General features: G+C 41.5%; 3 protein-coding genes across 6 annotated transcripts; 1 reads left to right on the forward strand and 2 right to left on the reverse strand.

Moving 5' to 3' along the window:
* Nucleotides 1-51,497: 51,497 nt before the first annotated feature.
* Nucleotides 51,498-105,788, reverse strand: CFAP95 (cilia and flagella associated protein 95). Its single transcript, XM_084629437.1, has 6 exons — nt 105,411-105,788; nt 89,730-89,838; nt 81,971-82,092; nt 80,875-80,943; nt 70,539-70,596; nt 51,498-51,711 (listed from the first exon to the last, which is right to left on the reverse strand). The coding sequence occupies exons 1-6, from the start codon at nt 105,506-105,508 to the stop codon at nt 51,514-51,516; spliced, it is 654 nt and encodes a 217-aa protein (XP_084485563.1). The 5' UTR covers nt 105,509-105,788; the 3' UTR covers nt 51,498-51,513.
* A 7,493-nt stretch (nt 105,789-113,281) lies between these two features.
* Nucleotides 113,282-128,138, reverse strand: LOC311521390 (uncharacterized protein). Of its 3 annotated transcripts, none has more exons than XM_084629704.1 (13): nt 128,044-128,138; nt 126,346-126,422; nt 124,709-124,941; nt 124,472-124,600; nt 122,758-122,844; nt 122,037-122,328; nt 120,620-120,902; nt 120,225-120,461; nt 116,357-116,433; nt 115,540-115,644; nt 115,234-115,445; nt 114,718-114,882; nt 113,282-113,798 (listed from the first exon to the last, which is right to left on the reverse strand). In XM_084629704.1, exons 3-13 carry the CDS (start codon nt 124,933-124,935, stop codon nt 113,675-113,677), a joined length of 1,938 nt encoding a protein of 645 aa, XP_084485830.1. In that variant the 5' UTR covers nt 124,936-124,941; nt 126,346-126,422; nt 128,044-128,138; the 3' UTR covers nt 113,282-113,674. The 3 variants fall into 3 exon arrangements, with proteins under 3 accessions (XP_084485830.1, XP_084485829.1, XP_084485831.1); XM_084629703.1 differs by lacking the exon at nt 128,044-128,138 and adding an exon at nt 127,772-128,037; XM_084629705.1 differs by lacking the exons at nt 113,282-113,798; nt 115,234-115,445; nt 128,044-128,138 and adding an exon at nt 127,772-128,037 and having other exon boundaries at nt 114,739-114,882.
* On the forward strand, nt 128,108-174,927 carry PTAR1 (protein prenyltransferase alpha subunit repeat containing 1). Of its 2 annotated transcripts, none has more exons than XM_084629706.1 (7): nt 128,108-128,278; nt 133,513-133,682; nt 147,235-147,301; nt 153,748-153,852; nt 157,609-157,822; nt 171,691-172,007; nt 174,413-174,927. In XM_084629706.1, exons 1-7 carry the CDS (start codon nt 128,193-128,195, stop codon nt 174,756-174,758), a joined length of 1,305 nt encoding a protein of 434 aa, XP_084485832.1. In that variant the 5' UTR covers nt 128,108-128,192; the 3' UTR covers nt 174,759-174,927. The 2 variants fall into 2 exon arrangements, with proteins under 2 accessions (XP_084485832.1, XP_084485833.1); XM_084629707.1 differs by lacking the exon at nt 128,108-128,278 and adding an exon at nt 128,773-128,806.
* Nucleotides 174,928-211,170: the final 36,243 nt, after the last annotated feature.

A 211,170-nucleotide genomic window follows, 5' to 3' on the forward strand; every position in this document is an offset into this window, starting at 1 on the left:
TTGTTCTTCACGAACATTACTCTGATGTCCGCATATCTAGTTAAAATGGGACCTGTCATGTATGCTTTTTCTCCTCAACACTAACAGTACCGGAAGATGGAATTTCCTTATATTAGATTGCTTGAAACGCTGTAAATTTATAGCAGAAGGGAAAGTTTTTCCTATTCACGACTATTGAATGTTTCCATCTGTCTGCAATGCTTATATCACATATGCTGATATGCTAAGCAGTCCCATGCATACATTGATAGCATGTTTAGTTACTAATAAGACTTTTATGGTGTCACATTGAAGGTTTTGTTTTTAAATGATGTTTCCTATATAGAAATAATACAAGCCGTGCAGTTGAATAGATCATAAGCAAACATTATATCAGAAAGATATGAGCCATCAGCTATAATGGTTAATTGTGACTGTTTGTTACAGAATATTTTGGATGTATGTCAGATACAGGAGCATGCTGGGAACTGTAGTTCAATAACCAAGCCAGTATAACATGGCTTAAAATCATTTTATTTCTATTTTAATCATTTTTCCATTATACAATCTTCGTTGCATCAACAGTTTTTTTGAAACACAGGTTTTCTATTAAAAGGTTTGGGAAAACCTCAATTTTAAATTATCAATTGTAAGGATTTCTCAGGTTGTTGCTAGGAGATTTAACTTCAGTGGTGCATTTAATTACTTGTTTAATTAAGTGATTTGAATAATTTGAACAACATAAACAATCAGTACACTCTGAACCACAATTTGTGCTGACTTTAAGTACTGTGCAATTCCACTGAAGTCCATGGAGTGGCACACAATTTATGTCAGGTAACTTACAATGTTGATCTGTGTACATGGGAGAGGAGGTGTTAGTGAAACAAGAGGAAAATGCGGAGGTAATGGACAGGCGATGTGAAATGCACTGGCAAACCAAATTCTGCCAAGACTTAAGTAATGGTACAAGTTATATACAAAACTGGTTTTGGAAAATGACTTTTGCGTAGATCAGTGGTCTCCAACCTTTTTACTCACAAAATACATTTTTGAATTTAAGTGCAACCCAGGATCTAACCTGCCCCTTCCCAGGGGCCCCGACCTGCTCACTCCATCCCGGTTCACTCTGTTGCTTGCTTTCCCTCACCCTCACTCACTTTCACGGGGCTAGGGCAGGGGGTTGGGGTGCGGGCTCTGGGCTGGGGCTGAGGGGTTCAGAGTGTGGGAGGGGGCTCCAGGCTGAGCCTGGGGTAAGGGGTTGGGATGCAGAAGGGGGTTTGGGGTGCAGGCTCTGGGAGCAAGCTCAGGGTTGGGGTATGCGAGGGGGCTCGGGGTATGGGGTTCCGGTGTGGGCTCCCACCGGATGGTGCTTTCCTCGGGCAGCTCCCAGGTGGCAGTACAGTGGGGCTAAGGCAGGCTCTCTGCCTGCCCCAGCCCCACGCCACTCCCGGAAGCAGTCAGCACATCCCTGCAGCCCCTGGGGTTGGGGGGCATGTGGTTCTGTGCACTGCCCCTTCCCTGCAGGCACTGCCCCTGCAGCCCCCATTAGCTGCAGTTTCCTGTTCCCAGCCAATGGGAGCTGCGCAGGTGGTGCCTGCAGGCAGGAGCAGCACGCGCAGACCCCCTGCCGCTCCTCCCGCCCTCCCCACCGGGCCATAGGGACATGCTGGCTGCTTCCAGGAATGGCGTGGAGCCAGGGCAGGCAGGGAGCCTGCCTTAGCCCCGCTGTGCCACCAGACTTTTAGTGCCCGGAGATCGAGATCAATTGTCAGAGGCTCCAGGATCGTCCAGTAGATTGCCATCTACCGGGTGGTGACCACTGATGTAGATTAATCCTTTCAAGTGGAGTCTACATTGTTTCCAACTCTTACAAATTTGTCATGAGTATTGCAATATTTGATGCTTTTCTTAAAGCCCCAAGTCTGGGAGGCATGTAATTGGCTGAGAATCTCGGCTTACTTTTTTTTTCCAAAATGAAAGATTTTAGCCCTCCTAGTTGTGAAGAAAAGCTTGGAAATCTGAACTCCAAAGGTACAACACCAGAAGATAAACAAAAAGCCCCTCAGAATTGTTTCTAAAACTCTCAGGATTTTAAAGACCATCTCATTTTTAGCGTCTGATTCATGATTTTTGAGCATTTGGGCTTGGCAATCCTGAGTCTATTATATCAGATGTAAAGATAGACACACAGATGCACACATTTCTTCCTAAGTTTCTTAAAGGTGATATACAAGTATATGGGAAAAATATATAAAATAATGTTTATGTACTAAATACCAAGAGGTAAGGGGGGGCTTTCAGAACAAAATGCAAATCACAGCTCACCTGCTCCAGGTGGTGTCCTAAATTTTTCATAACCACCATGTAACCTTGATGGACCAGGCACCCAGCCTAAGAGATTATGATAAATGGTGATTAGTTTGTTTTTGCCATACGGGACTGTGCACAGAAATCATAATTCCATCCCTCCTGCTGAATGTATCAACTGCTTCTTTTTTATTTTTCAGTCTTTAACTTCTTAGAATATTTAAATTTGCAAAACTGAAAACCGACATCTGCCTAGAAATATCCTCAGTGGTGTAATATACTATATATTTTTAACTATAAAATGAACAAATGTGCAATTCTGCCATCTTTATGCTGGAAATTGGATATGACTTGTATGACAGACTGGCAATGTCCTGTAATATTAGGAGGACCAGATAGAAAGTGTGAAAAATCGGGACAATGGGTGGGGAGTAATAGGCGCCTATATAAGAAAAAGCCCCAAATATCAGGACTGTCCATATAAAATCAGGACATCTAGTCACCCTATATAATATCCTGAACAAATCTTATGAAATTAACAAACTTTACTGAATTAAATTAAACCTTATTGAATTAGGGTTAATGCCTTTTGGGTACATTGTATTAAAATGCAGGTTTGTATGTGCTACTGTGGCTTTGTATGTACCTTCTCTAGTGGGGGATGCTAGTGTACTTCTTCTGTGGTCAGCCCTTTGAAGCCACTCCCGCCTGAGAGGTTTGGATATACTCGTTCAAACTGGCTTCTCCAGGGACCAACAGACAAAGAAAGGGATTTTGGATAAACAGCCTGGTTTTAAACTCGCTCAGGGGGTTCTTCTTGATCCAGCAAATGGACAGGACCCCTGGTTCATGGAAGGCCTCAATCCTTAGGGTAGGGTTGGAAGGACTGGACATTTGTTCTGAGCTGAAGCTGTAGTGAACTTGTCACCGCAAGGAAACCCCTTGGGTGGGAAACTGAAGTACTGCTCCCACCAGAGTCCATGTTAGGGTGATCTCTGGTAAGCTTGTTAGCATGTAGGTTCTTTTATAGTTTTTAATAGGTCTTCTCTGTACCACTTTGTTTCCTCCAGAGGAAAGAAGGAAAAAATATAAATCAGATAAATCACTATGAAAACTTCTATAAGACGGGAGATTCCAAACTGAGAACAACCCAAATGAGGCAGTGGTTTAATTATTAGAATTCAGACTAGAGTGAAAGACCTAATTCCTGTTTACCTTACTTATATTCTAACTTGAAGTCAGCTAGACTTCATATATGAGTAAGGAAAGTTGGATTTTTCTCAAAGTCTTAAGGCTCATTCCAGTTCCCATGGAAACCTATTGATTGAACAAATGCTGGATTGTACCATAAGTCTTTGGAGGAGGAGGATGACCCTAAGCTAAAGCACAGGACTGGGACTAGGAGACCTGAGTATTATTTCTGGCTTTGGCACAAATTTCCTGTGTGACATTGAGTAAGTCACTTACAGGCCCTATGACTCAGTTTCTCTATCTGTAAAAAAGGGGATAGTAATATACCCCTACTCTCACTGGTGTTGTGAGGGTTTATTCATTAATGTTAGCAAAGTATGTTGAGTTCCTCAGACAAAAGGTGCTATAAAAGTGCAAAATATCCTTGTGGTTACACAGTTTTAGTCTTTTGTGAATCTAATTCCTTCTCTGAAAACTAATGTAAAATAGAGATGGGCCTGAACCCACCAGATCTTGCATCCGAGCCACCAAACCACCCTCCCCAAAATTGTGGTGCAGAATCTGAACCCAGATCTGGATCTACCTTTTGCAGCTGGCCTGGTTCTCTATAATGGGGTGAACCTAAGCCCTACTCACAAAAATACACAAACTTAAGGGGGAAGGAGGAATAATAGTCTCGTTGAGAATTAATTTGCTTAATGTACAGGGCTATGTTATGTTTGCTTAGATCATCTCACAAATAAGGTGAATTTCAAACTGATTTATCAGAAAGAAAATGCTTCTCTCTTGACTAGAGTCCCATGCTCTTTATTCTTTGTAGTTAGGTACCTTTGTATTACATTTGCCAGTTGTATAGAAATTCATATTTATATTGGAGCTGAACAAAAAAAGATTCTGAAATTTGGTGGAAAAGAAACTTCTCTCTTACATTCAATTGCATTACTAAGTGCTGACAAATTCAAAACAACTGTTCTGAGTAATGCACAGGGAAACTCCAAAGTTAAGTGCAGTAATAGTATTGAAAGGAAAATACCCTGTTTTTTCCTAAAGGTTTTTGGATTCTTTCTCTTTAATTTTTTTTAAGTGCTTTACACTCTTTTCTGCCAGGCTTATTTACTAACAGTTAAATCATAAAAAAGAATCCTTGCAGTTTTATACAAATATTTAGAGCCTCCATAACAGAAATGGTATCACAAAATATCTCTACAGGAGATTCTTTCAAGTCCTCCGGAATGGAGGGTGTGAGTTTACATAGAGGGGTTTGGTACAAAAATGTAATGGAAACTGGTTACCCTGCTGGTTCTCAACTTAATTTACTTTGTTTCCATAACAATAACCTCTGAAGTGCTATCCATCCTTAAAAAGAACAGGAGTACTTGTGGCACCTTAGAGACTAACAAATTTATTTGAGCATAAACTTTCGTGGGCTACAGCCCACTTCATTGGATGCATAGAATGGAACATATATATATTTATACATACACACACACATACAGAGAACATGAAAAGGTGGAAGTAGCCATACCAACTATAAGAGGCTAATTAATTAAGATGAGCTATTATCAGCAGGAGAAAAAAAACTTTTGTAGTGATAATCAAGATGGCCCATTTAGACAGTTGACAAGAAGGTGTGAGGATACTTAATATGGGGAAATAGATTCAATATGTGTAATGTCCCAGCCACTCCCAGTCTCTGTTCAAACCCAAGTTAATGGTATCTACTTTGCATATTAATTGAAGCTCAGCAGTTTCTCCTATTACCTTTTCATGCTAATAAACTAATGAGGTTGTCTACTTCATGTCAGGGAGCAACATAGCCACACTTGAGTTATCTTAGCTCTTTTCACAGTGAAAGCAAATGTCGAAAGACTTATTATGCACTATATATGAGCTTCTCATGTGCACTAATGTGTTCTACTAATGGTAGAATTGACTCCAAAGCAGGTTTCCCATGGTTATTTCTTCATGGACTGTAAATGGTTAGGCCTCACATATGTTTTCTTCCATTTAGGAGCAAGAACATGGGAAATCAAAATTAAACGCATAGGGATAAATTAATCTCTGTTAGAATTCCATTGATTTCAGAGGGCTTGCTCCAAAGAAAAATTTGGTCCACAGACCCTGATTTGCCTCCTGTTACCTTATATGAACTTCTTTCATTATTTCTGATTTAGTCCAGTAGAAGAGAATCAGGAGCATGATGGTTAAATCCTGAACTTCTCCATATTGATTCCTAGCTACAGATGTTTGATTTGAAGTGGAAAAAACATTTTAGAAAAGACCTTGCTGCATGCACAGGCCAGAACTTTCTGCTTGTTCCCAGAGCTTGGACATCTGTATTATTCTGAGCTGGAAACGCATGTTGGTATCTGTGTGCAAATTAGCATGGTTCATTATTTGTGTTTCAGCATCCCCATGTCTAATATTAACATTATAATTATGCATTATTTATTTTTACAATACCATGCGTGTGCATGGCACTTTAGAAGCAAAATTAGGCAGATGGCCAAGAGGGATTACTTGCATCTTTTTTTTTTTTTTGTTTAAGAGAAGTTCGAGTTAAGACCATCTCATTGTGCACATAGGAAGATTTGTTATAGTCTAGCTATCACCTCACTCGGAGCATTCCCACTGATTTTAATGGGGCCACTTGCCGAGTAAGGTACAACTCAATGTAAAGATGACAGAATCTGGCTTTAGGACGTGTATGGATTACAGTTACATGAGTTAAATATAATCACTATTAGTCAGCCTGATTGTTGCAACTGTCTCTTTACTATACAGCTCACAGCACAATGGGGCCTTGATCTTGAGTAGGGCCTTTGGGTGATACTATTATACAAATTAAGGAATATCCAGAGTTGTGCATCACTATAAACACGATATAACTCTGTGGGAGTGCTCTAAGGAAAACAAGCACTTCTCTCTTGTTTCAGTAACCAATAGAGGTGAAACTTCCCTCCGAGAGTTCCTTATAAACTTGTCCCATTATATTTATTCACTGTTTACTTGTCACATGACCTTGGAGTTAAATTCATTCAGAGGAAACAAGAGAGAGGCTTAACAGCAGTCAGTGATAACCAGTGAGTGTGCTGATTATATCTGTTGCCATTGCTCTATTTGCAGTTATTTTGGAAGGAGGTAAGATAGGCATATAGGCATAAGCAGTACTATGGAGAAAAGGTTTTGGCAATGTAGCTTTATTTTCTGTGATCACTATCATGTCATACTACTTGCAGCAAACTGTAGTCAGCTATTGCAGCATATTGAGAGCTGCTACTGCTGTTGGTAGCATCTGGTGCAGGTGTTTGTCATTATTGTGGCAACATCTGGATGCTTTTTATCGCAGCTTTTTAAAGGAAATTTTATCCATTCTATTGGCCTGATTCTGAACTAGGTTTTAAAGGCACATCTACCCTGAACAGCCTGTTACTGTTTAGTACTAACAAAGTACATGTGTCTGGCATGTTGACTCAACATAGAGTATCCTGCTTCAGCACATTTGCATGTTTTCCCCTCTCTGGTGATTTGCGCTCATGACACTGTAGTGAGAACAGAGCTCTGTGCTATTGCTAATTTGCTAAGGGGTTGGTGGTGGGGGCAGGCTGCACAGCTAAAGAAGAGGAAAAGAGACCTTGAGCTCTCTGACAGAATTTGCAATGAGTCTGTTTCTGATTCACCAGCAAACATTGCCAGGCATCAGTCATGGGGAACCATGCAGCTGCTGTACTTGACAAGATTACTTGGCATCAAGGTTAGTCATACAAAGCACCAAAGCCTGTCATAAAACCGGAGTAAATCTGCCTTTTTAAACTTGAAGAGTATCTAAAAATACTGCTGTAAGCCTCAATAATGAATTTTTGTGGCATAAATGAACAATCTATACTCCAAGTTTTATTGTAGAAAAGGCCATGATGTACAAGCTCATGAGGGAGAAGCTCATAAATGGCGAAGTCACACAAGAAATCACAACCTATAAAGCTGGCTCTCATTTTGTCACTGACCTAGAAAAAGGTTCCTGGAACCCACATTTACATTAAAAACATCAGCCTTCCTTATTTAATAAATTATTGATGTTCTAAACAAGGTCTGGAAAAAAGAGTGCCAACAGCTTGCAGCCTGGAAGGAGCAGGCTTCTGCAGCATATCATCATGTCACTTCTTTAAACAGAAGTAAAGGAAACAACAAAAAGGATTTTCAGAAGAGGAATTATTTAAATAACTTGAAACCCAATGATCTGATTGCTTCTTTGTTTGTCACAACTCTACTGGCACCAAAACTGGCAAGTTAAACAAGAAATGACTGCTTCCTGAGTTGGAAAAACAAACTGACTCCAGAGAAATATTTAAGTTAAAAAGCTCCTGATTCAGTTTTAACACATATTAACATTTCCTAAAATCCACAATATTTGACTTTCATAGGTTGTTGTTTTTTAAATCAGATATGAAGTACCTCAGCATTGGCTAGGGGCCTTGATAACTCCCAGCTATTCAGATATTGGCCTGTATAAGAAACTTGAGCATTTAATGCTATTTTCTTAGGGGCAAGTTCTCCCTTTCCTCTGTGGTCACAGAGGGTCCCTGAGGCTGCAGGACCATTGCAGTTTCTCTGTGAAGGATGCAAGGGGCAGGAGTTGAGGAGTCTGTACCAGATATCCATGCCTTCTTCCTGCCATGGAATCCAACTCTGCAGGATGTTCCATACATTCACGTGCACTCTGGGGTTTGTAGACCAGAGGCACCAGGTGGATCTGCAGCCTATTGAGGCTCTGGGGGATGGGCAGGTGCACCTGCATCTAATGGCTCACCCTCCAGCCTAAGGGGAACAGCCACCAGTCCCAGGGATCAAATGATCACGGGGGGGACAACAAATGATAAAACAGGGACGGGAGTCAGGGTCAAAAGCAGGGAGCCAGACAGGGAGACCAAGCAAAGAATCCCAGACAGCACCCACTGCTCCTTGCAGGCATCCAGGGAGCCAGAGGACGCAGCCTAGAGGAACTTTGCCCAGAGAAATGACCTAAGGGAGGAGCGGAAATAGGCCCCATAGTCACAGAGCACCTCCACGTCCTGCATCCTCCTCCTGGTATGGTGGATGGCCACCTTGGCCAGTGCCAGGAGCAGGTTGACGAGGAGGTCTTGTGACTTCATGGGGCCATGGATGCGTGTGTAAATAGGAGGAGGTGTGTGGGAAAAGTGCAGCCAGAACCTGAGGAGAAGGTTCTGGAGGAGTCGAGAAAGGGACCACAACCTGGCACGCCTGAGATTGATGTGCTTCCAGGGTCTCCTTCATGCCACAGAAGGGGCAAGTGTCGGGAAGGGGAGTGAACCTTGCCAGGTACACGCCCATGATTCATAGATTCATAGATATTTAGGTCAGAAGGGACCATTATGATCATCTAGTCTGACCTCCTGCACAACGCAGGCCACAGAATTTCACCCACCACTGCTGCAAAAAACCTCTCACCTATGTCTGTGCTATTGAAGTCCTCAAATCGTGGTTTAAAGACTTCAAGGAGCAGAGAATCCTCCAGCAAGTGACCTGTGCCCCATGCTACAGAGGAAGGCGAAAAACCTCCAGGGCCTCTTCCAATCTGCCCTGGAGGAAAATTCCTTCCCGACCCCAAATATGGCGATCAGCTAAACCCTGAGCATATGGGCAAGATTCATTAGCCAGATACTACAGAAAATTCTTTCCTGGGTAACTCAAATCCCACCCCATCTAATATCCCAACACAGGCCATTGGGCCTATTTACTATGAATATTTAATTACCAAAACAATGTTATCCCATCATACCATCTCCTCCATACACTTATCGAGTTTAATCTTAAAGCCAGATAGATCTTTTGCCCCTACTGCTTCCCTTGGAAGGCTGTTCCAAAACTTCACTCCTCTGATGGTTAGAAACCTTCGTCTAATTTCTTCGTCTAATTTCACGGCCTCATGAAGGAGCCATCAACTAATATCCTCGGCAAGCTGGTACCAGTAGCTGCAGAAGCAGCCAAAGCTTTGGCCTTCAAAGAACTTTCTACAGTTTTGACTGGATTTTCTCTGTGGCTGATGGCTGTTTGCTCCAACCCTACCCCCTCCTTCACAATCTCATCTCCTCAGCTTCACTCCACATCTGCCCCCTTACCCTTTTCTCTCCTACCCTGTCCCTCTCAATGTTCAATGCTTCCCTTCCCACCACCTTTCTTTCCATTTAGCTAATCCCCTACTAACTAATCCCCCTCCCATCCCAAAAACTTAATGTGGAACCAACATGACAATTACTGCCATCACATTGTTCGCGCTGCTTGTGAGTTGTATCCCTTTCCCCCAGCCTGTGTCTGTCTGGTCTATTTATATTGTAAGGTCTTCAGGGCAGGGACTGTCTGTCCACTGTTTTTGTACAGCACCTAGCATCAGAGGGTATTTGCTCTTGGTTGGTTCATAGGTCCATGAGTAATGATTAATAACAACACCAGCATGAACACCCCCACAGAATGGGAGCACAGGAATGGCAGAGGTTACTGTAACCTCAAGGCTGTGGTAGCTGCTGCAAGGAGGATCCTCTACTGCCCATGATCCTCAAAGGAAGGATTCCTTTTCCCCCCTCAGTTCCCAAGGATTCTCCTTGCAGAAACCCCTGCTACTTGTACAGAAGAGGAGAAAGAAATTAACAATTAAAACCCCGGTTTGGTATTTTTGGCTCAGTTTCTAAACAGGTCTAGTTCCCACACCAAACCACAGAGCATGCTTTCATTTTTTTTAAACCAGTCACTGTACCAACTGCTCCATTCTTACAGAATCCCATACTTGATGAGCATTGATGAAAAGGATCAGGTGTTCCAGACCAAAGTATTCCCTTCAGCCCAGGGAATTAGTATCTACCTACTCTACATCTGGATTCTTCATAAGCACTTTGGAATTCAGAAATGTTAGCCCTGACCAGCCATTTTTGGTCATACAACCCAGTTACTCCACTTTATAGTTATTTGTTTATATGTACAATGACAAATCTACTATGTTAAATCTTCCATATAGTCTAAAGCAACTTCTCTGTCACTTAAGAAAAAAATGGGGAAAATGTTGAATCTTCCACACCATCACAGTTATTAACAACCTTGTAGTCTATCGTTATTTATATAGTGGTAGTGCCTAGGAACCCCAGTCATGTACCAAGACCCCGTTGTGCTAGGTGCTGTACAAATGCAAAACAAAAAGACCGCCACTGCCCCAAAGAGTGTACATGTCTAATGAAGGGATAGGCAATAATAAAAAATAGTATGGAATCTTCAAAGAGAACGTAGGGTTTTTGTGAAAGACAGAAGAATGAAGAAGAATCAAAATAAAGTATTGGTCCAACTCCTGAAGTCCTTATTCACGTCAGTGGAACTTATATTGGCCTCAACTAGAATTTTGTCTGAGCAAAAGTTTCACTTATAGACACATTATTATTAAGTAGTAGTGATGGGTAAACCTTTCAAATTTGAAGGGTTTGGTTCAGAGAAGCTTATCCAACCCTAACTTGGTCAAGAATTTAGGCTGAATATATTTTTGAGAACTGATTCTCTCAAAAGATTTCCAGTTCTTCCAGGTTTAGAATGGATCAGAAACAGTGCAAAATTGTTAGCTTTCTTCACATTATTTTTTGTATTTCTGCTTCTGACTCCAGCTGGAACGAAAGAATACAGTAGACAGACATGAAATTTCTATTAACTTTTTGGTTTATCAAACTTTTTCAAAACCCATAAAAATTTGTTTTGGTTTGATCTGAGGTGAATCTTCAGTTTTATTTTATCCAAATGTGTTCATCTATCTCTAATAAGATGACTTGTATTACCCTATGTTCAATTATATATTCAATTTATTCAAATAAAAATAACAATAAACACATTGATCACTGACCTGTTTTTAAGGGCTTGTTTAAATGTTTAAGGGGTTGCTTACATGGGACAGATATACTGGTATAACCTAACGTGAAATTAAACTGATATAGTTATACCAGTTAACCCTATCCCCTCCACCCCATTCATGTAGACATTCTTGTCCCAGGATGAGTGCCTTTTTTTCAGTTTAACTTATGTTGCCTGGAAGAGGTTTTGGTTTTTAAAAATTGTTTGTTTCACCACTATTGAGAGTCACCACCACCACTTGACATCAGAGTATGAGTCAAATGAGAAGATACGTGGTTTTTTTTTCTAATTGTCATAAATCTCAAGGGAAGGGTAAACACCTTTAAATCCCTCCTGGCCAGAGGAAAAACCCTTTCACCTGTAAAGGGTTAAGAAGCTAAGACAACCTCGCTGGCACCTGACCAAAATGACCAATGAGGAGACAAGATACTTTCAAAGCTGGAGGGGGGGAACAAAGGGTTCTCTCTGTCTGTGTGTTGTGTTTTTTGCCGGGACCAGAGCAGGAATGCAGGTCAGAACTCCTGTAAAAAGTCAGTAAGCAATCTAGTTAGATATGCGTTAGATTCTGTTTTGTTTAAATGGCTGATAAAATAAGTTGTGCTGAATGGAATGTATATTCCTGTTTTTGTGTCTTTTTGTAATTTAAGGTTTTGCCTAGAGGGATTCTCTGTTTTGAATCTGATTACCTGTAAGGTATTTACCATCCTGATTTTTACAGAGGGGATTCTTTTACTTTTTCTTTAATTAAAATTCTTCTTTTAAGAACCCGATTATTTTTCATTATTCTTAAGATCCAAGGGTTTGGGTCTGTATTCACCTATGCAAATTGGTAAGGATTTTTATCAAGCTTTCCCCAGGAAAGGGGGTGTAGGGCTTGGGGGAATTTTGAGGGGAAAGATGTTTCCAAGTGGGCTCTTTCCCTGTTGTTTTTATTAGATGCTTGGTGGTGGCAGCAATAAGGGACAAAAGGTAAAATAGTTTGTACCTTGGAGATGTTTTAACCTAAGCTGGTAAAAATAAGCTTAGGGGGGTTTTCATACAGGTCCCCACAGCTGTACCCTACAGTTCAGAGTGGGGAAGGAACCTTGACACTAATAATCCAAAAAGAACAAAATACACTGGGCCAAATTCTGTGCTGATTTACATCCCATGCAACTCTGATAAAGACATCTGTGGGATTGCAGGAGTATAAATCTGTACCTTGATAGCAAAATAAAATCAAATATTTTACAAAATAACTAACTCCTGTTTCCAGGTGTGACCAAACTAGTAATCTGTACACCTGAAACACATCTTGTCCAAAGAACAGTTCACTTTTTCTCCCTTCTGGAGTCCATGTAACAACTTCTATTATGGAGGCTTTCATTGAGATACCAACAGCAGAAGAAACAGACTAGAGCCACTTTCTGGACAATAGTTTCACAGCTGAGAAAACTGTATAATGGAAAACAGGGGTTGCCATAGTGAACAAATGGGCACAAACACATAGCCTGTGGTTAGTTTTTTCCTTCAGATGACACTGCTTTGGAGATCTTGAAAGGAAACAACAGAAAAAAGCAAAGAAGAGGGCATACATGCAGAGATGAAAGACAGAGAGATCATGAAGATGGGGAAAAAGAGTAAAAAGAGGAAGGTATGGAGAAAGTGATGAGGAAAACGAAAAAGGGGTGAAAATAGAGACTGAGTATTGACCATTTTTCAGGTTTGTAGGAAGGTTTATGTAGAAATCCAGGGAGAGATCCTCAGTCCTGATTCCAGCCCCCTTGCTGGGTAAAAGTGACAGATGCCTAAAGTGTCTCTGTACTGGCTGCAGGAGGGTGAAGGCACTGTAAAAATAGCGTTAAGCCTTACTTCCAAGGACCCCTTCACAAGGCCTGGAGCAGGGGGCATGCTGTGGGTGGGGCCAGGCCAGGAGGGGTACATGTCAGATTCGGAGCTGCATCTGCAATGTTGTGGCACTGCTGTCACCCATAGAGCAGCCTTGTGAGGCTGCTCCCTGTAAATTAGACCGGGCCAGGGTTGGGAGCCACTACACGCACTCTGCCCAGGGGCTATGAATTCTGTGCAGCCCAGAATCTCACTCCCAGGATGTTGTCCATTTCTTTGTCAGTGCGCTCTCTCTCCTGTTTTTCATCTTCTTTATTTACCAGGGGTCTCAGTTTTTCCTCTTGAAATAATTATTTCTTTCCAAATAAATAGTTATTTCTGTCCAAAGAAAATGAGGAATATAATGGTTTCAGAGTAGCAGCCGTGTTATGAGGGCCTACATAAAAGTAGAGAATGTTTTATTGCAATAGCAGTTCTAGAAATTTGAAAATATACATCTCTGAAGTTGAGATGAGCCTGCAGCTGAGATCTTTTGCTTCTGCTTTATACTTGCTTATGCATAATCAGTGTTTATTTCAATCTATTTTAGGAGACCATTACTACTTGAGGCAATCTTCACTATGGAGTAGCATCCAAAAATGAATGAATCAGAAAATCCTAAAATACAGCAATATTGCTGAGATTTATATAATACTTCCATCCAGAGAAACTAAATATGAAACTACAAACTCACTGCAAAGCAAAGAATATCCCATCCAACTCATGCTATAAAGAGAAATTCATAGAGAAGCAGCTGAAGGCTAACCTCCCTACTCTTGCACATACCAGGAGATTTTTAATTACCACAAGCAGTCAGAACCTTATCTTTACATCTCATCCAGGCTACAACACTTCCAGTAGCTCTCTCCAGTAGCATGACGTACTAGTAAATGGACAGAATTTAAGGCAAATTTATATCAATAGATACTATTTAGGAAAGCCTTGCCACAAGGTTTTTACAGCCTGTTCATATTAAAAGCCAGCATTTAATAGACTTTGTAAAACACAGAAAACCTCTCTAATGCAGCATCTGCTTTAACTAAAGGCCTTAACCTGTTTATTGCCTAATATCCCAAATTCATCCTGTACGACAGGCCTACAATGTTGCTATGTATCAAACTGGTCTTGACAGTCCACTTATTTCAGTGGCTTTTTTTTTTTTTTGTCCTGACATTACACTTATTTTGTTTCCACTAGTGAAATGTTGCAGCACTCAAGAGGTATGAAGGATCATAAGTGAGGTGATTATTTCATGGTTAAAGGAAGGAGATTATCAAAGCAAGGAAGGATAAGGATGCCAAGGACGGTGGTTATAGGTATACATATGTTTTGTGCAGGAAAAACTATGTTGTATTGAAAGATGAAGGAGTCCGTATTTTATATTTTGTTTAATCATTTAAGGCCTGATTCTGCTGTCCTTTACCCCAATTTTACACTGGCGAAACTTCATTGATTTAAGTAGAATTAGTCCTAATTTGGTATAAGTATGAGGAGAATCAGCCCTGGTCTATGCTTACAAATTAGAGTGATCTACCTATGTCGCTCAGGGCTGTGAAAAATTTCATGCTGTGTGCTATAGGTCGGTTGACCCAACCCCCACTACAGATGCAGCTAGGTTGACAGAAGAACTCTTCCATTTACTTAGCTACTGCCTCTTGGAGAGGTGAATCAACTACTTTGATGGAGAAACACCTTCGGTCAATGGAAGCTGCAGCTGTGCTGCTGTGGCACTTGTAGTGTAGATCTAGCCTCAGGTAGCTGACCTAGAAAAACTATATAGCCAGAGGTGAGGGAGGCTGGGACCCAAAAGGAGGAGTTACAAATTTTACAAGCTTCAAATTTTAAGAGGCAAACAAATATTGACACCTACTCTGATTGCTGAGTGGCAAGTTAGGTCCATGAAACACACGTGTTCACAGAACGCTCTAGTTATCACAAATTAATTGTGTTTTTAAAAGTACTTCTTTATAAGTCAGTGATGACAGCAACATGTTCATGCAGGTTTAAGTGTTTAATCATCCAGAATTGCCTACTGTTAACTGTAGTCTCATGAACCGTATGGCACCTCTTCTTCCAACCATTTTCACCAAAGGCATAACTGAGGCATACAGAGCAGCTCTGTATAGACAGAGACTGCCAAGACAAACATAGAATCTGGAATTTCAGAAGCCCTCGTTCCTGCTTTTTAAGGCTAGTCACCAGACCAGACTGCCTCTTCTAATTATTTTTATTTAGACAAAAATCAAGAAATATATGTCTAGTGGTTTGCATTGTCAGCTGAATTGATCCATGTCTGAAAACAGTGACACTCCTATGTGTTGGGCAACTCACAGCAGGCCAAAAGTATCTAACATGCAAGTAACAATCATTGTACCAGACACAGTATTTCTGTTTTTGCTTTTGTGATTAGTAAAACAAATTAAAGTTAAAAAAAAAAAAAGACAGGTCTGTGGTTTCTTTGACTAGCTTGAAAAAGAAAAAACAGCGACCAATGATGACAGCGGTTGATAAAGTAGAAGAAGTGATTAATTATTGATGGAAATTGCCACATCAGAAGATTTGTATGCCATGAAGCTTTTCTTATATGGTTGATTAATATGAGTAGCATACAAATGCAGGAATGCCAATATGAATTGTTCTTTGCTCTGTTTGGAATGTACTTTATTTTGAATTCTAGCATAATGTTCTCATTACAAGATGTACCCTGTAACCACAAGCTGTCAAATTCTGCACCAAGCGTCAGGTTCCAGACAGATTTCTATACATTGCTACATTATGATCTACTAGCAGCTAGGAATCCAGGCAGCCTCCTTGTCTGCATATGTGTCCTACAAATGACAGACAAACCCCTTTTTTAAGAGATGGCAATGTTACTTATAGCAGCTCTTCTGGTTGCTTCCCCCACCAACCAACATCAGAGTGCGAGTGAGCCATCTAACTCTCATCCATGGCCCCTGCTATCCCAAAACTAGGCTAAAAAATCCAGTATTGTAGTTGGATCATATAATCTGGAGATACAGAGCTGGGTGTCATCAGCATACTGAAAGCACAGCCACCCCCATCTCCTAACAAACATTTCCAGTGGCCTCGTCTACTCTAATATGAATCTGGCCCACATCTGTAGTAGCCGAAAGCCATTGCCATCTCATTGTTTATGCAGTATGAATGGGTGGTGCCAATCCATGTCATAGTGGACAGCAGACTACATCACACAAACTGCCATCATAATCTGAATGAACAGGCAGTGAATCCAAGGACTGAATGGACATTCAGAGACTGTACTGCTCCATCACTGTAGAAATGTTCCCATCAGGTCAGGACTGAGGCACATGGGAGAGGTCAGTAAGAGGGAGCTGGTGCTGGTGCAGCATGTACTGTTCCTGTTCTGTGGATAAAAGACAGAATGGAAACTCACCTACTCTATCAGGAGCATTAAATTCACTCCTCCCCTATCTGACCTTCTCTCCCCAATCCACGTCCCCTCTCTGTTCTTCTGCCTAATTCCTCTCTCACCTCTATTGCCAGGATTGTGAGAAGACCAAAGATCCCTTGATGACCGGGGGTAGGACTTACTGATGCTATACCTATAGCCAGTGCTTCGGATTAGGCAGCTCAGACTGCTACACCTGGATCTAAAAATACTTGGCAACCAAAATGGAAGATGATGTAACCTATAACAGTCAAATGCAAATAACTGGGACACTTTGGCTGCAGGTACTTTTCTCCCAGATTTAAAGGAACAACTACCAGACAAAATGCCAGGAAAGGCTCCGTAGGAGGTGGTCAACCTAAACTGGAGAAGTCAGTAGCGACAGAGAATTTACAAAGAATGTAGTTTGAAGGCCAGGGGCTCAGAGCCCAAACGTTGAGGAGCAGTGAGGTGGGGGGAAAGCATTCTGAGGTTTCCAGAACTAATCTCTGGTGTGCTTTATCACCGTGGTAGTTACGTTCTTCAATTATCTGACATATTTATACTGTTCAATATTAAACCAGGTGCTTGTGGGACATCAATTGTTTCCTGTGCTTACAGTTCACTACTACCTCATCACAAACACCGTTTACAACACTGCTGCGTTTGGTCCTTAAAATAAAGTATTTTACATTAGATTTAAGAATAAACTTGTTTTATTCTAACTTGTGTATCTGTCATAATTTTTTTTTAAAGTTCTTGTAGGTAATCTAGGAAGATGAAAGTGACTGGAAATAAAGGCGGGGGAAAGTCCATGTCTTCCTCGATACAGTAAACTAATGATGTTAACATCTGAATTTCTTTTGGTGGGCATTAATACTTCCATATTGTTTATCACTAACTTATATATTATTGAAGAGACAAGTATATCTTTTTCTAATATCATGATGCTAGTAAAATATTGTTCTCAGAACAGCTTAAAAAAAGCTTAGGGTCCAAGAGATGATAATAGAAATGGTGCTAAGGAAGATATACCGTGGTGGTATATTTCTGGAATTTAAGTAATTAATTATGTCTTTTTATGGCTATGCTTAAACTTCCTTATGCATTACCATACATATTTATATGCCAACAGCATAAATTGTGATAGCTGGGTGTTTGCTTGTAAAACTAATTGGCCCTGAAAGCTGATCTGGGCAGAGCCCCACTTAAGTCAATGGGATTGCATGAGTGCAGGAGTCAATGTGTGTGGATCAAAACATAATCCACCACATGTAGTATGTTCTTTTCCTTTGTACAGATAACTCCAAGTTTCTCTGTTATCTCCCTTGATGTGGGCAAAGGGTAAAGGGTAAAGGGCAAAGGGAGATATGATTGCTCTCTATAAATATATCAGAGGGATAAATACCAGAGAGGGAGAGGAATTATTTAAACTCAGTACCAATGTGGACACAAGAACAAATGGATATAAACTGGCCACTAGGAAATTTAGATTAGAAATTAGACGAAGGTTTCTAACCATCAGAGGAGTGAAGTTTTGGAATAGCCTTCCGAGGGAAGTAGTGGGGGCAAAAGATCTATCTTGCTTTAAGATTAAACTCGATAAGTTTATGGAGGAGATGGTATGATGGGATAACATGGTTTTGGTAATTAAATATTCATGGTAAATAGGCCCAATGGACTGTGATGGGTTTTTAGATGGGGTAAGATCCAAGTTACCCAGGAAAGAATTTTCTGTAGTATCTGGTTGATGAATCTTGCCCATATGCTCAGGGTTTAGCTGATCGCCATATTTGGGGTCGGGAAGGAATTTTCCTCCAGGGCAGATTGGAAGGCCCTGGAGGTTTTTCGCCTTCCTCTGTAGCATGGGGCACGGGTCACTTGCTGGAGGATTCTCTGCTCCTTGAGGTCTTCAAACTACAATTTGAGGACTTCAATAGCACAGATATAGGTGTGAGGTCTTTTTTAGGAGTGGTGGGTGAAATTCTGTGGCCTGCGTTGTGCAGGAGGTCGGACTAGATGATCATAATGGTCCCTTCTGACCTAAATATCTATGAATCTATGAAAATCATAAAATACTCACAAAAACCTCTCCCTGGGGTAACTCAGAAATATTGCTAAGTGATTGTCCAGGAGATTAATAAATGTTTTTTCTTCTGTTAGAGAGAGGCAGTCATAAAATCGTTAAGAGAAACACCCCACTTGTCTTGCAAACCATCTGGATGGAGACTCCCCCGTCAAGTTAATGGGAGAAGGGTTTCGTGCATATAGCACTTGTTAGGAATTATGTGACTTGAATCTGCTTTTGCGCTCAGAAAGGCACTGGAGGCAATGCACAGGAGCTGTCTGCAGTGTCTTCAGAAGGAATTTTGACTGACTTCCCCCCCCCGCCCCCCCAAAAAAAAAAAAAAAAAAAAAAAAGCACACAGTGAAGCAGGAAGCATCACCACTCTTGGAGCCTCACTCCTCCACACAGACTGCTAACATCCAGATGTCAGAGAGCAGGGCCTGCACTCTCCAAGCATCCTGGACAGCTAGATGGAGGCTTCTGCTGCCTCACGCTCCCTACACATCCTACTGTGTACCGGCTCAGAATGAATGAATACAATATATATATATCTTATCTCTTCATTAAAACTTGGACTAATTACATCCCCTTCTTTCCCCAAACTACTTCCGGCTGTAACAATATTGCAGCTCCTGCATTTCCTAGAGCTTTAAGCACCGCATTACAATGGGCTGTTCTTCAGATAGCCATAATATACATATGCATCTTTCAGCTGCTGTTGCTAGAATTTTAAACATAACCTCCTTTAGAATTGCTTAATTCACCTAGGATGTCTCTCCGTAATGAAGAGTATTCTATTAAATAGCCTGTGAAGTGTGTTTTTATTTTTATCATGGAGTTGGTGCCAAAATAATTCATTTTTGACACCCCCAAAATACAAACACATAGGTGATTTTCAGTATGATGGTATATTCTCCAGAAGAGGTCTGAACAGTTAGAAAAATATCATCTAAAATTCCAGCCTTTTTGCAGAGCACAGAGGAAATCAACTCTCTCTCCTTTACCCACCCCTTAATATTTAAGGGGCGCAGTGGATAACTGAGTGGTAAAGCATGTTTGCAGCTCAAAAAAAGTTGTGTCTCCCATCCCCCTAAAAGGGAAAAAAAAAATCTCAGTTTAACCTGTTTGTTGTCCTCCTTATTTTCAGTCCTTTGATGTAAATAACAGATAAGCACATAGCTATGGTTTTCTTTTCCAGCTTGATCCAAAGCATTGGGGTTTATGAGGCAGATAATAAGAATGAATCATATTATTTGCTTAAATTAGTTTGATAACCCCTATTTGGTAAATCACCAAATCATGTTTTTCAAATTTAGCTTAAAAGTAAATGACATGCACATTATCCAAAGCATTAGGGGCTGGACTATGGTTGACCCTTACGGAGATGCATAGTGGGTGACACGGAATAAAGAGCCTCTACCTCTCCCTGTGTGGTCAGTATGAAGGCCAGGAAGAACTGCAGTTTCTGCTCTCAGGGGAGCAGAGGGTCTACTTCCTAACCATTGCCCTGAGAGTTCATGGTGCCCAAAGGGATGATGGCATGGTGAGATGCGACAGAGAACAAGCTATGCCGTGGCTCTGTCCTCCTATATGTTTGCCAGCAGAGGTGGCACCTGTGAGGGAATATGCTGCATACGTCTTAAGGGATGTATCAATGTGTGTACACCCCAGCCCACCCCCCCGTGCACCAGGGAGCTGCAAGAGGTATTTTGATTGGTTGATTTTTAATCCCAGGTTGATGACAGCGTTTTAACTGAGGTGGATTATCACAAGTTTGTGAGATTCACAGGAGCAGTGAGCTTTAAGGGAGGATCTGAGTGAAGAGAGGGCACCTGAAGCACTGGGAACTTTAAAAGGGAACAGTATGGAAGTAAGCATGAAGGTGAGAGCAGGAGGGAAAGATGGGGTTCAGGGGCTGGATTCGTTAGAGAAACGTGAGCAGATGTTACAGCAGCTATTTTTCATAAGTTATGAACATAAGTAACTTACTCATTTTCTCCTGCAGTCTTAACTGGTGCTTTATAATATTTGCAAAGTAACAATCTGGTTTTCAAAGAAATCTGAAAATTAAGATATTTCAACTCCAACATAAAGAGCTGCAGCTTACAAAAGAAACCTGCAACAGAACAGTAACAACTGTAAATTTGAAGGTGACCCTGATAGGCATGTTTTCCAGCCATCCCACAACAATTAAATGCTTTAGACAGCTCTGTAGAGTGCTTTGCCACCAGTTTGTTGTTTTTTTTTAAAAAAAATCAACACTTACTGATTATTTCTGAAATGTGTTAATTTGGCGTGTTTACACACAGCTTCCATCCATCAAAAAACTTTTGGAGTAAAGCTCAATTCCTGATTAGGTATTTGTTGTTATACTGCAGACCCTTTCAGCTACCCTTTGTACATTTTTAATTCAGTGGCTCTGTTTTTCACTTGTGACATTAGGGCCATGTCTACACTACAGAGCTTACAGTGGCGCAGCTGTATGATCTCCTGTGTAGCTGCTCTATGCCAAGGGGAGAGCGTCCTCCCGTTGACATAATTAAATCTCCTTCAACCTGCAGTGGGAGCTATGTCAGCAGGAGAGGGTTTCCTGCTGACATAGTGCTGTCCACGCCGGCCCTTCTGTCAGTGTAACTTGTGTCCCCCGGGGGGGGTCATACGCCGAGCGACATAAGTTATACCGACAAAAGTGCTAGTGTAGACATAGCCTTAGTGACATTATGGAGGTACTATTATTTTAATATTATCACTTCAAATTTGTAAAATACAACTAACGGCGCAAATCACAACATTAACACTAGTAATAAGACACAGTGGCCATGTTCTAGCATACTCTAGAAAGTAAGTAAAATAAAATAACCGCCGCAGGAACTAAATATATTTTGAGTAATACCTGTTCAAAAGAGCTCTGCATGTGTTTCTGATTCTAATCATTCTTAAGAGATCCTTGCTTACAGACGTGCAGTAGACAAAGAATTTTCCACCTTAGATAACTGAACAACTTTACCTCAGCACTTCCCAAAGGGACTAGGGACAGGCCTGCCCAAGTGCACCTCAGGACAGGGACTATTAACTACTGATGCTGAATCATGCATGGGGTTGAGTGGATAGGGGAAGGGGAAGTGATGTGATAAAGGGACACTTGCCTATTGGACTTTTACACCAGTCAGTGGGGAACCATGTTAACGGATTACCACTAAAATGACTGTGGGGAAGTGTTTTATTTATCATTCATATAGGTATATTGTTGCTGTTTTTTCCCCAAGTGGCTGCTGTTCCCTTCCCCCCAACAAAATTTTCCTTCTTTCTTATATAGACGCAGTGCTTGTGAGTGGGGAAGTATTGCCTATTAAGGGCTTGCAGAGAAGGTAGTGATCCCAGAAATGCTGGGTGGGGATTTAAACCAATGGTGTTTTTTTAGTTTTAAGAGGGACCACTAGCTCTTTCTACCTGGACTTTGTTACTGCTGACAACACCTGATAGAAGGGTAAGCTAGATTCTTTTTTGATTTCTGCTTATTATAATAGGAAAGTTCAACCAGGAATTATTTCAGGGAAGTATGATGGCCTGTGCTATGCAGGAGATCAGATTAGATGATCACAGTGGCGTCTTCTGGTCTTAGATTCATAGGTTCATAGATTCTATTAAATCTGTTCATCAGTAGCACATGCTCCAGAAGAGAGAAGGACAATGGAGACTCATGGCTTGGTTCTGAATTCAGTTACACAAGTGTAAAATGAGTGTAGCTCCATTGGCTTCAATGAGGTTACTCCTGACTTACACCAGTGTAAATAGGGAAGAATCAGTCCCTCAGTATCCATAATGCACTTCATTGTGTTATTGGTAGACTAGCATCAGTATGAAGTCCAAGCAAAGCAGCCCTGCCAAGCCAGAAGTGATCATCAACCCAGAGAACTGGGTCACGATCAAAAGTGCAAGGGAAAAAAAAAGAAAAAAAAACAAAGAATAACAGAAGAAGCAGAATTTGCATGAAATAATCAGTCTATGTAATCATAAACCCAAAGGAATACTTTAATCCAAAATAAAATGCCTGATCATCCTCTCACTTACATCAGTGTAAAGCAGAAGTAACTCTATTGATATGAATGGAGTTGCACTGGTGTAAAACTAGTGCAATTGAGAGATTTTAGCTCATAGACTTTAGCAAAAGTTGTTGGTACTAAAGCATAAAGGTACTGTCTTCCTGGTAGATACGCTCAGGGTTGTGTGGTCAAACTAAATGAATAACTGTATGCACTCTAGTCATTACTTGAAGTACGGGAAAAGATATCATGTGGCCTCTGTGTTTATCAAACTCTGGGACTATTGCCCTTCCCTGAAACCATGTACCTTTAAAAAAAAAAAAAAGTCATGGAGTGGATAGGTATTCTGCTACATTATTACATTTTTGTTAAGTGTATTAAAGGAGACACTCAGAAAATTATTAGTCATCAAGATTAAAATCCTGAAAGATTAATATAAGAACACATGGCATGCACCATACCAAAACTATGAATTCAGAGATAACATTTCCAGTAAGAAATAAAATAAGTTAAATTAGGTGTTGTTAGGAATAAGGAAATACAAAGATTTTGAAAGTTTGAATTGTAGTAAAGAGTTCAAAAGAATGATGACCAGTTCATAACTGCCACACTTACCCTCCTCACTAAACTAAAACTATTCTGAAAAGCCTTCTTAGACTCCTGCCAAAATAGACTGTCACTCTGAACAAGCCAGCCCTCCAATGGAAAAGACACGTGAAGACCTGTCTAGAAGCTATGCCACAATCAACAGTCTTCTTGCCCAAGGACCTGCATTTAACAGTGCCAGGCTAAGGAGTTACTTACTTTTTGCCCTGTTGTAGACAGCTTCTGTTTAGGAGTATAATCTTTTACAAGACATGGAATACAAGCAACATCCACTCTTTGCTAGACAAGATCAGGTACAGGACTTGTTGGCATACAGTATTATTGACTTTTGCAAGGAGTCTTTCATACAAAAGTATCCCAGAATACTTCACTGAAATTATGTGCCCACAGAAGCCACTTGCTGCATCTTTTATAAGTAGAAGAATTCTCCAAGTTACTGCCAAAAGGCAGGGGAGCTACATGGAGTGAAAGAGTGGTCCAAGAAGGAAGAGTTTAAAATTCTTTCAAGTTGAAAGAACAGAAAGGAGGTACAAAAAATAATGGAAAGATCAAATTTCACAAATGTACTAAAAATACAAACCACATGTGGACTCTGGTTCTGATTTCAGGTATACTGGTGCAAATCAGGAGGAGTAACTCAACTGAAGACAGTCAAATTACAATGTGTAAAACTGGTGGGAGGAGAATCAGGCCCAGTAAAGTTACATTGGTACAAAACAACTGTAAGTAAGATGAGAATCAGGCCCATTTGGTTTAGATTGCAAGTCCCTTGAAACAGGGTCTTTGTGTCTTGTACAGCTTAACAATGAATAATAATAATAATAATGTAACATGTTAAGGACACAGGATGAAACATAGAATCAGAGAGTGTGAAAACTTTTTAAATCAAAGCATCTCTTGCCTATGATATGCCCTAATTTAGAAGCCACAGACAGTGACATGGATTTAAATAAGAAACTCCATAGAGCACTGCCAACTTCCCGCCCCGCAAAGGGTGCCTAGCCCAGCACTTAGGTCAGCTGGGTGAAACATGAAGAAATCAATGTGATACTTTTAGGCAACCCCATGGAACCTGCAGCCAGCACCCTTGTGAGTCACAGATATCAGCTAGTACTTAAGAAAGGAAAGGAGGAATTAATAATAAACAAAGTTAAAGACTGAATTACACAATTCTATAAAACTTCAAAAAGGTCTGATAAGACTGCATGAGAAAAATGTAACCCGCTGCAGTATTCTGAGAATGTTGGCACAAGGCAGAAGTAAGTACCAAGCCTTTTCAAGTCTGTCTCATGGTAATGTATTTCTCCTATTTTGTTAACAGCCCAGCTCTGAATATTAACTAAGTTTTTCCACTGCTAGTTACAGAATGATGAAACAACAAATCCAGTGGAGTCAATGAAAAATCAAGGGAGTAAAAGACCTGGTAATAATAGAGAATTACTGTTATTCTTAAGTTTGGGGTGGAGGGGAAGAGGAAGCAAAACCAGAACCGGACCAGAAGACAGTTCCTTGCAGAAAATGTACTAATGAATGACCAAAAGCTTGCTCCCACTGAATTTGAGACTTTAACGGAAACAGAATAGGGCCTTTGGCTCCTTAGAAATACAGCTAACTTAAATGGAGCACATTCATAAAAACAAGGGGCAAAGTAACAGAAAATTCTATTTAATTTCACTCCCCTCTCCTTATTTTGGTGTTATCTGGGGCTAGAAATGAGAAGGCAGTGTTAGAACACTAGAAAAAGTTCAGCAACCCATGAGAGCAGCCAATCACAATAATCAAAATGCTTAGCAATTTTTACTCTGATATCCAAGAGCCATTTCTCAAGAGATGGAAGCAAGGATCTCTGACTGGCTCAGTGAGTTGTTCACCACGGCTCTGATGGAAAAGCTTATTACCAGGATTCAGGAAGGAATAATTGCAGGAGGGTAAGTGGGGAGGAATACAAAATGTGGATATCCACAAAGAAACCACACTTCCTTTTCAGCTACATGAATCTAATTCTCAAATACACCCCATAGGCCAAATTCATTCTTTTTGTAACTCAAGGAATAACTTGCCTCTATCCTTTGGGCCAGCACTGTTGGGGCTGTTCTGAATCTGAGTTAATGGAATTAATGAATCATCTAGATGCTATTTATTTTGAAAACACTTGTTTCTGTACCTCTTATAATTTATGCTTGTTTCTTTACAGATCATGAACCAAATTCTGCTCTCAATCCCATCTGGGATAATTCAGTTAGCCCATATTTTCCTGTCTCATAGCAAAAGCCAGCTCCCTGGGATCATAGGACACTCTCTGGCAGCAGTGGCTCTTGGGGATCCCAAGGGAGTTTGGGAAAATTTGTGTAAAAGTTAATACAGTTTAGGATGTTCTTCATTTTTAATGGAAGTTTGCCAAAGTGTAGGGGTAAAAACTGCTTACCCTCATCCTCTGGACCATTGTAGCAGAGCTTCATCACTTTTCCAGCATAAATCAGGAGTAATGGCACTGAAGTCAGTGAAGTTACATGATGAAAAATGAATATGAGATCAGAATAAGGCCCACTAGCTTCAATAGAATCACTCTCATTTGCACTAGTTTAACTAAGGGCAGGATATGAAGTCATTCAAAACAAAAACAAAACAACAAGGCAGGTGGCTCCTATTTAAACAAATTTCACACTCTGACCAGCATGTGAGGGAACTGCCTGCAAAGAAAACACATTCCTGGGTATGAGTTGGAAAGAAATCCATAATGGTTATTGAAAGCATTCTGCCTCACCACATCCTTAACACCACAAAGATAGATAAAGATTCCCACCCTGGTGGTGGATACTGTGACTTATAGCTGAAACAAACTGGGACTAATTAAATCTACTGTTCCATAAATAGGCCATTTTCATTACCTCAGGATAAGTTTTTACAGGCTCAAGCTCTAGATCTTCTAATGCATTTTAAAACCCCATGAAGCTAAAATAAAGCAGAGGATTTTTCTTTCTTCCTTCATCAGCCATGCATAAAGTTGTGCAAGATCAGAAAGGATACAGCAAGCTCACTCAGAATATCACCTCAGCTATAGATAAGGTGAATGTAACTTCACTGGAATGGAACCTTAAATAACTGCTAATGAATGTGCTGCATCTGCCCATTTCTCTTTGTGATCTGTTGGCTTTTATCAGAGACAATGGACCAAATTCTGCTCTGAGCTACTCTAATATAAATCCACAGTAATTCCACTGATTTAAAGGGAGGAGAACAAGCAGCAGAAGGAGCTGGTTTCTTTCGGCAGGTGCACTATTATGAAACTTGAAATTGTTTTCCTTTAGTTTTCATTCAATTTACATAAAACAATTGTGGTTAATCTTAGCAATCTTTTACTGTTTCTGCAACTGCTAATGAGGAGCTGCACAGTTTAGGGCTGCAAAGAACCAATTTCCTACACCTGCCAGGTGCTATTGTAGGGCCCAGTCCAACTCCCATTGAAGTCAATTCGAGTTGGATCAAGTCCTTGGAGAACAGTTCCTTTAAAAGTGTTTTTCCATAGGCTGATTTGCATTTGACAAAAGGTTTCTGTATTACAATAATTTCGAGGCTTCAATTAGCACACAGAAGAGTCCTATCAGGAGAGTATCGGCAATGTCAGCTTCAGACCAAGATTTAATATTGGGGGGTTTATGGGCCTTTGAAACTAACCGCAGAACAATTGTGCATGTTTACAGTAATGAGGTTTAACATGCCACTGGGGGTTGTTTCATAATCACAAAGAAAAGAAAAAACCCCACAAAAGTCAGACTTCTGCCAGAAAAATAAGTAGGTTAAATCAGGCAGATGGTTAATATTAGCCGAAAGAATGGCCAGATTCATGATTTTCTTTTTCCTTAACAGCAATATCAACAAACAAGTTTAACCACACTGGGAAAAAAAATCATCCTGTACCCACTTAACTATTCAAGTGCTGGATCTATTAATCTGTTCTGCTTCTGTGGTTATTAACTGCTTCAGTTCTGTCCCTCTTTATCATGTCAATAACAGTGAGACAAAGCACATCTCCCCTGATGCCCACTACACCTAGAGAATCCATATGGATGCATCTTTCTTACTGTAGCCTCTGCAGAACATGTACTTAAAGCCCTCTGCAAAGTCTTCCTTCTCCAGTAATAGTATATTCAGTATATGTGGTTGGGTTTCAAAGGTTTGGTAATTTTTAGATATTAATCTAGCATCAGAGGACATGCATGTATGCTTTATTCATTTTTATCCAGTTGTGTTTTTTAAAAGAAATGCAATGGGCCAAACACAATCTAAAATTACCACATTTGGTATAAAAATAGAAACAGTTATGTAAACACAGAGACAATAGGTAATGAGAGTAATGTGGCTATGTTTAATCATCTCAGCAAAGCAAAGAAAAGACAAAGGACACAAAATAAACTCTTTAGTTTAATAAATGGAAAAATTTATGTTCAGCACATAAAGAGTTCTTACTATAAAGCCTTATTTTTTTTCCTTGTTTTTCAGAAAAAAACAGAGCTTTGTTATGTCTCTATAATGAAGACCTGTTTCCCAGGTTATTTACTGTTTGGATTACTTAAAGGCTGATGATGCCACATAATACATTTTTAAAGACTGATGATACTTTCCTTAAATCTGTTTTGACTAGTAAAAGTTCCGCTTTTAATTGGAATCAAGGTTTGCAAGAGAAAATAGCCTGCTGTCTCTAGTATCTGATAGGGTAGATTTGGTACATTCCAGTGGGGCTTGTGTCACTGTTTGGGCAGACCAGCCTTGCTATCAGTGTATAATTAAATAACCCACAAAATGAAGCCTTTAAGACTGTTCTACTCTATTATTTATTTATATTGCAGTAGTGGCTGGGAGCACCAAACTAGCAAGGCCCCACTGAGTGAGGCACTGTACAGACTGCAATACAAAGACAGTTCCTGTGCCAGGGAACTCCCAGTCTAGCCAGACTCAAGAGCTGTACCTCACTTTGGTGCCCCAAATTTCCTGGTGCCCTATGCAGCTGCGTACTTTGGGTAAGGATGGCTCTGGTTTTTCTGCATATCTAGTAGCTTAAAAGCCAGGACTGGCATTAGAGGATAGCAAGCAGGGCAACTTCCCAGGGCCCCATGCCCATGAAGCTTTTTTGCTCAGGCTGCGTCTTCAGCCCACACAGTGGGGCTTGGGCTTCAGTTTTCTGCCCTAGGCCCCAGCAAGTCCAATGCCAGCCCTGCTCTCTAGTTTATTTTGGCAGACCCCCTGAAACCTGCTCGCGGACCCCAGGAGGCCCCAGATCCCTGGTTGAGACCCACTGCAGTACAGTACTGTGTTAAACGTAAACTACTAACAAAAAAAAAGGGGGAAAGCAGCATTTTTCTTCCACACAGTACAGTTTCAAAGCTGTATTAAGTCAATGTTCAGTTGTAAACTTGAAAGAACAACCATAACGTTTTGTTCAGAGTTACGAATATTTCAGAGTTACAAACAACCTCCATTCCCGTGGTGTTCGTAACTCTGAGGTTCTACTGTATTGTAGGAAAGATTACATGCTTTTGGAAACTTAAACCATGCACTTTTATCTAAATAAGAATTGGTATGAGTGTATGCATCCCCAGATGGCTTAATGCAAGGTTGGGTCCTTTCCTGATTGAGCTGGGGAAGAATTTTAGAGGTCCTTGATCAGAAACTGGGGTATCTGCAAGGCCAACCGTTCTGTTAAGGAGCACCATTTGGGAGAAAGCAGGACTACAAGGCCTTATCTTCCACTCATGAAACCTAGGTAAAGGGGGGAGAACTCCACTACAGGACTCCTGTTCGGGGTATCCCCTAATTATAGAACAATGAGGTGAACAGGATAGCAAGCTCCTTCACATTCTCTTCTTTGAAATGAATGGGTGTGGAGCTAATGTTTCCTGTCATACTCCCCACCTGAGGATTTGTGTGTATACCCAGTCCTTGAATTCATCTTATTTCCCCACTTAGGGACCTATATGTATTCTCAATTCACATAAGAAGCTAATGTATGCATTCTACTTCCCTCCACTCCAGGCTTTTCTGCAACTTGCTCCTGAAGAGTTGGTCCTTTCTCTTTTTGTTCGGCCCTCTGCAGCAAAGCCAGAATCCTTGGCCATCTGGGTGTTGCATGGCTCAGAACACTGCGGATATTTTCTTCTTGGATTGTGTTCTACAGTTGCATAGTCTTAGCAATAACAACCATGGATTTCTTTCCTATAAGGAACAGCTGGTTTTCATGATTTATTTCTGTCTCTCGGGCCAGTACACCAGAAGATTCAGACATCTTCATCCCCGACATGGATCTAATTCTTACAAACGAAACCAGGGAATGCTTCAGCAGACAGGATTTCTTGGAAACAATTCCTACTATATACTGTAAGCAGTAATGGGGGTAAAATGTGTCATTAGGAGGTCACTACAGGGTCAAGGGAAACTCACTGAAAATCTTAGGGTAATCTGCATGGGTGTCTTTTTAAAAACATATAGTAATGACATTTTAATAGTTTACAGGCAAAACAACAAATACTGTATACAGACTAGTTAAACACACATCTGGAGCCAGATACTGCATTTTTTGTGCAACGAGTTTGGGGTGTGTAAGGAAAGAGTTTCAGACCCATACAATCCAAACTAATGAATATTCCAGAAATTACAGCCTCATAGAATCGTATTTTGTTGGATTTACCCAATCCACTTTGCAAAACTACATAATGAAACTATCTGCTGCATAGGAGGTGCAGAAGGACCACAGTTCAGCCCAGAACTTGGAGTAGCAGCCACAAAGGGGATGTGCTGCATCCCATGACTTGTCTGGGGATCGTGGGGGATGAGTTCTAGACTACCAGATCCTGTTGCTTTCTCTTCACAAAATCTGAATAGCGGCACTCTGCATGGAAGGCTGGAGCTCTCCCTTAATATTGTCTCTACGTGCAGCACACACTGATAACCAAGCAGTGAAATTAAATAATTGGGGTGCACAGGTTTACCCCGTTTTTCTTATTGAATTCTAAATCCCATAACGCTTTTATTCATAGCATATTGGCTCTCCATATTTTCCTGTTTTGGACACTGGGGTTCAATAGTATGCGTACAACTGCCTTGGCCCTAGTATCACCATGCTAGCCTGGTTGTCCCTTATCCTATTGTGCTCCATTGGAGGGCTATTCCTAGGCAGTAGCTGCTCTAGCAATGGGGATTAGTAATTCAACCACATACTCACAGGTGGGAAAATCAATCCTCACATGCTTTAAAACTGACCTTCATTTTTAATTGGTCAGCAGTGCAAACAGTTGCTGGTGAAAGTGGGAATGGGATAAAGTTTGGGGTAGGGCTTTCTCTCCCTAGAGGCAACCACAGGAGATAGTTCAATTAGAAGACTTACCTACTTATTACCATGCGTGCAGTGGGAGACGGTTGTATAGACTCCTGCCCTAGCAGCACTAGAGAGAGGTAACCTTTGGTGCACTGGAAGATGGTCCTGGCTGGTATCACCAGATTTGGAGACCTCCTGGACTATGATTATAGAGGGACTGGGTGGATGCCATGGCACTCAGCCAGCGCATGTGGCTCCCCACCCTCTCATGTGCTCCAGGAGTGAGGGCATCCTTGCCTCCTGCTTCTCCCGCTTTCTTCAAGCAAGTCAAGCTCCCTGCCCATCCCTCTCCCCTGGGCCTCTGGAACTCATTATCAGGCCTCTGCCCCGCGAGCCTCCCCAGCCACCTCCGACATGCCATCTGAGTCGGCTGCATGTCATTCAGCCAATACACCTCCGAACTGCACCCAGAGAACATCTGTACACACGTTCATCCCACCATCCACTTCCTCATGTCCTGCCCCAACACCTGCTGCCACCTGAGGAGGCGAGGAAACCCAGTGGGCCAGCCTATAATCCACAATGGTCCCATGGCCTGCCGGAGATATTAGTTGGCGACTCCTCCATCAAGCCATGAGCATGGGCTCACAAACTCCCCTGGCATTGTCCCTTTTGTGGCAAGAGGGAGACCTTGGCACACATCTACATAGAGAGCATCAGACTGAAGCCCTTCTTATGGCTCCGCCAGAACCTCTTACTGAGGTTCTGGCTGCACTTCTCCCTGCATCTTCTAATTCTTGCTCCCCGCATCTGTAGTCCCACAAAGTCACAGGACCTCCTTGTCAACCTCCTCCTGCCACTAACCAAGATGGCCATTCATTATAACAGGAGGAGGAAGATGGATGGGAAGGTACTCTGGGATTGTGGGGCCTATTTCTGGTCCCTCATGCAATCAGGCCTCTGGGCAGAGTTATTCTGGGCAGTATCCACTGACTCCCTAAATGCCTTTGAGGAGTGATGGGCACTGCCTGGGGTTCTCTGCTCAGTCTCCCCCTCTGGCTCCCTCATTTTTAACCTTTGACCTCATTCCTGTTCCTGTTTTCTCTTTCGTTGTCCCACATATTCACTTGCAGCCTGGACTTAGTGGTTCCTCCCCCTTAGCTGAGAGGGCAGGCCTTTAGTTCTGGGCAGGACTAGATCCACTTGATCCAGTCCTGCAAATAATACAAGAGAGATATAAAGACCGGGCAAGGTAAAACAATCTAGTTAGCTTTGAGAGAGAGTATCCCAATCCTTACCACACTAATTGATGCAGCCTTTAATAATACTATGTATTTACATTTTGAAATCATAATTCTTCATGAGTATTCTTTAAATGTCAAAGTAAATATTAGGTAAGATACTAGACACACTTAAGGAGGCGCCTGCAGTGCAATAATTCTCTATTAAGATTATGCTGACACCTATAAAATGTCTCAGGACACATTTGTGTAGTTTATGACATCAGCTGTGCCCTATTAACAGATAACTATTGCATTTGGTAACAGTTTTTGGTTTCTAATTATACCAGCAACTTTAGCAAAAGAATCCACAAAACCTTGACTTCTACCCTGACCTAAGAGAACAACAGAAATACACATATGCTTCTTTAAATTAAAGAAACATTTTGAGGATGAAAATGTTCAATTACATTTTAAAACTAAATGAGTACTTGTGGCACCTTAGAGACTAACAAGTGCCACAAGACTAACACGGCTGCTACTCTGAAACCTGTCATTTTAAAACTGCCTATTCAAAGTTGTCAATTTCTAGATTTGATTATTCCATCAGTAAAAAGGATTTCTATGTTGTTTGTTCTAAAAAAGCAATAATTCACCTAAATGACAGAATCCTAAACCTCAGGACCAACCCTAATACAATAAATTAAGGTGGGTTCACAAAGTAGAGGGGAAAAAAGCGTTAACCACTTCAGTGTTTCCTAATTTACCAGGTACAGTGTGCACAAGTGCTGCCCATTAGCCTTGGCATATCCACTTTGACAATGGAGCACTAGCTTTTAAAGTACAATTTCTAGTCTGAAGAGTGACTCTAATAATAGGATTGTGGGGTACAAGGCTGGTTGTCTCAATTATTTCCATATCAAATGCAGTCAATTTACGAGAAAAAGATGCTTTGCTAGCTTCTGGCCTTGCAAACTCAACAGGGGTGCTGTGAGTCAAGCTAGGTTCACTCTGTTGCATCATTACCAGCAATAAATGTTTGGCAGGCCAAATTAGTCCTTTGGCTTCACCTGCCAATCCAGTTATCTTTAAATTGTGCCGTTGCCCACACCTCCGCAAACTCTCTGAACAGATATAACTGACAGTAACTTAATGAACGATGATATTGGCACAGAAAGAAATGTGGCTTATCTGTGGCTCAAGAGTGTTGGCCACAAATTAAGAGAAGGAGAGAATGGATGCAAAGGTGACTTGGAATCCTAATCTCTGAATACACACAGGATCAGTTTTTAAATAGTACCATAGTCCTCTGGGACTGCTCATGGAGAAAGGTACTACTCAAAGTAGGGCTGACAGAACTGGAGCTATAGGTAGCAAATCTGTTGAGTAAACATTGGCTTTTTTTCTCTCTCCTCATTATCTCTTTTCAAAGTAGAACCATACTTTAAAAGATTACAAACACATCAGACTGCGGCAGAGACAGCAATAACAGAAGTATGTAGAGACAAAATTAGAAAGACCAAGGCATAAAATGAGATTAAACTAACTAGAGACATAAAGGGTAACAAGAAAACATACTACAAATACATGAGAAGCAAGAGGAAGACCAAGGACAGAGTAGGTCTGTTACTCAATGAGGGGAAGGGGAAATAAACTGTGGAAATGGCAAAAGTGCAAAATGACTTTTGTTTCAGTTTTCACCAAAAAGTTTAGTAGCAATTGAACATATAACTTAATGAATGTCAGTGGAAATAAGGTAGGATCAGCGGCTAAAATAAGGAAAGAACAAGTTAAAAATCACTTAGACAAGTCAGAGTCTTCAAGTTACCAGGACCTGATGAAATGCTTCCTAGAATACTCAAGGAGCTGACTGAGGAGATACCTGAGCCATTAGTGATTATCTTCAAAAAGTCAAGGAAGACAGGTGAGATTCCAGAGGAGTGGAAAAGGACAAATATAGTGCCATTCTATAAAAATGGGACTGAGGACACCCCAGGGAATTACAGACCAGTCATCTTAACATCAGTACCTGGAAAAATAATGGAGCAAATAATTAAGCAATCAATTTGCAGACACCTAAAAGAAAATATGGTGATAAGTAACATGGATTTGTCAGGAACAAATCATGTCACACCAACCTAATAACTTTCTTTGACAGGGTAACAAGCCTTGTGGATAGGGGGAAAGCAGTAGATGTGGTATATCTTGACTTTAGTAAGGCTTTTGATGCTGTCTCACATGACCTTCTCATTAACAAACTAGGGAAATACAATCTAGATGGATTGTACTAAAAGGTGGGTGCATAACTGGTTGGAAAACCATTCCCAGAGAGTAGTTATCACTAGTTCACAGTCAAGCTAAAACAGCATATCAAGTGTGGTACGGCAGGGATCAGTTATGGGTCTGGTTCTGTTCAATATCTTCATCAATGATTTAGATAATATCATAAAGAGTACACTTATAAAGTTTGCAAATTATACCAAGCTGGGGGGCGGGGTGCAAGTGTTGTTGAGGATAGGATTAAAATTCAAAATGATCTGGACAAACCGGAAAAACGGTCTGAAGTAAGTAGGATGAAATTCAATAAGGACAAATGCAAAGTTCTTCACTTAGGAAGGAACAATCAGTTTCGCACATACAAAATGGGAAATGACTGCCCAGGAAGGAGTACTGCAGAAAGGGATCTGTGGGGGGGAGGGAGGGGAGGGTCATAGTGGATCACAAGCTAAATGAGAGTCATTTAGAGTCATTGTTGCAAAAAAAAGCAAACATCATTCTGAGATGTATTAGCAGGCACGTTGTGAGCAAGACACAAGAAGTAATTTTTCTGCTGTACTCTGCTCTGATTAGGCCTCAACTGGAGTATTGTGTTCAGTTCTGGGCACCACATTTCAGGAAAAATGTGGACAAATTGGAGAAAGTCTAGAGAAGAGCAACAAATATTACTAAAGGTCTAGAAAACATGACCAATGAAGGAAGATTGAAAAAATTGGGTTTGTTTAGCCTGGAGAAGAGAAGACTGAGAGGGGACATGATAACAGTTTTCAACTACATAAAAGGTTGTTACAAGGAGGAGGGAGAGAAATTATTCTCTTAACCTCTGAGGTTAGGACAAAAAGTAATGGGCTTAAATTGCAACAAGGGAGGTTTAGGTTGGAAATTAGGAAAATCTTCCGAACTGTCAGGGTGGTTAAGCCCTGGAATAAATTGCCTAGGGAGGTTGTGGAATATCCGTCATTGGAGATTTTTAAGAGCAGGTTAGACAAACACCTGTCAGGGATGGTCTAGATAATACTTAGTCCTGCCTTCAGTGCAGGGGACTGCACTAGAAGACCTCTCAAGGTCTCTTCCAGTCCTACAATTCTATTATTCTATGAATGGGTTAAGGAAACAGATTCAGTTTCAAGCTTTCAAGGAAATATGGAAAACATAAGGGGGGGGATTTTAAAATTATGAAAAATGTTTTTGTGCCTCCATAGCTGCATTTTGACTAGTTGAGCTGTCAATATTTATACTTCCCAGCTTAATAAGAGTCATTTCAGCTGTTCATTTTTCTTCAAGTGTTCATTTTGGATTGCAGAAATGAAGTATATGCAAAAGCAAATTATGGATGACATCTCCTACAGTTTAAACAAATAACTTGGTTTTTCTTCTGTGTTCATTTTCAGCTCCAGTGCTCTGGATAGGAGAAATATTTACTTATAAATTTTTTCCACTCTCCTCCTTCATAAGGATTAACAATAATAATAAATAATAACACAGTATAATAATAGTAACTGATGGAACTCAGACCAGGATTTGACTCTGCTTTGGCCATCTGTAGCACTCTTTTTCTGTATCTTTGTACAATGAAGTACCAACCTGTTAAGATAGTAATTCCTAGAGAAAAGAGTTAGATCAACATACGATTCTGGCATCATTACTTGGAAAGAACAAGTGATGGGGATCTATTTCTGGTAAAGAAAGCATATGTTCATCACAGCAATTAGAGCCTCTTGGAAAATAAGCATTTTTCCTGCACTGTAGCTATTATGGGATATAAGATGATCCCGAGGGGCAATTACAGCAAGGGTGTAAATTAGAGAAATCCTTGGGATTATTCGAGTTTTTTCTGAGGGGCCAAACCAGTCCCTGGCAGCCACAGAATTTATTGAAAGCCACGTTTGACCTTACGCTCTTGGGCTACATTGAGCTCAGCACAGCTGTAGCCCAGAATCAGAGCCAGCAGGTGGCATTTTATTGTATTTTCTATTTTCTACTGTGACAGAGTCGGGCCAGATGGCTACAGGAAAGTACTAGAAGGCAGATATATTAGCCCCTGGTTAAGTAGGTCCCTTTTCCCTGGGTAAGGTAACAGGGAAGGTTCCAGAACAATCAGGAACCTTCTGGAGACAGTTAAGACAGACAGGCTGATTAGAACACCTGCAGCCAATCAAGAAGCTGCTAGAATCAATTAACGCAGGCTAATCAGGGCATCTGGGTTTAAAAAGGAACTCACGTCAGTTTGTGGTGCGTGTGTAAGGAGCTGGGAGCAAGAGGCGCTAGGAGCTGAGAGTGAGAATGCATACTGCTGGAGGACTAAGGAGTACAAACATTATCAGACACCAGGAGGAAGGTCCTGTGGTGAGGATAAAGAAGGTGTTTGGAGGAGGCCATGGGGAAGTAGCTCAGGGAGTTGTAGCTGTTGCACAGCTGTTCCAGGAGGCACTCTAAACAACTGCATTCCACAGGGCCCGGGGCTGGAACCCGGAGTAGAGGGTGGGCCCGGGTTCCCCCCAAACCTCCCAACTCCTGGTCAGACACAGGAGGAGTTGACCTGGACTGTGGGCTCATGAAAACGGCCAAACTGAGGGCTGTTGTGAAGCTCCAAGGCAAGCAAATCCACCAAGAAGCGCAAGACCCACCAAGGTAGAGGAGGAACTTTGTCACACTACTTATTGGCTTATTATTCTACCTATTGGCCTATTTTCTACCTATTGGCTATGATTTCCTGGGTGTTGGCAGGTGACACTATCTATAATATTATTTATGCTCTCGAATTCTTACTTGACTGAAATAAATTACATAGTATCTGACTCTCTGTCTCAAACAGGTGGTAACAGTGACATTTTAATGAATATTAAAGCTAGGACAAAGCTAAATATAAGACCAAGTGAGAGTCAAATATATGAAAGAAGAGAATAAGATTGAGAAACCCTGGCAAAATAACCCCCAAAAGAAAATTACCTGTAGATATTCATAGCAGAAACAATATTTCATTTTAATTTACTTGTGAATGAAACCATACCCCAAAATTTAAGAGACCAGTTGTCTTGTTAGACAACTAAGTGTGAAGTCTTGGTCTTCTGCTCAGTTGGAAAGCAGTGCTGATTATCTCTTCTGTCATTAAGGCTTGTTTCAATTACTGCTGCCAAATCTCCCTCATTTGGTTATTGTGTTCCACTGTAACAGGTAGTCATAGGGTTGCCAAGTCTGACTGAAGCTATTCCGGGAGATTTTCCCCCCAAATATGATGTAATGTCATTTTCTTAAAATATCCTATTAAAATCTCCCGGAGTGCTTTCAATTGTCACTGGAAGATTGACACTGATTCCAGGAGACTCGAGGCGAATCCTGGAGGGTTGGCAAACCTAGGCAGTCACCATCTTAGTGTCCCTTTATGGCTATGGGGGGGAAGGGGAGGAGGGCCGTGTTTCCTCTTTCAGGCCTTTTAAGACCTCCAAAAAGTCTTTGGCTATGTGTACACTGCACCATAGTGTGAACTATGGGGGTGTGAACTGCAGAGCGCACCAAAATGTGCTCAGTTGCCCTGTGTGAACACTGCTGGCACAAACTAAAAGGTACCTATTTCATTTGTATTAACGTAGTCCTCTTTCAAACACTACTATGTTAATGCGAACTGAAAATCTTTTAGTTCACGCCAGCAGTGCCCACATATGACAGCTAGATCATAACATTTTGGTGTGCTCTGCAGTTCACACCCCCATAGTTTGGAGTGAAACACAGTGAAGATAAGCCCTTTCTTTACATTCAGTAATATGTCTCCTTAGGGTCTGGTTTGACTGGATTAAAGTTCAAGAAAATCCAAAAATAGTCTTCTCCCTAGAAGCTGGGCACAGTCGTTTCTCCCCCTCCCTGGTACTGTCTCAAAACTCTCCTGATGTCTAAGGGTCTTTTCTGCAGGAGACTTTTCACTCTCTGCAGTCCCTCTATAGCTTTCTCCCTCTAGGGCCCAGGTGCCCTCTTTTAAGAGTAATGGAGGGGGTCACCTTCCCAATCACAGGTGCACTGGCCTCTGCCCTCTTAAAAGGCCAGTGTTACCCCATGACACTCACAATGGGGAAATCACCGCCCATATCTTTAGCCTTGTAAGGATTAAGTGTTCTCTTTGAAAGATCTGTACATGAACATTGCTGTCAACCAGAAACTTTTAGTGTGTTTGTCTCTCTGGGCAATGTTTCCTGTTTCTGTAATAACTATCCCTTCTTAAATGTAATCCAGCGGTGTTAACAAATGTTTATTTCATAGGGAGGATGGGATCAGACTCTTTACTCATCGGTGTTTCTAGTGCTCTGATATTTTGTGAACAATCTTGGCTCTCAAGGAGCGCATCTCTCATAGGTTTGGTCACATACTGACAAACTGTGTAACTTAAAAGGCACAAAAAGACTACAGCTCCTGAGCTAGCGTCAGCTGTGGAATCAACCCCTCTTGGATGTTTAGATAGCAGAAGCACAATTGTTAGGGTGACCATATTTCCCAAAGGGAAAACGGGACACTGTATGGGGCTAGCCCGATCCACCCCACCACCGCCCATGCAGGGCTGGCTTGAGCCACTCATCCGGGTCTCCCCACTCCACGTGGGGCTGGTGTTGCTGCTCGCCTGAGCCCTGCCTGCCCCCTTCATGGGACTGGCGTCACCGCTCACCCCCCTCCGCACATTCCTCTGCACCCCACTTCTTTGACAAAAATGGGCATTTGTCCCATTTGCTCTTACTAACTGATCAAGTTGGAAAGAGCAAATGGGACAAATGCCCACTTTTGCCAAAAAAGTCGGACGGCCAGGACAGGGCTTAAAAACTGTCCTGGCCAAAACAGGACATATGGTCACCCTAACAATTGTGGGATGGGGAATAGCAAACAAAAGGCTGCATGCTGCCATCCACAGAGAATCCCATGTAAGTCCAACCTTCCACAGGTCTCCCAGCCATCATCCTGGGTACATGTCATGCAGGATCTCTCCATAAGGACATGCCCCTTCACCAGGGCTAAATCCATGGCCGGGGAGTTACTGCTCCAATCAATAGTAACTTAAGATGTTTTATGCATTGTTACTTTTAAAGGATTTGAAGGGCAATACACCATGAACAGTGGGTCATTTCTAGACTTTGCCTTCCTATGGCACCAGTACCAGCCCCTCCATTGGCTGGGCACACCAGAAATCGATTACAGTAACTGCTAAGGGAAGGCAGATAGCTCTCAGTGGAGAAGAAAATACCATGAATCCTCATGTGAAGACTCTTCTCTGTGATACCTGGTCCTTTCTGTCCCCTCCAAGCTGCATGAGCAGGAGGAGCATATGGTCCATAGTTCAGAAGTAAGATTTAGTGCAGTTTTGGGGACATTTTTTGGCAACACAACACAGATTCAAATGGAACATGAGGATATCCCTAATGTATTCAGTAGCCCAGGAGGTGTTGGCCTGGCCATTATAATATGATTATCTAACAATAGGTGGATTAAGTTTAGAGGCAGCCACAGAGGTAGGATGCTCTCTTTTCCTATTCACAAATTACCCGTCTTAGTAAAATTCTCTTGCAGACTGTCAGTTTGTACACTGCTATAATGCGCCAGTTCTTTCTTACCACTAGGCCAGGGAGTACAGTCAAAGAATTTAGCACCCGTATGTTCAAATGCAGTTCCAAGCAGATATGTCTGATTTTTCTGCAGCTTTGCCTCTAGAGACCTGGAAATATTTATCCCTTCAGATCTGCCATCTCTAAAGATATGTTTTCAGACATAAGGGTTGGGATTGTCTTTCTAGCCATGAGTTCTAACATAGCACTTTCTAACTTTTACAAATGAGTGATCAACTCCTTGAAAAAAAGGATACTTCAGTCATCATAGCGATTAAGTCCATCACAAAATTGTGTGCCCCCAAAACTACTGAGCTTAATTGATTACCTTAAAAATGCCCCTAACTTGGCCTACATCAGCCCGACTCAGTTCTGCAATATGTTCCAAATGGGTGACAGCCAAATGATCATTTTAATCATGGCCTCCAGTACTCTGGCCTGACTAGTTCCTTCTAAATAGCTCACAATTGCCCTCTGAGGCATTAGCAAGAGTTACAGTTGCATTGTCTTTTGGGTTTTAAAAAATACAATTTTAGATTGGCTTTTCAAAATAAAACCAAACTTTTTAAGGTTGGGTGAAGATCAGAATAATCTTTGTTGAGATCCGGAATAGTAATCTCAGGATGGAGGTTGATGCAGTACACAGCAATACTATTGAGAGGATCTGTCTAGACTTGGCATCCAGCTCATTCAACAATATTCACTGTTACGTTATCTAAATCCTGACCATTCTGTTTTGGTATGAGATCTTCTGCCTCAAGTGCCATAGCTCCTCAAGTTATTCTAATTCCCTGTGTGTTGCCATCAGCTGTCCTAGATGCCAATCTACTATGTCAACAAAGAGTAAAATGCTTGCTCAGCTTCAGACCTGACAATGGGTCCATCAACATTCACCCTAGCTTTCCGGTTAATATTCATTCTAGCTTTCTGGTCAATATTCACTCTAGCTGTCTGGTACTTCTGAGACAATCCCCAGCACCCAAACCAGCCAACGCTTTTTGTCAGGGCCCCAACTCCACAGCTGGGTTGCAAGAAGAAACTGTGAGTAGTTTGTTTTTTGTTGGGGTCTGCATTGAAAAAGGTTGATAACTACTCTACTAGATAGCCCACAGTGGGTCACATCCAGCTCTAACAATTCTAAGGTTCTCTGATACACCCACTCAAAAGATCTTTCCTGTTGATTTTTTGATTGAAGACCTCAGTAAACAAAGAGAAGAAAACATGTGCTCCCACTGGAGCTGTAGAAAGAACACTCTGTGATATCGGATAACAAATATTCCTAAAATTGCTGTGCTTTGAAGCTGTGCTATATTGTGTCCGATTTCTTCGTTGGTATCAGGAAAATATCCTGATTTGGTGAATCAAACTATGATGGAAATCTGCTCATAATACTTGTGATTACAGTCAATAAATATAGTTAATCACTATGGTTGCAAACACAAATGCCATTTACAGAAATGTGGTTGACCAGAATAAAAGAATTGAGAAATAGAATAATTTACTGCCACTATTAGATTAAAATGTGAATTATTAGAGGAAAGGCAGGCCAATGAGAATGAACTGATTCAAACAAAATTATTAATGTAACTTTATAGCAACAATACCTGCTGTCACTCATCAGCTATACTGCCTCAACTCTGCTGCATTTCCTTCTTTTTATATCTGTCACCCTCTCACTTATGATCTATGCAAGAAAATAACTTGTACTGTCAACAACTTCTGTGTAATTTAAAAAAATAGTAACTGGAAGAGTCAGTGTTAAACTAACAACAGAGTTTCTGCAGGAAGCATTTAGCCATGCTACTGTTGTCAAGCTATTAGTACAGGGAAATTATGGAGGCAGCTGAAAAAAAACTCTTGTCATTGTTATAAACCAATGACTGCTATTAAAGAAGCAGTAATTCCCTTTAATATGCTCTTCTCTGCAAACATGCCACTTTCATAGAAAGTTAACTGTTTCTTCTTCAGCTGTGAATTGTCAGATTGGACATTTAGGGTGGGATTTTCAAAAGTGCTTAGCGTTGACCTAGCTCTGCTCCCAATGAAATTGTTGGTGAAGCTCTCATTGACTTTAATGGAAGCTGAGTTAAGCCAACACTGAGTGCTTATGAATTTCTCTAACCCTCAGACCTGTTCCTGCATCACTGGAGTCCATGTGAAATTTGCAATTAACATACATGGGAGCAGGAGTGGCCATAACTAACCACATCAGCTCTTTATTTTTGTAGGGAATGCTGTGTAAAAATAAAACACCAGCTGATACTGTTATTGGGTCTGATTCTGCCCTGTGAAAGTCAATGGTAGTTTGCTGCTGGGGTGCTTCAATGGGATCAAGATTAGACCCACCTCTGTATTTGTGATCCAGGTTTGTGATAAATAAATTAAATAAATAAATAAAAGCAGCCATACTAATGCATATTGTCTTTTTCTGTCTATACAGAAGATACAGTGTAAGGTCACTCCCTACTCTGCCCCTTTCTATGCTACTTACAAAGCAGAGCACAGTGTAGCCAAACTGGACATATTAGGATACACCCTGGAATGCGCACAAATTCTTGGAGCAGGACAAGACAGTAAAAGTACAGTTGGCACCAGAATGTGAATTCTAATGTCAGTGTAACCCAACAGTATCATTTAATATAAGTAGGAGGGATTATTGTTTAGAGAAGGATCCAAAACAGGAATCAGAAAACCCCAAACTCTGGAAAAGTTTGGATTTGGAGACAGTTTCACTGCTAAAGCCTGTTTGAATTGTTTTATATTTTTCCAAAAAACATACAGAACATATACCAGTATCCTCCAGGTAAGGGCTTATTTCTCAAACATGCCCCTGGAAAATATGCTTCAATCAGGCCTGCTTTGTTTTCCTGATGTGGTAGTTTCCAGACAGAGAAGCACAATAGGGTGGTAAGCAGGCTACCCCCATGCCAACTTTGCAAGGGTCTGATGCCATGTTCCTCCCTGAAGCAGCTTACTCTGCACCTACATTTCTCCATTCTTTGTAGTTCTTAGTTTAGAATGCAGTTCATGCCAATCTTGAATGCTGAGAGAGAATCACCAGTGGTTGTTTACATTTCTCAATGTTGACCTCTAGTATATCCATTAAATATAAAGGATCATTCAAACACTAGCATTGTTTCCCAAACACACAAACTGCAAAAGCCATCAGAAAGAAAGAGAAAATGTTTTGTCTACATTAATTCACATTTTGTTTCTTTCCTTTCAGTAACAATTTATTTTAATGATACCTTTACACAGTTGATACCCATGGAAATACATATGTCATCCACACATTTACCAAATGAGTTCACTGTGATTAGTGCGACAGTAAGAAATCCCAACTTAATTAATAATGATGAGATGTTTAAAATGAAATGTTACTTTGCTTTTGCTAGGTTCATAATCAGTAGAAGGAAGTAGCTCATGCACAGGGCGTATTTGGTGGTAATTGGAAGGATGATACACAGCAACAAAAATTATTAAAAATCTTCAGCTCCAAGTGTTCTGCAGGCTTTGCAGAACCCAAAACCAATTAGTCTTTTATCTTTCAGGAACAGCCTGGGAAGTGTGATCTTAATTCAAGCTCAGCATGATTTCTGTGCCATTCAGAATAAGAGATGGTGGCAGTGATGGTAAAATGGGAAGCTGCTGATTAAATCTCATTTGAGTTTTAAAAGCTAAATGTTTGGAAAAGTTCCAGTAATTTGAGATAATAACAGTTACATCTTTCCAGATTTCACCGAGGCATATTACTGCACCTATGCTTGATATATAAAAGATATATAAAATATCATAATATAAAAGGGCACCATATTGACCTTCAAAGTAGTTTCATATCCCCAGATATATACAGTGATCAACTACTGTATGTTCTGATTGTTAATGGTAAGATTCTTCCTTTTTCTTATGTTACAATGGCAGAAAGAAGCCAAGCGATCAAAAAGAATTCTAAGATGTTTGTGTGAAAAGCCCTAAATGAAATATACAGCATATAACTCTGGGTGAGGGGAGAAAATACTTACATTTATTCCATTTACTTGTAGAATTTAGTCTAATCTGTCTGGATTTTTAAATCTACTGGGTTAATACCTTCCTGAGAAGCTCTGGATAAAAGAAATGTGGTAGAGGGGAGAAAAAGGGTGGTTTTATTGTTAGATTATGTTTGGAAATATCTGAAAATAAGTCCTAGCTGACATTTGTTAACTTGTTTTATATTATTTTAACATATAATTATGTCCAGCTGTGATGGGTGTGTTATGGTAGGGGTTGGGCAATTGCACCATCTCGTTGAAGCTGTTGGGTGTGATAGCCATCTTCCATTCAGGCTAAATGGGGGAACTAAATGCCCTATTGTTTAGTGATAGGTGAAACCATGGAAAACCATCAGCCAAGGACTAAACTGCATGCAAGCCTGAGCAGTGACTAAGCCATGAGGCCCAAGGAGTTTTCCAGGGGTCAGATAACAAACATAGGGGTGGGGGTTGATTTCCTTCTGGGGGAGGGGAATGTGCACGTGCACACATGTGTGCAAGAAAGAGAGAGCGAAGAAGCATAAACATCACAGAAGCATGCAAAGAAAGCAGCAAGAAAGCCTGACTGCCAGCCTGAGAGGCACTTGCAGCATGACCCTTAGAAAAGCTAAAAAAGAGCTTTTGGGCAGAGTGCTGGCTAGAAAGAGGCTTGGAATTCTGAGCAAAGAAACTGTCTTTTCATATTTGATTCCTGTGTTCAGGGAAACAGGAGTTTGTACGTTCTTTGTAAATAAACAGGATTGCATCAAAGAAACACCTCCCTGAAACAGCCTGCAAGTCCCTGAATGTTAGCTAACTGCTAGAGCCAAAAGGGATAGTCGGTACATATTGAAAGAAAATGAGAAAGAAAACACATTAAAGATCTCCTACAGAAATAACAGTCAGTACAATCGGATAAATAATAAAACTAATAACATTCAAATCAATGTTTACATTTTGCTTGTATGAATATTACCTGTGGTGGTTTTTTGTTTTGTTTTGTTGGTTGCTTTGCTAAAAGTCACAAGCATACAGTACCTTTAATACAAATCTGATTTCTGTGCTACTAGAAATTCACAAGTAGTATGGAATTATGAAACTGAGTCAAAAGTGAATATTGATGTGAGTGCACTTCTGAGAATGGAAAACAAGATGGCAGTGAATCCCTCCCTACCTGTGTTTGTGTTGGCTCTGGAGATGTGGAGGAAGGTGAGAAATAGGATGGCATCCTGATGGAGAGTTTGCCAGACTCAGAATACAGTAGTATATTCAGAAATAAATGTTTAGACCTTGTAGAAAGAAGAGGGAAATGTACATTGAAAAGGAAAGGATCCTCAAATCCTACTAAGCAATTCATTTTAAGGGCTACTTTAATAACTAAAAAACAGAGTTTTCAATAATAAAAGCCTGCTTCTCTGACTACATTTAATATAGTAACCCAAATGACTCAGTTAGCTCCAAGAGTTTCATTTTAATTACTATGTAGAAATAGTACTTGTTATGATATTTGGGCTTCATTCCAGAGTTCATAACTGGGGTGATTATTATAACTTAAATGGCAATTGTATGTAGTTTATACATGGTTTATACTAAGTCAATGTATAATAAGACTACTCTTGGCCTAATCCTAAACTCAGATACATAAATGTGTATCACCCAAATGTGGAACAATCTGAGGCCCACACAGCAGCCAGTAGCTGTTAAACTCTAGCTCTCTGGGAATTTGGCATTCTCCAAAAAATGTATTTGAATAGCAATCTATGACTCTTACATTTGTGCTTGATGGTTCCCAAAATGAAGAAGGATTTAAAAACTGTATCCCAGCTTCTTTCTTTCTATGTGGCAGCACTTGCTGGCTTCAACAACAGTATCCTCCAGAGCAATGAAGGAAACAACCACACCCCAAAAATATTACTTACAAGGGCCAGATTGTAGCCAGCTTCTGCATAGGTGCAAAAGGAGCTTCCAACTCTTGTAAACCCTATGCAGCAACCAACCACAGTTATAATCCTTGTGTTCAGACAGTGTAATGACTGCTCCCCAGTAGTGCCCAAAAAGAGGCAGGGAGAAGCTGTGGCCATGATGCTGTGGCTCCTTCCTCACCAGCCAATGGAGTTGGCCAGCCATGAAGAGGAAGACACAATGCACCCGCTTATGGGTAGTAGTATAGGGACATACGCCTGTATGTCTGGGGCTTGTGAAGGCAAAATGCCTCCCAGAATTCTCACAGGAGTGGAGTGGCTCCATGCCGATCCCAATATGGAGCAGTACCTAAAGACATGACGGAATCCTACATCATTGGGGGGAAAAATCCCTAGGAGAACAATATATATATCATTGGGAACAACAAGTCTGCACTGAGCTAGACTACCACAGATCTCTAAACAGAAACTTCACTCTGACTGTCTTAACCCAGTAAAATAGGCAAAATACAGGTAGATTCAACAAATACGGGATCCGCTATCACAAAGAGGACACTAAAAGTGGGAAGTACAAAGCATAGAGTGGAAACATAAGGTGAAATCCTGGCCCCTTTGAAGTCAATGGAAGAATTCCTGTTGACTTCAGTGGGGTCATGATTTCATGACTAGAGCAGTATAAAATGTGTCAGAGTAAAATCAAGAGACATTTTCTGCTCCATTTGGCGATGATATTAAGGTGTGATACTTTCTCAAATTATAAGAAATGATAAAAGACTTTTCATCAAAAAACAAAGAAGCAAAACTGTATAGCTCTTGAAAACAGGAAAGAGATAGTAGAAATGGTCTTATGCTATCTGGCAGCCTGCCATAGTATAAGAACCTGATCCAACTCCACTCAAGTCAATGGAAATATGACCAGAGGTAATAAAACCCCAAACACAGGACAGATGCTTGAAGCAAAAGTAGTTCTGGCAGATACTGTACTCATAGTAGGGCTGGTTGAAAAAAATGTTATGAAATATGTGGTATTTTTTCACATAAATTAACTGAATTTCCCCCATTGTGTGCCCCAATTACAGACTGGGCAAGTAATATGTGGACACATTTCTCAACTATATTTCACAATTTTAAATAATAAAATAATTAATATTTGTTCAGGCTCTGTCTCTTTGATGCTCTGACAAAGCCAGTTATGCCAATCAGATATTATTTATGTGATATGGTTCCTTTCCTTGCAATTCAAACAGGAATTTCAAAATAAATTTCCTGAATGCAAGGTACTTCATGTACATAGTGAAATAAACATTGCATGTAGCCAATAAACGTTCACCAAACACAAACACATCTCACAAGTAATTTAGATTCAAATGCAAATCCAGCATTCAGCAGGTAGACCTGTGACTATCACTGCAGGACCGTGGAACCATAAACTAACCAATGGATTACATTTATCCAGGGATGTAGTTTTTCCATCTGTGATAATATCATGGGCAATAATTTTCATTTACTAATCTACATATAATCAAAACAAGCTAGTGTTGTAAGTAAAAATACCCTTTGGGTCAAATTCTGTCCTGTCATAATTCCATTGACTTCAGTGGGTGATGCCCACAGAATTTGGCCCATTTTATTTAACTATTTCTGAACACCCTGTGTGAGATGGAATGGATACAGACTGGAAATTACTTATACAGAATGTGACAGGGACTTGCATCATTTGGTGGCATGTAGCACAATCTGCAGGGAAATGACAGGCATGTCGCGTGATACCTTTTCAATGTGTCATGTCAATAGCAGTTGTGTGAGATGCCTATCACTTGGCTGATTTGCTTACTGACATGATACTTAATGCTGACCAGTGCTATTAGGCAATGGATGCAAACTAAACTATATTACTGCTGGTCAGTCAATCAACTGAGACAGGAAGTAAGACATAGCAGCCCTCTTCAAGGCAGAAATATCAATATTTCAGTAAGAGAGATAATTCCATTGAAGCTGATATTCAAGAGACTCCATGATTTATACCCCTGCTAATTTCCATGATAATTGCCATGACTGATACTTTGGTAACCAGTTAGATGTCTTGAGAATTCACAAGCAAAAATTATTGAGTGAAGCAATAACTGGGGAATTTTTTCAAATGCTCCATCTGTGCACTGCAGAAATGTCTTGTATACTTGTATTTGGGTTGCTTTACAAATACGTCATCTCTAAGACTCTGCAAGGAATTGGCAAGTGGAACTTTGCCTTCTCCAGATTTGTGAAAATGGTGTCTTTTTATTATTAATTATTATTATTATTTTAGTGGAGCAAAACCTCCATAAGAAGTTATTGGAATGCTGGAACATTTCCTCTTTTGCCATTTTAATGAGCATTGAACATCAACAATGAGTGGATTACATGGAGACATCAATAAAATCAGTGTTGTTCTTCTCTAACATGTAAACATAGATGCTTAAGCTCTGACTCCAACATGTTCCAGCCAATGTCTCAACTTTGTCTGTTTTGCCTGCAGGGATCCTAGGGCCTTTATAAACATCTGCTCTACTGGTTCTTGAGGGAGCTTGCTGACATTTCTTTTCCATGTTCCATAGTAGCGCATGGTGGTCCATTCTAGATGTAGGCCCTTGTCCACATCACCTGTCTTCACTTTACCCTGTGTATTTTTAAGTCATTTGCGTATTTCCAGTAATACAGTCATTAAAGTTCATATGGAGATGCTGTGAATTTATTAGATGGCCAGTATCCTAGAACTAGTCAGTGAAATTAGAAATACCATCATCTTTTTTTTCTGTGTTATTGCTTCAGGAAAGATATTTACACATTAGAATGGGCTTCAACCAATTTATCTGAGGGAGGCCCCCTTTTACTTCTAAGACTTCCTAGTGACTTCCGCTGATCTTAATGAAAAAAATCTTTCAAAAGCATTTTCAAATTTCTTATCTTCTTGATTGGTGTTGTGTTAAGAGTCGATATTGCCTCACTTAATAATAAACCACCAGTGCATAGAAATACAGCATACAGCTATTGCATATGGTTTTGATATCCAGAGCAGTGACGAATATTTGGCTGTGCTGCCCTTAGTTTCAACCTAATATCTACAAAGTAATTTCTAATCTAGATGTGGGTACTTTATCTGAAGCACAGTCATTTGGATACAATATATATTTTATGGGCAGAAAATGTTTGTATTAAATCACTGTATTGCAACAAAAGGACAGCTCTGAACCCCACAAAGATCTCTATTTATAAGTGATTCCTTTTGATCTGTGTGGACTTTCTGAACTGTTCTTAGCCTAATTTTACCTACATTTGCTTTTGTTTTTTCCTGTTCAGTTTATTTCTCTGACAGGCAGCTTTCCTCTGCCATGTGCCAGTTTGAACATCTGCAGTGCATGAATGGCTCCAGGACAAAGTCTGCTGGGATGCACAGTTTATTTTGGGTACTATTCAGGGCTGATTGTACGTGTGACCCTTTTAATTAATGTCAAATGTACTCCTTGGCTACTTGTGGTACTTGGTCAGTAACCTATGCTTACTGGTATTTGGAGCCATTGCACTAGAAGAATTAGTTTATTCAGTAGAATGCAGGCTGATATTCATGACTAATTTGAACAAACTTGAAATACACAGTATTGTTAACTGAGTATCATGTTCTATTAGAAACTTATGTTCTTTATCTCACGAATTCTGAGATGTCCTAAAGGCATCCTCTAACACCTCCCTGTCTGTCTAATGAAAAATGATACAAAAGGGGGAGAGAAAGAGTCCTTATGTTGCCAAAGGTTTCAAGTGCATATAGAATCACTAGTCACTCATCTACACCCACAAATAGGAAAACAATAGAATTACGTTCATTGGCTTGTTTCATTAAAATCAACATCAACAAAAGCCATTGTATTTACCAAGGCTGATTTTAATTTCTACCTCAGAGTCAGAGTTAATGAACTGTGTGGAAACAGATTGGCTGTGCAAGATTTACCACACAGAAGGAAAATCCAGTTAAAGTCCTATGGGATTGAAGGCCTTACCTCTCTCTCCACTTCCACAGCTGAACATTTTATTCATTATCTACTACTACTGAATCTGGAAACTATTCTATTGAACTGTTTTAGTATTAGGATTAATGTCCAATCTCAATCTAAGGACAAATATAGTAGCTAGTTGATGCCGTGATTAAAGTTGCCTTAGACTTTCCATATCAGTGGCACAGCAGGTGGCAATCAGGCTATACAGTCAGGTCAGACATCTCTGCAACATTACACTGAATTTGACATCTCTTTTTTATGATATTGTATTGCAGCATTACTCCTGGCCTTCCTTGGTTCCACCGCAAAAGAGAGAGCTTACATCATCTCATCACCAGCAAGTGCCTGGCCTCAGCAGTTTTCATTGCATGCATTCTGTATAACTATCCACTTTGTTTCTAGATTAGGGAACCAATTCTGAAAAGAGGACTGAGGGACACACACAAAAAATTCTCACAAACCTGCAGAGTCACATTCATATTTGTCACTGTGCATACAGGTAACTCGTTAGTGCATAATAACCATCTGCACACACAGTCACAGTAATTATATGTATAAAGATCAGTGTGCATTTGAGTGTACACACCTTGTTTTCTAACCCTTTCATCATTCTTGTGCCTCTTCTCTGAACTCTCTCCAATTTATCAACATCCTTCCTGAATTGTGACACCAGAATTCCAGTGCCAAATACAGAGGAAAATAGCCTCTCTGTTCCTACTCAAGATTCCCATTTATATGTCCAAGGAGTGCATTAGCCCATTAGGCCAGAGCATTGCACTGGGAGCTGTGATGAGGTGTCTGCCCACACAGGTGCAGAAAGGATTAATCTCAGCAGGGAGCAATGGAAGTGAAACCTCCGAGCAGCCCTGAGAGGCTGTCTGAGGCACAGCCAATCAGGGAGGAGTTGCAGGGAGCAAACCAAGCTGGGCCTGGCAGGCTCAGATAAGAGGAGCTTCAGGGTAGAGCAGGGTCAGTAGCTGTTTGGAGCTCATGGAGTGAAGGGCTGGGCTCCCAGCAGGTGGAAGAAGTACTAGCACCATGGACAGCTCAGTGCTTGAAGGTCCGGAGGTAAGGGCGGAGTAGGTGCAGAGGCATGGGGAAGAGGCTCTGGGAAAAGCAGTGAGCAGTTCCAAGGAGAGCAGCATGAGGTTACCATCAACAGAGTCCTTGGATTGGGACCCGGAGTAGTGGGTGGGCCTGGGTTCTCCCCACCACCACCAACACTGGGGAAGTGGCATGATTATTGGACTACAATACTAACCCCCAATAGGGGGAAAACATAGATGGTGACATGGCCAGAGGGCAGAGCCATGAAGAGGACACTGTGGTTCCTGAGGCAGCAAGAGGGGCTGCAGGCAGATGCAGAGACAGAGTGATGGTATGCAAACCGCGGTCCGGGAGGGTGTCTGCCTTGAGCTAATCCCCAGAGGGACCAGGAGAAGGCACCAGCCAGTAAGTGATGTGCCCCGTGACAGGAGCTCATATCCACCACAACCCCCAAAGCTTTTTCAGGGTCATTGCTTCCCATGATAAACTCTCCCATCAGAGCAACAGTGTTCAGCTAAGATCAGCGTATATATAATCTGTAAAAGCTCCATAAAATGCTTAATCATAAAAAATACTCCATATATAGGAAACCTTCATACAATGTAGGAATAGTGCAACCCAATATAAAGAGATCACTTGTAGAACAATGCATCTACTGTAGCAAGCATTTCAAAAATATTTATTGGAATATTTGGAAAATAGTTAATACATGACATACAATGTATCTACTTCAGATTCCATTATTACTGCTTAGAAATTATCTTCATGCACATTTGAGGGTATAGGATTAGTTACTGGGAAGACCTTTTGCTTTATATCAGCATTGGCATATATACCACTCTCATCTTGCCATGTGTTGATACCATGTCTTCTATAATCTGCTGTGTCAGTAAACTGAGAGTGACATTTTCTATGAACTATAGAATAACCATCTGGTTGGGCTCCAACCTGTGGATACAAGAGAGATTATAGTAGTTCATTCTTCAGCAAACACAAATGTTCCAAAACATGCTGCTTGATAACATCTTGCTCATATTATGGTCAAAATTTAACCTGCAAGAAATTAAACCACTTCACAGAATATAATTATATCTCCTAATTAAATGTCTGGCCACAATATCTGATGCACTGAATTGTGGACCACAGAATACGTATTGGTTTAGTGGCCAAGATTGGTGAACTTGGAAGACTGATTTATTTCCTGGCTTCTGGAGATTATTTTTTTTTGTAATTAAATTAAAAAATATTTGTTCTTGAACAATTTTTTCTAAGAAAGGGAAGGTAACATACCTTACAATAACTGGAATTCTTTGAGATGTGTGGTCCCTATGGATATTCATTGTGGGTTCTAATGTGCTCCATGCACCTGAGCCTGGAAGATTCTTCACTAGCAGCATCTGTTGGTTCACCTGTGCCCTGTGCCTCCTTGTGCTCCGAACCAAGGGCACAAGTGGTGGCACAGACAAACTGTCTCTGCAGTTCCTACTCTACTGTAAATCAAGTAAATAACTGAGCAGAGGAGAAGGAGGACAGGTCGTGGAATACCAACAAAGACCACACATCTTGAAGAACTCCAGTTACCATAAAGGTAAGTAACCTCCCTTTCTTCTTCTAATGCTGGTACCTGTAGATATTCACTGTGGGTTACTCACAAGCAGTACTCCTCGAGGAGGATGGTGTGAAGACCCAGGGTAAACCACAGATTGCAGGACTGCCGTACCAAAGGATGCTGAAGAAGCCTGCACCAATATGTATTGTCTGGTAAACATGTGCAATGAGCTCCATGTCACTGCTCTACAGATTTCTACAAAAAGTATGCCTTGCAGAGACTAGTATATGCTCTAGTTGAGGTACAGAGGTAGTGTGTGCTCTAGTTGAGTGGGCCCTCACACCTTGAGGAGGAGCTATGATCATATAATAACACTGCAGGCTGTATTCTACTATCCAATTTGGGAACCTTTGAAATGAAATTTCCTCCCCTTTCATCCACTTGGCAAAGGAGAAGAATAATCTCAGGGATTTTCAAAAGGGCTTCATCCTTTGATGGTAAAAAAGCCAAAGCTCTACAAATAGCCAGGGAGTTGTCTCCTAGCCTCTCTAGTGTCAAGAGGTTTCAGGTAGAATACCGCTAGATGAAGAGTCCAATTCAGGTGGAATGTGGAGGGAACCTTTGCGATGAATTTGGCATGTAACCTTAGGGACACTTTGTTATGGAACACCATGTAGGGAGGGTCTGCCATAAAAGCCACAAGCTCCCCAACTCTCCTAGCTGAAGTGATTGCTGTTAGGAAGACTAATTTCATAAATACATGGAGAAGGGAACAGGAGGCCAAAGACTCCAATGGTGGATTCACAAGTGCCGACAGTAGGAGGTTAAGGTTCCAATTAGGAATTGGCACTGATACTGGAGGCTCTGACAAGACCCCTCAGAAATGTCATGGTCAAAGGGTGGGTATACATCACACAATTATCTGTTGGAGAATGGAAAGCATTGATTGCTCCCAGGTGCACACACATTGAGCTAATGGATAAACCCAAAGACTTCAGGGAAAGGAGATATTCCAACAGTAGAAATGCCAAAATCCAATGGATGTACATGGCAATGCTGGCACCAGATGAAAAATCTCTTCCACTTGACAGCATAGTATTTTCTCATGGAAGCCTTTCTGCAGTGTCTGAGGATGGATTGGACTTCCTTGCAGCAAGACTTTTCTATGCTTGTCACCCATCCAAAAGCTAAGTTGTGCGGTGGAGGGAGATCAAGCTGGAATGGACAGTTTTGCCTTTGTTCTGAGTTGGAAGGTTCAGCGACACATGGACATCTGGTAGATACTGGTGAACCAAAACTGTCTAAGCCATCAAGAAACCACTAGGATCACTGTCAATTTGTCCTGCTTGATCTTGTTCAGGACATGATGTAAGAGGGGAATGAGTGGGAATGCATACACTAGTGACTATGACCACTGAACTGTGAATGAATCCCCTCTGGAATTGTGCCCTTGAGCAACACAGGAGCAATAGGCTGGACATGTCTTCTTACTGGGATGCAAAGAGGTCCCATGACAGGGAGCTCCACTGACAGAAGACGTTCTGCACCACCAAATTGTGAAGTACCCACTCACAGTCTCTGTGCAAGTGGTCTCTGCTGAGGCTGTCTGTTATAGTGTTCATTACTCTGGGACGGTGCATTGCTGAAAGGGTGATCTGGTGTCAGATGCACTAATTCCAGAGCTTGTCTCTTGTTTATGTAGAATACTGCTGTTATGTTGTCTGACATGATGTGAACATATGAAAAGCAGAAACCTTTTGCAAGCCTCATGCACTGCCCAAAGATTGATATGTAACTGGGACTCCTGTTGGGTCCAAGAACCTTGCAACCTTTGGATGTCCAGATGTGCTCCCCAACTTAGGGGGAAGGGGGCGGTCTGTGCTTAGATTCTTTGTAGGTGGAGGGGACACATAGGTAACCTCTACAAACACAGATTTCTTTTTTTCCCCCACCAGATGAGAAGACAGAACACTCTGAGGGATCATAACTTGACTAAGGTATCTCTATTCAGCATCCACACCATACACAGCCATGCCTGAAGGCAATGAAGATGGAGCCTGGTGAAGAGTGTTTTGTATCTGCAGGCAGCCATGTGTATGAGAAGGACCAGACAGAAATGAGCTGTTTTCTATGGACTCAGTCAGAGTTAGGTGATTTTGGAGGTCCTTGATTGCAAGGCCCTGTCTTTAGGTAAGTAAGCTTTGGGTGAAGTCAAGTCCAGAGTTGCTCCAATCAATTCTATAATCTGCATGGTGATTAAACCGGACATTTCTAGGTTCATTTGAAGTCCTACAAATTGCAGGAAACTGAGTATACTGTCCCGTGAGCAGCTAGTCATAGAGGTTAGAGGAAAAACTGGACTGCCCTGGCGATGCAAGTGTGTTGCTACCACCACGAATTCCTTTGTGAAAACTCTTTGGGATGTCGAGAGGCCAAAAAGAACCCTGTACTTGTAATGTTCTAGTCCCACCAAAAAGCACAGAAAATTCCAGTGAGATGGGTGAATGTCTATATGAAAAGAGACATCCTTCAAACTGAGAACTGCAAACCAGTCACCTTTGTTGAGGAAAGGGATGTTGTGATAATTGGGCCTACAAATTTACCCTAATTGTGATCTCAACTGTAAAAAGTAAATGAAAGTTTATGTCACAATAACCTATAACAAACATTGATGGGGAAAGGAAGACAGACTGAATTAGTCCAAACACAAATGCCTACTGATCTAACTCTAGGACTGTGTGAAGATCATGCTTGGTACACAATAAAAGTGGGAACCAGAAGTCAGTGATGAAAATCAGTGTGTTGGAAACTATTTTGTCCATGAATTAGGCCTAATGAGGGTATGGACTATTCCACCCATCACTCCCTTTCGGGGTCCTTAAAGAAACAGACTTTAGGGAGAAAAACTGACTACTGGCATGATCTTCACCATCATGGCTGCCACCCCCATCATCTCCTAGGACCCCGGGTCCTACATCATGATCTTGAGAGATGTTCTGTCCTGACCAGGCCAGATAGAGGAACCCAGTACCACTTCTGGATCCCAAAACACCACCTGGGATGAAAAAGGATTGAACTTTGACAACAGCAGCAACAGCAACTCCAGCCCATCTCAACTAACTTCTTATTTTTCCCCAAAAGGATAGTTATTACAATCTTTAATATAATCTAACAGACTGTCAGACAAGGGATGTTAATATGAAAGTCTTATGTAATACTTTATATTTTCAAAGACTGTTTTCCCTTCTTGTTGTATTTGATAAAAGTTTTAAAAGCTTTTCAATGGTGTGTTTGCCATGGTATTAATCAGGCTGAGGTCTCTGAATACCAAAACCCAAATCTTGCTTAACACTGTTTCATACTGGACAGTGACTGGACCATATATTCCTCCTTAATTAATACAACAGAGATTATGGAATCCAGAGTGGTCATCCTGAATCTCAAACAGAATATGAAGACATTCAGCTGTCTGGGATCTAGAATGGGTCTCCTTTTTGGAATGAGGAAGTATCTCAAATAGGAAACCCTTCCCCCTGTGTTGAGGAGGCATGGGTTCTATGGCTCCTAACTGAAGATGGGCGTTTACCTCCTGTCTGAGGAGCCTGTCATGAGAGGGATCCCTGAAGAGGGACAGGGAGTGGGCATTTGGTGTAGGAATGGAAAGGAATTTGATTGTGTAACCAGTGGGAGATAATCTCCAAGACCCATCTGTCTGAAGTAACATGTTGCCACACTGGAAAGAAATGGAACATGTGGCCACTGAAGGGGGTAGGGACTGTATGGATGCACCAAGACTGGTTTTTAGCTCTTGAAGGTCCCATCAAAATGACTTCTTGGCATGGGATAGCTGGTGAGGGGGGGAAGCAATGGTATGGGGTGCAGTCTGCCTGCAATGGTGTAACTTCTGGTTTCCTGGGTGGCTCATAAGCTTATTGATGGAAGAAGGAATGGGGAGTGAGACGCTGTTTATGACAGTGGCTTAGATTACTTCCTCCAAGGGTCTGGGATGTAAATCCCCAGCGAGCAGAGGGTAACCTGGGAGTCTTTGAGAGAGTGTAATGATTTGTCTTTTTTTTTGCTGAACATAAGGTTACCCTTGAAGAGGAGGTTTTCTACCATTGTTTGGACTTCAGTAGGAAACCTCAATGACTGAAGCCAAGAAACCCACCTTATAACTACTGAAGTCTCCATGGAGCGGGAAGTGGGGTCAGTAGCTTTGAAAGATGTTTGGAGGGACAACTAAGCTATCCACCATCCAGAACAGCCTGAAATTGTAGATTGAGCTCCTGGGAAGCTTGCTAGCAAATGGAGACACCTTATTATAATGAGTCATTTCAACATCCAGAGCCTGGTAATTTGCCATCCGGAATTGTAGGCTGGTAAAAGAGAAGCTCTTCCTCTCAATCCAGTTTTCTCCCTATTGGATGGGGTAACCAAGGCTACTTCAATCTGTTGTGCTTGGTACTGGCTTGAACTACTAGCAAAGTTGGGACAGGATGGGGGAAAAACATACTGCCTCTTTAGATGAGACAAAAGTATCTCTTCTCAGTCTTTTTTGGGGTTAGGGCACAGTTAACTGCAGTATGCCAAACAGCTGGAGTGAATTCTAATAAGACTCTATTGATGGGAAGTGCTACCTTACCAGGGCCCATAGTTTGAAGGATGCCCAGAAGTTTGTGAGTAGGGTCCTGAACTTCTTCCAGAGGGATCTGTAAAGCCTTCACAATCATCCTCAAGAGGTCCTGAAGTTGTTTAAAATCATCAGGTGGCGAAGGTGAGACCAGCATCACTGCTTTGTCAGGAGCCAGGGAAGACAGAGCTGCAGATGGATCAGGCAGTTCCAGCTGGTTGGGGTGTTTCTCCTCTTCACAGTGCTTCTGGGTGGAAAGGGGGGGGCTGAGGCTTTTCCCGCTAAGAAGAGTTGTGTTCATATTCCTGCTCTGATCCCTTGGAGTCAGGAGGCCCAAAGTATGGGACCCACGAGTGCCAATAAAGCCCAGATATAGGGTTGTATGGGTATACAACCCCATAGTGGAGGGCACCACTGGTCCCAGGCCTGCTGGTATGTCTTGTGGCACTGAGAGGGCACCCATGCCACATCTTGGCCATTGGAGTGGTCTGTGCATCGGCCTTAATCTTGCTGGAGGAATAAGAGTCCTTGGCATATACAGGCAGAGCTGTCAGTACCTCATGTCTTAAGCCATGATTGGTAGATTGAATTGGTGAGTGGCACACTTTTGGTGCTCACAGGTCAACATCCCAGCTGGTGGAAAGGACCAGGGATTGGTGTACTGATGGTGTAAGTACCTCTCTGGAGATCACTGGAACAGAGAGTAGCAGTGACTCTGAGTTGGTGTAGACCCTAGTTCCTCAAGAATAGCATAGCTGGGTCCAGCAGAAGAGTGAGAAGGGGCTCATGTGTACGTGAATTGGACAGTGCAGGAGGTAGCTGTTAGTACCACTAAGTCCCTCTTCCTCATGAAGTGTGGAACCGCCAGTGCAGAAGGTAATCACACTCTCCTTTCCTTCTCTGATGATGGAACCAGACCCATCCCTGGTTGAGCTGTGGGTATCCCTGTCTCTCAGTATTGGCCCATGTTTGCTGGGAGCTGCAGATGCATACTGGGGCATAGAGTCTTGTCTGAGTTAGAAGGGGTAGAGGAGGCAGACATGTTAGAGAGTTTAAGTGCAGATTTCAACTGCTTCTTAAGAGTGTTTCCTTTTACCTTCTTCCTATACACACCTGGTAGAGTCTTTAAATCTGCACTCTTACTGTCCATGACTGCAAAATGCCATGTCCAAAAGGGTGATAATGGCAGATCCTGCTGATGTACATGGGGTGTCAGCAACCCCAGGGTTGTGCTGTGGCCTTAGAGTTCCATCAAATGCTTCCTAACCCAGAATTCTCAAGATTGCACATGAATGAAATGAGACACTCCCCAAGGCAGCACAAAAAGGAGGCTTAGGGATCACTAACTGGGAATACCTGGGGGCAGGCCAGGTGGGACATAAAGCTGAGGATTTGAGGCATAATAGGTGCTCTGAAGAGTGGGGGTGGCCTGGAAGATAACTCCTACCCCCAACACTACTCTAACTAGAATAAAATAAAACTATTTACAAAAAAAAATAAACCTGAATAGAAGGCAGGAATGCTAGGAAAGCTGTGGATGCTCTTGGCCCATGAGCAGTAGAAAGGAACTGGAAAGCCAGTTGGTTCATGTCACCCATATGGCCTCAGTTTGGAGCACATGAAGGCACAGGAAAAGACCAATGGACACTACTAGTGAAGAATCTTTCAGTCTCAGGCGTATGTGTAGCCATAGTGAATAGCTATACCAGTGATTCCCAAACTTTAACAGCCCACGAACCCCTTTCACTAAATTGTGAAATCTCATGAACCCCGTCCTAAAAATGAATATTTCCAGGGATTTAAGTTTAAATTTCCTCCACACTCTGAGAGGCTCCTGCTGCTGGACCCCATTGACCGCCCTGGTCAACTGAGCTCAGGCTGCAGGTCCTGCTGACTGCCGGGGCTCGGGCTGCCAGCCCCAACTGCCCGGCCCCGCTCCCCCTGGGGCTCAGGCTGCCAGCCCCATGTGGAGTGCTGGGGTTCAGACAGCCAGCTCCCGTGCTGATGGGGGCAGGGCTTAGGCTGCCTGGCCCTGCTCTCCCTGGGGCTCAGGCTTCCAGCCCCGCATGGAGCGCTGGGGTTTGGGCTGCTGACTCCCCCACTGATGGGGGCAGGGCTCAGGCTGCCAGCCCCAACTGCCCTGCCCCACTCTCCCTGGGGCTCGGGCTGTCTGCCCTGCAACTGGCTCCCACCTGCTGCCTCCAGTGCCCAGGGTCCTCTGGCCGCCATTAGTGAAATTTTTCTGGCGAACCCCCTGTAACTTTCTGCAAACCCCCAGGGGTTCGCAAACCCCAGTTTGGGAACCACTGACCTATAGGAACCAGCACTCAAAGGACCTTCGTGTTTCAGAATTTACAATGTGTTAGAAAAAATAATTACCATGGTCTTCTTTTTAACTGTCTTTTTTTTATTAAAATAAATATCATCCATTCAAAGGAGTAATATCACTAACCATGTTTTCATTTCTTGGATTTGCTGCATAATGTATCAGGGCAATTGTTAGAAAGGAAAAAAATAAGAGCAATATTAATTCCTTCTGTGAATTTGCCTTAGCCCTGGTCTACACTAGGACTTTAGGTCGAATTTAGCAGCATTAAATCGATGTAAACCTGCACCCGTCCACACGATGAAGCCCTTTATTTCGACTTAAAGGACTCTTAAAATCGATTTCCTTACTCCACCCCTGACAAGTGGATTAGCGCTTAAATCGGCCTTGCTGGCTCGAATTTGGGGTACTGTGGACACAATTCGATGGTATTGGCCTCCGGGAGCTATCCCAGAGTGCTCCATTGTGACTGCTCTGGACAACACTCTCAACTCAGATGCACTGGCCAGGTAGACAGGAAAAGAACCGCGAACTTTTGAATCTCATTTCCTGTTTGGCCAGCGTGGCAAGCTGCAGGTGACCATGCAGAGCTCATCAGCACAGGTGACCATGATGGAGTCCCAGAATTGCAAAAGAGCTCCAGCATGGACTGAACGTGAGGTATGGGATCTGATCGCTGTATAGGGAGAGGAATCCGTGCTATCAGAACTCCGTTCCAGTTTTCGAAATGCCAAAACCTTTGTCAAAATCTCCCAGGGCATGAAGGACAGAGGCCATAACAGGGACCCGAAGCAGTGCTGCGTGAAACTGAAGGAGCTGAGGCAAGCCTACCAGAAAACCAGAGAGGCGAACGGCCGCTCCGGGTCAGAGCCCCAAACATGCCACTTCTATGATGAGCTGCATGCCATTTTAGGGGGTTCAGCCACCACTACCCCAGCCATGTTGTTTGACTCCTTCAATGGAGATGGAGGCAATACGGAAGCAGGTTTTGGGGATGAAAAAGATGATGATGAGGAGGTTGTAGATAGTTCACAGCAAGCAAGCGGAGAAACCGGTTTTCCCGACAGCCAGGAACTGTTTCTCACACTGGACCTGGAGCCAGTACCCCCCGAACCCACCCAAGGCGGCCTCCTGGATCCAGCAGGCAGAGAAGGGACCTCCGGTGAGTGTACCTTTTAAAATACTATACATGGTTTAAAAGCAAGCATGTGAAAGGATTACTTTGCCCTGGCATTCGCGGCTCTCCTGGATGTACTCCCAAAGCCTTTGCAAAAGATTTCTGGGGAGGGCAGCCTTATTGCGTCCTTCATGGTAGGACACTTTACCACTCCAGGCCAGTAACACGTACTCGGGAATCATTGTACAACAAAGCATTGCAGTGTATGTTTGCTGGCATTCAAATAACATCCATTCTTTATCTCTCTGTGTTATCCTCAGGAGAGTGAGATATAATTCATGGTCACCTGGTTAAAATAGAGTGCTTTTCTTCAAGGGACACTCAGAGGAGCCCATTCCTGCTGGGCTGTTTGCCTGTGGCTAAACAGAAATGTTCCCCGCTGCTAGCCACAGGGAGGGGGGAGGGTTGAGGGGGTAGCCACGCAGTGGGGGGAGGCAAAATGCGACCTTGTAACGAAAGCACATGTGCTATGTATGTAATGTTAACAGCAAGGTTTACCCTGAAAGAGTGTAGCCACTGTTTTATAAAATGTGTCTTTTTAAATACCGCTGTCCCTTTTTTTTTCTCCACCAGCTGCATGTGTTTCAATGATCACAGGATCTTCTCCTTCCCAGAGGCTAGTGAAGCTTAGAAAGAAAAAAACGCACTCGAGATTAAATGTTCTCCGAGCTCATGCTGTCCTCCCACACTGACAGAGCACAGACGAATACGTGGAGGCAAATAATGTCAGAGTGCAGGAAAGCACAAAATAACTGGGAGGAGAGGTGGCGGGCTGAAGAGAGTAAGTGGCGGGCTGAAGAGAGGGCTAAAGCTCAAATGTGGTGACAGCGTGATGAGAGGAGGCAGGATTCAATGCTGAGGCTGCTGGAGGACCAAACCAGTACACTCCAGTGTATGGCTGAGCTGCAGCAAAGGCAGCTGGAGCACAGACTGCCACTACAGAACCCTGTGTAACCAACCGCCCTCCTCCCCAAGTTCCATAGCCTCCACACCCAGACGCCCAAGAACGCGGTGGGGGGGCCACCGGCCACTCCACCACAGAGGATTGCCCAAAAAAAAGAAGGCTGGCATTCAATAAATTTTAAAGTTGTAAACTTTTAAAGTGCTGTGTGGCATTTTCCTTCCCTCCTCCACCACCCCTCCTGGGCTACCTTGGTAGTCATCCCCCTATTTGTGTGATGAATGAATAAAGAATGCATGAATGTGAAGCAACAATGACTTTATTGCCTCTGCAAGCGGTGATCGAAGGGAGGAGGGGAGGGTGGTTAGCTTACAGGGAAGTAGAGTGAACCAAGGGGCGGGGGGTTTCATCAAGGAGAAACAAACAGAACTTTCACACCGTAGCCTGGCCAGTCATGAAACTGGTTTTCAAAGCTTCTCTGATGCGTACCGCGCCCTCCTGTGCTCTTCTAACCACCCTGGTGTCTGGCTGCGCATAACCAGCAGCCAGGCAATTTGCCTCAACCTCCCACCCGCCATAAACATCTCCCCCTTACTCTCACAGATATTGTGGAGCACACAGCAAGCAGTAATAACAGTGGGAATATTGGTTTCGCTGAGGTCTAAGCGAGTCAGTAAACTGCGCCAGCGCGCCTTTAAACGTCCAAATGCACATTCTACCACCATTTTGCACTTGCTCAGCCTGTAGTTGAACAGCTCCTGACTAATGTCCAGGCTGCCTGTGTACGGCTTCATGAGCCATGGCATTAAGGGGTAGGCTGGGTCCCCAAGGATACATATAGGCATTTCAACATCCCCAACAGTTATTTTCTGGTCTGGGAATAAATTCCCTTCCTGCAGCTTTTGAAACAGACCAGAGTTCCTGAAGATGCGAGCGTCATGTACCTTTCCCGGCCATCCCACGTTGATGTTGGTGAAACGTCCCTTGTGATCCACCAGAGCTTGCAGCACTATTGAAAAGTACCCCTTGCGGTTTATGTAATCGGTGGCTTGGTGCTCTGGTGCCAAGATAGGGATATGGGTTCCGTCTATGGCCCCACCACAGTTAGGGAACCCCATTGGAGCAAAGCCATCCACTATGACCTGCACATTTCCCAGGGTCACTACCCTTGATATCAGCAGATCTCTGATTGCGTGGGCTACTTGCATCACAGCAGCCCCAACAGTAGATTTGTCCACTCCAAATTGATTCCCAACTGACCGGTAGCTGTCTGGCGTTGCAAGCTTCCACAGGGCTATCGCCACTCGCTTCTCAACTGTGAGGGCTGCTCTCATCTTGGTATTCACGTGCCTCAGGGTAGGGGAAAGCAAGTCACAAAGTTCCATGAAAGTGCACTTATGCATGCAAAAGTTTTGCAGCCACTGGGAATTGTCCCAGACCTGCAACACTGTGCGGTCCCACCAGTCTGTGCTTGTTTCCCGAGCCCAGAATGGGCATTCCACAGCATGAACCTGCCCCATTAGCACCATGATGCATGCATTGGTAGGGTCCATGCTTTCAGAGAAATCTGTGTCCATGTCCTGATCACTCACCTGACCGCGCTGACGTCGCCTCCTCGCCCGGTATCGCTTTGCCAGGTTCTGGTGCTGCATATACTGCTGGATAATGCGTGTGGTGTTTAATGTGCTCCTAATTGCCAAAGTGAGCTGAGCGGCCTCCATGCTTGCCTTGATATGGTGTCCGCACAGAAAAAAGGCGCGGGACAATTGTCTGCCGTTGCTCTGACGGAGGGAGGGGCGACTGATGACACGGCTTACAGGGTTGGCTTCAGGGAGCTAAAATCAATAAAGGGGGTGGCTTTACATCAAGGAGTATTTCAGGCAGGACTTCACGGAGGGTTCCAATAAGAAATGGTGCACCTAAGTTATTGTTCTTATTGGAACAAGGAGGTTAGCCTGGCCTCTGATTGATACATGGCTAGATTTACCTCGCTGCACCTTCTCTGTGAGTGACTGCAGTGTGACCTAGAGGAATGAGTCCCCTAGACGGGGGGGTGGGGGGGGAGCAAATGAGTACAAAACAAATCTGGTCTATTTCTTGTTTTGATCCACTCCATCTATCTTTTACATCTTTGGCTGGCAGCAGACGGTGCAGAAGGACTGCATGCCATCCACATCTCATGGCTGCTCGGCAGAAGATGGTACAGTACGACTGCTAGCCACCCTCATCTCTTGCCTGCCCGGCAGAAGATTGTACAATACGACTGCTAGCCATCCTCATCTCTTGCCTGCCTGGCAGAAGATGGTACAGTACGACTGCTAGCAATCCATATCGCCTGCCTGCTCACCATAAGACGGTTCAATAGGACTGACTGCAGGACTAAAGAGAATGACCTGGTCAAGTCACTCCAAATTTAGTCCCTGCGCCCATGTCTGCCCAGGTGCTCCCAGCCGACATGGCCAGGAGCACCTCGGACACGACGAGGACGGCTACCAGTCGTATTGCACCGTCTGCTGCCACAAGGCAATGGGTTGCTGCTACTGTGTAGCAATGCCGTACCGCGTCTGCCAGCACCCAGGAGACATACGGTGATGGTTACCTGAGCGGGCTCCATGCTTGCCGTGGTATGGCGTCTGCACAGGTAACTCAGGAAAAAAGGCGCGAAACGATTGTCTGCCCTTGCTTTCACGGAGGGAGGGAGGGAAGGGGGGCCTGACGATATGTACCCAGACTCACCCGCGACAATGTTTTAGCCCCATCAGGCATTGGGATCTCAACCCAGAATTCCAATGGGCAGCGGAGACTGCGGGAACTGTGGGATAGCTACCTACAGTGCAACGCTCCAGAAGTCGACTCTAGCCTCAGTACTGTGGAAGCACTCCGCCGAGTTAATGCACTTAATGCACTTAGAGCATTTTCTGTGGGGACACACACACTCGAATATATAAAACCGATTTCTAAAAAACCGACTTCTATAAATTCGACCTTATTCCATAGTGTAGACATACCCTTAGTAAAGGAGCACTATTTGGGATATTTATTTGCATTCTAGCTTACTTGGACATCTAGTTTAATAAACCAGGGCACCATATCATTATCCACATCCCAAAGGGAAGCTTACTTCTGTAGAAACAGGCCAGGGTTATATCTGACAGGGATATTGAGCACAAGATCCTACATTAATGAACCAATTTTTGTTTGGAATAGCTATTAATTTTACAGCAAGCCAAGGATGCTGAAAATTAGATGACCAGAGCTGCTGAACAAAACAAGGGGATTAAAAAAAATGTTTTGTTTGCTCACAGAATCAGAGTACTGAGCTTTATTAGAACTAGAAGGTTAGATGGTATATGTATGGGCAGTTATTGCCTAAGGGCTTGAGAGAAGGTATAAAACAATAAGTATAAAACTACAAGTCATAAAAAGAGACATCCTATTTGAGTGTCTCTCCTGCTGTATAAAATTACAAAACAGACATGAAATAATGAAGACTTCTTGAAAGTCTATCTTTTGCTCTATGGAGAATTCATCCCCCATTGTTTCTTTGTTTTGAACAGTACTGAAGAAGAGTTTACTTCCTTTGAATACTGTTAAACTAACATATGTCATATTTCTTGTTTGATGGATATTGCTATCCTGTATCATTAAAAATGTTTTGACTAACCACCTATATGGGTTTTTTAAGTGTATTTCATAGGCTATGGTCTGTATCAAATTTTTTTGTTTAAACCTGTTTCTTTATAAATGTAGAAAACATAGCAAATGATACAAATATATTTAATTATAATTAAGAAAGCTTTTCTGCTCCCTTTAATCAACAAAAAGCTTTCAAAAAGAGTGTAAATACTTGTCAAAGATCCTACCAAGTACCCTGTTCCAGCTGCCCACCAGGACTGCTGTAATGGGAATCCAAGCCTTTGCTACTCTGGATCCCTGGGGTGTTTCAAGCTCCAAATGCTTCAGCAGGCTCCAGTACTGATTCCTCTCTAGACTTCTCTGGCACATTTCCTGGGCACTGACTCGCAGTCTGTTAACCTTTCTAGGAAATGGGGCTTCTCAGCCCACTGCTCTGGGCCCCAGGAACAGCACTGAATGATCCCTGAGATATCCTGGTAACTCAAAACACCCCCTTTTCCCAGAATTCTACCCAAAGGAGTGAAGGTTCTGGTTTACAGTTTAATAACTCTCTCTCAGGGCATGACGTACGTGTGAAGCAGTCAATAAACAGACTGTACAGAGTATAACACCTTTATGCACAGGTGCCAGCTTCCTCATTTCCCCAGGGGCGCTTGACCCCTGCTCGGTCCCAGGTCCTGCCCCCACTCCACCCCTTCCAAGGCCCCACCCCTTATTATCACACCCATTCTGCTTCCACCCCAGTGGCTTCTGCACACCACTGAACAGCTGACAGCAGTAGGCGGGAGGCCCTGAGAGGGAGGGGGAGATGCTGATCGGCAGGGCCACCAGCAGGTGGGAGGCAGTAGGGGGAAGGGAGAGGATCTGATCTGTGGGGCCGCCAGTGGCTGCTGAACACCCACAATTTTTTTTTCCATGGGTGCTCCAGCCCTGGAGCACTGACAGAGTCTGCGCCTATGGCTTTATGTTCTTTTATACTTAATTGTGTCATGCACTGGAGAGTATGAATCATACAAAAGAATGAACAGATGACACCACAAATAACCCTCACTTTCTAGTCCACTCTGGCTTTGTGAGTTCTTGGGAAACCAGATGGATCGAGGCAGGCAGAGTTCCCACCAAATGCAAGCTAGTGCATACTAGCTGGTCTCTCCCTCATGCTTCTGTGACATTGCTCATTCCTGCCCCATCCTTCCTCTTTCTGCCTCACTCCCCCTATTTCTGTGTATTTCTTTATTTAAAACTCCTTGTGGTCAGCTGGTCTCTTTTGTTCTACTCCTGGTAACTTTCCATTGCTCCTACCTTCCTGCCTCCGTTCTGGAGCCAGCTAAAACTGTTTTCTAAGGATGCAGCTCATCCACTGTCCCAGATGTTTGCACCTGAATCAGGTCTTTAAGTCCTAAGCACCTTTGTATTGTACCGGTCTGGTGCATACATGCTACAGGGCCTGTCAGCAATGGTGGACCAACACACATATAAGCACTCAAGACACAACAAATTTTCATAACACAACTTCACAATATCAATCAAAATTCATAAGCGGTACAGGTATTGCCTCACTATCACATACCATTCTATTGTAGGTTAATATGTTCTTGGCAAATACAGTAATGCAAACTGTCATATATCTAATGAAAGAAAAATGGCCAGTTAAGCATGGCCAACATCCTAGGGGTGATCTATCAAAACACTCAGTCAAATGACAATTGACCTTTGTGTGCAAACACTTTACAGAATAAGTTATGCCATTTAAAGAGTATATGGCCAGGATTCTCATCCTACCAAAGCACACAAAGTAAGGCATCCAGACCATAACATGAACCCTCTTTTCCTTCCCCAAGTTAAGTACTCCATTAAACTTTCCATTTTTGGTGCACAAAAACAGAAATTTTACCTTAATTTTTATTTATATCAGTATGTGATTTCTATCACTTATCCTTTTCCTATTGAACACATAAGATATTATTGAAATTGTTTTGTTGTGAATACTGTATATTCTTTCCTGATTTCAATTTTTCACATTGTTTGGACATGATGTGCTAAGCAAAATATCATAGAATTTCAACAAATTTGTCCCTTAGAACAGAACAAACAAGCAAAAACAGAAGTCTTTCACAAAAAGAAAAGGAGTACTTGTGGCACCTTAGAGACTAACCAATTTATTAGAGCATAAGCTTTCGTGAGCTGAGCTGTAGCTCACGAAAGCTTATGCTCTAATAAATTGGTTAGTCTCTAAGGTGCCACAAGTACTCCTTTTCTTTTTGCGAATACAGACTAACACGGCTGTTACTCTGAAAGAAGTCTTTCAGGATCTTATGCTTGGCCTGTGATAAAAAGAAACTTTTCCCGGTATTTATAGTAAATTTTTGTTCAAAGATGGGAAAGTTCTGCTGTAAATAGTCCCTGTTTATACTAGTTTCTTTCCTATAAAATTTCTCATTGCTGCTATCGCTGGTTGAGCTGCAATCTAGTGTAGACAGAACTTCAGGCAACCACTGGCATTTTAACCACTGGGTTGTCTGACCAGCTAAGCATACTGACAGACCAGGACTGGGAGGTACAGAGGATTTGCAAAATGTCTTAGTCAATGAGCGTTGCAGGTGCTCAGTGCTTCTGAAAAACTCAGAAAATTATTTAGGTGCTTAAATATGGATTCCAAAGACCCCCCCCTTTTTTTTTCCTTTTCTTTTTTTTCAAATCTGGGCCCTAAATAGCTGTGATATGCATTTCATTCAATTACTGTGGTTGCTGTGATGCATTGCAAAGTCATGCAATGATGTGGTATTGCATCATCTCATGGTGACAGGATGCAACAGGGGAAAGAGAATGGGGTTGAGAGGCGAGGAGGTGTCTAAAAGTTAATCAAGTCCCAAAGTAGGCCCCTAGCCACTCAAGCACAAGTATGTATGTATATAAACATGGACAATGTGTAGAGCTGTAGGGGAGGAGGATACCTCTCTGGTGCTACCCTCCCGCATTACTATGAATATCATCATTTAGGAGATGACTAGATCAAGACAGAGAATCTGTATTGATTTAAAAACAACAAATAAAAAGAGAGGGCTTAGGGTCCTTCCTTAGAAAATTTTTGAAACACTTGATGCAATTCCTTGCATTATAGAAGATTTTAAACTTGCCAGAGGAAAGTTGTGTTTTATTAAACTATCAACCAACATACATCAAAGCTGCCAAATCCAACACACCCCACCAGATAAAAGCAGAGCAATGTGACACTCTTGGTTCACGCAGGGCAGTAAGTGGGTAAGTTGACAGCTGTCTTGCACCTCTGAGTGCCTTAATGCAATGCTATGCTTCTGTGTCTGACAGCTCTGACACCAATAGCAAGCATACAAGCAGGCAGGTCACACCCTAGTTTCCACCATACAGTTACTCTTTGCAGTGTGACCTCAACAACCCTTCAGCCCCAAGTTCTCCCTCCACAATGTCTTTCTCCACAGTTGTCAGCACCTCTTACTGTAGCACCCACAAAATCTTATTTCACTGCTCCTTTAAAGACAGTACAGTGAAGCTTATTAACTAAACTTAGTTAACTTATTAACTTAATGCTCCACTTCAGTCAAAGCACTGAGCTGCATAATGGTAAAAGTAAAACAAGTTTATTTAAAAAGGGACATAGGTTTAAGTGATACCAAGAAAAGGAATAAGAATAGAAATGGCTACAAACAGTAAAAATATTTTTCTAAGACAAAAACTCAACAAACGAGTCCTTTGTTCAAAGAAGGTTTTCTCCCCACAGTCATTCTCCCAGCATGGCTGGCCCATTCTTTAGCCAGGACCCAACACACAGAGCTCAAAGTACTTCGTTTCTCTGACTCCTTTGGTGAAGGATAACTTAGATGGCTCTCTCCCCTTCTTTGACAGTAAAGTAAATCTTTCAAATGTATTCATTGAAAAATACGCCCAAAGTTTCTCTGTCCTCCTTGGCTGTAGATGTCATGCTGTCTTCCCCACTGCTTGTTACCTTTGTTTACCTTATATGTAAATGTACCTTCACTGTCTCTGCCTGATGACCAGGCTGGTCAAATAGAAAAACGTATTCCTTTGTCTAGGGCAGACTGGGTTTATGCATTGCTTGGCAAACAAACACAATTCTAGCACATATTTATAACTCTTTGTACATACCCCTTTTGTACATCATGCAATGATATTGGTACCAGTTTGTATATGATTTTTCCATGACACCTTTTAGATACAGATTATGACAACAGTGTGTTAATGTAGAGAGTATGTCAGGCCTAACAAGAATTGCTGAAACTATGCTGAATCAAGCTTCCTCCTTATACCATGTCACCCAAGGGACCAGACAGAGCCATTTTGTTGCTCCTGGGCTTTTTTTCTCTGGGGTGAGGGGTGCTGAAATAGTATCTCTTCTTCTATCCCATTGAAGCTTTCAGTGAGATTCCTTATTCCTCCCCCTCTTTCCCTGAAGAGAAGGCAAAGCTGTTAAGAGGACTCATCTTCATGTAAAAGAGGCTATTAAGGGACACATCTTCTCTCCTCAGATGTTGTTCCACATATTGGGGGGAAGACTAGAAGCCCCAGAAACTCCACAGCCAGGTGTCAGGTCCTTCTGCTGCTCCTATTTTAGATTCCCATGGATGGCGAGTCCTCAATTCACCAGTCAGTGAGATGGAGCAATCAGCACTCCCTCATGTTCCCTCCTCATTTTAACCTCTATCTTTTATTTCTAGAAGTGGTCCCCTCTCAGTCAATGCTGAGGTACTTTGCTAGGCCAGTGTCCGAGAGCTTACATATATATGCTGCACCTTTTATACAAACACCGGACTTCAGACTCCATGTCTGACAGGCAAGCATCTTTCATGAACAACGTATTTAGATTACAATAAAAATTTGTTTAAAAATATGGAGGAGTCTCTAAGAGGGTACAGTAATCAATTCCATGCTCAAAAAAAAAAAAAAAAGCAGCTTTCCCAAAACCTTTGGTTTTCCCTCCAAAAAACTGTTATTCCTTTAAGTTTTTATTTTATTTTCATTATTATTTAATTCCAGTTTTGTATTTGTTACTATACACACAATAACACAATTCTTTCACTCCTTGTATCAAGAGAACACTGATACTCATGCATGTGGTGGTGAAAAAAGAAGATATACAGAAATGAATTCTTTAAGCTTTTATCATGCTGAAGCATCAATAAAGTTTAATCAAAGATGGAAAGAAAGTTATAAATATCTTATTTTCCACAAAACACTGAACTTGTGTGGTAGATAACCAAGAAAGGACAGAAAATAGCTGTGGAGGGAAATCTTAAATAAACAGTTTGCTAGCAAGTTATAAGCAAATGAAGAACTGTGTCCCTGTAGTATATAAACTTAAAAATAAATTATAGCTGTTATAACGGTCTCACTTAATTACTGACTCCCATAGTTATATTGCTAATGGCTCTATGCAAATATGAACAAATCAACATTTCAAAAGCAGCCTCTTCTTTTCCCAAGGTTAATTAAATACTCTCGATATGAAGCTACATGTAAAACATCACTGTAAAATAGCACTTTTCTTCTCCATATACTTACATATGGCGTATAATCATATGGAGGAACATAGTCTATACGGTATGTTGTATCCAGATACCTACGATGCACAAAACAAAAAAGTAAGGTATACGGTATCACAAATACCTTTTCATTAAGGTCAGTTTATTTTATAGATAATGGAAACATTAGGATAACCACCATTTTTAGAAGTGCAGTTAACTGTTCAAAGTCTTGTCAAATCTGGTCACAACAAATTAGTCCAAAAAGACTGTCCTTCACTTCGTGAATAAGGTTGACTGAGCAAATGTACGCTGCAATTTACTTCCCTCTTTCTACTTGGAAAAAAGGAAATTCCAGGTCAGAATCCAGAGGCAGACTATTTTTATATTAATTTAACTGGGAGCAGTCCTTATACTGAGCCATATAGTGCTACATTTTCAGATATGCGTGTGCAAAAATTCACCCACCTATTTGCATACCTCCGCCTATATAAGCAGGTACTGAGATGTGCACACAGAGTTAGAGCTTTGCATGCTCACACTGATGTGTATGCACAGCCCTCCATTTTCACTTTTAAGTACTTACACCTATAAGCTGGGCACATATATGTCTGAAAATATGGCCTGATATCTTCCTTTGTAAGATATTGTAACTGTAATACAAAATCTTTCTCTATTATAGCTTGAATTAAAAGAACATCCTTCGTTTCATAAGAGATATGTAAGTTAGGAAACAGTAGAGAGGTTAACCATAGGTATCATTCACAAGAGCAAAGTGGAGCAATTCCTACTACAACCTTCCAATTCAAAGTTTAAATCAGCATTTTTTCCTATAGTTGAACTATGTTTATGTGCTGTTGCCCGTAGGATTATCAGTGCTGTTAGAATAACTGAGCATTCTCCACCCACTGTCTGTCTGCCAGGTGCAGTGCTAATGCACCCCGGACTTTGTTCCTGTCAGTTCAAAGGAAGGAGCACTCACCTTAAAGTACAATGGGGGAAAAATTATCAGCAGACTTATAGGTAGATAAGCAGCAGAAAATAAATACGTTCAGGACATAGGACTTGTTCTGTAACATAGTAGATTCAGCTGCACAGAGTTTAGGCAGGTATTTAACTATTTAGGTACTATATCCAGCAAAGTGGAACCCTCCAGACCATGCTCAGAGGAGTCTTACAATGAGAAGAGAGGGGCTCTATATACAATTCTTGTAAGGTCTCTGGTGGTAATTGGAAAGTGGTTAGAGAGTACTAGATCAGTGTAAAAAAGCTGTAGGATCTTTTCAGGTGGCTGTCAATGCATTTTTCTAGGGCAGGAGTTCTCAAACTGGGGGTCGCAACCCCTTAAGGGGTCACAAGGTTATTACATCAGGGTCACGAGCACATGCATGAAACCGAGAACAACTGCTAAAATAAATATATAATTTAAATCTAGCGTTTCAGAAAATTACACACACCTTTCCATCACAATGCAGTGTATTTACTTCAAAAAGTATTGTAAATGTATAATGCAGAGATTCTTGCTCCTAAACAAAATATATATTTGGTATCATCACCACTTTAAGGAAATTGGACTCTGGGGATTGTAGTATGGTGCACACAGGTTTGTTATCTTGAGACTGAAAAGGTGGGACTGAGACAACATTAGAAGTCTTGATTGTTCAGCAGCTAAAGAGCTGTATTAGACTGCAGACAAATCAGAACACTGAGATTGGCAACAACAAAAAAAGCAAATCTATAATTTAACAGTCAGACATACTGGTGGGGTGGCACTGGGCCACCCCAAAATTTGCCTTAGCCCCCCTGTAGCCACCCCTCCCATTGCAAAGGTCAAGTGTTATACAGGGAGTAAGGGTGGCATGGTATAGCATTACCACCCTTATTTCTGCAGTTCTGCGCTGCTCCTGGTGGCAGCACCTCCTTCAGAGCTGGTCACCCAGCTCTGAAGGCAGTGCCACTGCCAGCAGCAGCACAGAAATAAGAGTAGCAATGGGACACTAAGTCTGCTATGAAAAGTAATACTGACAGAGTTTCTTCACACCCCTCCCCCAATATTAAAAAATAACTTTTCTGATTATAACAATCATTTGATAAAAATGTGTTTTAGATTTAATTTAAAAACAGTGAGAAACGGTAAATTCATTTTAAACAATAGGGTTATAAATTTAGCATTTAAAATAGTGTTAATATAAAAAAATGTGTTTTTAATTTATAAGGGGTTAGGGTCGCACTCAGGCTTGCTGTTTGAAACCAGGCTTCCCTGGTTCTTGTCATGCAGACAGAAAGCAGAAGACCGGAAGTCCGAAGTGCAGGCAATGCAACGTTTATTGGGGTTAGTTCCAAGCAAGCATATCCATTGCTCTACACGCTGACACAGTCTGTTTCCCAGTGTTCCATTCCAGCTCTGACACTGCACAGCCTTGCTTGTGTCCCTATCCCCCATTCCCACCTCCTCCTCCTTAGCAGGCCCAAATACTTGCAGTGCACGCCCTAGTCACACCCCTTACAACTTATGGTCATGTTCCGTTTTGGAGGACAGGAAGTCTGGGGTCTTTATCCCACCTCTTTTGTATCCCACGGGAGGGGTAAGGAGTGAGGTTGTGTTCTGGACAAGGCCAGGCCTTTCTTTGGTTTTTAGGGTGTCTTATGCCTCCTCCCCAACCCCCTTAACCCTTCTAACTGGTTGCCTGACTTTGGCTTGAGAGAGGAGCCAGGCAGCCTTCCGGTGTATGCTCATATATTACACTCCCACCATACCCCGTAACACTTTAGCGCTATCCCTTATCTTTTCTCATTGTACTAAAAGCCCCATCTGCTTGTGGGAAATGCTACACACAGTGTCTTTGTTCATTGCTCTTCACACATATTAGTGTAAGATATAAGAGTATCAAAAAGTCAAACCCAATATTTTATCTCAGGCTGACAAACAAGCCTATATACTAACTGGGGTTGCCAATACAAAAAGTTTCAGAATCACTGGTCTGGGGATCCCAATGATTAATGTTGCCTTGTGTCCAGATTGAGGACTTGCCTCACAATTAGTCATCAGAGAGTTACCTGGGAATAGTAACCCAGATCTTTCCTTTGTCCGTCACCTATTTGTGCAGCTAAGAGCAGACAGCCAAGAGAGTGAAATAGAAGTTGCTGTCCAAATACTGTTGGTCAGTTTTTGGATGGCAGAGTGCAGGCTCATATATCTTTTAATTTAAATGAAGCGCCTCCAACAGCTTGGAGGAAGAAAGGCATGTCAGCTTTAATAATTTGGTGGCGTTACGGCAATAGGCGGAGCGGTCTCTACAGGTAGAATCCCTGAAGACAGGTCAGGGACCTTGCCTTCTACATACAGTCCTCAACCAGAGTCAGGTACAGTTCAGTCTAGCTATTGCATGAGGCAACTAGACAGAGATAAAGAAAAGGAGAAAGGTCCAGTTAACTAGCTAAGCTATATCACTAAACAGCATCTATGAAAGACTGACTCATAATATTTAAATGCATGTTGCTGGATAGGACAAAGGCAATGGGAAAAATGCTAGCCTTAAGTGATGTAGCAGAGAAGATTTTAACTCTGGTGGGATGGAAAATTCATAATGAGTGATTTATTCAGTTTGGACATTGTGATTTTCTCTAACAGAGTTGGATTAACTGGTTTAGTGATAATTTTGGTTCAATCTTTAGTAAACAGTGGTTTGTATTTCAGATTCCACAACAGGGTTCTTTGCTAAAAATGAGCAAGGCCTGAGCTCAAATCTCCAAAAGTATAAGTGCTAAATTGCACTTGTACATGTTTAATTTTGATACACAACTACTGCAATTTATACATATTTGCGTATTTGTATAAAATGGCCTTATTCAAACGTAAAAGCACATTTTAGAATGAGCACTTTTGAAGATTTAGCACTGGATGATTTCTCTTCTTGATGGAAAATGGTCTTTTAAAATGATGCCTAAAAACTGGCAGGAAAATGTGATGGTTATGTGAAGTGGCCAAACAAATTACATTTAGCTCCTGTCCCTGGCCTTCAGTAACTATACATTTCAAAGATATAGTCCAAAGACTACTTTTCCATTTTCTCCAACTTACTTGAAGGACACTTTGGGCTCTATAAATAAAATAAAGACTGCAACATCCTTTGATCATCCTCACCAAACATTATGTGTTGGTCTTAAAGTATACCCTCTCTGAAGATCCTACTCCAAGGCAATGACTAACTTTTTGAAATGGGTTCAAAGCTATCATCAAAAGCAGATGATCCAGTTAAAATGAACCCCTTAGACTACGTAGCTTTTAAGAAGGAATCTGTACCGTAAATATCAAGTTTGTGGATTTGGCTAGCTTACCCACCATTATATTCAACAGGGCTATCATTGCCTCAATTTTTTATTTCCTTTTCTTCTATTTAAAAATATATATACCGGCAGCTGCACAGCTACTCTTTTTGTTTTGCACTTAAAAGAAAATTGTGTCCATTTTGCTCAAACCAGCAATACACAAGTTTGTTGAGAGAGAATCACTTCTCATCATGAATAAACTGATATGTATTTGAATAACCCACAGGCAAGGCAAAGCAATGCAGGAAATTCAACAAGATGTAACTCACAAAGTTCCTGACTTATTTTTAACGGGGAGAGTCTTATGGGTCCACAGAGGGGACATAGCCCTGCAACCACGTGAGTTTACAGAGATCGGCAACGAAATCCTGGGTATCTCCAGGCCTCATGTGGAGTACGGGCCTCTGCACTATACCCTGTTCCCTCAACATGAAACCTGGAAACACAGATCCCTCAGATTATTGCTATTTGTATTGCAGTAGCATGTAGGAGCTCCAGTCATGGATCATAACCTATTATGCAGAGGTCATTATGTCAGGTACCATCTGTATATAGCTGAGCCATACCAATGTCCATACACAACGATCCAGACACCAGGCTCCCCTAACCTAAGATGCCACTCTCACAGGGCTCTCTCAAAAGAGCTTCTGAAAGGGTTGAAAAAAATGTTACACTGGCTCCCCTCACCTTCCTCTAACAGATTTAGGGTCAATGGAATAGATTTTTTTCTGCTTTCATCTCCACTACATTGCACACAACTTTCTTTAAAAGATTTTGTTAAGAGTGAGGGCCACCATTTAGAAATGTAGTTCTCTAAAGTTAGACAACTAAATCCATATTTCATACCTAAATAAAATACTTGATTTTCAGCAATGCCAAGAATCTACCGCTCACACTGAACTCAATAAGACCAGAGGATGTTTAGTATAACTGAAAAAATCAAGCCACCAATTTAGGTACCTAAACATGGATATAGGTTTCTAGCTTTGTGCATCCAAATTCCAAAATCTGGGCCTAGATGTTTTTCAAATGTGATTGGCAAGGAACAGCATAACAACTTAAAGTCACTTCACCATATACAGATTTACTGAAAAATTTGTACCCAGAATCCAGTTCAGGTTCTTCTTTTTCAATTAACTGACGCATAGGAAGAGGCCTTTGACTTCAACAAGGACTTCATTTCACTCTCTGTTTTAATCTAGTACAATAAATCAGGTAAAGTCTAATAATAGCCAATACAGAGAAAAATATACTTGAAAGCAATACTAATCAGGTTAGAAATCAAATTTTCTGAAAAATAAATTCTCTGTTTATGAAGTTAATCCATTACTTTCTAATTTGTTTATAACATTTGCAAATGTTATATATCTCACTATCCTAAATCACTTGAATTATTTTTCCCCCTTCAAATTGTTAGCTTCAACACCTCAGCAGATCTCAACTATCAGGACAGAATACAAACAGAAAAGTGGGCTCCAAAGTAGCCGGAAAGCAAACAATAAAAGGTATATAGGCCAAATCAGTACCTGTCGACACTAGCCATCAGTATATTGATGCATTGAGAAGAAAACAATATCATCCCTAGTGACTTGCCTACACAGTGAAGAAGGGTGACAGAACAGGACCTTGGCCCATCTCATGAGAGCACCATCGAGACAGAAGAGCAATCACAAAACGATACTTTCTCAGTCCTTTCAGACAGTAAGGAACACAGCCATTCAAGTACCATTCTGGAACACTCCCAGGGTCTATATCAATCTCTGTCAATCAAATGTCATGGTCAATGGTACAAAAGAGATGCCATGAGCAGATCATTAACAGAGATGATTGGTTTCAGAGTAGCAGCTGTGTTAGTCTGTATCTGCAAAAAGAACAGGAGTACTTGTGGCACAGTAGAGACTAAAATTGATTTGAGCATAAGCTTTTGTGGGCTACAGCCCACTTAATCAGATGCATGCAGTGGAAAATACAGTAGGAAGATTTTATATACACAGAGAACATGAAACAATGGGTGTTACCATACACACTATAATGAGAGTGATCAGTTAAGGTGAGCTATTACCAACATGAGAGAAAAAAAAACACAACCTTTTATAGTGATAATCAAGATGGGCCATTTCCAGCAGTTGACAAGAATGTGTGAGAAACAGTAGGGGGGAAAATAAACATGGGGAAATAGTTTTTCTTTGTGTAATGACACATCCACTCACAGTCTTTATTCAAGCCTAATTTAGTGGTGTCCAGTTTACAAATTAATTCCAATTCAGCAGTCTCTTGTTGGAGTCTGTTTTTGAAGTTTTTTTGTTGAAGAATTGCCACTTTTAGGTCTGTAATCGAGTGACTAGAGAGATTGAAGTGTTCTCCAACTGGTTTTTGAATGTTATAATTCTTGACGTATTATTTGTGTCCATTTATTCTTTTATGCAGAGACTGTCCGGTTTGGCCAATGTACACAGCAGAGGGGCATTGCTGGCACATCATGGCATACATCAGATTGGTAGATGTGCAGGTGAACAAGCCTCTGATAGTGTGGCTGAAGTGATTAGGCCCTATGATGGTGTCCCCTGAATAGATATGTGGACACAGTTGGCAACGGTCTTTGTTGCAAGGATAGGTTCCTGGGTTAGTGTTTTTGTTGGGTGGTGTGTGGTTGCTGGTGAGTATTTGCTTCAGGTTGGGAGGCTGTCTGTAGGCAAGGACTGGCCTGTCTCCCAAGATCTGTGAGAGTGATGGGTCGTCCTTCAGGACAGGTTGTCTATCCTTGATGATGCACTGGAGAGGTTTTAGTTGGGGGCTGAAGGTGACCGGCCCAACAAAGAAAGTAACAGAACACCACTAGCCGTCACCTTCAGCCCCCAACTAAAACCTCTCCAGCGCATCAATAGATGATTTCTTGACCAAGAACATAACAATTGCTTGTTTAAGAGATCCTGGCATGTTGCACTCCCTTGGATGCACAGACTCTCTCTACCACTAATGGATCAGTGTCTACCCATTAGATTTAACAGCTGTACAGGGAATGTAACCAAATTATAGGTCATAGCCTGAAGTTCTTCAAACACTTCAAAAACTTCAGTAAGCAAAATTGACTGAAATGCAATACAGAAGAGGTCTCATCTACACTTTGCACTCACCTCCCTGACACAGAGCTGCTACCATGAAAGCAGTCTATCTGGTCTACGTGAACTTAGCTACATGTACATTCATCAAGCATTTGCACACCTATCTTGAGTATGGGTAACAGTAGATTGGAAAACTAAATTTAAATACTTAGCTCCTTTTTTAAAAAAATACCTTAAAATAATTAAAAGTTATTTATTCTGAACCCTATCTATAATCTAATTTTTTGGATGGCTGAACACCAACAAGAAAAATGTGATGTGATTGACACTGCACTTGTCTGATTAAGATCAAACTTTAAGAGCACAAAGAAATGTACACAGACCAATCACTGAATATTAGTTAGTCATATAGAATGTTAGAGGTCACTTTGACATTGTCTGGAAATTTTCCAAAATATTCTTTTTTACAAGCAAGTGGAATACTTCAAGTATTACTATAAAAATATTATTTTTCCATAAGGGTTAATTTGATGTTGAAATGTATCTTATGATTACAGTCTTTCCCACATAACATGAAGCACTCCTTTTCAGTCCATTGAGCAAACTCATTCTTTTGCATTGTCTTTTTTAAGTTGGCATTTAATTTTAACAGCTACACAGTCAGTGAGAAGCAAAAAAAAAAAAAAAAATTTACATTCAAGAGAGCAGATTCTGAAACACTATGGAATTAAAGTGTTTTTACCATAATTAGCATTCTATCCGTATACATCTCTCTGTATGGTAAATGAGAGACATCTTAAAGTTATAAGAAAATTACATGGAGGATTGGAATCTGATATAATTAAAACCCAACTGTATCTCTGTTTCCTTATGACAGTTTGATTATTTTAATGTTATAACATATTGAAACCCCCAAAACTACTATGCCTTTCCCCTCCCAGACAGATCACCTTCTCCTGCATTGTCCTCATGTCCACCCTAACAGATCTTGTAATAAAATGCTTTGGCCCTACGGATATGATGAACTGCTCCACTGCCTTTACACTTGGGATCACTTGCCTTGTTCCTTTGGGTTTCAAAATCTCTATCCTATGCTTACATCAAACCTCATTTATAATGCTCAGACTTATATTGCCAGGCAGACAGTTTCCACAGTGCTTAACCCTGAGGCAGCAGAGGCTGATTTCACATTTTACTTTTAGTTTAACACTGTTAAATCAAGAATGACTTCCAATTATATCTTTTAAACAAAACTTAAGAGTTAAAGAGAATTCCATGTTTGATAAGCATGGTGTCTTTTCCACATCAGAAGCTATCCCGGGTAAAATCTTCATTAATCTGTAGTTATGTCACTGTATCACTCATTTCAGCATGAAAACCCTTAAGGAATATTTGTAATTTTTTAAAATCACAAACTGACATTCTAAGCTGAAGTTCTCCTTTACAATAACCCCCCCAAAGGATGGTATGCAAATACATAACTTCAACTCTATCTCTGTATCCCCATCAGATTTTAATCCTTACTTCTGATTTTATATTTGGAGAAGACATTATACTTACACAGCTTGTACTTGTGAAGTACTGAAAAAGAGAACCACAGAGCATTGGTTTTATAACTGGTTTCATAAGCACATGACTCCAATCCTAAACCTGATGCTTTATTACCACATTAAGCTTTGCACTTGCTATGCAAGTGTCATAAATGCCATGTCCTTAGCCTAAATGAATACTTTGGCTCAGTTTCCAATAAGGATGATGGCCCCCATGTTCTAGGTTAAGGCAGAATGGCTAATGATCATGAGTTTATAGAAATGGAAAATTACCAGTCAAGGCAGAAGCTAAACTCACAGAGCTTAATGCAGTCAAATCATGGGTCAGGGGGATGGGGAGCAGATAATCCCCCTCCCAGAATACTGAAAGAACTGGTACATGAAATTGCACGTCTGATAGCAAGGATTTTTAATAAATATATCAAATCAGAGGTAGTACTCTATGACTGGAGAATAGCAAATATAACATCTATATTTAAGAAAGGGAAAAAATGCAATCTAAGCAACTACAGACCAGTTAGTCTGACCACAATATGCAAGAACAAATTTTGAAGGAAAGAATAATTAAAGACATGGAGGTAAATGAAAAATGGGATAAGATGCAACCCACAGACTGCCTAACCCTGTATGATTCAGAGTAAGGTATTGATGTTTTGTGATCATTAATTAGATGAATCTTTGTAATGGATGCATAAAATTGCATCAGAGATTCTGGTTATTCTCCTGGCACTACAGAAGCAGAATTACGATTGTTTAGATAACCCTAACTGTGCATCTGCATACAAGGGGTCATATTGGGACAGCACAGACCAGCAAAGTGAGATGATACTTTTTCCCCTACAGGCTACATTGTGTGCTCTAGGCCCAAATCATAAAAGGTAATTAGGTCCCACTGACATTTTTTAACACTGAAAAATGACATTTTTTCCTCTAACCTCCTTTTCAGAAACAGTTGAATGGTTTTGGCTGAAATTTAAGGAAAAAAAAAAAAAACAGCCTGAAGCAGACAGCGAGCATGAAAACATTCTCTCACATTGTTAAAGTCTGGCAAACATATAGGTAACAAAAAACAGGGTCTTATAATAGAAAGTGTCCAGCAACATTAATAATAGGCAGTACTACAGCCCTGTGTATTGTATGTATTGCTCTTTTTCCTTAGATTAAAATTAGTGTAATTATTTTACCAATATACTATTACTAAATAATGTTACTTGAGTCACTAGCTATGCTGGAAGTGAAAACCATACATACTAAGCATAATATTATGGATGAACTAAATACAATAATTCAAGAAGTAATTCTCAATTAGCTAATGTAAAAACAAAGTTTTAGGGATCTTTCCAGACCCAGACACAATACAAGCCACAGAGAACAAATATAATTTATCCCTAAACAGCACATCACTATTTGCTGCTTTTTGGGGAGGATTACTAACATTTGAAAGTGATCTGAAGGGTGTCTTGGCAAAACAGCTCCAACTCCTGTTTTGGGCAGTCCAGTCTCCCTGCAAAAGAAAAGATGATTTTCAGAAAATTAGCATAATCATAAGCAGTTCAATTTTTCAAACTTATTCTATGCAACCTGGTAGCAAGGTTTGAATGATTAACATTTAAAAAGAACCATCTCAGAGCTGTTAAAAACTTTTGCATAGGTTATTAAACCAGCAAATAGCACATTTTCCCCAGATTCATGGGGAAGGGGAGATTAGCTTTGCACTATTTTTTTTATATATATATTTTTTTACCAATGATAAAATGCAATTCCTTTTGCAACAGCAGAAGCTGGTGCAAATGTTAGCATACAAATTATAGCTTGTATGTATGTTTACCATTGCCATCTATGGGTTAGAATGTATACAGCCATCTCAAGTATTTATTAGATTGTAAAGGTCCTACTTTGTTAGCTGGAGGTGGACACATGACAGTTGGAGCCCACTTCTGGAACCCAACCTCAAAAGAGGGGATCCACAGCATGGAGAAATTTCAACTCAAAAATTAATAAAAAACTTTAATTCTGGAGTGGATTCCCTGAGGTTTGGTAGGAGGATGTGTAACCCACACACCTTCTGTGATGGGACAGAACACCCCACTAGTGGCACTGAGACTACTTAGAGAGAGATTAATGAGTCTGCTCTGCAGCCTTAGCTAAAGGCCACGTGGCTTTTAGCTCATGCAGTAGAGATTCATACAATTAGCTCCAGAGGCCCCAGGTTCGATCCCGCCCGCCGACGACTGGGGTCTATTGGTGTTACAGACAGAGTACATTCCTTCAGGCTCCATCTCACTCTCCTCTTATCCACAGATTGCCAATCCCACAAAGGACACTCTACATGATCCTAGGACAGGGGTCTGGTGCTGGCATGGGGAAGGGAAGACCTGGACATGGAGAGTTCCCTTGGCATGTGGATGTGGGGGGACATTGGAAATGGTCCATGTGGAAATGGTCTCATTTTATCATTCTCTGTCATGCAATTCCTATATGAATGGTCCAACACAAAACTCTATAGTGTACACAATAAATATTAATTATACCTGTCAATAACACCATCTTCAAAATTATCTTCATTCAGCATGGATTTACGAATCTCTATTTCCATATATCCTTTATCTGTATACGGTTGAGACAAATGATCCTGGTATGTGGTGATCCATGTCTGGAAAATAGCATAAAAGGACAAATATACTGGGAAAGGGAAAAAAAACAGTTCTCAGTATACAGGCTATTTTCAGTCTGAAATACTGTACAATTGTTTGTTGCTTGCTAATTAATTATTATAATGGATGCTATACATCATAGCCCTATTTTGCTTTGCAAGTGTTGCACAATGTTTAGCTCTGGCTAGGAGGTCTAAAAATAGTGCTCTATACATAAGCAACAGCTAGGTTTGATCACCTGGCCAGGTCTCTTGCTGTAGAAAAAGTGGTATCTGTAAACTGTAAAAAGTGCCAATGCTGTAAACTCTCAAATTCATAAGATGCAAGTATAATTTAACTCTGTTCAGAGCAAGGTCACAGAGCTTATAGTAGTGCTGGAAAAGGGCTGCAAATTTTATTATTGAAATGCATTCTTTGTACAAGTATTCAAGAATATTCAAGACATAAATCTCATTTTATTTTACTTCATGGGACCAACATTTCAATAAGTTTGCAAAGATCTTTTTTTCCATTGTGTAAATAGGGGAGAAGAGAGTACAAGCTGGTCACAATTGCTCATGATTTTATTAAAATGATCAAAGAAGCCTTATTAAACAAAGACTTATTCAATAAGGGACAAATTGACAGTCAGTCTGCCCATTAACTTTTTTCATTCTTATTTTTTTTCCTTGGAATGGCATTGTTATTGTTTTATATACTTTAAAAAAGCCCGCTCTTACATTTTACCAAATGAGATTTCATTCAAATCAGCTACATGAATAGGTGACCTTATAACAAACATAAATAAAAAATACAACACCATATTATTCATAAAAGTGCAGAAAAATGTCTAAAATCTCATCTTAATCAGCTCTCAGTAGTTCAATAAAAATACAGAGAAATTGTACTTGTATTCCTAGTTTCATTTGTAATTGGCTAAAACAGAGGGTAAATGTTCAGTGATAATGCATTCTTTACATAAGTGTTCAGCTGTGTTGATATTTCCATGAACATCTATTAAATAAAATGACAGCACCTTAATTGAAATTTCAAGTTTATTTCTTTAAAATTCGTTGTTTAATTCAATAGTTAGAAGTAATAATGCGCACCATACAATTCTGCTTGGTCATCGCTACAGTCAGTCAGCAAACCAATGCCTGTTCAGCATTTGGGTCTTTTTAACCTCATGTACCATACTATTTTGAAGTATGGTACTGCAGTGAAATTGTTAATGGAAATGTATGCCTTGATAATGGCCTATCACATCTAAAATCAATACCTTGGCCAAGTCTCAGAGTCATTAGTGGGGAAACAAACAGATTCCATTAAGATTATCACAAGAATCTATACATCAGATATTGCATATCTACCATGAAAAATACAACTTAGTTGTGATATGAAAGCAAAAAGTAAAATATGTTCTAACACTTAATACAGAGTCTTAAAACGCTTACTATGTTGTGCTTTCACACAGCCTTAATCAAGGGAGTGTTCCTCTCAACTCACCTTTTATATAATGCTCTCTTAAGAGTCTCACATTATGAATTTAAGTGAAAACTTAGTACCTGTTAATTTTCTTTCTTCAAGTTCTTCTATACCACTGTGAACACTTCAGTTTCACTCCTCCCTGAATAGAAGCCTGCCTCCTCTCAGAGAAAGGAAAGGTGTGATTGTTTCTCTTTGATTTCCTTTTTCCATCTTCTATGTAGCTCTTTCTTTAAAAGCCAAGTGTGCTGCATCTAGAAATTCCATACAGCCATAGTCGTAGTTGTGTTTTCCTGCTGCAGCGGTAAGTGGTGCCTGTTTTTTCTGTCGGGGGTAAGATCCTTGCCTATGGCAAGTACCAGCCTCAGCTACTTAGGGACTGCTGTGCATAATGCTAGATGAAAGAGTGGGGTTGGACTTATATTTCTGCCTGGATATGGAATATGAGAGGGAAGGGCTAAGCCCACACTACTTTGGAGACTTTTTTGGAAGCTGCCATGGAAGGAGTATGTCATCAGGAGCTTGATGTAATGAGCATAGAAAGCAATGCTTGAGAATTAGGAGAGGAAGGATACATCCATATCCATGCTCTTCCAAATGCCAAGCCTATATGACCCCATTTCAGGGGAGAACTACAGTGGAGAAGGGGCACCTCGGTGCCCATCATGAAAAGGAAAAGGGAGTACCTGACCCTATGTTGTCAACTCATCCAGAGGGTCTTGACCATTTTCTGGATGGTGGTGCAAGAAACCTCCAGTATGAAACAGTAGAGACAGCAGTTGAAATCCTGAATCCAATGAAGTCTGTGGGAGTTCTGTCATTTGAAATCAGTGGGGCAAGGATTTGGCCTGGAATAACTGAAGAGGGGAGCTGGCTGCCTGAGGCCCAGGTATAATGATTCTTGCTAGCTGATTCTTGCTACGAAGTGGGTATTCACCCACGAAAGCTTATGCTCCAATACGTCTGTTAGTCTATAAGGTGCCACAGGACTCTTTGCCGCTTTTACAGATCCAGACTAACATGGCCACCCCTCTACTACTTGCTAGCTGAGGCACTCTTCTGACAGCCCAGGTGTCTCCTGGGAACTCCTCTATGCTGGGAGATTCTACAGCAAGTTACCCTGCGCCCCATTAGGCAGAAGGACTTCCTGATGCTGATCTGCATGTGGTCCCTGAATCCAAGCACCTCCTCCTGCCCCTAGACTTGGTCTCCAATTTCTCCACTATACTCTGTGTAGCCGTATCACCTGAATACACCAGGACTGCTGAGGAGAGCATCAGACCCACTGAGCCCAGGCTCTTAATAATCAATTAGAAGCTGAAGCAGCTGTTCCACCTGCTGGAGACGACAAGGGAGAATTCTGTAATGGCCAGCTCCTTCAATGTGCAATGAGAATGTCATCAAAATCTCAAATATTCTGTCTCCATCTATTGGCAAGGAACGCAATCTAGCAGCATTTGTGTAGACAAATGCAGACAGAAATAGGTGTTGTTAAACCATTGGTAATTATAGCATAGTTTTGTTTAGTTGGGATCATAAAGTTGGCTGCTTTTTAAACTACAAGGAAGTGTTTTAATGGAACCCCCCCCTCCCCCAGAAGGGTGAAATGTATTTTGGTTGTCATGGCACACACTTGGCACAGTTACCTCCACTGAGCTCTGTGCTCTCTCCAACTAAAATACCAACCTAATATATGTTAAAATAGATCTCTTAACCCACTGACAGAAAAGTATTTGTGCACCCCCTTGTGCTATAGAGAATTGCTCTATAACATTCACGTTTTTCTAATCTACATTTATATCAATTTAAGTTGTTCCCTTGTAGGAGGTACAGAAATTACCACCTCTTGAACTACAGTGGAATTCATAATGTCATATCAAGCCCTATACAATGCAAGCAATGCAATTCACCATAAGATACTTTCTAGTACAGCTGGCAGAAAGAGGTTTAAAATAGTTTTTTGCTCTCTTACTACAAAATCAAAACCTTGGATGGCTAGCAGTAAATCAAATTAAGTGTAAAAGAAAGATATGTCTCCCCAAGGCAAAACATCCTATAAAACAGTCAGGATTCATAACTAAAAAAAAGTCCAGTGCATATATGTATTGCACACAAGTCTACAATAAGTGTTGTACCACACTGTTAAGTCCATAACAATTTTCTACTGTTGTAGAAAAACTAGAAAAAGAATCTCTGGTCCTGGTGGAATGTAACAGCAGGGTTTTTTCTTTTTAAAATTACAGCACTTTTACTGGAATTTGAATAACAAGAAATGTGTGGTACATGGGAAGGCCTCCTCAAAATGAAAACTGCACCATTGCTATGAGTACTGTACTTCTGTAACTTTTCATACCTCTCCACTGCATGAAAATTTAAATAATTCCATTGAACATGAGGATTTTACTGATCCAATAGGATTGACAGGACCCCGTTCCAAAGAAATCTCAGTCAGGCTTCCACATAATTTTTCCAGAGACTGCACAGTTTTGAATAACGAAGAAGCTGGACACAAATAGGCTTGGTCATCACATTTTTACCAAATCTACTGTACTTACGAATATATTCTTTATTAATAGGCAGGAGTGATAAGATGTTTAATGATTCACGATGAAGGATAATAATACCATATTTAACTGACTTATATTTGAGAATGTCCAGGTTTAAATAGAATTCGTAGTAGGCATCCTTCAGTCTCAAGAGACCATGGGTATGCACCCCTGAGAAGTAAAGAATTTTCTCAGTTAGTTTTATGGCAACCGTGGCTGTGGCTGAAGAGATGCACTTGAGAGAGACAATCTCTGCCACATCTGTCACATTTAAAGGTGATGTTTTGACCCTTTCGCTCTGCCTTCTGCAAGCTCTTTTCTCCTTTACTAAGCTGGATGGCTTCCTCTTGTAACTCCAGAGATCTTGTTTCCAAAGGCTCTAGTCTTAAGTGTGATCTTCCAGTTGTCCACAACCATGTCCATTTCTTTAAGGTGTCGCTTGCACACTTCCTTGAAATGCAATTTTGGACATCCTTTGGGTCTTTTTCCATATGCCAATTCGCTGTAAAGGATGTCCTTTGGAATGCATCTGTCATTTAATTCGGCACACATGCCCAAGCTAGCAGAAGCATCTCTGTTTGAGGAGAGTTTGCATGCTGGGTATACTGGCCCGCTTAATCACCTCAGTGTTGGTAACTCTGTCCCTCCAGGAGATTCCAAAGATTCAGTGAAGGCAACGCCTATGAAAGCAGTTGAGCCTCTTTTCCTGATGAGAGAATAAGGTCCATGTCTTGCTCCCATACAAAAGTGTGCTGATAACACATGCACGATACACAGATCTTTGTGTGTTCTGTCAGTTTGTTTGTTCTTTTGCCATACCCTCTTGCTCAGTCTAAACATTGTTGTGGCGGTTTTTCCAGTGTCAATGTTGAGTTCCATTCCAAGTGAAAAGTTGACTGCGATAGTGGACCCCAGGTGTGTGAACTCATTCACCACTTCGAGTTCATAGTTGTTGATCTTGAAGGAGGGTGTTTCCTCAACTCCTTGGCACATTATGTTCATCTTTCTTAGGCTTATGGTAAGCCCAAAATCTTGGCAGGCTTTAGAAAAGCTGTCCATAAGGTTTTGGAGATGAGCTTCTTTGTGGGTTGTCACTGCTGTGACATCAGCAAAGAGGAGGTGTTGGATAAGTGCCTACCGAGTCTTGGTTTTAGATCTGAGTCATGAAAAATTGAATAGCTTTCCATCAGATCTTGTGTGCAAGTAGATTCCTTCAGTTGAGGAACCAAAACCTTGTTTCAGTAGCAAGGAGAAGATCACAAACAGAGTTGGGGCAAGTACACAGCCTTACTTAACTCTGCTACAAACCTGGAAAGCCTCAGAGACTGAATTGTTGTACTGAACTGTTCCGTACATGTTTTCATGGAAGGATTGAATCATGCTTAAGGACTTTGGGGGGTATCCAGTCTTTGTAAGATCAGTGAAGGCTATGTAAAGGGGCTTTTTTTGTTCTCTGCATTTCTCTTGTAGTTGTCACAGTATCACATGTCAATAGTAGATCTTTTAGCTCTGAAACTGCACTGTGATTTGGGATAGACTCTGTCTGCAAGCGTCTGACGTCTGTTCAGGACAACTCAGGCAAAGGTTTTTTCCATAATACTAAGAAGGGAAATGCTAGGATAGTTATTACAGTCACTCCTGTCTCCCTTGTTTTTATAGAGTGATGATGTTGGCGTCTCTCATTTCTTGTGGTACTTTGCCTTCTTTCCAGCACAGGTAGAGCAACTTGTGAAGATGTTGCAGTAGAATAGGTTTTCCGCATTTTATGACCTCTGACAGTATTCAGTCTTTTCCGGGGGCCTTTCCATTGGGGAGTCCATCTATGGCAAAGCTAAGCTCTTTGATAGTTGGTTCATTGTCGAGTTGGTTCATAACAGGCAGGCTTTCGATGGCATTGATGGGATAAGATGATAACATAATCCTGATACCTAAAAGAAAATTCTCAGTAAAAGGTAACTTCCATTGCAATACTTCAACAGCAAGTTACCCTGGGCCCAATTAACTGTTGCACGCACTTAGTGCACAGTGAGTGAAAAACAGTATCAATAGTTAGTATTTTGCACCCATTTTGCAGTGGTATAAATGACTGCCCCAGGTGCAGGACAACAAAGAATCTGGCTCCCTCTAACAGAGACTTTTAAACTTATTACAGGCTTATTGCTACTTTTGAGACACATTTCTATGCTAATTCTGCTCCTTTAGACATCATACCAATATTAAAAATTATATACAAATCTAAGTGAAGATGACTAAGTAAATTCAAACATGTTATTACAACATAAAGATTGAGAATTTAAGGTCTGTTCCTGCTCTCATTGAAGTCTATAGGAGTTTTGCCATTTTTTCAACATGAGCAGGATCGGATTCTTAAACACATAAAAGTCAGAAAAGAAAAATTATGGCTCCTTCCGTAACTGTAATTTGTTTCCCCTGGTTATATTCCAAAACATTTGCTTTTAAAAAAAATTAGAATACTGACAACAATATACATATCTACCATGCCGTCTGTAAAACCCAAGAACTGAAAACCAAAGACATTCTAAATTTCATTCGTCCCAAATAACACGGACATATTACCATCAAGTACAAATAAATTTCTGTTTCATAACACCACCACAGCTTATAGTTGATTGTTATCCAACATATGCAGTGATGCATATTCAGTACAAGAACTCCAGCATGAAGTGTGGAATGTGTAGCTAATCACATGACATCATAACAAAGTATACAGTTTCAAAACACATCTTTTAATTTTAGAGTTTGGTCTGTTAATGCAATCTGGATTCACCACTATGAGTGCGCAGATTGAGAGAAGGCAGATGCCAGGCTTGTGAGTTGAAAGCTGAGAGGAGGATCTAAACTTGGAAGACTAACTCATAATAAATAATAATAATAATTATAATAATAATAAAGATGTTCTGAAGAAGAGAGTACTAACTACACTAACTAGACTCCTGTCCTAGAAGTGATGGTATGGTTGATTAAAGGCTTCTGGAGCAGGAAGCTGTAATAAAGTTATATCTAAGTATAGGATTTCATTAAAGAAATTTTTTTTGTTTACTACTGAAAGAAATTGATTTTAGTTTTATTTTGTCTGTGCCAGATCCTTAGCTGGTGTAGATGGGCATAGCTCCATTCCTGATTATTTTAACCAAACTTAACCCCCTTTTAAGCCAACAGAAATTCTGGTCCATATATTTTAAAGCAGTATTTGCTGTATTATAGTGAAAACTTAGCTTCTTTTTATGCCTGCATGCATCCCATAATTTTGTCAGATTTGTAAATAAACATTTTTTCATTTTTCTTACTCTGTTTTTCTTATTTCTAATTTAACAATAAGTAATCAGGAAGAGTACAAAAGCTGAAGGGTAGGGAAGAAGTCTAACATAACTGACTTTGAAAAAACACAAAAAACATCTTAGAGGAAGTCAGGCTTTAGACAAGGAAAAGAAATGTTAATTTAGTGGCATGGAATTGAAATATTCTCTTATTATGTTTGTCCAAAAGGTCCATGCTGGAGGCCAATTCAACACATGCCTCCAAAACCAAAACCAGATGCAAGCCCTCATGATAAATACATAAACAATATTGAATAATTTGAGCTAAAACAAAGAAAAAATATTTACCCCATCCACAGTTCCAAATCTCAAGTAAGTAGATTGACATAAATTCTTTGAACCCAAAGGAACTTCATTGATATCATAATCTTTAGGTTCAGCCTCTCTGTTTTGGTGCCTTTAAAAAAAAGTTTATATTTGTGAGACGACAAATGTAATCATGATCTCTTGTTTTGAAATCAAAATTTCACTGGATATAGTGAAACTCTCCACATTTATGCGTATCATAGGCTTGGCACTACTGTACCACCCATTCTTTTATCCTACTATTATAATCGTAAGTGCAGTTGCTGGCTGCAATAGTATCCTGTTGCACCTAGAGGTGAAGAGTGAGATTTACCACTGAAAATAATATATTTAATAGTACTACTAAATATAATTAAATGGAAAAAAAATAAAGAAAAAATCTATAACAGAAAGAAACCAGGAAAGCAATAGACATGTTGATTGAAGTTTTACTGCAACAAAACTATGGCATATCAGCTAACCTATCACTACCCCTTTTCCCCTTTAAAAAACTGTTATAAGAATCCAAAATGACATGAAAAAAGGATAATGTAATTTTATGCCGAGTTATCTTTTGACAAAACAATTAACATTTAAACCAGAAAGTTTCTATATTTAGTGAAATAAACACTATGCAAACTATACAAATAATCCTGACTTACTTACTAGTCTGTTTACACCAGGCAAGGAACTCAAGCTGCCTGCTGGTGAAAAGCATTCACTAGCTAAGGCAAAACCAATGTCAGACAAATAGCCAACTCCCTCCTGCTCATGCCTTTGAAATAATTTATTAGCAAACAATTAAATCTGAGGCTGAATTTCCATCCCTAGTCTAAATGGGTTCTATTTGCTCCCCTGAGACTGGTGAGTGTGATACATTAGAAGAGATTTTCAGTCACAAAGATAGAATGTTATGTGCCAAGCACTGTTGTCAAAAATCCTTTTTTATTTACATCTTGCAGAGCACCTATAAAGGTTCAGCCTATACAGCACTCTATAAAAAGAAATATTTCAGTTCTTCATGGTTACAAATGATGGAGAAGAATTTAATTCTTGTGTCAGGAACTAGTATTCAGAAGTATGAAATGTTCAATGGATACTTGGATTTAATATTAAATACATTATATATTCCTAGAAAACTCTTCTAGATGGGGGAGGAATATAATTGCTATTCTTCACCTCACTGTCATTTTAGTTACACAGAAAAGGATTATGCAGGGACACTACATTAATGAGACACCTTTTGGATACATATAATCAATAGAACTGCTAAGGGATAACTGTAGAATACAAAAAGGCAACTTTGAATAGCAGCAGCAAAGTGCAAGAATGGATGAAAACCCTAAACAAATCCTCTTCCTCTCCCCATCCCCCGTTTCCTTCCCTGATGAGAGAAATAATGGTGTGAGTGAAATCCTGATCCTATTGAAGTCAATGGGAGTTTTGCCATTGACTTAAACAAAGCCAGGATTTCACTGTGTGAATGTGTAAGAGAATTTAGTTGATGTAAAGGAGATTTAGATCTGGATGTCATCTGTATATTTATGACATTTTAAAATGTGTTCTCACAGTAGCTCTCTCACTAGCTTTATACAGATGTTGAATAATGTGATAGAGAGAACTGAGGCCTGTGAGACTCTAAGGGCTTTAATGAGGAGGAACTATTTATTCCAAACCATCCTGAGTCCATCCATGTCTACACGGAGCAGCAATGCTCACTACAGGGATGTAATTTCTAAAGTGCACTAACATGCAGTGCACTAATTTCTCTGTGTAGACGCTTCTGGTGCACACTAACCATTCTCTCCTACACTTAAACATAGTGCTGTTTGAAACAGTACTAAGTTAAAGTGCATTAGGAAACTTTTAGTGTGCACCAGCAGGATCTACATGGACTAATTAGTGTGCAAAATGTTAGTATGTTTTAGAAATCACACCCCTGTAGTACACATTGCTGCTCCATGTAGACAAACACTATGTGCTTTTTATAGGGCCTACCATGATCCTGAACCTGATTGGGGCCTGCAGACACTGCCATAACATTAAGAACAATTATACAAATCAGGGCAAGATATTTTTTTTGGGGGGGAGGAGGGGGAGGATTAATTTTGCTTACAGCTTTTAAAATAATCTCTCTATATGCAAAAGAACTTTAAAGACACGAGGAACGTATTCCTGTCCCACAAATGTTTATTTAATTGGAAAAATGTCACTCCCTACATTCTTATGGGAGAACAGTACACTATTCTATTTGAATGTTTGTCTTCCTTTTAATGGCTGTGGACTCACGAGTTGTTTTCAAGCTTTGGTACTAAAGGATTCTTTTACTAGAATGGATTCCTTCTTTTCAAAGAGACAAGACAGATGATCCACACATGCCTCTCACAAGCTCTTCAGCGGAAGTCCAAGCTGGAGGTCAAATTGTCATTTTAACTTTTTTTTTGTATTAAAAAAACCCCAACAATGTCAATGTTCAAGAGTCTGACTTTAACAAAACAAAAACAAAACAAACAACTTTCCCCCTTGTGGTATTGCATGGTGTTTACAGAATTGTGTGATGATCATTCTAAGTTCTTCAGGAAAGGGACCTTGCTTTCATACTTGTCTTTAAAGCATCTAGCACACTGATGGCTCTGTATAAATACATACAAAATAATAATCTGCATATATATTCAAGCCTAAGAACAATGAGATAAAGAGAGAGGCAGACCAAATTCTGAAATCCTTCCTTTTGTTACTTTAGATCAGACCCTTGATATTATTTTTTTAATGTTACGATTTTGATCCAACTCCCAATGGAGTCAATGGAAACAATCCCACACTCAATATAAGTTTGATCTGGTCCCATAGTTGTTGTTTCCGTGCACTGCTCCTGTCTGCAAGCACCACCCCCGCAGTTCCCATTGGCCGGGAACAGGGAACGGTGGCCAGTGGGAGCTGAGAGAGCAGTGCCTCCAGAGAGGGGCGGTGCACAGAGCCACGTGCCTCCGCAGGGGCCACAGGGGCATGTTGGCCCCTTCTGGGAGAGGCATAGGGCCGGGGCAGGCTGGCAGCCTGCCTTAGCCCCCCGATGTGCCGCCAACTAGGAGCCGCCTGAGGTAAGTGCTGCCCAGTGGGAGCCCACACCCTAAGCCCCCTCCCACAGCCAGCACCCCATACCCTCTCCTGCACCCCAACACTCTGCCCCATCCCAGAGCCCCCTCCTGCATGCAAACTCCCTCCCAGAACTTGCACCCCTCACCCTCTCCTGCAACCAAAGCCCCTGCCCCAGGCTCAGCCAGGAGCCCTCTCCCACACTGCGAACACCTCAGCCCCAGCCCAGAGCCCGCACCCCCACCCGAAACCCAACCCTCTACCCCAGCCCAGTGAAAGTGAGTGAGGGGGGGAGAGCGAGCGACGGGGGGGGGGGCAATGGAGTGAGCGGGGCGTGGCCTCAGGAAGGGACGGAGTAGGTCCTGGGTTGCTCTTACATTCAAAAAGTGATCTTGGGCATACAAAGGTTGGAGACCACTGATATACAACATGAGCTGAATTAACTGTTATTTCCATGATAATAATATGGTAAAACATTAAGATTGGGGCTTTTAAGGGTTAAATCATGCAGAATGACAAAGCTAAGGCGACACATGCAAACTGGAACTCTGACCTCAATTTCTATGCACCTTACAGAGTTCCCAAATGACCCTGTCAATTTGCAGGAACATATTTGACTAGATTTTCCACTGCACAGGCAAATTACCCACCCAAAAGCCTTCCTTTTATATACCTTTGTTTTAAACAAGAAGTGCACTGCTAATTAACGAGGGCTATTCCTAAACCAAATTACACCCTTTAGTCCCTCAGCATTTTCAGCTGAAGAGCATCTTAAAACAAGAAAATGCTGCACTAATTTTTGGATAACAGAGTTTCCCCACCACCCAGTTTTCAACTGGAACGCCTGGTCGAAAAGGGAGCCTGGCAGCTCCGCTTACAGGGCCATTAAAAATCCAGTTGGCATGGGGCTGGCAGGCTTCCTACCTGGCTCCACATGGCTCCTAGGTGGAGGAAGGGCCACAGGAGCTCTGTTCACTGCCCCCGCCCCACTCTGAGCGCCAGCTCCGCAGCTTCCATTTGTCGGGAACTGCGACCAATGGGAATTGCAGGGGCGGCACCTGCGGGCAGAGGCAGCGTGCAGAGTCACCTGGCTGTGCCTCAATTTAGGAGCTAAGGGACATGTCGTTGCTTGCGGGTAGCCACCCAAAGTGAACGCCACCCGGATCTCACACCCCAAAAACCCCTCCCACAACCCTACTCCCTGTCCCAATCCTAAAACTCCTCCCACACCCAAACCTCCACCCGGAGCCCACACCCCGAAACCCCTCCCATGCCCCAACCCCCTGCCCCAGCCCAGAGCCCCCTTCCGTACTCCAAACCCCTCAGCCCCAGCCTGGAGTACCCTCCTGCAACCCAAACCCCTCATCTCCAGAGCTTGCACCTCCAGCCAACGCCCTCATCCAACCCCCTAACCGGTGAAAATGAGTGAGTGAGTGAGGGTTGGGGAGAGCAAGCGACAGAGGGATGGGGATGGAGTGAGTGGTGGCAGAGCCTCGGAGAAGGGGCAGGGAAGGGGCTGAGCCTTGGGGCAAAAGTGTTCAGTTTTGTGCAATTAGAAAGTTGGCAACCCTACCCCATGGTCAAAAATGTTGGAGCTGGTTTTCCCTCAAAATAAATAAATTATCTTTGGGCAAAGACCAAGTGAATATTTCAGAAATAAAATGCAGCTGAAAACAGCAGGACTCATATAGAAAACTTTATGCAATCTTAACTCTAGTGATCATTGTTATCCTGATACTGTATAATACTTCGTCTACCAACACTGTAACTCATCAAAAGGAGAAAACAGGGACTTTCAAATGTACATGGCATTGTAGCCAAGTCTCCTGATATTTGGTGTTTCTTTAAAGCCCTAGTCCCTGGAGTCAAGTGATTATACAGGGGTCTCAGCTTTCATAGAAAAGAGTATTTCTAATCCTCATGGTTGCAAAGAAATGCCTGAAAGCATGAGCTGAGTGTACCCTAAGGCTCAGAAACCAGAAGACAAAGAAAAGGAACCCCAAATTGTTTATTTTTAAAAATTTTCGTGATTTTTAAGCCAATCTTATAATTTTCTAGGCTTGACTTGTGATTTTTAAACACAGGGTGTTGGCAGTACTACTAGCTAGCCACTGAGCTACCCAAGTTCACAATACTGTGTTAATTGCCAGTGACAGATGTCAGTTTTCCTGAAAATTAACTACTCTGAAAGACCAAAAGCTAGTAAAATAAAGATGAAAAGTTACAACGATTAAAAATCAATTTATATTATTAAAAATTCATCACTAAAGATTTGGTTCATACATGCCTGATCCACCCCTTACACTTGGTAACTTATTCCATGAGTAAAAAGAATGAGGAGGACTTGTAGCACCTTAGAGACTAACAAATTGATTTGGGCATAAGCTTTTGTGGGCTAAAACCCACTTCATCAGATGCATGCAGTGGAAAATACAGTAGGAAGATATATATGAAGATATATATACACACAGAGAACATGAAAAAATGGGCGTTGCCATACCAACTAAACTAATCAATTAAGGTGAGCTATTATCAGCAGGAGAAAAAAAACCTTTTGTAATGATAATCAGGATGGCTCATTTCAAACAGTTGACAAGAAGGTGTGAGTAACAGTAGGGGAAAAATTAGCATGGGGAAATAGTTTTTAGTTTGTGTAATGACTCATCCACTCCGAGTCTTTATTGATGAAATGGGTTTTAGCCCACGAAAGCTTATGCCCAAATAAATTTAAGGTCTCTAAGATGCCACAAGTACTCCTTGTTCTTTTTGCTGATACAGACTAACATGGCTACCACTCTGAAACCTTATTCCATGAGTGATGTCATTGATTTCAGTAGGCCTATTCACAGAATAAGATTCTACTCAACATGTGTATGAGTGGCAGAAACTTTGAACCATTCAGGCTTTTATACAGTGCTATAAAAATACTCAAGAGCCTGCACAGTTTGAGAGGGCAGGAAGAAAGAGGTTAAGTTTGAATAATATTGGGATCTCTGTTACACAACTCTTCTATTGTAGCCAATAATGGAAAGAAGCATTATTCCTCCCCTGCATATTTATTTAATTTTGTTTGTTTATTTTTGTTTGCAAAAGGGTAAGGAGGGTAAGGAAACTAAAGCTCCTCTCAGGGAACAGAGGGACAGGACGGAAGGTATGATCTCCAAACCCACAGAACCTGGGGATCTTTGGGAAACTTTACTCCAAACAATCTGGATTCCAAATGTTCCACAAGGAAGCTTTCCCTCTGCAATGATCTGCAGGCCTGGCTCCTCATTCTTTGTGGCAAAGGAACCATACTGCCATGGGCCACCTCCCACCACAGCAGCAATACATCACTCTGCAAACCATGGACAAGACCCTGATGCTACCACATTATGAGCAGCATTAACTTCTGTGCTAATCATCATTCCACTATCATAAGGCTGAGAGGGGATAATACCATGATGTTTGGTGCTTTCTTCTTCTTCCCTGTCATACTCATGACTGCCAAGCTCTGAATTGTGGAGTGGGAGCAGAGGGATTCCAAAGTGACCAAAAATAGCAGATGCATGTTGGAAAGGTGCTGCTCCGCCTCTTCTATGTTCATCACGACTATATTTGGATTGCCAGAGAGGAGCATTTGTCTTATATTCTGGGGATATTTTTGAGATAAAATAACAGATTTAACCTGATATTCAGAGATAGTGATCATCTATAAACCCCACTTAAAGAACACCATATTGACTGGATGGCCACACTATTATATCCCTCCCTAGTGTTTTACAAACAGAGCAAGGACAAATAAACATAAGAGCTTTTAGGGGGACACAGGGTGGGAAATGGCAAACATATTGCTAAAACAATAAATAGAGACAGTTGACATGTATGTAATCTTTATCCCTCCTACAATTTTGACCTTTGAGATTCAAAGCAAAAGTTTGGTTGTGTGTTTTGTTTTAATGTTGCCCTTTTCACACACCTCTACACTTTCTAGTACCGATCAAACTACTGTGAGAAAAACCATTATCACAATTATTTTTACTGGACTGAAAGCACAAAATGCTAGAAATACTATGGTAAAATCTACACTTGCATGATTTCCAGTCCTTTCGTGTGTGGGGGTGATCACATTTTAGCAGGGCAAAATTCTGAAAACATTAATTGAGAAAAACTCCTTGAAGTCAATAGATTTTTCAACTAAGGAAAACGTGGCTGCTTCTTGGCAACAAGGCTTCCTAGGTAACTTTAAAAGCATTTGAATGTTACAGTTAGAAAAGAATAGAATATAAAAGTGCAAAGAGAAAGTATGTAGCAAATCAGGAGAGTTCTCTTACGTGCATTACCTCATCTTTCAGACACTCATTATTATTTGTAATATCATAGTGCCTAGTAACCCTAGTCATGAACCAGGACCAATTGTAAAGGAGATGTGTTGTAAAAGCAAGGCAACCTGGTCACTCATAATCATTAAAGATCCCATGACACTATTTTTGAGAGTAAAGATGTTAACACCACATTCTACAGGCCACTATCCTCCGATCCCACTGAGGAGTACCAAAAGAAAATATACCATCTGATCAAGAAACTCCCTGCTATAGCACAGGAACAAATCTACACAGACAGACCCCTAGAGCCCTGACCAGGGGTATTCTATCTGCTATCCAAGATCCATAAACCTGGAAATCCTGGACCCCCCCATCATCTCAGATACTGGCACTTTTACAGCAGGATTATCTGGCTATTTGGACTCTCTCCTCAGACCTTACGCTACCAGCACTCCCAGCTATATTCGAGACACCACTGACTTCCTGAGGAAACTACAATGCATTGGTGATCTTTCTGAAAACACCATCTTGGCCACCATGGATGTAGAAGCTCTTTACACCAATATTCCACACAAGGATGGACTACAAGCTGTCAGGAACAGTAGCCCTGATAAGGCCATGGCACACCTGATGGCTGAGCTTTGTGACTTTGTCCTCAGTCACAACCATTTCAGATTTGGGGACAACTTATACCTTCAAGTCAGCAGCACTGCTATGGGTACTTGCATGGCCCCACAGTATGCTAACATTTTTATGGCTGACTTAGAACAACACTTCCTCAACTCTCGTCCTCTAGCACCCCTCCTCTACTTGCGCTACGTTGATGACCTCTACATCATATGGACCGATGAGAAAGAGGCCCTTGAAGAATTCCACCTGGATTTTAACAATTTCCATCCCACCATCAACCTCAACCTGGACCAGTCCACACAAGACATCCACTTCCTGGACACTACAGTGCAAATAAGTGATGGTTACATAAACACCACACTATACTGGAAACCTACTGACCGCTATACTTACCTACATGCCTCCAGCTTCCATCCAGGACACATCACATGTCTACAGCCAAACCATAAGATGCAACCGCATTTGCTCCAATCCCTCAGACAGAGACAAACACCTACAAGATCTTTATCAAGCATTCTTAAAACTACAATACCCACCTGGGGAAGTGAGAAAACAGACTGACAGAGCGAGATGGGTACCCAGAAGTCACCTACTACAGGACAGGCCCAACAAGGAAAACAACAGACCACCGGCCATCACGTACTGCCCCCAGCTAAAACCTCTCCAGTACATCATCAACAATCTACAACCTATCCTGGAAAATGATTCCTCATTATCACAGACTTTGGGAGGCAAGCCAGCAACTACACACCACACCACAGCAGGAGAGAGTGTGTACTAGAGTGGACAGTGGCAGATGAATGAGCGGTGTCATTCTCGTCTAGATGAAACCGAGAGTCTGTCTACACAGAAAAGAAAAACCTGCCACTGGCCAGGGCCAGCCGACTCTGGCTCAAGGGACTCAGGCTATGGGGCTGTTTCATTACTGCAGCCCGAGGCCAGACATCTACATAGTAAACTACATACTGCAGCCCCATAGCCTGAGCCCTTTGAGCCTAAGTCAGGTGACATGACATGACACCACAGAAACAGTAACCCAGGAATCAATCCCTGTAACAAACCCTGTTGCCTACTTTATCCCCATATCTACTCTAGCGACACCATCAGAGGATCCAACCATATCAGCCACACCATCAAGGGCTCATTCACCTGCACATCTACTAATGTGATATAAGCCATCACGTGCCAGCATTGCCCCTATGCCATGTACACTGCCCAACCGGACAGTCTCTACGCAAAAGAATAAATAGACACAAATCAGACATCCGGAATGGTAACATACAAAAGCCAGTAGGAGAACACTTCAATTTCCCTGGACATTCAATAACAGATTTAAAAGTAGCCATCCTTCAACAAAAAAAAACTTCAAAAGCAGACTTCAAAGAGAAACTGAAGACCTACAATTCATTTGCAAACTTAACACCATTAATTTTGTCTTGAATAGGGACTGGGAGTGGCTGGCTCACTACAAAAGCAATTTTCACTCTCTTGATATTGACACCTCCTCCTCAATTATTGGGAGAGGACTACATCCACCCTGACTGAATTGGCCTGATCAACACTGGTTCTCCATTTGTAAGGTAACTCCCTTCTCTTCATGTGCCAGTATATTTATGCCTGTATCTGTAATTTTCACTCCATGCATCTGAAGAAGTGGGGTTTTTTACCCACAAAAGCTTACGTCCAAATAAATCTGTTAGTCTTTAAGGTGCCACCAGACTCCTCGATGTTAAACCAGATTTCTTTGCTAAATTCTAACTCAGGTACTTGTATTCTGCCTGTTTGGAATTACCCTTGTCGTTGAAGTTGGATCAGTTATTCTTTGTTTCACCCTTTTAAAAACTGTAGTGTAATGTTGCTGCTCAGAATGGCCTCTGGGGTTTGTCTACACAGCAACTAGACACCTGCTTAGGCTCAACGGGCTCAGGCTATGGGGCTGCAGTATGTAGATTACAATGTAGATGTCTGGGCTCGGGCTGCAGTAGTGAAACAGCCCCATAGCCCGAGTCTCTTGAGCCAGAGTCGGCTGACCCTGGCCAGTGGCAGGTTTTTCTTTGCTGTGTAGACAGACCCTGGGTTTCAGCTAGACGAGAATGACACCACTCCACCAGGGTCATTCATCTGCCACTGTCCACTCTAGTACACACTCTCTCTGATATGATGGCACCCTCTCCTCTTCTCAATACTGTATTCATGACACAACTTTCTTTTTCTGTATGAAATACAATCAAGTCTTAAATTTTAAAAAAATAAAGTCAAGATAAATACAACCTACTCATATAGACTTTTGCTAGTAGAACAGATGCCTGCCAGCTGACAATACAGACTAATCAGGACATATTGCTCCTCTTGTAATCATACTATGAAAGATCATAACTCTCATGCCCAAATCCTACTATGATTATAAAAAATTAAACATTAAAAACCTTTTTACATCTCAGCTTATTAAATAGATCAAAACTAGAAAGTATTCTACATTCTAATCAGGAACATTCTAATTTAGCAACAGCTGAATACATTGTGTACAATTATATCTGGGAGGGCATAGCTCTTCATCCTGTGTAATGTAACCTGATGCCCTTTATGATTGCTACCAGATAAACACCTGGTATTTATGAAATACTATAGTCTTATAGGAATACAGGAGAGGAAGTGTAGGACATACAAGTAAGGCCACAGTAATGCATCATAAAATATTGAAAAAAGGATACGTAATAGGAATAATATTATATTACTCAGAGTGAAATACACACATTGTTTTGTGAAACTGCATAAATCCAAAACAACATCAAAGCAATTAAAGATATGTTGGATCATTCTGCTCTGAAACTGAATTTCAGTTATAAAAAATAATTGGATTACATTAAGTAGTTAACTAATTTGTTACTTTAATTTGCTTAGGCTAATATTACAACAATGTATTTAAAATGAAAGACTGATCTAACTATTACAGTTTCCTTATTTTATACTAAATAAATAAAATTGGACCCATATTAACAGAGCATATTTTTAATGTATTTTAGATTATAAAAAAATCACTTTATTGAAACTCAGTTTAATAATAGAAATGCCAGGGGATAGATAAATTGATGATTTATTTCTAAAAATAAAAGGATTTCTCATTATTTTCATTTTGAAGATCAAAATGCTTTTTCTTTATTTAACTTGAGAATCAGGATGGCTTTCTTATTAGCTCACCACTCACCAAAACAAATAGGTTTGTTATCATACTTCTGCACATCACATCCAAGGCTACTCCCATGTTTCTGTGACCTAGTTATTTTTTTTCATGTTTTGCATTACTTAAATAAGAATCTGCCTTAAAGTTTACATTATACATACATACAATTATTAAGTGGTAAGAGGTCCCCTTCCCTGATGTTTTTGTTATACTCCTTGCCAGAGCAACAAGAGATTATGGGCCAAATTTTCACATATGCAAATCCATATAGAGAAAATACAGACAAAGTGCATCTGTGATTGCATGAACAGTTACCATGTTTGCATGGAAAATCAGGTAAATGCATGCACAAACCATTTGATACCTAATTAGCCTTTGCATGTGCAATTCCTCTCTTTGCACAGACATCCGAAAGTGTATTTTTACAAACAAGTTTTTTGTACGTGAATCAGAACTCTAACTTTAAAAATGTTGTATATTTGCCTTTCACTCTGAAATCATTAGAGACTATGAGCTAAATTCTTGACCCCATCTACAGCAGAACCTCAGTTACAAACACCCCGGGAATGGAAGTTGTTTGTGACTCTGAATAAAACATTATGGTTGTTCTTCCAAAAGTTTACAACTAAACATTGACTTAATACAGCTCTGAAACTTTACTATGCAGAAGAAAAATGCTGCTCCTCCCCCCCCCGCCTTTTTTTTTTTTTTTTTTTTAGTAATTTACATGTAACACAGTTCTGTACTGTATTTGCTTTTTTTTTTTTTTCTCTCTCATCTTTACTGCTGCCTGATTGTGTACTTCTGGTTCCAAATGAGGTGAGCTGACTGGTCAGTTTGTAACTCTGGTGTTTTTAACTTTGGGTTTCTACTGTACCTATGCAGAGTTCACAAGGAAATCAATGGGAGTTACATCTGAGTATCTGAAGGCAGAATTTGACCCATAATCTCTCTATAATTTCAATTAATGCTAAATAGGATTCCTACCTCCTGGAAAATTTTAAAGATAGGCAATTAAGGCCAATGGGAACTGTGGAGCCGCCCCCCCATGAGTCTAGAGGCTGCAGGGACCTGGCTGCCACTTCTGGAAGCTGTGTGGAACGAGGGCAGGCAGGGAGCCTGCCTTAGCCCTGGGCTCCTGTTGCACTGCCAGCCAGGGTACCTTTTCGACCAGGCATTCCGGTCAAAAACTGGATGCCTGGCAACCCTAATAACCTCAGGAGACAGTGCTTTCACAGGTACTGGCCCCAAGCTATGGAACTCACTGCCAGATGAAATGGACTATTAACCTCACTTCATTCAGAACTAAACACAACCCTCACCCCCTTTCCTCCCAATACTTTCCTGCATAATAATCTCTTTCTCATGTATTTTAAAAAACCCTAAACCTGCCTCTTCATGGCAAAGAAGAAAGACAGATATGACTGTGATTTTTACCTTTGTGAGGAAAAGAGATGCTAGATAGTGAAGGCCATAGACATATTTAGACAGACAGATGGGATAGATAGAAGCAGGGAGACTGAAGAGTGAATGGTCGGTTCATTAAACATTCCAGCAGGCAGAGGTGAAAGTAAGCCGGTACGCCTCGGCACGGCATACCGGTAAGAGCCGGTGTGCCATACCAGGACCGGCTTTCAGAGAGGGCAATTTAATGCCCTGGGGTAGCAGTGGTGGGCTGGGGCTGCAGCGGGGATTTAAAGGGTCCCGGAACTCCAGCCGCTGCTACCCCCTACCCCCAGGGCCCTTTAAATCCCAGCCTGAGCCCTGCTGCCCGAGCCCCCGGGTAGCTCGGGGCTTCAGCAGCTGCTACCACAGCGGAGCCCCAGGCCCTTTAAAGCTCTGCCAGAGCCCAGAGCCCTGGGGTAGCGGTGGCAGCCGGGAGCCCGCAGGGCTCCTCAGTGATTTAAAGGGCCCGGGACTCCGCTACGGTAGTGGCAGCTGGAGCCCTGGGCCCTTTAAATCACCCCCGAGCCTTGGGGCTCCCAGCTGCTTCTGCAGCTGGTAGCTCGGGGGTGATTTAAAGGGCCCTGGGCTCCCAGCCGCCACTACCACAGCTGGAGCCCTGGCCCTTTAAACCAAGATTTAAAGGGCCCAGGGATTTAAGGCCTTACCTCTTCCAGTTGAGGCCACGTGCCCCTGCTCAGGACTCCGGCGTACCAGTAAGTCCTCTAACTTACTTTCACCCCGCCAGCAGGAGATGCTTTCAGTTTTGTTTTCATTTCTGTTTTTTTTTTTTTAAATGAGAGCCTCTATCACCATTCAGTCAGATTGGACACAAGCACTCATGAATTATGACATGTCCAGAGCAGTGGGTTCAATGTAGGAGAGAGGTTTGCTTGGCTGAGGACTCAATAGGGATGACTGAGAAGAAGGATGGCAAAACTTCTCCCATGCACATCTCAGCACCACCCACTGAAAACATCCTTGGGATCGTCTTTTCCCTTCATTAGCCACAATAGGCATCCTGTTTTTTCTCTTTGAAAATCTGGCCCTTATACGTGTATTGGATAGGGGGATTTTATATTGTTGCCTAACATGGCTTCCTGCTTCTGCTTTGTCTGCTTTCAAACATGAAGTGACCAAGAGTACAGCAGTTTTTGGTATTTGGTGATTTTACACACATGGATCTTTATAAATTTTCCATACCTTTAATTATTAGTTGGCTCATAAATCATAATGAAGTTAGCAGAACCACACTACCATAAAATGGGTGGAAAAAACTCTCTAATTCTAAAGTTTACCTTCCATTTAAAATTCCATCTTTAGTTATTCTTCTTACATACTGCTTCTGTTTATGATTTCAACATATTAGATTTACAATAAATTGCTTTACTTCAGATATGGAAAAAATGCCACGAAATAACACATTCTCTCCTCACAATACATTTCACATCTCAGATGCATGAATCTCTCACAAACAGTTTCAGTGCTTAACTTTGGCTATGCTAAGTAAACTGCCAGACAAATATCAAGGCAGGAACATAATTTACTATCCCAGTGATTTTCAGAAAAGCTTTCAATAACAGTGCTGTGCTCAAATCCACACAGTACAGAAAATATATATATGGAAAAGGATACTGGCATAAACACTCCTGAATTTACTCATGACGCAATTATGACTGCAAAAATGTATCAGATTTTTGCATAGTGAAGATAATTAGGCATGAATCAAAAATAATCTGACACCATACACTAAAAATAATCATAATACAAACATGGAGAGAGAGGGGGGGGGCAGGCAGACCTGTAACGAGTGTGGATAATATAATAAAACCATCTGCAAAATAGCTGGCAGTAGTTAAAACTGGCAGATGTATATGTATTGGGGCTTTCAGTATAAATCAGCTGAGGGCTCTATGGTGTCTGGTAGGCAATGCCCAAGTTGGGGGTAGTATGGAGCCACACCACTTGAGGGGGAACATAGGGGAGAGTGCAAATTGCTACACCACTTTAAGGGCTAACCAGAATACAGCCCATAATTGTTAGCACTCTCTAGAGATCTATTTAGGTATTTATAACCCAATCATCATGGCCACATATCTAAGCACATTTCAAAAATACTAGTAATCTGAACACATTTGAAGTTTGATTCTTTCCCCATTTTAGGGGTCCCCATATTCCTCCCCTTCTTCTTCCTCACATCATCACTAGTGTATTAGTTACTCATTTTGGGGAGCTAAGCTAGTCATTATTGTGGGAAAGCCAGGATGAAGAGAGGAGTCTTATGCAAATTAGTTCTGAGGGATCCTATGTGCATCTTGCTTCTATTTCTCCTCTGCTTAGGTGTTCACAGGGTTTATTCCACCCCCTCCATGAACCACTGAACCAGATCTACACCACCTTAGATTTCTATAGTTATTTAAATGTTGAGCCACTGGGTCCTAAATAGCCCCTATGCTTACTGAGAGTTTGGCCTTGACAGCACAGGATTTTGGAGATTGCAGTATTTATACTCTTTAAAATAGCTCTGTTCTAGAATACTATTTTTAAAAAAAGCCAATTGCTCCTAAAAAGATCCACTTTTTAAAACAAAAATCAGAAAACAAAAAAAAAAAAATCATGAAAATTTACCAGCTTGGGCACAAAGGAACAACTGTCTGCATACAACAGTTGTACTGCTTTATCTTTAAGGCTCCTTTATACTGATATAACTCCTCCATGCTCAAGGCCTTACCGGTTATAACTATTTCAGCAAAAGGAACAAACAAACCACACCCCTAACCCAACCATAGTACGAAAACGGTGTGCAAACCAGGCCAAAATCTACCCACCCCTCCTTCGCCAAAGCTCACCATAATGTAAAAACCCAGGGGAGTGACTTTTTGCAAGGGTGTCCTATATATAGCAGAACATAACACACATCTCTAGGAGGTGTGGAGTACACAAGGGAGGAGCGGGTGTCTTTCCCCCCGGGCCTTTTGCTGAGTACCACGTATGTTCACAGACCCAGGGATACCAAAAGCGGTGCCCTCTTACCAGCGGCACGTTAGGGTGGGTCTCCCATACTGCACGCAGTGCGAGCGCAGAGTCAAAGCCCCCTTGCGCTCCAGCACGTCTGGGGGTCCTATGTCCATCCTCAGGTGGGTCCCTCTGGCGCGGCACTGCACTGTACTGACCCCCCGCCCCCAGACCTAAGCACTGAGCCTCCCCTCGCGGCCGTTCACACGCAGGGGCTAGCCCCCTCCAGCAGCTCCGCCCCACTTCCCCACAGAAGCCTCCTTGCTCCCAACCCCTTGGGGTAACGCTGCCCCCCGCTCTCCCTCTCAGCACAGCAATAGCCCCTACAAGATGTTACTTCTTGAGGCGCCAAGTCTCCCAGGTACAATAGAGACATTCCTACGCAGGCGCCGCCTAATCCCCTTGGTAACGAGAGACGCTACGAGGAAGGGGGTGGAGCGAAGAGAGCTTTCCGCGCTTCGGCCGGGACTATAAGCCTGTGGCCCCGGAGCGCGGAACGGCCGCCCCGAGGAGGACTACATTTTCCAGCATGCAACGCTCTGCTTTGACCGGAGCGAACAACGGACAATGCGACGCATTGCATGATGGGAAATGTAGTCCAGTAAAGAAGAACATATATTAAAGCGGTGATAAAAAACGTGACTTCGTTTTGAAAGGGACTGAGGGGAGTTGAACCCTCCTCCCCCATTTACCGCAGCACCTCACTGCCTAACCTCTCCCATCTGCCCAGCCTGGAGGGCACAAGAGGCAACAAAGAGATAAACAAACAGTGCTGTGATGACTTCCAGCTCCCTAGGGGGCCATGCAGGTATCTCATCATTACCTGTGTTGTCTGGAAGCTGCCAGCAGACCCAGTCATGGACTAGTCCCCCACTGTGCTGATTCCTGCACAAACAGCCCCTGCTAGGGTGACCAGACTTTATACAGACAGTCGCGATTTTGGGGTCTTTTTCTTATATAGGCTCCTATTATCCCCCACCCCAATTTTTCACACTTGCTGTCTGGTCACCCTAGTCCCTGCCCCAAAGAGTTTACAATCTAAGTTAACAGTATTCCTGCTCTGGAGACCAGACAGGCAGGGTGGATCAGAGACAATTTTGCATATTCAGTGCTGAATAAATAATTTTGGTTTTGCTCCTGCTATGGTCACAAGAGGTGCCATCCAGCTAATACAGATGGCCTTAGAAGCTACGGGTGAAATCCTGGTCCCATTAAGGTCAATGGCAGAACTCTCACCGACTTCAGTGGGATCAGGATTTCACCCTAAAGATTTGCAAGATTGAACATGACTCCCACAAGTAGTCTAAATAGTTTAGGACTTTTTTTTATTGATATTTTAAATCTTCACTCCATTTGGACAAGTAGGTGCATAAGTACTGTGATTATAATTGTAGCTCATCAGATGATTTAAAGTTACCTCTAGCAAATAAATCCAAAATAGTATATATAGTTCCACTTACTTTCTATGCCCTCAAATCGGACTTGTAATAAATCTGCATTATTCCAAGGAGAGTCTAAATATTCATTTACATAACAGGATTCAGATGGTAAAACGGTAACATTACCTAACAATATCATGTTATTTCTGTTTCTGCTATTACTGGTATTACTTCACTTTTTTGCAGTTTTTTTTTTTAAATATTGTCCAAGTCTTTGGAGATAAGATGTTTTGCTTTAATTTCCTTCTCTATATAAAGTATGGTTTTATTCTGAAAAGTGTTGGCAAAAAGTGTCATTAAGGGATTTCATACCTATTTTGTCTCCATTATTTCCACATTAAATATGTTCTGTTTACAAGCTTTAAAAAAAAGTGTTTTTCTAACTATTGACCCTGCAAATGAAAGTAACTCTGCCCCTTGTGCGTCAGCATCTGTAATGACAATTCTATCGGCCAAAATATGGCAAGGGCAACACCTGTGCAAACCCATTGATTTCACCAGTAAATTCACTACATTGTCACTAGTAGGGTAGCACTGGTGTAACAGACTAGAACTTGGCACAGAATTCTATTGTCAAGAAGGAAGAGAAACCTAGTTCAAACTTTTTTACCCTCTTAGCTATGTTAGCTCTGCTGGAATAATAGGAATAAAATGTAGTGGAAGCTTATTTTTTGTCATTAAAGTGGGCAAATAAAACCCTGAATAAATTCAGGGAGCAGATCTGTTAAGTAAGGTGCTTCCATTTTCATTCACTTTTCAGATTAGAACTGCACTTTAAATATTTATACATGTTGCAGACTGAGTTGATTAACTTTTAGTTTGCCCTATTGAACAACTGAAAAGTGTGTATTTAAACTGCCATTCACTTCTTCCTTTTCAGCATGTCTGTAAATGTTTATGGATGACTAAAGTCAGCTGCCCATTTACTTCTCTTTACAAATTACAATTAAGCCTTTAATTGATGTTGGTGTTCTCTAAGGCTATGTCTACACTACAAAGTTAAGTTGACTTAAGTTATATCAACATTCATCTAGCACTCTAGTTAAACCACTGTTGCACATCCACACAATGCTCCTAGGACAGTGGAGTGCATCCGCAGTAGGTGCGCTTGCGGACACAGAGCAGTGCACCGTGGGTAGCTATCCTACTGTGCAACTTGCCACCATCTGCCACTGGTGTTCTGGAAAGGGTTTGCAGTGCCTCATGGGAGAGTGCTCAGTATCCCATGATGCAGTTTTCTCCATCCCATCATTCCATTGGCTTCCTAGTACATTTTATATCACTTTTCAACAGACCCTGTAAACTACGTACCTGCCATCCCTGTCAGAAAGCATGGATCCTGAACTGCTCTCTAAAGTTGTGGTGACTGTTATGAACACAACACGGCTGATCCTGCACTATTTCATGAACTGTAAATCTGATTATGACACTGTGGTGTCTGGCCTGCTGTGTGCCATGGTCAGAAACAATTCAAGATTGCTGTTGGCATTTATGGAGCAGCTGCACATGGTGGACTGTTGGTTCTGGGTGAAAGAAACAAGCACTGAGTGGTGGGATTGTATCATTATGTGAGTATGGGATGATGATGCAAACATTTCTATCTTTTGGAAGGAACATGAAAATCAAGAGCACATTTGCCATTGAGGCTCTCACAGCTATGTGTAAGTCTAGCTGTCATTCTGAAACAACTCCATCCAGGTGTACTTGGGGGGGGGCAGCATGGGGAGGGTATGGAAGGCAGTTCTGTAAGGGCTGCAAGGGGAAATGAGCACAGAGGTGTTCTGCCTAAAGTTCAGTCAGGGATGTCAACATGTCTGTTTGCTCCCTGAGCAGCTTTATCTTCTGCTTCTGCCTGTTTCCTATCCTGACTGTCCAGTCACAGTTTTTCATTGCTAGTCGCTCTCCATTATCTCTGCTCACATTCTGAAGCATCCAAGCATTGTAGCAACTCCTGGAATATATCTTCCTTACTCCTCTTATTTCATCTCCTTATCAGATGGAGCCACTCAGTTGGTGTGCAGGAGGAAACCCTCAAGGGCACATCTGCATATGCTAACAAAACAATAGGCAGAGGCATTATTGTGAGTACACTCACACACTTGATCCAAACAAGTTAGAAATACAACTTTCTCACTATCCCTTGGCAGGCACACTGCACAGCAGGAGCCCCAGGAGTTTGGCTGGGGGCAGGGGGCAAGATGGGACAAAGGGTGTGTGGGGGGGGGAGGGGTGGTGGTTCAGAGGGATATCACTACAAGTGCCTAGGATTATTATTCTGAATACTGGCAGCATTTTCCACAGGTGGGAGTGATAGCAGCTGATATCTTGCTCCTGAGGGTAATGGAGGATGCAAGGTGAAGCTCCTGAATGCATGAGGCTGCAGATAGGGTCCATATGCGGCTCACCTATGTGCTGCTATGGTGCCTGCAAAAGTAATTGCCGATTGGCACAGCAAAGTTTCCTACCACAGGGGGAAGAAACAAGGCAGCCCTCCAAAGAATCCTTTAGGAGAGGATTGCAGAATACCTCCAGGAAAGTTTTCTAGAGAGCTCTATGGAGGATTCCTGGGACATTCCAGTGTTCATAAACAAACTTTTATGCAGGGCCTCCTCTGCCAAGCTGAACCGGAGAATAAGAAGCCGATTCAAATTGTGTTGGTTATTTTAGTCCCTCTTCTACCCTGATTGAAAAAGCAAAGCATTACCTCATGCCTTTCTGCAGCATCGAAGCACAATGAGTAAGGCTAGGTTTTAGTCACAGGTATTTTTAGTAAAAGTCAGGGACAGGTCACCGGCAGTAAACAAAAATTCACAGCCCGTGACCTGTCCATGACTTTTACTAAAAATAGTAGTGACTAAAACTTGGGGCGAGGCTGCCAGGGGCCCCCACAGGTGCTGGGGGTGGGTGGGAAGCGGCCCAGGAGCCCCACTGGTGCAGGGGGGGAGCGGGCGGCAGTGCATGGCCTAGGTCCCCCAGCTAGCGTTGGGGTGTGTGTGACAGGGCCAGCAGGCCCCATACCTGGCTCCATGCCTTCCCCCCTCCCAACAGCAATGTTTGGGTGTGGGAGGGGGCAGGGCATTGGGGCATGGGATGTGGAGAGGCGGGCTCTGGGTGGCGCTTATCTGGAGGACTCCCCAGAAGCAGTGACATCCCCCTCACTCAGCTGCTAGGTGGAGGCATGGCCAGGCAGCTCTGCATGCTGCTTCTGCCTGCAGGCACTGCCTCCACAGCTCCCATTGGCCACTTCCCAACCAATGGGAGCTGCAGGGGCAGTGCCCTGGGTGGAGGCAGCATGCAGAGCTGCCTGGCCACACCTCCTCCTAGCAGCTGAGCAAGGGGGACATCACCACTTCCAGGGAGGCCCCCCAGGTAAGCACCGCCCAGCCTGCCTCACCCCCTCTCCTACCCCAAACCCCTCTCACACCCAAACTCTTCTGCTGGGGGGGCGCATGGTGGCCCAAGACTGCCCCAGCAGCAGCGGTGCACCTGGTGCAGAGTCTGCCTGAGCTGCCCCTGAGCCAGTCACAGAGGTCACGGAATCCGTGACAAACTTGCAGCCTTAACGAGTACTTACCAGAGCTTCCCTCTCCTGCATCAGTCATGCAAGAGCTGAAGTACTTGGACTGGTTAGACCTCCCCAGAGTTTAAAAGAGATCCTGGCTCACCACGCCACCGGATGTTACTGTCGCCTGTCTCCCATCCTCCTCCAACTCCACTTCCTTGTCCACTATGTCATCCTTGGGGTTCGTTCCAATAGCAACTGTCTCCAGCCCCCCTGAAGTATCAACAGGGCTCTTGGCAGTGGAAGTGAGGTCAGCGCTGAAGATGGCATGCAGATCCTGGTACAAGCGGCATGTCTTTGGCGATGTTCCAGCACAACCATAGGCCTCCCTTGCCTTCTGCTACGCGTGCCTCTGCTCCTTGATCTTTGCATGGCACTGCTACATGACCCTATCATACCCCTTCTCTATGCCACAAGCAATCTGACCATAGGTATCAAAGTTCGCACAGCTAGAGCAAAGCTGTGACGGCACAGCCTCCTCTCCCCGAAGACCCAGCAGATCCACCACCTCCGGTGTGCTCCAAGCAGGAGTGTGTTTGCGGCTGGGCAACGGCATGCTCAGCTGGGCAGATGCTATCTGAGCTGTCCACGCTGAGCAAACAGGAAGAGCAATTTCAAAAATTCCCAGGGCTTTAAAGGGAGAGAGGTGCATGCCTGTCTACTTGGCAGAAGAGCAGAGTTCAAACTGGTGACCAAAGGACTCACAACGGGCACTGTGGGACACCTCCTGGAAGCCGCTTTGGGCGACATAAGCAACATGGTGTCCACACTGACACTGCATTGCCCTAAGCACTGCGCCTCATGTCGAAGTGATTTTATTATGTTGCTGTAGCAGGAGAGATAAATTGGCAGGAGGAACATTGCAGTGTGTACACCTCCACAGTTAGTTCAACATAAGCTGCCTTATGTCGCCTTAACTTTGTAGGGTAGACAAGCCCTAATACTCAGCACTTAGTATAATATGTATTAAATGTAACTAAAAGAGAAAATAACAGTACAGTAACTCCACTTAAAGTCATCCCGTAACGTTGTTTTGTTGTTACACTGCTGATCAATTAGGGAACATGCTCATTTAAAGTTGTGCAATACTCCCTGTGGTCTCAGCTTGCTGATTAAACAAGGCAGCTTACTTAAGAGTGGGTCAGTGTACTTAAAGGGGAAATGTGCATCTCCCTCTCTCTCACACACTCATACACAAACACGGTGTGTGTCTCTGTCTGCCATGCTGTCTCCTCTACGTCCATTCCTGCTGTCGTGTACAGTGTGAGGCTACATTAACGAGTTAACCCGTGAGACTTCAGCCAATTGCTAGTTCATCATTTAGCAGTAAGGCATTCCCTAGGAAATATCCCACCCTCCGAGTTCACCACCTCAACCAAGCTTCACAATCATCATTGCTGTGTACAGTATTAAATTGTTTAAAACTTATACTGTGTGTGTGTGTGTGTAAAATATAGTCTTTTGTCTGGCAAAAAAAAAAAAAAAGTTTCCCTGGAACCTAACCCCCCCTATTTACATTAATTCTTATGGGGAAATTGGATTAGCTTAATATTGTTTCGCTTAAAGTCACATTTTTCAGGAACATAATGTTAAGTGAGGAGTTACCATACACAGCAATAATATAGTACAGCAAAAGTGTCTGGAGCAACTGTGTCACCTTTGTTACTAAATTTTTGTTGGACAGCAAATATAACCAAAATTAAACTTTAAAAAATAGGATAAAGAATAGGAGCAGTTGTTGAAACTGCACATTGGTACTTGTGCCTCTGAAAATACAGAGCAAGGATGTCAATCTTTACCATCATATTCACAGTTTTGAAACCAACGAACCTATCAGAGTACCCTTGCAAAAGTGAACTGCAGGAGTGGGGCTTTTTTATTTTTATGATTCTATCAATTAACTATTCCCACTGTAACTATAACATTTCCATGGACTTAATTTAAAAAAATTATTTTTGTGTTAAATAGCATGGTACCAAGAGGACTAAGGTAGATTATAAAGATTAGATATTAGTTAAAGGGAGAAAAAGAAAGAAAAAGACTTTCAGTTCCCCAAGGAGGTTTTTTGATTACTCTGAAGTCTTGAGGATAGTTATTTGTACAGATCTCTCAAATTGCCACAGCCCTACCAAAGCATGACATTCCAAAGCTCCCATGGGCCCCAGTTAAGCCCAACAAATACATCCTTTCTAGGCTGACCACGCAATTATAGCCTCAAAACCCATATGGGAAGAACATGTTTCATATACAGAAAATATGTTAAGTAAATGTGTGTACATGTACTAAAATTTATGAAAGGGGCCACCCTCATATTAATGCAGCACCAGCTCATAGAAAAATCAAAATGAGAAATGTGCTGCCTGAGCATCTCTGCCTAGTGCCCTGTATAAGTAATTTTAAAAACTTTAAAAAATTACACTATAATAAAATTAATGTAATCTATGTACAGTGGCAGATCACATATTTTTAGAGAGACATACAAAATGAAGTATTTAAAACACAGAATTTAAATCTTGAGAAACTGCCACATTAGAGAAAAGGTATAAATTCCAGACTGGTAGCCAAGAATTCTTGACAGACTGCTCCAGTTCTGACACCAAGTCCCTCTGTGACCTTGGACAAGTCACCTAACTCCTTTCTCAGCTTCCCACCAGTAGAATAACACCTAAACCCACAAAGGAATTGTAAGGATTAATGACATATTAGCAAAACAATGCAAAAATGAAAAACCACTACATTCATACAATCGTTATAAAATTATTACAATGTTAAGGTAAATGAAATTTTGGGCCCAACAGACCTAACAGTATCTTTTTTATTTAATGACACTGATTATTTGAAATAAATACAAAAGTTTGTAATCTATGACATTATATCACTCATACTGAAAACAATTTATCATACATAAACAATGTGCATATCACTTTTATCAAAAAGTAGTTTTCATCTTTGAGAAACATTGTTCCCAAAATTAAAAAGTTATAGTGTGTGTGTATATACACAGGCACACAATTAAAAGGTTAGCAAGTTATTATAACTTGACTATTAAACCAGCCCCACGAGAAATGGATATTAATACCGCTACAAATAGTTTACTTCCCACTCCCCAAGAATAAAAGGTTAAATAACTATATCCTCCTAAACAACCAAAGCATTACCATAGGTAATTCCAATAAATATAAGCCTGGAGAAGTTTGGGGTTTTTTTAATTGTGAAAGGAGGCAATTTGCAATTGGTCTTGAAATATTTGGTTTCAGAAGTTTCGCCTTCAGGACCTCTTGCTATATCCCCAAACGGCGTTGAAATATCTCCTCCATTATGTCATCAATATATACATAATGCTTATTTTCTTTCTTGGGTACCAAGGTCCATCTCCCAGATTTCCTATGGTAAATTCTACGGTATCTATTAGAAAAATAAAAAAGGGGGAGAAATGTTTTATTAGGAGAAAAAATGCTGAATATAATAACATAATTACAGAAATACATGTTTTCATCCATATGTATGTATAAATTAAAGGCCTCAGTCCTGCAAACTCTACTCACACACTAACTTCTGTGGGGAAATTTGTGTAGTAAAAGGGCTACAAGATCAGCCCCGAAAAGCCTGCAAAAATGTAATTAGTCTCTATCCTTTTGTTTACAATTGAAGTCAATGGAGCTTCACCAATTTACACTGAGGAAAAGATTGACATCAACTGATACAAGGCAGATTATTCACATATACCCCATTCCCCCACTTTGTATTCATGCTCACACAACTCAGCGAGGCCTATGTGTAGTGACTTTTCGGAGATTAATTTTAGGTCATTCTCCAAAGTCAAACTTATAAAGGTTCTCTGTGCTGCAGCTGAGCAATTATTGAGTAAAGGAGTGATTGAGGTGGGCAGGGGATCCAAACACAGCATAAAATTGACCGACAAAGACACCATCTGAGGGAGGTGGAAAAGCAACTGGTTGTATTTACTACTTCTCTGTAGCTTCTTAGTGAGCACCATAGGTTCATACTAGCTACTACAGGCTGAAACTGTGGCTGAACCATGTACTTTTTGAGCACACTTGTCCAAGTGCTGAATTGTCTCTAGCTGTGTGTTCCCTCTCTCTCGCTCATGCAAATTATGTAGAATCCTGAACTTTGTATTAACATAAGAAAAAGCAAATTCTCTGCTGGCATAACTCCCCTGAATTCAGCAAGAAATTTAGTCAATAGTGTGTGTGTAATGCTGTAGGTAACAGTACAAGCTCATTTCTTAGAGCAAATGACAATTAACTGCAACTATTAACTAAAAAAAAGAAACAATAGATTAGTGCAATGACAGACTTACATTAACTGATTCTGTTGATTGTGCATGGTTTGCCGGTTCAAATGCATATTGTAATCAATAGCAGCCAAAAAACATCTTGCTCTGTACACTGGATAGGAGTATTCAAAACTTTTGGGAGCATACATATGCACATGCTGCTGAAACTGTTCCAGATCAAATGTGGATCTTTATAAAAATAAATATATGATTTGTTTTTCAGAACATCTTTAACATATTACTAAAATTATCAGGAAGACACTATATAACTTGCACAGAAATATTAATGAAGTGTAGAAAGACTTTTTCTTTTATTAGCAAGTAACTTTTCCTCAAGTTACAATTGTTACATTTAAAATTCACTTAGATTCAACTGTGTTACGTGGTTTAGTACTACTAAATGAGAGTTTGAATGATTTAGTATATATGCAAAACTACCTTTTTTGGCACACAGTCTACATTCATTTTTAGTAGGAAGGGAAGAGAATAATTTGGAGGAAACAAAGACAGCCTAACATCCACAATTCAAATTCGTTATACCTAAACTGTAGAAAGTATGGGATGTTTCTCAGAAACTTTTTATCCAAAATTATTCTGCACATTTCAGTGTGAGGTTTGCTTCCCTTTTCTAGCCATTCCTTTTCTCTTTCATCCATTTGAGGACCATGTTTGCACCGTCCCTCAATGATGCCGTTTCCACTAGCCCACTGATGTTCATTGACCACATGATGAACTAAGCCACACCACATTCCCTACAATGTTAAGAAACCATGATAATAAAATGTAATTTACTGCAGTAAAATATTGTATTGGAATATTACAATTTAACTCTAAATTACAACTTACAATAAATTTTTCATATGAATTTGCTTCCTTGCAGCAAAACCAGAAATAATTGACAATATCTGAACACCATTGTAAAAGACGGCGACAATCTTTCTGTCTGCTAGCCTGAAAAATAAAGATATGCATAACTATTAAAGACAAAAAGGCTTGCCTGTGTGTGTCCTCTACTTATCTACTGAAATGACATATAGTAAACACTTCTGTAGGCAGAGAGAGTGTCTTCCTGTATTCTGTACAACACCTACCAAATTATGGCCAATGCCATAATATAAACTATCATAATAATAGTACAGCACAGATAATGGAAATATAAGCTTTTCCACATTGCCTGACTGATGTGGAAAAAAAACACCTCTAATGATGAGAGATTAGTTCATCTCCAGACCATTCACTCTTTGCCGGTATACTGAGACTGCGATAATGGAGGCCTCTTAGGATCAATTATGGTGGTTTTTCTGCTATGGATACTGAGAGGCAGATCCTAAGTTGATGTAAATTGCCATAGCTCCAATGACTTCAGTGGTACTAAAAGTCAACAGAGCTATGACAAGTTACATCAGCTGAGGATCTGTCCCATAGAAATTAACTGAGATCATCATACATATTTCACAGAACTGACTACATATCCATTAGTGATAGCATTCTACCACAACTGACCTGGGCTGGATTTGAACCTGTTAAAGACTCTATATCTTATTATCAAACCCCTGAGATATTAAGTCAAATACTATGTTTTGAATGTACTATGATAAATTGTATTATACCATTACAAGTAACTACAAAATACATAGTTATTCTGTACTCAGAGAAATGTTACCTCAATTAATTTATGTCCAAGATTTTTGGCACCACCCCATATGTCATATGAATGGATTACACAGGGGAATTTCTTTGCTGTGGATAAAAAAAATACATAATAATTAGATTTATCTTTCATCGCTGTTCAGTTTATTCATAGCTCCTATGTGAAATCAAACCTTTTATTTTTTCAAAATTCATTTATCAGAATTTTCCCCAAATGCACATTGGCAGAGCATATAGAAGACAACTGACTTAAAGCTCAGTGATCACTACAGCAGTTTAACACACCTGGATAATAACAATGTTAAGAAAGGAAGCCTGTTGAACACAAATGTCTGATAGCAGAAACGTATATAATTTTTTAAAAGTACATTTTATAATGCCATTTAAAATAAAAGCAAATACAATTTAGTTTTCAGTCCTTTTTGGACAGCAATATGAAAACTTAATTGTAAAAAGAACAGTTGTTGTAAATTGTTTACATAATTATACATAACAGCTCCTGTAACTTACAAGCATCAGTACTCTATCATGAGTCAGCACTTCTCGTGATTTTTAGGGGTATCACAGATTTCCATCCGCATTAGATACTGTACCCCAAAAATGTAAGATATGTCTACTCTGGAAAAAAAAAGTGCAATATTAATTTGGGTTCTAACAGCAGTGAAGACATGGCTTTTTAATAGCTTAAGTTCAAGTTTCTAGGGGAGCCTGAATTTGAATTTAAGTTTCTAATCCAAATTTAAAAGCCAAGCTGCTGTGCCTTCACTGCTATTTTAACCTGAGTTGGCTAACAAACACACTTTTTTTTTTTTTGCAGCGTAGGCATATCTATAGAAAAAAGCTAGACCTATTATTCCACTTGGGGGTTCTGACAACTTTAACAGACTATTTTAAGATATTTTTCCAAGATTTACATCACCAGAACCTTTGGATGGATTTTGATTAGGGCTGTCAAGTGATTATAAAAAATTAATCACAATTAATCACTCTGTTAAACAATAATAGAATACCATTTATTTAAATATTTTTGGATGTTTTCTACATTTTCAACTATATTGATTTCATTTACAACACAGAATAAAAAGTGTACAGTGCTCACTTTATTTATTTTTATTACAAATATTTGCACTGTAAAAAAGAAAAAAAAACAGAATTTTTCAATTAACCTCATACAAGTACTGTAGTGCAATCTCTTATCATGAAAGTTGAACTTACAAATGTAGAATTGTATACAAAAAAAATAACTGCACTCAAAAATAAAACAATGTAAAACTTTAGAGCCTAGAACTCCAATCAGTCCTACTTCTTGTTCAGCCAATCATTCAGACAAAGAAGTTTGTTTACATGTGGGAGATAATGTTGCCCACTTCTTGTTTAAAATGTCACTTGAAAGTGAGAACAGGAGTTCGCATGGCACTGTTGTAGCCAGTGTTGCAAGATATTTACATACCGGATGCGGTAAAGATTCATATGTCCCTTCATGCTTCACCCACCATTCCAGAATACATGCTTCCGTGCTGATGAAGGGTTCTGCCCAATAACAATACAAAGCAGCGTGGAATGATGCACATTCATTTTCATCATCTGAGTCAGATGCCACCAACAAAAGATTGATTTTCTTTTTTGGTGGTTTGGGTTCTGTAGTTTCCACATCTGAGTGTTGCTCTTTTAAGACTTCTGAAAACATGCTCCACACCTCGTCCCTCTCAGATTTTGGAAGGCAATTCAGATTTTTATACCCTGGGTCAAGTGCTGTAGCTATCTTTAGAAATCTCACATTGGTACCTTCTTTCCATCTTGTCAAATCTGAAGTGAAAGCGTTCTTAAATCGAACAACATGTGCAGGGTCATCATCCAAGACTGCCATAACACAAAATATATGGCAGAATGTAGGTAAAACAGAACAGGAGACATACAATTCTCCCTCAAGGAGTTCAGTCACAAATTTAGTTAATGTATTTTTTTTTTTAAATGAGCAACATCGGCATGGAAGCATGTCCTCTGGAATAGTATCCAAAACATGAAGAGGCATACGAATGTTTAGCATACTTGGCACATAAATACCTAGCAATGCCTGCTACAACAGTGCCATGCGAACACCTGTTCTCATTTTCAGGTGACATTTGTAAATAAGAAGAGGGCAGCATTAGCGCCCGTAAATGTAAACAAACTTGTTTGCCTTAGTGATTGGCTGAACAAGAAGTAGGACTGAGTGGACTTGTAGGCTCTAAAGTTTTACATTGTTTTGTTTTTGAGTGCACTTATGTAACCAAAAAAAAAAAAAAATCTACATTGTTAAGTTACACTTCCACGATAGAGACTGCACTATAGTACATATATGAGGTGAACTGAAGAATACTATTTCTTGTGTTTATCATTTTTACAGTGCAAATATTTGTAATAAAAATAATAATATAAAGTGAGCACTATACACTTTGTATTCTGTGTTCTAAATTTAAACAAAATATTTGAAAATGTAGAAAAACTTCCAAAATATTTAATAAATGTCAATTGCTTAATTATATTCTATTAAATATTCTATTGTTTAATAGTGCAATTAAAACTGCAATTAATCATGATTTTTTTGAGTTAATCACGTGAGCTAACTGCGATAAACAGACAGCCCTAATTTTGACCCTTATGTATGGCTTGAAATACATTATACTTCGTGTTATCTGACTTAGCTGAAATTCTAGTTACATAATTAAAGTAGTATAGTAGAAAAATAATACAGAAGTAAGCCTTAAAAGTACACTGTCAACTACAGAGTTTTAAAACTGGTTGAAAACTTTCTGTTAAAAATGTTTTTCAACAGAAAATTGTATTTTTTACTACATTTTTTTCTCACAGAAAATTTCAATTTTTCGGCTGAAAACCAAAATATCTTGATTTATGAATGCTCCTGCAGTGCCTCCTTGGAGATGTACTTAGGTTGCCTCATGTCCCCATTCTCTTGTATGGGCCCCACTTTCAGCCATACCACATGATGCACCATAGCCAGAGACTACTATGATATCATACATCCACTTCCTCTGTCCAAGTAGGAAGACCTGAGTACATCATAGGATGGTGAAATGGTCGGATTATGGGTATATAGAGAAGAATGAGAACTTGAGGAGCCCAAACTACAGCTCCCATGAGACAGTACAGCAGCATTTTTAATTTTTGAATTTCTGCCGAAAATCAAAAATTTCCAAAGAAAGCCTCCCCATTTTTCAACCAGCTCCAGCAAAACTTTTTTAGAAACTTGATAGTGAAGTGTCTTTCCTTATGTCCTTCCTATCTGGCAAATACTGATTCTTCCTACCTTGTATATTTAACAGTCTGACATTAAAATGCTGGTTTTTATTTCCTTGTTTATGCGCTATCACTGATTAGTTCAGCAGTGCTTTGTGAACAGTGTTAAATACAAATGCTGGAAATCCTTTCCTTCAGAAACAGTCTTATGGAAGTCAATGGGACTACTTGTTCGAATAATAATTACTTATTTGTTTAAAGCAAAATCCAGGCTGCTAGGACCAAACTCTCTCTTCAGATACCTATGGGCAATTCCAACTGACATCACTGGGAGTTGCACTCCCAGTTCTGAGGGAAGAAATTTAACCTCCAGGTAGTAAACTACTGGAAGCCAATAGTGGACAGCAACATTAGTAAACATTCTTTTTGCGTTAGTCACACAAAAAAAGGGAACCACAGTTTTAATTCTTCAGAGATTGGTATAATGGATTTCTTTTTAAAAATACAAATTGAAAATCCAGCAGCTATTTTCAAAGAGATGATTTTTCAGGAAAGTAAAATGTTGGGCCTAAACTATCTAACAGTATGCCTTGAACTTACAGAGTTTTGTAGAGCCTTTATAAAAAGTTAAGAATGATAGTTACTTATCAAAGCAGAGATTTGAGAGTGTGAATCAGTAACCACTTCTTTGACCATTAGCTGTTCATCCAACAACTTTTGTAATCCTCTTCGAAAGGCTTCCTTCTCCATAAATGGGGAGTTCAGTTGCGTTTTGCGTTTATCCACTATTTCAATAGCTAAAATTTGTTTAGTTTCTAAATCCATGAATGAGTATACACAATACTGTGCAGGGTGGCCAGGGCCATCCATGTGTCCATCTCCTGCACATTAAGAATTAAATAGAAAAGTTTTATTCTGAGAGAAATAAAACCAAGGTTACTTATTTTAATAAATGTATTAAGAATATTTTTAAAAAATCAAGGAACAAATTTGGATGAGGTCTCCAAAAAACAAGTAAGTTTTGAAAGGCTTTATTTACCCATAATGACTACTTCCTTCCCATGTAGTTCCTCTAAAATGTGTTGCTTCATTCGACACCAGAAGGATTCTATAGTTGGAACAATAAAGTGACGTTGCATTCTGAAGAATGTACTTGCACTTACGAATGTCAACTTCATAAAGTTTGCCATTTGTGAAATTTTTCCAAAATTGTTTCCTGACAATATGATTGCAGCAGATAAAGCAAGGTCTCCTGCATGTGTCTGTCCTTTTACCAAGGGTTGAGAAGACCATTCAAATGCTATATGTCCTGCACTACATTTCTAGACGTGTTGAAAGTTAAGCAAAAGAATAAAACAAAAAGAAATAAGTGAGGCCGTGTCCTTATTGTTTGCATTACAACAAGCCACAAGACTAAAAATTAGATCTAGAATTATATGGATAGTTTTAAGGGGCACTTTTAATTAAAAAACAAAACAAAACACTGATAATAAAGAATCTTACATATATTACTATCAACTCCTTAAAAATTAAAGAATTTTAGAAATCCAATGAACTCATTACTATTTATGCTTTTTATTTACTGTTTACATGTCTCTCAACTGGAACAATAAAAAAAAAAAAACAATGAATTTGTTTAGCTTCTTGTAAAGTCACCTTCACTTTCCAGTTCTTAGTGTTACAACGCCAGGGTTTCAAAGAGACTGCAGGGATAATATTTGCTTATTTCATTTTTTTTTTTATTCTGGAAATATTTTTATTGGTCTTCAGTTTTTTGAAAGCTTGACTTTACAATATATACATTTTGGACCCTATTTAAGTATGTCCACTCAATGATAGGATATGATATATGATAAAATAAAAGATATAGAAAAGCTCACATCGGAAAACATAGGGACTTATCCTGTACACCTTTACTTACGTAAGTAGTCCTTACTCATCTGAGTAACCCCATTGGGCTCAACGTAATTACTTTAGCAAGTGAGAACTACTGACCAAATTAGGATATGCAGAAACAGGCCCGAGGATATTAAAAATAAGCACTAAGGTCTCACTCCTGTAATTAGACCCATGTGGGCTGACCTTTGTGGAAGTAATTATTTTCAAAAGGATACTGTGCAGGATCCATGGGGTTTCATTTAAGTCAGTGAAACTCCACAGGGCTCTGCACATAGATATAAACTATAAGGGTTGGAAGGGACCTCAGAAGGTCATCTAGTCCAACCCCCTGCTCAAAGCAGGACCAATCCCCAAATTTTGCCCCAGATCCCCAAATGGCCCCCTCAAGGATTGAACTCACAACCCTGGGTTTAGCAGGCCAATGCTCAAACCACTGAGCTATCCCTCCCCCGCATGTGGATCTGATTGCAGGATCAGGACCATAGAAAATTAAACTACTATTAACATATTGTGAAGAAGTTAGAGAGAGAGAGAGATTTACAAGATATATTACTCACCCATATCAAATGCACACAGGAGGAAACAGGCTGTACAGAAATATCAACTTCACCAGCACAAAACATACATTTTGGTACAACAATTTTTTTGGCTAGTTGAAGAAGGGATCGTTCATAAACAATGTGAATTTTTTCATGAGAAATATCCTGGGTGTCATCCAAAGTCATATCATGAGTTGTCTCCTCAAAGGTTTCTATAAAGTCACCTTGTGACCCATCATCACATTCATCTGTAATACCCAATATATCCTCTGCTATAGACACATTTTTCAAGTGTTTAACTGAAGAAAAACTAAACAAATACAGACAATTAGAATGCATTATAAATATAACACATGAATTAAGACACACTGAGTAATTTAGACCCTGAAAAAAACTGGGTTCAGGTGTTGCTGTTTTTTTAAAAAGGTAAATGTAAAGAAGGAAAAAAAAAAGATTTTAGAAAGCCTAAAATGAATTAGTTTTTTTAAATTTAAATGGGAACACATTAAAACACTACCCTGCAGAGCTTCGGGGCATGAGAATTAGAAAGCAAAAATTATTATGAGTCAGACCAGTCTAAGTCACTAACAAGGTGACTTCATTGTGACATTTACAATGAAGTAAACAACTTAGATTGATGGCAAATAGCATATATAACTTTTTATTTCGTACTTCCAGTTTTAATACACTGTTATACCAAATATAACTCAACAATATAGTATCTTAAAATACTACTTACCTTTTAGAAAGGTCATAGTCATTATCAATAGTACAGTCCTCCCCTGAACTGTCTGTTGATTCATCCTCTAAATCTTCACATGGCAATCTGTTAAATAAATTTAGCCAAAAGAAGCAACATTTAATAAACATTTAAATTTATCCTTGGAAATAAAATTCTACATTGCTGAGATTCTTCACCATGTAGCAAACCATGGATATACCATATAATCAAGATGCAAGTGTCTCAGCTACTTATATCATCATCTCATTATATAAAATAATAAAGCAAACCATCCAAAAAACCCACCTTGCCTTCAGATGGGAAACACTGGATTTTTGCAATGCAAATTTTACAACACTGAACTTTTAGTATAGACATTTTGCATAGTGAATTCACACATGATTTTAAAGTTTTGGACAAGAGAACTGTACGTAGTAAGTTAATACACGAAAGAAGTCCCATTCGTAAATACTTTGAGGGATAGGTGGGTCAATCACTGAAAAGTGAGAAAATGATAATTTATTCTGATCTCTTTTGCACTGAATGTAAATGTGCTATTGCCCAGTATACTTATAACCTCTCCTTTAAATTTCATTGTCTTATTTGAAAATTAAAATTAGCATACAGAATATTTATGCAATTCCATATAGTTAACTCAGATTTGTAAAACATTATGTAAAATTCCTAATATCATAGAAATGTAGGTCTGGAAGGGACCAAAAGAGGTCATCTTGCCCATCCCCCTGTGCTGAGGCAGGACTAATAATATCACATTATCCAGAATTACATGAGTCATAGAAGACAAAGTCCTTCTCTTCTTCTCACGCAAAATGTCCTACTGAGTTGAGGCCTACTGCAAAGGATAGAGCAACCTCCACTTTCTTGGAAGACACAGCAGAATGGACTAATTATCTAAGATCAAGGATGGCATTCCAGGGAGTGGCCTCCTGTAGCATTTTGCTAGGGAAGTCATGGAGAAGGGAGAGTTACGGAGAGATTAGAGATGTGGGAGAGAAGAAAAAGGACTCTAATGCTCAGTACTTATGTAATTATTTGCATCTTCACAGAGCTGTATGAATCTTTATCCATAGGCTGCATTAGTACAAATTAGGGACTGAGACCTGTAAGCGCCCTCAGCTTACAAGGAAATTGAGAGGACTCATCCTACAGTTTAGGTTGCTCAGTGTCTTGCAGGACTAAGATCCTAATTCTGACCACTCACATATACATCAACCTAGCTTTGGCCCACAAGAAAGCAGCCCCACGAGGTGGGTGGCACCATGGCCTAGAGCAGGGGTTCCAAAACTTGGTTCGGGGCTGGTTCAGGGTAAGCCCCTAATGAGCTGCGAGACGCTTTGTTTACCTGAGTGTTCACAGGTACGGCTGTTCGCAGCTCCCAGTGGCCACAGTTTGCTGTTCCCAACCAATGGAAGCTACGGGAAGCAGCACGGGCCAGGCCACAGCTTCCTGCAGCTCCCTTTGGCCGGAAATGGTGAACTGTGGCCACTGGGAGCTGCAAGTGGACTTGTACCTGTGGACGCTCAGGTAAACAAAGCATCTCATGGCCCGCCAGGGGCTTACCCTGAACCAGCTCCAAACTAAGTTTGGGACCCCCTGGCCTAGAGGAATGATCACATGAATGGGAGTTATTTCACTATCAATGCTTTTTTATTTTTACACAATTTCATGGAAAAAACGAAGAGAAAAAAATTTAAAAAGGATTTTAAGTCACCTTTCGGTGCCTGCTGTTAAAGAGGTCTCTGGCACATCCTCTTCTGCATTTAATGTTGAGTTTCCATCCACTGCCTGTATTTTCACTTCCGATTCCTTGCACACATCTCGGTTTTCATAACTGTCATATCTATATTACAAAATAAGATGAAAGTATCAAAAAGAAACCAATCAGAATAAAATTCACATTTCTCTTTAGATGACGATATTTAATATATAGGACATCTGAATTACTTACAAGTCTAGCAAAAACTTGGCAACTTCAGCATGTGAGAAGACATTAAGCGTTTCCCTAAGTGACATCCATCTTCCTATTTGTTCTCTTATACATATCCTTGATTGAGCCCTTTTTCTCTCTAGACTCTTTCTCCTCCTTTTTTTTTCTGACGGGGAATATATGGTGGGTCTACCAGGTCGCCTTGGTGGTGGTGATGGTGAGGATGAAGAGGATGATGACGACGACATTGCAAGCTTTCAAATGATTAAATTAAACTTTAGTCCTCTTTATCATAACATTCAGTTTTAGTCATTACAGGATACATAAGAGTAGTAAGTTATAATTTTTGGAAAATGACAACAAAATACAATAGATTTGTGGTGTAGAGTTAAGGTTAAAATCTTCATTTATAGCCAAGTTCTAGCCCTCAGATAAGTGAGTATAACTCTCTCTGAAGTCCATGAGAGATATACATGTATATCGGGGGGCACAGTTTAGTCCTTATGTTTTAGGGATTAGATTGGATATTAGAATAACAAATGTATAAATTGCTAGTTTTACATATAAATGAGCAAGTGCACATTAATATGGCTGTTGCTCGTTTATATGACAAAAAAAGAACTGAAGGGAAGGGAAAAAACAGTTTATTTTAAAACAACAGTAACCAAAGCTTTAAATGTAAAGCATATTAAACTGTGTTAAAGCTCCTATGTGCACATTACACCTAATGCCTTAGTCCTGTAAATACTTATGCACTTGTTTAACTTTAACTTGAAGGCAATGGGATTATTCACACATGCTTAACTTTAAGCGTGTGTTTGCATGATCAGGTCCTGGCATTTAAGAATATTTTTGGAGTTCCAAAATAGGGTAGCCCATAGTGTCTGTGTGTATGCCTGACCTGTATGGGTTACTGACTTGAGTGAGCAACTGGACTGACCATTGAACACCAGCAGAAAAGGAAGGGAATTAAATTTAGTCACAAGTGATCTCAACTCCAAGTGAACAATGCAGTCAGAATTGTAGATCAAGTGTGAAACTGATTCATGCCAGGGCCCTAATGTTCTCTCTCAGGATCTGAAGAACTCTAAATACGAGTTACTTGTATCCTGTAGCGGAAGGATGACCTGGAATGCAACACAGCTCAAGGCAACAAGAGGATAAATGACCAGGAGGTGAAAATGAACTATATTAAAGAGCAAGTTTATATGCCTTTTATATTAATATTAATGACATATTCTCAAATTCAGAAAATGACAACACTTAAGCCTAAGATTTTTGGAGAGGCAATAAAAAGTAGGCTGAAACATGACATCTGGTATGCCTGTGGTAGTGTAAGTTTGCTTGTTTATTGCGTGGTTTTTGTTTGCCTATGGAAATTGTTTTTGCCAATGAAAATCTTGGAGTAAAGAAAGTTTGTCTGTGACTACTTATTAAGAACCCCAGAACTCACGCTATTCGGCTGTTTTGTGATAATATTTTTTACCTATGTATACCAAATTGGTTTTTCTGGTTTGTGTTTTGGATAATGATTTATATTTTTGAGACTTTTTTAAAATGTAGGGTTTAGGTTTAGGATATGTTTTATTATAATGTTTTAGGTATTCAACATTACTTTCATGCATGCAATTTATAACATTTTTCAACATTGTACTTACAGAGAAGATGGATTGTATGGGAACTGCATGCAAAGTGACCACGGGTAAAGTAATGCTTAGTGTTGCTTACACCATGCCTTGAACAGAAAAAAAAAAATCATAAAATATTTTTGAAGTACAAAAATTTTAAAAAGAACAGAGACAAAACACCATAGAAAATCCTGCCTCTTTAATATTTAATGGACAGGGCCAGCAAGAAGAGAGTTCAAATTCTGAGTCTGTCATGCACAGAACAGGTCCAACAGTAACGTTGCCTTCTGGTGATGTCTTCCATAGCATATATACAGCATTAAGATTCTATCCTATAAAAATTAACAGGTTTTCTCTTTTTTCATAAAACTGCTAGTATTTTCAATATCTTTTACTACAGAAACCTATGAATTCCTTCCTTGAGTAAATGTCATTGCGACGCCAAACAAAAATCAGGTGATCTGCAATCCAATTTATATCACTACAGTCCACAGAGAAGTAATCAAAAGGCACTCCTTTGTTTCTATTACCTCTCAATAAAATGTTTAATATTTTCCAAGTTAAGAATAAAATAGGAAAATAAACTTCATTGTCAAACTTTAAAAAAAAAAAGATTACAAATATTATTTGATCTATTTGATATCCTAAGAAAGATTTTAAAGTGACAGATTTATCTAGCTCAGAGGTTCTCAAACTTCATTGCATTGCAACCTCCTTCTGACAACAAAAATTACTACACGACCCAAAGGGGTGGGGGAGAGGGAACTAAAGCCTGAGCCTGCCTGAACCCCACTGCCCCAGGTGGGGGGACAGGGGAAAGCCAAAGCCTGATCTTCAGCCCCAGGTGGGGGAGACTGTACCCTCAGCATTGCCACCCAGGGCTGAAGCCCCTGGGCTTCTTTGGCCCCGGGGCAGTGGGACTGGGCTTTGGCCCCAGCAAGTCTAATGCCAACCCTGGCGACCCCATTAAAACAGGGTGGTGACCCACTTTTGAGTCCTAGGCCAGTCTGAGAACCGCTGCGTAGCTATTTAAAAGAATTCTCAACTAGAAGCATAATCAGGGTCATTTAAAGTCAAAGTCATATTTTGAACTAATTTTAGGGGCATTTTCAGAAGGGTCTCAGTTTAGTGACGAAGATGTTTGCCGATTATATACCCAAGATCCTCCTCAAGCCTCCTTTAAACAGCTTGGGGAAGAAGACCCAAAGTCACAAGCCTGCGTGTGGAACAAAAACCAGCACGCATGAAGCAGGCGTTACAAGAGTTAGGGGGCCTGCTGCAAACGCTTCTGCACATTAACCGTACCCACGCGAGCTATCCCACCGATTTAGATGGGATTACTCATGTTTGCAAACATAAGCACACAGATGTTTGCAGGGCAGGGGCTGCAGGGTGCGCCGCACCCCTCCTTCGGAGGAGACATGGGATTTGGTTTTTAATTGTCGGAACAAGCTACCATAAGGCCTCATCCTCTCAGGTAACCGTCTCCTCCGGATCCCCGCGTCAAGCCGCCACATGCCCTTGTCTGTGCGATTGCGGTGTCAGGCTGGTGCAAGGGCGAGCTCCACCCCAGACACGCTCGGCACACCCGGGGGGGGGGGCTCAGGGCGGTTGGCGGAAGAGCCCAGGCGGTTCCGCGGCTCTTTTCAAGCCTGGTGGCTCGGATTACGGCCGCTGGAGCCGGGAGGCGACGACGCGCGGGGCAGAAGGGCGCGGGGAGGGGGTAACCTGGCTGAGCGCGGCGAGCCGGCCTGTCCCGCTGCTGCCGCCGCCCGGCCGGGGTGGCCGCCGTTGCCAGGGAGCGGCTCGTTCCTCCTCGCTAGGCCGCCGACCCGGAAGCGCTTTCGCCTAGCCTCGCTCGGCGGCGGGGGCCGAAGATGGCCGAGTCTCCGGAGGAGGTGGCGGTGCTGGTGCAGCGGGTGGTGAAGGACCTTAACAACGCCTTCAAGCGGAACCCCCACATGTGAGTGCGGCGCGGGGACTCGCCGGGCTGCGGGGGAGAGCGGCGGCTGCCGGGCTCCAGCTTCCCCGGGGCAGCCCCACAGGGGCCAAGCGGAGACCCCGGCGCCGACTTGGTCTCCGCTTGTCCCGTGCGGGGTAGGGGCAGCACCCTCCGCTCTGGGGCCGCTCAGCAAAGTGGGGGTGACCCGCCCCTCCCGCCAGCCCCTCGCCCCGGTGTGGGACGAGCACCCCTGGCTGTCTTCTCTGCGAGGGTCTCTGAGCGCTTCACAGACACCCCTGCTGACGCCTCTCCCTGCCCCCGCCAGGGAGGTGATCCGAGCCTGGCAGCTGGGGAAAGTGGGCTCCAGAGGGGTAAGGACCGGATTCCAGTAGTCCCCTTCTCACCAGTCTCGCCCAAGGTCGCACGGATGAAGTCAGCTGTGGCCGGCCTCTGGATCTGTTGACTCCCCGAGGCGCCGGCCTTAATTAGGTTAACTTCTTTCGCAGTCATGTATACTTGGCTTATGGCATCAATTTCGACATACCTGAGGTCGGTAAGGTTAAAGGGACACTGACCAGTTATTAGTCTAACCTCAGTAATTAAAAACAAATCTGATTATTGAAACAGGACAAATTATAAATATTTAATTTCTGCCTCACTATTTTATGCTTTTTGATTTTCTTTTGGTGGTTCCCCCCCCCCCCCCTTCTCATCTTGGATAGTAGAGAATTATCTCTTTGTTCTGGGATTGTGTGTGGCTCTGACATACCATGATGATAGGCACGATATAAAAATCATAGATCTTTCCACTGTTGTTTTTTAATCTGTTGGATTGACAAGGTCTGTTGGACTGTTTCACCCCAGTGCTGCACATTGTTTGTAAACACAATATGGGAGAATTTATTTGTGTATGGGGGGGAGGCTTCCACTGGATTTTTTTTTTTTTTTTTTGGAAATGCATGGAAACATTCCTTTTAATCTTAAATAATGTTAAAGAAATCTAAATTTTGAAATGACAGTGCCTCCTTGAGGCCCCGACCCTGTAATGGATTCTACCTGGCTCAGGGGTCCACTCATGTAGCATTTATAGTAGGATTGGGGCTTAAGCTTTGTGTAGCTCAAAAGCCTGTCTCTTTCGCCGACAGAAGTTGGTCCAGTAAAAGATACTACCTCACGCTCCTTGTCTCTCCAATGTCCTGGAACCAGCACGGCTACAATAACTCTCCTCTAGGTGACAGAAATCCTTAGGATTACATAAAGGTGACTAGCAGCCTTGGCAGGTAGCTAGGCTTTAAACTGTAGCATATGGATGCTGTCAGAAATAAGGCTTTTTAGATTTAGCCATAAACTAGATTTAGCCATAAACTCTTTATAAAATTTATAGTGAGACATTAATGCACTTAAACAGTCAATGTTTGTGTGCGACCTAAAGAAGGGCTTTTGCTTCTTTTCACATTCTACGCTGTCAAAACTCCCTTTGATTTCAGGGGTACCAGGCTAAAACACTTATTTGTTAAGAATGTGCTGCTGTTTCCAACTTCCTTCATGGAGAAAAGTAGGTTAGAAGTAAAAGTTTGTGTGCTTTGATACTGACCTGGCATAGCATGCTTAAGTGTGCTACCGGGAGGTCAGGGTAGATACTTATTGGTGGGACAGTGTGGGAAAGCTGCTGCTGCTGTTATATCTGTTCTGTAGATAAAGAAGGGACTTCTGTGTCCAAGATTGTCAAGCTGGGCTCCTTAAGCTGAACATGGGCACATGGCTGACATGGTTCACAGGTGCCCCCAATGCTCAGGGCTTTGGAGCTGTGCTCCGGTTCTGCTCCAGCTCCAGGCAAAAACCTGCAGCTCCACTGCTCCGGAGCTGCTCCGTGCTCTGCTCCAAAGCCTTGCCAACCTGTACCCCTTCTGCCATGAGAAGGAGACCCTGGAACATGCCTACCTCCAATCTGCCAGGTTGCAGCCCATCTTCTGACTCCTCCAGAACCTTCTCCTGAGATTCTGGCTGCATTTTATTTTGTATCTCTGCATACTCCGTCTGTGGCCCCACCAAGTCATAAGACCTGAGTTCAACCTTGGCACTGGCCCAGATAACTCCCTGGACCGGGTGATGGATGGGTGATGCTCAACAGGGTGAGTGATTGGTGATTGTGAGGTCTTCTTTCTTTTCCTACCCTTTTCACACATTTGGGCAGAGTTCCTCTGGACCGTGTCCACCAACTCCTTCACAGAGCAGTGGCACTGTCCAGGGTTGTCTGCTTTGTGACCCCATCCAGTACTCTTCTTTTGAACCTTTGAGCCTTACACGGTTGAGTGGATGGGCCCTTCAATCTGGGTAGGTCGACACCCACCCCCTTGAGAATTCAGGTAGGCTTCTTGGGCACTAAAGTCACTAAGAGACAATAAAAAGTAAAGTTCTAAGCTGAATGTAAAACTGAGTTGTTGTCTCTCATATTGGGTTTTTAATTAGGATGAAGAGTTTGTATCTTTCTGCCCTTTTTTTTTTTTTAAAACCTTACTTTTAATTTCTCTTGTAATTAAAAATGCAACCTAAGACTCATCTTGACTTGACTTGTCTTGCTGAGTCATATTTCACTAAAGAAAATGAGGCTGACTGTTTCAGCGTATTATGTTCTATTTTTGAACATCTGCATAACTTGTAAAATGGTATTGCAAAATATCTTTGGCCTCAGACATACGAACACTTAACCTTGTGTATAACATTACTTGCAAGTGGTTCCACTGAAGCCAAATGTGGTTGCTCACATCAGCAGAATTATGCATACACTTAAGTGTTTGCAAGATTAGGGTCTTAGTTTTTACAAAGAGGTGCACTGTCCAGCAATCTTGGTGATGTAGGACAGTGGTTTTCAAACTGCTGGGTCGCAGAATGTAAGGCACTGGGTCACGGCGGCTCTGGTCAACACCGCTGACCGGGCCGTTAAAAGTCCCATCAGCAGTGCTGCCTGGCTAAGGTAGGCTAGACCCTACCTGTTCTGACACTGCACTGCACCCCGGAAGCGGACAGTAGCAGGTCTGGCTCCTGGGGGGGGGGGGGGGCAGGGAACTTAACTTAAAAATTGGACAGTAATAGGCTGCGAACCCAGAGATGGTGGAACCTAGTGATATTCTAACAAAAAGAGCTCCCAACCTTGCTTATAGTTGTTTCTGTCACTTCACGCTGAGCCCCAATCTACAAAAAGTTAAGTTGACCAAGCTATGTCTTTCGGGTATGAAAAATTGTATTTGTGAAGAGCATTCAACTCAGCATGTTGAGATAGGTGGGAATTACTCAGACATTCACATATTCTTTTAAACACTAAAACAGAATAAAAAGTCTTCTATTTCCAAAATTAAACAAATACAGTGGATTAATGAAGAGACGCTAGTTTTACCACTTTCTAGTTCAGGGGCAGTTTGGGCGGGGAGCGGGGAATCTGCTTTTTGGGTATTGTGTATCCAGCAGCTCAGTTGTGTGCAGTGTAGTCTGATTTGCATCAGATTTATTTTGATTTCAAAAACATAAATACTAAAAGTGTCCATCACAAAGGCCTGGTCTACAATAAACAGTTAGGTCGACATAAGGCAGCTTTTGTCAGTGTACACACTACAGCCTTTCTCCCATCGATGTAAGTGCCGTACTACATCAGCATAATAACTCCACCTCCACAAGAGGCATAGGGCTTATGTCCGTTAGTAGTTAGTTATGTAGTTAGAGCCACGCAGTAAGTAGTAGTTAGTAATGTAGTTAGAGCCATGCAGTATCTGTGTTCTGTGTACACACTATGTTGCTAACGTGGTTGTTGGCTGTCTTGTCAATTTCATGGCTCCAAGCCAGACAGCTACATCCCTGCCTGGAGGCTAGCTGCTCAGAGAACCAAGAAGCCTGGGTGGCTGGCCTCTGCTCCCAGCTGGGAGCGGGGAGCCGAGAGCCTGGGTGGGCAGTTGGGCTCCCAACAGGAAGCTGTGCTCTCACTGCCCCTGTTCAGTTGGTGGAAGCGCTCCTGCTGAGGATGCACACCACTGACAGAAGGAGGATAGTATGGACATAATAATTACTGCAGTGGCTAAGTCGACCTAATATAGATCAATTTAGGGCTGTAGTGTAAACATGCACAAACTCTGGATGTCCCTTCTAATATTTAAAACTTGCTATAATCTACAGTAACACTCAGCTGCTTAAATTGATAGCAGTCTAGTCTACTTGCTTTCCAAAAGACCGTTCTAATTCTTGAGGTAGCTTGTATAGTTATTGGACAAACAAATTAAACTATAGTTCAATTTAAAATCAATTTCTTTATACTGCCATCTATATATTTTACGCATTTATTTGCTGGTCAGCATTCTAAACTTGGTATGTCTCATATTGGCTTATTCGTCCCTGAACAAGCCCTGCCTGTTTGTTGTTAAAAACAGTGTATAAAGCAGTCTTGCAATTCTGTTTGCCTGGGATGAATTTTTTTTGTTTTGTGGAGTGGCTGTGAGGTTGAGTGAATAAATAGGAGTGTCTTTTCCCCTCCCCCCATCATGTAAAGGGTGGGCATGTAGGGTTGTATAGGGTTTTTTGAGCATGGGCTGGTAAACTTGCATGACAGGCTTGCAAGGTTGATGAAGTATATCTTGTCCCAATGAATAAATACAGTATATATCTCGGTCTCCAGCTGAAACCAAGAGTATATATACCTCAATGCAAGGTTGGCAAAAGTTTGCTCAAGGGCCATATCTAATTTTCATACACTGGAACAGAGATGCAGCCTGTGGAGACTACACACTCTAGGATGCAAAGCTCTATCTTGAATCAAATTCCCTAGCTAGATCGCTTCAAAGATCTGAGCTGCCTAGCACTTTCTTCTAAAAGATAAGGGAATAGCTATGGGCTCTGTTGTAGATGTCTGAGGTCCTCGCATTGGCAACCACTGCCTCTTACTTAATGTAGCTGGTAAAAATTTACCGCATTGCCCTCTTCATAGAGTCAGAGAGATTTTAAGAAGCTTATTTGTGAAGTTTATTTTACTGCATGAGGCATTTAGTTAGGAAGGCATATTTAAGTGGGATGTCTGGGAAGTTTCCAGGTTGTGTGTTCAAGAACCAAGAAGGTGGGCAGAGGTAGAAGACATAGAAATCAGAAAATGAGGGGTGGGGGGGTAATATGGGCTGAGTAGAATGGGAGAAGTGGGCAGACTGTTAAGTTTAGAGTAATAATTGGTAAAAGAAAATAAGTTGTCTAATTATATTTTACTTGTGTTTATTTTTAAGAGATGAAATTGGGTTAATACCTTGTCCTGAAGCCAGGTATAACCGGAGCCCTATAGTGCTGATAGAAAACAAGCTTGGCGTGGAGAGTTGGTGTGTCAAGCTTCTTTTGCCATATGTCCACAACAAACTCCTCCTCTATAGACAAAGAAAGCAATGGCTGAACAAAGATGGTAAGTTACTTTGTTGACTGAATTCCTGTATGTTTCCCACTATGTAGTTTTTGATCATCTCTGATACTATGCAGTCCACTTTAAATGTATACTTGGTAGTGTTTTGGAATAACCTAGTGAAATGGGGAAGGAGAAAGGGAACCTATTGCACAAGCTAGCATGGCCATCTTGTAAGTTGTTTCTTCTACCTAAGTTGAGATTCCAACTCATTTTTTTGTCCCCAAGCTGTAAGTGGTGTAGAGAGAGAAGCTATTCCTTTCCCTAATTCAGGAGAAATGTTACTGTGTTGGGAGGGAATTTTATCTAACTCTTCTTGGTCAGAAGACTGATGATATATAGCTCTTGGTGGAAGAGGAGTGAGGGATTTTCAAGGTTTATAGGACCCGAGGGGGAAATCATTTATATAAACAAATCTATGTTCTAGAGCTCCTGTTTGCTTTACTAACTCACTTTTGCAAGTGTCTAAAGATATTGCTGACTTTGAATACTTTAACATCCTTTTTAGGAAAAGGGCTGTGAAGTTCTGCTTCGTTTGTGGGAGTGTCACTAGGTGGTCAGCATGATTTAGAGAGGAGGGATAGCTGTGACATTTGACAAATGACTTTTATGGATAAAATCACTCAGTTTCTCTGTAAAACAAAGTTGTGTTTGTAAGCTATGGATGAAGGGTAAGATCTGTCTAAGCAATATGAAATTTCTCAGTGTTATTCCTTGAAAAATAGATCTGTGTCTCTGCGGAAAAACTGAAATACCGTATACCTCTTGTAAATGGACTGAAAACTCTGTTCAGTAGGTTGGTACAGCAGCTTAGATGTTACATCACAAATCTATTGCATTGTGGACAGGTCGGGGGGGGACCGCCTTCAAGTCACAGGATCATGCTAATATACTTTAAAAATGTGAACAAGAAAGGAAAGGAGAACTGTGTTGAAAATGCTTTTGCTACAGTGGCACTCAAACTGTAGCCCTCAAACATCTTATAAGTCTATCATCATATCACCTATGATATGAAGATAGACTTATAAGATGCACCCTTTTCTGCCCCAAAGCTGGGGAAAATAGAAGTGCGTTGCAGCTTACCCTCATGGTCAATGGATTTGAACTGTTTTAAACCAAAGAGTATGTTGGATGCCAAAGTCCGTGGCCCCTCAAAGACTGTGCCTTGCTGTCAGCACCCTCTCAGTCCTGGTGATTGTAGTTGTGACAGGATTACATGGGCACAAAGGCAGCCTTTCACTTAGGTAGGTTCTGAGATATTTAGGGCTTTTTTAGATTAAAACCATTACCTTTAAACGACACTGGGAAATCAGTAGGCAGCTGATGCAAATCATACAATGCAATAGGGTCTCCTAATGACATATGCCACTTACTAAGTGAGCTGCTGTACTCTGCTCCAGTGTGAGTTTCCAGGTGGATTTTAGATGTATCCCCAAGTAGGGTTTGCCTAGATTAGGAAAAGAGATCTATATTAACTAGTCCCAATTTTTCACTAGTGTAGACGCATCTTGATTTAGGTGGGTGAGGTCCACCATAAGTGCTCCATAATTTATGTTTGACGTGAGGTGTAGAATTGGTTGTCTTCAACCTAATGTTGGCATGTTAGTCACTTTTGAATTGTTAGCTCTCACAAGAGCTTCATATATATTCTGGATAATATGGAGGAAGATGATTGAGCCTTCTGGAACTCTGCCTGTGAGCAGTCTAGAGATGGAGGATGATGCCCATTATTAGGCTCCGTGTTTGTCGCAAAGGTCATGGAAATCATGGATTCCATGACTTCTGCAGTGGCCACTGTGGCTGACCGGAGGACTGCCCAAGCAGCTGACCCTGGAGTTAGCTGTCAGACTGGCTGGAGGAGTAGCAGATGGAGCAGCTGTTGGCTTCCCAGGGCTCCCTTCCCCGGCGGCGGCCAGAGTAGCCGCTGGTCGCCTGGGCCCTCCCACTATGATTCTATTGGGGTAGAATATGATTCTATTCCCTCCCACTATGATTCTATTGGGGTATTTATGGTATAAGTGCCAGGGGCGGCAAACTTTTTGGCCCGAGGGCCACATCTGGGTGGGAAAATGGCATGCAGGGCCTGAATGTAGGGCTGAGGCAGGGGCTTGGGGTGCAGGAGGGAGTGCGGGGTGTGGGAGGGGGTGCGGTGTGCAGGAAGGGGCTCAGGGCAAGGGGTTGGGGCAGAGGAGGTGTTGCAGAGTGCGGGAGGGGGCTCAGGGAAGGGGGTTGGGGTTCAGGTGCAGGAGGGGTGTGGCAGGGGCTCAGGGCAGGGGGTTGGGGTGTGGCGGGGGTTTGGAGTGCGGGTTCTGGCCCAGTGCTGCTTACCCGGAGTGGCTCTAGGGTGGCAGCGGCACGCGCTGGAGCCAGGGCAGACTCCCTGCCTGCCTGCCCTGACCCCGTGCCACTCCTGGAAGCGGCTGGCACCATGTCACTGCGGCCCCTGGAGGAGGGGGCACAGAGGGCTCTGCATGTTGCCCTTGCCGGCAGGCGCTGGTAGGCACCGCCCCCCTCCCCTCGCCAGCTCCCATTGGCCGGGAACGGGGAACCACAGCCAATGGGAGTTGTGGGGGGTGGGGGGAGCAGCTCAGGGCAGCACTCGGAGCCCTCTGCCCTCCCTCCCCCAGGAGCCGCAGGGACGTGGTGCCGCTCGCTTCCAGGAGCGGTTCGGGACTGCACCGCCAAGGGGTGGCAATCCTGCGGGCCGAATTCAAAGCCCTGATGGACCGGATGCGGGCCATAGTTTGCCCACTCTAGTATAAGTCATGGACAGGTCACGGGCTGTGATTTTTTTGTTTCTTGCCCATAACCTGTCCATGACTTTTACAGAAAAATACCTGTGATTAAATCGTAGCCTTACCTCTAATGACTCTTCAGGTTTATTTTTGGGGGGAGAGAACCTGACCTATTTCAGTTCACCCGTAGTCTCTTGCAGGTGGAACTGGAATATTTTGTGAACAATGGCATTATATGCCAAAAATATATCTAGCAGAATGAGTATGAGCGTACTTTCCTTGTCTCTGGATGGGGGAAGTTATTTATCAGAATAGCAGGTGCCATCTCTGTTAGGTTTCAGGCCAGGTTACTGTGCAGAGGACTCTTGTACTGGTAGGTAACAGTCTACCAATGTCTGTCGTGCAGTCTTCGTGATATCCGCAGGGTGACAAGAGTCATAGAATATTAGGGTTGGAAGAGACCTCAGGAGGTCATCTAGTCCAATCCCCTCCTCAAAGCAGGACCAACCACAACTAAATCATCCCAGCTAGGGCTTTGTCAGGATGGGCCATAAAAACCTCTAAGGATGGAGATTCCACAACCTCCCTTGTAACCCATTCCAATGCTTCACCACCCTCCTAGTGAAATAGTGTTTCCTAATATCCAACCTAGACTTCCCTCACTACAACTTGAGACTATTTATTCTTGTTCTGTCATCTGCCACCACTGAGCACAGTGTAGCCCCATCCTCTTTGGAACCCCCCCTTCAGGTAGTTGAATGCTTCTATCACTCTATCCCCTCACTCTTCTCTTCTGCAGAATAAATAAACCCAGTTCCCTCATCCTCTTCTCGTAAGTCATGTGCCCCAGCCCCCTAATAATTTTTGTTGCCCTCCACTGGACTCTCTCCAATTTGTCCACATCCCTTCTGTAGTGGGGGGACCAAAACTGGATGCAGTACTCCAGGTTTGGCCTCACCAGTGCCGAATAGAGGGGAATAATGGCTTCCCTCAATCTGCTGGCAATGCTCCTACTAATACAGCCCAATATGCCGTTGGCCTTCTTGGCAACAAGGGCACAGTGGTGACCCATATCCAGCTTCCCGTCCACTGTAATCCCCAGGTCCTTTTCTGCAGAACTGCTGCTTAACCAGTTGGTCCCCAGTCTGTAGCGGTGCTTGGGATTCTTCCTTCCTAAGTGCAGGACTCTGCACTTGTCCTTGTTGAACCTCATCAGATTTCTTTTGGCCCAATCCTCCAATTTGTTTAGGTCACTCTGGACCCTATCACTATCCTCCAACTTATCTACCTCTCCCCCCAGCTTAGTGTCCTCTGCGAACTTGCTGAAGGTACAGTTAATCCCATCATTAATGAAGATGTTGAACAAAACCGGCCCCAGGACCAACTCCGCTTGATACCGGCTGCCAACTAGACTGCCAACTAGACATCGAGCCATTGATCACTACCAGTTGAGCCCAACAACCTAGCCAAGCTTTCTATCCACCATATAGTCCATTCATCCAATCCATACTTCTTTAATTTGCTAGCAAGAATACTGTGTGAGAATGTATCCAAAGCTTTGCTAAAGTCAATATATATCACATCCACTGCTTTCCCCATATCCACAGAGCCAGTTTACCTTCTACAATCAGGTTGGTCAGGCATGACTTGCCCTTTGTGAATCCATGTTGACTGTTCCTGATCACTTTCCTCTCCTCTTCAAAATGGATTCCTTGAGGACCTGCTCCATGATTTTGCTGGGGAATGAAGTGAGGCTGACTTGTGTATAGTTCCCTGGGTTCTTTTTCTTCCCTTTTTTAAATATGGGCATTATATTTGCCTTTTTCTAATCGTCTGGGATCTCCCCTGATCGCCACGAATTTTCAGTGGTGGCCAATGCCTCTGCAATCACATCAGCTAACTCCCTCAGCACCCTTGGATGCATTAGATCTGGACCCATGGACTTGTGTATGTCCAGGTTTTCTAAATAGTCCTTAACCTGTTCTTTCACGGCTGAGGGCTGCTCACCTCCTCTCCATACTGTGTTGTCCAGTGCAGCAGTCTGGGAGCTGACCTTGTCTGTGAAGACCAATGCAAAAAAAGCATTGAGTACTTCAGCTTTTCCACATCATCTGTCATTATGTTGCTTCCCCCATTCAGTAAGGGTCCCACACTTTCCCTGACCACCACCTTGTTGCTAACATACTTGGCATGGTACATGGTAACATACCTGGCATGTCAGTACTGGGAGTTGTCTTGCCACAACTTTCTATATACTCTATGATCAGAAATAGAAGATTTGATATTGTCCAAACAAAGTGATGGTTTCTTCATTAAAGGCCATATAATCTCCTATAAAAAGACTGTCAATGTGCTATTTCTAAGAAAGGCACTGACAGTTTCCACCAGTCATGGACCACTTTCTGTCCTGATGCACAATGAGTTCATTGCTGCTGGATAACCGCAGCCCCACTACTGATACCCAATTCAGTTGGCAGGTTATTGTCCAGAATGAACTCTCTTCCAAGCAGCCAATGGCATTTAATACAGTTCTCATGCTGTGCTGTTGGGATCAGGTAAAAGGATCTATATTTGTTTCTGAAAAATGGGCTTTCATGAAGAAATATCTGCTTTTGTTCCTGAGTTTGAGACTATCATGGCTTTAGCTGATCAGAGTTAGGGATATGGGGATCCTTTCCCACTGGTGCAGTAGGCTAATCATGACAGGGATGCAAGGAGACACACAGACACACAAACTTCAGCAAGCAGACTATTTTTTCCCAACCCAGAGATGGAGGTAACTGGGCTGAATGGAACTTTCCAAAGTTTGAAAGGAAAGATTAAGGTTTAGATAAGGGAATATGTGTGTATAGGGATTTTTGTTCTAACCCTTTGCTCTGCATGCTATTTATGTTTGGGTGAATGAATAATAAATGGTTTGTTTTTGAAGAAGCTGTTTGGGGGTTATCATAGTCAGCTTGCTGATCATGGAGGAAAAGGGCTTACAGGTTCCAAACGTGAAAGCCCCAGCGGTGTTAACCTGGTTAGGAAACGGGGGCTCCCACCCAGACATCTAGTCCCAGAGTGGTTGGACTTCAGCGTTCCATTCTTTTGAAAAGTCACTCAAAAGGGACTCTGAAAGGCCTAAAATGTAGCTTGCCTTGTAACTGTGACATCAGTGTAATACTGTTTGACAATAACAAGATCTGGATCATTTCCATGGGTGCATTAGGATCCCATCTGGTTGCTACTGATGCATTCAGATCTGATAGAAACCTATGACCATATCTGATCTCAAATTCTCAGTTTGAGAACTCTTCTAAACCTCAGTAGAAAGAATTTTAAATGCAAAACATAAATAGTTAAGTCTGACATGGTATCAGAAACCAATGTGAATTTGAAGTGATAGCTGACTTAGATGGACTAGTCAGAACATTAGCTTATCATACAGGCACCGGTGAGGTGTGTGTGGATTGACTGGCAGTTCCTTCACATGCAGAATTTCCTGATTGGACCTAGATTGTTATAGAAAAGTCCTGCCCTAGAAAAGCCTCAGCAGACAGAAAAATGCTTTCTACATCTGTAGTCCAAATTAAACATATAATGCAAAGCTTGTTTCATTTTTGGATGTAAGCAAGAAGGCAACCATTGGTTCTTATTTAGTCTCCAGCTCCCTACTAGCTAAATTTGTCCTATTCTCATAGAATCAGGTGCTTTGTTGTAGTAAGGCTCAGATCTGCAAACAGTATTTGCTCATTCAGTTACTCTTGTTAGCAATGTTCAGGGCGGAAGTTGAAGTCTTTTAATTCTGTCTCTGACAGAGCCTGTCTGAAGTCCTTTCATCCCAAAATACAGACCATAAAACTGTCATCTTACAAATATTTCAAGAGTGTGAAATCCAGGTTTTTGTCTTTTTCTCTTGAAGAGAGACTCCCTTTTCCATTGTTTTTAACAGAAAGCAAACAAAAAGTGCCTGGTGCGAGATGGTCTGCAAAATTGTTCAGGTTTGTCCAACTTTTAAAGTGATGATCTGTATGTTCTCAAGACTCTGCTATATTAATGACCTGCTTTATATGCCAAACTCTGCTTTAAGTGTTGGATAACATGCTTTACCCTTAACTGAACACTGCCTTTGTCAAGATAGAGAAGTTTGGCAGAATTCATAAGCTGAAATGATGGAGACGATGAATGCCGAAAAATTCAATAATCCTGTGACTGAGTTACAGAAAGGAATTTGTTTTCATGTAGATTGTTATACATAATCTTCCAAACGTAGACATTACTTGACTTAGAATCTAAACTGTGATATCCTCATATGCTAAAGCCCCACACAGCACTTCTTACTCAGGCAAAATGCCTTTTCACTTTTAATAGAACTTTGCATGGTGGGCAGGTCTCTTCTGGTTATAATGCCAAGTATAGATTTGGTTCTCATTGGTGCTAAAGTCATTAGCCTCTTGGGTGGGAAAAAGTTTGGCAATTGAAATTGTATTCTAGTCTTTTCCAATTGGTATAATTGGAAGTTCCGTAAACAATCTTAAATACAGGAGTGAAAATAAATGGCTCTGCTTCAAATATCAACTCTTGCAAGTAAATGATACATAATCATCATTTGCTAGCAGGATCTCATAAGAAGCAAGTACATTGTAATGAGTTATTGATTATTTATTGAGACAAGTGCTTAATCTACAGCTGGTCCTTGTTACGTACTTACATAGAGAGAAGGAAATTCAGAGTTTTTTGGAATCCAGAAAAATAGGGCCGTGACTAAGCCACCTTGCCATAGAATCTTACTAAACTACAGCTTTCTCCAACTTCTTTGGAAAACTGAAGGTTTTAAAATATCCTAGGTTTACTACACACTTTGTGATCCCTCCTATAATGTTTAGATTTTATGCATGTATACTGAATATATACTGTGTGTAGTGTCATCACAAATTGTTCAGCTGATTACTAGAGGTTATTGTGAATATCTTCAGTCTATTTGATATAAAATGCTCAGTTACCACATATTATTTAGCATTGTATACTCCACAGTCTTCTTTATTCCAACAAGGAATAAAAGGAGTGTTTCTGATATTTTTATTTACAATTGAGAGCATTAATATGTAGAGTGTGATATCAAGATGCTTGTTTAGGCATTACAGGGCATCCAGTAGTATGGTTCTGGTTAGGAACTGGTTACTGTCTTCACTGTGAATGCTTGTTGCTCAAAAGAAAGCAGAAGAATAGCTTAAGGTAGCTATTTAGAGAACTGGACAGTAACGGTCTTGGTAACTGTGGCCCTGATTCTGTATTGACTTATGCATGTGCATAGCCTCATAGACATGGGTAAGTCCTGTTGGTTTCAAAGTTAAACACTTACGTCTTTGCAAAATCAGAGCCCTACTCTTAGTGTACCATAATTCTAAAAGTGTTGTAATCCTTTTTTCACCACTGAACAGATGTACCTTTTGAAATTAAAATGTCCTATTTCTATAGATTTGTGGTTTCATTTTTACAGTTGTGAGCTGAAAAGCATGCGCGTCATCTTTTTTTATTTTATTTTCTGGTACAGCCAAATAAAAACAAACACAAAGAATCTAGGGCCACATTCACTTCTTACAGCTGAAGAGACTCTCATTTCTGAAAGCAGCCCTGTGCAATGAGCAGGTATGCTGCTGCATTCTGCATAAACCACACCCAGCAGCAAAGACCTGTTAAGAGTGAATTAAAAAGTAAACAAATCATATGACCCTAAGGCATGTCTTACTTTTGCGGTATTGTCACAGGAAAAGTAAAGGTGCAGCAGGAAACCAATCCTATTTTGTCCTATGGCTGACACATGGCTTTCCATGGAAAGAATGGCAAAAAATGCCCCTAAAATTCATAAAGGGAACCATACGTTCAAAACCCTCATTTCTCACAGAAAAAAATCTGCTATTTTTGCAAGTAATGGCTAAGATGACTCTAAGTACTTTTTTTGTTTGTCCTCTTCATGCATTTGACAACAATTTTTGTATAGTTTCACCCTATTCCCTGTATAGTCAATTGGCTTCCCTTGTTTTTGTGGGTTTTTCACGTGGCATTAGGGGGTGAAATGTTTTTAACATAGTAAAATGTGATTGTAAAACCACAAAAAGTGACAGAGGGACAGAAGTGTCATGTCTGAAACTAATCTTACTCTTCAGTTATTATTCCATTTAAACTGACTAGATTTCAAGTTGGTGGTGTTCCTGATCCTTGACATAATAAGATGCACTAACCTGGAAATTTGTCTGATACATGGTTGTAATTCTTAATAGGATTAATTAACATTAGTTTGGCAAGTGCATCCACATCAAGTATAAACAAAGTTTGTTTTTTAAACTATTTTAGCTTAATTAATGTCCAATTTAGCTTAGCTAAAATTTTGTTTATCACAGTTGACCCTTTGTATAGTGATGCTACGTAATAATAATTACACACAAAAACAACATTGCAACCTTAACAATGATTTTTAAAGTCAAGCACTCAAAAGCTAGGAAAAAGCCAGAATTAAGGTTGTCTGTGCATCCTAGTACCAGTATCCTGGCCCAGCCAATCCTACTTTCCTCCTTGAGGCTTGCTAAGTCCCAATCTCCCCACTGACTTCCAGTTTTCCTCCCTGTCCCCACACCCAAACATAGTATCCTTGACCAGTCAGTGCCAGTCTCCCTTCAGCTCCTCATGCAGTCTGTGCTCTCCCTCCACAATATCCCCCACTGGCTCCCAGTCATTCTCCTCCTCCTGGCTTCCAAGCTAGTTTCTCTCTCCTCCTCCAGTGCCAGTCTTACCAGACTCCTTGTCTTAAACTAGTCCTTTCCCTTCCCTTGGTCTGTTTTTTGTTCCATATGCGTTTGAAGCAGATGGTTTTCTCCTCCTGAGTGCCAGCTAGGGGGGCACTGAGAGCACAGGAGAGACATGCTCTCTATTCTCAGTTCCTGTGCATGGCCCCACCTATTGAGCAAGTTCAAATTGCAGTCTTTTTCAGAGGTTTACAACTTGGCCAAATTTGGGTGGATTTTCACAAGGACAGGAAAAAGGCACATTCCTGACGCACAAGGGTGCTCCTTGCAAATTTCTAATCTCTGCTCCGGAGTATGGGGGCACTAGAGTATTTCAAAGAGAATGTTCCAATTTCAATTTTTTTTATATTGGCAAAATGTATTTTTTCTTAGCCTTGTTCTCAGAAACAGCTGAACTGTTCTGGGTGAAATTTTCCAAAAACTTTCAGCCTGACACAGCTATCCAGCATGGAAAATTCAGCCCAAATGGTTAAAGTTTGGCCAAGTTACAAGCATCTGAAAATAGGGTCTTATAATGGGTATGTGAGGCAACCTTAATGATAGGCAGTGCTGCCTGCCACACCTACAATATTACTTAAAGAATGGACGAAGGGAGGAAAACATACCATACCAGTGATGAGTCACATTGCAGGAATTGGTAATACCTTAGGTTAAACATTTATTTATTAATGTACAAAATAAGATGCTCAGGGCTCTTTCTCGTCTTGAGAGGAAAGGAGGTTGCAGTTTATAATACTGAACATTCAAGAGATTTTTCTGTTTTAATAATCACAGATTGGAGAAACCATCAGAGGAATGATATGAAAATCCCAACTGCCCAAGTGGGGGAGTTATGCTGGTTCATGTTTAGCAGTGATGTATGTCCATCTCTGTATTTTCTTCCTTACCATTTTGCCATCTAGTAGGTTGCTTAGATGAATCTTGCATTTGTGGTGAATTTACTTTAGAAGAGTCATTATCTCCTCTATTCTCTTGATCTATTTTGAAAGAGGATAAGGCTGACATGTTTGTATAACGTGATTTTTAAGTAATGGTGGTGTAATCAGAGCTTTTGAGTTTTTGCCTTTTATCATGGGTGTAACTATAAATAAATATTTCAAATCAGTGATTCCCAAACTTTAACAACCTGTGAACCCCTTTCACTAAGATGTCAAGCCTTGCAAACTCCCTTCTAAAAACGAATATTTCCAGGGATTTTCTCCTTTACATGAGCATAACTAATAAAAGCAGTGATCTTCGAAATATAAAATTTGTTTTTATGACATGCTTATTACACACTATTTATTATTAATTATGATTTATCATTACGGTACTTTTATTACATTTATGAAAATGGCAACACTCTTCCAAGATCTCACTTTCATAGCTTGTATAAGCTTTGAATAAGCCTGTAATAAGACAAGGCTCCTATGTTTCATCAAGGAGTATCAGATGTGAAACAGCATGAAGGTATTTAAGAAGCCAACTCAAAGAGTTCGTCCTACACAAGCATTCAGGTCTTGAGCAGTCCAGGCAAACAATGCACGTTACAACAAAGCTTAAACTTGTTCTGTATAATAATTTTAAAAACAATACTAGCTGCCTATTTAATTTTAAAAACAGCAAAAAATATCCACCTCCCTTTCCATTTCTTATAGGGAGTCTTGAAGTTTAAATCTCCTCAGTGTGATAGATATGCTTGCTTTGATCTGCTTAGCTCTTGGAAGTCCAGGAACTCTGGGCTGCTGGCCCTGTGCTGCCCGGGGTCCCTAGGGACAGCTCTTTCCACCATTAGGGAATTTTTTCCCGAGAACCCCCTGTAACATTTCGTGAACCCCCAGGGGTCATGAACCCCAGTTTGGGAACCACTATTTTAAATATTCCATTGTCTTATTTGCTTCTCATTTTTCAGAAGCTATTGTGAAAAAGGTGTGTCTGAAGCAGCCACATCTTACTGTGCACCCCCGAGTTGGTTTTGTTTCATCCCTTGATGCTTGTGGTGATCTAGTAATGGATAAAACCAGCAGTGCTTTTGCTAAGCCTTGTTGGTCAAGTTTTGGGTTAGCAAAACCAAAACCATAAGGCCTGTAATCAGCAGAGTACTTAATCACATGTTTAACTTTAAGCACATGCATAATCCCATGTACTTTAATAGGACTATTCACATGCTTAAAATTAAGCATGTGCTTAAGTACTTTGCTGGATCGGGGCCTACATGAGCTGGTTTCAGGTCCCAATCTGCCCAAACCCCTAAAATCCAGATACAGGGCTTTGGCTCATCTCTAATATGCAATTTATTTTTTTCCAAGTTTTATGTAACTGTGGGTGGTGCTGGCTGCACTTGAGCATATTGATAAGGTGCCAACGGATGCACTGGTTCACTGCATCAGGCTCCTAGACAGGAGCCTTGATGGCCAAGGCTATGGAATTTCATGTGATTAAATTCACCTTTCTCTGGCAGAAATCCCAAATGAAGGGTGCATCTGGCTAGGCTTGCACAGAGAATTGCTTGTGGACCACCCTGGGCCTTTGGAGATTAATGTTCCCCATTGTAGTTACATATAGTCAGTTAATTACTAGTTTTCTGTATGTCCAGTCATCTTAACTGAACCATCCATGGATTTAGCTCTCTGTATATACCCCCTGCTTTTTCTCCCCATCCCTAGCTCTTTTTTCTTAAAACAAATTGTAATCCAGTGCTTCTCCTTTATGAGAATGCAGCTGAACTGAAAAAACTTGTTTTGTTGGCAAATTACTTTGGTGTTACAACCTTTTGAATATATTATTCAAATTAAATTGAACAGTTAAGAATCTAGACTAACAGTCTTGCGAGCAAAAGCACTGATAATTTTGCTTGTATTTTGGAGAGTATCTGTGTACTGCTGCTGCTTCTTACCCAGCTCATTTATATTTAAGAATTGTAATGCCGGGGAAGATTTAATTGACCTGATTTTGTGACTTTTGGAAGAAAGAGTTAAAGAACCAAACCTGAGACACTGAGAATTATCACTGTGTTTTATGAGAGATGGCATATAACACTAAGTGTTTTTTACCTAGGTAGGCATCAAACTAATTGATTAGTGCAGCAAAATACAGGAGGGAAAGGAAAGGAAAGGCTAGAATAGAATAACTCTTCTGTTTGTCAGCCACCCACATAGCTGCTTCCAGTTTTATTACATCATTAAATATATGTAGAAATTTAGAGTCTGCAGTGTCTAAAGGGGAGTAGAAAAACAAATGTTTATGGGTATGTCTGTTTCTTATTTAGTGATTAGTCACAGTGTCTCAATCTTTGGAGAGGCAGCCTATTCAGAGTCTTTTAAAAATATTTTCTGTTACATAGTTGTGCAACTTTCTAAATTTTTGATGTTCTCTGTTACTAATCCATAGTTGTAGGGGATTTTCCCTTTCCATAGGTGCAATTTTTGTAGTGGTTATTTAGTTGCAGGTAAAAGTATGTAGCATAGAATAGCTATAGCGAATTGCTATCTGCAGTGCAGAGTTCTTAAAGAGTTTTGCTGTTCCAGGAGATGATTGTAGTTTTGAGTGTTAAGATCTCAATCAACAATTTTTCAACAATTTTAAGAACTTTGCATGTGTTTAAGTCACACAGTGTATTTCAATTTTAATAACTAAATGGACTAGAATGCTCAAAGATCCCATACAAGCTCTCTGTTTCAGAGCTATCCAGTAGCTTTTAATTCACGTAAGAATATTGTCTTTTTGAATCATAGTTGTCCAGGGGGAGGAGAACCATGATTCCAAGTCATTATAGTGGAGTTTGTAGAGGTCAGTGAACCCAAGAGGTGGGTACTTATTTTAAGTACTCAACATGGAAGGAGAAGAAACTAAACCAACTGTGTGTCATCCTTCCAGTTTGAGCTACCTCTTTCTCTGGACTGGAACTCAGCAATATTTCCCAGAGGTGTATTGCAATAAGAACGAGTCAGAGAGAAGAGGCTTTGAAAAAGTATGGGGGCATAAAGAGAGGAGAAGTTTTGATGTTTTATTTTACCACTGTTAATCATTCATGGATTTTTTTTTTTAATCTTTTAGAATTGATAGATATCACATGTACGCTGCTACTACTAAACCCAGACTTCACCACTGCATGGAATGTAAGGTATGTCGCACTCAGCAAATGGTATCACAAAGAGCTTGGTCAGCCGCCTTAAATCTGAGTCCGCCGTAAGCTTTGTTTTAAGTGGGATTTAACACTGCTGTTTTGATAAGATGTGCTGAAAGAACTTTTAAAATCTTTTCCTTCCTGATTTCCTTTGTAGCTAGTCTGTTGCATTTTACAGTACAGTAATATATATTTTCAGCACAAATAAAGTGGCATAACCCTTAATCTGAAGATAAAGAATATATTTTACCAGAGGTTACTGATCCTGTTCATGTATCGGTGAACATTTTTATCTTAGATCAAATTTAATATAAAACTGCATCTCTGCTTACTAGCATATTTCGAGTCAATGTGTTGTATGAAGTTACCCCAATGAATAATTATGTGAACTATGATTCTTTTGTTCACATTGGTATTAAACTGACTATATAAGGTAGTTGGCAAAAAATTTATTGATAGGTAGCTTCCTTCAATGTAATCCATTAAGATAGTATGTTAAATACTTAGATTTTATTTTGCTCAAGAGCTAGGGATGTCACACTCATCCAGACTTCACATTTGATCAGCATTTGGTTCCCTCTTGCTGACAACAGGTAATGCAAATGAAGCTTTGCTCTAAAGTGTATTTCCACTCTTGCCTGACTCCTGGGGCAGTCTAGGCAGCACTGAGCAGTCTGATGCTCTTAGGACAGGTGTACAATTAAAATGCTGCAGCGGCAGAGCTGCACCAGTGCCGTAGTGCTTCAGTGAAGATGTGACTACACTGACAAGAAAGCTAATTCAGCTCCATGAGAGGCGGTAGCTGTGTCGGCAGCAGAAACCCTGTCATCAACCTAGTGCTGTCTACCTTGGGGGTTAGATCAGTATAACTGCATTGCTCAGGGGTGTGGATTTTTCACACCCTTGAGTGACGTAGTTGTGCTGATGTAAGTTTAGAATGCAGACCTACCCTGAGATCCCTACCCACTGCAGCCATGAGGAAAGGGGCTACTAGAATGAACACGCGTACACATTCTCTTCTTTACAACCACCTGGGAAGAGAGGAAACTGAGGGCTCCTTGTCACCTAGGAACATCATAATAGTACTTATCATTTTTATATTGTTTTACATATAGGTTTGAAATTGCCATTGTGCTCATTTTATAGTTTAGGGAAGCTCAGACAGGAAAGCGAAGCCATTTGCTCAACCTGACATAGCAAGTTGTTGGCAGAGCCAGGATTAGAATTCAGGACTTTGATTCCACTCCCTGTACAACACAGGACTTCACCAAGTGTATTGGAGTAATGGTCTATTTAGTCAACTATGCAATCTCCAGCAGTTGCTAATACCGGATACTTCACAGGAATATGTGAAATACACATAATAGACAATTATAAAATAACCTGCTCATAAGGGAAGTTTTTTCCTAATGTCAAGTGAGTAATGGTTGCCCTGAATACTACATCCCTTTTTAAAGTTATACCACCGTTTATGAAACTGGAAGTTGTTACCCATGTCAGTGCTTAACCCCTTTTTGAGTTCTGCTAATCTTTTAAATTTCTCCTAAGTTCTGGCTGTCAATAACGTTTTGAGGTAAAGAGTTCCACAGGTTAATTATATGTTGTGTAAAAGAGAAAGAAAGGGTTACTATTTCTTCTATCAGTTATTAAAGGCAGTTTTCTGCCTTTTAATTAGATGTCTCCTGGTTCCAGTATTGTGAGAGAAGGTGCTTGATTGACCTTCATTGCTGCTGCTGCTTCTAGCCTTAGTCCCCTCTATATGGGGGTCAGCTTTTTTGAGTCCTTCTCCATTCCAGTCTGTCTTGAACCAGTTCCTCAGATACTCTGCAGCTAATCAAATCTTTTTGTATAACATCCATCCATATAGTTCTGGGTCTTCCAACCCTTCTCTTACCCTCCACTTCTAAGTTTAGTGCCCTGTTTCCTCTACATACTTCTGATCTTTTCACATGCCCAAACCATCTAAGCTGGGTTTCCCTCAGCTTTTCTGTAATTGGTACCGCCTTCACACTTCCCCCTAATTCGTTTGTTGCAAACGTGAGATTGACCTTCTCCATAGCTGTCATTGTTTTAATTTTACCTCCATCAGGGTGTCACACCTTGATTATTTTGAGACTCCAATATTCCATTTTCTAATGGCACGGCTGGTCGTCCAAGCTGAATATCAGACTCTGAGTCATACTATGATATTTAGACATACCTCTAAATGGGAGAAGGGATGCGGATATGAACTATCCCAAGCATGTCCTCTGATTTTTTCAGTCCACATAGGAACTGTGCAGGCTTGACCATAGCATAGCCCTACTTTCCCAGTGTACACAGAGGAGGCGCAGGGACTTCCCTCCCTCTTCCTGACGATGCCCAATAGAAGCAGTTCATTGCACTCCCCTAAGCACAGAGACAGCAATTGATCCCCCTTGCACCAGGGCTCAGAAGCGGGGAAAGGCTCTTTCCATATTCTTTCCACCCGCACACAAGGGCCAGGGACAGTTTTAAATAATAGTTTGGGCGGTTTTAAACAAGAAATTGCCGCTTTAAATTTAGGTGGTTTTAAATGTTTAGACATGGAGATTTGCTCAGTTCAATAGGTTTCTTGCAGTTGGAAAAATAAAGAAATCAGCCCATTAAGACTATTTGTGGTGAATAGCTGTCAGATCCAGATAAAGCAAGTATTTTTTTCCCAGCCTATAATATAATTATCCAGGTTGGTGCTATGAACTGATTTTTGAAGTGTCATTGATTAAAGAAAAGGGAAATGTGGCAGTCATAGTAAAGGGTTGGCTATCATGAGAAAAATGTATCTTCGGGTATTCTTGAAATGATAAAGTTCATGAGGCTTTTAAACAGAAAAACCACCATTGAACCCATATGTGAACTTCTCAGGTGTTGCTATAAGTAATGTTCTCTGTAGCTGTATTGCTGCTGAAAGTTGAATCCATTTTTTTTTTTAATGGAAGTATACAAGAACATAATGTGCATACTGGGTCAGACTAATGGTCCATCTAGGCCAATATTCTGCCTTCTGACCAATGGCCATTGCCAGGTGCTTCAGAAGGAATGAGCAGAACAAGGCAGTTATCAAGTAATCCATCCTGTGTCGTCCAGTCCCGGCTTCTGGCAGTCAGAGAATTAGGGACACACGAAGCATGGGACTGCATCTGACCATCTTGGTTTATAGCCATTGAGGGACCTATCCTCCATGAACTTATCTCCATTCTTTTTTTTTAACCCATTTATACTTTTGACCTTCACAACATCCCCTGCCAATGAGCTGAACAGATTGACCGTACATTGTGTTAGTTTTAAACCTGCTGCCTATTGTGTTATGTGATGGGTTAATAACACTTCCTATTCACTTTCTCCATGCCATTCATGATTTTATAGACCTCTGTCATATCCCCACTTAGTCGTCTTTTTCTCTTTCCTGTCTTTTTTTAATCTCTCCTCATATGGAAGTTGTTCTATACACCAATAATTTTCATTGCCTTTCTCTGCACCTTTTCCAATTATAATATATCTCTTTTGAGATAGGGTGACCACAACTTCACACAGTATTCAAAGTGTGGGCATACCATGGATTTATATAGTACCATTTTGATATTTACTGTCTTATCTATCCCCTTACTAATAGTTCCTAACATTGTTAGCTTTATTTCTGCCACTGCACAGTGAGTAGATGTTTTCAGAGAACTATCCATAGAGACTCCAAGATCTTTCTTGAGTGGTAACATCTAATTTAGATCTTGGCATTTTGGATGAATAGTTGAGATTGTTTTCCAATGTGCATTATTTTGCACTTATCAACATTTAATTTTATGTACTATTTTGTTGTCAAGTCACCCAGTTTTGTGAGATCTCTTTGCAGTCAGTTTTGGACTTACCTATCTTGAGTAATTTTGTATCATCTGCAAATTTTGCCACCTCACCCTTAAGCCTTTTTTCCAGATCATGTATGAAAATGTTCAACACACAGATCCCAGTACGGATTCTTGGACTACCCTGCTAATTACCTCTCTCATGAAAATTGACCGTTCCTACTCTTTGTGCCCTATCTTTTAACCAGTTATCTAGCCATGAGAAGACCTTCCCTTTTTATCCCAGGACTGCTTACTTCGCTTAAGAGCCTTTGGTCTGGTACCTTGTCAAAAGTTTTCTGAAAGTCCAAGTACTCTATATCAACTAAATCACCTTTGCCCACATGCTTGTTGACACCCGCAAAGAATTCAAATAGATTGGCGAGGCATGATTTTCCTTTACAAAAGCTATGTTGACTCTTCCCCAACTTATCAGATACATAGCTGTACATGATAATTTTGTTCTTTGTTGTAGTTTCAACTAGTTTGCCTGGTACTGAAGTTAGGCTTACCAACCTGTAATTGCCAAGATTGCCTCTGGAGCCTTCTTTAAAAATCTGCATTACATTAGCTATCCTCCAGTCACCTGGTAAGCGATAGGTTACAAACCAAAGGTAATAATTCTGCAGTTTCATATTTGAGTACCTTCAGAACTCTTGGGTGAATATCATCTGGTTCTAGTGACTTACGGTATAATTTATCAATGTGTTGCAAAACTTACTCTACTTACACCTCAGTCTGGGACAGTTCCTCAGATTTGTCACCTAAAAAGAATGGCTCAGGTGTGGGAATCTCCCTCACATCAACTGCAGTGAAGACTGCTGGAAAGAATTCATTTAGCTTCTACACAATGGTCATGTCGTCTTTGAGATAGCTAGGCAAAAGGATAGAAAATATAAGAATATGAAACATAGGTGAGGGACCGTAAGAGCAATAAATAAAGTTGGTCTTAGAGCAGGGGAGGTTGGTTGTGTGGGTGGGTGGATGGAACTGGGCCCGCAGATATAGCTCCTGATCCAGCAAACATTTAAAGGCAGGCTCAACTTTAAGGACATTGACATGAGTAATTCCATTCTAGAATGTGAGACCATGCTCATTTGCTTAAAGTTAATCATATGCTTAAGGCTTTGCTGGATTGGGGCCATAGTGTAAAAATACAGTTGCAGGTTTGGACCTGGGAGATAACAGTAAAGGGGATAGTGAGGGGATACTGTTTTTCTTGCAGCCACATCTTATTGTAACATGATATGCTTTTAATCCTGAAACAGGGGAGGGTAATGGGAAGAAGGAGAAAAAAGAAAGGGGTGCTCTCTTTTCTGTCCCATCAGTTAAGCCATCCTATGCCATACTTTCCCCTTTTTTCCATCCTGTTCTGAAGTAGCTGTCCTAGTTTCTCATTTAAAAGATCTGGTTGTTCTAGAAATAACTGACTTCATTTACTAGTGCTGTCACATTGACATCTTTTAGAATGAAAATTTTCAACCTCCTTTCATTCTTTAGTCATGCATGGGGGAATTAAATCAGACCTCTGTGGAAATACGTTAGGCATTTTTTTCTTTACTTTCATTGAACTACTCATTCTTATCTAAGCATATGCTTAAGGGTTCTCAGTGCTCCCAGTGCTCAGGTCTCCCAGTGCTCAGAATCGAGCTTTGTGCTGGCAGCATCTCATTGCTATGCAGGTGTCTGGACTGATATGAAATCCATATAGCTTCAGGCTTCTCAAAGATTTCACCATAATGTGTCTGTCTCACAAGTGTGCAGGGGAGGGGTTGTGACAGACAGGATGAGAATTAAGGTTTGGGAAGTCTTTTACTAAATATTATGTTAACGAGTAACTAAACCTAGAATTGTCTGGCTTTCCAAATTGATTTTAAAAACCAGCAAAAACAACCCTACAGTAACTTTTAATTGAGATATATAATTTTTTTTTTTTGGCCTCTAAGTTAGTGATTCCTAATACCAACCTTAAACCCTGTTTCAATCTATTTATATTTGTGTAGAGAATTATTTCATTAAGATGCTTTTAAAATGTAAAATAATAGTGATGCTACTGTCTTGAATCACAATAGTAATTTCATGAGTGCTTGTCTTTTGTAGCTTTTAATTATCAATTACATATATGTAACTTCTGTTGACATCAGTGAAGCTTGCTTGTGCATAACTGTCTTTTTGAAATGTGTATATCTTATGGGAAGGCTTTGGAAGATAGCTCTAGGGTGTTTAAAATTAACCTTAATCAGTCAAAAAATTGTTTTGTATGCCAATGATAGCACATGTTAAGTTTTCTACTGCAAAATATTGTGCAACTCAGGAACAGATCCACTTTGTAAAGTTGGGTCATCATTTCAGGATGAATTACCATGGACAGAAATATAGACCGTTTGTCCAATTCAAAATGTAGAACACAGATTTTTACTTTGAAAACACTCTATCTTGTTACAGTAAAATGGCTTTATCAATTGTTGAAGTTTTTGTAATTTTTAAGGTTTATATTCTGGATATCATAGTTGGCTGTATTATGTTTCAAAGAAAATGACATGCACCCTTAAATTAGGTGTACAAATGGAATGTTTTTTTCTTTCACAGGAAAGAACTAATATTATCTGGCACTTTAAGTCCAGTTAAGGATTTACATCTTGGAAAACTGGCATTAACTAAGTTTCCGAAAAGCCCAGAAACATGGATTCACAGGTTTCTCTTTTTTTCTCTTCCCTTTCCTTCCCTTCCCTCCCCGCCTTCCCCCCCAATATATTTTCATACTTCTATCTGAGTTTGGGGTAGGGAAGCTGGTGAATGGAGGCAAGCATCTGGAAACAGCAGATTTCCAAACAATCTAGTGTAAAATTCATTGCTTTTTTTTTTTTTTTTTAAGAATCTGATAAACTATGTGTAGGACTTAGTGTTCAAGTCAAATATGTGTTTCTGCATGTTACATGTCTTTTAATATAACTAGAGTGGTGTGTAATTTTTTCTTCGTTTTGTATTCCCAGTGTGACTGCTTGAAAATTGCCATCAAATTAATGCTAGGTTTTCCATATTTTACTTTTTTTTATTTGCCATTAACCTGTTCATATTGTAGACCTGCCAGAGAACCAGGATACATTAAAAAATAAATTTTGTAATTGTAGCTAGGTTATATCCCATTACTGTACTCTGATATTTTTCCTTATGACTATATTTTCACCAGCCATGGGATTATGCAATGACAATGTCTCCCTTACTGAGCAATAACAAAAGGTATTTTTCTAAAATAAAAAAGCAACCCAGTGCTCAGTCAAATGCATCAAATCCCAAATACCTCAGGATGGCTCCCACACTCCTGGTGGTGTTTGGGGCTGGTGACACCTGATGCCTGCAGGCATATGGTAGGGGAAGGATGTAGTTCTGGCCCAGTGGAGCAGAGACCCTAGCCAGATCTGCGAGAAGTTGTTGTCCTTGTCCCTGGCTGTGGAGGAGGTCACCCCACTGCTGAATGGCTCTGTCCCTGACCACAAGCCATTCAGCAGTGATGTGGTGTCCCCTGCAGCCAGGGACAGTTCCTCCTCATGGCACTGACTAGGGGTCTCTACTACACCCCACCGGGAGCCCAGCCTTCCTCAGACCTTGTGCCTTCAGGGATCCAGTGTCACTGGCCCTGTAACCATGCAGGGAACCCTCTGCAGCTCTGTTGTCACAGCCTCATCCACTCACTCACTATCTAGGAGTGTCAGAGCCATTCCCAGGCAGAAACTGTTCAGCAGCGGGGTGGACTTCCCTTTGAGGTGGGGGCTCCTCCTCCTTCTTACAGTCCTGACCAGGGGTCTCTGCTCCACTGGGCCAGGACAACTGCAGCCTCCCCCACATGTTGTACCCTGGTGTCCTCAGCCACACAGAGAGTTCCCTGCAACCGTAGTGTTAATACTGCCCTGTCCCCAACCCTACCCACCACAGCTGTAAAAATGAAAATCAAAAGAAAATCTTAAAAGTAAAAATAGAAAAAAATTGAATTCTGCCAGGATTAGTTAGACACACATGCACGCACGCATCCCTTTCTGGTATTTTGCTTTAATAGTGTTGGTGTGGAACCAGAATTGAAGAATTTAATTGTAGTTATGCTGGTTTTTAACTTTCTAATCCTGCAATTTCTTTTTACCACCTCTACTTTATTCACGCTATTTGACTGCTTTGCTTTATGTAACTACATTATACAGAATGAAAAGGAAGGTAGATGTGATGGAGAGGAGAGAAATAAGTTGCAAGTGCCATGATTTAGTGATAGCTGCCTCAAACTTCTTCATGTTAGACAATGCTGGACTATTAACTGCACCATGTAATATATAATGTACCTGAAGTCAAGTATGTCGTTCTCAAACAGTGACATTCTTAAGAAATAAAGAAAAGTCAGGTGTTCCTTCACACACATTTTTGCCCTTCACATTTAGTATTAAAAGTTATTTACCTGGAAATAAAGAATCAGAAGTTAGTTATTTTATGCTTTATTTATGTTAAAGGAATGACTCTTTGGCCATTTAATTTTCCTGCATAAACAGATTTTGTCTCTCATTTTGGGTCTTTGTTACTCACTATGTCCCACTTTTGCATTTTGGCACTTTGAGGTATGTGAGCAGCAAAAAAAACATGTTTGGGTATCATAGGTTTTGCTGCATTTGTGACATGGATCTGCTCTTCTAAATGAAGTAATCAAAGATTGTGGTTTGACCTGCTGCCCTCCTTCAGCTACAATGAATGTCATATCAGAAGCAAACTTACAAATAACAGGCGTGATCCAGTGTTCTTGATCTCAGATTAGAGAGGCAGTCAATTTAAAAATCACATTCTCCTCAAAATTTTATCTACTATTGTTTTCTAAGTAACAGCCAAGGTTACTGAATGATATTTATATATAGTTAGTTTTTCATGTTTCTCCTATACAGTATTTGGTCAGCAAGTTTCCTCTGTTCTTGACGTGGGTTTTGCACACACTAATCGGGGGAGAGAGACATTCTTAAAAAAGAAGCGGGGGGGACAGGGCAGGAGAATGTAAAATAACAAAAGTTGGCAGAAAGACTGTGGAGCAGATGGAGTACCTGAAACCACTTTTGTTAAACCAGTTAGATTTCAAGTTGATGCTGTCACTTAGTGAGTTTTATACAATTTTGTAATCTTATGAATAAGCTATTTTTGACTGGTTAACTTTAATTTTTAAAGCTTTATTAAGGAAAAAGTTCACCTTTCTTCAAGCAGATGGAATGACATTGTGTTGGCTCACTGTCATTTCAAATGCTACCAAAGTGGATAAAAGGGAGTAACTTTTTCGGTCTCAGCTGTTAAAGCTTGTTGGTCCTGATCGAGAGTTCCACTCAGCTTTCCATAGAATCCCCTCTTGCAGCACTGTCTGTTTACATGCTGTCGTTGACCATCCTATGTCTGCAATACCTTTTTTAATAAAAGATATTTGAAATTAATTTGATAGGACAAATATACTTGTTAGCAGCTTTACTTTGACACAAAGGTTGTCTAAGCAGTCAGTACATCTATTGTAGTTTTGAGGCAGTGACTTTCTTAAAATGCAATTCTACTCTAAAGTGCCTATTACAAATAAAATACAATGGGGGAATCCGTTTGTCTCAACAATTCCAGCTTAAATGTGACTAATTTCCTAGTAAAAAGGTGTTTTGTTTCCTAACTGCTAGCCCAGCAATCTCTGCCTGGGACCTCCGAGTTAAGCTGGGTTTCTTTTATTTATTCCTTCTATATCATCACCAGTAATAAAGGGTTCTGCAGGAGAAATTGATGCCTGTGTACGTCCATTGCTTTCAGTGTAGCACAAGTGTAACTGATTGGAAATTAGTAAACAGTTCTGTTAATGATACACAAGAAGAAATAGAATCCCATTCAATTGCTCTTAGCTGTAGTGACTCTGCGGGGCTAACGAGTAAAAAGCAGTGAAGTCTTTTTTTCTTTTGTGACTAAAGTCAGTAGATATAACTGAATCCACACAGGGTGCAGATCTGTTGAGTAAGAAGGTATTTGTACATAATCCCTTTTCAGCATAAAACCTCACTTTAACACGATGGATGTCTTGTGAAAAGGGAATTCTTCAAAATCTTATTTAAATATTCCATGATTTTTTTTGGCGAATTTTGTATATTCAGTTATTTTGGTAACTTTTTTTTTATTGACTTCCCCAAATTCTCAAGATTGGATATGACCAATAACCATAAATAAAAAAGAGAGCTGAAGTTAGACACTGTTAAATGTGTCCATTAACTGAAGACTTTCTGTATCTGAATAGCTCACAGGTTTTATGTTTAGTCTGTTTCTTCCCCCAACCTCCAGTTTACCCTGAATTAAGATGATGGAAAACTCCACATATTTTGGTCAATTTATATAGTGAAATAAGGAACAAAATGTTTTTTTCTCTTAAAACTGCTTTTGCATTGTTAACCCTCTACACCATTTAACCAGACGATGGGTGCTGCAACAACTAATTCAGGAAAACTCCTTGCCAACTCTTGTAACTAAAGGGAACTTGGGAACAATGCCCGTGGAAAGAATTCAACGATTAGTGCAGGAGGAAATGGATGTCTGCTGTGAAGCTGCTGGGAGATACCCAAGCAACTACAATGCCTGGTCCCACCGTATCTGGATTTTACAGCGTTTGGGAAAGCTGGATGTCAAGGTACAATACTGGAATGTATAAACGCCTAAGCAGAATTTATACATTTTAAATCTGGATCATCATAAAGCAATGTGCTGTGAAAGAGGTGGTGTTAAACTGATGTACACAATTAATGCTTTAGAAGAATAAGCATTCCAGGGACAAGGACTGTTCTGTTGCTTTGTCATGTTCTGATCAATATAACTTGCACCCATCTGTTGGTGCTTAATTGATAGAGGGTAAATGAGAGTCTGGGAGATGAAGCAGAGGCCTGAGCATAAATTCTGTGCTGGTGTAATCTGTAAGAGCCCATTAGAACAAAAGATATTATGCAACAGATGTCATTCCAATACTCTTAATATTCCCCTTTTAGTTTCACTACCAGTGTTCTTTCATGTCATTTTGTGATGTCAGAATGTGTGCATAGAGGACTAGTATAGGATAAAGAGACCAGGCAATTCAGAAACAGAAAAGTGGTGCTTATAAGCATTTTCATGAAATTCAAGGACACCCTTCATCCCAGTTTATGCTGAGTTTAATAAATCAGCAATACATCAAACAGGCAGAACAGACTAACTGGCCTTAAATATGCCTTATCAACTTCAGTGGTGATGTCTTGTGAAAATCTTCTAGTTGCACCTCAGGCATGTCCATATGGTTCATCCAAAAATGGAATGCACTGAAGGCCTACAGGAAGGTGAAGTTGTTGACATGTGACATAATCTAAAATAAAAAGTACAATTTTCTAATTACTTTTACACTGTGATTTCTCAGCTGTAAGGTGAGTTCAATGCCTTTATTATGCTGATGCTCTGACCTTCCATGGTAGCTGTTCCTGACTCTGCATTCTTTCACTACCATCACCTCATCTGTGTGGGTTCTATTTTTATTTGAGAGGAGAGTGCTGACTGTGTAGAACCACAAAATCTGTTCTGGGCCTATCACTGGCAGCCTGGGAGGTCATTTTGCTTATACTTTTTCACCTGAGAACATTTTTAAAAAACTGTACGTATTCCATAATAACCTGAAAAGTGTGAGGTAGTCAGACCATCCAGCAGCTCTCCCATCTGTCTCTCAAATAAAAGGTGGGTGTGCAAAATTCAGAACTACGGAATTTGGGGGGTTTATTCATCAGGAATTGAGGACTCTTAGACAAGCCCTTGATGGCTGTATTTTGTGTGTGTGTGTGTGTGTCTGTTTTTTTAAATTTCAGTGCAATTAAGTGGCAGCAGTTGTTTGAAGGATGGGGCACCATCTCAAATGCTTTTGCAGCTACTGTTCTCATAGCTGTAGACTATCAAAATAGGTAAAGAGAGAGGCTGCAGCTTGACACAAGTAGCTCTCCTTGGATTTAGAATTTGTCTGGTGTTTCCATTCGTGTACAGCTATGTGAATTGCACTGAGCAATGGCAATTCACAAATAATTATGGCCGTGAAGGAAACGCAGGTCACACACCAGCTCATTTTTATTTTTTGTTTTAAATTTATGTTCTGAAACTCCCTCTTCCCTTTGCCTTCCATCCATCTTTGCAATCATCCCAGTTTCCCTACTGGTCTCCTTTTAATCCTTAGGAAAGATCTTTATGCTGATCCCAGAATCCTTTGTGACAATTGCTGATGCAGCACTTCAGAGGCATTATTGCCATGCTGCATTAGAGGTGTTTGTGGGAACTAGGGGGGCTGTTAAACTTGAGGGAGAGAGAGAACGAGGGAGGTTGGAAGTCTCAGGACATACCTATAATCTAGGGAATGTAAATACATAGAATTGTAAAAAGGACATTTTCAATTTGATGTATTTGTGCATGAACACCCTGAAAAGAATTAACGAAAAGAAAAGATAAGTGGGAAAAAAGGAGACCTGACACTCCCCCCTTCCCTCCCATAAAGGACCATAATTTTGTAGGGTTTTTTTCTAATTTTGTACCTTTGATCAGTTAAATGTATTTAATTCACTGTGAATGCCAATTATAATATTTAAATGTAAACCTGCCTGATTGTGACCAAAAATTAGGTAGCTAGAACTCTTCATGTTTGGTTGGTTTGTTACCCTCACAACTACTAGCACCTGCAGTTTTGCATCCAAGTTGAGGCTCCTTGAAAAATTTAGCCCAAAAATATTATTATTAACATTTACAATATTGTAAACTTTCCTAGAAAGCTGTTGGGTTTTTTAATTATATTTTTTCTAAATCTAGAACGTTTTGAAGCTCATTCTAATATACTTTATTCTTCGAAGGGTATAAAAAATCTCAGGGTACAGTTTGGCCGTAAATGTAGTTGATGTTACAAAATTATAACCAGCGCTTCAGTCTCATTCGCTAAAAGGTAAATATTGTCTGTCTTTGATCCTAAAAATCTCACTTTATTTTATTTTTTAAATTAAAAAAAAAAAGCTTAGAGTTTACCCAGTAACCCTACTACAGGCTTTAAATATATTATCTGCTTGCAGAATTAAATCATTTGTACACATGGCTCACAGTAAGAGATGGTAACTCAAATGGCTCAATCCTACAGAATATATGTGATTTAGGTTATGCGGGCTGGCTTTGTGATGGATTGACCTAGTCAGCAAAAAGGCCATTGTAATGGGGTGGAGTACCCTGCATGCAGGTCTTTCTTTTAATGACTAACTTTGTCTGGTATTAGAATCCTGAAATGCAGAATTCTTTTTGCTGGCTCTATCTGACATCTGGTCAAGTGAGTCTTACTAACTTCAACCTAGGATATAAAAGAGGTTGGGGGCATCTCTCTGGGGCATAAAGAAAGGTTCTCAGAATAACCAAATACGGGAGGAAGCTGAGATTTATGTGGTGGCAGTGGTGTTTATAGTAACAAAGGCAAATGCTAAGATGGGGATAAACTCACTCCATTTCTGTTATATCTATTCTCTGTTTGGAGCAGGATGGAAGCTCCTTGTACTTGTCTTACCATGGAAGACAAAAAAGAGACGCTTCCCCCATCAAAGCTAGTCAGTCAAGGAGTTCTGTTGCCTCCAATTACTTCTTAGATAGACTCCACAACAGTGGAAGATCCTTGCTATGTTCTACAGACAGTGGGTTTTCTAGGTAGGTCTCAAGAGGCTTGGGGAACTTTTTTTTTTTAATCTTTCATTTTAAGTAAAAAGTCTGATCATCTCATAAAACTTAGTCAAATGCAGTGTGCGCAGCACAGGCACAAATTACTTAACAGGTTGGGTTTTCTTAAACCGCTCTTGAGGCTGCCATTGCTTTTAGCAAAAATCTCTAAAACTACAGATTACATCTGCCAGAGAGAGGAAGGATGGATGGTCTTGTGGTTAAAGCATAGGACTGGGAGTCAGGAGTTCAGGTTTCTATTCCTGACTCTGCCACAGATTTTCCTGTGTGACTGTGGGCAAGTCATTTTAATCTCTCTGTGCTTCAATTTGTTGATCTGTAAAATGAGAATGTAAACTCTTTTCCAAATGAGCTAGGCAAAGCACATTGAGATCCTCTGGTGGAAAGCACAACAGAAGCGTTTTTATCCTGTCTGGTTTTCTAGTATGTCTGTAGTACAGAATCATACTGCACAGTGTGTGCACAGATTTTTCTTCTGAGGAGCCATGTTTAATAATCAGAGCTGGAAGAAGAGGGAGAGACTTTGTTCACAGTAGTGATTCTGTAGGTGGGGAAGAGTTGGTTTGGGCAGAGACGAGTGCAGGGGTCGGCAGCCTTTCAGAAGTGGTGTGCGGAGTCTTCATTTATTCCCTCTAATTTAAGGTTTTGCATGCCAGTAATACATTGAAATGTTTTTAGAAGGTCTCTTTCTATAAGCCTTTAATATATAACTAAACTGTTGTTGTATATAAAGTAAATAAGGTTTTTAAAATGTTTAAGAAGCTTCATTTAAAATTAAATTAAAATGCAGAGCCCCCCAGACCGGTGGCCAGGACCGAGGCAGTGTGAATGCCACTGAAAATTAGCTCGCGTGCTGCAGACCCCTGGACTAGTGCAAGGAACTCTGATTATGCCTAACAGACACATCCAGAGACCTTTGTTGTAAATGAAAAGGCTCCCACTGACTTCAGTTAAATTAAAGTTTCCAGATGGAGAAAATATAGAGATTAAATCCTTTAAAGAAGCTTATCATGTAGTTCTAGATGCATTTTTAGGTGATGTTGAAGTAGAAGAAGCCAGATTTACCAATCTCTCCAGAAATCAGTTCTAGTTATTTAGAAATGTTTCCAAAAAATTGCATCTCTGACTGAACAGAAAACACATCAGTATTAGTATCGGCAAAAATTTATATATATCGTAAGTACAACTTCAGTGTTCTAGGTATTTCTTACAGTTCAGTTAAAAAGCCTGTCTGGAAATTCACTGGTTAGCCGCTTTAAATTATATAGTTGGGCTATTGAACACATTATTTGTAGGGCTGTCAAATGATTAAAAAAAAAGTTGCAATTAATCTCAGTTTTAATTGCACTGTTAAACAATAATAAATTTACATTGGTATTCTATTATAAATATTTTAGGATGTTTTTCTACATTTTTAAATATATTGATTTCAATTACAGAATACGAAGTGTACAATGGTCACCTTATATTTTTATTACAAATATCTGCACTGTAAAAAAATTGAAAAATTATTTTTGTTTCACCTCATACAAGTACTATAGTGTAATCTCTTTATTGTGAAAGTGCATTCTACAAATGTAGAATTTTTTTTTTTTTTTTACTTCAGTCAAAACCAAAACAATGTAAAATTTTAGAGCCGACAAGTTGAAGCATAAAGGGGCATGTGAATATTTAGCATATCTGGAATATAACAGGTTGGATTTGATTTAAATCATTAGTCAGGAAGACTCGATTTAATCATGGATTTCTACATAAAAGTGCATTCTTGTTGGTTTTTATAACCTTAATACATATAGGTTTCATATTTAGAAGGTACACTATGTCACTGGGAGGTGAACTATCTCCAATTCAACAAGTTAATCATTACTATTTGGAGGATTTTTTTGCCATGCTGTATTAGGAGGAGAACATCACCAGACAGACATTTAAATTGTTTTATTTAACTATTTCTCACCTTTCTTTCTCTCTTCCCTCCCACCCCCATCCTACCTACCTACCAACCAACCACATTTTTGCTGTTAAGAAACATGTTACCTCTGGAGACACAAATCCACAGTTTGAGAACTGCAAAACTAAGCATCTTTGATGGTATCTTCCAGACTGAGCACTGAGTCCCATTGGGTAGATAGAAAGATTAACCTAAATCTATACAGAAGCCCCTGGAACCCCATAAAATTGGGTTGCTAATCCATGAACTATTGAAACTCATTTACAAAACTTTTCTTAAAAATTACATGAATATATTGTCTCATACTATAGAATTTATAATCTCTATTCCATGATGAGATATCTTTGAGCTATAATAGGTTTTTTCCTCAAAAAGCATTTTATCAAAAAAATCCTATTGATTTTTATCCACCCTGCATGTAAATAAATACCTTGCAGTGCTGGCTACAACAGTGCCATGCGAACGCCTGTTTTTGCTTTCAGGTGACTTTGTAAATAAGCAAGCAAATGTAAACAAACTTGTTTGTCATATCGATTGGCTGAACCAGAAGTGGGACTGAGTGGACTTGTAGCCTCTAAAGTTTTACATTGTTTTATTTTTGAGTGCAGTTATGTAAATAATAATTATACATTTGTAAGTTGCACTTTCATGATTGAGATTGCACTATAGTACTTGTATGAGGTGAATTGAAAAATACTATTTCTAATCTTTTTTATATTGCAATTATTTGTAATCAAATATAAAGTGAGCACTGTACACTTTGTATTCTGTGTTGTAATTGAAATCAATATATTTGAAAATGTAGAAAAACATCCAAAATATTTATAATATAAATTGGTATTTTATTTAAATTTAATTAAAACTGATCACACCTATTTTTTTAAGCTAGTCACATTTGTTTTGCATTAATCACTTGTGTTAACTGCAATTAATTGACAGCCCTAATTATTTGGTTTCTATCACAATCTATAGTCTAGTATTTAGAACATTATTTTACTGGTTGAAATTCTTTCCAGGAAAAAAGGGTTATTAAATCCCTTTTTAAAAGTGTTTGGTATCCATCAATGAGTAGCTTAGTAAATCAGATACATTCCACCAACATCTTCCTATACAGTGTGGTTTGCTTTTTTAACAGTAGCTCTCACTGTAAATCATCAATAGCCATCGATCTGTAAACATTCAAACAATGTCTTTTCCTTTTTGTGGAATGATGCACTTCCCATATTTTGGCCCTCAAGTCTTTTTAACATATTATGAAAGACCTTGGAAGTAACTCCATTGTTGAAATGGCAGGACGCTTTCCATTGCAAATTCTATTTTTAAGATCTGCAGGTGAGCATATCTCCCATCTGTTTCAGAATGATACTCCCCTGAGTAAGGGGTGAAGAGAGGCCAGCCTCTGCTCAGGAGTCTAAATTTTCATTACTCAAATCCTGCACCTGATGTTCTCCCTCCCATTGAATATCAGTGGACTTCCTCTGATCACAATCCAGCCGCAGTATTTCAGATGTTCTCTGGTAATGTGTTACTACAGACTGATTGTATCCTGAATTAAATAGTATTTCTGTTGGTTCTAAATTTACTGGCCATTCATTTCACTGAAAGACTCAATGTCCCTCTTTTATATGGTAGCATGATAAAAAGGAAGGACTTTTCACTATATCCTTTATAATCATGGACACCTCATTCAAGCCCTGTAAGGTTTTTGACAGGCTAAGTACAACCTAGTTGTTCTCAATTTTTTCATGCTATCCCAGACAGTGAGTACATATCATATTTCAAGTTCTAGCAGATGAACAGAGGATGAATGTGAAGTATTTGGAGTTGTTCCTCCTGTGAAGGAGTTTGGAAGACTTTGTTTAGTAGTTTGCCACTCTCCCAGTAGGTAGAAGCAACTCCTCTGTTAGACTAGATTTTTTTTTTCCCTCCCAACTTTTCACTAGCACTTTTTTTTAAAGCTGTCACTCTGTCCTCTTTAGGCCCCCATGGGATTTCAATCTTGTGCTAGACCCCTTCCACAGGTACTTCTTTCACATCCTTGAGGAAGGTCTCTGAGACTCCTTCCTTTGTAAAGAGTGGAAAAGCTACAAATGCTTTTGTAGTAGATGGTAAATAAGCAAATCTTAGTTCTTCTTCGAGTACTTGCTCAAGTTGATTCCATTCTAGGTGTGCGTGTACCCATGTGCGCGCTCATGTGTCATCCCTACGCCCTCTCAGTTTCTTCTTACTGCCTGTGGTGATTATTTGGAGCAAGGGCTAGCAGTTTTATCTCTTCTGACTTCAAGCCTTCGGACCTTGTAAATAGTTTGTTTACAGTAGTTAGTGTTAAGTAGTTGTTAAGTGTAGTTAGAAGTTAGAGTTCCAGCAGGGACTTCACCCCAGGCAGGGCATACCCCAGTCTCCAGTGTTTAAGCCCTGCATGGACTGTAACAGGCCTATGCCTATAAGTGACCCTCCAAAGCAGGTCCCTCAAGTGCTTGGGGGAATCACATGTGAAGGACAAGTGTCATATTTGTAAAAAATTTTGACCCAGGATGCAGAAAGAGCAGGATATTCATTTGCGGGCTCTCCTCATGAAGGCAGCCCTTTGTCCAGCTTCCAGGCTATCTCGCCAAGACTCTCCTAGTAACTCGGCTTCAGTGCGCAGCACACAACCGGCACCAGGCTCCACGCAGGACTGCTCCCCGTTGCTGGTGCCAAAAAAGAAAACCAAGAAGCATGGCTCCCCAGCTGTCATAAATATAAAGGGAAGGGTAAACCCCTTTGAAATCCCTCCTGGCCAGGGGAAAGCTCCTCTCACCTGTAAAGGGTTAAGAAGCTAAAGGTAACCTCACTGGCACCTGACCAAAATGACCAATGAGGAGACAAGATACTTTCAAAAGCTGGGAGGAGGGAGAGAAACAAAGGGTCTGTGTGTCTGTCTATATGCTGGTTTCTGCCAGGGATAGACCAGGAATGGAGTCTTAGAACTTTTAGTAAGTAATCTAGCTAGGTATGTGTTAGATTATGATTTCTTTAAATGGCTGAGAAAAGAATTGTGCTGAATAGAATAACTATTTCTATCTGTGTATCTTTTTTGTAACTTAAGGTTTTGCCTAGAGGGGTTCTCTATGTTTTTGAATCTAATTACCCTGTAAGATATCTACCATCCTGATTTTACAGGGGGGATTTCTTTATTTCTATTTACTTCTATTTTTATTAAAAGTCTTCTTGTAAGAAAACTGAATGCTTTTTCATTGTTCTCAGATCCAAGGGTTTGGGTCTGTGGTCACCTATGCAAATTGGTGAGACTTTTTATCCAACATTTCCCAGGAAAGGGGGGGTGCAAGTGTTGGGAGGATTGTTCATTGTTCTTAAGATCCAAGGGTCTGGGTCTGTAGTCACCTAGGCAAATTGGTGAGGCTTTTTACCAAACCTTGTCCAGGAGTGGGGTGCAAGGTTTTGGGAAGTATTTTGGGGGGAAGGACGCGTCCAAACAGCTCTTCCCCAGTAACCAGTATTAGTTTGGTGGTGGTAGCGGCCAGTCCAAGGACAACGGGTGGAATATTTTGTACCTTGGGGAAGTTTTGACCTAAGCTGGTAAAGATAAGCTTAGGAGGTTTTTCATGCAGGTCCCCACATCTGTACCCTAGAGTTCAGTGTGTGTGTGGGGGGGGAAACCTTGACACCAGCACTGACCAAGAAGGGCCATGGGCCATCGGGCAAAGGACTCAGTTCCGGGCCGCTCAGCCACTCCAGAGCCATGTGGGCATGCTTCCCAGGTTGGGGCCCTTAGCCCCTTAAAGGATCCACCACTGACTCCTGGGAGTGGTAGGGGACCCAAACTCCTGGCGGCATTCGACACCTTCTCAAACTCTCCCAGCACCGAGAGAACAGAGACCTCCACCCATGTCCCCACCATGCATGCCGCAGGAAATGGAAAAGGCTCCCCATGAGCGCAAGCCAGCCACTAAGACCCCTTGGGGTAGTAGAGTGCTGCCGATTCCCCCGAGGCAAGGCAGCGCTTTCCTCCTTGCCACAGATCTCCGGAGTTGCAGCCCAGATCCTCTGGAGCTTTCCCTCCATCACCAGCACCGCAATCACAGAATCCGCAGACTCAGCGCAGATTGCCTAAGGGGAGGTGCCAATCTCCATATTGCTGGCTCCATTTGCCCTCCCACCAGTCGTCCTCTCAGCGCAGATTTTGGTTGCCTGCCCTGAGGGAGCACTCCCTGTCGCGACTCCAGTCCTTCCCAGCACCAGTCGCCTTGATATCAACACCAATCCTCTCACTCCAGGCACCAGTCTCCAGCGGCGACTCCCAGCAGGCAGATGCAGGCATCGATGGCACCACTGTGGTCACTGGAAGGGGATTCCTCCAGCATGAAGGACAGTTCAGCCCCTCACCCAGGCTCCACCAGTGCAATTGGACTCCTGAGGCTGCGTGGCCTTACTGGAGCACATGGGGCATGCCAGTTGTGTTGATGCCCCCTTCGTACCACTCACCTGCCGCTGCCTCAGAGCAAATGTTGGTAGCATTGACGGCACCGGGCTTGGTGTTTGAGTCGCACTTGGAGATAGAGGAGACTGCACTCACCTCTAAACCTCCCTCTCCCATGGGAGAAGATGCCCTGGGGTCTTTCCCCTTGGTACAGTCACCAACTTCATCCCCAGACGAGACGGTCACGGGACCTTCGAGGGCCAGCCCGCCTGGCGACTTTAAAGAACACCAGGCCCTGCTTCGATAGGTGACAGAGAACTTGGGCCCATAGGTGGAGGAGATGGCCAAGCAGGCAGACACCTTGTTCAGTGTCCTCTCAGCCTACGGCCCAGCACGTGTTGCAGTACCAGTGCATGACGGGGTCCTCAAAATTGCCATGGTCTTCTGGCAAATCCAGTCTTCAATCCCTCACCTCCAAAGGGGCTGAAAAGAAGTATTGTCCCAGCCAACGGGTTCAAGAATCTTTTATACCCACCCAGCTCTGGGCTCACTGGTTGTCTGTGCGGCCAACAAAAAAGACAAGCAGGGGCACACCAGCTCAACTCCCAAAAATAAAGAGGCCAAAAGACTGGACCTTTGGGTGGGGGGAGATTTATTCCACTGCCAGCCTGCAATTCCAGGTGGCGAACCGTCAAGCCCTTTTAGGCAGGTACAATTTTAATTTATTGGACTCCCTCCATAAGTTTAAGGAGTCCCTCCCACAGGGTTTGGCTCATGAATTCAGCACCCTAGTGGAGGAAGGCAACGTGGCAGCTAGCTGCTCCCTCCAAATGGCGTGGGACGCGGTGGACTTGGCAGCTTGGATGGTCGCATTGGCAGTGGTTATGCGGTGCAGCTCCTGGCTTCAGACCGCTGGCATTTCCCAAGAGACGCAGACTTCGATCCAGAACCTCCCATTCATTGGGAATGGTCTCTTCTCTGAACAAACAGATGCGAGGCTGCATGGGTTGAAGGACGCTCGGGCCACCCTTCGCTCACTGGGCATGCATATGCTGCAGTTTGCACAGAAGCAGTTCTGGTCGGCCCAGCTGCGAAGGCTTTGGCAGCCCCATCAGGGATCTGCTAGGAGAAGGGATAGAGACATGAGTTTTAGTTGTCACCACCCTTCTTCCTCCTGCTCACCCATGCAGCCCGGCCCGGCAAAGCAATCCCGGGGGCCAGAAGCACTCATTTTGAAGATGTGCTCAAGAGTGACATCCCAGTCAATTCCCCGGATCCACCCTATTACTCCAGGCACTGGTCTTCAGCAGTGAGACCCGCTTTGTCTCTACCATTCGGCTTGGTTGTGGATCACCTCAGACTGTTGGGCGCTGGACATAGTATCTCGGAGCTATATCCTGCAACTTTCAGCTACCTCTCCCTCCTACTTTTTCCCGTCCCTCTTCTGTAGAGTGACCAGACAGCAAGTGTGAAAAATCAGGAGGGGTGGGGTAATAGGAGCCTATATAAGAGAGAGACTCAAAAATCAGGACTGTCCCTATAAAATCGGGACATCTGGTCACCCTTCTCTTCAGGGAACTCTCTCACGAGCAACTCCTCATTCAAGAGGTCTAAAACCTCCTGTGCCTGGTGGCGGTGGAGAAGGTCCCTCGGGACATGAAAGGAGAAGGTTTCTATTCCAGCTACTTCCTAATTCTGAAGGCAAAGGCAGGCCACAGACCCATCCTGGACCTGCATCACCTCAACAAGTCTCAAAAAGTTGAAGTTTTGCCTGGTCTCCCTGGCCTCCATCATCCCCTCCCTAGATCCAGGAGACTGGTACACAGCCCTATATTTGAAAGATACTTATTTCCATATTCCTAGGTCACAGACGCTTCCTCCGTTTCGTAGTGGGTGGGCGCCATTTTCAATTTACAGCGCTGCCCTTTGGACTTTCATCGGCCCCCAGGGTGTTCACAAAATGTATGGCACCATTGGCTGCTTACCTGGGACACCAAGGAGTCCAGGGCTTCCTGTATCTCGACAACTGGCTCTCAAGGGCAGGTCTCCGGAGCAAGTGCAGAGGAGCCTCGATCTGGTGCATTCCACTTGTCGTGACCTGGGCCTGTTAATAAACAAGAAAAAAAAAATCCACCTTAACGCCTGTCCAGCGAATAGAGGTCATTGGGGTGGTTCTCAACTCCACGCGAGCCAGAGCCTTCCTTCCAGAAGCGCGTTTTCAGGCCATGTTGGACCTGATCTCCCTTGTAAAGAGCCACCCGCTCACCTTGACTCTCACCTGCCTGCGGCTGTTGGACCACATGGCCGCATGTACATATATGGTCACCCATGCTCAGCTCCATCTCCAGCGCCTGCAAGCATGGCTGCCATCGGTCTACATTCCTAACAGGCATGAGCTAGACTGGGTTGTTAGGGTAACAGACCACATCAGGTTGTCCCTGGATTGGTGGTTGGACCCCAGGTCAGTGTAGGAGGGAGTCCCCTTCGCGTCCCCGTTGCTAACCCTGGTCTCTGATGCTTGGGATCTGGACTGGGGAGCCCGCCTGGGGGAGCTGAACACCCAGGGCTGCTGGTTGCAGGAGGATCTGGCCCTCCACATCAACGTCAGGGAGCTCAGAGCAGTTTCCCTAGCTTGCCAGGCATTCTTGCCCCACCTGAAGGGCAAGGTGGTGCAGGTCCTGATGGACAATGCAGCCATGATATTCCATCACCAGGCAGGGCGGTACCAGGTCTTCACCCCTTTGTCAAGAAGATCTCTGCCTTTGGGATTTTTTGTGTGCGGCAAGCCATTCATCTGATAGCAGCGCACCTGCGTGGAACCAGGAATGTCCTGGTGGAGCACCTCAGCAGCACTTTCTCCTCTTGCCATGAGTGGTCACTCCATCTGGAGGTGGTCAGCATAATCTTCCAGAGGTGGGTGACTCCTCAGGTGGACCTGTTCACGTCCAGGCAGAACAGAAAATGCCACATGTTCGGTTCGATCCTGGGAATGGACAGGGGCTCCCTGTCAGACACCTTTCTCATTCCATGGTCGGGGGCACTGATGTATGCCTTCCCACCAGTGCCGCTGGACCAGAGTCCATGTGAAGATCAGGCAAGACAGGGTGGAAGTTATCCTAATAGCCCCCGCATGGCCTTGCCAGTACTGGTTTGGCACGTTGCCAAGCCTTTACATAGCCGCCTGCCTACAACTGCCCCTTGGCCAGATCTGCTGTCACTGAACCATGACAGCCTTTTGCATCTGAACCTGGTGGCGCTGTACTGGACGGCTTGGCTACTGCGCGGCAAAGCACAGACGAACAGGCATCCTCGGCCCGTATCCAGCAAGGTAGCAGGAAACCCTCCACCAGAGCAACTTACCTGGCCAAATGGAAAAGATTCATGAGCTGGGCCTCGGAATGGCATATTCGGGCCAAGCAGGAGAGCCTAGATTATCTGCTGCACCTCGAACTCCAAGGTTTGTCCCTGTCATTGATCAAGGTCCACTTGGCTGCTATCTTGGCTTTCCATCCTCTGTTCCAAGGTCAGTCCATCTTTGCTCATGTCATGTCACAGTTTCTGAAAGGTCTGGAGTGTCTCTACCCGCATATCCGGGATTTCCTTCCCCACCCCAGGACCTGAATCTCGTTTTATCGAAGCTCTAGCTTTCTGCTCTCTCTCCTGCCTCTCTCCTGGAAGGTCTTGTTCCTGGTCGCGATAATGTCAGCCCGCAGGATGTCCGAGATCAGTGTTCTTATTTCAGAGCCGTCCTATACGGTCTCCTACAAGGATAAGGTCCAGCTGTGACCGCACCCAGCGTTTCTGCCCCAGGTCGTTTCCAGTTTCATACTGGCCAGGACACACACTTGCCTGTTTTCTTTCCAAAGTCTTGTGCGTCAGATGAGGAGCACAGGCTACACACCCTGGACGTCAGGAGGGTGCTGGTCTTCCACATAGATAGAACAAGGCTGTTCCGTAAGTCAACATAGTTGTTCATTGCAATGGCAGACAGAATGAAAGGTTGCCCAGTGTCTGCTCAGAGGATTTTGGCCTGTATTATGGCCTGCATCTGCTACTGCTATAGGCTGGCGAAAGAGCCTCCAAGATTCAGAAGTCTGGTCCACAAATAGAGTTATTTTGTATGTAACAATGTCATTTAAACATTTTCTTTTGCCTATGAATTAGTATTCTAAATTGGAAAGTTGTGTATAATGAGGTAATTATTTTGGGAAAGTGTTTATTTAAATGGATGCTTTCATTTTATCATTGTTCTTTTAAACTTACCATTTTCTCCATAGGAGGAACTGTGATGGTGGTGATGATGATAGAGTTGGCGGCAAACTTAAAGGAAGGATTATGGCGGGGGGGGGGAATTTGATACAAGAAACAGTGTTGGTAAATTTCTTATTTCTATGGATTGGTTAATTTTACTGCTACTTATTTTCAGATTCTCCTTGATGAACTTTCTTCCACTAAACATTGGGTGTCCATGCATGTTTCAGACCATAGTGGATTCTACTACCGCAAGTTCTTAATAAAGTCCTTGATTGGCAGAACTGTGACCGACAATTCTATACTGGTGCAAAATCAGCTGGTAAATGAGCCAATCCCCAGTCTTCCAAAGGATGAAAAAAATGAAGCATCTGAAGCTGTCTGTACAGAAGAACTGAGAGTAGATCTCCCCCATCTTCTAGAGGAAGAGCTGGAGCTCTGCACTGATCTTATTGATACCTTCCCTGGGCATGAAACGCTGTGGTGTTACAGGTAAGAGGGCTTATCAAATAAAACATCCCTTGGAATGATTTTATTGCTTTGAAACTGAAGTCAAAGGGCAAATTGTAATTCTGATTAAAGACACATCTTGGTTAGTAAAGACTAGTTTCCTGCCCTATGCTAAGCCTTTGATTTTTGATTTCCACACCTATCAGAGCTATTAAATAGAAAACCTGACTGGATTTCAGTTTCTTGTTGAAATAAGTTATACACATCCTTCCATAGGACAGCATTTCCTCACTCCTTACATTTGAAGGACAAAAGATGACTGCACAGAGTCTCCAAATGTGTGTGGCTAGATAAAAAACAGTGTAGTCAAAGGCACACTGAGTAAGTTGGCTCTGAAAACTAACTTTAGTTGAATAATTGCCCCTTTTCTTCGTTCTTAAATTCAAGTTTGGTTCTACTCTGATCTGGGACTGTAAAAGTGGTATCTTAGCGTTCCATGTTTGCTTTCCATTATTTATATCAAATGTTTTAGGTTAGAAAAAGTCTTTATTTAAACTTACAACCCTGCAGACTAAATGTGGGATCTGAATGTCCAAAAGGGGTCGTCTTACACAGCATCACTATATTCTGCCTTTTGGTAACAGTTGTGCAACTCCATTGCCTTCAGTGTGTTAGTACAGATGTAACTGATTGGCACTGTAATTAGAATGTGGTAAACCATTCTCTCGATGATACAAAAGAGGGAGTGGAATTCAGTTCACTCTTTCTTAAATGTGCTGGCTGGTAGGAGCAAAAAGTAGCAAAAACTTATTTGAACGCTTTCACCTACTCAAGAAATCCAAATTACAGCACTTTATGGTTTCCCTGACATTTAGTGACATGTCAGTTCCCATAAACATTGGGTGAAATCCTGGCCCCACTGAAATCCATGAGAATTTTTCCATTGACCTCAGTTGGGCCAGGATTTCACACTGTCAACATTCAGGTTGTTCCAATACTAAGTGAATACAGCTGGTATGATTTTTTTTTTTTTTAAACTAAGTGTATGCATTTTTTAATGGAAACTTTTGTGGCAGTTTTGACTTGGATGAATAGAAAATTTCAAGAAATCTTTCATTTTGGGTTTTGTATTTTTTTCTTTTCACCTATTGCTGACAGGTCAGCATAGTCATCGTGGGATTTTTCCAAATTGAAGAGCTGGACGTTAAAGAATTTTATTTTAGAAAAACTTATTTTTTGAAAATGCAGATAAATGTGGTAATAGACCAATTTTTCACTTTTCAAATATTGCTATTTTGAAACCCAGGAGAATCAAAACCTTTCTGAAAGCTTCAAAAGTTTAGCAGAAATTGTTGTTGACTGATTTATTTTTTGGCGTCCCCTCTTCCCCCCCCTTATCGGTAGTGCACTGCTCATTTTAAAAGCTCAGAAGTCACAAAATGAAACAAGACAGTGTTGAGGCACATTGGTAGGACAATTAGGGTAGCTTGCACTGCAGCTACTGATCTGGCACCTGTCATGAACACTAAAATCGTTGTTTTTAAAAAAACCTAAATAGTTTCCTCCATCAATTTAATGGAAGAGATCACATTCATATTGCACTGAAAATATGGAAAATTGTTGAAAAAAGTTACTGTGTATGTGTAGACATTTCTCCAAAATAAATCCCTGCTTATGTTTGTGACAACCTCCATCCTGACATTAGTGTTTTGAGCTGGGAACCTCTGACCTGAAAGCATGACTTTTTATTGCTTGAGCTGAAGAATCGGGATCTCTAGCTGAAAGTTGTAAGAGACCCATATCCTCTGTGGATCTGGCACAGAGTGGAACACGTGCACTGATTAATTGGTTACAAGTGCACACCTGCTGTGGGGTTTGGTAAGTGATGCTAGTGAAGATACTAGATTAACAGAAGTCTCCTGGAGACAGAAGTCTTCTGTTTTAACTTGGGGATGGGTACAACATGGGCAGCAACAGAACACTGCATGGGCAATGAAAGGAAGCATGTATTTCCACCTGGACTTAAGGAACTCGGTCTGAATTCTCAGTGCTTGAAGTCTGCTGAGCTTGTTGCTCAAAATGTCAATTGTGATGGTGGTTATAGTGCTCTGATGTTTGCATCACAAGGAAGTGACATGAAGCTACCCACTCAGCTGAGAGGTATGTCAAGTACCAGCTGTTGAACGGTAATAATTTTTGGTTACTATTTAGATCAATCATAGAGAAGTGAAAGGCTTCATATTCCATTGCCTAACAGGAAGTCATCCCTTTTTTCCCACCTTTGCAAAATAAGCTGATTTTTGGGGTGGGGTTTGCTCAGAGGGCATATTGAAATGTAATTTCAGTTACTTTAATATCTTTAGTTGTGGCAGCAGCTTGATTTTATTTTATTTTTTAGTGTGTAACTTTTTTTTTTTTCCCTCCCCTGATCTGATCTTCCGTTGAAGACGGCATGTGTTCTATCTTCAGCACCATTTAAACAACAAACTTCCTCTTCCAAATGTACGGTTGACATCTGTGGACAGCAGTGATGGAACTTTGAATAATTCACACCCCAGTACAGCAGTCAGTCATGTGACTCATGCCATGGATGTTGATGGTTTAAATGATTCAGGCAAACAAGGCTATACTCAAGAAATCAAACGCCTGAAGCGTGCCCCTATACAGGACTCTCTTGGCTTGGAAATGGAATACAGGTTCATTGATAACATTTTAGCAACTTGCAGAGATGTAGAGCAGGCCAGGTTTGCTACTGCATACAGGAAATGGCTAGTTACTTTTCTAGGTCCATGAAGGAAGTTTACAACCTTCAGGGTTCCTCTTTTAGTGCAATATTCTCTTATCAAACACATGCATGTCATGGTTGCAAGTGTTGGCTACCCATGTGCTTCTCACCTTTCTTTGTGGTCAGTGCTAAAATTCATATACAAAGTAATATTTCATTTTATTTATTAAAAAAAAATCTGGCATAGCTTTTTATTAAACAAATGTAGTTTGCTTTTTTTCTTTAATCCTTTTTTAAAAAATTAACAATTTATATTTTTACTTGTGGCATCTTCATATCATACCATTGTCCTACTTAAACTTTTTTTTTATTTTAACATGGACTACGAACAGGGTCCTACCAAATTCACGCCCATGAAAAATGCGTCACACACCATGAAATCTGATCTCTTGTGTGCTTTTACCCTATACTATACAGATTTCACGGAGGACACCAGCGTTTCTCAAATTGGGGGTCCTGACTCAAAAGGGAGTTGCAGGGGAGTCCCAAGGTTATTTTAGGATGATCACGGTATTGCCACCCTTACTTCTGTGCTGCCTTCAGAGCTGGGCGGCTGGAGAGTGGTGGGTCTTGGCCGGGCGCCCAGCTCTGAAGGCAGCAGCCTGCCAACAGCAGTGCAGAAGGGTGGCAACACCATACCATGCCATCCTTTCTTCTGCACTGCTGCCTTCGGAGCTGGGCTCCTAGTCAGCAGCCACCGCACTCCAGCTGCTCAGCTCTGAAGGCAGCACCGCTGCCAGCAGCAGCGCAGAAGTAAGGGTAGCAGTACCGCAGACCCCCCTACAATAACCTTGCGGTCTCCTCCCTGCAACTCCTTTTTGGGTCGGACCCCTACAATTACAACACCCCGTGAAATTTCAGATTTAAACAGTTGAAGTCATGAAATTTATGATTTTTAAAATCCTATGACTGAAAGTGACCAAAATGAACCATGAATTTGTTAGGGCCCTAACTATGAACAATGGGGCTTTTGTTTTTTAAAGTTTAAAATTTTGATCCAAATGGAATGTCTGGAAAACAAATAGGTGGATTTTTCATTGTAACATGAACCACCTTCCAAATTATTCTTCTCTACCACAGTGAATGCTGGTAATGACTCTTAACCAAAGCCGGTGGAGTCAGGTTTTTCAATAAGAATTATTACTTCTGAATTGCTGTCTATCTGTCAAAGATCAGGCTGCAGTGTTTCTGCCTTCAGTTCCCCTTTTCATTATTTGTAAGGGCGAATATTACTACAGTACTGGAATTGTGCTTTTTGCTATTGTCTGTGGTCTTTTATTTGCCTCACACATCTGTTGTACGTGGTTGATATCAAAGCCTACTAAATTTACCTTGTCAAGTCAGATACCCACTGGAGGAGGCAGGAAAATGAACCATGTTTCTCACACACAGTGAAGAAGTATGGTTAAAGCTAAGTGTGCAGGATTTATTAGCAAAGTTTTTTCACTTATGTCATACTTTTTATTTTTTACCTCAATAAGCCAGAGTTAGAAACACTATTTAAATTTCTGAATGTATTATGTACACTACAGAGTCCCACAAAGCCCACTAAATCACACTTTAAAAAGTATAGAAAAACTAAGAACATACGAGTATCTTAGATGATGGGATAAAAAGGAATTATGCTGACAGTTTTAGTACTGTTTAAAATGTGCAGGGTCTCTTCCCTTCCATGCTTGTGCATTGCTTCCTCCCACGAAGCAGGGCATCAATTTCATTTTTCTTCTCTGTCAGAGGACCTTTTCCCATTCAACCCCTCAAGTGTATGTGTGCTGGAAGGACAATTTAAACAGTTTCAGGGTAGTTTTGATCCTGACTTTCCTTTTGGCTACCAATGCAGCTATGTATAAATACTTGTACTGGCATTTTCTCAGAACTTTACTCTACATGACGGACTTCTGTACCAGTGTAGCTACATCAGTGTAATCTTGCCAGTGCAAAGCCCTCGTGTAGAAGCATATGCCAGTATAAAGTGAACCTTTGCACTAAGGCAACTTTTTACCCCCTGTTTCAAACAGAGCAGACTAATTAAGAGGATTCATAGCTTCAGGAGAGATCCTTTGCCACAATCCCTGTGTTTGTTTGTCTTGCCTTGCATCAAGTGCTTCCCCAACATGCTGCTGCTCTTGCTGCTCAAAGAATACTATGAGCAGTAGAAAAGCACTGGGAATATACAGGATTCCTGTGGTCCCATGTCCCTTTTGAGTCTCCCATTGTTGGAGTTACTCTTGCATGTCAAAGGGGAAATAGACCCCTTGTATGGTATGTTTGGCTTTAGCGATGTGATTGAATTTAATGACCTTCTGAGAAAAGGTCAACCAATATGGTCATTCAGGAAACAGCAAGCATTGTTTAAACAAGGTCTCTAAATTTAAACTCCTCCTGTATTTTTAAACTCTGCAGAGATTGCTGCCTCCTATGACTTGGAGCTTCTGTTCATAGCTACTCTGTGGCTACACTAAGTTCATAGAGACACTTGGTGACTGCTGGGTGCCCAGAAAGTGTGACACTGCCTACCCCTGTAGTTTATTACAGATTATATTGTCAATCCTAAAATTACATTTAAAGTCCTTAATTTTATCTCTTTCAGTTTTATCTTTTCACAGATTACCTGTTTAATAGAAAGGTATTGAAGGAGGGTGAAAAGTAAGGAGAATTTGTGCCTTGTGAAGTAGAAATTTATTATCGGGGAGAATGCAGTCTTCTGCTTGTACCATAGTGTAAGATTTGAGGGGGCGGGGGAGAGACTATCAAGGGTGGGTGATAGAACATAAGTTGAAATCCATTATAAATTTATGTTGGACTGAAGTCTCAGTTAGCTCTCTAGAGCTATATAGTGGAAATATTCTGATCTTGAATTTGACAGCCCTTCCATCATCATAAACACTTAAGGTCAAACTCTGTTCTTTGATACTTGTGTGCAACTCCTTTTTGATGTCACTGGGAATTATGCATATGTGTATGAAGACAGAATTTGGTCCTTATAGAACTATATGCATTTTCACACCTTAAAGGTGCTCCAATAGGTCTTGGAGTAAAGTGGTGTTGTTTTTTTTGTTGTGGTGGGTTTTTTTTTTAAAGTTTTAAAGGGATACTGTCAACTGAAATTGTAGATTTTTTTTTTAACTTTTTTTTCAGAAAGTGTAAGTCTGATTAAAATATTTCCATGATTGCTTTAAAATTCCAAAGAAAACAATTACATTAGTAAACAAAATAACCATTTCCTGCAGGTTTGCATTACACAAACCTTGCAGTATTGAGGACCCAACGTTGGGTTGGTGGGTGGGGAAACTATAGGCAAAAGTGAAATTGACTTCAATGAGTTGCATTTTTTCCAAGTTGAGAGAAATCTAAAAACTAAACCAACAGTATCACAGTGAAAAGAAAATACATTTTTAAAACTTCTTTTCATCTTGAAAACCTAGGGTGGTGGTAAAAACATAGAAAAAGGAAATATATTCACTTTAAAAATATTTTGTTTAAGATGTCAGTGCCCCTTAGCCTTTTGTCTGAAGTGGTTAAAGTAATTCCTTGGGAGTATATTTTCAAATTTAGAATTTTGTGATGTCTTGTAACCATGAACTTTCACAAACATGACCACTTAATTTAGTTTGACTGGTTTCCCTAAAGTCCTAATTGGGGGAAGGAGGAATACAATAAATAGCAGTAAAAATTATTAGACTTCAGGCCATTGGTGATTAACATACATAAAAGTTACTGAGCACAGCTCTTCAGTATTAAGTAACACTGTATTCGGCATTTACTGTGTCATAGGTCAGAACATTCTAACTCAATAATTTAATGAGGGTTTTGCTTGGTGAAACACCTGACTGCAGCCATGCAGCACCAAACACTTACCCTTTAAAAGAATCAGTCAGTGTCCTTTTTAAGTTTCAGTAACTGTTAATTCTGTCCTTTATTGTATTGTATGGCATTTACATTGGTACAAATCTTTTTCGTGCACTGACTCAGTCTTATAGCAACATCTTTGCACTGAAGATGAATTGAAGGCTTTGAGAAATGAATGTCATTTAGAACTCTAAAAGTGGTTAATTTCATTTTCAATCAAGTCAAAATGAACAATCACATTTTTAAATGATGTGTAGTGTTCTCTGCTGTAATGTGCATTACCTAGTATTGCATCAGCAATTGTTTTTTCTGGTGTAATCAGTAGGGCAAAACATATTGATGACTGTAGTGATGGATGACTACAGTGCTTGGCTGAATGCTTATAATCTTAGAAATATTTTCATTGTTTTAATAGGGGACAACTGAATTTTCAGTCCAATGAGTAATTTATGACTAGTTGTATAGCTACCTTATATAGCACTGGTTTATAAAATAAAAGAGCATAGTGAAGAATTAACAGTAAGAAAGTTTGGATTCTGTTTTTTCAACTGAAACTAGCTAAAGCATTTCAGTGTTTTGTGTTAGAAATTTATGCATAGGAGTACTTTTTCACTCTTTACCTTAAAGTAAGTCATTTAATGAATCTTTAAACAGTACTGTATAATCTTGACAACCAGAATCAAAGGGTCTTGAAGAGGCCTTGTCTAGACAATCAAATCCAGCAATCAAATCTCTTAAGAATGTGTATTTTAAAAATGAACAAAGTACAGCAATTGTCGGATAATTTAACATTTGGGTTGCAGGGATTTCATGATCAAACTTCTGGACAAGGCCTTTTTTTCCCTTATAAGCCTGTAGTGCTGCTTCCACATTACAGAAGTGATCCTGAGCTCTTTGGTCCTTTATACTATAATTTAAAAAATAAACTGTCAGACTCACATCATCTACAGCAGTGGTTTTCAAACTTTTTGTATCGGTGACCCTTTTTACACAGCAAGCCTCGGGGTGTGACACCCCCCCCTTATAAATTAAGAATGGGGGTGGGGGGTAATTTAATTTATTGAGGGCTCAGGATTCTCAGCCTCATGGAGCTGACAGCTCAGGATCCCCATGTAACCACTTTGCAACCAACCCTCTGTGGGGTCACGACCCCCAGTTTGAGAACCCCTGTTCTACAGAGACCTTGAGATCAATGGAGTGAAAGGCAGATGTGACTAGCATGTTTGCTATTTTCCCCTTTATTTGAGGTTCTTTCCTTACAACTTAGTCTTATCAGAAGAAAACCCCCATCATTTTCAAATGCTCTTAAAATGCAGTTTAGTAACAAAACAAGGCCATTGTATTCTCTACAGTGGTTTTCCTTCTCTTTCCCATTGTGCTCAGAGAATGGTTCATTCTGAACTGCTTGTCCCTTTTTCCCCAACTAACAAAGAATGTAAGGAAGCTATGGGGAGGTGGCCTCATTTAACATAAGGATAACTTTGACTACCTCCCAAAATGCTCTGATAGTGCCCTTAAGTGGTGTTCATCAGGCTCATTCAGAAGCTCAGGCTAAACCCAGATCCTCATTTCAGAGGTGAAAAGCAAAAGCTTTATCTGTTAGGTTATTTAGTTTCCCTTAAGAGTTTTGGGGGCTTTTTTTGGTTGGTTGTCTGTTTTTTTTAACTAAACAAATCTAGAGAAAATGGAATAACTCAAGTAGTTTTGAAAGTTGGAAAACTATATAATTTGCATAGACTCTCATCAACTATTTCCTCTGACAGAGCACTGTATTGCAGTCAAATGGAAGAAACTAGTGCTTCCAAGAAAATTCTTTGTAGTCAGTTTATGCTTTCAAAATGTTACTACGGTCAGTGATTATAAACCTGATATTTCCTTTTGGCTTTTACTTAGTGTGTAACGTTATTTCTCAGGGTATAGATTATTTTTGTGAATTAGGGCACATTTTTACAGTTTATAGTCAATGGTTAATAAAAAGCATAAGCGATAAACGTAGAACTAGCTCTTAACACTTTTAGTCTAGAATAGTATTGTATATAGTCACTAGCTAAAACTGTAGCTAGGTACCTGCTTTAGGCCTGCCTTTCCCATTTGCCCCCAATATTCACTTTCTGTACACAAACTTTACTCTGTATCTTAACTTGCTATAGTGATTTATCAGGAAACTGTGGGCCTGATCCTGAAAGTTGCTGGGTACCTCTTGTGTAGCTCCCAAGTGCACTCATGTCCCATTGATATGAATGGGAGTTGAAGGCACTCAGCACCTCACAGGGCCAGGCTTTAGAAAACCAGGGTAAATGTGTCTATTTTGTATCTGTTGACATATATATTTTGACTTTTCTAAACCCCACTTTGACTCTGAACACTAGAATCAAACCTGTTTTGTGAGGCAAAAGATTTTTATTTATCAGTTAGACATTGTATGTTTATGTACCTTACAGCTTGACTAAAGAGCAGAACTCTTTACAGAAAACTGTTTGTTCAAGCATTTTTATCTGTACTGTATGGAACCTGCTCATAATCCTAGTAAATAGATGGTTTAAAAAAAACAAACACTAACATATCTGTATGTTGTGCACATTGAATTTTCTGAATGAATAGGATTAAGGTGAGGCAAGGTAGGTTTTCTTGGAAGACTGTTAACCGTTCACATGAGATGTGAATGTTAGTGCCTAGATACTACGGATTGGTTTCCTATACAGACGCATTATGAATAGATAAATATATAGTATAGATTCTCATTGTCTAGTATTTCAAGTGTCATAAGTGACATAAAATATCAGAAGAAAAAGTGTTTCTTACAAGGCAAAAAATACATATTGCGACCATTCCCATTTGTCCATTTTTTTACTTTGTGAAGTGGCTACATTTAATGCAGTGTTCCCATTTTGTAACAGTGTGCTTGGGAATGTTGAAAAATGAGAGATGGTTTTAGGTAGCAATGGAATCCGTGGTACTGCAGATATGTAGGTCAGTATTGTAGTACCTGTGTGAACTGCTGTATAATTTTATAAAGCAAAGCGATCACTTTGATCTCACAAAATTTTAACCTAATTAGGAGAGAGAGAGAGCCATAAAAGTGAATTTTTTTCCGTCATATCATTAGAAAAAATACTGTTCTTTTATGTAAGCAACTTTTAGCCAAAAGATGGCATTTTATCAGAAACTTTCATATTTGTTGGATATACAACTATCATTGTCTTAAATACTCTGCACATTGATTGTTTGGTGCAGATAAATTAGATTAAAAATAAGGTTGATGGCACTAGAAATACATGGTGACAAAACAGTTTAAATAGTATGATGGTGGGAATAAAACAATGCACATAAATTGTTAGTGTTCCACAGAATAATAAATGTAAAAAAAGTAACTTTTCCTCCAGCGCTTACCTTTTTATTACAAGATAAATTCCTTTAAGAGAATACCACTGTAGATCAGTAAAGAGAGAGATTCCTTGAACACGGTCAGAAGTAAGAAGCCAGTTGTGAATAAATAATCCATGATATGTGCGCTACAGTAACTAGGAAGAGAAGACTGTTGTGCCCAGCATAAATCCCTTCTTGTAATGAAGGGCCCAATTCTCCTACATTTGGGTTATTCTTGGATAAGGTACTTGAGGCTTTGTGAATGGCAGTTCTTCCATAGGGGCTGTTTGCTGCCCTGTAGAAGAAACTGGGGGTTCCACCATGCCAGTAAATCTTCCAAGATCTCTGCCAACTTCAGGGATCGCTGAAGGTAAAGGGCATTCTCAGAGATTCCTTTTTTTGCCACTGCTGTCTAACCCATCTCACTTCCACAAGTTCCTGAACAGCACAGCTTCTACAGGAGCTGTTAATAAGGGCACTGCCAACCTTGGATGCCCTGGGAGATTGTTCCAAACTGTGAAGGCAGGGGCAAAGAGCATAAATTACTGCAGACTGGGCTCTGAGGTTTGGATGGGTGAATCTGGTGGACTTTTGGCAAGCCTCCCCCATCTGTTGACCTGGAATCCCAAAGAGCACGCCTGGAGAGCATTCCAAGAGAGGCATGTTGTGAATGAGGTGCTTCAAGATCTGTGGTTACAAACTCTCTTGCAAAAAGAAAAGGAGTACTTGGGCCCAACCTGATGATCACTTTAGATAAGCTATTACCAGCAGGACAGTGGGGTGGGAGGAGGTATTGTTTCATATTCTCTGTGTGTATATAAAGTCTGCTGCAGTTTCCACGGTATGCATCCGATGAAGTGAGCTGTAGCTCACGAAAGCTCATGCCCAAATAAATTGGTTAGTCTCTAAGGTGCCACAAGTACTCCTTTTCTTTTTGCGAATACAGACTAACACGGCTGTTACTCTGAAAACTCTCTTGCATAATCCCCTCTGCTTCCTCTTGTGGAGGAAAGGCAACTAAGTAGTTACTGTGAGTGATTGAATACATCCATGAAACAGTATCTTTGGGTGCTGTACTTCTTAGTTTTTGCTATTTTCTAATGGGTGCTTTTTTTTAAAAAAAAAACAAAACACATTGGACAGGATTTTCAAAAGTGCCAATGATTTTGGATGCCTCCATTTTTAGGTACTGAGCTTGAGAACTTCCTTTAAAAGGGCCTGGTTTTACGAAAATGTTGAGTACCTTCTGAAAATCTTTTTGGAGACTTCCCATCCTTGGCTGCTGAAAAGGGAGACTGGGAGGATCTGAAAGAAATTGTAAATGTGTAAGTGCAGTGTTGGTACACGTAACTTTTGGGTTCATTATTAAACTTGAGGCCTTTTTAAGGGTTCGTAATAACTGGATAAAAGCTATATTAGGCCTGATCCTGCAAAACTTCAGTCATGTGAATACGGATGGCAGGATCTGGCCCTTAATCTGTTACTGCAAATAGGGCCTGTTCCTGTACCTGTTTAAAGCCAATGGCAAAACTCCCATTGACTTTAATGGTGCAGGGTTGGGCCCATACTGGAGATAAAAGATGATAAACCATTACCTGATAGTGACAGTAAAATGTTTAATGAGATGCATTATAAATGTCTCAGCTGTCTTAAGTGAATTGTTTTATGCATGATCGTAAACCAGGCTCTCATGGAAAACAGTATTGTTCCTGGTGTGGTATTTATCAGTTTGTATCATCCTTAAGGAAAAAAATTAAGGTTGCTAGTTCTTATTGTTCTTAAAAGACAACTGGAGAGGGATTGGGGTACTGGAAGCTTCCCGTATGCAACAGCTGTAGAAGCAACTAAATTTTGTTAGTTTTTAATAGCAGAGAAAGGGTTTTTGACAATTGCCCTGGGATTGCCAAGAGGGAAAGGGGAGTAATTTGAAAATCTGAGCTAAAAACAGTAATAAGTATCTTTAGGACAGTAGTTGCTAGTTGTATCTGACATCTTGCCAAACTTCTTCTTTAGGGATACTCTGATGTCACATTCTGCTGCTAGGCATATGGTAGAGTTCACTGTGGACATCAGTGTTAAGAAACTGAAATGTGGTGTATGCATGTGTGTGAATCTTAGAGTAAGATGCAGTATGAGTCTTAAACCTAGTTTTAAGACCGTATTATTGATGGACTGCATAAAGCTTGACATCCGAGTTCAATGTTAAATGCATGCTGTGGGAAGTTGAATGTATAGAGGGTCCTGGGCATTAGATACCTTTGATTTTATCTTGGCTGCTGGGGATTTTAGCAAATGTTGATTGGCTTTAGTTTTACTGTTCTTAAAGTGCACAGTAAATATTTAATTTTATGGTGCAATAATAAACTGCACAAATGTCTTTGTACTTGTCATCTCATAATCACTCAATTAGGTAACAGTGGTGATTTTCTTTTTTAAATGTAGCTACTTCAAGTTCATTTGAGAACTTGAATCATACTGTAAGAATCTAGTAATGGATAATTTCTTCCACTGCGGTTAGACCCAACACGCCTTCTTCATGTGTTCTACATGTAAGAGGATCCCATTGGGTATAAATTTTAATTCCTTATAAATTCAGATCCCTTATACATTGAGCTTTGTTGTGAAGAGAAGTTGAAATTCTAAACTATGTAAAATGATGTCTGGTTAGAAACATAGGACAGTATCCGACCATTGTTTTCCAGTTCTGAACACTAAATTATATCTTGTTTTTTCTCGGCTATTTTGTATTGCATGCTAATTATATATAATTTTTTTTTAAACATTATCGCAGTAGTACAAAAATATATTAAATACCACCCATGGAATTCTAACCCATCCTATGCAGATGTCTTCCAAAATTACAGGTACAATTTTAGTGGTAGTGGCTGGCAGAATGAATTTTCCACGTATTTATCTGTAGACTTGTTTTTATATGTACTAGCGAGAGAATATACTAAGCGCAGCTATAAATTATTGTCTTTCTGTAGAAAATTGAAAATAGTGTAAAATTGTTTTTTGCTAAATGTTGGCGGGTTTTTAAATAAACTTTTCATCTCTTAAAAATCTGTGTTGTTTGACTACATATTTCACACTGCAGTCCAAATTCATTGTGTTCAGAGATAAACAGTCTTCCCTAATCAGTAGTAATCTAGATTGAGACTGTAAATTCTGTGATGTAGGAACCATATTTTGCCATATATCTGTAAATGGTGTCAAACAGACTTGTTTAGTTTATGTAAATAGTCTGTTTACACACAAGCAATTTTCAAATGCAGTGTTACATATCTAGCCCAGACATAGCCTATAAACTATCCTCATGTCCAAATATCTGACAGATTGGTGAAGAACAAAGAGACTTTAGTTGTTTACTTTCAAGTTAGTATTTTTAGTTGCCATGTATGAAACTGTATATAATTAAAACAAGCACCTGTTCGCATACCCTCTTTCCGACCTGCTAGTGTTTCTTTCTTGATCTGCAACATGCCTCCTATTGAAGCCTTTGGCCTTTCTTAAATCTAAACTGTCAACTATGCTAGATTATGCCACATTCAAAAGAATTAGCACTGGGTCCATAACTCTATTTGTTTATAATCTAATGCAAATCAGTTCCCAGATCCAAAACATGAAACCAGTTAATTCTTTTTAAGAATGTGCTTTGCCTCACTCAGATTAAAGATAGGGAATAATATAAAAGTATGGTGCCCTGATCCCATCTGATTGTCTTTTTATGTAACACATTCTGCTGCATAAACTTGATGAAAATACATGATAAATAGGCTTCAGATGACCCCACTATCTGAATTTCATGAAAATATTTTCAGGTGTGCATATCACTCTTTTAACATAGTAATTCTAGAAATACACATGGATTAAAACTTGGATCACTTAAACCTGGTTTTATAGGTATATGTTTACAATGCTCATCAAATTTTAATTATAATTTTGGATTTAAAAAAAAATGTCTTTTGTCTCCCAAATGGGTCACAAGTCCTTTATGTTAAAGTGCCATTCATAGATTAGATTTAAAGATGCAATAGTATAGTTTCCAGGCCTTGGCAAATCAGGGCAGTTCAATTGCTGTTTAAATGATACTTTCATTCCAGTATGGTAACAATTATACTGATGTTACCACAATTCCTATGTGCTATTAATATTAGCAGGATACTTTGTTGGACAATCTCCTGGACTTTTTTCTTTTAAGCTATGATTTTTATTAGGCAATCCCAGTATAACAACATATATAACAGATTTTTCATAAAGATAAGCGATCACATTTTGAATTAGAAAATTACAATTCACATAACCTGAGGCCAGTAATTCTCAAATACTGATGCTTCTCTCCTCCAGTACCAATCCCTTGAATAATCATCCTTTGTTTGGTATTAAGACTGTCAAATACATACCATGTTACTATCAAAAAGTAATAGACAAATGCAAATAAATTGGATTTAAATGCAATGGATGTGGCTGTTGGTTACATCCCACATCCATGCTTTGTGATTGCTCTGTTCATTCACTCTCCCCTCATTGACTGGTCCTAATAAACGTGATGACACCTTCATTGCTACCTCGGTACAGCTACTAAGCACGTAGAAAAATGGGGTCCTGTTTATGGTGTCTAAGTTCCTGACAGGCCGTTTTCCTTGCCAACAAACATTAAAGGTTAAAACTCTGTTCACCCACCAAACTTTAGCATTTTCAAATTTGATTGTAATTGACTTTATCAGCAGAGGGCTTTTTATTTTCAATTTAGTTAAAAGTGCATCTGAAAATCCAAAACTATTCCTAAGACCAACAGTTTGAGGGCTGTTCCCTTGGACTGTATTGATATAAGTCCATACCACGATGGTACCAGGCCAAACCCATATTCCTTCATTTGTGTGTGTAATAATCTATAGCAGTAAAACATGCAAAAAGCAGAAAAAAGCAAATCTGGATGATTTGAGGGATTGTAGATCCTCCAGCTTTCGGTCTCTAGTTCAAAGCCAGTGCAGGTTACCAATGATCAAAAGTAATCCGCAGCAGAAAGCTGTTTTGTCCTGTGTGAAATGAGTTATGAGAGTCTTTTGTTTTGGTTGACAAGCCCATCTAAACCACCCTCACAACCTGCTTCAGCACAGGCTGCACAAGCTAGCTGTAGCCGGAGGGCTCAGGTGTGCTTGCACAGCCTGGCTGGAGCACTTGCCACGGTGTCCTCAGTGCTATTTTTAGTGAGCTACCTAGATTACAGGTAACATGGTATATCTACATGAGCTGTCATTCACACCCCCAACTGCTGTGTGGATGTACCTGGAGTTACACTGGTTCAAACTTCCCCAGTGTAGGGCTTGCAGAAACCCAGTTGTCATCCTAGTTTTAAGTTAAACCAGGTTTAAAACCTATAGACCCTTTCCTATTAATTTAAATCTGGTTTATAAATTACAGAAGCAAACTAAATCTCAGTTTAAACCTGGTTTAAACTAACAAGTCCCCAAACATTAAATTGTAGTGATTTAAAATCACACCTTTAGGTAAAGTGGCGCTTTTTTGTTTGCAGACTCTGCATAGACAAGCCCACAGTTCCGGGAGCAGACTATAGAGAAAACTCTGGCTCTTCAGTTGTTATGAAGATCATCTGAAAGAGGGTGTGCTGGGGAGAGGAGGGCGAGGGGCATGGCCAACAATGCTTATCACTGACTTTAAAAAAAAATAAAAAAATGAATAGACCCCACAGATCCTTTGTTTTAGGGATAAACTGGTGGCGAACTAGCTCTTATTTATTTTACAAGTTGTGGAGTGGTTGCACCTACCTGCCTACCCTTTCCAAAGCAGTTGGGTTGCTGTTTCATTTAAAACAATGCAATATGACTTTTTTTCCCCCAGACAGACAAAGTAATATCTTTTACTGGACCAACTTCTGTTGGTGAGACAGACAGGCTTTCGAGCTACACACTGCTCTTCCTCAGGTCTGGGAAAGGTACTGGGTGTGTCACAGCTAAATACAAGGTCTAACCGATAGTTTAGCATAAGTAGTTAGCACACATTCTAAGGGACTAGTCAGGGTGGCCATAGGGGGGAAAAAAAGGAGAGTTAGTGGGTAACAGTGTTGTAAAAAGCCACAAATCCAGTGCCTTTATTAAGACCATGATATTTAGTGTCCAGCAAAGTTATGAGTTTAAGCTCCCAGGCAGATTGCCCTTGAGGATGAGGACTGATAGAATCATAGATATCAGGGTTGGAAGGGACCTCAGGAGGTCATCTAGTCCAACCCCCTGCTCAAAAGCAGGACCCATCCCCAATTAAATCATCCCAGCCAGGGCTTTGTCAAGCCTGACCTTAAAAACTTCTAAGGAAGGAGATTCCACCACCTCCCTAGGCAACGCATTCCAGTGTTTCACCACCCTCCTAGTGAAAAAGTTTTTCCTAATATCCAACCTAAACCTCCCCCACTGCAACTTGAGACCATTACTCCTTGTCCTGTCCTCTTTCACCACTGAGAATAGTCTAGAACCATCCTCTCTGGAACTACCTCTCAGGTAGTTGAAAGCAGCTATCAAATCCCCCCTCATTCTTCTCTTCCGCAGACTAAACAATCCAAGTTCCCTTAGCCTCTCCTCATAAGTCATGTGTTCCAGACCCCTAATCATTTTTGTTGCCCTTCACTGGACTCTCTCCAATTTATCCACATCCTTCTTGTAGTGTGGGGCCCAAAACTGGACACAGTACTCCAGATGAGGCCTCACCAATGTCGAATAGAGGGGGACGATCACGTCCCTCGATCTGCTCGCTATGCACCTACTTATACATCCCAAAATGCCATTGGCCGCCTTGGCAACAAGGGCACACTGCTGACTCATATCCAGCTTCTCGTCCACTGTCACCCCAGGTCGTTTTCCGCAGAACTGCTGCCTAGCCATTCGGTCCCTAGTCTGTAGCGGTGCATTGGGTTCTTCCGTCCTAAGTGCAGGACCCTGCACTTACCTTATTGAACCTCATCAGATTTCTTTTGGCCCAATCCTCTAGTTTGTCTAGGTCCCTCTGTATCCTACCGCTGCCCTCCAGCGTATCTACCACTCCTCCCAGTTTAGTATCATCCGCAAATTTGCTGAGAGTGCAATCCACACCATCCTCCAGATCATTGATGAAGATATTGAACAAAACCGGCCCCAGGACCGACCCCTGGGGCACTCCACTTGACACCGGCTGCCAACTAGACATGGAGCCATTGATCACTACCTGTTGAGCCCGACAGTCTAGCCAACTTTCTACCCACCTTATAGTGCATTCATCCAGCCCATACGTCTTTAACTTGCTGACAAGAATACTGTGGGAGACAGTGTCAAAAGCTTTGCTAAAGTCAAGATACAATACATCCACTGCTTTCCCTTCATCCACAGAACCAGTAATCTCATCATAGAAGGCGATTAGATTAGTCAGGCATGACCTTCCCTTGGTGAATCCATGCTGACTGTTCCTGATCACTTTCCTCTCATGTAAGTGCCTCAGGATTGATTCTTTGAGGACCTGCTCCATGATTTTTCCAGGGACTGAGGTGAGGCTCACTGGCCTGTAGTTCCCAGGATCCTCCTTCTTCCCTTTTTTAAAGATTGGCACTACATTAGCCTTTTTCCAGTCATCCGGGACTTCCCCCGTTCGCCACGAGTTTTCAAAGATAATGGCCAGTGGCTCTGCAATCACAGCCGCCAGTTCCTTTAGCACTCTCGGATGCAACTCGTCCGGCCCCATGGACTTGTGCATGTCCAGCTTTTTAAAATAGTCCCTAACCACCTCTTTCTCCACAGAGGGCTGGCCATCTATTCCCCATGTTGTGATCCCCAGCGCAGCAGTCTGGGAGCTGACCTTGTTCGTGAAGACAGAGGCAAAAAAAGCATTGAGTACATTAGCTTTTTCCACATCCTCTGTCACTACGTTGCCTCCCTCATTCATTAAGGGGCCCACACATTCCTTGGCTTTCTTCTTGTTGCCAACATACCTGAAGAAACCCTTCTTGTTACTCTTAACATCTCTCGCTAGCTGCAGCTCCAGGTGCGATTTGGCCCTCTTAATTTCATTCCTACATGCCCGAGCAATATTTTTATACTCTTCCCTGGTCATATGTCCAACCTTCCACTTCTTGTAAGCTTCTTTTTTATGCTTAAGAGCCGCTAGGATTTCACCGTTAAGCCAAGCTGGTCGCCTGCCATATTTACTATTCTTTCGACACATCGGGATGGTTTGTCCCTGTAACCTCAACAGGGATTCCTTGAAATACAGCCAGCTCTCCTGGACTCCTTTCCCCTTCATGTTAGTCCCCCAGGGGATCCTACCCATCCATTCCCTGAGGGAGTCGAAGTCTGCTTTCCTGAAGTCCAGGGTCTGTATCCTGCTGCTTACCTTTCTTCCCTGTGTCAGGATCCTGAACTCAACCAACTCATGGTCACTGCCTCCCAGATTCCCATCCACTTTTGCTTCCCTCACTAATTCTTCCCTGTTTGTGAGCAGCAGGTCAAGAAAAGCTCCCCCCCAGTTGGCTCCTCTAGCACTTGCACCAGGAAATTGTCCCCTATGCTTTCCAAAAGCTTCCTGGATTGTCTATGCACCGCTGTATTGCTCTCCCAGCAGATATCAGGAAAATTAAAGTCACCCATGAGAACCAGGGCATGCGATCTAGTAGCTTCCACGAGCTGCCGGAAGAAAGCCTCATCCACTTCATCCCCCTGGTCTGATAGGTCAGATATAAAGTGATCGCTTTGTGGAAAATGTTCACCCACAGGTGAACTTTTTTCCCCCCAAAAAATTTTTGTTTGTGGTGAAACAAGTTGGCTGTTTCCAAGAAAGAAAATGTTACCCAGAGGTGGGGAAGGCTTATAGAATCCCACAATATCTTATTCTGTAAAGCCTCAGCCCTTGTTCAGTGTGACTGAAAATCCGACAGCTTTCAAAAGCCTTCAAGAGGAACAGATTTCTTGGTTCCAGCTCAGTTCCTGCAATCCCCATAAACACGGCCTAGTCAGCTTAGTAGTGCTTGACTTGAATGAATACAGAAATTAAAATATGCTTTCCAAACTCCCCCATCTGTAGTGGCACTCCCTTGCCACTGAAACTGCAGTATCGCTCCAGCTGAGAAATCTGAGGGAGGCAGGTGGGTGGCAGAGGTGAGTATTTTCCTGTGGGCTAAAAGGGAAGGGAGAGCAAAACAAACAGAATATTTCCTTTTCTGTCTTGTGCAGGTCTTGCGTCTTTCTCAGTTGGCTTCACATATGGCAGGGAAAGCAGATTGCCTTCAGTTATTTTCTCTCAAATCTTAAACAACCCCTTCCTGAGGGAGAGAATGTAATTGCATCAGTGAAAGAGACACCACCTTGTGAAATACAGGAAATACAAACTTAAAGTGCTACTTTACCCAATATTCAGCTGTGCAACCTGAATTCTGCACACGCCCCCCCGGACCTCCCCTTAGGAATGGTAATAGGAACAGAGAACACCACAGCAGGGACCGGCTTCGCAAACGCAGGCACTGCTAGTGGGACCGGTGACGGCATTGACTGGCGTCGAGCCTGACACCGCAGGCGGCTCCAACATCCGTTGCGGCACCGATGGCGGCAGCACAACCGTTAATTCATCATCGTGGGAACCCCATGATGGTGCGGCGCCGATTGCAGTCCCCGCAATACCGCTCCCCGGCACCGTCTGGCTCCGCGCCCCCGTGGTCAGGTACAGAGTACTCATCAGAGTCAGAGGCCGAGTCTTTTGTCTCATGGCATAGCCACCACCGCTTCTGGCACCGTAGGCCAGCGAAGCAACTGGACCGGCCATCACCTGGCCACCCCAGTGGCAGGGCCTAGTCCAATGGCCCTTCTGGACCCCTTAGGCCTACTACCAAGCTCAGGGTCAGGGATCCAGGCCAATATCGGCACCCCGTGCCCCAACATCAGCGACGTCACTGGCATGCTACACCCCTAGGGCCCCTGAGGACCTCATAAGGGACAGGGCTGCTGAGCAACCACAGGCAAGCGCAGCCCCTTCTGCAGCAATGTCGGTGACACTGGAGCCATCTCTGGTTGCAGGGAGTTCCGAGGTACCCGGCCCAACCTCCAGAGAACTGGAAGGGCAGGAAGACCCTGTCCCAGGAGCCTCTTCCTCCTCTTCGCTGGAGGAGATGGTGGCAGGCACCTCCACCACCCTACGACTAATGGACACCAAGACCCACCAGCACCTGCTTAGGAGGGTGGCCGTAAATCTTAACCTCCAGGCAGAGGAGGTTATGGAGGACTTGGATCCGATGGTGGACATCCTCACTACCGAAGGTCCTTCTAGAGTGGCCCTGCTCCGCCTAAGGATAATTCAGAACAACACTAGGGTGCTCTGGCAAACCCCAGGCTCTATACCACTAAAGGGATCGAGAGATGCTATTTTGTGTCACAGAAGGGCTATGAGCACCTTTTTACCCACCCCTAGCCGGGGACTCTGGTGGTTGATGCGGCAAACCACAAAGAGCACCAGGGACAGCCAGGACCCACTCCTAAGTCACGGGACCCCAAGAAGCTGGATCTCTTCGGCTGTAAAGTTTATTCGAGTGGGGCGCTCCAGCTTCGAGTAGCGAACCAGCAGGCAGTGCTGAGTCGCTACGCTTTTAATTCCTGGAGCTTGTTGGCTAAGTTCCAGGAGTTAATCGCGGTCGACTCTCGCAAAGAGTTTGCCACACTCCTTGACAAGGGTAGAGTAGTCTCTAGAACTGCCCTCCAGGCAGTCCTGGACACGGCAGACTCTGCGGCTAGAACCATGGCCACCGCCATCGCTATGAGGCACAGTGCGTGGCTTCAGGTTTCGGGGATTTCACCTGAGGTCCAAAACACAATACAGAACCTCCCCTTTGACAGTGAGGGCCCGTTTGCCCAAAATACGGACACGCACCTGCATAGCCTGAAGGACTCGCAGGCAACTCTGAAGTCTCTGGGGCTACACACCCCAGCGCCTCAGAGAAAGCCCTTTAGGCCTAAGCCCCCATCCCGTTTCTACCCGGGGCCCCTTAGGCGAGATCCACCAAGGAAAAGGGGCAGGAATAATAGGAGGCGCCCTCCAGAGTCGTCCTCAGGCCAAAGCCAGGGTTCAACCAAAGCCACACTTTTGAAGATGCGCCTGAGGACAATGCACCAGTGGCCATCTTGGATCCTTCCCCCACCCTCTTTGTGAACTGACTCTCCCGCTTCTACCATGCTTGGTCTCTGATCATGTCAGACTGCTGGGTCCTCAGGACAGTAGGGGCGGGATATCCTTCCGTCCCCCCTCCCTTCCGCATCCCTCTTCAGGGACCCCTCTCACGTGCCGCTCCTTTTGCAGGAGGTGCAGTTGCTCCTAGCTCTAGGGGCAATAGAGGAGGTTTCTCAGGAATTCAGGGGCAAAGGGTTCTACTCCCACTATTTCCTTTTCCCCAAGGCCAAGGGCGGGCTTCAGCCTATCCTGGACCTATGAGACCTCAACACCTTCATAAAGAAGGTGAAGTTTCGCGTGATCTTTCTGGCTGCCATCATTCCCTCCCTGGATCCAGGTACGCTGCCCTCGACTTGAAGGATGCGTATTTCCATTATCCCAGCCCACAGGCGCTTCCTCAGATTCGTAGCCAGTGGTCGGCACTATCAGTTCAGGGTGCTCCTTTTTGGCCTCTCAACGACCCCCGGAGTGTTCACTAAGTGTATGGCGGTTGTGGTGGCCTTCCTCCGCAAGCGCCAGGTGCAGGTATTCCCGTATCTGGACAACTGGCTCATCAAGGCCGATTCCCAGAAATGGGTGGCAGATCACGTGTCCCTGACCAGGGCGATGTTTCGCAGGCTGGGACTTAAGTTGAACGAGCCCAAGTCCACACTGACTCCCACGCAAAGAATTGAGTTCATAGGAGCTCTCTTGGACTCCACGCAGATGAGGGCATTTCTTCCAGAACTGCACTTCGAAGCACTCACGGACATTATCAAGACCCTGCACTGCTTTCCCACAACTATGGCCAGAAATTGCATGAGACTATTGGGCCACATGGCAGCCTGTACATACCTAGTACAGCATGCCAGGCTGCGCCTTTGACCCCTCCAGGCATGGTTAGCACAAGTGCACAGACAGGACAGAGACCCACTGGACTCAGTAGTGACTCTCCTGCCTCGAGTTCTCAACTCTCTCCACTGGTGCCTACAACCACAGCTGGTGTGTGTGGGAGTACCCTTTGCCAAACCCCAGCCTACATTCTCCCTGGTCTCGGATGCCTCGGCGCTCGGTTGGGGAGCACATCTGGGCAACATCAGAACCCAGGGCTTCTGGTCCCATACAGAGCTATCGCTGCACATCAACGTAAAGCAGCTGAGGGTGGTTTGCCAAGCATCTCAAGCGTTCCAGACCCACCTCCAGGGCACGTGCATATCAGTGCTTACAGACAATACTGCAGCAATGTTCTATATAAACAAACAGGGTGGTGCTCGCTCTTCTCCCATATGTCAGGAAGCCCTCGCACTGTGGGACTTCTGCATTGCCCACTTTATACACCTACGGGCGTTGCACCTTCCAGGGGTGCAAAACGAGCTAGCCTATCGACTCGGTCGCTCGTTCCACTGTCTCAAATGGTCCCTCAGACCGGATATCACTCGCTCGATTTTCCAGAGGTGGGGCTCTCCCCACATGGACCTGTTCGTGACATGGGACAACAGGAAGGGCCAGAGGTTTTGCTCCTTCCTGAACCACAGCCTGGACGCCTTTCATCTGTCATGGACAGGTCACCTGCTATACCCATTCCCGCCATTCCCCCTCATACATAGGGTGCTCCTCAAGACTCATCATAACTTCTTTGATCCTCATAGCGCCGGCGTGGCCTCACCAGCACTGGTTCACCATGCTATTGAACCTTTCAGTGGTCAGACCAGTAGCACTCCCTGTCTGTCTGACCCTAATCATACAGGACTACGGACATCTGCAACACCCCAACCTGGAGTCCCTCCACCTTATGGCATGGAAGCTGCATGGCTGAGCCCTCTTGAACTTCAGTGCTTGGACTCAGTGAGGGAGGTCCTGTTAGGAAGTAGGAAACCCTCCACTTGAGCCACTTACCTGGCTAAGTGGAAGCGTTTCTCCATTTGGTCTCGACAAAGAGGAATTGAGCCACAATCAGCCCCAATTCCCCTTATTTTGTACTATCTGTTATATCTCAAGCATCAATGATTAGGGATGATATCCCTGAGGGTACACCTCACCACCATTTTGGCCTTTCACCCGGGAATGGCGGGTGGGTCAGTGTTTGGTAACCCTATGGTAGGCAGGTTTCTTAAGGGCTTGGACAGACTTTATCCCCCTATACGTCAGCCCGTTCCCCAGTGGGACCTCAACCTAGTCCTGTCCTCTCTCATGGAGCCCCCTTTTGAGTCCTCTGTCCTACCTCTCCTGGAAGGTGGCCTTTCTGGTGGCTATAACCTCTGCTAGAAGGGCTCCGAGCTCAGAGCACTGACCTCCGAACCTCCTTATACGGTATTCTATGAGGACAAGGTGCAGCTATGCCCTCACCCTGCATTTCTTCCTAGGGTTGCATCCCAGTTTCATGTGAACCAAGATATATTTTTACCTGTGTTCTTTCCTAAACCCTATGCCACTAACAGGGAGCGCATGTTCCATTCCCTGGACGTTAGACGTGCCTTAGCACTTTACATTGAATGCACTAAGCTGTTTCGTAAATCACCACAGCTCTTTATTGCCATCGCAGAAAGAATGAGGGGGCTTCCGATCTCATCACAGCACATTTTGTCATGGAACACATCCTGTATCAGAACTTGCTATGACATGGCTAAAGTTCCAGCCCCTCCGTTACGGTACACTCTACCAGAGTGCAGGCAGCGTCCACAGCATTCCTGGCGCAGGTCCCTATCCAGGATAACTGCAAGGCCGCAATGTGGTCTTCCGTCCACACCTTCACTTCACACTACGCCATTACCCAGCAGGTGAGGGATGATGCTGCCTTCGGTAGGGCAGTCCTACATGCAACCATCAGGTGAACTCTGACCTCTCCCCCTGGGCAACTGCTTGGAAGTCACCTATTGGAATGCACGTGAGCAATCAGTCGAAGAAGAAAAAATGGTTACTTATCTCTCATAACTGTTGCTTTTTGAGATGTGTTGCTCATGTCCATTCCCAATCCTGTCTGCCTCCCCACTGTCAGAGTATTCCAGCAAGAAGGAACTGAGCAGGTGGCAGGTCGGCAGGGTCATATATACACCGCTATGAAGGCGCCACTCCAGGGGTCTCAACAGCCGACCCGACGGGTACTGCTAAGATAAAAGCTTTCCAGCAATCGTGCACGCAGTGCGTGCACATACCTATTGGAATGGACATGGGCAACACATCTCGAAGAACGGATATGGGCAACACATCTCGAAGAACAACAGTTACAAGAGGTAAGTAATCGTTTTTTCCTCTCTCCAACTTCCAAAATGCAGCTGAGCATTTTCAGCTCACAAATCTCTAGCACACTGAAAATAAGTGTGGCGGCAGTGTGAAATAATGTGAAATTAATATCAAACTAAATAACAATGAAAACTTATCGCATTTTTTTTCTATGCTAAACACCTTTTTAAAACTTGAGTTTATACAATTTCCAGAAGGGCAGCACACCGGTGGACATAGAGAGAGAGAGAGAGGGCCTCACTCCTGTACCATCTATCAGGAATGAGCCCTACAGCTAGGCCTGGGATCAGCTAGCTAACCACAGCTGAAGCCCCTAATGGGCCTGATTGGCTGAGCAGCATTGCCAGGACTCATCTTAAACCCAGCAGTACTTGGCTGGTGGGTGCTCAATGCTTACATTCACAGCTGCAATTGTTCCTGGGCCTGCCTTGTTTCCAGTCTTGTTACTGCCCTGCTCCAGCCCTGTTCCTCTGCTTGGTGTGACTCCTGGTTCCTGACCTCAGGCAGGTTTGTACTCGGCACAGCTCATCCATGCCTCCACTGCCACTATTTATACTGACAATAGCTTTCACTGAGCTAGCATGACTGTGCACGTGAGCAGAGGAATTGCACCCCTAGCTCATAGTGTAGCTGTAGCCTCAAGCACCGTGTAGGAATGTGCCATGTCCTACAGTGGCAGAAGGTCTGTTGACCAGCCACACACTTCCCACTGCACACCCACTAAGATGCACAGTAGTAGCGTTCTCCTGGGTCTCATGCTTTCCTGGGCTTAGAGTGCCAATACATTGGGAAGGGCTAGAGACAGGTCTTGGAGACACAGAACTCAGGTTCTCCCCACATTATGCATCATGGATCAATCAGGTAACTTAGGTCTAATGTGTTGCCTAGAATATGAGGTCTTTCTTACAAACAGAACAAGCAAATTGCCTACAGGTAGAAAAAACAAATTGTTAGAGGAGTGTGGGAAGGACTGCATTGTCACTGCCCAGTCTGTACTTGATCTGTAGATAAACAGAAGAATCTGGCTATGTCTACACTGCCTAGTAAACCCAGATCTATGGCACCCATACCTGCAGACTTGGTGTTTCCAAGTCTGCCCTTGAGTGTTCACACTGCACTGAAAATCCAGGCCTCACCCTGTCCTCACAACCATGCTGGTGCAATACTGCACTGTGCCGAGTCGAGTCAGACCTGCTGCTAGGGGCATATCCCAACATACTACCAGGGTTCCTAGCTGTATCCACTCCAGGGCTTGGTTCATCATGGAGTGTAGGAGAATTTGTCCATCCTGCAGGATTTTAGTGGTCTGAGCCCACCACCACATGCAGCCAAGCCATTCTTGGGTCCACACATTACCAGCAGCCAGAGTTATCAACATGAAACCAAACCTGGTGGAAGAACTTCCCCAGCTCACACTTTCACTCCTATTTTTGGAATCAGTCAGAGCACCTATGAGATGCTGGTGGACATTTTGGCAGTGATATTTGACCTACCGAAGGCACCACTTGAGGGTGATAGGGACATGCCCTCTGAAACCCAGCTGATGCTACTCATGCCTATTGCCCTAACTGCTTACTCTCCATATGTAGACTGATGGTTCTGTTGCAGGGTCACAAACAGACTGGTGGGATCAAGTCATCATATGGACTTACGAAGACCCGCAGTGGCTCCAGAACTTTTGCTTGAAGAAGCTGACCTTCCTGGAGGTTTGTGATCAGCTTGTCCCAACCCTCCAGTGCAAGGATACACACATGTAGGAGACAAGGGCAGTCCAGAAGTGGGTCGCTATACCTTTCTGGATGCTGGCCATCCCATACTGCTCCAGGTGCATAGTTAACCAGTTTGGAGTTGGCAAGCCAACTGTGAGGGTTCTTGTGGCAGAGGTTTCTGAGATGATCAGGACTGTAGTTTATCCAAAGGGCTTTACAAATGTTCCTGATTTAATTGCTGCTTTGAGAGAATGGGATTTCCAAACTACACTGAGGGTATTGATGGGACTCATGCTTAATGTTGCAAGGAGCATATGAGTACATAAACTGCAAAGGGTACTACTCCATTGTCACACAGGCCCCAGTCAACCACGGAGGTGGACACTAAGGTAGGATGCACTAGAAAACTGCACGATGCCAGGGTTTTCTGGAGACTGGGACATTATTTCCACTGAATTACATTGTTACAAATGGAGTTACTGTCCCCACTGTTGTTCTAGGGACCCACGTTCCTCTTTTTGCCATGGCTTATGAAACCATACCCTAATTTCAGAGGGCCTGCCAAGAGAAGGGTCAGTTACACACTCAGCTGTAAGAGGGTGATGGACTGTGCATTTGGCAACTTGACATCCCTTTAGCACGGCTTTCTGAGCCATTTGGATGCATGTGTTGTCAATGCCAACCATATTATTGTGCAGAACACAGCAAGCCACAGTGTCTGCAAGGACAAAGGAGAACCTTTTTGACAGGAGTGGACTCTAGACACTGCTGAATTGCTGAACCAGTACATACAACCAGAAAATGTATCTGTCATTACTGGGGCTGGATCCACACTTGCAATAGAAATCAGGAGAGCTTTGTGTAGCCTCATAATGGGGTTTGTATGGTCCCATGCATGAGGGGGAATGAAATGGTAGTTGTAAGTGTGGAGTTTCTGGGAACAGGGAAGCTCTGCAGACATTTTAAAAAGAATTTGTACTATACTGAATTTTGTGAACATTTTTACTGTGTTTGTATCCACAGTGTACTGGACTATGCTGAAATGTATGGAGATTTTTTTAATGCACTTTATAAAAACTGGCCAGGTACTTCAATCCACAGTTTATGGTTTATTGTGATGAAATTCCATTTTATTACGTATAACAAAACTTGCTAATAAAGCCTTGTGCGTAAATTCAGCACTTCATTTTAAACATATTTAAATACAAAATGACAATGTAAAAACCAGGAAGGCAGCCATCCAAACATACAACACAATAATCAGACTCTAGTGTGTTTTGCATGTGTGGGCCATGATTAGACTGGAGTGAAGGAACGCAGAGGGTATATCTGACCATTCCATGTACTATTGTTTATCACCCGTGACATGGGTCAGCCAACCCCTGAATTGTTCAGTCTGCAAAACACGATAGTGTGGAGGGAACTCAGGGTGTGGGGCTGGAGTAGGAGTTAAAGGTGGCAGTGGACCTCAGGCTGGAGACTTATTTGTATTTAGATGGAATAAAGGGTGTTAATGAGCCTGGAGCTGTCCAATATTAAACAAGGTTCAGGGTTTGGTACACAGACACTTCAGCCTGCTTAGTTCCATGGCACAAACACCATTAAAAACCTTTTTTAATCTTTTATTAAAGATACAGAAAAGAAGGAAAAATAGTTAAAGCATTTGAAATGTAAAGCATTAAGTAAGACCTTCATTTTAACAATATCCCTCATTCCCTTCTCCTTAAGCTGGAGGGATTTTTTAGAAGGAAGAGCCCCTTTGGCTGGCAGGCTCTTACATAGTAATTACAACCTTCAATACCGTCCTGGTGGGGAAAAGAGAAGAAAGTAGTTAAGAGGGGCTGGAGCCAGTGATGAGCAGCCATAAGCTGAAGAACTGGTTCCTTCAGTCGCTCTGGGTCTTCGGCGGCACTTCTCTCACTTGCTCAGGGTCTTCGGCGGCACTGAAGGTCCCACCGCAGAAATGCCGCCAAAGACCCAGAACGCCACCGGGTGAGTAAAAATTAAAAACCGGATTCTCCGGGGGGCCTCCCCAGCCGACTGCTCAGGTGGGCCAGACAGGATGGTCCCGTGGGCCACATCCGGATTTTGCCCACCCCTTTAACAACTGGTTCTAAACCGGCTTCAAAATTTAACAACCGGTTTGTGCGAACCGGCTCCAGCTCATCACTGGCTGGAGTTATTGGTGTTAAAGGCCGCTCCCATTTCCTAGCAGGCAAAACAAGACAATACACACAAGAGGGAAAGAAAAGAACAGCAAAGATAAAAAATATAGTTTCTGCCTCTGCTGTTGACACACTTGAAACCTCACTGCTGGAAAACTAAAGGGTCTTATCAGCCATTCCAAGACCTGGCAAATTCATACCAGCCTTGGGCTGTTTAGGACATTCCTTTTAGCTGCCTCTTTCTGGCTTACAGACTTACAGCAATTTTGAAATATAAAGTCTGGCCATCTAAGCCAGTCTCTTATTAGACAGAGGGCAAAAGAAGAGGCATAGGATAAGAAGTAGTAAGGTGAGGAAGGAAAAGAATGTGGGGTGTGTGTGTGTGTATGAGAGAGAGAGAGAGAGAGAGAGAGAGACTCACATCCCAAATGGTGTTTGGGATTTAGCTGGAGCTGGTGGATGTGGTGATGTCATCTGGCATCCTCACTCTGGCCTGGCCTGATCAGGACATTTCTCATGATTAGGATGAAGTAACTCCATTCTAATAGGGAGATGGAGGGAGTGTCAGTCATGATGGTAAAAAGAACGAGGAGTACTTGTGACACCTTAGAGATTAACAAATTTATTTGAGCATAAGCTTTCGTGGGCTAAAACCCACTTCATTGGATGCATGCAGTGGAAATTACAGTAGGAGGAGATATAGATAGATACACACACGCACACACCATGAAAAAATGGGTGTTGCCATACCCACTATAATGAGAGTGATCAGTTAAGGTGAGCTATTATCATCAGGAGAAAAAAAAACTTTTGTAGTGATAATCAGGATGGCCCATTTCCAACAGTTGACAAGAAGGTGTGAGTAACAGTAACAGGTGTAGCAGGTGTAGTTTCTTTTCTGATACTGGTCTGTATGCATCCACATACGCTTTTACATCATCTTTGAGCTCACCAGTAGCTGGGCGCAATGCTGATCTCCGTGCCAGAGTGTCTGCTACTACCAGATTTTTCCCAGGAATATATTTAGCAATTGGGTTTAATCACATTAACTTAATCAAGAAACATTGGCACCTCAGGGGTGCTTGATCCAGGTTTTTTCCACTGATGAGGGTTATAAGCTATTTATGGTCTTATCTGTGTGGACTGGTTTTGTTTTCACTGATATCTGAAAAGTTCTCACATGCCCATAACTTTTCAATCAATGCATATTATTTTTCTGCTTCTGTGAATGTGTGAGAGCAAAATGCAACTGGCTTCCACTCAAAGCCATTTTGTTGCAACAATACATGACCTAGGACATAATTGCTTTCATCCGTACTGATCATTGTGGGTTTGTTCATATCACAGTACTTGAGAACTGGAGCTGTTGAGACTATTTCTTTTACCTTTTTGAAGGAAAATTTCTTAATTTGGCCCCCATAGTCATGATCTATTAGTTTTGAATTGTTCAATCAGTGATTTTGTCACTGTGGAAAGGTCTTATAGCTATTGACCAAGATAATTTACCATCTCCAGCATGCATCTCAGTTCTGGTACATTAGTTCGTACATTCAATTCTCAAATTTTACTTTCTCATTTTACTTTCTAAAGGCTAGGACTGATTCCATCTTTGTGTGTCTCAAAAGCTCAATTTGTTAAGCAGAAAATGCACTTTTTCTTGTTTAGCTTCAGTCCTGACTTACTGATTAAGCTTAAGGCTTCATTGAGGTTTTTTTTTTTTTTTTTTTTGTGCTTGTACATCAAAGACCCATGTATCAAAATATTGTGTGTGAAAACTACAGCTCCATTGGTGTTTTGTGACAGGGTCGGGCTAGATGGCTACAGGAGAGTAATAGAAGGCAGATATATTAGCCCCAGGCTAAGTAGGTCCCTTTTCCCTGGATAAGGTAACAGGGAAGGTTCCAGAACAATCAGGAACCTTCTGGAGACAATTAAGACAGGCTGATTAGAACACCTGAAGCCAATCAAGAAGCTGCTAGAATCAATTAAGGCAGGCTAATCAGGTCACCTGGGTTTTAAAAAGGAGCTCACTTCAGTTTGTGGTGTGCATGTTAGAAGCTGGGAGCAAGAGGCACTAGGAGCTGAGAGTGAGAACGCGGACTGTTGGAGGACTGAGGTGTACAAGCATTATCAGACAGCAGGAGAAAGGTCCTATGGTGAGGATAAAGAAGGTGTTGGGAGGAGGCCATGGGGAAGTAGCCCAGGGAGTTGTAGCTGTCACATAACTGTTCCAGGAGGCACTCTAGACAGCTGTATTTCACAGGGCCATGGGCTGGAACCCGGAGTAGAGGGCGGGCCCGGGTTCCCCCCAAATCCTCCCAACTCCTGGTCAGACACAGGAGGAGTCGACCTGGACTGTGAATTCAGAAAAACGGCCAAGTTGAGGGCTGCCGTGAAGCTCCAAGGCGAGCAAATCCACCAATAAGCGCAAGACCCACCAAAGTAGAGCAGGAACTTTGTCACAGTTCGTTAACAGTTCTGCCATCTTTCTTTGAAAAATTTCAGATACACTGGTAATCCCAAAAGGTATTCTTCAAAAGCAATATCGCCTAAAGGGTGTGATCATGTAGTCAGTTTAGCACTTTCTTTGATTAAAGGAATTTGCCAGAATTTGCTTGAGGCATCCAGCTTGGAGAATAACATAGCTCCTTTTTCACTTTGGGGAGGAAGTCATCCAGTGTTGGGAGGATATATTTTTCTCTCACAACCACTTCATTACCTCTTAATATCCACACAGATTTGCATTTTTCCATTTTTGTTTACAACTCGTACCATTTGGGCACACCTTGCTGTTTGCTCAGAGATTTTCTTGATTATGCCAATCTGCTCCACACTCTTTAACTCAGTTTCCACTTTATGAAATAACAGGATGGAAATCCCGCAAGGTGTATGTACACTATATGATTCAGCATTGTCTCCTTTCTAAAGTTCAATATCACCAAATATTCCATTTAATTCTTCCACCCTTCTCACTAGGTCCATCCACTACAACTCAGAAGGTTGTTGGTCTGCAAGCCTTTGATCACATGCTCTCTGAATGCATAGATTTTGTCTTTATAAGTTGTTTCTGTGGTGAACTGGCCGACGCATTTCAGAGTACTTCCAGGGCTAGTCACAGCCGTTCAGGTAACTTCAGCTGTGGGAGGGAGTGAAGGTTATTGTAAGTTCCTTCTGAGATGACTGTGACATCTGCTCCTGAGTCAATTTTAAAGTCAGTAGTCTTTCATGAATATTCAGTTTCACTCTCCAGGAAGGATCTGTGTCATCACATGTGATAGATCCCAGAAACAGTGGCTCTTGATTGTCTATAATATTAAATTCCCTGATTACTTAGCTTCAGAATCTCCATATTTTGTGCATTTATTACAGCTTACATCTTTGGCTGGACATGCATCATCTCTTGAACTCTGATTTTTTTCCACATCTTGTGAATTTAGGCTGAAAGGTTTTGGTTTTTGACCAAAATTTGCACCATCATTGCTCAACAGATTGTCATGCTCAGTGGAATTCCCAGCCTTCCTACTGTCCACATACAAATCTGTCTGACTCAGCCCAGAAAGCCCTCAGACCCATTTTCCCAGCCAGGGGCATTGGTCCAAATCCAAGTCCCATGAGATGTGGAGCCAAACCCAGATATTTTGCAGTGTGGATGCAGCTCAAGCCCAGGTCACCAGACTCGTGTCCCTTGGAGAACACTGCGAGCTGCTGGGTGCCCAGTACTTCTGAAAATCTGGCCACTTCAGTGAGGTTCCTAAATAGGAGCTGGGCTTTTTTGAGAATCTTTCTTTGTGTTCAATACTATCACTTGGCACTAAAAAACCCACAAAGAGTTATCAGGCCCCATTGCTTTTACCAAAAGCTAATTGCAAAATAGTTACAGTAGGAGGAATTAACAGTGTGTGTTCCCCATTGTGTAAAAAACCATATTGAACAATATTATTATTTTGTTTTTGCTGGATCACTGAGGCACAGAACAAATTATGCTGGCTTCAAAGAAAGAGAGAAACATTAGAATTTTGTGGTTACCTTACAATCCTACAAGTCAACTTACATGAAAGACATTCAGGATTTGAGCCAACTCTCACTGAATTTGGAGGCAATCTTTCCATTTACTATAATAGGAGATGGATCAGGCCTTTAATGCAGTTCAGCACATATTCACTGAGAAAAATACCACCTAGCAAAACTGAGAGTGATTTGTAGGAAGTTATAGCAGAGCCTCTCTAACTCACTGACTGAAACCAGTGTGATTCACTGAATTTTGTGAATTAGTGAGTGAAAAAACACATTACCATTTTTATCATGGTATCTTAAATTGTAATTTAAACTGTGATATTTTCTAGTATACAAATAGATGCGCTATATAATACTTTATAAAAGTAATGAAGTCATGGTAAAGAAACCTATACCACTCTACAGTACTATTGAATCTTTGCGGCTTTATAGGTCAAGATTGCTGGGTTAGTGTGAATGAATTATAGTTTATGGGTTAGTTAAGTGTGAATAGCAAAGATCTACTATATGTGGTTTTTAATAATATTTAGCACTTCTAGTGCTTTTCATCCATAGCTCTGAGATCCGGACCATGTGTATGTATATGATATACACATATGTATGAATCCAAGTGTGTGTAAACTTCCAAAAAGCTATTTAAGGTTGCAAAGCCTAGCACTCAAGTTGAGAAATGCCAGAATTAAGGTTGTGTGTGCTACCTTAATTCCCATCTACCCCTCTTGTGCATATGCAATTGATATAATCTTTAATTACTTGATCCCATACTAGTTTTTCCACAGGGCCCCTGTCTCATTGAGTGCACAGGGTGGTTTGTGCTAACTGGGTAAGTAGTTTGTCAGTATTTTTCTTTTTTTATTCTCATGTGAGAACTAAAGGTTAGTTGAGGGAGAGCTCCTAGGGGAACTGGCTGATATCCATCCAGATTCTAAATATTTCTGGCCCATGTGGCTTATTGGGAAAAAAATATGACTCCGTATCCTTTTTGTAAATTTTATGAAAGTTAAATACATCAAAATAAAATATATTACTAAATTAAATGTTATGGGGTCCTGTGAGCATGTAACTAAAGACTGTCTCATAATGTGTATGCACAAGGAGGCTGAATAAAGGTTGCACCGGTGACTTTAATTCTGGCATTTCCTAACTTCTGGGTGCTTGATTGGGTAATCTTAATGTAATATATACAAAGATGTAAAAAGATGTAAATGTATCGAAGACCAAAGATTTAATTCTGTCAATGGCCATTTTCAGAGATGTAAATGAGAGGTGGTTGGTGAATTGGCAACAGGCTGAACAGTTGACATAATCTTCCCCCAATTATTAGGTTAACTAGTATGCTAAATTCCTTGCAGCAGCTGCTCACACTACATTTTTGTGATCTACTGTATGTGAACTACAGTATCTAGGTTTACTGTTTTATTTGAGTGAAACTATTTGTTGCTTATAGAAACATAGACATTGGGTCAATGGCATTTAACTGCAAAAATATGCACCTAATGCAAGTTGCTTTTATTTAACGCTGCCCACAAGATGAATCTTTGCACATTTTTATTTGCATGACAGCCTTGGCTGAAGAAAGTCTCTAACACTTAAAGGTTAAAGTGTCAAATGATTTATGACATTATTTTTCAATTAGCCTTTTCATGGCATTAGTTATATATTAGAACAGTTAATGTCAAATATTCCGTGCTTATTCAGTCAGTGGCGTTTCACTACTTCGCATTAAATATGTGTGCAGAGTATAATCCATGGGTACTCAGATGCTTTCAATATAGGCCTGAAGGACACTTTTTATTTTCATGAAAACCTATATATGAAAAATCAAAATATTTTTTCCTCATCTTCCCCCCGCCCCCCTTATACATACTTCAATATTATTCCTATAGGCCCACATCCCAGCACCTTTATAATAACACATCACAGAAGCTACCACAAATACCAACATGTACCTCTAGCTAAAATCTTGTGCTGTACATACAACAAACATTTAACAGCAGGTTATGGCCCTGGATTATCCTCAACATTTTTTAAAAAGAAAACAACTGTTTTGCTCATACCTTGTTTTTCTTGTCTATATTGCCTGCAGCACACTAATAAATCTTTTAAATATCTGTAAACATGTCTGTCCCTGTTGTCTTATTTAACTGCTTAAAGAGAGGAAAATGTAGTTGTTTTGTTGGGAATTTTTTAAAAACAGTACGTGTGTGTGTCTATGTATCAAGTTACATATAGAGATGTTCTGTGCACCCACAAATTAAAAAGAGATCTATACAGAATGGGTCTGTCATCATCTCCTGGTGTGGTCTTTCAAGGGGTCTCTGCTTCTCCTGACTGGTCGTCCTTAGTTTGTTCTCAGCCAGGGCATGTCCTAAGCCCTCACTTCCAATTGGGTCTATCAATTTTAGGATTTGCAGTCTGCTTCAGTTGCCTGGCTGTTTTCTTGGAGGCAGCTTGGTTCAAACTGTCACTTCTTTGCTTCCTTCTCTATACTCTCCCCTTTATAGCAGACCTTGTAGACTTGGAGGCTACAGGATCCCCACCCGCGAGGGTCCTTGGGGAGGGATGAGTCATGGCCTGGCTCTATCCACTGACAACTCTCAGAAAGAAAGAAACCAAGGTATTGGAGAATTATCCCATCAGCCATGCAGATGTCAGAGGCAAGTCAGCAGCAACACCTCACAATCAACAGTGAAACAGCCTCTGATAGAGCTAATAAAATGAGCCTGGACACCTGACCTTGGCGTGATGGGGGGGAGATCTACCACCAAGGAAGTGTTGTATTTAATTTAGATGGAATACATGGGCCCAGGAAGTTAACAGTGTTAATATAAACCAGTCACTGTCCAACATTTAACAGTGTTAAACAAGGTTCACAAAAAGAAAAGGAGTAGTTGTGGCACAGTACAGACTAACAGATACAGACTAACATGGCTGCTACTCTGAAACAAGGTTCAGGGTTTGGTATACAGAGACTTCAGCTGGTTACTACCCTGGCAAACACCATTGAAAATCCTTTTATCTGTTGTGACAGGGTCAGGCCAGGTGCCTACAGAAGAGTGATAGAAGGTAGATATATTAGCCCCAGACTAAGCAGGTCCCTTTTCACTGAATAAGATAATGGGCTGTTCCAGAACAATCAGGAAGTTGCTGGAACCAATTAAGGCAGGCTAATTAGGATACCTGAAGCCAATTAAGAAGCTACTAGACTCAATTAGGACAGGAAGGCTAATCAGGGGACCTGGTTTTAAAAAGGACCTCACTTCAGTTAGTGAGATGTGTTCGAGGAGCTGGGAGCAATAGGCGTGCAAGATGCTGAGAGCGAGAAGGCGTACTGCTGGAGGACTGAGAAGTGCAAGCGTTATCAGACATCAGGAAGAAGGTCCTGTGGTGAGGATAAAGAAGGTGTTGGGAGGAGGCCATGGGGAATTAGCCCAGGGAATTGTAGCTGCACGCAGCTGTTACAGGAGATACTGTAGACTGATGCAATCCAGCCCAGATGCAGTCTGGGCTGGAACCTGGAGTAGAGCGGGGGCCCAGGTTCCTCTCCATTCCCCCTAACTCCCTATTTGATATGAGGAGTTGAGCTGGACTGTGGATCCCACCAGAGGGGAAGGACACTGGCCTGTCCCCTGACTGATTTGGTGGGCCAGCAGAGACTGCGGGGATTGTGCTCCTCCATTTCCTCATGCTGGCCAGTGATGAGGTTAGCTGAGTGAATGGCAGGTTTGTGCCATTAACAAAAGGAGCCAAACTGAGGACTGCCGTGAACCTCTGAGGCGAGGAAATCTGCCAGAAAGCGCAGAACCCATCAAGGCAGAGGAGGAACTTTGTCACACTAGTTATGAGAGAAACAGGAAAGAAAGAAAAAAATGGTTAAAGCACTGAAATGTAAAGTAAGGTTTCCATTTAATTATATACCTTGCTCCCTTTCCCTTTTGCTGGAGAGAATTTTTAGAAGGTCCCCACCCCCCAAGTTTGACAGTCTTTTAGATGGTATTAAAGATGGTAGTAAATGTCCTTTTGGGTGGGAAGGGGGACAAAGAGAAGTTAGTTGAGATGGGCTGGACTGTTTTGTTAAAGTCCACTCCCATTTCCTAAGAAGACAAAATAAGACAACACACACAAAAGGGGGAGAGAAAAGAACAGCAAAGACAGAAAATGTAGCTTCTTTTTCTGATGGTGACACTCACTCCAGTGGTCAATTTTTCCCCCAAACTCTCTTTTTTAAGGATCCCAAAAGGGAGTGATGTGTCGAATAGCCCATTCTCTTATTATTTTGTCCTCCAATTAGGCCTAGTTTCCGAAACACCAATTGTGGGTCCACACCTTTCTTGTTTACCAAGCATGTTCTTCACACAGTTATTGAGTTGTATCAGCAGGTCTTTTTGTTTGGACTAATTCAGTTGTTCTGTCACCCTTTCATGCCTTATGTTATGAACATCTTATGAACTTTCACATACTTTTTACAGTTGAGCTCACAATTAGAGTAAATCTGTAGGCCCAATTATTACAACAGAAGTTAGTGCAATTTCCATGCCATCCCAAGACCTAAAACCAGACTACTGGCAAACTAGAGAAATTCAAATTAAACTGTTTGTCTTCCAACCACCAAACATTGACATTATGCTGAAAGAAAAGTTTCAAGGAGAAGTAGTAATTGGTTAGGTCATTTATTGTCAAACAACAAGGACCTAATGATTGCTTGTCAGAGGGGGCCAATATTTTGCTTTCCTCCAGAGAGGCTTGCAGTCATCAGGGGCAAGGCATTTTGCAGGTCATAGCCTAGAGCACTCCCTAGTAAAACTCCAACAATGAAGGCAGCCAACCAGATACAGAGGTGGAGTTTAAACCCACTCACAGTCACTTAGACCCCTTGATGTTAGATCTACTTACAATCACTCTTTCCATGTGTAAGGGGATCTGTCAGAGTAACTTAAACACTGAGAAGTTAGAAGAAAAGGTAAGTTAAAGTACCACCCACCCAACTTTAACTTACCCCATTTTACCTTTCCTCCTAGCTCCTTGGTATGTAAGTTACACTAACTTAGACAACTGTATGTGGTCCTAGAGCAGGTGTCAGTAAGTTTAAGCAGGGCATAGTAAGCATAAGAGGACATTCTCATCTTAGGCACCATCTCTGAATTAATTTAGCCCAGTAAGTTCACCCTCCTGTTCAAACGACACTGCTCCCAATAAAAGCCGCCAAAATGGTCTGGATCTAGCTAATGTTATTTACAAAATAGTGTAGGTGGCAAATTTAACAAAGGGATAAGTACTTGAATGTGATCCTGAAAGGAGATATTTTGGGCTTACTGCTTTGTTCAGAATACCAGAACAGTCCTTCTGGGTGTTATCATTGAGGAGAAATAACTCTTGTTGCCTCTACCGCAGCTACAAATGAGGTCTTTGGGAATTCAGGAGGGAATTTGAAGTACGATACAAGGGATGCTTATATAAGGTAAGCGTTATTGTTTTTTTGTTTTTGTTTGTTTGTTTTAGAAACAAACATAGACAATACTTTGGTTAATTTAGCAATTCCATTTAAAGGAACACTGTCAACTTGAAATATAGTCACGTAACAGAATTTTTTTTTTTTTTAAATTACTGCTCCTGCCATTGATTTCCCTGCTCCCAATTTTTGTGGTTTTACAATTAAATTTTATTTTTTACAAATGATTTTCTATCCCCTGTTGCTGTGTGAAAGACACAAACTACTGGGGAAAGAGACAAATTCACTATTTAAGAGAAAAAAAATTAACCCATATATACACAAAGGGTTGCCAAATGCATACTAGATTAGGTGTGAATTTTAAGATGACTGTGTCCCTTTAATATACCTCACTACAACTTTGAAAGCTGCCTTCTTTGCCATGCATTGAAATTCAAAGCTGAATTATCCGAGTCCTAAAATATGTCATGAAACTGTGAAGGTGGCAGATTCCTATCTGATTATTTATTCTTTTATTATACTTAAGACATTTACTATTTTTAGTGATTTACTCTTCTTTGTAATTAAATGTAGTGATTAGGATGTATTTTATGTTATATTATGCTGCAATTTTCATTTAATACACTCCAGAGTGCTTCTTCATTGCCAAAATATGTCAATATTGCTATGGATTATGCTAACATTGTTCAAAATAAAAATGTATTTAAAAGAAAATATTTCTAGCCCTCCAGGCACCATGAATGCGTCAAAGGAAAATTAGGAAAGTTCTACCCCTTCAAGTTGCTAACACTGTAAATGGACATACTGGCTTGTGCAGGCTTTGGGCAGACAGACTGCAACAACAGCAATAAGACAGATGTGAGCTGTCCCATTCTTTTTAATGGAATCCTGCCTGGTGGAAGCCAAGATCTGGGGATCCGCTTGGTGACTTGGGATCCGAATTGGGGTTTTGTGGAAGTCCTGCAGGGGCAGCACATTCAACTCCTTGGGAAAAAGAGCATTTTGTGTTGCTCTCAGGCCAATGCAAGAAGCAACATTAACAGGCTTGAAATGGATTTGGGTTCAGATGCTTGATTGAAGAAGGAAGGGTCATCCTAACATAGGACCTTCTGAGGGTGATGGCAGGAGAGGTCAAGAAGAGGAACAGGGAAGAAGTCTGTCAAAAATAAAAAATAAATTCAAACCTTTTGTGGTCTTCTAATGCCATCTTAACTGATAACACCAATTCAGTGCTAACTACCATACCCGATACATCCATCTTCTATACTTCTCCAGGGTGTCTGGATACATCCAGCACGATGTCCGAACACATCCCTATTACTGGAAATGATGTTATTGAGCAGAATTCTGTCAGAACTCAAGAATCTTCTGATTAGGGCTGTCAAGCAATTAAAAAAAGTAATTGCACAATTTTAAAAAAGTAATCGCACGATTAATCGTGCTGTTAAAAATGATAGAA

This window comes from Lepidochelys olivacea (assembly GCF_965140295.1).
Source record: "Lepidochelys olivacea isolate rLepOli2 genome assembly, chromosome: 5".
Taxonomy (NCBI): domain Eukaryota; kingdom Metazoa; phylum Chordata; order Testudines; family Cheloniidae; genus Lepidochelys; species Lepidochelys olivacea.

What these genes read in the sequence shown, in the direction of transcription:
- PTAR1 (XM_084629706.1), top strand. Translation starts at nt 128,193, where the DNA reads ATGGCCGAGTCTCCGGAGGAGGTGGCGGTGCTGGTGCAGCGGGTGGTG. An exon ending in TTCAAGCGGAACCCCCACAT is followed by an intron (nt 128,279 to 133,512) that starts GTGAGTGCGGCG and finishes TTTATTTTTAAG; the next exon opens with AGATGAAATTGGGTTAATAC. An exon ending in ACCACTGCATGGAATGTAAG is followed by an intron (nt 147,302 to 153,747) that starts GTATGTCGCACT and finishes TTTCTTTCACAG; the next exon opens with GAAAGAACTAATATTATCTG.
- LOC311521390 (XM_084629704.1), bottom strand. Translation starts at nt 124,935, where the DNA reads ATGTCGTCGTCATCATCCTCTTCATCCTCACCATCACCACCACCAAGG. An exon ending in GACTATGACCTTTCTAAAAG is followed by an intron (nt 122,329 to 122,757) that starts GTAAGTAGTATT and finishes GTATTTGTTTAG; the next exon opens with TTTTTCTTCAGTTAAACACT. An exon ending in CCATACTTTCTACAGTTTAG is followed by an intron (nt 114,883 to 115,233) that starts GTATAACGAATT and finishes ATTTTTATAAAG; the next exon opens with ATCCACATTTGATCTGGAAC.
- CFAP95 (XM_084629437.1), bottom strand. Translation starts at nt 105,508, where the DNA reads ATGGACATAGGACCCCCAGACGTGCTGGAGCGCAAGGGGGCTTTGACT. An exon ending in GATTTGGAACTGTGGATGGG is followed by an intron (nt 82,093 to 89,729) that starts GTAAATATTTTT and finishes GCTATTTTCCAG; the next exon opens with ACATGGATCACCACATACCA. An exon ending in CATATGATTATACGCCATAT is followed by an intron (nt 51,712 to 70,538) that starts GTAAGTATATGG and finishes TTGTATCCACAG; the next exon opens with GTTGGAGCCCAACCAGATGG.